Consider the following 288,358-nt stretch of genomic DNA (forward strand, 5'->3'; position numbering starts at 1 on the left):
ATTTTTATTTAGTAGCTTCCTTACAAGTACACTGTTGATTATTGTGAACCTAACAAAGCTTCAAGTAAAAGACACTTAGTGCATCTAAGTTAGTCATCTTTTGCTGGAATAGGTGTAGCCGAACTTTTTTCGCCCGAGCTATGAATGGAGAACAGAGGCTTACTCCTGGTTGGACATTACCGGGATATTAGAGAGTTAGTGAGCAAGTTGGCAAGTTAGCCATGGACTACCGTGGACAGCAGCCATAACATTACAGCTTGTAATTATATAATTATAAAGACTCATGAGATCGACCATTTTGTTACACAGTTTTAGGTAAAAGCCAGCCCATAGCTGAATAGTAAACCCTTACCAAAACAATAACATTACATAGCAAGTTAGCCGAGCACTACCGTGGATTGCAGATGTAAAACGACCGTTTGTAAAAAATAAATCCATCTCCACACTTGATCACTATTCATGACAGTAAGAACGACAAACAATCTGCATACAGTAATTCTACACAATTGTAGGTAAAAGTGAGCCCGCAGCTGATTAGCAAAACTATTTCAACACAGTAACATCATCTAGCAGGTTAGCAGAGGCCTACAGCAGTGCACTGGGTGTACACCGTAGCTACAACACAAAACTCCACATTTTAACTCTCGGTAGCAGATTAATCTACAAATAATCAAGCATACATTCAGGTTGTGATACTGAAGTGCCAGATTGTCCCAACAAAGTGGGAACTGCACCATCTCTCAGGAGTAACCGTCTTGAAAATCCGGCATTGGTTGTGGTTGTACTGCTAAATAATTAAAATACATTTTTACCACTGATCTTCAATTCGTCTGCCTTTGGAAGTCTAAACAAAGAGGTTTTGCTTTTGCAGTGAAGAAAACAGTGTCTTCTTGACATGGCAACAACACTAACCCAACTCATCCTGGCCTCGGCTATAACTACTTTGAGGGTGGGCCAAAGTAGCCCGTAGGCGGGCATTATGCAAATGTGTTACATAGTGATGTAGATATTTACGGAAGAAATGGCTGGACTACAACCCAACGTTTCTTGTAGTTCTTGAGCAGTGTTGTGTGTGGGAGAGTATAACTCCCTTTTGTGTGGACTTTGTGCTTTGTAACTTTGCAGAAATTTTACATGCACAAAGAGCTATATTACACACTAAAGAAAAGGTAAAATCACAAAAAGCATAATAGGGCCTCTTTAACTTTCAAAACAGTCTGAAATCACTCCCTATTCCTATTCTGTAGCATTCACTATAAAGAGAATGAATGTACAAGTGGGTGATTTTGTTCACAGCTGCACATCTGCCCACCAATCACATTTATTTAAGCAAAGTTCTATTCGTGGTTAAACTATTTAATGGAGAAATAACACATATTATGGAGATACAAAAGCAATATTAACCTATTTGTTTGTAATCGGTGTTGGTCAGATGGATGCAAACCATTTTAAATAATGACACAGAAAGCCGAACCCTGCAGCATCCATCCATTCATCCGGGGGATGAACTCAGCAGGATAAACTTTCTTTATTTCAAAATAATATAAAAAAAACTTTCTTTCCCTTCAATCTCTCATGCTCCACTCTGTGTCTGTTGTGAGAAGGTTTGTGTAATATGAGACGGTCACATTGGGTGTTAATATAGAAATGATAATCGATTCTTAAATTCTGTAATTGATGCATCGAAATTTCTTTGATAGATCGCAATGCATCGATGCATTTTTCACACCCCTAATACAAACAATAATGCCAAGAAGGCCATCACAATGGGGAACATATTTTGTTTTTCTATTACACTGGAAATACTGCTGACACTAAATGACACTGATAACAGCCGCAATAAACACATTCAAAACATTCAAATTATTACATTTCAGTGCCGGACCGCCAGTCAAAACACAAACAGATGAAATAGAAACTACTCAAGAACTGGAGATGTTTCATCTGGATTATACACATACCTGATGAAAGCTATTGTTGAGGACACATCTCGACCCATAACTGACGGCGACATATCGCATCGTAATCATTCAGTGAAAATTGTAAAACAATTGAGAAATTCATCTACACATACCTCTTTTTTCCATGTCCATGTTGTCATTGTTGTGATTATTGAGGAAATAAGCTAAAAAAATAACTCAACCCGCAAGAGCCCAAACACTGTACATGCGCTGCAGTAGCAAGTATGAGATTGGCTGCTGCTGTAATCAATCAACATGATCACATGGGAAGTCGGCATGCTGTTTTCGAAAATTCTGGTACCCTAGAATCGGCAACAATATGCCGAATCACTGACATGCCCTATCTCCCATCGGACATATTTGCAACGGCTCCACAACAGTTACTTTCCCTCATGGTGTGACTAGTAGCGCACTGCGTCAGTTGCATGGGAGACAAAAGTTCAATTCCTATTCAAATGAGGAGGTAATCACGCTTGTATAAACAATCACTAGCGTGATAAGGAGGTTGCATTTTTATCCCTAACATTGCATTGTGTTTCTACTAATGGTTAGGGATAGATTTGGGTTTTGGTTGGGGGGTAGATTAAATAAAAAAGCAGTTCTCTTCACTGTTTTACACCCTGTACAGCTGAAAACAATTCTCTTTACCACTGGCTTCTGGCGACCTCTCATGGATGTAAATGGACGGCACACTTGTTCATATGCTCTAAAACACTTACCGATTTAGCCTCTGGGGGCAGTGTTTTAAAATTTGGACAATGTATATATTTTAGCTAAAGAAAAATTGGCACACACCTGCCAAATTTTATGTGAGATCAGGCTGAATCAATCACACGATTGTCCGCTGCTGTAATTAATCGCGCGATCGGTGTGTGTTGTCATTTGTGCATTCAGTGAGAGTTGAGGCAGTTCGACATGAATAAACCCCTACACAGTGTGAACATAAACTATAATATACTTCCATTTATATTTTATACATTTGGATACTCGTGCTGGGTTGGCAGATGTGGTGGCAATGCTTTTTCTTAGGGTGGTATTTGCCACCCGATTCCACCCCGGTAGATCCGCCCGTGCCAACAAAGCAAAAATGAGTAAGTTGGACCAACAGAAATGTGACCTTCTCATTTGAATGAAGTGTTGCAATGCTTAGCTTAAGTGGGGAAAAAGAACATAACATTTAACGTAATCATAAGTGCGCAAATGGAAATACAACTGCACTGCAGGTAATGTTCCTTCCCACCTTCCAGTCTTAAGAATACACAATTTATTTTTCTTAGAAAGAGATCTCTCAGTGTGATAAATGGAGAACAGTTGTCATCATTTTCATAGAGTGAAAAAACTATTTGAAATACATAATCGCATTTTAATAGCACAGCTATTGTGTGAAAGGCGGCTGGGTTCAGTTTACTGGGCAATATCTGGCACATGCTATTTCTGAGTCTTGGCCAGATTGTATTTTGGAAGAGCTCTATTAATATCTATGCAAAGCACATTCTATTCAATTCCACAGCTGTGCATTTGTGGTCCTGGTCATTATTATGGGTTGACAATTTCCTCTGAGCACCATCGCACGTCCTACAATAATTCGCATTTTACATTTGGCTAGCTATGATTTGTCTTTTTCTTCCTCTCTGTCCTACTGTTCTCTATTTGCCTCAGAGTTTTCGTTGTTGATCATGTGCAAATTAAAAAGAATATGTTCTCTATGAATCTCAAGCAGTCCCATATCTACTTGCGGATAGTCTTTGGTGAAGAATAGCCCACTGAACCAAGGCAGTAATGCATGATATTGACTGTTAATACATTTGCAGCTTTCTGTGCACTGTTTTCCAGCAAAATCACTGGAGTGTACTAATTAAAAGATGTTCCACCCCAAACTCATTCCCTTCTAGCCTTTTGCCACTCAAATACTGGATAGGCGTCCCATACAGGATGTCTTCATTTTCGGTCAAAATACAGGACATCCTGACTATTACGGGACAAACGCTGTTAAAAACATTAATGAGACACCCTTATGATATTATTACTATTTAATAAAAGTTCTCACAATGTTTGGAGAAAACATTCTTAGAGCAACACTGTTCATACATCTTTTAAAATGAGATTTCTGTCTATTTTTTTCTGAGGATGCTAACCTCAATAATTTTCTACTCACATTAAGAAAACTGGACATTGTGAGGTTCCCACAAGCATAATGTATCGTTTGGATAATGTTTTAAGAGCATAGATTTTATAAGCAGTGTGAATTGCACTGCTCCCTCTCTCTCCTCATGTGAACTCATGTGATAAGAGTTGCTGTAGCTTAGTTGTGACAGGGCAAGCATACTGTGAAAAAGCTAATTTCATTGCATGTCATTTTCAGTCCTAAAGTATTTGCCTCCCAGAATCCTAACAAATGAACCTGAAGTCTCTTTTATTGAAACTTCTGAAGGGAAAAGTTACATGCTGCAGTATTTTTTCTCCCCCTCTTTAAGAGATGGTTGGTCATAACGAGCAAAAAGCTGATGAAAGGAGAAACAAGCTTGATCTTGATCTTTCTTTTGATGAGGCTGGATTTTAAATGATATAACAAGAAAGCATACAAATAATGAGCATCATAAGACAGCATCTTCTCTTTGCAGTGAACTTTGTTTTAATTTTCTACATATGCACACACAAACTCACATGCATTTTGCATCATGTATACTTATATAGTATACTGATATATTTTACGATTACATTAAACATCAATTATGATTACTTTAAATGCAGCAGCACTCGTGAAATTGCTTTAAGGGATAGTTCACCCAAAAATGAAAATTCTGGCATCACTTACTCATCCTTAGGTTGTTTCAAAGTCATTTGACTATCTTTCTTCTATGGAACACAAAAGGAGATGCTAGGCAGAATTTTAGCCTTTTCCATCTATAGTATGGGAAAAATATGCAATAAAACTGAATGGTGGCATCTGATTCATACAGCTGATTTGTGTTCCACAGAAGAAGGAAAGGCATATGTGTTTGAAACAACAAGAGGGTGAGTAAACGTGAGGGTGAGAAATGTTCACAAAATCTAATTTTTTGCATAAAGTATCACTTTTATCAAGCCTCTACTATGTCAAGTAATTAGATTACCATGTGCAATCACGTCCAGGTCTATGCAGTAGTCTTTTACAAGAAAAAAATAATAATTGGATGAGTCTAGAGCCATTGAATATTATTCCATCGGTTTGAGACTATAAATCAGTCATTGCACATATAAAAATGAACCAGAAAGCATATAACATCTTGTGTTAATCTTCATTTGGATGGTACTGTTGAACTGATAGCTCATCTCTCTTTTATAGGGTTGAGGCAGTAATGATTATTTTGTATGTATTCAACATGTTTCTCATCATAGGAGGTCTTTGTTATTTGTCTGCAATGAATTTTGATGAGCCCTCCTGAATGGGTATGGCCAGGTTTGGGAGGGTTACTTTTGAAATGTATTCCACTACAGATTACAGAATACATGCTGTAAAATGTAATTTGTAACGTATTCCATTAGATTACTCAAGGGCAGTAACGTATTCTAAATACTTTGGATTACTTCTTCAGCACTGGTAGATTTTTTCACTTGTTTCGACTATAAAAACTCTGCCAGTACAGTAAGACAAAATACACATGTTAAAAATATATTCTCTGAAAAACCTAAATATCTTATGCAGTGTTGTTTCTAAAACAAGATAAATCAAACTGATCTTGTTTTAAGGATTTTTAGATATTTTTACAGGAAAACAATACAAAAATTATTATCAAGAATAAGATTTTTGCCCAAATATCAAATGTCTTACTAGAAAAAAATAAATTGTGATCCAACATAAATTTTCTTGATAAAAAAATATGATCGAGCCTGGTAACATGTGCATGTAAAATGACTAGAAATAGCATTTTTGCTTAGCGTAAAGCTGACAATTTACACAAGGTTTATTTCTATTTCTTCTGCTCCAAACTTACTTCAGACTTACTTCTCTGTTTGCTCGTATGAATGTAACGCATCATAAGAAAGTGTTTCACCGCTGTTCAAATTCTCTTTGGATCGCATCATTTATATGTATAAATGTTTAAATCTGAAAGGACTAAATATTAAATGAAACAAATGACAATAAAGTGCAAAGTAATCTCTTCAGTAATCAAAATACTTTTTGAATGTAACTGTATTATAATTACCAATTATTTAAATTTTAACTGCAGTGGAATACAGTTACTAATATTTTGTATTTTAAATACATAATCCCAGTACATGTATTCCGTTACTCCCCAACCCTGGGTATGGTTGGTATGGCTTGAATGTATGGCTTGAAATTTGGTAACAATTTACAATAACTACACAGTATAAAGTAATTTTAAAGCCTTAGTTTACAGTTAATTGATCATTAATAAATTATTGTACCTACATTGTTAATACATCAATAAGCTACACATAAATAGTATGTTATTTGTTTATACTGACTTTATCGTATATAGTTATTATTGTTTAATAATTCATGTATAGGCAGTTTGATTATGTTTTTTTTTTATTTTATTTTATTTTTTTTATCCTAAGTGAACAATATTTTATTTATACGTACCTAACGGATGTATTTTAGTTGATGCAAACCAGTGGTAAAGAACTGTTGTGAGAAGTTTAAGAAGGCATAAATTGATATTTAATAAAGAAATTAAATATGTAATGAATTGGATATACATTTATGCTTAATAAATGTGTTCATTACTCTTTTAGCACTTACTATTAAAGCAATTAATTCTCAAAAACAAAAAAAAAACAAAAAAAAAATCATAAAAAGTAATAATTGCTTGAAAAGTAAGTGTTCCTAAAACATCAAGCTTAATATATATTCAGTTCATTCCATATATAATTTATTTATTAATGAATTTATGCTTTCTTCATATTCTAACTTTACCACTGGTTAGCATCAGCTAAAATACATCAGTTAGGTATATGATTAATAAGTTGTTTACCAAGGAAGAAAAAACATGATCAAACTGCTTATAAATGAACTTATTAACCAATCATTTACTACACTGAATATTAACAAATAACATATTATTTTTACATAGTTTATTTATGAATTAACAATGTAGGAACAACAATTCATAAATTATCAATTGACCATAAACTTATGCTTTACAAATACTTTATACTTTGTGTAGTTATTACGAAGTGTTACCTGAAATTTTAGATGCATGGACATGCTCGGAGATAGGAGATGCACATGTCACAATTCACTGTTAGTTCATGTTAGTTCATAATGCATTAACCAATGTTAATGTATATGATTTTTCATTAAAAGTGTATTAGTATATGTTGAAATTAACATGAACCAAAATTAATACATGCTTTAAAAGTATTGTTCATTGTTAGTTTATGTTATTTAGTTTATTTAACTAATGTTGACAAATACAACCTTATTGTAAAGTTTAACCATTTTTCTATAGTGCATGACTTGCATAAGGTGATACATTTGAACTTTTGCATTACATACTGTAACTAACTACATTTACAAGTTTATTTAAATGCAATCAAACTGCACCGTAGCTCAACTGATAGAGTGTTGCACTTGCAATGCAAAGGACCAGGGTATGAGTCCTAAAGGGCACGTGAGTCAATATGTGAGCTGAAAGTGCCATAAGCACAACAAATTGACTTTGTTGATTCAGAAATTGCATTTCTCATGTCACTCTTTGCTTTTTGTGACACTATCGGTTAGGTTATGGGTTGAAGGTTTAAGATAAGGAAGTAAGTTTTGTTGATTTAAAACTTGATAGAGCATTAATCTTTTAAACCTCATCTGCTTTTTATCTCACATTTGCTTTTAATAGCACTATCAGATAGGTTTAGGTTTATGGTAGGAAGGTATGTTTGGGAGAAAGTTTTACCCACTTGTAGCACCACACAGTGGACATTTCACCTTGCCGCTGCTGCAATACGTGTTAGTGTAACTAGTGTAGAGCTAGCTGGTACGTGATAGCTGTGCAGTATGTGTAAACCTCACTCCCCTAGCTTCAAGGAGCGCACTAGCGACTGACGCTGGGGGCTGTAGGCTTTAGCCTCCTCGTTAGCGCACCCGCCTCCCATGCTGGTTGATGCTGGTTCAAATCCCGCTTTGAGCGGGTTGAGCAGGACCAGTTACAGAAGGAACCATGTAATATCATTTTGCAGCAATTATATAAATAAAACACTCAATTTTATAACATTTTTAACAGAGGTCCCTGCTCAATCTATCTATCCACCAAAGGATCATTGACCTGAAAAAGTTTGAGGAACTCGGGTCTTGGCAAAATATTTGTTCTCCTATGGTTACTTCCATGACTGAATCTTGTAAGCTATTTTTTGGCCCAGGAAACATCTAAATCTAATCTCATCTTTAGTAAAGGTATTTATATAACATTCAGAAACCTTGACATGGTTTGCCATTGATAGGAGATCTACAGTATTTTGTTAATTTGAAATTCAGAAAAAGCAATGTGTTCTGTCATTTAACACTAGAGCAAAAGTGAAGCACTACCTGTTATTTTCCTTGACAATATCCTTTTATTACAAATAAACACTGAGGCAATATGCAATGTATTTCAGTGCAAAAAATAAAATAAAAATATGTCTTATGGTGCGTTTCCATTTACTTCAGAAGTCGATGTCGGAGATAGGAATGACATCACACCCGAGTTGACCGCGTTCCAGAACAAGTCGAAAAACCAAGATGGACGTGTCCAGGCAAACCTTTGTTGTGATTGCTCTTTCGGAATACAAACGGGGTGGGGGAAGTAGCCATGTTAGCAATACCAGTTGATAAAAACACATAAAAAAGTGGTATTTTGCACAGATAATGCCGAAGTATCATGTCCACAGATAGAGGTTGGATAGTACTATGTGCACCACTTTTTATTGAGACACAGACAAACAGAAGTGCTAATAAACAATATATTACTACTGTTTCACTTACCGTTGATGCGCTGAGCAGCCAATTTGGATTCTGAAGTTAAGCCTGTTGCAGTTCCTCCGAGTTTCTGAGTCAGAACTCCGACTTGAGGGGGTGTTCCAGTTAAAAGTTCCTACTAGGAACTCGGAATTTCGGACTTCCGAGAACAAATGCAACATTATTCACTAACCTCCTGCAATCCAGAGCTACACTGTATTAAATTAAGTCATTGTCAATCTTGAAAGGGCAAAATCGCCTCCTTTCTATGTTAATTAGGCTTATTATAGAAGTAGGCCTTCCTCATTCACAAAACTCAAAGCTACGTACCTGGTACAATTAATGTTTTTTGGAATGGAATTTTGTTTAAATGATTTGTAATGAGAAATAAATAATTCATCAAATGGTGATCATATGATTGAAAAGACCGTGCATTTATCCTGACATGCCATGTAGACATGCACATTAGTATTTTAAAGACCCTATTCAGGTGTCTGGATCAGAGATGTTAAAGGTAGTACAAGGCCATCACTGGGGTGGTACACATGTTTTGGGTTCCTTTTTTTCTGAAAGTATACAGTTCCAATACCTATCACTCAGACAGACTGGCAAGATTGGGAATTGTTCCTGTAAATTGCTTTCGGCAAAAAAATTGCCTGTGTTTGCGCCATTGTCTTATGTGCATAACTCTTTAGTGAATCTGCAAATATGAATGCCACTATAAGCGGGCAAAATTCATTTGAAGTGAATTCCCCCCTGAGACTACACTTTCAAACATCCTGGAGAATGTTAACAAATAGTCCAATATAGTGCATTGCAATACAACACACTAGCATTCTTGTTTCCCTGTAGCATTGGTTTACATCAGCAAAAAGTCAATATGCAATATGCTGCTGATGCATTACACAGGACAGCTCTGCACTGAGCCAAAACCATCCCCATGAACAATAATTTAATAGGCTTCTCAGTACACTTTACTATACATAGAGGTTCTGGGAAATCCATAGTGATTGTATTATATTCCAGGCTGCTCAGTGGAACCCACTAAAGAGCACTGACTACAGGGCTCATTGGAGCCATTCCACTGACTACTTTCCGGCACTGAATGACTGAAATAGAAATAGGCGCAACGGCAGGGCATTTTTTCCAGATCCTGCACTTGGAGATATTTTGGGACCATGATGAGATATTGATTGCTAGCAGGATGAAAGCTGATTGGTTGACGAGCTGGACACTCATCGATCTGTGGGTCTTGTTTGGGTGCTTGAGTTATGGGCTTTGGATGGTCCAGAGGCTCTGGGCTTTCTCTGTGTTTCGGTGGATGGGGCATCTTATCACATATCTGCTCCTGACAGCTGGAACTCATCACACAGATGGAGAACCAGATGTTGCTACTCCCCTCTAACTGAGTATATGGTCCAAAAAATTTAAATCATTCTCTTTTGTTGAAGAGCTGTGGAATAAAATAAATGAAACTGGTTTTCTATTTGGAGTGTGATGGAAAAAAGGGTGACTGAACAGAATCACATTTAAATTAAATATAGGGAAGAAACTAGAACAGTACCACATGAACTACCACACTGTCTGTCTTCTTTAAACAGTTTTAAAAGGGCAATCAGCAAAACAAATGGAACCTTTAAATAACAGAAGTCTACCTCTGATTTAGCACAGGATTGTCTGCTGTAGTAGCACTTTTGAAGTCAAAGATGAAAAACAATTAGGGGAAAACTTTTTAAACAGTTGTGCTATTTTTTTAATTTTATTATTTTATTTTAATTTTTGCGAAACATTAAATCTTATTCACTAACTACTGACAATCCAGTTAAACGAGACACAGTTTACACTGGTATAGTCATTAGCCCTGTTCACACATGCAACCAGGTAAATTACAGGAAAATCGTTGGGTTGTAAATGTACCACATGTGCTGTTCAATCATACCATTAATATGGAAATTTATAGGTAATGATACAACTTCTTATTAAGGGATGAGCAATCGGGGGGGGGGGGGCATTTTGACCTTTAGGGTGGGCAATCAGTTCTTTTGTTTCACTCCCGACCAGGGAATAAAAAAGTGATGATATGCAGTGCCAGCAAAGTATGCCAGATCGTAGTCTGCTGCATCCTCCACACCATAACACTCAGAACTGGCCTGCAAGAAGGGGAATTATGGCATGCAAATTGCATTTAGCAAAGATTTATTGAGCAGGTTTGAGTTACAGTACATGAAATGCAGTGCTATCAGCGGGAGCAATTCATTGTTAGCCAATTCTTCCCTTAGTTTGCAATGGCGGGCCAGATTCTCTTAAATTCTTTCCACCACTACAATGGAACTTACTTAACTTCAGGCAAGTTCAGTTCATCCTCTTGTATTCAACCCTCTGGTCTTACAGTCAGCATGAGTATTTCCCAAAGAGAAAGGAATTCTCTGTGAATATCTAGAGTAAGCATTACAGGCTCCCTTTAAACCATTACATAGACTGAATATTTAATAAAAAGCCCAGACAGTGAAGCCCTAGCCCTCATTCTGTGGAGGCCAGGGGCCAATCATCCAGCGTTTGTCAGGGTCAAAGAAACAGAATGTGCCCATGACAGCAGTCAGGGTCAGCGTCTCCCCCTCTTCCCATTTTGCTCTCTTTCATTCTCTGAATATTATAGGCAGAACACTGAGCTCATGGCAAAACAAGTTGTGGCCTTAGTCTGCACAGAAACAAACCCACCCCACAAACAATAATGTGACGGTCATCTCAGGATAGGTTACTATTTATTGAACTTGCTCACTTTCCCATAACATTTTTCCCATCCTCTTTTTATTCCTGTTTTCTATATATCTATTATGTTGATGTGATTCAAGCACCATGTTTAGGCCTCTCAACAAGATGTTGTTGACAGGAAATGAGTGAGTAAAGCAGGACCCAAATGCAGGAAGGCAATAATGAGGGCTTTATTTGACAAATAACAAAAATACAAACCAAAACAGAAAACAGAATGATAAACTTGAAAACTCAAACAAACAAGAAAACTGACCAATGATAAATGAACAGACAGGAATCAGCTGACAGGGGAAACACAACAAATGATTCCACAAAGGACTCAACACAAGGGGAGCTTAAGAAGGGACGGGTTAATAGGTTGCAGGTGCCACCGATGATGAGTACATTTGGAGAACGAGCTGTTGTCTGTCTTATGGAGCAGGCGTTCTCCATGTGGCACCTGCAAAACACAAGAGGGAGAGAGAGACAAAACCAACACAAGAAAACACTCAGACAAGACAAACTGACAGTCAGACGAGGCTTAGTCAGGCCAGACTGTGACAGTACCCCTCCCTTGATAAACACTGAGCCATGTGCTCAACACAAACACAGAACATGGGTGTCAGGATCCTGTCACTAATAAACCTGACTGACAAAGTGTCAGGGTACTGACACTGCTCCCCCTCAAATGGATGCCACCTGGCGTCCCAAAAGGGGAACATAAAACAGAAGACAAGCCCAAACAACACTGACAGACACAAATACTAAGGCAGGTAAGGAGGCACAGAGCCGGACGGGGCCGAAGGCACAGACGGGATAGGAGGCTCCAGAAGTACCAGCCAAGGGAGGGAGGGGGGGAACCGGGGGAAGGCATAAGAAAGGGGGCGGGGTCTGGCGGCCTGGGAGGAGGCTTGAGGAAGGGGGCGGGGTCTGGTGGCCAGGGTGGAGGCCTCAGAAGTGGGACAGGGTCTGGCAGCCAGGGAGGAGGCCCGAGGTCAGGCAGCCACAGGGCAGGGATGAGGTCAGCGGCTTCTGCAGGGGGCAGCGCAAGTTGGACTGGACAGACTTGTCAATGACCACAGGGCACTGAACAGGATCATTGATGGCCACAGGGGACTGGACAGGCTCGTTGATGGTCACAGTGGACTGGACAGGCTCGTCAACAGCCATGAGAAACTGGACGGGCTCGTCAACGGCCACAGGGAACAGGACAGGCTTGTCGACAGCCACGGGAAACTGGACATTAGTTGCCATTCAGGGAACAGCAACCAACTTGGACTACTCCAGGGGTGCTGCAGCGGACCCGGACCCCTCGTGGTGGTCAGCAAAGGACTCGGATCCCTCCTGGCGGTCAGCAACGAACCTCTCCACCTCCTGGCGGTCCACAGCGGGCTCCTCCACCTCTTGGCAGTCAGCAGCAGGCTCCTCTGCCTTCTGGCGGTCAATAGCAGGCCCCTGCGCCTCCTAGCGGTCAGCAGCAGGCTCCTCCGCCTCCTGGCAGTCAGCAGCAGGCTCCTCCGCCTACTGGCGGACACCAGCGGACCACTCCAACTCCTGGCAGTCACCAGTGGGCTCCTCCGCTTCTTGACAGTCACCAGCGGGCTCCTCCGCCTCCTGGCGGTCAGGACCGTTCTGGGAGCGGAGCTGGCAATCTCCACATGGTACCTGCAAAACACAAGAGGGAGAGAGAGAGACAAAACCAACACAGGAAAACACTCAGACAAGACAAACTGACAGCCAGAGGAGGCACAGTCAGGCCAGACTGTGACAGTTTTTTCTTCTTTTAAATGAATAGTTCAGTCATATCCAGAGAGTGAGAGCATATAACTGTACTTGCATCAATACACCAGGATTGATTTTTAAAATCCTTTTTATCATTTCTAGAGATATCAGTGGTTAAGTGACTAGGAACATGTCACTGTTTCACAGTAATTACCTTCCTAGATGCACCTTTAGATCTTAAAATTAAAGACTACAGAGTGTTCTGAAAGGAAAGCACAAATGAATGGCAAAGCAACTTTTATTTTTTTCTGAAATATTTCACTGTATTGATTTGAGTTTAAACTACTTTATTATGTGATAAGAAAGAGACTGCAGAGTGTTACAAGAAACATGGAACAGACACAGTATAAGAAATTGGTTATCGAAGAAAACGGTCAAATATGCAGTTTAGGGGTCATTGTATGAAAATATTTGACTGCATAATGCTGTAATTGAGCAATAAGAATTCAGTATTACAACTGATTTCTCCAATAGCCTGTGATTTTTTGACAATATACTGTAAATATAATATAATATAATGCACTGTGGGAACTAAATGTTAAATCTAAATTTTGTTATTGCTGTTGATAATCGCATTGGTACCTGCAGTATTTCATCATTTTAATTTGAATAGTGCACTCTGTATTGCACTTTTTGAATCAGATATATTGTAAATGATCACTACAGGTAGCAGACATGTCAAGACATCGTTTTCTCACAGGATTTTTATTTTTAACTTTGTGTATTTTTACTTTGCAAAGAAGATTAATTCTCTAATTGACTTTCTAATGGTGGGGGGAAACACATCTATAATGCAACAAAAGGCATTTTTGTGTGCTCAGGCTTTTTGTTTCTGATGTGTCCTCAAATGTCCTTTAGAATTACCCTTGTCTGTACATTCCACTGCACTATTATTTTCATTATATGTATAAGCTGTGTAAGTAAATGATGACAGGCAAAATTATTTTTGGGTGCACTATCCCTTGAATATCATTTTGCATTAATTAAAGCCTGACCTAATGGTTTTGTTCTCTGCGCATTCTTCTTTTTCTCCACCAAAACCTGAAAATAAATTATGACAAAGTAAAATGTATTATTTAAAGCACTAGATGACCATGACCTGATAAAATAAACTTCATCAGCCACATCTGTGTTCCGAGCAAAATCTGAACATCTCCACACAACTCCACATCTCTCAGAAAAGTCAAAGGTTACATAGCTTTTCAGTTTTCTCTCTCCTCTGTAGTGTGAGTGTAATGATGACCTCTGCCTACCAATACACCTTGCTAGAGAGCATGCACACTTTGGTTTTTTGATAGCTTAAGTGTTAGATTCCACACAGATGGGAAAAACTACAAAAGAAGAAAAACTACACGCCCGACCTTGTTCAATAATGCACGGAAACACAACATCAGTACAACAGTAATCCGTTCACAGGGACCTCAAGGTCTTGCTCTTGTCTGAGAGGATTTGAACATTGGAGCCTCCACTCTGCTCAGAAAGTTGCCTGGAGACGATTAGAATTCCTGCAGAGAAAAAGAGGCACAGAACAACTGCAGGGTGAGGATAATTAGAGCAAGAACATGCATGGTGCTTTATAAATATTGACCATGAAAATTTCCATCTGTCTGTCCTGCTTGGTAGGCTAATGGTTCATGAGCAGCTTATGTAACATGTTTAAGATATTAAAATATTTTATTATTTACATTATTATATTATTAAGATATTCTGGAACTTTATGATGAAAACTAATGTGTTTTTCTTAGTATCTTTCGCTACAATCTATGACACAATTTCATTGTGCAATTTTGAGCGGAATATGGAAATACATTCTTCCCTGTCCCCATTGTTGAATTGCAAATAAGAATCTTGTTAAATTAATAATTATTTAATTAAAAAAAATGAAAAAAAAAAAAAAAACATCTGGCATTTTATATCATGGGGATCTATTGTCTTAAAATTTGACACTTCTCTGTATACGAAGCAGTCTCAAAATGTTTCCTCAAGTAAAATGCCTACAAAGTCTGAAAAGAAAGATCTGTAATACAAATTACGCCAATGAACTTGAAGGTCAAATGCAAAACTGTTAACTTTAAAGCTATAAAATGGCAGCTCAGTTAAAACTTTCCTGTGGTGGGACACGCCAAGCTCCATCTAAAACGACTTTCTCACAGTGAAATCGGCAGGCTGACTTTTTTTTAAATCGGCCTGTGCTTACCGAAATTCGAAACATTGCCCCCAGTTGCCAGTCAACCTCTGAATCACACTTGTGACTGATTACGTGAACGCAATTTCTACCTGGTTCAACGCGGGATCTGAATCCGAACGTGCATGCTGGAACTCATGCAAAAATGTCTGATAGGAGATGACGCTTGCCAGTGAGTCGGCATAATGTGGCTGATCCTAGGTTTCTGGAACTCTTGGAAACAACATGGCGACTTCCCATGTGATCATGCTTTTTAAACAGAATTTTAAAATCCGAGTATAATTATTGTGCATGCAGTTTTCTTGACCTCATACTAATATTAATTAAGTGACTACTTGAAATAATTTTTATTTGTTAATTGGTCACCACAGGACCATTTAAATGAAAGTAAAATCAAAAAGTTGATTTTATACAAATATGTGCTATATTTTATCTCTTATATTTGTATCAATTCTTAAAAAGGTATGTAAACTTATGCACTAAACTGTACATTTGTCAACTACCCTCATGCAGAACTTATGCTGCCCATTTTTTAAATATATGCTTTTGAAATTCTTTTTGTGTTATAATTTGCTAATACAAGCTGCTTTGGGGGTATAATAAAGCCAAGTTCTTCACTGTTATCATTAAGGGCCAGCAACAGAATCCTTTACTAAAGCAGAATAATGATTCTATAGATCTTTGTTTACATTACTATCTGTGAGAACTTCCAACTCCAGCCCAATTTAAATGAAGAGTGACAGACAAAATATGACCAAGGACATCTTGAGGATGGAGCTGTGGAACTGATGCTTGTCCGTGACTACGATATATTAGCCAGAATTAAGCTCTTTCAAATACTCCATGGGCAAGCTCATCTGGGCCTGCTTCATGGTTGTCCATTAATGAGATGGCCTAATACTTCAGACAGAATTAATGCAGAATTTTGTGCCAAGGGAAACACATAGACAGCTCAGATGATATTTATGTGATGCTCTTTATGTGAGCGCTCTTTCAGACAAAACCAAAATGGGCAGCCAAGTTTCATGCAGTCAATCTTAGTGTGGGAATGCAATGGAATCTGCAATGAGGACCTCTGGATTGTTGTACTGGCCTGCTGCCAGCAGTACTAAATCAAATGGAGTAATAATTTCAGAGAAGCACACTGCCTCTTAAGATTAAGGATGGAATAGTTCTATTAAAAAGTACATTTGTTCTACCAGACCAAAACTGGACCACACATAAAGGGTAGGTTAGGGCAAGCTGTCACATGGGAAGTTGTCAAAAGGTTTTGAGTCAAATATCCATTTGCACAAATTCTTGTTTTCTCTAGAAGTGGTTTTTCATGATGGTTTCAAACACCTAGTTCAGTCTTAAATTAAAATAGAATTAGAATTTTGTGTGATTCTGTCATTCAAAAATACAATTTAAGGTCAAAAATATAATAAAGATAGATTTTAACCAAAAAGTTGTCGTGTTCTCAAGACTAGAGTATTTTAATTTCAGGTCAAGGCAAATTAACACATTTGTGTTAAATTTTATTTAAGTATTATATTTTTACAATGTATCAATTACAAAGTTGGCCGACATTATGCTACCTTTTGTATGAATTTTTGCTGTTTAATACATTTTGTATTTCATAGAGGAGGCTATGAGGAGGCTATATTCCATTGTGAACTTACCCCAAATAATGTAACAATCTGATCCGCTGCTGAGGCATATTATCACAAAAGGTCAACATGTGTTCAGTGAAACATATCTTTTTTTTTCCCTGGAAATGTTCAATAGCTTTTGTGTAGCCAAGACTTCAAGGCATGTGTCTATATATCGTATATATAGTAGACACATATATCTAGTGTCTGTATACAGATACTGATTTTCAAAAATAAATCCAACCTAAAAAAATATTCACTGCCATAAAAAGTGTGCCTCTAGGGGTTTATAGATATCCATTGACTTCAATATGGCAGACAGTGCTGTAAGGAATGTTCTATAAATAAAGTTGTTCAGTAATTATGTTTGCATTAGTAAAAATGGTAATTCTGTATCCTAAATGACATTACCCAAAATGACGTTCAAATTCCATTTTTTCCATGTGTATTTCCATGAGTAATTATGTTATGATATCAAGAATTAACATTTTTACTAGTGCAAACCTAATGACTGATATCAAAAATGTGCATTTTCACTAGTAGTAATTCCAGCGCTGACCTCAATAATTAGCATTTTAACTTGTAAAAATTTCATAATATATAAATAAATAAATTTCTATAATTCATATCTTGCATGTGATAATGTCAAAAGGGCTTGCGATGTTGGGTTGGTGATTGTATGAAATGCAGAACTGAATTGTTCATAATGATTTCACAGTACTAAAAGCTTTAATCCACTTGTATTATTTTACATTGTATTATTCCGAAAGGCAAGCCAGGTGAATTAACACTAGCACAACCAACAGAAGTATCCCAGCGTATACACAAACAATAGCCTATATAATTGATTGTTTGAGATATCGATGAGTGATGGCGTTTGATACATTAGCACCAAATTAATTAACATCAGCTTTGATTCAGTGGTATGATCGTCTTGCAATTCCATTGTAATATCAACATCTGATTAATTAATTGAGCTCAACGGTACTTTGCATAACCCTCTGCAAACGTTACATGGGTTTTTGGTGTCTGTTTACAAATTAAACATTAATATCAAACCTGTAGGCACGACACTGCAAGCAAGATGTTAAATGAATTGCGCAACAGTAGGAATTCAAGCTCCCATGAGCACTTGGCAATAAAAAGTAGAGTGCAGTGTCTAAAGTCTCTTTATATGGTTGATACTAACAAAATATATAGATAATAATGCAGGACTAGGCTCCACAGTGTTTACACAATGCACTCTATTATGAAATGAGAAACGCTGGTGCATGCTGTTTATATCTATAGGCAGTTTCTTTACATTAGTTTACAACATTTGAGAGACTATGAGGAAATCCTATCCTAAGCTTTTAAAGGTGAAGTTTGTCATTTCTGTGCCAAGCAAAAGTTTACCCCCCCCCCCCAACCCCTTTTTTTTCAAAGGGTAATATTTTAATACCATGGAACTGAATAAAAATTTTTCATAGCACATTTTGGTTCCCTTTTTCAGTGTTATGCATGTGTTTTTATTTGTGTTTCCTGATAGGAAAAAGGAACGTATTGTTGTATAACATGTCTCCAAGAAATCCAGCACCTCACTGCCACAACAGTCTATGCCTTACAGGTAATCAGTATCATGAATATGTATTTAAAGCTCTTGAGGAGTACAAATGCTATGTGTGATTTGGTGCTATAAATGCTAACAGATGGCATGGGCGTTGTCCTCGTACGGTCGTGTGTATGTGAGCAGACATCCGATTGTGTTGAATTTTGTTGATCTCAGCATGGCCCTGGCTTGGTTCAATGGTACCTGATGGGTGACTGGGAACTGCCAGATTTTCAGGGTTTTAAAGAACTGAGTAGCAGAACAGACATGGGTAAGCCCATCCTGAAGCATTTGTGCTGCTTTCTCAGCAACACTGATAATAGTTGCTCTTATGTGGATCATTTTGGATTGGTTAACCTAACAACAGAATACATTTTATTCCACTCCCTAAAAAAAGGGGGAATATCCGACTGGGCCGACCAGGTCTAGTCGGGGGGTGTCCCTCCCAAGGGGAGGACACCGCGGAGACCACACCTCGCCCTGAGAGAGGGGGGGATATTTAAGTGGAAAATAAGTCACATGGTCTTGCCGACCATGTGGAGAAGTCTCATGGTAGATCCTACCCAACGGGGGAGGAGTTACTACAAACATGGAGACTGTGACAGAGGGGGCTCTGCCAAAGGAAGATGCAGTTTGCTAACAGGGAAACGAATTAGAGGAAGATATACATCGCATGGGGTTACCTTACAGGGAACTGCCACATGCGGAACACCTACCCCAGAACAGGGCTCTTAGTTAGCACGTGTACTGGGCCGGCAGCGAGTCTCTCCAAAAACTCGACTGCCACAGGGCTCGGAGGAAGTCAACCAGGGAACATAGTTTGTGAACACTACTGGGAATTAATGGCGCACGTCTTCAGCTCAGAGGAGGTGAAAGGCGCTATGTGCAAGCGATACACCCGACCGGCTATCCCGGGCTTATCCGCTTGTATTGCGTGCCACTACCCAGTTCGAAACCGGTTCCACCCAGAGGTTGTAGAACCTCGCAAAGGTGTTGGGTGTTGCCCAGCCCGCTGCTCTGCAAATGTCTGTTTGAGAGGCACCACTGGCCAGGGCCCAGGAGGCCGTTACACACCTGGTAGAATGGGCTCGTAGCCCTACCGGGGGCGGCACGTCCTGGGTGTGATATGCCATAGCTACGGCATCAATGAGCCAGTGGGCGATCCTCTGCTTGGAGACAGCGCTTCCAAAGAGACAAAGAGCTGCTCAGAGATCCTAAAGCTCTGTGTGTGATCCAAATAGATGCGTAAAGCGTACACTGGACACAGCAACAACAGGGCTTGGTCTGCCTCCTCCTGGGGCAGCACTCACAGGTTCACCACCTGGTCCCTAAAAGGGGTCATGGGAACCTTGGGCACAACGGGGTCTCAAGATCACATAAGAGTAGCCCGGACCAAACTCCAGGCACTTTTCGCTGACAGAGAACACTTGCAGGTCTCCTACCCTCTTAATGGAAGTGAGCACAGTCAGGAGGGCAGTCTTCAAGGAGAGTGCCTTAAGTTCAGTTGACTGCAAATGCTCAAAGGGGGCTCTCTGTAGACCCTGAAGAACTACAGAGAGGTCCCATGTGGGAACGAGGTGTGGTCTGGAGGGGTTCAGCCTCCTGGCGCCTCTCAGAAACCTGATGATCAGGTCGTGCTTCACTAAGGACTTACCGTCCACTGTGTTGTGGTGTGCTGCTATAGCAGCAACATACACCTTCAAGGTGGAAGGGGACAGCCGCCCTTCCAACCTCTCCTGCAGGAAGGAAAGCATCGATCTGACTGCGCATCTCTGTGGGTCTTCCCGTCAGGTAGAAAACCACTTAGCGAACAGACGCGACTTAAAGGCATACAGGCGCCTCGTAGAGGGGGCCCTAGCCTGAGTGATCGTGTCTACCACACGAACGCTGCCTCCGTGTGGGTCGCGCCCAGACACAAAAGACAGCGTCCCGTCCAGGGGCCAGACATGGAGATTCCAGATGTCTGGTCGTGGGCGCCAGATGGTGCCCCGTCCCTGAGAAAGAAGGTCCTTCCTCAGGGGAATTTGCTGGGGGGGGGTCTGTCGCGAGGAGCGTGAGGTCTGAGAACCACATCTGGGTGGGCCAGTAGGGTCCTACCAGGATGACCTGCTCCTCGTCCTCCCTGACCTTGCACAGAGTCTGTGGAAGTAGGCTCACTGGGGGAAACGCATATTTGCGCAGGCCAGGGGGCCAGCTGTGTGCCAGCACGTCTATGCCGAGAGGTGCCTCGGTCAGGGCGTACCAGAGCAGGCAATGGGAGGATTCTTGGGAGGTTGAACAGGTCTACCTATGCCTGTCCGAATCGACTCCAGATCAGCTGGACCACCTGAGGGTGGAGTCTCCACTCTCCCCTGAGGGTAACCTGCCATGACAGCATGTCCACTGCAGTGTTGAGGTCGCCCGGGGTGTGAGTGGCTCACAGCGACTTGAGGTGCTGCTGACTCCAGAGGAGGAGATGGCGGGCGAGTTGTGACATACAACGAGAGCGCAGACCACCTTGGTGGTTGACATATGCTACCGTTGCCGTGTTGTCTGTCCGAACTAACATGTGCTTGCCCTGGATCAATGGCCGGAACCTCCGCAGGGTGAGCAGAATTGCCAGCAACTCGAGGCAGTTGATGTGCCAACACAGCCGCAGGCCTGTCCATAAGCCGGCAGCTGCGTGCCCGTTGCAAACAGTGCCCCAGCCCCTGCTCTAGGGGAACGCCTGCCCGTAGAAATTTGAGGTCGATCCAAGTGCTGAAGAGACGGTGACAGTCCAGCGTGATGACCACGCGATGTGTCCCGCGGCGCCATGCCCATCTCGGGACTTGAGTCTGAAGCAAGTGCTGAAGCGGTCTCATATGCATCAACCCGAGCGGGGTGGCCACCCCTGAGGATACCATATGCCCCAGGAGCCTCTGAAAGATTTTCTGTTTGAACGCCTTCAAACAGGTCAGCACTGACTGTACGTGCTCGTTCGTGAGGCACGCTGTCAATGAGACTAAATCCAACTCCAAACCGAGAAAAGAGATGCTCTGAACTGGGAGGAGCTTGCTCTTTTCCCAGCTGACCCAAAGCCCTAATCGGCTGAGGTGCAAGAGCACCAAGTCCCTGTGTGCACACAACATGTCCCGAGAGTGAGCTAGGATTAGGCAATCATCGAGATAGTTGAGAATGCGAATGCCCACCTCCATTAACTGGGCAAGAGCTGCCTCTGTGACCATCATGAAGACGCGAGGACAGGCCGAAAAGGGAGGACCTTGTACTGATATGCCTGACCCTCGAATGCAAACCGGAGGAAGGGTCTGTGTCAAGGTAGAATTGAGATGTGAAAGTACGCATCCTTCAGGTCTACCGCCACGAACCAATCTTGATGCCGGACACTCACCAGAATGCGTTTTTGCGTCAGCATCTTGAACGGGAGTCTATGTAAAGACCGGATCAGTACTCGCAGGTCCAAGATTGACCGCAACCCACCACCTTTTTTCGGTACGATGAAGTAGGGGCTGTAAAACCCCTTCTTCATCTCCGCCGGAGGGACAGGTTCTATCGCACCCTTCCGTAGGAGGATGGCAATCTCCGTGCGCAAGGTAGCAGCATTTTTGTCCTTCACCAAGATGAAGTGGATACCGCTGAACCTGGGCGGAGGCCTGGCGAATTGAATCGCGTAGCCGAGTCGGACGGTCCGGACCAGCCATCGCGACGGATTGGAAAGCGCAAGCCACGCATCCAAGTTCCACACGAGGGGGACCAAAGGGACAACCTCGTCGGACGTACCGGCAGGTGGGGTCTCGCGGCGGGGCAGAGCTCGAGTAGCCACACCATGTCGTGGCCATGCTGAATCTAGGGACATCGAAGCACTTACTTGGCTCCTTGTGACCACCCCCGGAACAGCCTGGGAAGGGGGAGGAAGAGGTCTGTCCTCGCAACCCGTGGAGACTGTCACATCGGGGGCGGATGTGTGCCACAGCTGGGCGCGCAGGGGCGGGGAGACCGCCGCTGGAGCGCCAATCCTGCAAGGGTAAGAAGGTGGACGGTGGTTGCGATGACGACCATGCACACTGGGTATGTGACCCAGGGAAGGAGGAAACTGGAGGCAACAAGATTCTCCACCCGGCCCTCCACCGGGGGATGAAGTGGTCTTACTACCAGCTCCAATGCAGTGGGTTTCGTTGACCCTGGGTCACCCGTCTCAGGGGCGCTTTGAAGACCTTCGTGGTGGCCGGCCGTGAGATGGGTGGCGTCTGCTTCCTGCAGTGGGCTACATACCGGGGCCAGGCCGAAGGGGTGGGCTGCGGCGGAGCCGGTGCAGTCACCGCAGGAGACGAGCAGACGGGGTGTGGGATCTTGAGCCGCGCCGTTGCACAATATGCTGGATAGCCTCCATCTGCTGCTTCACCGTCGAGAACTGCTGGGCAAAGTCCTCGATGGTGTCGCCGAATAGGCCAGCCTCAGAGATAGGGGCAGCAAGGAACCGTGTCTTGTCGGCCTCACCCATTTCGACCAGGTTGAGCCAAAGGTGGTGCTTTGTCCACCCGAGAGACCGCGCTGTGACCTTCGTCGCCCGGAGAGCGAGGTCGGTCGCCGAGCGCAGTTCCTGCATTAGATCTGGGGCGGAACTACCCTTGTGCAGTTCTTTTAGCGCCTTGGCTTGGTGGACCTGCAGGAGAGCCATGACATGCAGGGCAGATGCGGCTTGTCCAGCAGCACGGGAGGCTTTGGCCGTCAGGGACGACGTGAACCTACAGGGCTTGGACGGGAGCTTTGGGCGTCCGCGCCAAGTGCTGGTGCTCTCCGCGAGTGCCTTATCCACCGGGGGAATCGCCGTATAGCCCCTGGCTGCCCCGCAATCGAGGGTAGTGAGGGGACCTGAGAAATCGGGACCGGGCAGTAAAAGGTGCCTCCCATGATTTTGTCAGCTCCTCGTGCACTTCTGGGAAGAAAGGCACTGGAGCTGGGCATGGCTGCTTTGAGCGGCGCCGCGAGCCCAGGAACCAATCATCGAGCCATGAGGGTTCAGGGGAGAGTGTAGGGTTCCACTCTAGTCCGACACTCGCGGCCGCCCGGGAAAACATGTCCGTCATTTCCGCATCAGCCTGTGATTGGGCAATCATTCCCGAAGGGGGGAGCCCAGCTGAAGCTTCTGCATCTGACCGGACAAGCCCACTCTCCGATGCTGCGCTCGAGAGCTCATCAGTTTTGCGGGCTCCGAACAAGAGGTCGAACTCGACGTGAGACGAGCCGGCGGACTCATCTGGAAGCCCGATCAGGGAAGACTAGCATGCTGGGGAATGGGAGATCCACGGGGGGATACCCGGCGGAGGCGGTCCCATTGGGGTCCCCAAATTGCCCCCAGTGCTAGCCGCGCTGGCCTCAAACCCGTAGGTAGAAGGACCGAGGCGGGGAGCCGTGACCGCAACGTTGCCATGGTCATGTTCTCGCAGTGAGAACATGAACCATCCACGAACACTGCCTCCGTGTGGGTCGCGCCCAGACACAAAAGACAGCGATCGTGACCGTCTGAAGTTGAGAGGTAACGACCGCAACCAGGAATAACACACAAATGGAAAGGCATCTTTAAAAAGATGCGTCTTTAAAAAGATGTTCCATGTGTGCTGCTCTTTTAGAGAAATATACTCTTTCAGGAATATATACTCTCTTTTTCTGCCAAAGCACCCAGGGGCGTTCTCTGCAGTGCATCAATGCAGAGGAGGGAGAAGCCACTGAAATGCGCTGTCAGATCCAGCAGAGGTGAATGAACATTCAGCTCAGTAGACATCGACCGTTCGGCTCTGAAGAGAAAATCTGAATGAGTGGTTGCACGCCAGCTCCTTTTATACCCGTATGTCCGGGGGAGTGGCATGCAAATACCACTCGCCAATTTTTATTGGCCTTTTATCAAAGACCAGATGTATCTCGGGCTCCCAAGTGTGACCCCTAGTGTCACTACATCGACACAACGTCGAGTAAGTGACAGATAGGGAACTATAATTCTTGTGCACAAATGGAGATATTTACTGTATAACCTGGTATTAAGAATCATGTTACTATACATTTTTGCTAAATGATTTTAACATGGCTCTTTATGTGGTACCTATCGCAGCAGTTTCCTGGTGAAATTAATTCTAGAAGCGCTACAACAACAATGACATTTATTTACCTTCACACAAATCATGAGTAGAACAGATTATCAGTTCATTCACTACATTTACAAGCTTGTTCATGAACAATCAAATTGCGCAGTTGTTCACCTGATAGAGCATTGCACATGCAATGAAAAAAAAACAGAATACAAGACCTGAAGAGAATGCAAGTCGACGTGTGAGTCGAAAGTATCATAAAAGCACCAGAAAATTACATGGTTTTTAATGACTCTATTGGTTAAGTATAATAAAGCATTAACTTTGACCTCATCTGTTTGGGAGGAAATTGAACTAGCTCTTAGCACCACTCAGTAGACATTTCACCTTGGAACTGCTGCAAAACATGTAAGACATTGTCACAGTCATGTAATTTTCATGAAATCAGGCTGGATATTTAACTGATAAATTAATCCATTGCTGTTGGTTGAATTTAATGCAATGGCAGTAGACAATGTCTCACTTTTAATGCTTAATAAGGCATCCAAGTTTCATAAGTAGTTCATGCATCATATTCCAAGTCTTCTGAAGACATACGATCAGTTTGTATACTATGTAAACAGAGCTGAATCCAATATAGGGGATGTCGAACATCAAACCTCACTGGTTCTTGTACATCTCATGACCGTAAGATTCCTGTTTGTAAAGCCTGGTTTATAGCCTTCGCAAGGCTTTGTTTTGCAAGTTCGTGCACATGCCAATTTGTGTAACTTTAAACTTTAGGGGTGTAAAAAGAAATTATACTTAAGTGAAAGTTAGGATACTGAGTGAAAATATTCAAGTCATTACGGTCTCCTTATATTTCTCCCCCAGTGGCATTCGCAACCTGGACATAGAATCATGTTACAATAACTACATTTTATGTGGCCTATTGTACATAACATGGCAATTTCCTGGTGGAATGAACACTTCAAAACAACAATGACTTTTATCCCTTTTCACTCAAATCACGTGTAAAACAGCAGATTATCAGTTCATAAACACTTAATTTTCGCTCTGTTCCTCACACAATGCTATCTTATGACATATAAACACTTTTACTATAGCACATGACTCCTTTTAATGTTTGCAATACATAATAAACTACATTTACAAGCTTGTTTAAGTGTGATCAAATTGCGTGGTTGCTCAGCTGATAGATTGTTGCATATGCAGTACAAAGCATCAGGGTACGAGTCCTGAAGAGCACGCGAGAAGGCGGCTTCAGTCCAATAAGACGAAAGAAAACAGTCTGCAAAAATTTAATATGTACTTTTCAAGTTTAAATAAAATTGCAAGGAGTAAAAAGTAAAAAAAAATTATTTGGAAATGTAATTAAGTAAAAATACAAATATTCTGTTTAAATTGCACTCGAGTAAAGTACAAATCCCTAAAAATAATACTTAAGTATAATACTTAAGTATTTTTACTCAATTACAAAACACCCCTGGTAACTTTTCTCGTAATGGGTTTGCAGTGCTTCAGTTCCATTGGATGAATTCGAGGAAAGGGGCGGGACAGAGGTTCCTTTGCTTTTGAGACAGAGTAAAACTAATGCAATTAATGTTAAAAGGACAATATTTTCACAGTGAAATCACCTGTTGCAGCTCCTCAGTTCTTGTTTAGAAAGACAAGTAAGACTATATATCATTTACTTTTTGAAAACTGAATAAAAAGGTCTAAACAATACACTGAAGTTTGGTTTCATTAAAGGGACAGTTCACCCAAAAATGATTTTTTTTTTTAAAGGCACCACATGTGACTTTAAGATATAAAAGTGAAAGTGGAGATATTGTTATATTATAGAGATATATATTTTTCTGAAGATATGGATTTAACCACTGGAGTTTTATGGATTACTTCTATGTTTCCTTTATGTGATCTTTGGAGCTACAGAGGTCTGATCACCATTCACTTGCATTGTGTACGAGATAGCTGAGATATTCTTCAGAGCTGAGATATTCTTCTAAAAATCTTTGTGTTCTGCTGAGGAAAGAAAGTCATACACATCTGGGATGGCATGAGTAAATGATGAGAGAATTTTCATTTTTGGGTGAACTATCCCTTTAAAAATGAATAGCTCTTGTTTATTTTATACTGTGTAAAATGTAATTAGAGTGATACAATTACTTTAAATGTAAAAGTCATCATCTTGACTAGACTCTAAAATATAAACTATTAATTCAGAGTCTGAAATCGATCATGTTAACTCTTGGCTTTTTTTCTTTCAATTCACAATTAGCACTGCAGTGTCTCTGTTCAGATGAGCTTGTCTAAACACGCTATCAGAGTGATTTAGGATCACTCTTTTCTTTTCTTTCTCATTCCTTATAGCTGGAATGTGTGATTAGTGTTCCACTTGCAGCATCAAACAGTTTGCAATAATAATGACAGTTGTCAAACAGGTTTGTCCGAACTCTCCTCTGTCTTCTATTGATCAGAGAAACAGGCACTCCTGTCTCAAATTCATGCTTGTGGCTGAGCTACTGTTGGTTTATTGGGCTTCTCAAACCAAGGGGTTTGCATGGTCCAATTATCCCCTGGCAGTAGATATACTGTATCATAACACACAATTCTGCAGGCAAAAATCTTTCACCATTAACGACCATTCAAAAAATGCTGTGCATTATTTACATACATATTTGTGGCCTTTTGCCACTTTTTATTGATGAGATTAGAGAGTAGAAAGAGGACTGATTATGATGCAGAAAAGAGGGGAAATTTTATTATTTTGCCTACCTGAGCACCGAAATATAGCTTTTTTTTTAAAAGTTGCTCTAGATTCAAAGCTGTAAATAGGTGTGATTGAGTGGTTAAAGATAGCAAAGTAAACATGTTATAAAGTCATTCAGTAAACTACCCAGTCACAGAAATTTTGATGGGTTACCATAGCTACTATAAAGCAAAGGCTGATCCCTAACCATCATACCTTTTAAGGTTGATTATATTTTTCATTGTTTAAAGTTCCTTCTCATTATATCTGTAATGTTTTCCTGCAGTGTTCAAACATTAATGCCTTGTGCAATCTATGCCCAGGTTCACAGTAGTGCTATGTGTTTCAGCTGTAAACAATGTACCAGAATGTAATTACTTAGTCAGTTAGAAAGCAATGGAAAAATTATTGAACCTCCTAGAAGTTTGTTTTTACAGTAGCATATAGTATGTTGCTAGAGTTCTAAGCTTAACCAAAAGATCCAGCTCCAAGGTGAATCTAAACATTATAAACTTTGATTTAAAAGCAAAAGATTATCTGAAAATCTTAAAAAGACAAAGTACTAGACTGTACTAGACTTGATTTCTTTTATGTAGTAAAGAATTACTTATCCCATGATGTAACGAAATAAAAAATGACAAAACTGTTGACTGCATAACAATGATCACAAGTAGAAAAAGTTTTAAGTTTATTGAAAAATCTATAGATATATACAGGTAAATATTCAGTAGATTAGAGTGTTGGGAGACTGGGAGACTCGATTAATTCTGCTTTCATGTCGTGTTGGAATTGCTGTATTTACAAGATGACAACTCTGAGAATCTATTTGGAGCCGTTCATGTCCTCGGACTGAAGAATTATTAGTTGAAACAAATATTTATTCGTTTCTATGGCAACACTAATAAAGCCAAAACGAATCCATGTGTTGCTTTGCTGTTGATGACAGCAAAATATTTAATCACATCAGTTCACCTATATATGTTTTTGCACAATGTTTAAGAAAAATGTTTAAGAACAAAGAAAGTGCTCCAGGTAACAGTGGCTACAATAAAATCTATCAATATCAAACAGAAATGCATGTAAGCTGCCTTTAACTGTTGAGGCTGCTTCAATTTAGCTTATTTTTACATGACGACACAACTGACAAGTCAGAGCTTTCATAGAATTCCAAATTTACACATTGTAATCACGAGTTTTTACAAGTCAAGTTGGAATCTCGTGATTACTCTAATTTCGACATGATGTGAATGCACCAGAAGTCTTTTGCAATGCTTCAAACTGTAGGTGTGGGTGGTTGCTGCTCAGCTTTTTTGATGTGATTTTCATTTCCATGGTAACAGCGATTTCTCTGATTGGTGGATCTCTCTTAAGAATTATGAGTAGTGTAGTTCTTCACCAGGAACTGCTATTAAACACGTTTTAAAAAAAAAAAAAAAGTTTAAATCACACTGACTTATGGTGTCTATAGAAGCATTTACATCACTTAACCCCAGAGCTCACGGTATGTCTGTCTTTAAAGGTTAATGTTAAAAATCAATATTTCCCTGAAACAATTAAGAGATTTATACTTTCTGAACATGACTGCTGCTCTCTATACAGTCCAACCATGAACAGCATATTGCAGAGGGACGATAAGTGACTGATTTAACAAGATGGCCGTGGGGGCCTGGGTAGCTCAGTGAGTATTGATGCTGACTACCACCCCTGGAGTCACAAGTTCAAATCCAGTGTATGCTGAGTGAATCCAAATTGTCCCGGTTGCTAGGGAGGGTACAGTCACATGGGGTAACCTCCTCATGGTCATGATTAGTGGTTCACACTCTCAATGGGGCACATGGTAAGTTCTGAGTGGATTGTGGAGATAAGCATGAGCCTCCACATGCTATGAGTCTCCGCGGTGTCATGCATGGCAAGCCACGTGACAAGATGCGTGGGCTGACTATTTCAGAAGTGGAGGCAACTGAGACTTGTCCTCCGCCACCTGAATTGAGGTGAGTAACCGTGCCACCATGAGGAACTAGTAAGCAGAGGGAATTGGGCATGCCAAATTGGGGAGAAAAGTGGATTAAAAAAAAAAAAAAAAAAAAAAAAAACAAGATGGCTGTGCTGGACAAAGGGTGTCTGTGGGTTTACGGTTTGACCAAGGTTGACCTGGCTCAAGGATCAATCTTAATGCCCCTTGATGTTCCTGGATTCCCTAAGCCCACAGGTACAGGAGCTACACAGGCAAGTAAAATTAAATGAGACAGGATAGAGGAATGGGGAGAGGGAGAGAGCTACTGTCAGGAGAGTAAAAAAGGGGAGCTGCGAGGGAGAAGCTAAAGATAGTGAAAGGGGGATGGGAGGGAGCGCGACTGAAGAAAAGATAGCAGGATGCTGCAAGAGATGGGATGGGAAGCAATGAAAGGAGAAGAGGTAGCAGAAGTGAGTAAATGGAGTAGGGCATGGTAGAAAGACATTGAGAGGGAACAGAATGAACAACAGAATTAACAAACAACCAATAAAAGATATTGAGAGGGAACAGAATGAACAACAGAGTTAACAAACAACCAAAACAAAGAGCAGAGAGATGGGGAAGCCCTGCAGATCTGCTGGGGAAATTGCAGTGGTGAGGATTTATTGCCTCAAGATTAACTGGGTTCAACCCGCACTTGGAGAAAATCCATTCAAGTCAGCAGTGTGAGAGGCTATAGAGCCCCGACGCTCAGTCTACAACAGCCCCCATTCACTGTGCATCGTGCAGAGTGAGGTAGGGATTTTTCAGACAAATGCCTGTGCTCTGAAAACAATACCAAAGCTAATTCATACTAATTTGTAGAAAGGCTAAAACAATAGTGCCTTTGTAACACAGTGTGATAGCACAACTAGTTAAACCTTTTATATGATGGCTCATATATGGTGTTCCTGTAGATCAACTGGTAGAGCATGGTGCCAGCAACGCAAAGGTTGTGGGTTCAGACAGGGGGTCAGGAATTAGTTGGTTAGCAGGTTCCCATAAGCCCCAGCTGACAGATGCTGGATCTGTCCTCCCATGATGGCAAACTGCATGTTTCCCCATTGACAGCCATTCAAAAGTAGCTGTGTTTTCTGACTAAATACAATTTATTACAATAAAGATTTGAGTCGCAATTATTACATTATAGTACATCCTTTTCTAATGTCATTGTTTTTGAAGGGCTCTAAAAAGTGTGAAATGGACTTATGTTCCTAGAACTGCAGATTTAACATGTTAATTTAGTTAAATTAATTACATAAAAAACCTTACCTTACCTTAATGTTTTTATAAGTCTAAGTCAGCAGGGGGCAGTAAGCACAACTTCAAACAAACCAGGCTTGACACAAATCACAACATTTGCACTAATTGCTAAATGGATTGATGTGGACTGTTGGCCAATGATAGGCTTATGTTCAAAGATATTGAGAGAGAAAAAAAAAACAATATATTGACTTTAAAAGCCACTTTATGTATTGCCTAATCAATGCTTTAATTGGTTTTGACAATAATGCAATGAATTTTAATCATCTAAATAATTATATTTATTATGTTTTATATCTAATATTGTTTAAATAGAATTATTTAATCATTATTTATTTATTTATTTTATGTGGGGGAGGGCCTTCCTCTGCAAATATTGATATGCAATTAAGTAATTTACATTTCATGTAATTCGTTTCATATTTGTAATCGATTGACAACAGATTGAATGCACTGTAACTTGCTTTGATAAAAGCATGTGTCAAATGCATAAATATAAACAGTAAAAAAAATTATTATTTAGATCATGTTCTAACTCATTCATTCACATAATAGTCAGTAAAAAATATTAAAGGTGCACTCAGTAGTTTGTTCCCCATTAAAAAAGTTTTACTCCTAAAGAAATTAATTGTAATTTTGAAACATATGTATAAAATCATGACCACTCACATGAGATGAAAACTTTAGTCATATCACTAACCTTAGAAAAGCTGTTTAATTCTACATGGGGCAGGGGCGCCCTCATAGGGGCTGCCATTTTAGAATCACATGGCCAGCTGAATACTACTCGCTTAATCTCAGTAACCATCTTTTTATCGGACACTTTTTTTTTTTGGATTAAATTAATCATGGCTGATTGTGAATAGTGAATTTCTACAATAGTATCTGCAACTGAAAACTATTGATTTTAAATGATGCTGCATCCACAGCACTAGGTGTCCAAGTCCAAGATGACATGAGCAAAAGTGTACCTTTAAATAGCAGTTCACACAAAAATCTAAATTCTGAAGATTCTTCATTTACTCACCCTCATGCTGTTCCAAACACATATGGTTTTCTTTCTTCCGTGGAACACGAGACATTTTGAAGAATGTTGAAGCTCCTTTTTTCCATACAATGAAAGTGAATGATGACTGAGGCATTTAGATCCTAACATGCTGCCTACATCAGTCAAACTGGTTTGGAAAATATCCCTTTAAAATGTTTTTGACTGACTATTATGTTAAAAGTTAAGAATGCAATTGGAATCTTAATTTTTATGTGAAATAATCCTTTTATATCCAATCCTTTAAAAATATGATAACAAATCTGAATTTGTTTGTGTAATTGTAGTAATAATCATATCATTCTTAGCACATATTACAGAAGTCAACACAAACCAGCCCTTATCCAAATATGCATTGGGCTTTCAGTGCAACAAAATGATTTTCAAAGTGTGCTCAGTCTCACTGTGAGACAGACAGGTGACTTTGATCATTCCAGACAGGGATTCCTAGCACATAGCTGTGAGCTTCTTTCATGGTATTCCCCTCACCCTCTACACACATACAGTACACACACACACACACACACACACACGTGCGCGCACGCGCACGCCAAGTCTTCTTCCACCCTATTGCAGTTTGTCTCCCTGACACACACTAGCATTCAGAAACCCACACTGCAGTACAAGAACATCTGGTGCTGCATACCAATACCAGAGCTCTGGGATAGGGTTGTGAGGCCCGGCCCTTCCCACTGCAGTTACGGTGCAGGCCCTGACCAGAGCGGCGCAGATCACACTGCAGGGACTAACACACCCAGCAGAGACAGCAGTTAAAGATAAACCTATTTGGACTGATTGTGCCGCTCTGATGTGGTTCCCAAAAAATAATTTATCATGCTCTGTTATGCTATAATGGGCACAATACAGCTATTGTAATAAAAAAATGAATCAATTCAACATGACAAATTCCGCATGCGTTTGAAAAATGATGCGTCATTCCCCTCAGGAAGAAGACATGATAGGACCAGACCCGCTACAATAGAAAAAAGGAATCTGATTTGCGTCTGTGAGGTTATTAACAAATGCAGTTAGAAACTGACCTTGAATCAGATCGCTGGCTAGGTAGTGTTGTGAACTGGTTGTGATAAAATGCTCCCACGCATTTTTGCGTGGGCCTACAGTTATAATCTGTGCGTTTTGCACATTTTCCTGTCTTTAACTGACAGAAGTGAATTTAAATGTAAATGTCTCGATTACTCATTCTTGATTAATATGTAAATGGATAGTTGATGCAGAACATGTGCATGAGCTTTTTTTTCATAAAAATTAAGATTTCAGTACATGCATGTGTAAGGAAAAGTGTATATCTTAGTGTGGCACTGTGACTGGTTGGTATTTCTATTCTGTTTTTCACCATTTCAAATGGCCCTGCAGTAGGCTGACAATTTTTAGTTATTTTTTATTTTTTTATTAGCTCATTAAAACTCCATGTACAATAACTATAAAATAAGCTAAAATGCTGTTTAAGCCTTCAAATGCTGTTTAACCTTCATCCCACCCACTTTACCTCATCAATTTTTTAGTTACTCATAACTCATTTTTATAGTTAAGCACTCACCTCCTTAACATTTCTCGTATGATCAATACCAAAACTGCAAAAAATATATTTTTACTAATTATACTAATTGCTATTAAGTGTATAGGGCCTTGATTGACCCGAGATATTTAATAGAGTCGCTGTTTATTTGCATGTCCATAAATTATATTTTTATGAATATTTCATATCTTTACAAGTTTACTAAAAGAGGATATACAGTATATTTCAGTGTTTGTTACAAGACAAAAGACTACAATCAAAGGTAAGCCACATGCCATTTGGGTGTGCTACTGTGTCTATTTAGACTCAGACTCAACTGCAGATCGATTTTGGTTTCTGCTCGAGGTCTGAGGCTATTGGCCCTGGTTGACCAGTTGTCATTTTGGGGATCCATTTATAGTATATATATATACTGTATATACACTACCAGGCAAAAGTTTAGGGTCACTTACTTTGTCTTTATTTAAATTTTTTTTCTTTTTTTCTTTCACATTTTTGAATAATAGTAAAGTCATCTAAACTATGGAACTGGGAATTATGTTGTGATAATCCAAATAAATCAAAACTATGTTATATTTTAGCATCTTCAAAGTAGTCACCCTTTGCCTAAAATTTGCAGAAATTTACTCTTGGCATTTTCTCAACCAACTTCTTGAGGTATCACCCTGGGATGCTTTTTAAACAGTATTGAAGGTGTTCCCATCTATGCACTTATTGGCTGCTTTTCTTTATTATTCGGTAAAAGTCATCCATTTCAAAAAACTTTTTTTTTTTTTTTTTTTTTTAAATACAATTTTAGTTTTGTAATGAAATCAGTTAAAATGTTGGCACAATTATATTTTTGTCTACAAAACTCATTTGAAACATTTAAGAATACGCCTTCAGATCAAAATGTTTTTAAGATCATGAGAAATATTTCAGTCAAGTGACCCCCAACTTATGAACAGCAGTGTAAATATATATGTATGTATGTTTGTAAGAATGTTTAGCGAGACACCCATTCATATAAGGGTTAAAATAGTTTTAGATGGAGTTTAGCATGTCATACAGCAGGACATGTCAACTTTCCAGAAATATTTCATGTCAGCTACCCATATCTATTTGTCATGTGCTGGATGCATATGGAATAAGAGTGCTCTCTTGCAATGATTACCTACACACAGGGTTGGGGAGTAACGGAATAAATGTAACGGGATTATGTATATAAAATACAAAATATAAGTAACTATATTCCACTACAGATACAATTTAAATCATTGGTAATTAGAATACAGTTACATTCAAAAAAGTATTTTGATTACTGAAGAGATTACTTTGCATTTTATTGTCATTTGTTTCATTTAATATTTAGTCCTTTCAGATGGAAAACATTTATACATATAAATGATGCGATCCAAAGTGCATACGAACAGCAGTGAAACACTTTCTTATGAAGTGTTACATTCATACGAGCAAACAGAGAAGTCTGAAGTAAGTTTGGAACAGAAGAAATAGAAATAAACCTTGTGTAAATTGTCAGCTTTACGCTAAGCTAAAATGCTATTTCTAGCCATTTTACATGCACGTTACCAGGCACAATCATATTTTTTTTATCAAGAAAATTCATGTTAGATCATAATTTATTTTTTTCTAGTAAGACCTTTAATATTTGGGCAAAAATCTTATTCTTGATAATAATTTTTGTATTGTTTTCCTGTAAAAATATCAAAAAATCCTTAAAACAAGATCAGTTTGATTTATCTTGTTTAGAAATAACACTGCATAAGATATTTAGGTTTTTCAGAGAATGTATTTTTAACATGTGTATTTTGTCTTACTGTACTGACAGAGTTTTTATAGTCAAAACAAGTGAAAAAATCTACCAGCGCTGAAGAAGTAACCCAAAGTATTTAGAATACGTTACTGACCTTGAGTAATCTAATGGAATACGTTACAAATTACATTTTACAGCATGTATTCTGTAATCTGTAGTGGAATACATTTAAAAAGTAACCCTCCCAACCCTGACTAAACAGAAACTGATTAATTTCAAATGTCAAAAGTTTATGTGATTTATAAAATGTGCATCATCCTTAAAGCTTGATGCATTTGCCATACAGGTACTGTATTATTGGCTTTTCAGGCCAGTAAGTAGCATAGAAACACACAAAGCATGCGCACAACCTGTACAATAAGCATGTCTTCTTAATTTCTAGAACGCAAACATCATCTGGAGTGTATCAATAAATGAAACCTGATATTGTCATACAATTTCTACACACCTACAACTAAATGCCATTTACATGCAATTATAACAAGACATTGTGCTCTATGCAATTCAGACAGACGCACCGTTGTCCTTTCCCTTGAATCGTATTTTCACACAAACACAATCCACCATCTAATTGAGTGATTACATGGCTGTTACTTCTCTCGAAAACAAAGACAAATCAGCAAGGTCTTACTTTGCCAACCACGCAGGGAGCAAGAATAGCAATTATCAGGCATTATGTGACGGTTGGCAGCTGCGGTAAAAAAGGCACAGGAATGTGCGGCAACAGAAAAGAGACAAGCTGTTTGTTTTAATCAAAAGCAAAGGAGGCCCCAAGGTCTCCACATGCATCTTGCCAGTTATGCAACATAATTCAAGATGGAATTGGGTATGTATCATTCATCAAGCAACTGCTTACGTAATACGCCACACTTCACATAGGGTGCACAATGAATGTTTTCATGTATATTTAAAAAAAAGTAATTTATTATTCAGGAGGAGAGAGTTTGCGAGCGAGTTCTCCCAAGTTTGACTGAACCTGTGAACCGAACTGTGCCAAGGTCTTTGAGATGGTTCCAGGGTTTTCACAACACAAAGAGCTTTAACTTTTGCTTTGAGCATTTCTATAAATTCTTCAAAAGCAAACAAACCACTACTGGGGAAATAAAATAGAACGAGCCACTGAATTCAACCCTGACTAAGATTGATTTTGCTGTTGAAATACAGGATACTGCTTGCAGTTCTTAAATGAATGTTCTGGCTTCAATGCAAGTTAAGCTCAATTGACTGCATTTGTGGCTTAATGTGGATAACCACAAAAATGTATTTTGTCTTGCCCATCATTAATATATATATATATATATATATATATATATATATATATATATATATATATATATATATATATATATATAAAGCAAAAATCAGGGTTACAGTGAGGCATGTAGAATGGAAGTGGTGATTGTCACATTTGCTACAGTGCATATGATTTTAAAACTTTCCTAACATTTTAATGAGTGACTATTTTCTTGTTATAGTACACATGACAAATCTTGTCATATAGTTGAACTCATTTTAGCTGTAACTAATTACATAAATCTGAGGGGAGAGATTCAAATGAAAGAATGAAAAAAGTAGACAATAGAAGCTACAGTACTTTGCATGAACTGGATTATTGGAGTATATTTTGCTCTTGTGGGCATAAACTGTTAAGTGAGATTATGCTCAAAATCCAAAGCTCTCATCAATGTGCTCTCCCATCCATGGAGAAAACATTTGATCAGCTATTCAAGTTGTTCACATAATCCATATTCCCAGTTGTATAGTATGTGCTCTGAATTTTTAAACATTGTATTCAGAACTCTCAAATATCCTTTATTTTACAAATTCTGCACTGTCACGCCCAACTGCTTTCGCATCAGTTAACTCCCTACAGACAAAATACTGCATTTGATTTCCTCTGGAATACACACAGGGAGAAACACTGTGCCTTGTTCAAAGTGAATAGCGTTTACTGTGGATTTCAACTTTTTTATATACAGTAAGGCATTATGTGATAAATATAACACAGAAAAGGATCGTGAATCACTTGTGTGTTTGATAAGCCTGATCCAGTGTTTAAAATAAAAAAGCCAGATGAGAAATGTCCCTAAAATGAACTGACTGAATTACTAATGCAAGACAGACAGAAACACTTTGCAGATGTATGCATCAAATCTCTAATGAAAGGCATATAATATGACTTTGCAGTAATTATAGAGAATTCCTTTCAATGAAACCTGGAATAAATATTCATCTTATCACAGGCAAATCAGTCTATTTCTGAAAGAAATTCTGAAAGAGAATTTGACAGCATTCAAAAATAGCCAAAAAGGACTAAGAATATTTTAATATTGAATGTTTTAATGTCTTGACATTAACAATCTGACATTTAATGTTCTTTTAGTTCATAATAATTTGCTTCAAGTGCACTGAAAGCATGCTGGAACACTGAGGACACGTGCTTGTTAAAAGAGATTATGGAATTATAGAAGTACAAAATATCACAGACAATATGAATACAAAGCATATTAGATTGAACATGTAAAGATCAGTCAAAAATAGATCTTTTTTATAATAATTGCGGCTTTGATCTAAACCCAGCCTTCTTTAAAAATGTATCATTTGACAGATAAAAGCAGAACTTAAATGTCTTCGCTGGTGCAATGTTGCTTGCAAGCTGAGTCTCAAGGGTTTAGATCCTGTTCGTGACGCCAAGTTTCTGCTCAGAGGCAGCATGACTGTGCAGTGCCGACATCAGGTTCTGGCACCTGACAGGATTTTCTTCCTCCACACTTAGACACCTCTCCTGATTGCATAACAATATGGAGTCTGTGACCACTCCATCAAGAGTGCTGGGGCATAAACAATAACAGCATGGCGCATGAATGCCTCCCAATCTCAGCGAAAGCCACACAGTCAACTGCATGCCTGCATTTATAACACACTCTAATCCTTAGTTTGAAGAAATATTCATTGAAAAAAATTAGCTAAAAAAAATTGTCTGCACAAAAAAAAATAATAATAAATAATAATAATAATTACAGTGACAGACATATTTTTACATATCTGATGATACTGTTTTCCTTATTTAACTCTTCCAATGTGATTAGAATGTTTCAGGCTATCAGTCATGCTAATCATAATTCCAATATCCTAGTGAATTTCACACAGGGTTATGGAAATAAAGTATGCAAATAGGAGAAGCTATGTGCACATTTATCATGCCTTAATTTAAATGAGACAATGCTGTCTCAAGGCCTGCGCTATTCTCATCTCTAGAGCACAATGCCAATAATTACGTTCTGCCCTGCTGATTGATCAGGACACAAAAGGAGATTGTATTGCCATCAATTACCCTGAACTGATTTAAGCTTGCAGCTTGGGTCATATATTAGGTTGCTTGCTTTTTTTTTTTTTTGAGGATTATACGCCACTAAATACCACTGACATTTGCGGAGGCTCATTTCCCTATACTTTTATGCATATTTTAGGGATTATAATTAAGTAATTAAATAAACGCATGCCACTGAAAGCACACATTGCTCACATAAAACTGCCCTCATGAACATGAGACTGCCACAAAAAAAAAATTATTTCTAATGTCCCTAGAGTTCAAAGCAAGGTTTTCAGACCTGATCTAAAGACCTGAGTGGGCTGGCAGACCACAAGAATGATGGAGCTTCTAATCCCATTTACTCAAACGGGATGGCTTCTTTTCATGGCTCTTATCTCACCCTCTAATGGCTCAGGGCTGTTAGAAAAACATACAAACACTTTAACTGGCTGATCATCCAATACATGAAGTAGCATTCAGAGCATTGTATGTATTCATAACTGTCATAACAAGAAGATGAATCATATAGATACTGTATACCTTGTGTGTCACTATGACATATGATTTCATATATGAGTTTGAGCGGTGTCTAATTAAATACAGATATGCTAACTGATGGTCTCTGGGCTGATTAGACAGTCTTCCTTCGGTGGAATGATATTTCCAGCAAACTCTAGAACAAGAGCAAGAATAGAGCAACACTGCCATCAGGTGTTAAAGGATAAAAATAGTGTCAAGGAGAAATCGAGCAATAAACAGATATTTCAAACTGAACCTAAATGTAATAAGGTCTCAGGTAAATGAGTGTTGTATATGCTTAAACTCAGAGGTTTGTATTTTTGGAAAACCCACCCTTTGCTTAGCTTATCTGAAAGACTGCAGCACTATTTTGATATTTAGTACTGGGACAAATTAGCAACTTGCAACACAAAATCACAGATTTTTTTTTTCTTGTCTTTTAAGAGCCTTACTTTTAAAGCTAAAGTGAATAGTAGCATGTAGCTTCTTTTAAAGATTTCTTTATGTTACCATGAGTCAGAAAAAAAAAATAAATTGTAAGCTTGTATATAAACATGTAACACTTCAATATGAATGTAGATTATTCTGTCAAGATGTTTTTAACAATAAATCAGACTCAATCTAGGCATTGCAGAATCTGTCCTCATTCGGGATGTAATCTGGACAGATTTGGGCAGAGTCATGATTTATTTGTCCCTTGATTTGCATTACAGCATACATCAGCTACAGCTACAGGCAGGCAAGTGAGGCATTTTCTGCCAGTCAGTCACATGAAATATAATCAAAATGTCAATTTTATTTCAAAATTTAAAGCTGTATTGATGAGCAACAACTGTGTTAGAAACAAAAAGGCACACAGACATGAAGAGCACACATCACATATTAACAAAAATAAAAGCTGATATCTCCACCTTTAGCCAAAACAGATTTGAAAATACAGAACAAATTGGTTACATCACATTATGGTGTTTTACAGAACTGTCTTTTCTCATCATTACCGTATTATAAAATACAAAAGCACAATGATCCAAACACTTTCCTCATGCACTATTGACTACACTATAGCCAATAGCACTTCACTGTACAGTGTAACTCACAACCAATGCATCAGCCCCTTTGGTTAATATGATCACTGTTATTTATTTGAAAGCAACATTGCAAATATTGTTTGTTGAATGAATTTTCATAAGGCTGCTTGGTTTCTTTATTTGCGCTTTTGCACAATTTGTTAAGAATAAAGGTTTGCTTTCTTTACACTGAAGTAACTTGGAGGGAATGACTATGTAAATACACCAAAGTATTAACATCAAGTCCTTAAATAAATGTAAACATATACATCTTTTGAGGTCAGAATATTGACCCGCTTCACCTAAAAAAACATTACTGGAGCATTGTTCGGATATTTTTTGGAGTGGACTCATCGTTCAGGTGTTTTGTGGTGAACCTGGTGGTAAGAAAAAAAGACAAAAAATAATGTAATGATCATTGTGAAGCTTATAACAAAGAAAAGGGAGGGAAACTTACTTGAGGGCATTGAGGAGACCTTCAACATTATCTGCAGGCTGATCTTTCAAGACTTTAATGCACCCTTTCATCTAAAGAAAAATTGTAAACTGTCATTTTTAATCCGATAAAATAAGGAAAAAATATTTTGGTTGATTGAGGAAATATGTGGATGTAGTCTTACATCGATTTTTGAGGATTTGTTGAAAGCACCGTTTGGATGCACATGGTCGTAAAGGATAATAACCCCCACCATTACCCTCATACAAAAGAGGAGAGTCTCATCACTGTTGAAACGGCTTGTGTATTCTCTGTTAGCAGAGCAAAAAGACTGAGCTTACTGGCACAATGACATACTTCTTAACAGAATTCCTTCACCTTTTGAACAATTCATTTTCATCACTTTCGCAGTCATTTATGATTTCTTGACAATGATTATCATTATGATAATGATTAGAGTTCTAATGTCCCAAGATAAAAAAGTCCAGAGATTTGAAATCTCAGCTTTCTAAACCCCCATGTGCCACCTTGAGAAAGACTGTCTCATAAGAAATAGTTAATATCAAGCAACATTTGCTGGGCAATAAGCCACACAAGTAGTTTCCTTCAAATAGACAGACTGATGTTACACATTGGCTTGAGAGCAAGTTCTTATGGTACACAAGAGCAACATCTAGCTGCTGAAATTTTGAACTGAAATTGAGCATTTCAGAATCAAACTAGAAAAAGAAATTTCATCATAGAAACTTCATTGACTTAAAGATTTTAAGATTTTATCAATTTCCGTGACATTTCCAGTCTGGAAAAACTATTTAAAAATTCCCTGGTATTTCCAGGACCAGGACTGTAGAAACCCAAACAGTCTTACTGTAAGTTAACCCACCAATAATACAAAGACAGAGAACTAAACTGTCCACACTGAAGTTCTTCTCAATTTCCAATCCTTAATTACATGATTATGGCATGTTTATGTTTAAAAGAGCAGACATATTAAAAGGGAAATGAGGAGGGGATCGACTGGGTACTCACGGCGTCTCCAGCATGACCTTGCATACACTTGCCATGGTGCTCAGGCAGTCTGTGGTGTTCTCAAGAGGTAATGTCTTATTCTGCACAATGAGGGGGTATATTTATCAATATATGAAACAATTTTGTATTTTCTTTTCTGCAACTTAACATAACCGTTGATCCTTTCAAATCAATCAGCCTTGTATTCTACAGAATGTGATGAGAGCTAAACACCACCTACCTCTGTAACAAAGTTTGTTGTCGCTGTGCTCAGAGTCTTCAGCATGGGTGTGGCCTCCGCATAGAATAGAGACATTCTGTTTGCCATTTCATTATTGACCTCATTTTCAATATCCAACTTGAAAGAGAAGAAAAAAATCAAACAAGCAAAAAAAAAAAAAACATGAATGTGTGGACAATATCCTGTGTACTGTACCATGACATGTCAGGTCACTGCACTTACATTCATGTTGTTTAATCTATTTCGACTTATTGTTCTTCTGTAGTAGCTGAAGTCATTCTGGATTGCCGGAATTCTCATCTAAAAAAGATGACACAATATGGTGAGCTATGCTTTTCTTTCTTGGATTCCCCTAAAATGACTAGTGAACACAGCAAAGAACAAGAAACAGAATCAGCTGGCACCTTCAGCTCATCAAAGCGGAGGGTGAAATGCAGGATTTCTGCAAACTGTTTAGCGAGGGCCTGCTCCCTCTCCAGGTGCTGAGTGGGAGTGTACGGTGGACATGTCAGTGACTCCAAGAGGCTCTTCAGCGCTTCCTCTACATGGATGAGAGGAGAAATCAGATTAGATACAGTGCATCCGGAAAGTATTCACAGCGCTTCACTTTTTCCACATTTTGTTATGTTACAGCCTTATTCCAAAATGGATAAAATTCATTATTTTCCTCAGAATTCTACAAACAGTACCCATAATGACAACGTGAAAGAAGTTTGTTTGAAATCTTTGCAAATTTATTAAAAATAAATAAATAAATAAATAAATCACATGTACATAAGTATTCACAGCCTTTGCTCAATACTTTGTTGAAGCACCTTTGGCACCAATTACAGCCTCAAGTCTTTTTGAGTATGATGCTACAAGCTTGGCACACCTATTTTTGGGCAGTTTCTCCCATTCTTCTTTGCAGGACCTCTCAAGCTCCATCAGGTTGGATGGGGAGCGTCGGTGCACAGCCATTTTCAGATCTCTCCAGAGATGTTCAATCGGGTTCATGTCTCTGTACATTGCTGCATTCATCTTTCCCTCGATCCTGACTAGACTCCCAGTCCCTGCCACTGAAAAACATCCCCACAGCATGATGCTGCCACCACCATGCTTCACTGTAGGGATGGTATTGGCCAGGTGATGGGCGGTACCTGGTTTCCTCCAGGCATGACGCTTGCCATTCAGGCCAAAGAGTCCAATCTTTGTTTCTCATGGTCTGAGAGTCCTTCAGGTGCCTTTTGGCAAACTCCAGGTGGGCTGCCATGTGCCTTTTACTGAGGAGTGGCTTCCGTCTGGCCACTCTACCATACAGGCCTGATTGGTGGAGTGCTGCAGAGATGGTTGTTCTTCTGGAAGGTTCTCCTCTCTCCACAGAGAAACGCTGGAGCTCTGTCAGGGTGACCATCGGGTTCTTGGTCACCTCCCTGACTAAGGCCCTTCTCCCCCAATTGCTCAGTTTGGCCAGGCGGCCAGCTCTAGGAAGAGTCCTGGTGGTTCCAAACTTCTTCCATTTACGGATGATGGAGGCCACTGTGCTCATTGGGACCTTCAATGCTGCAGAAATGTTTCTGTACCCTTCCCCAGATCTGTGCCTCGATACAATCCTGTCTCGGAGGTCTACAGACAATTCCTTGGACTTCATGGCTTGGTTTGTGCTCTGACATGCACTGTTAACTGTGGGACCTTATATAGACAGGTGTGTGCCTTTCCAAATCATGTCCAATCAACTGAATTTACCACAGGTGGACTCCAATCAAGTTGTAGAAACATCTCAAGGATGATCAGTGGAAACAGGATGCACCTGAGCTCAATTTTGAGTGTCATGGCAAAGGCTGTGAATACTTATGAACATGTGATTTTTTTTCGTTTTTTATTTTTAATAAATTTGCAAAGATTTCAAACAAACTTCTTTCATGTTGTCATTACGGGGTATTGTTTGTAGAATTTTGAGGAAAATAATGAATTTAATCCATTTTGGAATAAGGCTGTAACATAACAAAATGTGGAAAAAGTGAAGCGCTGTGAATACTTTCCGGATGCACTGTATAGAGCTCGCATTACAATTTTACAGCCCAATGACAAAATACATGGGTGTTTCTTCAATTTCGGGCACTTTTATCCCTGAGAATTTCTAGGAAGTTAAATCCTGTTAAAACATAATTTAACACTCTCACTAGTTTATTTCATTTATATACAGTTTAAGTCACCTTAGCCAAAAACATTTAAACTTAGTTTTTTTACAATTCCTGACATTTAATCGTAGAAAACATTCCCTGTCTTAGGTCAGTTAGGATCACTACTTTTTTTAAGAATGTGAAATGTCAGAATAATAGTAGAGATAATGATTTATTTCAGCTTTTATTTCTTTCATCACATTCCCAGTGGGTCAGAAGTTTACATACACTGTTGTATTTGGTAGCATTGCCTTTAAATTGTTTAACTTGGTTCAGACCCAAGTTTTGGGTAGTCTTCCACAAGCTTCTCACAATAAGTTGCTGGAATTTTGGCCCATTCCTCCAGACAGAACTGGTGTAACTAAGTCAGGTTTGTAGGCCTCCTTGCTCACACAGGCTTTTTCAGTTCTGCCCACAAATTTTCTATCGGATTGAGGTCAGGGCTTTGTGATGGCCACTCCAATACCTTGACTTTGTTTTCCTTAAGCCATTTTGCCACAACTTTGTAGGTATGCTTGGGGTCATTGTCCATTTGATAGACCCATTTGCGACCGAGCTTTAACTTTCTGGCTGATGTCTTGAGATGTTGCTTTGATATATCCACATAATTTTCCTTCCTCATGATGCCATCTATTTTGTGAAGTGCACCAGTCCCTCCAGCAGCAAAGCACCCCCACAACATGATGCTGCCACCCCCATGCTTCACGGTTGGGATGGTGTTCTTCAGCTTGCAAGCCTCACCCTTTTTCCTCCAAACATAACGATGGTCATTAGACCAGAGGATATTTCTCCAAAAAGTAAGATCTTTGTCCCCATGTGCACTTGCAAACTGCAGTCTGGCTTTTTTATGGCAGTTTTGGAGCAGTGGCTTCTTCCTTGCTGAGCAGTATTTCAAGTTATGTCGATATAGGACTCGCTTTACTGTGGCTATAGATACTTGTTTACCTGTTTCCTCCAGCATCTTCACAAGGTCCTTTGCTGTTGTTCTGGGATTGATTTGCACTTTTCGCACCAAACTATGTTCATCTCTAGGAGACAGAATGTGTCTCCTTCCTAAGCAGTATGATGGCTGCGTGGTCCCATGGTGTTTATACTCGCATACTATTGTTTGTACAGATAGATATGGTAACTTCAGGCATTTGGAAATTGCTCGTAAAGATGAACCAGACGTGTGGAGGTCCACAACTGTTTGTTTTTTTGTTTTTGTTTTTTTGAGGTCTTGGCTGATTTCTTTTGATTTTCCCATGATGTCATCATGGCAAAGAGGCAGTGAGTTTGAAGGTAGGCCTTAAAATGCATCCACAGGTACACCTCCTATCAGATGCTAACTGGAATTTTCCAAGCTGCTTAAAGGCACAGTTAACTTGGTGTATGTAAACTTCTGACCCACTGGAATTGTGATATAGTCAATTAAATGTGAAACAATCTGTCTGTAAACAATTTTCTGAAAAATTACTCATGTCATGCACAAAGTAGATGTCCTAAACGACTTGCCAAAACTATAGTTTGCTAATATTAAATCTGTGGAGTGGTTAAAAAAATTAGTTTTAATGACTTCAACCTAAGTGTATGTAAACTTCTGACTTCAACTGTACTAACAATGTCCAACAGTGTATGTACATGAATTACAGGAAATCATCATTTTTGTCATTTTTTTCTTAAAGTCCTGGATATTTCCACATCTCAAATTCTGTATTGTGTCTAATAGAATTCTGTGGTGGAAATGACTGTGATAATTAATTTGTTTTATGTTTTTAAGATATAATGGAATCTGTCTGACTCTTTGTATTGCTAGGGCTAATTTCATAGATAAAATTGTATGTATCCAAAAGACACAATTATATAATATTTTCACACTTGGATTATTTGGCAAAATTACAGCTTGATCGGAAACAATGCAATAAAGAAAACAAAATTTGCACACAAATGGTATTTACCTTGATTTACCTTTGTTTTCTTCAAACATCACTTATCACATATTTCATCTCACGTATGCTCTTCACTGACACTTAAGTCAACTTGGTTAAATAAGTGCACTAACTTTTGAAATAAATTTATTAGGAGCTAAATTGTTTGGAGTCATATAAATGACTCATAATATTTGAAAAATTGATAGAAATAATTTTCACACATTAACATGTTGAAATGGTTTGTTTATTTTACTCTTTGTTTAAATTATCATAGTTTTAAACATGTAAAATAAATATATTTTTGTAATGGATTTTCATAGTTTAATATTGAAAGTCTAGGTCTGGGACAAGACCTAAAACAATAAAATCTATACATTAAAGGCATTTGAAAAGAACCAAAAAAAAAAACAAAAAAAAAAGATTTCATCCTAGTAAAAAGTTTACAATAAGTAAAATTATGAAATCTGATTTAATAAAAATCAACCCCTGGGACATTAAATTGCCCAAAGTTGAAACAACACCCCATTTGTATGGATGTAATTATGTCAGTTTACCTAGTTTCAATGAAAAGGCATAGAACTTCTTTAGGCGGATAACAAGGGGACACACGGAGTTCCATGCTCTCTCCTGAAGGAGCATGTCATTAGGATTCTGTATTGCCTAAAATGAAAAGCAAGTCATTCAATTTAATTTGCATTGAGAATGCTTTTAAAATGAGTTGACTGACCTACAAAGCAAAAACAATAATATTTTTCTTTTTTTTTTTCTATTTCTTGTAATATATTTGCAGGTGTCAGACATACATCTCGTATTTCCTGACCCGCCCCCTTGTAGGCCTGTAAGCCAGACAGGATGCTCTCCGACTCCTGGAGTACAGCGTTCACCTGGTTCCACACGTCTCTCTCACAGTCTGTTGGCTGCGCATCTAAAACAAATCAACTTCATTACACAATAACAAACACTAGTTATCTAATGCAATGAATTTCATTGCTTTACACCGTGTCCTAAACAAGCGCAACACAATTTCCAGCAACAAGATTTCAAGCCAATTACAACATAACTGATGTTAAGTATACAGTTATCTGGAGCGCGATTTTGAAAAAATTATATTTCACTGTAGGTTGGGCCACCAAGCACCTCACAGCACAAACAGAAACAGTGAAAAATTTCATTTGTCCTGTCATTTGTCACTTAGAATGGTCATGGCTAGTTAGGACAAAAACATAGATTTGCATAAAGAGATTTATCGCTTGTCACTTTGTCACGTCTGGTTAGGACAGGTGTTAGGTAATAAAATATCAAACAAAATGGCATCTGCAAACAAAGGATGCTAGACCTTTTCTCAGACCTAACTGTACTTTTCTTACGTTTCCATTTTAGCTTTTATTTATAATCAAATTGTTTCAAAATCATTTTATTTAAAGCATGAATTCAGTTCCCCACAGGGTGCCCTCGCTGAGTAACCACAGGTGTAGTTCATCACATTAATGGACATATTCTACTTGCAGCCGGTTTGGCAACCGGAACATGTCCCAATATTTTTGCATTTAATTTTAAACAGTGCATGTATTATTTTATAATTTAAAACCTCTTTTTGTGAAATCTTTTGCTTGAAAAGTGTGCTTATACGATATTTAAAATAAATGCCATTTGGTTTGATATAATGTTATCTATAGGCAATGACATTGATACAAGTGGCCAAATATTTTTGTGTGTACTTCATACAGCACACACATACATGCGAACACACGCACACGCACGCGCACACACACACACGTATATCATAAATGCATATACTGTAAATATGCATCCTGCAATAAAATCTAACTAATCATAATTTTTGTTTGGTTTAAAGCAGAGATTCCCCAATATTTCCAAATTTCATGGAGATGCTTATACCAAAAATTTATTTCTAGCTTATTTGTGGGTTATGGCTCCTGAAATTCATTAAAAAACACAACATTAAGGAAATGTTGAACATTTTGGGTGAAGCTCTCTTTAAAGTCTACGGATAGAAAAATAAATCATATTTACAGTGCAATGTAATATAATATAATTGGGTTTGAACAGGGTCACAGAGGGTTTAAAGCTGAAGTGTGTAATTTCTTTTCACCACAACCACCATCAAACGGAACTGCAAAATGAACATTGTTTTCAAACAGCTTTCCCGAATACTCCCACATCTGCCATTGATTGAGCAAACAGATAGTCCTGCTCCAAACTCACGCTATTGGTTGTGTCACTGTTTTTGTGTCTGGCTGGACGGGCCGCTAAAACAAACAGAGCCATTTTTAAAAAGTCACATAGACACAGTGCTTACAGTTATAGAGGAAATAACCACAATAAGTGGCTTACTTAAAGTTGTCACTGCACATTAAACTGGATGGGAGAAAGTATTTCAACATCACAAACTTCAGCTTTAAATTTTTACTGGGTAAGTATACAGAGGTATAAAGGTTTGACAGGTCTAAGATTTTAGAAAGAGACAAGTAAAGACCAGAGAAGACAGAATGTCATGCCAATTTCAGGAAAATGTCACAGAACAAGCAGGAGCACAGCTGAAAAGAGCAAGCAGATCATTTCTCAGAGAATGTAATACAGAGTGAGTGCTGCTACACAGACCAACACAGCTGCATTGAAGTTGTTGTTAGTTACAAATACTGATGATTGGTTTTCATGCACATAGGTTTGCCAGCAACAAATCAGAATTTCAAAGAACCATTTTTGCATATGCAATCTTAATGGAGTAACTAGACTGAGTGAAAGACTGGACGTTCAGAAAATGAGAGGATATGCAAACTACTTTCACTATCAACCTCATTTGCACAAAACATTTGCAATGCAAAAGGATTGTGAAGCTCTGTTTTGCTGTTTTCAAGGACGATTCAGACAATGCTACTTGCAAAATGTTAGCAGCTGGAAAAATTGACAGACACAAGGCCAGGCAAAAGCTCTGCTCACTTTCAAAGTCAAGGAAAAAGTTTGGCCCCTGATCAAACTCTGTGCAAGTGAGCACTTTTAACAGATTCCCCATTTGGTTTCTGAAAGAGAAAAGCCAGAAGAGAAAAAGAGAGAGAAAGAGATAGGTGTTGCATGTCAAGGACAGTAACATCACAGGACTTCATTGAGCGTAAAAGAGTCATTCTGCCTAGTTTCATGCTCCTAAATACAGCTTTCCCTCATCAGTTTCTCATGGTGAACATGAAACATTTCCTAAATCGAAACCATTTTCATTTAAAAACCTTTGAGAAATCATTAATGCAGCACATTTATTCTAGTTTACTCCCAGGACAAGCTTTAAGTGCAAGTGCTCTCTACAGCAGTAGAAATAGCATAAAACTTTCAAATGAAGAAAATGTGAGTTGCAGAGACTAAAATGGCTAAGAATGAACCAAATATGTGAATCAATCTTTACTGTCATTTCATACCATTTATTCACCAAGGGAAGCAAAGAGGGAAAACTGTTCTGTAAGAAAGCATTTCGATAGTCAGTCCAGCTCCTCCAGCCACCGCTATGGAGAAAAACGACTGGTTATAGTCTTGCCAACCCCAGACTCCACCTCTTCACAAAACTTACTTTCAAAGTCCAGGAAAAAATGTGGATAGTTCTCTATTTCCCTTGTAAGGACTTTTAGAAGATTACCCATTCCAGCGAAACCTAATCCAGATATAATGATAAAGAAATGAATGAAAAAAGGAGCAATGAGAACTCTTGCATTTTAAAAAATATCACCTGATTCATAGCAACTGATGGGAGTACTCTCAATAATACATGTTCTACAGAATCTCACCTATGTTTGCTAAATAAAAGAAAACAATACTACAACGCCTTTTATACAGAGTATATGACCTCATTTGAAACGACGGCATGCATTTCAAATAGTAGAAACTATTTTGTCTTCTGGCTGTGGGTGGTAACTAAGAATTTTCCTCTTAATTACATACGAGAAGTGGTAAGTAAAATTACTGGAGCAGCTTTAACTCTGTTTATTACAGAGAATGGCTGGAGAAATAGCTGAGTTGATACTTCATTCTGACAGTCTTTCTTTATATACCTTGCTAAGACACATCACTCGATTCATATAATAACTATGCCTAGTTATACTGGCAGACCTTTAATAATACAGCAACAACGAAAGCGAACTTAAAACAAATGCATCTGCCTATGTATGTCTATATGGTGCCTGACCACGTCAGCTCTCATTGCCTAATTAATTAAATAATAAATGAAAATGTATAACTTTTAAAACATAAATGGTAATAATAATAATAATAATAATAATAATAATAATGAAACATTTAAATGGAAAACTTGAATGATCTTATTAAAATAAAAATAAACAACAACAAAAATGTGGAGACCTTGTAAACTTTACATTTAATAATAGGTTAACATTACTTAATTAGTAAATAATTTAGGTTTTAGACAAGGGGTTCTGCTGACCAAAAAGGAACCCTTGCTGTAATGCATTTAAATACATGGCAATGGTTGCAACAACTTGATCCAGTAGAGGGAGCAAGTGCACATCATAACGCTATTGGGCCAGTTGCATAAACATAGCCATTAACTTGAGACTGCGTCTAACAATTAGTTTGACTTACTAAAGATGCCAGAGAAAGTCTGTTGCATAAAACAAGCTCACAGCTGTTTTTAGTAAGACAGTCTTATTCGCACTGCACTGTGGGAAAAGTAAGACACAGAATGACTTAGGGCGTTTTCCAAATGGCATTTATGTGCCCTTGAAGGGCACTTCGGGAAGGGGGTGCTACTCGAAAGGTTGTTCCAAACAAAAAATATTAATTATTTCACAAAGGGCCCTTTCACAAGACTTTAGTGAAGGCTACATTTAAACTGTGATGCCATGCTCCCATCAGAGTGCCCACATCAAGAGCTCCGTCTTTCGTAGTGAGTAGGGCATAGGGATGATCTCTTTCGATTGGATTTTCGCCCTTTAAAAAAAAAAAAAAAAAAAAAAGTAGTGGACGGTGGGCACTCAACACCTTCGCTTAAAAGATTTGTTGAGTTATTTTCCATGGCAACATAGAAATGTCAACGAAAGTTAGCCTAGGGCTATGTAGACTTACATTTTGGTCTTAAATTAGGCTGATTTAAGTTTTATGCTACTGACTAGTCCAACATTTTAGACAACTAACTTGTAAGACTAGTCTAAAACAGATTTATGCAACCGGCCCATTATCTGGTATTTCTGGTAGTAAATCTCAGCATCTAAAAAGGATGCACTGTAGTGGTGTGCAAAGTGACTATGTAACCTAAGCCAGAATATTTAATGAGTTTGCATTTTAATTTTTCATATTCATCTACAAGTCTAGAAATGATTAACAGCTGCCCCTTCAAACAAGGTTGAATCCACAAGTCACAGTTTGATTCTCCAGATAATCATCTATGCAAGAGGATGTGAAGACAATGCTGTTTCTGCTGTATGTGGTTAACCACCACACGAGTGCAGCCGATTCAAACAAGTTTCCTGTCAAATCTACAGTGCTCCAACCTTCGGAACAACTGCACTTGCAAAAGCATGAGAAACTGTTACTCGTGTGGCTGTGAAACAAAGCAGGCACAGAACGTTCTGCCCATTTCTAAGCCACTGTGCAAGAGTGTGTGTGTCCATCACTATGAACTCTATTCATCATACAACACAGAGAATCATCACAGTATGGCAAATTCAGCATGCCTGCATTCAGACCAGCTCTCTGCCCACATACTGCTATTACAAATGCATCAGAAAACACATGCACACGCACACAGGCCTTGTCCTGCATCGTTAAGGAGGTGACCTTATGGTGTAAAAATGTTGGAGGGACCTTGGCAGTGTGTTTGTGAAGTGTAATGAAAACCTTTAACATGTTCCTTGTGCTTGTCAGACTGACAGACCTTTCACAAGTGCTCTAGTGCCCTTCACATGCTTTTGGGAGCTATGGAAAAATTGTGAAGATAAGGGGCAAGAGAAAATATTTTAAACCGGAATAACCAGGAAAGTCGGTAAGGGAATGTTGTAGAAAACGTCCTGTTTATAAAAACGAGAGTTAAAATGAACAACAATCTTAATAAAGGGAAATTGATGTATGGTACAGTTTTTTGCATCTGGGTGATATTAATACTAGCTGTAGTAAAACGGACAGTTCTGAATCTAAATTCTGATTGGATGAGGCACGTATGAAGCTGTTATAAAATATAAACTATAACGCACTATAAACGCACACCTGTGACGGCACATTCTGTATTAAAAGGAAAGTTCCAGGTTCAATACAGAACAAACTTTAGCTCAACCGACAGCATCTGCAGCATAACGTTGATTAACAAAATATTGGACTTGTCACTCATTTATTTAAAAAAATAAAGATCAAGGCTACAATAAAGCACTTAAGCCCAAAGTATACTTAGATCACACGCAAACACGCGTATGCATACTCGACATGTTATGCAAATTTTGGCATCGGCAGAGTGATCTGAACACGCGCAGCCTGATTTTTCAAACCGTGCGTCTCTGAACGCGCAGAATGCACATGCATCTAGAATTATTTGCACTAATTAGTGGGTCCACAAGTTGGCAACACTCACCGTTGAGCCGTTGCTTTCACAAAGAAGTGCTAAAAGATGTAAATCGCCACTAATCATCAGGGGCCGGTCGCACCAACTATAGATAAGTTAGAACTTAGCCTAGTTGTGGCGTAAATGGGCACTAAGTCACAATTTACGCACTACTAAATATGTGAGCGTTGCACCATTAGACTTAGGTAGGACGTAACCCTACGTATAAACTAAATATTTATGGAAGCCTCCGACCAGGAGTAACGGATGGATTAAAAAAGTAGACTCATTTAATGACATCAATGAGCTCATGTTTTGGTTGACAGGCTTCAGTCCTTTCGACATATCCTATGATGATGTTAGCATTTACACTCGTTTACATTTACGGGAGAAAACATTATGTAAAAAACGTACTTTTTCAGCATGAAACTGATCTAATGGTGCACTTTCCTGTGTATGCTGCCCAGTGTCAAATTTCAACATATACAAAATATATAAGATATTACAATTAGTAAATGTCTATTTTTCCACCATGTTTTAGTATTTATTTATTGCCCATTATTCATCTGAGATACAGTTATTGAATACTGTTATTTACATAGGCTATTTTTACATAGGCTTTTATTACATATCGTATTTCAATGGGAATATCATTTATTACAGTTACGCGAGCAAACAAGGTTTGAACATCAACCGTAACAAGATCAAACTGAAATTCACGGCTGTTTAACACTTCTGTGTACAAATTTAAAGGCTGCTTATTGGATCAATACAAGTAAACGTCATATTATGCGACTACGCATTACTTTACGGAGAGCTTACGACCGACTAGCTAAGTCTTGCCTTAAGAACATGTGGTGCAACCAAATTAAGCACTGACTTAGTAGTAACAAGTAGTTACTAAGCCCTTAGTGTGAACTTTACGTCTCAACTTAAGTGAGACCTTACGCACAGCTGCTGCAACCCTACCCTGAAGACGAAGCTGGAAATAAGGACAATGGATGTGCACATCGATGGAGCATGTGTGCGGAGGTCAGGAGATACCTGCTTTTGTATAACACCAGTCTGTCTAAACTGGGTCTAAACTCCTTAACCCTGTAAAGCCTGACATATGAAAGAATTGTCAAAAAATTCAAATTATTTAGAATTAAACATTTTTAGTACCATATTATACCAAAATATAAAAATAAATTGTTAAAAAAAAAAAATTTAATATACCATATTTGATACATTAGGCTTTAAAGGTCATTATCCTCCTGAGGAATAAGTTTTTCTTAGCCCATACATGCTACAGTGGTAAATCTTAGGGTTTTATCAGAGGACTCCTTGGGCTTTTCAGAGATACCAAATGTTTGAGAGTTTGGCCATGACAACATCATCTCCTTGGTCTATAAATATGGATTGAAATGTACCACAGTTCAATTCAGCAAATCAAATACAATGCACATTTTATTTTTATTTTTTTTATTTTGCAATAAACAATTTTTATCATATGTATTTTATGCAACAAACACTATAATGACATTTAAAAAAAGGAAATTGTTCCTGGGTCTCAGGAACTTATGGTAAGATGACTTCATAATTTCTTCTAATGTAAAATAATGAGATCTTTATAATGGTAGAGCAGGCTGCATATATGAAAATACACAGAAATATTAGTTCACACTTTAAATATATCTTATAAAAAAGTATATGTCACAATTTTCAAAGCTCTTCTTCAAAGCTATCTTGAGAGATATACCTCAAAAGCCTATTGTATCATATTTGATACATGTAATTTCAACATGCTTTTCAATAAAATAATATACTTTTTTTTTTTTTTTTACCAAGCATAGGTTGCTTATATTCATCAAATACTCATTTTAAAATATCAGTAACCATATAATCATTACTGTCACTTTTACTTTATTAAAATAAGCTGTCATTTATCCCAAAAAAATTGTCATTTCTGCGGAAGTCCGCTGCCATTTTAAATAGATCGATATAAATATTGAAACCACTTTTTTCACAAATAACCACTAGATGGTACCATAAACATGTGAAACTTACATACAAGTTTTTTTTTTTTTGCTTTTCAGCTTGAACAGAGAGTTAGACAGGAGTGGTCAAACATTGTGTATCATATTTGATACATACAGTGTTATAGGGTTACATCCAGAATCTCATAGCACTCGTAGCGCGCACACGCCAACCACTTGTGTATGCGCACACAGTCAAATGAAGCATGATTTGACAGCTAGCATTCAACTGTACGCAGACTTATACATTTGGCTTTAATGGAAGTGAATGAGGCCAGTCCATAAACGTTTAAATACACATTACATATGTTAACATGATTTTAGTGTGATAAAATCTGTTTACCATGATTTCAGTGCGATAAAATTGCTCACAGGTTTACGGCATGACACTATAATATTGGATATAAGTTGTAATATTGGTTATAACATTACACTGATAAGGTTAGCAAGTGATTTTATCACATTTGTAACATGTATAATGTTTATATAGTGGCTTTTTTTAACTTTTGAAACAATGTGCATTTAAATGTTTACAGACTGGCCCAATTTACTTCCGTTGCAAGTCCCTTACTATAACCGTGATTTTTTTCATTACCGAGGGAGGAGTTGAAATTATTTTTTGTGTTTATTCTGACTATTATTAATAATACATTTGACTGTTTACTGAACATTGGGGTCTTATCATATTGCTGTTGCCACCGTTTTATTAAACCACTTTGTGTTTTGCATTTGTGACTGAAAATTACTGTGTATGACTGAAAATTATTTAGGCGTACCGGTGCCAGTGACCCGATTGAAGTAGGGGTGGGAGAACAAAATCTATTCTCAGGTTAATCGATTCTGAGAACACGGCAGTGCAGTGGCGCTTATGCACGGGCCAGATGTTAGAAACATGCGCATAACCTGGATGTATCAACCACACACCATTATTCTCTGTATATAACTACGATCCCGAAATTAATTCACAAACTCGCGCACATGGCAATGGTAGAGTTGATTTCGTGATTACATGTCAACAAAGAACATGAAATATGTGTTTGTGCCTGTTATTGCACTAATTTGTACAACAAGGGAAACAAAAAACACCTGAAAATAATGATGAGACAGCGGTTCTGGGGATGTGGGCGATGTTTTTATTTTCGAATTATTTTTAGTCTGCTGCTTCCCAATGTCTTTTACTCCTCTTGCGCTCTTTCAATTGCTGTTGCACATTGCCAGTCTCTCGCATCTGGAACAGTTCGCACACCTGATGGCTTGTTACATAAATGTTAAGCAGGTGAGACTTCTACTCGCAGAGCAAACAGATGGAACAGTGCCGCATACGAGATGCTTGATAGATTTTTTAAAATAATAATCCTGCTATTTGTGCCACTTAATCGCTTGTGGTGAGAAAAGGAGAAGATGACATCTGCATGCTCACAAAAGCAAATTTCTTATGTAATCAACCTGGAGCACCAACCTGTAGTTATAGTTAAAATAAATCAAAAGGCCTCGGACAGATTTATTCTAATTAAAAATGTAATACCATTAAATAAAAATGATTAACAATGCTTTAAACATATACGTTTATTTAACATTCAATTGAATTATTTAATAGTATTGTGTTTAATTTATTTTCTTGTGTAAAGAGGTCAGTGTTTATCACTTTTTATGATGACAATACTGCCATACAAAGGCTGCGCAGTACACCAACAAAGTAGTTACTTGATTTGAGTGTGGATTTTATAGTTACTGCAATTTTCTCAAAACCCGGTTATAGTTGAGCAAGACCTGTCTGCCACAGGGCAACTTGCAATCTGACACCTCGTCCTAACTAGACGCGACACGACACCGTGATATTCATACACTAAAATGAGAATTATTGGCAATAAAATGTCGAAATCAGAGCAATCACAGACGGAACAGTGTGTTTATGAAACGCAACTCATTTTCTCAATGAAGCTCCACAACGCTTTCTACGGCAAGCCCCGAGGGGATAAATAAGCAATCACACACATACACAGTGCAAAGTTACTTTATGAATTGCATCCTTCTTCAGTCTGTTACGATTGTTTATGTTCACACGGTACTCCTATTGTTATTTCACCGATCTCCACGTAACAGGGAAGCGGAGAGCAATTTGCTAGTCTCCCCACTACCATTCTGAACCAGTGTGTGTGTGTTTGTGTGTGTGTGTGACAGAGCTCCGGCTAAAGAGAACGAGACCTCAAGCACAACATTCGGTAGGTGTCTGACACCCTCGGCCAAAATTTAAGCTGTTCTAAACTTCTAATGAGATGCCGGCTTTAATATATGGCAATAAGAATAATTTTAGACCTACACTATATGGCCAAAAGTTTGTGGACACCATACGTGCTTGATGAAAATTTGATTTCAAAAACTTAGGCATCAATTTCCCCCTTTGCTGTAATAACAGCTTCCACTCTTTTGGGAAGGCTTTCCACTATACTGTATGTAGTAACATGGCTGCAGAGATTTGCTCTCATTCAGACACAAGGCTATCAGTGAGGTCAGGAACTGATGTTGGTTGTTGGGGCCTGACTTACAGTTGCTGTTCCAGTTCACCCCAAAAGTGATCAGTGGGGTTCAGGTCTGGGCTTTGTGAAGGCCAGTCAATTTCTTCCACGCCAGACACAGTAAACCATTTCTTTATTCACAGGGGCATTGTCATGCTGGAACAGAAAAGGGCTATCCCCAAACAGTTGCCACAAATTTGGAAGCACACAAAGCCCAAGCCATTACATAAAGAAACATTAAGATTATTCTTTACTGGATTTAATGGAGTAAACAAATTCATTTATTAGAAGGGGGTGTCCACAAACTTTTGGCCATATAGTGTATGTGTTGACTGCGCTGCCTGGCGCGACGTCGCAGAAATAGAAACCATTCCAAAACTAGAAAGCCCTGTCGCTGTCGCTCGTCATGTGTCGCATCTGGTTAGGACAAAAACTCTGATTAACATGGAAAAGATACCTTTTATCGCGTGTCGCGGCATCGCATCACATCTGGTTAGAACACAATGTAAGAACCCCAATTTTGGTCAAAATGTGAAGTTACTGAGTTTTGCCTTTGCACAGCAGAATAATCAATAAGAAAAAAATGAAGATATATCAGGAATCGTTTTGAAATCAGATCGTGACTCCCAGAGTTGGATCGAATCGTGAGGTGCCTAAAGATTCCCGACCCTGCTCATGAAGTGTTTTATATTACAATAGGAATAAAAATTGCAACTCCCAAATGCATCTACACTGTGCAATAGTTATGTTTTACACTGCGATTGGCTGCTTTTAATCACTTCAGTCAACCGAGCAAGCGCGAAAAAGTTGTGTGAGACGTTTTAGTCAGCTTGAATGAAATGAAAAGCATCAAATTTTACTTTAAAAATTAAAAGTCTACAAAGTCTGGCCAACCAAAATATACCACATTTGATTGTTGTAGATTGTGTGACAGGAACATTAATTGTGTTAAGCAGTGCAGATGTCAATTTAGAGCTCTTATATACATTTAAGACGACCACACTTCAAAGACTGAACATTGTGTTTTTGTATATTTATGTTCACGGCTTTGAAACCGGTTAACATGAGCTGCTGTTTTTTTTTTTTTTTTTTTTTGGCAGACAGCCTGTCAAATTAACTGAAAATATAAAATTTGGTTAATAAGAATTTAAACTCCTTTGTCATGACTCACACTATGTTCCTGAATTTTGTCATAATTGATGAGCTCAGTTTTCTCATGCCTTTTTGTGCATGTTATATTGTGGCACATTAATGTTACCATCTCTTAAAAAAAACTGGACTACAACTGTGCTCCTAAAAAAAGCACAGTCTTGCTATAGGCTGCAAGGTATCACAGATGTAAGACCATTCAAAAAAGCATTTAAAATATTTAAAGGAGCAGACTAATTTCATTGTCCAAGCTGCTTTGTCTTAAGTTCAGTCCAGCTGCAAGACAGAAGCACTGGACGTACAGTAACGTTGAGACCCCCATGGCTACAGGAATTGGAACGAATCAAAAGCTTCTGTGCTTTGCAATTAAACCATGTATGCAGCAATTAAAGGCCATGCGAGCAGAACAATAAGCCATTTTATCCATGTCTGAAAAGACCTCTGTTGGCCTCGGCATGCTGAGCAGCTCATAAACAGAGCAGTAAATTAACTTTTGCTTCTCGGTTGGCCTTAAACAGAGCCTGCTCTCGCTTAGGTCTTATATTAACAGCTTCACAAATTACTGGTTTATTCACTTCCTAATGAGGTTCCCCCAGTGACGGTTTGTGTTTATAAAATCTGCATGCGTTATGAGAGGCACCGGGCCTACACTACAACACATCCTGTTTTGTGGAGGCTAAACACCACAGCACTCATTCAGAGTCTACCGCAGTTGTGTTTATTGTAATGTCTGCCTGTATTCCTTAGTCCACTTGCCAACAGAGAAAGGGTAATGTTACAAACTACTGTGTCAAGAGAAGCACTGTTCATGAAGCTAATATTAACAACAAACACCTAATTAAACTTGTAAGAGTGATAAAGCTTTAAATCTGATCTAGCTGTTATCAACAAGATGCCATTATCAGTGCATGTTTGTCATTATTACCTTTTCTGGAGGAGAATGTATGTTTCGTTCTAGATCATCCACTTGTTCTTAATTCTGAAACAAAAGAAAGAGCAACAAATCAGTCCTGCATCTTGTGTTGAATGAAGAAAAAAGAACATCAATTTATTTTTGCTGGTTCTAAACTTGACTTTATTAAACACCAGGATGCCCTAATCCAAACTATATATGCAACTAATGATAATACACACAGTTGACTAGATACATATGATACAATATCAATAAATGTCAAACAAGAAGCTTCACCAGTTGAAAAAAAATAAATAAATAAAAAATAAAAAAACATTTGAAGATACAATTTAACTGGGGTTTAAATATCAAGTGAAATTCCTAGTCAGTGCAACTCATGGCAACCCAAAACACTCTGGAGGGCAGGTACCATTAGTTATGGTCATGGTTTCTCTAAAGAGTCTAATTTGACAATAATACATAGACTTTCTAAAGCAAAAAAAAAAAAAAACTTGCCACACAAGTTTTGAAACAATTTTAAGCTGCAAAATTAACCCATTTGTCAAGGAAAAAGGAAGCTACCTTAATGATGAAGTCATTTAATAAGCAGGTCTCTCTAGAGTTGCCCTGACAGAAGATGAGCCAAAACCAATGTGTTGACCTTTTTTCTTTTTCAGAGAGGCTTTATCAGCCCACAGTGGTACTCACGGTCGCCACCCACCATACAGCGTTCCAGTTCCCCTCTTTCTTGATCTTCTGAAGATAAAGATCACCGATCCAAATTAATATATCGTCCTCTTCTGCACTGACGCATCACTATGGACCAACAGTGCTAATAAACCCAGACTAATAGACAGAGAGAGACAGAGATAAAGAACTCCCTCCCTCTGGCTCGCCTTCCATCTGTCAGTGTGCATAGTGCTCACGCTCCCCTTCCCCCGCTCAAACCTGAGGACAGGGCATGAACAGACCCCACTGGGACTCTGCCATGGAGTCGCACTCCCTTATATGGGCATACGGCTGCTCGACGCATGAGCCGGATGAGTGGTCTTTCCTGCTCCTCCTCCATCTCTTCACCTTTCTCTCTCTTATGAAGCCATCACTCTATTTTACATGCTCTGAAAAACCAGAGGAATTTCAGAATGAGAAAACACCACGTTACACACTATAATAAACGCCATAGCATTTGGCATTAATGGCAGATGGGCACCTGCAGGAAAACCATAAGTGCAAGGCAACTTGGGAAGATCTTCCTTTAGCCAATGATGGCATTTAAAGCATTTAATGTGATATTTTATCTGTGGTATTTCCCTCTTACCAGGTCCAGTTATTGAAATCAGGAAAAGAGAATTCCCAGAGAATAAACATGTTTTTCAGAACTCGCAGTGGAATTTTCCAGTGACCCCAGTAACATAAGCTGCAGCATGCTGAATAGCAGTTATCATTTGAGATTAAACTGAAAGGATAAATGAGGGAGGGTCCTGGCTCACGAGTCTGAAGATTATCTGCGTTAAAATGAAATATTTCTGCTTACTGAAATATGAGAATCTTTGCAAAAACCATAAAAATAAAGGAGAAAGCACTTGTCACAAACAAATACACAACTATCATGTTCACATGGGTGTCAGTTATTAACTTTCTCACAATCTATTCACTCAGAAAAATCACGGCTGCTGCAGACATACTGTATATAAAGCATCACCACAATTTGCCCGCTGCTTTCTGCCAGGATGACAACAATCTCCAAAGCAACTAAAGGGCAATTGCATAGCAAAGCACATATGAGTAACAGCTTTCCGCTGAGGCAACAGAACCACAGCAGTACAGATGATGAGCACTAGATACTGACTGGGGTGTAATGGTTCAAATTTCTCAAGGTTCAGTTTGTATCACGGTTTTAGGGTCACGGTTTCGATACGGTTCGGTATTTGCAATGTACAGGGAAAAAAAATACTCTATTTGGTAACAAACACTTGAACAGGTTTGCCCTGAATAAAAATAATTGTTTTACAGTAACCATAGTTTAACCATGGTATTTGTAGTAAAAACATAGTAACCACAAAATCAACATGTTTACAATATATAGCATAATTATGGTTACTATATGTAAACAACAGCATTACTGTTGTAAAGCCATGGTTAATTGTATCAAAACCATGATTTCTGCAAAGAAGCAGTCATGGTTACTACAATATTACTATAGTAAAACCATGGTTCATTTTCGCTGGGTCTTTAACTAAAAAACCCTTTTCTCCAATTAATAAATCAACATTTTAACTCAATACCTGCACTATTACACTACATGCATCGACATAAAATGCATTTCAAACTCTACTGCACATATATTCAACATTCAGAGTTTGTGCATCCCTATAGAAGGAACTTTGCTATTAAAATGGATACGAGGGATGTTGTGATGTGGCTCGAGTGTTTTAATCATACGTGGAAATCACACATTTTTGTCAGCAGAGTAGGGAAACATATCAATGGCAATGAACACTCCAGTCACTTTAGTTATTGTTTTATGCCTGTCCGAATCAGCACTGAGTGCTCGCTTAAAAAACGAAAGGGAGTGTGTGCAGTTTCGGCTCATCTGCGGCTCTGTGCGTGCCACGCACTATCTTTCCCCGGTGATTTCGGCATAAATGATCATATGTTGATGTATTACCATTATACAGCACTTGTGTCGAGCGATGTCTGCAAACAGTGCCTGTTTTGTAAACGTTTTTTGACCATCGTTGTTGTAATTGACTGCAAAAAGAAAATGTTTCCAGACAGGAGACCTGAATAACACAGGGGACTTCTCTATCATTGGCTCGTTTTCTCCACTTGCCATTTTCAACTACACACAACCCTTGCAGAACTGTGATGAATCAAGTTGACCCACGTGAAACACAGGCGGAACGTATCCATCTACAGATCTATTCAGGTGCATTAGCGGAGGTTGTAACTGTGCATGTCTATTTGACTCTTTATTTTCTTCACAAAACTCTGTGGTCCAGATGCATCAATAAACTTGAGGTGAACCGCGATCCCAATGCTTCCAGAATCATGGGTGGCGAACTGTATGGTTCGTTTTTTTACCGAGAACTGTTACACCCTTAATCCTGACCTAGAATCAAAGTACAAGTTGTACTTGGCTTCACTTAACACGGAAGGCTTTTTAGATTAACAAAACTAATTACATATTGTAACAAGTATCATTAATTAGCCAACATCACATGCTTGGTATTTGTTTTTTCCAAGGATTTCTGTGTATACAGGAACAGGAGCTGAAAATGAGTTTCAAAGCAGAACAGTGACTAATAGAGATGTACGAGAAAAGCATAAATTCTTGATGGATTTTAAATTAGCCGATCATTGCAGATCACCTCTTTGCTTTAAATAAAAAACTCAGATATGCTCCATATTACTCAATATCAAGTAGTCTGAGGAGGAGTACTGCCCAATTTCAGAGCAGTAGACTTTGACCAGCTGTTAACCTCCAGGACAAAACTGTGTGACTGCGTGAGGCAGATGGGCTCTTCAAATGACCCAGGCCAAATGATCGACAGCATGACATTTTCAAGCAAACAACTCCCAGATTCCATTTTCACTTGGGGGATCACAGCAGAACTATCATCACACTTCTATACTTGTAGTTAGTGCCACAATAGCATGCCAGTGCAAAAACATGACAATCTGTGGCTGCTGACCAAACAATGGATAATTTGGAAGCATAGTCAGAGGCTGAGACAAAACTCATTGTCGTGAAATGGGTGGTGATCTGTCCCAAAAAAACTGACCGCATCATGAAATTGTAGCTCCTCTAGGCAATGGCTGGCCTTTTAAATGATGACATCATCATGGCTCTAAAAGATCTGGTTGTAATCATGAGGCAACATTAATTTCCATGCACACACTAACATTTTCATGTTTTAAAGTAGGAAAAGAAAAGGTGTTAATTAGGGCTGGGAAAAAAAAATCGATTCTGTTACAAATCGCGATTCTTGAGCAAAACGAATTTAAAACAGTCACCCTGATGAAAACTCGATTCTTTTATTTACTAAAAAAAAAATCCATGTTTATCTCAATGCTGCAATGATTAATAGATAAATATAGGAAGCTATATTTGTACAAATGTTCCACACTAACAGGTTTTCTCTTTGAGAAGTTTTGTCTCTTTAATTCTTTACGTTTAGTCCTTTAATACACTGCTGCTACAGCTATCAAAGTGCCGTTTGTTCACAGTAAGACGTCAAAATCCTCTGCTGAGATCAACGTTCCTGTTATGCATAATCCAAAAGTTTTTTGAGAGGTGTTGTGGAGAGTATTTGTCAGAAGTCACTCTGCAGATTCTGTCTGACACTTCTTTAATAAATAGTTTAGCTGTAAAAAGGCTCATCAAATTGTTGGGTGGCGTAAACTGAATGTTGCGTCCCCGCGATATTTCTAATCTAACAGCCAGGTTATTCCTGCGCAGTGGCAGGTAATTTTGCACATTTACAAGCCACCGTTGACAAGAAATGCCGCTATACACGAAGACGCGTGCTTGAGGAATCACACCTGATTATATTTTGAAGAACAGATGAAAGAATTGCCGGCGATGCACGTGTTTGGTTTGCTTTTTTGTTCATAAGTTTATTTGCGCTTTGGTGCCAATGCATGTTGCTCAATCATGTCGCGCAAATGGTGAGTTCTCACTTTTTTTCTCTGTCAGTCATCTGGGAGCAGCTCATAAGAATAGAGTGGTCTATGAGAACGCTGCATAAGATCTCAGACTTACTCAGGATGCATATGCAAAATGGTTCTTGAACAAGTTTTCTATTTAGCCTCCATTTGTATGTTACAAAATTACCATTATGATAATAGTAACAGCCTGTGGTAATATATATTTTAAAATAACAAAATTAGTTTGATAAGTTAAAAAGATATGTTGTATATATTTATTTGTTGAATACAAATGGACATAATGCAGCCTTATAAGTGGGTTCCTTTGCATTAACTAGTCCAGACAATGCACTGACTGCTCGATTGTAGTTTTAAATTGATAGTTTTGCACATCCCTACCTTTTATCTGCAAGCTATATTACAGATTGAAACAACTGTCATTTCAGACACAACTGTTTTTTTAATAGACATTTCTTTCTGAGGAAAAAAGAGAGTTAAAGTTTATTTTTATCTTTAAAAAAAAAAAATTATATCAAAACATCAAATCGCAACACTTACGGAATCACAATATCGCAATACATATCGAATCAGGTAGGAAATATCTTTGTAATTGGGGGGGGGGGGTCGGTGGCAATTCCTAGCCCTAGTGTTAATCCTATCTATTCAGTGCATTATTTTGCCAATGTTAAGTGTTTAACCCAGATATAATTCAACACATCAGCCATTCAAGAAGCTCCTAAGAGCCACTCCCCACAGTTCATCCGGTGGTTAAGCTACACAAAGGCCCCTCTTTCTGATTTCGAATTCTTAATTCAGCTTTTCAGCACCTACATATGTTGTGTTGTGATACAGTTAACGTAACATTTCCTTATTTTTTCTACTTTGCACAAGTGCTCCTAAACAAAATGGTTAACATAGAGCCCTGTACTGTAAACAATGTGCATCAGATCCACCTACACACATACCAGTGATTCTACAGAATAACAGGTGAGAAAGAACACTTCCTCTGTGATGACACCCATGGAGGAAAGTAGCAAAGTGACCTTACTTCTCAATGTATGGGAGTTCATGAATGCCTTTTCAAGCTCAGGTATGTACGGTCTTCCATTAGTTGCAGTCTCAGTGCTGAAAACATTGTAACAGGACACTACACAATAAGCACAAAAGTCTAGCCTAACAAATAATAGTGAAGTACAAACAGCTATTTCCTGTTTCTGTCTCCACAACAAGCCTGTGAGCAGTCATATCTCTAGTAGTTTCTCTATGATCTGTTGTTGCTGGGATGGCATGATTATCATTTACAAAAAATACATAATACTTGCGACTTATCGATCTCATAAGGGGGCATCTAAACACAGCCAATGAAAAATATCAGAAACTGTAACAGCTATTCTGTATGAAAACAGTCCCTTAAATCATTACTTAACCAGGTGGTGCAGGGCTTTTTTACCTAAATGGAAAAATACCTTTCAAAATTCAGTGAAAATGCACACCTTGGTGAGGTATTAATAAATAGTCATTGATATCTACAGTGAACAAACAGTGGGGAAAAGTAGATTTATATCAAAATATTGGACTTGAATTTTAAAATGCAGCCAAATAGACATTCCACTGTCTTGTATGATGTTAATCATAGTCAAACAACAATAACAAAAAACAAGAAAACTACTCACTGCTCTTGGCTGGATAACTTGATAAAGTGAAGACCAGTAATTTAAGTAGCAGCACATTACATATCATTACTTTCCATTTCTGAATGTTACCTGAATACCTGATACTGCTTTTAAAAACCTCAAGCATGGTTTTCTGAATTTGTATCTTTGTTACACTGTTTTTATTTATTATATTGCTTGTAATTGGTTTCATTTTTTCTTTATTACTGACCGCTCGTCTTGAATAATTACTTAAGAACTTTACTCAAATTAGTCAAATTTGTTGTGGCAACTATTCATAATTGGTATTTAGAAATGTCTAACTGTAGTAAACCCAAATTAATAAGAATCAAATCAAGCATGGGAATCAGAATCCAAATGGGAAATCTGTATACCCAGCCCTAAGCAGGGCTCCAAATTTCAACTAAAATTTTGGGACCATTTTGTATGACTAAATTTTAATAGAAATCTGAACTGGAGTGACCAAAATTGTCCAACTATTTTTGATTATGTGCTACCATTTTCTTTAGTATGGGAAACACAAAAGACAAACACTCTACAAGTGGGACAAATGTTGTGGGTGTTAATCTTGTTCAGGGATGCTGTCCCTTTAACTTTATTTTACACTTCTATTTTAGAAAATCACACTTACACCTACACACTACATATTGTTTGCAGTGGCACATACACTTCATACAGTAGCACTGACTTCGATGTACTAACAAAGCACACAACAAATCACTTCAAATATATAAATTTAATTGATATGATATTCTCAAATAATATAAGAGTTTAAAGCCTACATGGCTCCATAATTATAATATAACTCAATCCTACAGCATGCCAACCACACAGGGTGGTCCAAAGCAAGATAAAATATTTAGTACCACTCTAGTGAAAAAGGTCAGCGAGCAATGCACAAGTGCATATTGTTTGCTTTAAAGAAGCTTTCAGGGCAGAACACAGAGCTTAAATCTACTTCTTAAAATTTACAGCCAACAGACACCATACCTGATGTGATATTCTGCATCAATAGACTAAAAGGCCTGTCATAATAAAGGGCTTTTATTTTTTCAACCGAGACTTGTAAGGATCATAAAAGGCTTAAAAGGAACATGGGCTGCTCCACCCTTCAAAACATAACAGAGACACCACAGGGCGAGACCTCATGGTTTCATCCATTTTTAAAGACCTCTCTGTTTTGACTAAGGAGGAAAGCAAACCTAGAAATGGTCCACGGGGTGGAGCAACACTTCCAAAACAACGTACCCCATTCAAAGAGTACATATGAATCTCTGGTCTTAACAGTATTAATGTTTAACATAATATTTTTATTTCACAGTTTCTGAGGGGTATTCCAGAAAGCAAGGTTAACTTACCATGATATAAACCCTGAACTTTCGGTTAATTAACCCAAAACTTGCTTACTCCCGGTATGGGTTTTCCAGAACACCTGCACAGGTGTTGGTTCACTCAACCGTGAGTTTGAAACTCAGAGTTTATGCGCATTCATGGTGAACTCAGAAAGGCATTCTCAGAAAGGCAGATCGCCGAATTCTCGAGTCACCATGGAAACAGAAGCTAAGAAGAAAGGCGTGCCATATTTCAGTGATGCAGAACATGAAGTTTTAATGACTGCAAATGAGCATTACTTCATCTTAATTCGTAATAGCGATAGGAGCTGCATCAGTTTAGGACTGAGTGTTTGCTTGACAAAGTATACTGAATCATTGCATGAATTTTTAAATTAATAAAACTATAAAGTTTTACCGTTCATGTAAAAGCTTAATTCAACACTAATATTAGCCCTGCATTTATGTTTAATAGGTCGAATGTTATTTGTTTGCACTGAACATCATTATAAGTATTAATATTCATATTCTACTCATATTACAATAATAGGCTATAGGTTTACTATATATTTTATTTTAAGATTCATTTTACTGGTATTTACCATGTTCTGTGCATGCTAATTTTATTTTACTGTATGTCATTTGAACTGATGTTTTTTTCTTTCTTTTTAATACCATTTGATGTACCCAGTTTAACATTGGGGTTTCTAAAATCTTAGAATCATATCACATTTAATTTCCCACAGTTGCAGAGAGTCATTGTATTAATAGACCCTCTTTCAATTGTAGGATCTCCCACATTTGTCATCATTTTTCATAGATTGAATGTAATGTTTATCGGTAGGTTACACATGATTATTCTTAAGATGAAGATCTGCTGTAACAGAGGTGGAGAATGATGGGTGTCCCACAGTTATGTGACCATAATGTCCTTTTCTTATTTGATGTGGCAATAAAACTTGTTTGTTGTGTTGTCCCCTGAAAGGCAATGGCTGTACAGTCTCATGTAGAGGGTCCATCTACCTCCAACAACTTGGTACTGAATGATGTTGTTTTAACTGAAGATCATGTGCCTGATTATACATTATAGATGTTCATGATCTCAATATTAGAGAAAAGTAACTCATCTCTTCCTAGTGTAAAGGAAGCTGTAAAAGGTCCATACTGAAAGGCAGATTAAACATGTAATTTAAAGAAGGCCATGCAGCTTCTAATGGAGTAGAGGAGGCTGAGCATCAGAAAGACATCTTTTGATTGAATCACTTGACCACCAGCTTAAGGAGGGCACTGTAGGTTACTATATGACAGCATGTCTCATTTATATTTTAAGATAATAAAGAGAGTACAATGAACAAGTCTGGAAAGTGTGCATTTATATGTACAGTACATGAATTAAAGTGATGAGAAATCGAATCTCTAACCTATATGCTAGATCTGTGGTCTGTGAAATGATCACATATTATCTAGTTAGTGAAGAAGAAGAATGAGTGATTAATTGCTTAAGCTTTGAATTGGCAGACATTACCTGCATATTGATACGATGTAATGTAATGTTATAAATAACATGAATATTCATTGACTGAAGGAACTGTAAAAAGAATGTGGGTGCTTTAATAATTGTATTATTTGATATTTATAGATATGTTCATTAAATTAATATCATGAAATAAAATTATTTATTAGAAAGTCTAAATATAAATACATAAAGCCCTTTCTTTACAGTGAAGAGTGTGGAGGCCTGTCCAATGTGTTCTACGTTAAAAAAATATTACAATAGGGTTGGGCGATCTTCTCCATTGTCAGATCATCCTATCGTCAGCCTGTGAGATTGCCAACAGACGAACACCGGTACTACCGCTGGTTGGACGCTAGGTGGTACTATGGGGTAATTTACGTTAAGCAGGGTTTGGGTTAAACCTACACAATAAAGCAAGACACCTTGATTTCGAAATTTAATTTGCATTTATTTTACCTAAACTTAAAATGAAACTGGAAAAAATGTAAGTGCAATTAAAATGTGTGTTGCTCAACTTTTTGAAATATGGCTTTATAAGAGCTGTAAAGGGCAACATCTCTTTGGCAGAGAACCTACTTCATCTGTGCATTCTCCACTGGTCGGGCATTTCGTGTCTGGGAAGATCCATCATGTATGTGAATAAATTAGTTTTGTTCCCTCCTACACGATATATATATATATATATATATATATATACACACACACACACACACACACACACACACACACACACACACACACACACACGGTTGTGATCAAAAGTTTGCATACCCTTGGAGAATTGGTAATATATGTAAAATCTTTAAAGAAAACATGAGTGAGCAGGAAAAACACACTTCTTTTATTTCTTATGGGATTCATATTCAACTGTAGGTTATAACAGAATGGCACAATCATAAAACAAAACATGGCAACAATGAAAATGCAGAATCAAAAGTCTGCATACCCTTAGTTCTTAATACTGTGTATTCGAACTCGCGACTCCAGGGGTGGTAGTCAGCGTCAATACTCGCTGAGCTACCCAGGCCCCCAAAGAGAATGTATCTTAAATATAAAGTGTATTTTGTATACAAGTGTATTTTTCACTTTGTTATACTTCTGCAAGTGCAGTAAAGACAAAATATACTTATATTCAAGATCTATTCTCTAAAAGTCTAAATATCTTATATGCTGCTTCTCAGGTGAATGCATCTTTTTTTAAAGGATTTTTAGAAATTTTAAAATATTTGTATTTTTTATATTATATTCAACAATTTATTTGTGTAGCTGCTAAAGTAAATGTACGTTGTTTTAAATTAGTTTTAGATATTTATATTGGAAAACAAGCCAAAACAAAAACATATTTTGTTGCAGTGGGGCGCAGACTACCCTCTCTCATTTTTCTGTTCACTTCAATCCATCTTTAACTCACAAAAAAACTCTCTCTTATTAATAAAGCTGCGTATTGCCAATTTTCTTCATGATAAGAAATGCACAGTGACATATATTATGATTCAATAAGCTGTGAGCCATCACGTTATAATCTAGCTGCAGCAAGCGTGCGCGCTTTAGGGATGAGCATCCCCATGACAGAGTGTGCCTCAGCCGGGTGCAGTTTCAATCTCTCCCCCTTAGATCGGGACATTCGTGCAACTCATAGAAGAGCCACTGACCGCACAGAGAAATGCCCGTTTCTGAGTTTGTAGTAATTTACATGATCTGCTTCCTTATTATTTGAACTTTAATAAAGCTATAACGCATTAAAGATAACTGCATTTAAGATGTAATGCCGGGGTGTTTCCTTTAAAGACGCTCAACACGCAAGTTTTGCTCCAGCTCCGCTTATTCCACAACGAGAGTTCTTCTGTATTTATTTATTTTTATTATTCCCTCTTACTTTGTAATCTACATCACCTGAAGCTGTTTGAACTGTTTAGAGTGCATCTGGACTGTAAGCTGTGTAATTCTTCCTCTCCTCAGTCAAGCACAGTGCTGCTCTCACGCATCATCATTAGAATTGAATGTAATCTCATGTTACGTTAAATTAGATCAAACAACATTCGACAACAAAAAATTGTGACAATTATTTTATTGTTGATGTTGTCGATAACGTCGACTAATCGTTTCAGCCCTATATATATATATATATATATATATATATATGCCTAAGTCTTTCTTGACTGTTACCGGATGGCCCAGACACAGAGACCACAAGAGTACAAATTGAACGAAATCCCAGATGCAGTTTATTGTGCTACTCCAATCCTAATCAATAATTACCAGAAGAAATAAGTGGTACACAATATGGGACTTTTAATTATAAAGAAGCCCGAAATACACATGGGACTCTTATTTTGAAATGTCAGCAGTCCCAGTTGTGAGCTCACTGACGGCTGATTCACTGAGAAAGTGAGGTGAACTGCTAACCTGAGCTCCTGAGTTCAAACCCTGTTCTTTTTGGGTGATTCATGAAAAAGACCTTCTCTCGCACGCTGGGTTTGTTGTGGTGTGCAGTGCAGCGAGCTCATCAGCAACAGAATGGGTGAAAAGTGTCGCGAGACACACTAGTGCACGCTCAAAAGATGATATCTGACGAAACCACATATGAATGCACACAACCCGACTGTCATCAATGGCGACTAGATTTTAAATTATTGTCGCAATCAATTATTTTTGGTGGCATTTCAGACCATTTTAGTCGCAGTCTGGAGCCCTGCTTTATAATACGTTAAAAGTATAATCAGGTGCGTAATCTGAGTTTCCACGCCCACTGTGTCGCTATCAGAAGGGCACGCATGCGCTGACAACCTCTGAAACTTACTGACATCTACCTGAAATAAACTAACTCTGGAACATAACCTACTCCGGAGCAGGTTATATTCAGAGAGTAAGTTGCTATGACAACTAACATACCCTGAAAATTACCTCAGATTTTGGTTATCCACTTATTCAGAATAAACTTACCCGGGTAAATTGCTTAACCTGATCTCTGGAATACCCCCCTGCTCTCTTAAGGAGGCAACAGTTTATCTAGCTTATGTTCTTTAAATTTTGTATATCAGGCAAGGGAAGAGAAAAAAAAAAAAAAAAAAACAAAACAGCCTCAGTGCATAAATGGATGGGGGTTTGGTTGGTATTCAGAGATGGCCTCCACAGCCCGTCATAAAGTGTGTAGGACTTTGAAGCACACAATTCTTCTTACAGACAGCTTTTGGTCTGAATGGCAGTTCTGTTCTGTGATCTCTGAATTTCAAAAGCACTGAGATACAAAGAGAGCCATGTCTCAGAGTTTTGGAGAAGAGAGAGGATCTTCAATTATCATCCAGCCCAATCCAAGTCTGTAGTACTGCACACACACACAAAACCCTTGCATTTTGGGCTCATGTCTTATCCTGTAATTAGCATGACTCTATGGTATTTTAAAGACACAGCAGTGGACCTACTAGCTTAAAAAATTATTTACAAGTCCACCCAACATTATTATTCATCCTGGTCCACTTGTGTTTGTTGCAAAAAGGGGTTAAACCTGTTACTAACTATGCATCTATCTTTTGGATTCCTGACTGACTATATCAAAAGATATCTGGGTCACACAGTCTCCATAACCAGCTCACTGTTGCTTGATGTCATAAAAAAAAGAGCATATGGTATTTGGCTAACCCTGCATTCCAAATAAATACAAAGAAAGAAATAAACAGTAAAGCTAGGACCAGGTTACATAAATTTAAACAAAGGAGTTCAAATTAAGAGAGAAAGAGGGAGGGAGAAAAAGAATATCTGAGCAATGATGCATTTTGTTCATAGTGCTATAGAAACTGTTACCATGGACAATAACGTCATAAATCTTAAAATTCCAGCAGCTGCTAAAATCAATGAAAAAGCAGCTTAACTAACAACAGCCAGAGTTTACACAGTCAAGTTCATATGCCAGCTGGGGAGTCAGCTCTGGGAACACTCCACTTTACAGTATGCTGGTCAACATGGTTTGTCACCTACATAATCGCCTGCAGTAAGCAAAACTATGTTCTCAGGCACAACAGTCGAGCAACAAGATTTCACAAATATCCTACTTAAGATATTATGTAAAAAAATATCACCAGTGGTTTTTTCAATCATTGCACATCACATAAGCTACTTCCCCTCTGATTAACCTCAGCGTAGTGGCCCCTCTGACACAGGGAGGAAATAAGAAAGCGAAAAAGAAGCAGGAAGTTTGCTGATAGTGAACAACAGAAAACACCACACTGGTGTTGCCAAATATAGTGCAGTTTCGGCAATGCCAACAACCTGTCATGTGTTTGGTTGAGTTCAAGTTACCTGTGCTTGCAAAAAAAGATTAAATTTCTGTATATCCCAAAGCAGTGGGCTCTGAGGGATCTTCTACCAAAATATGAAAATATTTTACAGAGTTTATTAATCGAATGCAGTTGTATATAAATGTTAAAAGATCATCTGTTCGTTTAGAAGCATAATGACAGCAGTTCAGTATTTGTTTGAATATTTTTTCTTGTGACTGAGGAATGATACTGTATGGGAGAAAATTTAGAAAATGTAAAAGTCTGAATGGACCATTTTTATATTTTCAGTAAAGTGAGAAAGATTAGGCTACCAACTAGCGCTGTCAATTGAGCAGAGAATCTAAATTCAAATTTTTACCTTCAACACTTTCAAATAATATTCAAATTTTAAAGTCAGCTGATTTTTAAATTGACGTTGTTTCCTTAGTCCACAAGAGGGCGAATTAAATACATAAACCATACAGCACCATTAAATTATTGCAAAGAACATTCCTGGCTGTTAAAAAAAGAGCATTCCCCTTTCAACTAATAAATAAATAAATAGTTATAGTCAATCCATATTCTCAAATGTTAAGTCAAAAGTAAAATGGTGGGGGGGGGGGTGCATTAATAGGCAGTCCACATGGTGTTACACTTGTACTGATGCCACAGTGTACTACTCCAGACTCAAGCTATACTAACAGTGATATACCACATTGTTTTTTAATTAATTACAGTTGTATGTAGGGTAGCAATATTCCCAGATAGCAGTGGTATTCGGCTGAACTCAGGGGTGGAGCGGCTCAGACTATGAGCACAAGCCAGGGGCTGTTCAGTCAGACGGAACACAACAGAATGGAACGTGACGTTCTTGAGACACACATTTCCAAGTTGAACTCCTTTCCTGACAAAGCATTTAAAAAAATCATTGCTTAATCTGAGAAATGCTTATGAGAGAGCAAGACTTAACGTAAGGGGCTGTTCACACAGAACTCTTTTGCAACCATAAATTTGTTTTTCTTTGTAAACGCGTGCTAGACAAACGTCTTTGTTTCCCTTTGTTTTTGTTTATTCAGCGTCTCGTGCAGGGGCGCTGTTTTTTTAGATGCTGTATCTAATTAAAAAGAACTTTAAAAAGCATAGAGACAACTGCTTTCTGTTAAACCAAATTTTTTGCACTGTGTCTAGCCTTTTTTTTAGCGCAAGCATGTGATCGATCTGAAGTCATCATCAGTTCTTGGCACACATCCAAATTTCAAATGCACAGTTTAAACATTCGAATGTGCATATTTTTCTTACATTCGACAAATATTAGAATTTCTCATTTTAATTTGACAGCCCTAATACCAAATACTTATTTTATTGCATTTCCAAGTCATCCATGACAGATATGACTTCTAATTTCGTGAAAATTAATCTGAACAAAAATCTAGGCTATTTGTTTATTATTAAAGGCTCGTAACATGCTTATTAATAAAGATAAATGTAGAAATTTAATAGCCTAATCGTTAGCACGGCAGCTAACGTTAGCAACTTCATACAGTCTGAGAAAGCCGAACTGCTTGTGTTTTTAGCGGCCTGCAGCTGATCGTCAAGATGTAGAACACTGGCCAAATACAGAAAATTACTTATCAAAAAGCTTATCATTGATATCATGGATTTTATTTTTCGCATTAACTGTTGAGATCGTTTTTTTAATACCAATTTTGCATTTGGCGGTTTAGAAGTGCTAAATATGTGAAGTCTAGCGCACACTACATGACTCAAGCTCGTCTTCTTTAATGTTTTGAGTTGGCAACTGAGACCAACAGTCGTGTAGTGTACGTTACTCATGTGACTGGCCTCATGAAGTAACAGATGCTACAACGGATTTCCAACCTGCTTGAAATCTGGCCGATGAGATGTCATGTGTGCGCACCATTGTGATGAGCGAGAAACTGGCAATGAGCTACAGCCAATGAAATACACTGATCAGCCATAACATTAAAACCACTGACAGGTGAAATAAATAACATATATTATCTCGTTACAATGGCATCTGTCAAGGGGTGGGATATATTAGGTAGCAAGTGAACAGTCAGTTCTTGAATTTCATGTGTTGGAAGCAGGAAAAAAGGGCAAGTGTCACGAAATCCACTGCCGAAAGCGCCTACAATGGGCATGTGAGTGTCAGGACTGGACCATGGAGCAATGGAAGAAGGTGGCCTGGTCTGATGAATCACGTTTTCTATTAGATCATGTGGACGGCCAGGTGCGTGTGCGTCGTTTACCTGGGGAAGAGATGGCAGTAGGATGCACTATGGGAAGAAGGCAGGCCGGCGGAGGCAGTGTGATGCTCTGGGCAATGTTCTGCTGGGAAACCTTGGGTCCTGGCATTCATGTGGATGTTGCTTTGACACGTACCACCTAAAGAATCTAAAGATTGTTGCAGACCACGTACACCCCTTCATGGCAACGGTATTCCCTGATGGCAGTGGCCTCTTTCAGCAGGATAATGCGCCCTGCCACACTGCAAAAATTGTTCAGTAATAGTTTGAGAAACATGACAAAGCGTTCAAGATGTTGACTTGGCCCCCAAATTCCCCAGATCTCAATCCGATTGAACATCTATGGGATGTGCTGGACCAACAAGTCCGATCCATGGAGGCCCAACCTCGCAACCTACAGGACTTAAAGGACCTGCTGTTAACGTCTTGGTGTCAGATACCACAGGACACCTTCAGAGATCTTGTTATGTCTATGCCTAGACGGGTCAGAGCTGTTTTGGCAGCACGAGGGGGACCTACACGATATTAGGCAGGTGGTTTTAATGTTGTGGCTGATCAGTGTATAGAGGGCACAAAAGGAGAGAAAGCATTTGGAAGCTGGAGACAAATAATGTAATAAAACAACACATCACCTACGTCTTCAAAACCACTGTCTTATTATTAGTTTCGACCCCCTGTTAGCCAGCAACGAAGACCATTTCTGACCCAGGAAAAATCCTGATCCAGAACTTTTTCCATATGTATGAACAGTTCAACATGTATTTAACATGTAGACACACATACACACTAGGTTATATGGTTAGTCTGAATTAGGCCGGTCACGATTATTAAATAACCATGTGTTCGTGGTTATTTGATCTAATCGCGGTTATTTGAGACAGCTGCAATTATTAGGCATTCTAATTCCAGAATTTATTTCCCTTATTACTGTTCATGGTATTTATATTGTGTATAAATACCATGAACAACGTGTTTGTGTGTCATTCAGTTGAACTCAAGAGTCTGAGCGTCACTGAGCTGCACCACAGAAGTCAACCAGCTCCTGTCCAGAAGAGCGCGTGAAGTGCTCTGATGCACACGCTTTCAGCAGAGGCTTGCGCCAAACTACCGTGAAATATAAACGAACAAGTATAAACTGCGAAAATGAACACAAAGCACTCCGATTTCACTTTAAAGAGGCCCCATTATGCTTTTGGGATTTTACCTTTCCTTTAGTGTGTAATATAGCTGTTTGTGCACGTAAAAGGTCTGGAAAGTTACAAAGCACAAAGTCCACCCCAAAAGGAGTTACTCTCTCCCACAGAAAACACTGCTCCTGAACTGCCTGAAACACCTGGTTTGCAATCCAGCCATTACTTCCGTGACTTATCTATGTCACTATGTAAAACATTTGCATAATGCCCACCTAAGGGCTACTTCAGTTATGATAAGGGGCGTTACATTTCTGACACAAGCTCTAAGCGGTTGACCAATCATAACAGACTGGGCCAGCTGACCAATCAGAGCAGACTGGGCTTTTCGGAAAGGGGGGCTTTAAAAGGACAGGAGCTTAAACAGCGTTTCAGACAGAGGGTGAAAAGAGGTGCTTCAGCAATGTACAGTATGAGAAAAATAGTGTTTTTTGAACATTAAAGCATGTAAACCTCTTCTAGTAGACCCCCAAAATAAAATTATGAACCTGTAAATGAGCATAATATGGGCTCTTTAAACGACCGTGTAATGGCAAAAGTTTCTGGTTCATATACGCAGTCTTAATGACACGCAGTGACAGAGGAGACGACGCACGCTTACTCTATTTCTGTGGAGTGATAAAATGATGAAACGAAATCTCCAAGGTTTTGCTTCATGAGAAACAAGGGCTCGTGGGTTTTATCAAAGAGCATTAAAATAAGGTGTAAAAGTGAAGAAATTAGGACATAAATATTTTACTATTGTATAATATATAAAATATTATATAAATATAATAATATATATTTAAAAAAATATATGTTTTATAAAAATATATAAATGTAAAATATGAGTTCAAATATTAACAAAGTAAATGTAAAACTGACCAAAACTAGAGACTTTATATTTTAAGTATTTTGATATATTTTGACATTTAAAACATTGTTTTTCATGTCATTCATATGTTTTTAAAGCCTTAAAAGGAAATCACATTTTTTATGTTTCAAGTTAAATGTGTAAAAATTACTTAAGGTGTATGAAAAAACACACCTTAAGAAATATGACAATTACTATGACAAATAATCGTGAAAGCCCTAAAATAGACAATTAATTGTCATAGCCCCAAAACAGACAATGAATCGTCATAATTGCAATTATTTGTTTGACAATTAATCATCAGCTAAATTTCATAATCGTGACAGCCCTAGTCTGTATTATTTAAACCTCACTTGCAATTTGCTGACGAACACAAAACAACATTTGAGTCTTTATTAGAGCTCAAAGCTACTAAGCACATTAAGATGGTAAGTCCAAGGGCCCATCTGCTTCAAGCTAACTATAACAGTAAAGCTGTCAGCACACTAGAAGAACTCCAAACAACTCAATTTTGGCCGAGGGTGTCACACATGTGGTGTTTTCCTGAGATCTCGCTCTCTTCAGTTGGGACACATTTGCCAATTAAGAATAATGTAGGGGTGACAAACATACCAACTAGTCCCACTGCAATTATTAAATCTGATCCCAGTTATTTGATCTAACCACGGTTATCTCAAATATTTAAGAAAACTCAAAGATTATTGTGTACTTCAAATTCCAATCACATTTTAATGCCCAAATAAAGGAATTTTAAGTGACTATATAAATGCCATCAACAGTACATTTGTGTGTCATTCAATTAAACTTCAAGCGTCACTGAGCTGCACCCGACGTCAACCAGAGCAGCTCCTGTCCGGAAGAGCGTGAAGTGCTTCACAAGCACTCTGATGTGCACGCCATCAGCAGATGCTCGCGCCAAACTCCTGCGAAAATATTCACAAATAAATACAAACTTCTATAGTGAACGTAACGTGCTCACTCACGCACGTATACTAAAGACACATCACCACTTCTGTGTCCCACAATGTTCCATTGTCACTCATGGCACACGTTTTTTTTTTTTTTTTTTTGTGCAACTGATGTCATCATGCTTAAATTGGCAAAACCAAATGCACCAGTTATTTTACTTCCTAAACAAGTGTGGAACCGATTAAAGATTGCTTTCTTACTCATGTGAACCGTGCCACAGTTCCACTGCAACCGAGCTAAGACCATCTTCTGCAGGTAGTCTCGGATTATGTACCATGGTCAGCTCCCCGTTCTGCAAAACAGCTTTCACATTATCAATTTTACATGCGAACCGTGCTCCGTTTCAGACTAAACTGCCAATGTGAACGCCCCCTATGCCAGATGATACCAAACTGAGCCAGTTTGACTCATTTAATGTTTTTTCACGGATAAAAAAAAAAAAAGGGGGGGGTGAAAATTTTTCCTTTTTCATCTGGAACTTAATGTACATAAACAGACACTAATAAATCAGCACATCAGAATCAGTCTATAATGATCTGCATTGACCTTATGAATACATCTTTTGTAGTTACATACAAAATAAAGCAATGCAATACATCCCAAATTTGGGATTGCAGATAAATGGAGAAGTCGAAACGGCATCTAAATTGATCAACATACTGAAAATCTGAGTGATAGGCCTATATAATTAAGATGTTGTAATGAGCTCAATTTACTGCTGTAATCTAAAGCTTGACAAATGAGTGGACTAATCCAATCACACTTAGAAAACCATGGACAGCTAAAACAACATAGGGTGCATCCTGTTTTTCCTGCTACACTTGCACTGCATTAAACAGACAAACGGCCTCCGTGGATTAACAAGTGATTTTACACATGCCCCGTTGCCAGCTGGATGAGGCAGTGGAGGCCTTTTGGAAGACACACAGTGCATTTACACACTGCCAAAACGATGCTCTGGCACCACACTCAGCATGGCCTGAGATGCCTATGAAAGCCTGGAAAAAAAGGCTCAGACTAACCAATTTGTTAAAGCTAGCCAGCACTGAAGGCCTTGAAAATGCAGCACATGTGCCGTGCAATACAACCCAATTTATGCAGTTCTTGCTATATTACCACCGTTCAGGTGCATGTTAATCTAGCCAAAGGGCTTAAAATCAAGCAGCCTGAGCTATAATCAGAACAGTACAAAAAGGCAGTTAGGTAGCTTGTATTCAGATTTGTATGTCTAGAATTAAGAACATAGAGGAAGTACTTGCCCACAAAATTAGACTATTATCAATCACCAGGTGCTTCTATGCTTTTCTAACCACAATGAAAACTTAATCAGGATGGGAGCCTGGTCAACCCACCCTGAAATAAGACCCTCGTCATTTAAAAAGATATCATGCAAATGCATACCCAGAGGCTCAACCACCATGCAGAGGACTGCAGCTGTTGCCGTCTGTCTGGCAACAGGCAGCGTTTCACAACTGATCTGGGAAAACAATAATAAATCTAGAAACCCTCTGGCTGGCCAGAGAAGCACACTGAAAAATGGTACATTGAAGAAGCTAGAAGAGAAATATCCCAACAATTTGGCAACTTGTCAAATTCACTCCAAACTATGGGGAGGTCCGAGCTGGCACTCCATCATCTTCATCAGTCCCTGAATAGGATCCAGTGGGTGGGATTTTTGCTCTCCATTAGTAAGTGTCACAGAAGCAACAGCTGTTGTATCCTGGTGACAATAACAATCTGAAGCTTTCATTTGCCAATTTGACACTTTAAATGAAACTTCATCAACATAATTGTGTATGCCTGCATTTATACTTTATTGTGTCTTTCCATTCAATACCTTTCTTATTGCACTGTACAATCCCTTATCATTCCATCTCTCTCTCTCTCTCTTTTTTTTTTTTTTTTTTGCATTTAAGGCAAAATCACATTTAAAAAAAGACAGTGAAGCATGACATGAATGTCTGTGTTTTGGAAAACTATGCCAACAATGCTTCGAGGACATTTCAAGTAAAGCTACCTTCCATTTTAACAGATTTGTTTTAGTCCAAAGTAACCTGGCACTGACAAAGCAGAATCATGATTGTATCAGCCTCTGGGTCAACTCAACTAAGGTATAAACCTTTAAACTATAGCAGAAGTGAGCAAAAAAAAAAAAAAAAAAAACACCCAATGAAAATCCACCTGAATAAATTATACTGGTAATTAGTACACTTTCAACAATCAAACCCTTTCAAAATCTGATACAAACATGCTCGAAAAGCCGACAAGCAGATAAAAAAAAAAATAATTAAAAAAAACGCTAATAGTTTCGGGCATAGTTCACCCAGAAATTCACATTTCCTTATCATTTATTCACCTTCATGCAATCCCAGATGTGTATGACTAACTTCTGCTGAACACAAAGAAAGATTTTTAAAAGTATATATTTCTAAATATTTCTGCTCTTTAGGTCCTTACAATACAATTGAACATGTACCACAATTTTGAAGCTGCAAAATGCACATAAAGGCAGCATAAAACTTATCCATAAGACTCCATTGGTTAAATATATCTTTAGAAGCAAAATGACAAAGTGTGGGTGAGAAACAGATCAATATTTAAGTCCTTTATTCTAGCCCATCAATTGCCACTTTCACATTCTTCTTTTGTTTTTTGCCGATTCACATTCTTTGTGCATATCGCCACCTACTGGGCAGGGAGGAGAATGTATAGTTAAAAAAAGGACTTAAATATTGATCTCACCTAATATAGATTTAACCACTGGAGTCTTATGGATTACTTTATGCTGCCTTTATGTGCATTTTGGAGCATCAAAGTTTTGGTACTTGCATTGTAAGGACCTACAGAGTTGAGATATTCTTCTAAAAAATATTTGTTTGTGTTCAGCAGAAGAAAGAAAGTCATAAACATCTGGGATGGCATGAGGGTGAGTAAATGATTAGAATTTTAATTTTTGGGTGAACTATCCCTTTAAACAATGTTGCTCACACGAGACAACCAACTAACAACTCAATTTAACCGCACATGGGGGACTTCACTGTAAAATACAGTATTAGTACGTTCGTAAACCGTAACTGAATAAACTGAATAAAGTACACACATTTTACATAAATATATAACGAATCTGCAACGCTATTAACGTCAGTTACAACTTCTCAAATTCTCATCTTAAACCTTAATAACGGACACCAACTGAATCTTGAGTACTACTCACCAATTTCTTTTTAATAAACAAATACCCTCTGTTGGTCGGGCTTAAATTTACGGAAACAAGAACATGTATAAAAATGACATCTGCATGACAAAAAAGTACTGAAACTAGAGTGAAGGGGAGTCACACTTCCTGCGGCTGTGTGAAAATTGAGAATTTGACAGAGAACTAGAACGCGCGCTGACCATCACAAGAATCCGGGGAAATAAACTACGTTCCAGTTGTATGAAAAAGTCGGCAAACACAAACGAAGTCATATTACACTTACCAATAATCTCAGCAAATAGTTTTTCCAATGGATTTGCTTCTGTAAAAGTCTACCAACTCAGCCCTCAGACAGCGCCACCTTCTACTTCCCCACTACAGTTGCAGTCAAGTGAGTGACTGTACTAAATATTTCAGCAGTAAAAACAGCCGCGTGAACACAGCGACAGGAACTCCGATCCAAGAAGGCCGCACGAGAGAAACATTTCATAATAAAAGGCCTGTTCCAAAAACGACGTTGACGCATTGACATCCTTAAAAAAATAAAATAAAATAAAATAAAAAATAGACAGGCTTTTTTTTTTGGACAATTAAAAAAATACATATTAACACTTTACCTTGATCAACATAAAAATATGACAACTGTTCCGACAAATATTTTTCCATGTAAATAGAAAACATATTGTAATACTTTTCTATTTTTGTTTTGTTCCGTTTGGGAGTTTAACTGCTCCAATCGGTGTAAGCATTTATTCAAACACCTTATTCAAACTCATAACAATGATAAAGCAATGCTTATGCCTTCAAGTTAATAATGGTGCTAATGATTAAATTGAGTTCACAATAGTTAAATAATTTTCCATCCACCAAAATGCATGATAAATCAATTAAATTGACTATGGCAACCAAACTGTAAAGATTTGTCAAAGAAAATTGAGCAAATCCAGGTAAGGGTCATAAAGATAATTGAAAATTATGAGTAAATCAATAGATTTTTCTTTTTCATATTTATTTTAATTTGACATAAATGTATTTTTGTCATGCCATTTGCTGCACACATACACATAAGTTGTAGAACACATTTATTGTTTTGACTTTTTACAAGATCTAATTAACCATTTCCATGACAAAAACAAAGTTCTCAGTTTCTAAAATTATAAACAGCGTATATTTGAGAATAACAATAACAATATACAGAATAACAATGACATTTTAATAATTAATTCACTCAGTAAATAAAACAGAACAACTAATGTGCACTACTCAGTAGTGGGAGACCCTACTGACCAAACGGGGACATCTAGTGGCCTTTAAAGAATATAAGGGACACATGGGATGAAGGAAACACAATATCATCATGACCTAATTAATTAAATACATAAAAATTATTAGCATCAATCACTATTTTGACTCTTGTTAAAATAAATAAAACATGTTTTTTTTTCCCTTTCATTTTTTGCTGCAATCATTTAATCATTAATATTAATTTGATTGTGAAGCTGTGCATTTTGCTATTCCAACATCATCCAGAAGGGGGCCTTGTGTATCCAGATTAGACATGTTGGGATTCTTCATGGTTGTCCTTCAAAAAGAGACTTTTAATGTTTATTAGACCAGCTAATCTAACAAATTGTGTTACACTGTATAGTTTCATTAATTTAATGCAAATATTCCATTATTTCCCTAAAGGCCCAGAGACTATTTGACATCCTTGGTCAGGTTGACTTGGTTAACATAAAAGCGCAACATCTTATTTAAAGGGATAGTTCACACAAAAAGGAAAATTCTCTCATCATTCACTCACCCTCAAGCCACCCAGATGTGTATTACTTTCTTCTGCAGAACACAAAATCAAGATTTTTAGAAGAATATCTCAGCTCTGTAGGTCCATACAATGCAAGTGAATGGTGGACAGATCTTTGAAACTCCAAACATCAGGGCACCATGTGAGGTTCGGACGTGTGAACGACAAGCTCTGCGCACTTTGCTAGTTTTAATACTTTTTATGTCATAAACCGTTGAGATTCGATACTGTTCTAGGAAGACAATGGCTGTGTTTCGTTTGGAAGGATGCGTCCTCTGGAGGTCGCATTTGTTGGCCGCATACTTCATCGAGGCTGTCTCGTTTCATTTTTTTATTTATTTATTTATTTATTCTTTTTATTGGGAATGCAGAAAAGGTTAACCATTGTATAAATGTAAGTGCATATACATAAAAGGCATTGACAATAGCTAAAAAATTAAATGAGACAGCCTCGATGACGTATGCGGCTGACAAATGTGACCTCCAGAGGATGCAGACTTCCAAACAAGACTTCCAATATGTCAAAGAAAACGAGACATTAAAAGAAATTTACGTGCTCAAGCTGAAGCCCCCGAGCAGCAGGCCGCAAGACGGGAGTTGATTTGGCCGGTGAGGTGAAGGAAATTCAGCAACAATTGATGAACGTGTCGGCAATGCTGACGAAGGTCATTGCTGACTTGGAGGAGCTTGCTGTAATATGTCGATCGATCACTGCCATGGAGATTAAATTCACTGAGATGGTTACAAGAGTGGGGGATGTCGGATTGATTATCTGGAGTCATCAGAGAGGGAAGCTGGAAGATTTAGACAACCATAACCGGCGGTATAACATCCGAATTGTTGGAATTCCTGAGGGAGCAGAGGGTCAGAATATGGTGGAATTCCTGGATGGGCTCTTTCCCAGTCTGCTCGACATAACAGGCCATAAGCTGGAAATCGAGCGAGCTCACAGTGTTTCGGCTTAGCGATCCAATGAGGGAGACAGGCCCCGATCAATTCTGGCCAAATTTCTGAGATCATCTGATAAAGATCTTGTGTTACGCGAGGTGAGGAGTAAAGAAAGGCTTTCTTGGAAGACTTTGTGAATTCGACAAGAGAGAAATGTGATTGATTCAAGGAATGCAAGAAACTCTTACATCAACGGAAGGTCACTTTTGCACTGATGTTCCTGGCCAAATTGAGAATAGATGCTAAGGATGGCCGCAAAATATTTACATGTCCCCAGCAAGCCAAGTCCTTCATAAAGTCAATGGAGTAAGTTATTTTGTGGACTCACATTGCAGCTGAGTGGGCTTGACTCACTGAACATTCACTTGACCGTCCGAGGAAACTGAGCACCTTTTTTGTTTTTTTTTGTGCTGATTCCACCTAGCGGCTGGAGTTTGTTTTGTGGAATAGCACTTCTTCGGGACAGTGTTGTGGATGAATCTGCACATTCTTTGTGCTTATGCCTCCTATTGGTTGGAGTTTGTTTTGTGGAGTATTTCTTGCAGGACATTGGAGTGATTGGGTCATTTGTTGCACTCATGTAGCAGTCGAATGGGCTGGCTCACTGAACATTTGTTTGACTGCCCAAGGAAACTGAACGGCTTTTTTTTGTTTTTTTGTGCTGGTTCCGCTAGCGGCTGGAGCTTGTTTTGTGGAGGAACACACCTTCGGGATAGTTATGTGGATGAATCTACACGTTCTGTGTGTTTATTCCGCATATTGGCTGGAGTTTGTTTTATAGATTATCTTCTGTTGTGTAATTCTGTCTCACAAAATTTTTATAGAAACTTGAGCAATCTGATTGCAAAGTTGTCGCAGGGGCTCTCGTAGGCGTACATGGACTGTTTGAGTTTAGAGAGATGGACGTCGTTTGGCGCTGTCATGAGCGGGGTTAATGCGCATGTTTTTCTTTTTGTTCGTTTCAATTGGAAGTTTGGGGTTTGACTGTTGCACGAATGTGGTCTTTATAATTTTATTTTTGACACACAATCTATTTTTTCTAATATGTCAAAATGTAAAATGTTAATATGAGTGGATTGTCTCTTTCCACATGGAATGTGAATGGGTTGGGGCACCCCATAAAAAGAAGGAAGGTTATTTCTTTCCTTAAAATAAGAAATATGATATAGTGTTTCTTCAAGAAACATATCTTTCCCTGCAGGAAGCTGAAAAATTTGGGAAGAAATGGGGTGGACATGTTTTCTTCAGTGCTGGCTCAAGTAAGAGAAGGGGAGTCATTACACTGATAAGTAAGCATCTACAATTCAAATGTATCAAACAGATTAAAGATAAATTAAGAAGAGTCATTGTTTTAGCAGAAATTCAGGGGCAAAGGTTGATTTTGGCTAATATTTACGCAACTAACGCTGATAATCAGGGCTTTTTTATAGATCTTGAAGGGATGTTGCAAGCCACTGGCACCCCTCATGATATAATATTGGGAGGAGACTTTAATCTATTGATGGAATCAGTCCTTGATCATAGTGAAGCAAAAGTGTGTAAGCACCCTAGAGCAACATTGACGCTTCACAGGATGTGTAAAAAATCTTGATCTTACAGATATTTGGAGACTTCTGAACCCATCTGGTAGGGACTATACATTCTTTTCATCTGTCCAAAAGATGTATTCTAGAATAGATTTTTTTTAAATATATAAATCCCTCATTTCATCTGTTGTTGATTGCTCAAGTGGAAACATCTTATTCTCAGATCATGCCCTGGTGAGTTTAGAGATGTTGCCACATACGGAGAAAAAGAAATCATATAGTTGGCGCTTTAATGTATCCCTTTTGCAAAATCCTGAATTCCAACAAATGTTAAAGGCTGAAATCAATGTTTATATGGAGACCAACTGGTCCTCAGTATACTCTGTGGGGTTGGCTTGGGAGGCACTTCTTAGTTCTTAGGGGTCGGATCATACAGTATGCCTCATTCACCAAAAAATCCAAAGCACGAGAACTCATGGAGTTGGAAGGGAATATTAAAAGTGCCGAGGCAGAGCTGAAGCGCCGAATGTTGTCTGAATCTGACTGATGGCCTCAGAGAACTGACCTGATTGAAATACAGATATAATACTATTTTGTCACAGAAGGTGGAGTTTTGGCTATTCAGGGCAAGACAGTCATACTTTGAGTCGGTGGACAAAGCAGGGAAGCTTTTGGCTAGATATATAAAGCAGAGAGTCTTTTTCTACCATTCCCTCAGTGAAATCTGCTGGTTGTAAAATATTTACCTTGGCCATTAACATTAATAATGCTTTTAAAAAATTCTTGATCCCTATAGTTCCACGTCTTCGTCTACTGATGAAGATATTAGAAACTTTGTGGAACCATTAGAACTCCCTAAACTGACAACTGAGCAAAATAATTGCCTACAGGCAAGGCTCCAGGGCCAGATGGCTTTGCCACTGAATGTTTTTGATCTTTTGCTACAGAATTGGCTTCACTTTTGTTAGAAGTTTATACAGAATCATTAAAGAATGAAAAGCTTCCACCAACCATGACACAAACCCGGATCAGTCTGATTCTTATAAAGGACAAAGATCCAAGCGAGTGTAAGAGTTACTGTCCAATTTCCCTGATCCAGCTAGACGTAAAAATTTTGTTAAAAATTCTGGCTAACTGATTAAGTAAAGTTAAGACATCTCTTATACATATAGATCAGGTGGGGTTTATTCGGGGCCATAGCTCTTCTGATAACATTAGGCGTTTCATCAATATCATGTGGTCAGTGGCGAATGATCAGACACCGGTCGCTGCCATCTCACTTGATGCCGAAAAGGCTTTTGATATGGTAGAATGGGATTATCTTTTTAAGATTTTGGAAATATACAGGTTTGGGAATACATTTATTGGATGGATTAAGTTACTTTATAGACACCCGGTAGCAGCAGTACAAACAAATGGATTAATTTCAGATGATTTTACTCTGGATAGGGACACCCGGCAGGGTTGCCCTCTTTCCCCATTATTGTTCTGTTTTGCCCTGGATATATTAGCAGCCACGATAAGAAAGGAAGATGATTTTCCAGGGGAGGTGGCAAGAGGTATGGTGAATAAGCTTTTGCCCTACACAGATGATATTTTATTATTCGTCTCCGACCCCACTAGATCTATGCCTTGACTCCACAGAATTAGTGATTCCTTTTCTAAGTTCTCAGGATACAGAGTCAATTGTTCTAAATCCAAAGCTTTGTCTCAGACAGCGTACTGCCCAGCGACGGCTTTTCAGCCGGGCGTCTTCCAGTGGCCCAAACAGGGCATTAAGCATTTGGGCATTATATTCCCAGCAAATTTGTGTGATTTAGTTAGAGTTAATTTTGACCACTTAATAAAAAGTTTTTCGAGTGATGTGGGCAGGTGGGCTTCATTACATTTATCTATGATTGGGAAGGTTAATGTTATTAAAATGAATTGTATTCCAAAATTCAACTACCTGCTACAATCTCTCCTTGTAGATTATTTCAAGCAATTTGATAGCATAGCGAAGTCCATCATTTGGAATGGTAAGCGTCCCAGATTACATTTTAATAAGTTACATATGCCGATTGACAAAGAAGGGCTAGGCATACCCAAGATTTTGTTTTATTATTATGCATTTGGACACAGACATTTGGCTCATTGGTCGCTTCCACCTAAGAGAGCCCCTCCCTGATTTTGTATTGAACAGGAAGTTCTTGCCCCTATTTCGCCATTGCAAAGCCTTTCTATCAAACTAATCAGAGAAGTTAAGTTACACCCCGTTATCTCACATTTGCACTCGGTAAGGACAAAAGTGTCCAGAGTGTTTAATTCAGACATTTATTTAAATGTTGCCTCGAGCATATGGCTGAACCCAAAATTATGTATTAATAAGTCCCCTTTCTACTGGTCAAAGTGGATTGTGAGGGAGGTTAATATACTCTGTGACATATATGAGAGTGGAGTGTTGAGATCCTTTGAAAATTTGGTTCAACATTTTGGGATTCCCAGATCTCAGTTCTTTAGGTATTTACAGCTTCGCCATCTGCTCTATACTATTTTTGGGAGTAGCATACACCCCCCTAAAGCAGCAGACACTCTGGGAATGGTGATTACTGCTTTTGGAAAAGGTCTTGAGGCATCAGTGTATCACTCCCTGCTAATTCAGAGTCTGGGGGATGGATCTTTAACTTCTATCAAGAGATTATGGGAGAAAGATTTAAACTTGGTATTGGAGGAGGGAGTGTGAGCTAGGATTCTAAAAAACATCAAGTCTGTATCTAGAGATGCAAGGGTGCCCCTTATGCAATTCAAGATATTACATAGATTCTATTGGACCCCCTCTAGATTGTATAGGCTTGGTCTTAAAGACACACCCACATGCTGGCAATGCCAATCAGAAGATGGAGACACAACTCATGGGGGGGGGGGGGGTGTTAAGATCCAAGAATTTTGGTTGAAGGTTCAGAGTTTTGTGTGTCACGTGCTGGGCACTCAGGTTTTGTTTTGCCCCAGACTCTGTATTTTAGGCGATGGGGCGGTCATCAAAATAGGGGATAAACACATAAAAAACTGGGTTCTGACCAGTGTTATGACAGGCAGACAGATTGTTTTAAGGGGATGGAAGTCAGCTGGAGCGCCCTCATTTCGGGAGTGGTGTGTGGGGATGGGGCGGGTGGCTGCTTTCGAGGAGGTATCATGTAGAATGCTCGGGATCCGATATTCATTTGATGGGAAATTGAGCAGTTATTTGGCATTTTTGGGGGACTCTCTGGGAGGGGCTGTGGAGAGAGAGGCGTAGTTTTAGATGTGTATGATTATTATATTCTTTTGTGTGTGTGTGTGTGTGTGTGTGTGTGTGTGTATTTATGTGTGACCACGGGGATGTTCGTTGGGGGTCGGGGTGGGGTTGGTGATTGAGGAGGGGAAGGGGTAGTAGTTAAATGTTGATTCAATGTATATTTGTTTTGTTTTTCTCTGTCAACTATATGGATCAATTGAATATTTTTAACTGACAAAGTCAGCATAAAAATAATCCATAAAACTCCAGTGATTAAATCCATGTTTTCTGAAGTGATATTAAAGGTGAGGGTGAGAAACGGATCAATATTTAAGTCCTTTTTTACTATAAATCTCATATTTCACTTCCATTCTTCTTTTGTTTTTGGAGATTTGCATTCTTCATGCATATCGCCACCTACTGGTTGGGCTGGTCAAAAGTGGAGATTTAAAGTAAAAAAGAACTTAAATATTGATCGGTTTCTCACCCACACCTATCATATCTTTATAGAAGACATTGTTGTCTTTGTGTGATTTTTGAAGCTTCAAAGTTTTGGCCACCATTCACTCTTATTGTATGGACCTAAAGAGCTGAAATATTCTGCTAAAAATCTAAATTTGTGTTCTGCAGAAGAAAAAAAATCATGCACATCTGGGCATGAGAGTGAGTAAATGGTGAGAACATTTTTAATTCTGGGTGAACTATCCCTTTAAGACTAGACTTACAGAAGAAGAACATATAGCCTTACTTGGTGTGCTTCGATGGAATCTCTGTGATGCACAGAGCCCCTGCTTACTCAGTATGGGCACTGAAGGCCTTACTGGACATGAACGTATTCCTGCACTCTTTATGGAGTCCTTGTTTGCTGAAATCAAGTCTAAACTCTGTGTGGCCCATTATGGCCTGTTATGCATTTGCTTACCTGTTGCACTGATATCCAAGGACAAAAACATCTGGGAAAGTACACAGATTAAATACTTCGTTTTTAATGATAAACTTTTAAATCTGTTTTCTTCCCCTAGCAACACAGAGCCCTCCTTTCCCTCTGTGCAGCACATTGCCATGATATTCCATGTACTCTATAGTCTGTTCAGTATGCATGATACCTCTTGGTTATGTAATCTCTGGAGAATTCTTTGCATGCTGCTGTTGCTGCTGATTTGTATGAGAATCAACAGAGCAGTCACATGACAGTTATACTGGCTTACTAAAGATTTGGCCTTGCGCAGCTTGTATGTCGAGTGAGATGGTATTTTTTGGCATTTTCTTGTCTTGTTGTATTGGAATTAAATCTTCCCTTTATGAGTCTGCAAAGATAAAGATGGATTCGCATTTTGTGCTGTAGTTGAACTAAATATTTTCAAATGGTCACACAGACACACATGTTTACTTACAATATAAATATACATAGTTAGTAAGATTTGATTATATGTTTGACTATGTAATATAGTCAAATAATATATAGATATGTAATATATTGTGTGTGGAGGGGGGCATTTCTCATTTCTTAGCTTTTATTAGTGTTGCAGCATAACTGATAGTTATGATGTTTTTATTTTACCACATGAAATATATCCACTAATATTTACGTATACTGTATATATACTGTATATTTATGTGTGTATTAAAGACAAAATAGGTCCTAAAGATTAACTGAAGCTATTCACTCACGCTTTTCTTTCTTGTTTAACTGGGTCGACATTATTCAAGTAGTTAAAGCGTATCGTGTCGGTGGGGTGCCTGTCCGAATCTCTCCACGGTGGAAGTCCTTTGGCTGATTTCACTAAACCATTCCCATCTTTACTCTTCCCATGCTGACTTGAGGGGCCAAACTTCCCAGTCACAGGAAGTGACCCCTCAGTTCCACTGCCAATTACTTTCACCTCAGGGATAATGAACTCCTCCTTTGCAGGTATCTAGTCAAAAACATTGAATATGTGACATAGAACAAAACACCAAATACATTTTGTAATTTAGGGTAACCCTGACACCAAAACCATTTAGGGTTACCTTGACCCGACCATTTTAATATTACTGTCTTACCTTGGGCCTGCTAATATGAAGCGCCTGCACTGTATCTATATAATGCCTCTTCCATACACCTTGCTCGAATGGTGTGGGAGCAAAAGTGATGCACCATCCTAGTTTCAGACATTTAGGCATCCAGAGCTGGTCAAGCTCCACAAGGTTTTTCCAATGCCAACTCACCTGCGATTAAAAAAAAAACTAGTACTTTGACATACTTATACATGTTAGTGGCATATATTTGAGTGTGCATGTAGAAAAGCGCATTTTATGCATGCCATAGAAACTTGCAAGGATCCTGCAATGCTAATAATGTTTTCTCATTCATTAATGAATTTATACATTTTTATGTGTGGCACATACCTGTGCACACCTACATAGGCTTCGGGGGTCCAGGAAGGAAAATATATACAAGGATAAGACCCTGGGAAGGGTGTTAGTGAAGTCGAGGGCTTCTTCTGGTGCCAAATTGCTTAGAGTCTGTCTGAGATATTTCAGCTGGCTAACCGAACATCTGGAGAAAAAGCCTTGCAGCACCTGTTTACGCTGGCTATCTGTCCACTTGTCAAACTGGGGTAGAGAGGGAGAGGAATTGAGCTATCAATACATTTTGAATCAATACATAATAAGAGAGAAATGTGCAGTCATGATGTAACATGAGAATCTGCACGTTAGGAAAAGGATTTCGATCAGAGCTGGAAATGGGGGGGGGGGGGGGGGTCCGAGAAGTGAATTAAGAGGGGGATGCAGTTCAAACCAACATGATCACACAGGAAGTCGACATGTTGCCCCCGAATTTACCCCATTCAGCCAAATTACTGGCAAGTGCCATCTCCCATCAGACATTTTTGCATCAGTTCTCCTGTGGTGCAACTGAAAGTATGTTGAGTCAGTAGCATCACAGACCTGGGTGTACCATGTTGAAACCAGGAAATAATCACATTCACATAATCAATGATGTGTGCCATTTGAAGGTTCCATTTTTACTCTAAAATTAATGACATTTTTACTCCACATTTAGGGTTGGGATTTGGAGGTAAAGTTAATAAAATATGCATTCTTCTTCACTGTTATTACATAATTATTACATAATTGACAACTCGCTTTAAAACTTGCTTTTGTCACACCTTTAAAAACACTTTACGTTTAAAAACACTTCTGGCTTCACCACTGGAGGCAGTAGTTAGAACTTCAGTAAGCACAGACATATATTAGCTGAATAACTTTTGACCTATAGTCACCGAATTTACAGTGAGATTTGTCTGTTACAACTGGTTACATTTTTTTAAGGGAAAATCAGCTACAATAGGATTCACCTCAACATTTGTTTAACGATTCTAGATTTCCAGAGCACTAAACTGAGAGGTTTCCATCCAAAAAATCCAGCAGTTTTCTCTAACCTGGTCTTCAAAAGCCCCCTGACACCCCAGCTATGGTCCCCCAATGAACCATGGCCATTTCCAGCACTGAGGTCGATACAAATAACAAGAGAAGATTCTTTAAAAAATTGTCTGTCTTACCCACTTTCCAATCAGATTTCTTCTTTCTTCAAAAACCTGCATGAATGAACAAATATAATCCCATTGAAACTGCATAATGACAAACAAAGGAAAATACCAAATGCAATATTGTTTGCACAGTGACTGGTGCACATACATGAGCTTTGGAGAGATGATGATTTAGAGGTGTCCAGGTACTCATTGTGGTCTGCATTTTAGAGCTGGGGGCTTGGTGTATCTTTCAATGAAGTTCAGACATTTAAAACTCAGCTCTCTCAAATCACACCTGTGCAAAACTCACAGGTCTCAAACTCGCATTAGGTACTACAAAATCAAGGTCACCCACATTAAAGGTCTGACAAACAAATGTGCAGTGATTTCCACATTTGTAACAACAAAAGGATACAAGGAAAACATACATACAGTATACATACAAAACAGTAGATTGTTTAAACTAGGAAACACCAAACCTACCATCTGCAGCAAGGTCAAAATCGGAATAAACATAGTTCTCGTCACAAGACCATAATATGTTTCTTGCTCCTTTGGTTTATTGATGCGGTATTGATGGGGTTGGTGACTTCCTGCACAGCACAGTTTACCAGTCTCCATTACAATCACACTCCCTGCTCGCTCTGTCCCACCTCTTTCCAAACACACCGCCCCTCATTCCTGGCAACCACAAATCAACAGCTGCAACTTCATTTCATCATCTCTCCAAACGGCCATTGCAATGATGATAGACAGTAACAACACCAAGCCATTCTCGGCGCATGTATTGGATGTGTTCTTTCAATCTCAGTCCTGTGACGTAAGATGTTTTATGTGCTTTTATACTGAGTAACGCGAGAGCAATATTCGTCTGCGCGTCACCGCCGATTGCGCGCGCCAGGACAAATCCTCCGAACCTGCCCGAAAGACACATTGGGGTCTTATTGTTAGAGGAGCAGAGTGGGGTCCCGCACGTGAATGGTCTTACCCAGAGAGGTAAGAATGATGTCGTTTTTATTTTTTTCCCCTTTCATTATCAGAATTATTATTATTATTATTATTATTATTATGCATAGAAGCATGTTTTAGAATGATTAGAGTAAAATACGAGAAATAGCCTACACCTAAAATTAAATAAAATACCTATTTTGAAGGTAGTTTCATTACTTCATTATTCATTAGTCTATTTTATTATTTTTATTATTATTATTATTATTATTATTATTATTATTATTATTATTATCTCTGTCTTGTTGTATTGTTTGTGCACTGGAAGCTTCTGTCACCAAGACAAATTCCTTGTATGTGTAAGCATACTTGGCAATAAAGCTCATTCTGATTACGGCGCAGCGGCTACACGACTCCCAAGGGATATCCATCTGTTAATAAAGGAAAGCGTTATCTTTTGTTCGTCTTTATTTTGACGAACGTGCGCAATGTTTATCGACGGTTAAATAAAATTGAACGTAAAAAATAAAAGTAGTAAAATCCTTTTGGAGCATGTTAATTTCTCTAGTAAAATCCCCGTTCTGCATGATGCCGGTAAATGGAGCACCGTTATTTATTTATTGTGTGTGTGTGGACATTTTTACCGTTTTGCTGGCCATACACGAGTGATATTACTAATGAATTATACGTACTGTTTATTTGTTGTAAGTTAATAATATTTTATTAGCTATAATGGAAGCGTTTTTTTTTTTTTTTTTTTTTTTTACTGTATGTGCACGTTGCTTAACGTTTGCATGTTATTAAATCCATACAGAGATTTCATGCACAGATACTTTACTGTAACTGGACCATAATTTGAAAATTATACTCAAGTTAATTCTTCGTTCAATTCTCTGTTCTGTGTTCCATTCTATTCCTTCATATTGTGCTTAAATTCTTTCTTTTGTAGGCTACTGTGTGCATTGTAACATTGGAGTTTTTCTGGTCCCTTAGGTAAAACACTTATAAAGCATCTTTTATTTGCTGCCACTATACTGTGACAATGCTTTTGTTCATGCATTGTTCACTTTGAAAATATTTCCCCCACTTTGAGAAATCTCCTGAAGATTTTTCCATTCCACTCATGAATAATTCTAGTCTGCTCAGCTCACATCTGACCATTTATGTTCTGTCACCCACAGATGAAATGTGGATGCCACGTAACAAAATTTGAAACCCAGAAATGCATAACAACAAAAGACGGATGTGCAATGAAAAGACCTGGATCTAGTATGGCACTGCAAAACGGAGAAGCACGCCCTATATGGGCAGTTTCTGCATTTGTCAATCAACAGATAATTTATGAGGAAATGGAGGATCTCAGATTTTCCTGATACACACCTATCCTTTGCAAGACACAGCACATCCAAGCCTTGCTCTGGAGTGCACTTCCAACCATGGATCTCCTTTGGGTTCTACTGTCCATGCTGACTACATGTTTGGCAATAAATATGGAAGCTACCGGGAGCCATAGCATGTTTACCTGTGAACCTATCACATTAAGGATGTGCCAGGGCCTTTCCTACAATACCACCTTCATGCCCAACATTCTAAATCACTATGACCAGCAGACTGCTGCTCTTGCAATGGAGGTAAAGTGTCTGTCATAACCTTACACAAGCTGATCGTTTAATTGGCATGATCAGATTACTAGTTCTAATCTCTATGCTCATGTATGACCTCAGCACAATCATACAGCTGTATGTGGGTTGCACATATACTGTACAGTATAGGCTATACATTTATGCCTAATTCAGTATTCTTTCCTTAATAGCAAAACATGAATTTTCATGGCCACCTTCGAACCACTTTAATTTGCAATTAGTATTTTCCCTGCAAGAAAAAAAAAATGCACATTTTAAATATGTTGTTTCAAAACAGACACCATCGTATAGACCAAAAGCATCAATGATTTGTCGGTTTAGGTTTGACCCAGTTCTTTCTTGCTTTGCAGAACAGATCATTCAGATCACATTACAGAAACTTTTAAAGGGAAATTAATCTTTTATCTGTCCTATGGGACTATTTGCTAAGCTTTGTTTAGCATTTTGCTGTTTTATACAATTTTTGCTGTTCATTGGGATGTAGACTGAATAAGTATCTTATAACATATTTATGTGGCATGGTTGCATTACACCGACTTGCTAGAGTGTATTGATGTTATGAGCAGTTAATGGTGCCTGGTCACATTGTTTATTTTGATTGCTCTATAATCTTTGTATTTGCAGCCATAACCCCTGGATTGATTCTATCTGATGGTTAATCCTCTTTACTGGGACACAATATTTGGCTGAGCCCAATGGAGAGCAGCTGCATTAGCTTGTTACAGTGGATAGTGGATCTCTGTTGAACACACACAGCACTGTAAATTTTATCTAAAACCTCCTGTCCTCAGTCACAAGGTTTTAACTTACTCCCATCCTGCCTCAATATAATAGAGGAAGAAATGGGACAGAAAATTAAAGAGATCAGAAGAAAAAGAAAAAGAGAGAAAAAAATTAATGGATGGAGTTTAGCCAATGCAGGACACCATCTGCTCATCCTCTTGTATATTTGTGTGGTGAAATGTGGAGTTACATAACCTTTTGCACTGTAACAACCAGCACAAACACACAAAGTGATGATACTTTTTTTGCACAAAGCATTACAAGATCAGTCAAGAAATATATTCAAATGCACTTTGTTCTTGAATTTCATGAGGACTAAATCTATATCACTGACCGTCGGTCACATAACATCAGATATCAGAGTTTATACATCAGCTAGACACAGAATTACAAGAATATCATACAGAATAACGCGGACAGAGAATAGAATTGTCATGCGTTTGTGATGTCCAACGTATGCAGAAATGAAGAGTATGTTCTAAACCCTCGGTTTGTACTCGTGGAAATCACTGTTGTGGTCTGGATGAGACGTATTAGTGTGGATATGGCCTTAAAATGCACAAAATTACATATGCAGTTTAATATAGATTTTACATGGAATTATATGGAATTTAGAATTCTAGTTGTTGCTCCAGTGTTACATGTTGCTACTCTTCTTTCTTGGCATGATTCCAGTGTTGGAGGGTTCAAAACTAACAGAAAAAGAAAAGCCAAATGAAGATTGACATGTGATTTAAATGGGAATGTAGTCCGCTGAATAACCATAATTTGGGCAATGAATAGCCTTTACTGTTGCAGACAATTGCCATCAGTGACTTGAAGTGGGACCAAGGTGATCCAAGTTGAAAAGAAAGCCATACTAAATCCTTAATTTCATTAGTCGCAACTGCCAACAATCTATTTCTTTTGGGCTTTATAAGGGGTAGGTTAAATGTGCTTGCTTTCAGATTCAAAAACACTGTAGGACAGTTGTGCCATCTTACTCTAAACTCTGGATAACCTCATCAGTGAATTGGGACAGTTGCCTAAAGGGATGGGATTCTGGGATTGGTGTGGTTGTGTATAGTAATGGAAAGATTCAACAAGGATTTGAACTGTGCAAGCAAGGAGGATGCTTGGTTAACCTAACAATATTAATTAGCATTTCAGGTGCTCTGATTGATGTAGTTTGACATCTAGTTAATTTAAACTACCTCCCCCATTTATCAAACATGCAAAGATGCTTGACCTTGTCCTTGTGTTATTTTTTACCACAGCGTGATAGTTAAGGGCATTCAGCAGTGGTCATGCAATCTGGCAACTCAAATCAATTCAAATTTAGCATTTAAATCATACAGGGCTAGTTTTATCCAATTTTAATAACTTGATATTTGCATTACACTAAAATAATTATAACATCTGAGATTGACTGGGACAAAATTGTTGGGTTCTGAAGGATACCCTTTCAATATTTGTGATAGACTAATCGATATATGGACCAGGCCAATTAATTGGCCAATATTTGTCCATTAGAAGAAAGGATGATTAAAAGAAGTCGCCATTCCACCGTGTTAGTTCCAAAATACAGACAACCTTGTCAATGGATTATGCAAGTTTTCTTTTTTAAATGTCTTTTAACTCAATTATATATCGGCATTATAGTGTTAGTCAGCCACCATGCTCTCTACATTATTTTACATATACAAAAGTTTTACATGGGACTGTTTAAACTATAAATGAAGATAATTGATTTTAATATGTAGACATTAATGCACATTCGGTAATGCATTTGCACTATAGGGCAGTCTTTCTCTCTGTCTGTTTCTTTCCACTCTCTCCTCTCTTTTTCATCCCTCCCCCACGCAAGGTACTGTGGTTGCTGGAGAAAAGGGGCCCAATTGTATTGCAACAAAAGAACCGATTTTCTCTCTCAGGAGGTGGTCGTCACTCGCACTCTGACCTCTCTCCATTAGACCCCTCCCTCAAACTCCGGCCGTTTCTGCATCACTGGTTGCCATGGTAGTGAAGTTGAATGTTGTGAAGTGAACGTTGCCTTAAGAATTTAATAGTGACTGGAAGAAAAGGAGAAGAAATCTGAAAGAAAGATTATGTAAATAACAAATATTGTTATTGTGGTTCCCATAATATGTCTTACAGTCTTGACAGAGCACAGTACCTATCAAAGAGCAGTGGGGGTGCACAGAGAAAGGCATATGTACTCTGGATTTATGGGCAGAGGGAGGGAGAAAACGTATTTACTTGTGAATGAACACATTCAAACGGTCAGGTTAGGTGACTTAAACATTTTTTGTCTTTGCCTCCTTCTTTTACATTTTTATTTTTTCAGGCAAATAGATTCAGTATTAAATGCACCAGTATTAGCAGCATAAAAAAATAAAATAAAAAAACACTGGGAAAAACATACTAAAATACATTTCATCAAACATACTAAAATATCCAACAATACTTGAAAATGCACTACCAGTGTAATACACTACCAAAAGTTTGGATGCAGCTGACATTTTAATCTAAAGGCTTATGCTTAAATTCTTTAAATTAGTTTTATAGACAAATATAAATTGTGGAAATTTGTAGAAATTCTTTACAAAACTTATTATATTATTATTATATTTTTTCAATGAATAAGTTAGACTGAATAGTGAAGGAAAAGCAGTCGACAAGTGACCAGCATGGTAAGGACATGGTCCTTCAATACTGTTTAAAAAACATCCCAGGTGGATCCCTGGTTGGGAGTAGGGCTGGGTATCACCAGTCACATCACGATACGATATATCGTGATACATCACGATATCATGGTTCGATTTAGTTTTAATTTCAATTAATTTGAGTATAGTTCAGTTATAATGTCCGTTTTACTTGCATACAGTATGAAAGAAATTTTCTTTCAGCTATCGCTGTTATTCATTATACAGGGAACCTTCTAACTTGTTAAATTACGGACATATCAATTTTACAAATTTTATTTTACCCTTAGTTTTTCATCATTTTGGTGACATTTTAGCTTTTTTTAAAATGTAGTCCATGTATACATCAATAAATATGGTGTATTGACATTTTATATATTATATTGCATATATACAGTATATTGGTGCATGTTTGTTGTTTATATGTCTAATTTGTACTATTTAGAAGCATATACTTAGATATGTAGTATGGATGCTAAAATGGTACTGTCTCTTTAAGAGCTGTGGCAGGGACTTTGACAGTATTGTTTGTTTGGTCAAATGGCTTCTTTACAGCATTTATGCTATGTGTGATTATAATTAAATGTTTCTTTTGTTGTTTTTGATAAATAACTGACTGTAGAGAGCAGAAAGAACATTAAAAGAGACATTATTAAACAAAAAATGGTTTGCTTTGATCTAGTCTTTGGACTCACATTACACAGAAAGAGTCAAAACCTTTACTCTCAGCACGCAGTGAAAAGATCTCTGTGCTGAACTTTTATGCCACTACACCACTCAAACACTGGTGAGTTAAATCTAAAAAATTACCAGCCAGTGACTAATCACAGACATTTTTTGTAGCAAATGGGAAGTATTTACGCACATCTGAATGTTGAGGATTGCAGATAGAAAGAAAGAGCGATCTTGTCATTTTAAGAATCGACACTGGGATCATACAAATGAAGATTAAGTAAAAAAATCAATATTTTTGCCAAGCCCTAGATCCAAACATGTCCATGAGAGAATCTAAGTATCGATACAGTATCTTGAGCAAAAGTATTGCGATATATCGATATTTGGTTGTATCGACACAACCCTAGTTGAGAGTGAGCAGAACCATACTTTAGGGAAAGGGTGGGACTTATAACTTTTTAACTATATTATCATTTATAACTATTATTCTAAAATCTTGAAAATAGTAAAAATAATGAACTATTAGGTGTGTCCAAACTTTTGACCTGTAGTGTAAATTGAATCAGAAGGTCAGTATTAATGTTCTGGGTTCAACAGAAGTTAAGCTCAGCCGACATCATTTGAAGCATAATGTTGATTACAACAAAAAATTATTTCGACTCGTCCCTAGTTTATAAAAAAAAAAAAAAAAAGTCAATTTTTCCCTCTAAAATCATGGCAACATAATGTTTTCATCTTGTAGCTATATTTTGAAACAATGTGTATTTAATGTTTATGGATTGGCCCCATTCACTTCCAATGTAAGCAACTTAGCAACTGCAATTTTTGCTTTTTTGTAAATAATCAATGGGCGAGTTGAAATTATTTTTGTTGTAATCAACATTATGCCACAAATGCTGTCGAATGAGCTTAACTTCTTTGAATCTGGAACATTCCTTTAAATTCTCCAGCATTAATAGCAAAACAAAAAATATGAGAATCCCACATCAGTCATTAAACAAATTAAACATACTAAAAGGTCTGAATCTGTTCAGCTGAATAGAACGTATTACATTTATTAAAGAATAAATCAGTGAACAACAGCACACAGTTGTTGTTACACGTGTGTTTGCTTGGAACACTGAAAGAATTTAAGTCTTAAAAAGAAAGATATAGAGAAAGCTTAAATTGAATTGAGGGTATACACGAGTCCTTCATTAGTGGCAAGCCGTGAAGAGAGCAGCTCCAAACCTGTGGCAGCTGCTTCTAAAGTGAACTCAGTAATCTGTTTTTCCAAATATATTGAGGCCATATATAAGTGACAGACACAGATTCAAACAAAACATGAGCCATATCACGAAAGACCTGACCAGGGTAACTCTATAATTGCTTCTGGGGATTATGGTTTAAAATCGCCTGATGTATGAAGTGCCTCTGCATAAACCAGGGGTCGGGAACCTTTTTTCAGTAAGGAGCCAATTTTAAAATTTTTGGTTGATGCATTTTTTCAAAAGAGCCATAGCACAAACGAATAATTTACTATTTTCAAAAACAACGTTTTTCAATAAAATAAAAAGTTTATATTGCCCATAGACTACTCAAAAACAAACAAATATGCAAAAATGAATAGGTAACATGTTGCAATATGGAATTGAGTACAGGTGTTTGTGTGGGTCTCCGTAAAATTACTTCATTTTACAATAGTTCATGAAAAATGTAACTTCCCTTTTGGGCTGGGTGATATGTAAAAAATATTTTAACGATAATTGCCTTTAAAATATCGCGATATCCGATTACATCGTCAACCCCCCTGCCAAGGGTCAGCCAATCTTTTTGCTTTATTGATTTTGCTTTAAAAATTTATTTATTGAAACATGAAAAACTTTAACAAAAGACATTTCTTAATTCAAATTGCACTTTAAATGAAATGAAATAAGCTCTTAAAATAACGAATATATAATCGTATCTTATATAACCACCTCCCCGAATCCAAACATTTACCGTCTCCAAGGGTCCCATTTGCAAGCATCCATCAACAACACCAGGTGAAAAATTTCCCTTCACAAACAGGAAGAACTTCAAAGGTCTTTCAAAATAAAAGCCCTGCTGAAATAAAAGCTCTATTCAACCGGATGCGTGAAATTGAAGATATTACGACAGAAAAATATTACTACTGTATAAAAGTATAATATGCAAAGTAGTCGCAATAATACTCATAGTAACAATAATATAATATTAAATGGTTATATTTTCTGTAAGCAATATCACAAAAGCATGTGAACTGAATATCAGCATGTTGTGATTCAGCCATGGCAGCCTTTTGCCTCAGGTAATTAGATTGTTTTCATTTAATGTTGCAATTAATAGTGTTTTTACTATTAATTGTAAAAAAAAAAAAATTTTGTTAGCTCTGTTGTGTATCTTTTTAGTTTTTTACCAGAAATAATATATATATTATTATTGGCTCTATATTGTTGAAAATTATTATATTTTGATTTGATTAAAGCTGTACAGTATGTATTTGATTAAACACAATTTGATCATAACATTTAATTAAAACATTTAACATGGATGGCATAATTGGCATAATTTGTAGACATTATGCAGTTCTTTTAGTCAAGTAATTTTCTGTGCAATTTCATAAAAAATCTGAGTTTGTTGTTGTTGTTTTTTTATTTGTTGCCTAAGTATCGAGTTAGTATCAATACAGAGGTACCAGGGCTGGTATCGTATACCGAAGCCAAAATTTTGGTATCGGAGCAACCCTAAGCTGTACAGAGCATTTAAAAGTCCCCATATATTCATTCCCTCCTGTGGCACACAGATGCTTGGAATCATACCCTATGCCCTCTGCCCACTCAGAAAATAACAGTCATTGTGCCTCTTCTGTCGTCTGTGTTTTCCATTTCTACATGTTTTAGATATCCTAAATAACACTGATAGCCCTTGAGAAGCACAATGGAAATGGATGGACATTGCTGTGTAAAAAGTGTATGTTTGCCCTCAGGACTGCAGTGGGCCAGATGCACACATTTGAGTTCATCAGATCATTTCATTGCATGTAATGTGGCATGACAGCTGTGATGAGATAATGTTTTCACCAAATCACCAACTAAGGGCACTCGCTTTATTTTTATCTTGCCTAACAGCCAGTGTATGTCCACTCAATTGAGCTCAGAATGGGATAGGACATGCCATCAGACCTTTTGTATGGAGGATAGCTGAAGCTGCATGTAATGGCCATAGACAACAAGCATGAAGCTCTATTTTCTCAGTACATGTTTTGCTGCAATATAAATGCAATATAAATTATTCTCATTCAGCATTTTAAGATGTAGCCATACGCTGTAAAAATATTTTGTCAGGTAACCTAAAAATATGCTTTATGTGGTAATATCTAAATTAACTGGTTTTATTCAGGTCAAAACTGTTATTTAATCTAAATTAACCTGACAAATTAGGTTACACTAACAGAATTAATTGTTATGACTTAGATCAAGTAGAAATAGATCTTTGATTTAACAATTGCATTTTACCACTTTTTTCAGTGTAGAAATTATGCCCTTTTTTTGTACTTCAGTATTCCTATGGTCTTTGAAAACCTTAAAATAGAGGGAATTTTAAAATTGTGATTTCATGGAAATTAAAAAATACATCCTAAAAAAGTCACAGAATGTCTATAATATTTTGTTTTTGTAATTATACCATCTAATTATATGCATATTTTGTTAGCTAGAAATTCATTCTTGAAATGTAAAGGAAACACCATGGAAATGTATTATAAGAAAGGTGTGAGAACCCTGCTAGGCCTGTTTATTGTCCATTAAAAATATGAAACAATTTTTAAAATCAAAAGTTAATTTAACTGTAGCCTTTAATTATATTTATGGAATCTACATGATGAAAATTGCTTAGTTGTCCGATCCTTTAAGTTGGCGCTCTTTCGTGTGTTATGTTGGTTGCACATTTTGAGCTCAATGGTATATCCTGCGTTAAATATGGATTATGTGCATGGAAACGATTGCTGCTTTGTGTCAAAATGGGCAAGCATAATAGCCATCCTAATCCCTTTTTACACACATTTTGGGTGGTAGACTGCTGTGCTGGCACTGGCTGAATGATCTCATTATGAATATGTGTTGTACATCCAGTTTATCATATATGTGTTGTGACCTCTCTTATTTGCAATAATGAAAAACAGTAACAATAGCTGCTTTTCCACCACTGGACCGAATGGTTCTGAGTATGGTATAAACTGTCTTTGCTGTTTATTAGCAAAAGTAAAACCAGGGAAAAAACAGTCCTAAAAACTGGAATATGCGATCATGCTCCATAGCGTGCCCCACTCGCTCCAACATTTACCTCTCACCGTGTCGCCAAAATACGGATCTGTACATTCTCCTGAAAAAGAAACCTAACCTTGCCAGCTGACCCGGATCGGCACGAAGCGGTTCGGTTTTGCAATGAGAACTGTTCGGCCCGATGGTGGAAAAGCAGCTATTGTTAGTGCATTAAATCACATGATTTATCCATTGGATTAGGTAGTTTTCTCCATATTAGGTTTAGAACTGGTGTTTAGAAACATAATGAAAGACAACATTGCATGCAGTATGTAACCAATAACATTTTAATAGCCAAACACAAAGAGCAATATACTGTGTATGGGTGGTTGACATGAATTACATTTAGCCTAAGTTGACATTTTGCTTATTATTATTTATTATTTTTATTATTATTCACTGTTTTATTATCTCATATTTATTGAGAGACATTAAATATTTGTTCTTTTTCAAATTCATTTGTCACAACGCAGGACCGTTTAAAATAAACTAGTGAAGACAAAAAGATTTTAAAAATACTTAGTGAAAAACTTAAAAGAAAGTATGACCAGTTTGTCATAGCACCTAAAATGTAGACTTTCCCATATTAAGTCATATAACTAATAAAAAATAAAAATAAAATAAAAAACCTCATGGACATGCATCAACTACCCAATACATACTATAAAGCTTGTTCATGTGGGCTGTGACACAAGGGGTGTCTCAGAACCCCCACCCTACCATCACAAAGGCCTATACTCTGCAGGGATGGAGACATTATTGTCTATCTGTCTGGTCCTGGGTGGAGCCTTCCACCTTCTCCCCCCATGGGATTTGCATATTTATGTCCGACCCCAAAGCTGGCACTACTCCCAGAATGCCTCATGGTATAAGTGGGGCCCAGGAATAAACAGCATGTCTCCCTGCCCAAAACAAAGGCATCCTCAGAGAGAAGAGGGAGGTACATTACTATGCTTGTGCCACAGATCAAATTTCCATTCTCATTTACTGGAAATAGGGCAAGCACGATAGAAAACAGAAGTAGTTATGAAGAAACACAGACATGATGGCCACCATGTTGAAATCTCATGACCAGCTACATCTTGCAATTCGATCCTCAAACTCTAATATTTTCCCGAGAATCCTGAGAATCCAGATTCCTGTCATCCTGTCATGTTGTGCACCAGTTAACCTGCGGTAACTTCACAAGATCATCAAACCTCCAGAACCAGTGGGGGCAGCAGAGAGGCTAAGGTTCTATCAATTGCTTAAGAAGGTGAATTAGAGCCAGCAAAACAACATGAAATTAGTTAGTGCATATTTAAAGTATGTTAAAAAAAAAATAAATAAATAAATAAATTATTAAAACAGAATATGTGCATTATCCGTTGACAAGGCTGTCAGTAGATTTTGAAACTTGTGTATAATGACCACTTTAGTTAATCAGACATTCGGGCACAGTTATTTATATAGTCAATTAATCAGTCATGGACTGTGTTTCCTAAAAGCATAGGAAGATTAGAAGATCGTAGAAATCATTGCCGCCAATGGTCTCTATGATCAACTTAAGCTTGCGATGCTTTTGGGAAACGCAACCCTGGCCAATATACCGTATATGTCTATCACTGCCAAATAGTCACAATTATTAAATTTGGCTGACGAATAATTGTCAAACAAATAATTGTGATTATGATGATTAATTGTCTGTTTTCGGGCTATGATGATTAATAGTCTCTTTTAGGGCTTTCATGATTAATTGTCATATAAATTGTCATATTTCTTAAGGTGCATGTGTGCTTCATACATTTTTATATTTTATATATTATATTATATTATATTAGTACCAAATAATCCAAATGTATTTTGATAAAATCCATCTTCAGTTACAGTATGTTAATGTCTAAATCTCTCTGTATATTTTTCTGTGTTCCCATTCTCTGTCCAAGCAGCCCTTTCATCCTATGGTAAACCTGGAGTGCTCCACTGAAATACGCCCATTCTTGTGTTCCCTTTACGCACCCGTGTGCACTGAGTACGGCCGAGTGACCCTGCCATGTCGACGCCTGTGCCAGCGTGCCAAGAGTGATTGCTACAAACTCATGGACATGTTTGGGGTCAGCTGGCCAGAGGAGATGGAGTGTAGCAGGTACAGAATACGAGAGTTGTTATATTAGTATTATTGAACATTTCAATAGCATTTATTTTCACTAGAATTTTGTTTTGTATTTTTAAAATGACTGTTTTTATTTTATTTTCAGTATGGTATTGGTTTTTAGTTCTCAACACTTATAACATAGCTAAAACAAAAGTCAATTATTTGAAATTCTGTTTAGTTTTCTTTTGAATCATCGTGCAGTTTTTGTTGTTTTGCAGACTTTTGTTTTTATTTTTATATTAGTTAACAATTTTTGTTTTACGGCAAATTTTCCTCTTTTCATTAATAATAAACTTGATTGATACTCCATATTTTACTCCATATTTTAAATTTATGCAATCTGTCTCTTAGGTTTCCACAATGTGATGAGTCTTACCCACGAGCTATAGACTTACTCCCCAACACTGACAGCACAGAGGAATCGCCCTCATCTGTTCAACGGGACTATGGCTTCTGGTGTCCACGAGAGCTGAAGATCAACCCTGAGTTGGGCTACTCATTCATGGGTGTGCATGACTGCTCGCCTCCTTGCCCAAACATGTACTTCCGCAAAGATGAGCTCATCTTCGCCCGCTATTTCATTGGTGTTATCTCCATTGTCTGCCTGTCAGCCACACTCTTCACCTTCTTGACCTTCCTTATCGACGTTGGCCGTTTCCGTTACCCTGAGCGGCCCATCATCTTCTATGCCGTCTGCTACATGATGGTGTCCCTGGTTTTCTTCCTGGGCTTTCTACTGGAGGATCGTGTGTCGTGTAATTCTGCAAGCCCGGGTCGATTCCGTGCCTCCACCATCACCCAGGGTTCTCACAACAAAGCTTGCACGCTCCTCTTCATGACACTCTACTTCTTCACCATGGCGGGCAGCATTTGGTGGGTCATCCTTACCATCACCTGGTTCCTGGCTGCTGTTCCCAAATGGGGGAGTGAGGCTATTGAAAAGAAGGCTTTGCTCTTCCATGCAGTGGCTTGGGGAGTTCCAGGGGCCCTCACCATCACCCTCATGGCCATGAACAAAATCGAGGGCGACAGCGTGAGTGGTGTTTGCTTTGTGGGGCTCTACGACCTGATGGCTTTATGCTGGTTCCTCTTGGTGCCCCTTGCGCTTGATGTGGTCGTGGGTGTGGTGCTGTTATTAGCAGGCATCGCAGCACTGAATAGGGTCCGCATGGAGATTCCATTAGAGAAAGAGAACCAGGACAAATTGGTGAAGTTCATGATCCGGATTGGCGTGTTTTCCGTGCTGTATTTGGTGCCTCTGCTGACAGTAATTGGCTGTTATCTATATGAGCAGAGCTACAGATCAGTGTGGGAGACTACCTGGGTACAGGAGCACTGCAGAGAATACCACATCCCCTGCCCGCTTAAGGTAAACAAAATATTAATAAGTGCTTATACAGTATACTGTATGTTAACATACAATATGAACTTAAAAGTCTTAAATGGAAGGACATTCATAAATTTGCATCCCACCAATTACAAATAGTGTTGGGAATTTCACTTTTTTTTTTTTTTTTTTTTAACTAAAGGAGCCAAAAGATTTTCATGACTTTTGGTTTTGTTAACGGTTCTCGAACATGCATTCTTGCACCTATGCAGTTGGGACACTGTGCTAAGAACTCTTGACAGTGTTTTCTGTGCTACCATTCAGCAACACCACCCCCCCACCCCCCCTCAAGTGATGTATACCATGGTACTCAATGATTACCATATGCATATGCCATGGTATTTACATAGTTCTCCAAGGTACTTCAAAAAATGACATGGTATTTCTATAGTGTATGTCCAAAAACAATGGCATTACCATGATATCATGTTCCCAAAAAATAAATAAAAATAAAAAGGTAATACCATAATACTGTTTTTGTTATGCAAGTATGGGACAGCCACACCTAAAGAGTAGGTCTACAACACAATTAATGAAGATAAAAGTTTAAGTCTATCAATTTACTCCATTTCACTGAGTTTTACCAATGAAATGAGCTTCGTTGGACATTTAAAGCTGTGTATCTCAATAAACATACAGCAACAGCTGCACAGCACTGATAATATCTCATATTTACAATAATGCAGAGAAACTGAAGCATAAATGAAACAAAGAGACTGTCATGGAACGTGGAATTTTTTACTCAGCTTCACGTCAGTGAAACTCAGCAATCTCAGTAACGATGTTGATGCATATGTGTGTGTGTGAGATAGTGTGTGTGTGTGTGTGTGTGTGTGTGTACATGCCTGAGGCAGCATGGGATTAGTTTTAATGAGGTCGTATCCATCTACTGCTGCAACTTCTGTTGTGGATGGAAAAGACAGTGATGTGTCATGCTATCTCTGCAGTAGTACATTATGTTATAAAGTTTTTGTCTTCCATTATTAGTGTATTATTAAATGTATTGCTATAAATAGACCTTATTCCCACTAGCACCATATTAGATTTTTAATGGAAATGACAACAAGGCTGTGAGGGATAGACTCAGGGATGTCGCTAGGCCTATTTTAGGGGGGCTTTAACCCCAAATAAATAAAATAAAATAAAACTGCCCTTTTATATACCATTACATTGAGAGCAGATCTAAAGGGTTAACAGCAATACCCATATACAGCTGAGTGTTGCCAAATGTAAGCAAATGCAAGCGACAGCACATGTAGTCGGTAAATTCAGAACTTATCTCAGTCTTGTATTGAAAGACACTTGTATTAAAGTGCTCTATTGCCCTAAACTTGTTATAGGGATTAATTAACAAAGGAAAAAAACATGGGATGCTGTACCTGGCCTGTTGATGAAGATTGGTTAGTTAACATATTGGAAGTGCATCCTTTTTGTGAGGAAAATATTCAACACTTAAACGTTTTGGCTGGTGTTTGAACAAAGAGATATTGCTATAAAATGCTGTGCAAAATTATTTTTTTCTGACTATATTTTTAAGCTATATTATTAAGTGTGATCGAGCCAAACTGAGTGGTCAAACCGTCCTGTTGTGCAAAACAACATCTAGGCTCATCATCCTCCCTCTCCACCAAATAATGATGTTTAAAAATGAGCAGAGCTTATTGTGTTGGCTGTCACTACATTAAATAATTCTACAAGACTGCATTAGATTACACCAGCATCATGTAAATAAGATTTCAGTCTTGTAACACGTATCAATAGCTCACTCTTGATAACCATTTTATAACTTCATTTTCTGTATAGTATGAAGGTAAAATAGTGCCTAAATGATTTTCATGCGCAGAGTAAGATTTGTGAAAGCGTAAATCAAATTGCAAGTGTAAAAATAAATTGCATGCGCACAGAACGTTTTGTAAAGGTGTAAATCAAGTTGCAAGCATAAGAAACAAATATTAGCAATACTTTAATGCTTTGCATAAGTGTAATTCATGTGTTGTGAATCTGTAATTGCGTATTAACACAAAGTAAATTTGGTGTGTATTCTTCTGACTTCCTTTTAAGATTTTACACCCGATGTTACTCTAAAAATACATGATGAAAAGACATTTTGGGGGAGTATGTCCAGACCCCCGTAAAAGAGGCTTAGCCCAGCCCACTTATCCATGAATCTCTAGTGACGTCCCTGGATAGACTTACCATCTCTTCAATGGCACAAATGGTATAATTATAATTTTATTTATTTATCACACATTATACATTTGCACATATACAGTGAAATTCTTTTTTTTTCACATATCCCAGCTAAGCTGGGGTCAGAGTGCAGGGTCAGCCATGATATGGCACCCCTGGAGCAGACAGGGTCAAGGGCCTTGCTCAAGGGCCAGCAGTGGCATCTTGGCAGTGCTGCGGCTTGAACCCCCAACCTTCTAATCAGTAACCCAGAGCCTTAACCGCTGAGCCACCACTGCCCCCTGCTGAGCCACCACTGCCCCCTGCTGAGCCACCACTGAATATCATAAAAATATCATATAAAGCTGTATAAAGCTCTTGATCACATCTGATTTTCCACAACTCATGTTGTCTGGACTTCTTTGTATACTGAATGTTCTTAGACAGATATTTTATCGATGTTTTTTTTGCGGAACGATCCAAAAACACTTTAAACTGCAGTACAGCCCATTGAAGAGACTGTAAGTCTCCCTCACAGCCTCGTTGTCATTCCCATTAAAAATCAAAGATGCCGCTGCTGTGAATAAGGTCTTTTAGTTGTTGCACTTTTAAAAATGGTGATGCCACATGTTATTAGGTTGTTTCTATGACACTGAATGGAATATTAATTAAATATATGACATGAATGTACTGTATATGGATGTAAATGCAATCTGACAGCATTCAGAGCAGAAGAAATGCTCCATCTAAAGCACAAAGAGAGTGTGTGCGTATAAGAGAAAGAGAAAGGATAGACATTTGTGTTGGCTGCAGCTCTGTTTATGCCTTTGGCGATTGTGCAGTGAGCTGAGTTAAAGCACTTCCCATCCACACAATCACACATGCACAACCCACAGCTAAAGTGACACAGAAAGCTACTCACACACATGTACGAATGTGCACTCAGTATAAGGTTATGTGCAAGTACAGATATTTGCAAGGGAGAATAAGCCTTTGAGTTTTAATTTCATTAATTTACACTTTTTACATTCATTCATTCATGCATTTGGCAGACGCTTTTATTCAAAGCAACTCACAGTACACTTATTACAGGGACAATCCCCCGGAGTAACCTGGAGTTAAGTGCCTTGCTCAAGGATACAATGGTGGTGGCTGTGGGAATCAAACCAGCAACCTTCTGCTTCTGCTTTAGCCCACTATGCCACCACCACTCCACTTTTTAGCCCCAGTCATTAGGTTTTATACCAGACTAATCTTAATTGTGTTGGTACAAGTGCTTAATATGAATCCATTGCTTTTGTCTTCACAGGTGGAACAGACAAGCAGGCCTGATATCACCTTATTTCTCATCAAGTACCTGATGATGCTGGTGGTGGGCATCCCATCAGTGTTTTGGGTTGGCAGTAAAAAGACGTGCTTTGAATGGGCCAGTTTCTTCAGTGGGCATCGCAGAAAAGAGTGAGTTTAATGTCAATCTTGGCAAGCTTACTGGCCATAATCATAAAGCAGCGGTCACATTGCATGTTGTGCTCTTCATTTTTGTTGTTGTTGTTGTTGCAGGAAAGTAAGTGATGTAATATTATATGTTATTTGTGATTTAAAATTTATTAAAACTAGAAGCCCTTGAGTGTGACATCATGGGTGCTTCTCATGAAACCCGTCAAGAAAATGTTCTGGTCATATTTAACCCCACATCAATATGAAAAAAATAAAGCCTACATTTAAGACCATTATTTGTATTTATTTATTTATTTTCATTGTATTTTCAGTACCCCCAATTTTCAATACCGCTACACGTCCGGGCGTTTTATTTTTACCTTTCCTATTGTTTTCAATTATGATTCTTATTACAATCACACAGCCATGTTTTTACTGTATAACAATAAAAAGATGATGTTGTACAGTTATTTTCTTTAAAAAGACCAAGGGAGAATTGCTACACTGCAAAAAATATTTTCCTTCTGAGTGTTTTTGTCTTATTTTCTGGTAAAATATTAAAACATCCTTCATTTGGTGTGGTTTATCCTTGAAGCAAGAAAAAACTATTTGCCAGTAGGGTAAGAAAAATAAACTTTTTTTCCCTTAGAATCAAGTTGTTTTTTTTCCTTACCCCATTTGCAAATAGTCTTTTCTTGTTATAATCTTAAACGTTACTACATTTTTTTAGATGTCTCTGAAAACAAGACAAAATATCTTATGTCATTTCACTTCTCAAGTAAATTGATCTTATTTTAAGAATGAATAGATATTTTTATTGGAAAACAAGACAAAAATAAACAGTAATAAAATGATTGTTTGCAGTGTTTGATCTATAAATACTTAACAAATTAAATAAAAAAAAATGTCATGTTGCGTTAATAAAAATATTATAATAACCATCTTTTTTTGCATAGCGGTAATGAGAACCGGTGACTACAATGTGTATTTTCACTGTCATGAAAATAATGTCACAATATACAAAATCTTAATGGCCCTAATAATAGGCAATTATTGTAAGCAAAATGTAATTTCTTTCAGGAAACTAAGTACGATCAGGACATTTTCTTGACAGGTTTTGTGAAAATCACCCTCATATCCTGTTTGTTGTGGTGTCCACAGTAATTTTGCACTCTCAAAGCCTAGTGTGACGATGGCTTAAGTTGATGCACATTTTTATACATTTCTAAAACAAATTCTACAAAACACTGACTACACTATTTTTCGAAATTGAGTAATGATCGAAATTGGATCGACTCTGATCTGTTTAGTGACAGATGGGTTTGGCTCAGTTTTGCTCAGCTTTATGTACATATTTAATCAGTGCATTAACGTGTGTATGTACAACACATTTGACTGGACAATATTCTTAGTTACTGTGTTTTGCCTTTGTAAGGCAGAACTGTTCAATGTAGAAATTTTTTGTTCCTGTAGCTCAACTGCTAGAGCATAGCATGAGCAATGCCAAGGTTACGGGTTTGATTCTCAGGGAACTCACAAATAGATATAATGTGTACTTTGAATGCACTGTATGTTGAACTGTTGAAGGACAACAAATAGGAAAGTAATTTAGTTGATGTGGATTTTCACAAATTTCCACCATTTTTGTCTAGGCCTTAAAAAGTAGTTAAGTAGTAGTGTTCTACGCTAAATGTATCATAGTGGTTAGTGTAAAGGCCTTCTCTCTACATCACACCCCTGTCCCTTGTATCAGAGCATTAACCTCCTCTCCTTCCCCTTGTTCCACCCCCTCTTCCCTCGTTCACTTGCCCTCTGTCTTCCCACTCTCTCTTCCTTCAATCCTCCGCCGCTCCCTTCCCTATGTACCACCCTTTTCCCTGTCACTCTCCCTCTCTGTCACCCCCACTCCCCCTGTCTCTACCACCCTCAGCAGTACGGTGCATGAGAGCAGGCAGGTGCTGCAGGAGCCTGATTTCACCCAGCTGCTCCTCAGAGACCCCAACACACCAGTGGTGAGGAAGTCCAGAGGCACCTCGACACAGGGCACCTCCACCCACGCCTCCTCCACGCACCTCGCCATGCTGGACGAGCCCCCCAGTGCAAGCACCAGCCGTGCGGGCAGCATGCGCAGCAAGGCCAGCAGCTACCATAGCAGCCTGCATCGCTCACGAGATGGCAGGTGAGATGGACCGGGGTGGGCAAAATAACTCATACATAGCAAGAAATCTTTTTCATAATAGGATTTTTGTCTTGTTTTCAGGTACAAATATATACAAATCCTTAAAATAAGTTTCATTTACTTGAGAAGCAAAATGATACATTAAAGGCCCCGGCATATTTTATAAGAAATCAAAGAACGAATGGGTGTGACGTCAATTAGAACAAAATCTGGCCAAACGAATCTGTTTTTGAGTTCCTTTAAATGGTTCGTAACAGCTCGTCAGCGCGAACTTTCAGGAAAACTTTGTACTGATTGGTAAACACCTTCTTACTGCCATTGGTCCACGTCATCGGTATTTGTGACCTGGAGCTTCACCTACTTTGAGACTGACAGCTAATTATCCATTCAGTCAGTTAAAATAGGTCAACATGAACACACCGGCGTGCAGAGTTATTAGTGAGCTGGTGCAAACTTACCTACATCTGTATGATCGTTCCTGTAGAGACTTTTTCCAAGAATATGTCATGTGATTTTTTTTTTTTAATTGTCTACAAAAGGAATCAAATCTACTCGGTTACTTGTAAGAGCCCATTTACTCTGTTGTTTGATATTCTGCTTCACTCGTATGCCATCTGCAGCTAAAAGACATTCACACAGCTGCCCATAGAAAGATATGCCTCTCTTAGCATCATTCTTTTGTCTGTATTCCACCCATTAATGGGTTAGTTCACCCAAAAATGAAAATACTCTCATCAATTATTCACCCTTATGCCATCCCAGATGTGTATGACTTTCTTTTATCTGCTGAACACAAACAAAGATTTTTAGAAGAATATCTCAGCCCTGTAGGTCCATACCATGCAAGTGAATGGTGGCCGAAATTTTGAAGCTCCAAAATCCACATAAAAGTACTCCAGATGACTCTGGTGGTTAAATCCATATCTTCTGAAGCGATATAATAGTTGTTGGTGAGAAACAGATCAATATTTAAGTCCTTTTTCCTTTACTTTCACTTTCTCCTTCTTCTGTTTTTGCCGATTTGCATTCTTTGTGCATATCGCCCCCTACTGGGCAGGAAAGAACTTAAAAATGTAACTGTTTCTCACCCATACCTATAATATCATGTCTGAACACATGGATTTAACCACTGGAGTCATATGGATTACTTTTACGATGCCTAAATGTGGATTTTGGCACCTATTCACTTGCATTGTATGGACAGACAGAGCTGAAATATTCTTCTAAAAATCTTCATTTGGGTTCTGCAGAACAAAGAAAGTTGTACACGTCTGGGATGCCAAGAGGGTGAATAAATCATGAGAGAATTTTCTTTTTTGGGTGAACTATCACTTTAACAATATTTTATACACCCATCTTTGCAGTAGTGTTAATGTCATCATAAATTTCAATAACAGAGTGTAACCGGTGTATATTATGGCTGTGTATAGCCAGTTAGCACATTAGCCCCATGATTACACAATGCAAACAAGACAAATTACACATTATCTACTGCTTATACTGTACATTACTTTAAATCATCACTGAGTGGTTAAAACAGTTTATTGATCTCATGTGAAATCTACTCTGAGAATAACACATTTTAAATTCACATTAGTTAAGGTTTTACATGTAGTCTTGTGCGTCCTCATTTAAATGCTCCTCTAAACCCCTCCCATAGTGGTGTGGCAGGTGTCTAAATTTTCACAAACAGTATGTTGTTTTCAGCTATTTGAAACTTCTTTTTGGCTCTGAGCGAAGAAGAACTTCTCTGTGAGTATGCCGGGTCATAACAAGTCTTGTTTTCAGAGAAATCTAACAATATTTAGTGAGGTATATGTCTACAATAATCATAATAATATTATTATTAATAATAATAACAATCTATTTGCAAAAACAGTAAGAAAAAATATAATAATTTTTCTTGTAGGATTTTTTTAAGCATAACAGTGGTGATCATTCAGTTATTATCCCAGATATTTAACCACACCACCATGATTATTCAAACTTTGTTTCCATATAATGTTCCCATATTCATGGACTAAAATATAGCACAACAGTCTGGTTCCGGAAGTAAAAATCCCTTTTATTTTCTCTAAAGAAAATTTCTCTTTCTTACAGTTTTTCTCAATCGCTTTGGCTCAATTCTCGAATGAGAATAATTTTTTTCAAAACAATAAGTTCAAATCTCCGAACAGTTAGTTTCTTGTTCACACCAGATTTGAATTTCTTATTCATTTAAGCAGATTGCATGTGTTTTGGCACGTGTGCAAAAGAGTAAGTACAATTGTCTACAGTTTGCACAATAACTAAATGCACAAGGCTTGCTGATCAAAACTGATGAGTTGATTCTCAGTGAAATTGTCATAGTCTTCACAACCTCTAAACATTCTTTCATCGTGTGAGCCATCACATGCAAAATGACCCATTCAATTATCAAAATCTGTCAGACAAACATTTATATTCCATAAATATCTATGACATGGAATGTTTGTGATGTCTACTAAATCTCTGGCCAGACCAACAAGAGCGTCAGGATGTCCACCAAGAAGACAGAAACTTGTAGTGTTACGTACTGTGAGGAGGTACAATTTATTGTTTTTTACAGAACTACCGCAGGTTTTTTCAGTGTTGCGTTTTTTTTTTTTTTTTTTGGCATGGATGTCATTTTGTGGTAAATTTCTGTTCACTATATGTGACTTTACTTGCAAATGTGTATAAATGGACATGCAAATGTGAATTTTCTGTTTACATGTAACTCATTGCTACAAAAATAAATGTACTGTATACATACAAATGTGCATATCCTTTTTCTGTGTACTACAGTATTGTACAGTATTGACTTTTCCAAAAATCAGTATCTAAAAAGCTCAGTGTGATACACAATAGCATTCAGCTAGACAAAACTGACATTCTTGTATAGTAGAGTAAGCAGTCAGTGTCAACAAAAAAGTAAACAAAAATTAAATTTGTATTTAACAAACATATCCAGGGTTAACTGCCATTGTGGAAAAAAAACATCTAAACATTTTGACCAGTATGGCTCACACAATGACAAAAAACTTTTCATTTTGGTGGCATTGGCCAATTTACTGACACAATAACTAGGTTTTGAAGCATGAATTAAATGTTTTGGGTGTTACTACATTTTGCAGACATGAAATAGAGTTGTGATGTCCCATAAAACAGTTGTGGCAGTTGCACTTACAATTTAGAGAATGTTAAGACTGTTTCAAAAAAATTAGCCAAAGCGATTGAGAAAAACTGTAAGATAGACCTCAGACCTGGGCTCAGAGTTTGGTAATCAAGATATATGCTTTTGTTGAAGACATCACTCCATCTTATTTCAACGTAATAAAAAAATAAAAAAATCATGCTTAATGGCGGAATTCCTGGTGAAGTATTGCACTACCCATGTTACTGTAGAGAAAAGATCCACCAATCAGAGAATCGCAGAAAGTAAGCTGCTGCAAAATAGCCAAGTAGTGACCGCCTACTTCCATGACGCACTGTTAATGACACAATGGAGTCGTCTCCTTACACACTCAAACTACTTGTATATTTGCATATATATGAATATTTTTGCATTAAATGTCATATATTGTTACGACACCTATAATCAACAACTTTAACTAAAAAAGATTAAGGGAAAAATACTTCTGGAAAGAAGATGGCTGAAAAATTAACTTTCCATGGCTTCCATGATAAAAGCTCTAAACATCACTGAATCTCTCATTCTGTTTCCTGTCAGACACACAGCTTGCAGTTTCCATGGAGTTGAAGAGCGTCTCCCTCACGGGAGCACCCTACGCCTTAATGATCAGCTTCAGCACTGTGGCGTCGACCGCCTTGACAGCCATTCGCGGCATGGCAGCATGAAGCGCCTGGAGAGCCAATCACGGCACAGCAGCATGCGTGACCTCAGCATCACAGCACAAGCCATCCAAAGTGGCCCTGGCAATGGCATTCACCGTGTCATTGAGGAGGACGCAACCAAGGCGTAAACTTTAATGTACCATCAAACGGGGAGCTACCAAATGCGTGAGGACATGGAGATGGGGAATTCACTTGGACTTTTATGCCGCAAAGTTTGATTGATGCATTTGGCAGACTCTTTTATACAAATAGACTTATTGTGCATTCAATCTAAACATTTTAACAGTATGTGCATTCCCCTAGCAAACAAACCCATGACCTTGGCAGTTGTAGCGGGTGCTCTACCAGTTGAGCTACTGGAGCAGAAAATGTTAGATAATGAGAAAGGACTTCATTAATTCATTTATTCAAACAAGACTTTCAATCAAAGGTTGCCAAGTTAAATTATGGTGGATGCCAAACACTTGAAATACTTTCATGTACTGTGATTGATGGTAAGACATTCAAAGCTGTTTGGAGCCTCTCTCGTCAAAGTGTTCCTACATAAACAGGGTTAAACGTAAGGGCTTTTGATACATCATCATTCTGTGATGTTTGAAGCTCTTGCTGCTTTTTGCTCCCACGTTTTAACCCTTGTGCGTCAATTTAAAAAAGTTACTCAGAGGTCCTTAGAGGACAAAAATGTCAGTGTCAAACTACCAAATATGCATTCAAGGGGAAGAGATTATCACAGTCTGGGATATGTCAGTGATTAGCAACAACAATGATTGTGATGCATTATTATTTTTTGTGCAGTGTCAGATTAAAAAAAAAACAAAAAACAACACTCGTTACCTGAGAGGACAAAAATGTCAGTATCAAAAAACTACCATATAAATATTATATATTAATATTATTTTCCACTTTCACTTACTTTTTTTAGTCAGATTTTTTAACCAAGATCAATCCTGATCATAAATACCAAATATTCATTCATTTTCAGGATTGTAACCCTTTAAATGCCAGTTTGTTTACATAATGCCACTGTTGTTTTTTTACACACACACACACACACAAATTTCCCAATACACACGTACAAAATACACTCTGACATCCATACCAACACACCCACACATTTTTAGCTGCATCATTTATTCAATTGGCCTGCAGTGTTCTATAATGCAGCAAACAGAAAATAGGAAAAAAGCATGTATTTGCTCCATAGGCTAAACATGAGAAAAATGGCACCATCTGGTGGAAAATATTAAACATTTTAATTTTAAAGCCAGGGCTCCGGATTGAAAGCATAATATCATAGAATTCATGATTTTATACTTTAATGGCACTGGGATCAAATATTGCATTATTGTTTTAATGGGTTTCAATGGGGACATTTTTGTCCTTAAGATCCTGAGTGTAACTATTTTGTGTACACATTGTATAATAGATGTATTATCTAATATCAAAGATAATTTGAAAGTTGAAATATCAAAGTTCCCCAAAAAATACACTCCTTTGGCAAAATTTATGCCATTGTGCATTAACACAGCCAAAATGATTGAAAAAACAAAAATTAAAAAGACAAAAATGTCCTGAAGGTCGCACAAGGGTTAAGATTCTGGATTTTTACCACTACATTTGTGGTTCTGAAGTGAAGAATCTTCTTTTTCCAATGTTTGTTGCACTTGTTGACCATTTTGTAGAACAGAATTAGTGATGATAATGACAGCCCTGCACACATGGGTCGGACTGTTTTTAGCGTGAAGAGCTGGATTTAAAGGTGCACTCAGTAATTTTTTCCCCATTAAAAAAGATTTACTCCTAAAGAAATTAATTGTAATTTTAAAACGTATGTATAAAATCATGAGCACTCACATGAGATGAGGACTCTAGTCATATCAGTAACCTTATAAAAGCTGTTTATTCTACATGGGGTAGGGGCGCCCTCATGGGGGCTGCCATATAAGAATCACATGACCAGCTGAATACTACTCACTTAATCTCAGTCTTTTTATTGGACACTTTCACTCTTGGATTAAATTAATCATGTCTGATTGTGAATAGTGAATTTTTACAATGGCACCTGTAACTGAAAACTATTGATTTTGAATGATGCTGCATCCACACCACTAGGTGTCTCTGTAAGTCCAAGATGAGTTACTGAGTGCACCTTCAAAGGGGGCACCCTCTGGACACAGGTGGACTACATATAACATACTAAAATTTAATGTGTGTGCATCACTGCGGCCCTTTAGCATCCATCAACGGCGCCCAGCTATGACTTTGCTAAAAATTCTTTCATGCCATTAAGTGCAACTCACATTGTTTTCAGTTAAATTCAACCCAAAAATGTCTTTTCAATAGTCACACATATCGAATAGCATGTTTGGTTAACGTTTCTGGTCAGGCTAGCTAACTAAACTGAAAGTATCTATGTAACTTTAACTGCTACGTAGCTACCTAGAAAACAGAGCACTGTAAAATATTACCAGATTACCAACATATAAATTAATTGGTTAACATTCAATAAAGGTTTATCATTCCATCAAAATTAATTATCTTTATTCAAGAGAGTGTAAAGTTAAAACTAACCCATATTGAATCTCATAAGGAGTTGACTTTGAACTTGTGCTCTTGCAATTTGTATGATATCTGTGCTTTGTTGCTGCGCGACCCCCATTATACTGACACACAGAGGTGTGGATGCTGCACCACACAAAAGCAAAAGTTTTCAGTTACTGATGCCATTGTAGAAATGTGCTATTTGCAGTCAGCTATGATTAATTTATTCCACGAGTGAAAATTACCAATAGAAAGGGGGTTAGTAGTATTCGGCTGGTCACGTGATCACAAGATGGCAGCCCCATGAGGAAGCCCAGCTGCATGTTAAATAAAACCGCTTTAATTAGGCCACTGATAAGACTGGAGTCTTCATCTCATGTGAGTGTACATGATTTTAAACATTTTAAATATGTTTTCAAAAGTACAATTGACCTCTTTTAGGCTAAAACTTTTTTAAATGAGGGGAAAATCACTGAGTGCTCCTTTAAAAACGTAAAATAAAATTAATAAACCCTAGAATAAAAAGTGTTAAATGTGTTATTATAGAATATATATTTAGGCATATTTCTAATGGAAATCGGCATATACGTCACAACCGAGCCCTTCTCTGAGTTTTAGCACTAACGTTATTAGTCAAGTCATTTTCGTATGTAATTTACCGAAAACTGTGAAAATATTTTTATTTTTATTTTTTTTGTCCAGAAATAAACATTCTGAGTGCTTTATTTACTAAATAAAAATATCACCACTCTCAACACATTATTATCAATGTGTGTCATTTCCTTCTGTTTATTGAATTACATCAGCATCAGATTAATATAGTAAAGTCTCCATATATGCATAGTGGCCAGTTTATCCAGTCTTTGATTCACCTTCCACCATAAATACCTCTGTGCAAAAAAGATTCCTTGTTGCTTATAGTGATCAAAATCCACATTAAAACAGCTTTTCAAGTGCGTGAAAAACATAATACAACCATGAAACGTGGAATGACATGCAAAACTGTACAAATTATTACAAAGCATATCCTAAGAAAAAAAAATTAGATGAAAGTGAGCACAAATACATATGATGTGTAAGACATGTTGCTGAAATGCAAAGAGAATTCTTTTACATTGGGGGTATCTAATAGGTTTCTGTCCAAATGTCCACACTGAGAAAACATCATTTCAATGTGTGATACAGTAGTAGCTCCCTAAATGTTACAGCAATCATGCAAAAGCTGCTGCCATAGATGTTAATTCACATGCTGTGGCTAACTATAGATGGAATGATACTGCAAATCCTGAGTTAAAGGAATTTCTCATCCAAAAATATGTCTCATCATTCACAGTCATTGCATCTTATTTCCATTCAATGAAAGCGAATGGTGACTGAGGTTGTCATTCTGCCTAACAACTCCTCCTGTGTTCCATGGAAGAGAGGAAGACATACAGGTTTAGGAAGAGTGAGTAAATAATGACATAATTTCCATTTTTGGGTAACTACTCCTTTAAGATCCCAATGAATAATAAACCTTTAAAAATTATCAATACAAAAAACAAAAACAAGGCTACAGACTCATTTTCTTGTGCAATTCAAAATTCAATCACCTCCAAACAGAATAAGGAACAAAGTGAAGCCTGTGCTGGTTAGTAAACTCCTGTGATTTCTCAGAACGTCTCTTTTTCATTAGATGGCCAATTGCAACCACCTCCAAAACAATTTGACAACAAAATAATGCAACATCATAAATATGTAATGGCATTATACGATCAAATGGAGTGGTTGTTAGAGGGCTGTCAATCAAATGTATTTGAAGGCAAAAGCTTTTGATTTAACAAGTTATTTTTATACAGTATACCCCAGCAATGAAAAGAAAATATTTTTTCAATGAGCACTGCTTTTATAACCTTCTGTAAATCATTCCATTAAGTCAGTTTTTAAAGGGTTTAAAGGGTTAGTTCACCCAAAAATGAAAATGTTCTCATCATACACTCACCCTCATGCAATCCCAGATGTGTATGACTTTCTTCTGCTGAACACAAATTAATAATACTGTATATCTCAGCTCTGTATTTGCAAGTGAATGGTGGACAAAAATTTGAAGCTCAAAAAGGCACATGAAGGCAGCATAAAATTAATCCATATGACAGGTGGTTAAATCCATATCTTCAGAAGCTAAATAACAGATGTGGGTGAGAAACAGATCAATATTTGAGTCCTTTTCCCTATAAATGTCCACCTTCAGTTCCAGAATCTTCTTCTTTTGTTGTTGGGAAGGGAGGATAATTTAAAGTAAAAAAGGACTTGAATATTAATCTGAAATCTCTGTTTCTAAAATGGCCTCTGAAGACATGGTTTTAATCACTGGAGTTGTATGGATTACTTTTATGCTGCCTTCATGAGCCTTTTGGAGCTTCAAAGTTTTGGCCACCAATCACTTGCATTGAATGGACCTACAGAGCTGAGATATTCTTCTAAAAATCTTTGTGTTCTGCAGAAGAAAGAAAGTCATACACAACTCACATGAGAGTGAGTAAATTATGAGATAATTTTCATTTTTGGTTGAACTATTACTTTAACCATACATTTAATAACAGTATGCTTTAACACTTAACAGGGAAAATTGCTGTTATGCATGAAAACATTTTATGAGAATAAGTTAGAAAACATTTTCTGTGGTAAAAAGAGACAAACTATGTGGGTGAAGCAAAATGCGTTGACTATTTCACAAACTGTAACATTAGATTAAACCATGCATCCAGGGATAAAATGAAATGTCTTTTTTGTGTCTGCAAATTACATGTTGAAACAAGTTCCACAACTTGGACTTAATAGTTCCAGATTGTAGAAATATGATACCTTGTATCCTCATTCGACCTCACTGATAATTGGACAGTTTCGGTCAATGCATGTATTGCTATCTTATAAAGCAGGAATGGAGCAAAGCTGAGGCCAGTTGTTATAGTTAAAGCACACTTGCAGCAAAACATATTGGCTTGTGTCTCTCAAAATCATCTAAAAGAATCATAAAAAAAATAAATAAATAAAAATAAAAATCATCAGATGCAACTTGAAGCTTTTCAAATGGTCTTGGCTAGAGTATATTAAAATATTTTTTGAAAAATAAAAGCAATTTGATTTTTTCCCCCACATAGTTTATCTCTACAATATTTGCTTATTATATATTATGCTATATTTTTAACCTATGTACATTACTGTGATATGTTTTCACAGGTCATGTTGGCTTATGGAAGGTTTAGAATGGAGACGGCAAAAATGACTGTAACAGATTCCAAGATGTCCTCAAAATATGACAGAAAAGCCTCTATAAATCCCTACAAATCTAGAACAGGAAGCAATAGATGAGACTGCCTAAAAGCATCCCACACAGAAATCTGCTGCCTCTCATCTATTTTGCAGATGTAACAAATAAATCACTGCACACATCACTTTTAAGAGCAAATAAAAAATATACATCATTGCATTTTTTCCCCCAGGTACAATAGTGGGACTCTATAATGGAGTCATTATTTCCGTATGGTCCACAGCTGAACAACAGAGTGAGGGACAATATAGTATTTTCCATCTTGAAATGGCTTAATGATAGATAAATAAATAAATACACCCCTATCCAAGTCTATGTACAAACGTCAGTCACAATAATATTCATGTCTCCGGTTTGCAGTAGTGAGCATTTTGTCTCATTGGCTGCCAGTTAGATGCCTGCAGCTGATTGGCTAGGGGTGTTTACTGGTTTCAAGTTTTTGTCCAATCAGCTTTGGGGGCTCATAACTATTGCAATGCATAACGCGAGCATACACACATTCTTGCACACGCATACAAACACTCTCACAGTCATGTTTCCACTGCTTAAGGTGGTGTGGTTTCTCCTTTGTATATTCCTCAGTGGTGATCCTTTTTGCAAATTAAGTGGGTGGGGCCTGTAGTGCCTGAGTAAAATTGTATGGGAGGGGGAGGGGCACTGTGACAGGCAGACCCAGAGTATGTTATGACTGGTTCAAAGGTGAGTCCATCATGTGTCCCACCCTGTTCGGTCTGTGCTCTCCAATGAGAGGGACTTAGTCTTGTGCGGGGAGGCGGGACTTGGCGGGCTGCTGAAGGTGGAGCTGTTGGAGGCAGTGGAATGCCGTGGCGAATCCGAGTCCTAAAAAGCAAAAAGTAAAAAAGAATTATTCTTAGAACAGAGAATACTTACAGAAAGACTGCAATGGTACTCGGCCAACATGAAACCAATATGAACATTAAAGCGCACTATTGAAATCTAGCCCTATAGGTTTTCTTCAAAAGCATTCATTGGCACACGTTACTTTAATGGTAAATGGTCTGCACTTATACAGCGCCTTTTTTAACCTTAACGGTTCCAAAGCGCTTTACACTGTGACTCATTCACCCATTCACACACACACTCACACACCAATGATGGCAGAGCTGCCATGCAAGGTGCTAGCCTGCCATTGGGAGCAACCTGGGGTTCAGTGTCTTGCCCAAGGACACTTCAGCATGTGGAGTCATGTGGGCCAGGAATTGAACCACTAACCCTGTGATTAGTGGCCAACCCGCTCTACCACCTGAGCCACAGCCACCCTCTTTAAAGAAAAAATGTTTGTCGTCATAATCTTGTATCAAAATGTGATAACTTGCTTCACCTCTGAAAGGACTTTCCTTTTTAGCTGATGTCACCAACTCAACAATTTTTCAACCTCTCCCTTCCAACCATACAGAGCCCACTCTTCACCATCCAATCAATCAAGTCTAACCCCACCCCACTTTTTTATTATTATTTGAATTTGAATTTTTTGTGAATCCTGATTCACACAAATATGTCCCGTTATGGAAGCAAAATTGGTTGCAAACAGCTTTTCATGTTGACTTAAACTATACTAGCAAAGGTCTTACAGAGGCCAAATATTGCAACAGCTTAAATAAAAGCCAATTAAGTGGGTTTTGTAATAGAAATCACTTTGTAAACATGGCATACTCTTTTTGCAAAGCATAAAAGTCGATTGAGGTGGTTCCTTACTCCAGCAAAGTTTTTGAGGACAAGGTAGCTAACAAAAAAACGTTCATCCGCAAAAACATATTCAGCGGAGTTGCTTTGCAGCAAAGCTTTGGAGACATTACAACATTAAATTTATACTCTAAGGACGGAGACATACTCTACACAAGTATGTGAATGCAAACGCTTCTACTGTAGATATACAAGCTTGTGCTTTTGCATTGTGAAATTATCAGAATGGGATTCATACCGCATTGCATTCTTAGCATTGCCACAAGAGGGCACTTTGGCAGCCATTCGAATAAACTACAGGGTTCCCACACCTTTTGACCAATAATTTTCCATGACTTTTAGAGTTGTTATAAGAGATTTTTAAAAATACATTTATAGAGATTGCACTCGGCTAGAAAAGAGTAACTTCAAGCTAATTAACGGCATTTTATTCGAAGGATCGTTCCAAGCGAAAGAAAAATTAAAAAAAGAATTCACGTAGGGCCCTTCCGCAAAGTTGTTAGTGAAGGGTACATTCATACAATAATGCCATGCTCCCTTCAGAGTGCCCACATCAATAATTCTGTCCTTCAGAGTGAGTAGGGCATAGGGATGATCACTTTCAATTGGAATTTGCCCTACATTTTTTACAGCTAGACATAACTAGAAACCATTTTATTCACTATAGAAATGTCCATGCCTTTTCCATGCCTGGGAATGGAGCTGTTCAGCCGTGACGTAAATTTCTAGGCAAACATGGAAGGCTAATTCGCCATGGGTTCCCTCTGGATTTTCCTATGGGGTCTTGCAATGCTCTACTTGCAATGCTGTGGCCAAACATTCACATTGTGTAAAGCATGTGTCCTGCCCAATCCTCTCTGCATACTTTAATGACTCTGATTTTCTCTAGTGGACACAGGGGTGGGGGGGTGGTCAGCAGTAGCAGTATGACGGCAAAACATGCGGATGGAAGCTTGCCATTCCGAATCAAAGCTCTCTGCTTCACCAGAATTATATTCAGGCAGCGGAGGATAAGGCTGAGGGCTTCAAAATGAGCATAAAATGGCAGTGGGTATTTTAGAAGAACTCTGCAGGGGTGCCTGAGTGTGCGGATGACAGCAGGTGTGTATGTGTGCGTTTCACTGCAAACGTGAAGTTACCTTCATCTTACTAAGTAGGGTCCTTAAAGCCCTTTTCAGATCAGGGGTCTTCTCCGAGGGTGATACGGCCTGCCACTGAGAAGGAAAGGGCAGACTGAGTGCCAGAATGGCTTCCACAATTGCTGAAGGAGAATGGGAAGGCCAAGGGCACGAAGCACAGCAGTACAGGGAGATGATAAGTGTGAAAAGGGTGCGGGTGGGTAGTTTGCAATGGGGCCCGGCTGAGGATCTTAATCATTTAACCAGGATGTTGTGGAATGGGGCAGCAGGCATAGACTGGCATAAGCATTTATAAAAGCAAGGTGTGTCGAACAGCACTCAGCTCACTTGCATTCGATTGCATGGGGGCTAATGGCATTATGAGTGGTCCACCTACAAGCCCCCTACAGGCCCGATGGGAAGGCGAGGGATGGGATGTGCCATTTCTTTATAAGTCCAGAGATATCAGGAAGTTTGCAGGGTGAAATGGGAGCAGTTAATTTATATCTTTAAAGGAATAGTTTACCTAAAAATGTCAACGTATCATTTCCTCACCCTCAAGTTGTTTGAAACCTGTATGAGGTTTTTTTCTTCTTCCATGGAACACAAATGTTCAACAAAATGTTTAAGCTGCTCTTTTTCATACAATGAAAGTAAGAGGGTACAGCTGTAAAACTGAAAATATTCTCCTTCCCCTTGTATAGCAAGCATATATCATTTGCACTTACTGTATAATATATTCAAGCTTGCCGTGTGGCGAGTGGTTACGTGACACGTGTAAACCAATAGCGTTTGACATTGATTGAACACCATTACTGTACATGACATGCTGTTCGTATTTATAAATTATATTTCAGAGCTATGTCGGAGGAAAAGGATCTACAGTGAATAACAAATTTTGACTTTTCTCACGCAAAACTATCACATGGCTTCAGAAGACTTGGAACAAAGTGCACAAAATATCATATGGGCCACTTTTATGAAAATGTTATGGTGCTTTTCTTGTCATTTTTGAAGTTCTACAGCATTCATTCCCATTAACTTTCATTGTATGGAAAAAAGTGGCACCAATGTTCTTTTACATTTCTTTTGTGTTCCATTGAAGAAATACAATTAAATGGGATTTAGAACAACATAAGGATTACTAAATAAATAACATATTTTTTAGTAACCTTGTTAATAAAAAGAGAGGTCACTGACAATAGATCTTTCTAGATATGCAGCAGTGTATAGGAGAAAAGAGATCATTCGTACAATAAAAACTACTTTTTGTAGTCACTTTTTCCAAGTGCTTCTGGAAATAAAAACGTTTTGAGTATAAGATATTTGAGTAAGGTGAGCAGTGAGCTGTGACTTCCCTGCATAGTGCTAACCCGGCATTGATGAATGGATGAGGTAATGAATATGCCACTGTTCTGATTCCTCCTATATCATTACTTACCTCTCGATCAAACTGAGAGAGCGGAGCTTCGCCCACATCCATGCCTCCACCTGACGACAGCGAGCTCTCTGAGGGTGACGTCATGGTCTGCCGCTTAGAGCTATAGCTACCACCTGACAGCTCTCTCCTTAGAGCGCTGCCATTCTGAGAAGAAGGCCCTGAGACAGACAGAAAGAAACAAAGAAAGAGGGTTGAGGACAGAACACAAGGAATACAACAAATACGAGTCACATGTGGTGTTCTTACAGAATAATGACACCAGCTAGATTATACATAATGCAGTACTTACGCATTCCCAGCCCACTGCTTGCGCTCATGGATCTTCCAGGTTCAGCTCGGTTCTTGGTAATGGACGGGATGCTGACAGAGCCACTGAACCCGGCCCGGTTGTCCTGAGCACGCACATTCTACAGAGACACAGAGAAACACACAGATCACCACAATGTGAAATGATGAAAAAAAAAAAATTGCTACGAAGTAGGGATCCAATAGTATAATGATAAAATACTTATAGGATTAGTTCACCCAAAAATGAAAATTCTCTTATCATTTACTCACCCTCATGCCATCCAAGACGTGTATGACTTACTTTCTTCTGTTGAACACAAAGATTTTTAGAAAAATATCTCAGCTCTGTAGGTCCATGTAATGCAAGTGAATGGGTACCAACATTCTGAAGCTCATTAATGCAGCATAAAAGTAATTAATATGACTCCAGTTGTTAAATCCATGTCTTCAGAAGCTATATGATAGGTGTGAGTAACAGATCAATATTTAAGTCTCCACTTTTTCTTTCATTTTTGGCTATTTGCACTCTTCATACATATCGCCACCTACAGGGCAGGGAGGAGAATTTATGATTAAATAAATTAAATAATGATGTTTCTCAACCACACCTCTCATATCGCTTCTAAAGATATAACCACTGGAGTCTTATGGATTACTTTTATGCTGCCATTATGTACTTTTTGGAGCTTCAAAATTCTGGTACCAATTCACATGCATTGAGAGGACATACAGAGCTTAAATATTCTTCTATAAATCTTCGTTTGCGTTCTGCAGAAGAAGGAAAGTCATACACATGGCATGAGGGAGAGTAAATGATGATAGAATTTTCATTTTTGGGTTAACTATGCCTTTGAGCCAAACTTAAAACTGAATGAATCTCATTGCATTAGACAGCAAAATATCAAAACAAGTGGCATCTGCAAAGAAATTCTGTTGAACATAAGGTGATTTTACAACAAGTTCAGATCATCACATGACCTATGGAAATTCCACTAGTGTATGACAACCAGAAAGTTGTACAAATACTTTTTTGTCAAGCAGTATATACATTGTATAAAACCTAACAACAATGTGAATTGTTTTGCTTGTGCTATCATTCTTTCAAATAAATGCCAATTGGTTTGATATTGTATGTATTGCAATTACATTTTTAAGTGTGACTTAGGTGTCCAAATAATTTTTGGGACCACTACATATTTTAATATGGGTTGGATTAATGACATTTGACACATAATAAGAGCAATGAATAGAGAACAATAAACAATTTATAGAAAATATAATCAAGTGAGCTAGAAACTGTGCCGATTAATAAACAGAAATGCACAATGAGTTTGTAAAAGCATGATTTACAGATGGACATGAACAGTTAATTTTGGCATTCATCAGGATGTAATGCCACTGTCAGTGCAATGATGAGTCTCTCACCATGGGCAGATCTCTGAGGATCTGCATTCCATCTCCAGGCCCCATATGTGCCACATGGTTAAAATTTGTAGGATTTGAGATCAGCTTGTTCCTCTTCTCTGGATCTCTCAACATCTCTCTGCAAATAAGCACACACACATTCATAGTTAAAGACTATATTTATCATATACTGTACCGTATGCAATACTATACCATTTACCCTTATAGGACACATTAATCACAGATACGTCTATGTTGCCCAACTGTTTCATCTTGGATGTTAAAATGACTAGATGTTTTTGTGACTTTTATGATTTAGAATGTATGTAAATCTGTTTATCAGATGTTTGTCTACATATATAATGATTCTGAATGTCTTCAAGTAACAAAAAACAACTTTTTTCAAATCACTTACACCAAAAAACAAAACTGAAAAAAAACTTAATAATAAAGAAAAATTAGGATGATATGAAGAGTGGAACTGAGAAACACGAATCAGATACAAGAAGATGGTCAACAGAAAACCCAGTTGACAAGCTTGTTACGACACAAGTGTGTGTGTGTGCATGTGTGTGTGAGTCACCTTCTCTGCTGCAGTCGCTCCTCCTCAGGAATGCGAAATGAGAATCTTCTCTTGTTGCTCATGCTGCGTACCATCTGCTTCTTGCTGTTATCGCACACCTCCGGCACCACCAGTTCATCCCCCTCTAGAGACACACACACAAACACACCTCAGAATTACTCAATTATTTCAAACAGTACTACTAACACAAAGGCTTAAACATCAGTAACCAACTCATGCCATTATGAATTCTGTGAGAGTCTGCTCGTACCTGCAGTCTTGTTCCTGAAGTAGATGAGCCTGACTGTCTCTAAGCCCAGCAGATTCAAAGAGCCATCCGTGTTCAACGGCCGGACCTGTGAAGAGCCAAAGAGATTCTGAGTTTGTTCATGCATTCATAACAGAACTCATTAATGGCTTCAGGTTCATAATTTATAATTGTGATGATTTTAATACGACTACATTTCAAACTCAGAACAAGCTAATGTAATTGTGCAAAGCATCAAAGTTCAATGCAGATGAAATAGAAATAACTGAGTAAAAGATTGCAATACATCACGGTTTTGAATAAATATATACTAAACATAAAGAATTGCAATAGTATCGTATCATGGCCCAGATATTGACAGAATATTGCATCACCAATGTCCCTGTTGATTCCCAACCCTAACGAAGAAAAAAAGTTCATACACTTCAATGCCTAATGTGGGCTGCAAGACCAAAATGTTGCTATCTCAATAAATATTAAATCTCTTGCAAGTTACAGCACTGTGCAAGGTTTTCTCTTCTTTCTTCATATTGTTTCCTGTGCCCAACGCACCTGCTACCATTCAGGTGTGCAAGAGGTGTTAATTTATAATAATTTAATTTTGAAATTTAAAAAAGCGAACCTTTTTGAGAGGAATGGTCTGAATCCATTCCATAGTGTTCACATCAAACACATCCACTGCATTTTCACTGTAAACTGACAGGTAGGGGGCGTTGTAGCCTGTGAGATATAAAGCAGCCACAAGGTCAATCAAACCAAACCTTTTCACAGCTACAGTACATATTGAGTTTGTCTATTCCTGTATAGTATTAGTATGGAATAACTAGAGCTTTGTTGGTTCCTCTTTACTCACAGCAGGCGGTGGGCGTTGCGGGCCACATGAGCTCCTGTTGCCGTGAGCGTCTGCCATGTGTGTCCACATACACTCCGATTTTGCTGAAGCAGAGAAGCAGTTCTTTACTGGAGATCTCCACGGCACAAAGTGCATCCAGGTTTTCCACTCTGATGAAGGCCAGTGTGGGGTCATCTGGATGGAGTAAGCTGACCGGAGGAGATTCTCCATATATACTGTAGCGCATGAAGCCTGATTGATAACCTACACATAACTGCTGGCTAAACAGCGCCATCCACTGGACAGTTCCAGGAGCCTGCAATACAAAAAGGGCAGTTGATGGTGCTGTCTGCACTGACAAACACAATCATTGGAGATCTATTAAACATATAATCAGTATAGGTCTGTTCCAAAATTAGTTCTATCATTATAGGCTGCCTTCTAAGATTTTGGACAAATTCTAAGGCAGCATCGCATGTATTCTTTAGGCAATTCAGGAACACACTGCAACAGACTCAGCAACAAAAAATTCACCCAAGAAGGCGGATGGATTTTTGAGAAAAATGCTAATTAGAAATACATTTAATTCAATACCAAAAAGTATAGCTCAAACAAATTTAAAATGCACTATTTTGTTCAATATAGTGTGTGCTATGTATTTTATTTTATTTTTTGGTTAATGAGATTATTGTGTTATTAGCTTACCAACATGCCAATGCCAAACTCTACTGGAATAAGTTGAGTAAATAGAGTCTCCAATAAAACTTATAACACAAGGAACGCTATTCATGTTGCACAAAGATGCTGTCTATGAAGAAAGTTCTAATTAAGTAATACGATAGGGCAGAGTTTTTCAAACTGGGGTATGGGGACCCCCAGAAGGGGCACAAGGGGGTTCTAGGGTGTCCGCAGAAACAAAATAAAAAAGTGTAAATTATTGCTTAATATTGTGTAGGTCCCCCTCGTGCCGCCAAAACAGTGCCAACCCGCATCTCAGAATAGCATTCTGATATGATATTCTTCTCACCACAGTTGTTCAGAGCAGTTATCTGAGTTACCGTAGACTTTGTCAGTTCGAACCAGTCTGGCCATTCTCTGTTGACCTCTCTCATCAACAAGGCATTTCCATTTGCAGAACTGCCCCTCACTGGATGTTTTTTGTTTTTGGCACCATTCTGAGTAAATTCTAGAGAGATCCCAGGAGATCAGCAATTACAGAAATACTCAAACCAGCCCATCTGGCACCAACAATAATCCATGTGATTATCTAATCAACCAATCGTGTGGCAGCAGTGCAGTGCATAAAATCATGCAGATACGGGTTAGGAGCTTCAGTTAATGTTCAAATCAACCATCAGAATGGGGAAAAATGGGATCTCAGTGATTTGGAGCGTCGCATGATTGTTGGTGCCAGATGGGCTGGTTTGAGCTCTGTACAATTGTGGTGAGAAGAATAGCATCTCAGAATACTATTCTGAGATGCGGGTTGGCGCTGATTTGGCGACACAATATTAGGCAGGTGGTTTTAATTTTGTGGCTGATCAGTGTATATATATATATATATATATATATATATATATATATATATATATATACACAGTTGTGCTCAAAAGTTTGCATACCCAGGCAGAAATTGTGAAATTTTGGCATTGATTTTGAAAATATGACTGATCATGCAAAAAGTCACTTTTTTATTTAAGAATAGTGATCATATGAAGCCATTTATTATCACATAGTTGTTTGGCTCCTTTTTAAATCATAATGGTAACAGAAATCACCCAAATGGCCCTGATCAAAAGTTTCATACCCTTGAATGTTTGGCCTTGTTACAGACACACAAGGTGACACAAACAGGTTTAAATGGCAATTAAAGGTTAATTTCCCACGCCTGAGGCTTTTTAAATTGCAATTAGTGTCTGTGTATAAATAGTCAATGAGTTTGTTAGCTCTCACGTGGATGCACTGAGCAGGCTAGATACTGAGCAATGGGGAGCAGAAAAGAACTGTCAAAAGACCTGCGTAACAAGGTAATGGAACTTTATCAAGATGGAAAAGGATATAAAAAGATATCTAAAGCCTTGAAAAGGCCAGTCAGTACTGTTCAATCACTTATTAAGAAGTGGAAAATTCGGGGTTCTCTTGATACCAAGCCAAGGTCAGCCAAGGAAAAAGACGGTGTGGTTGTTTCAAGGAGCACAATACGATGATACTTGAACAAAAATGAGCTGCATGGTCGAGTTGCCAGAAAGAAGCCAATGCCATAAAAGAGCCCAGTTACAATATGCCCGACAACACCTTTACAAGCCTTACAGCTTCTGGCACACTGTAATTTGGAGTGATGAGACCAAAATAGAGCTTTATGGTCACAACCATAAGCGCTAAGTATGGAGAGGGGTCAACAAGTATTGTGCTCCTTGAAACAACCACACCGTCTTTTTCCAGAGCAGCCTGTATTTCTCCTGAGGTTACCTGTGGGTTTTTCTTTGTATCCCGAATTCTTCTGGCAGTTGTAGCTGAAATCTTTCTTGGTCTACCTGACCTTGGCTTGGTATCAAGAGATTCCCGAATTTTCTGCTTCGGAGTCATGCTTCCTTTCTGGGAGGTTATGTCGTTTAGTGCGGCATAATGGGATTCTGTTCCCCATATGCATTAATAAACGCAATGTCAAGTGTACTGAGTCATAAGGGAACGCCTCTGTTACATACGTTACCTCGGTTCCCTGAGACGAAGGGAACGAGACATTGTGAACGCTAGCCGCACTACAAGACTCAGAGTTCTTGAGGCACGAGCGATGCGCTCCTTGTTCTCAGTCAGAAATTCTGAGGAAATGGTGTTTGTGCACCTGCTTTTATAGCGGACATCTTCGTGCCAAAACAGGCGGGGCTCAAACACCATAGCCAATATTAGAATATTGGCATTATTGTAGAGAGGTTTCAACTAGGTCGTGTAAGAAGGCACTCCCCCTATGTGTTAATAAATGCAAATGTCTTCGTCTCAGGGAACCGAGGTAATGTATGTAACTGAGACAATTTGCACGGTGATGTTGGCGTAAATAAAATGACGTTTGATGTACAGCAGCACCAGGACATTACACCGTTGTCTGGCAAATTCGACAAGCTGTACTGCTACAGTACAATCTACTTGGCATTTACCATTGATCTTCTCACCTATGTACTGTAGTGTGTTGCTCTGTTTTCCAGCGCCGCCTCTCACGGGAGGAGACTGTTCCGCAGCTCTCAATATTGCGCTGACTGGTTTTAATTACACTATAATGTATTTGTTTATGTATTGTACGATACAAATGGTACTGTATAGTGAGCGTCATATCATACAATACAAATATATATATATATATATATATATATATATATATATATATATATATATATATATATATATATATATATATATCATGAAACTTTTGCTTGCTCACTGGGGTTGTAAGGCTATATTCTCACTGAAGCTGCTTTGGAACAATATGTACTGTGAAAGTGCTATACTAATACATTTGGATTTAAGTGAAGAATTTTCTCTTTAGGTTTTTATACAAACATTATAAGTGATAATAAGATAAGAAAAAAGATACTGTAAATACAAAAGAAATATTTTTGGAGATAATATTTTACAGTTATTTAAATCATCTTTTGGCTTTAGTATAATGACAATATTAAAGCCCAACATTTAATTTTGATAAAAGTTATCTTGATTATATCACACTATTTTTCTCACACAATAAAATTGCATCTTTATACATGAAAATAAAAAGCTGCTTTTATTTTTATTTCAGATTTATATTCATATTCGGGGTCCTTGGCATGGAAAAGTTTGAAAACCCTTGCGATAGGGCATACGTTTTGGTGAGAAATATTTGCATGTTTTTTTTTTTTTGTTTTTTTTTTCAGTTAAAATTTTTACTTCCATTGCATGTTCATGAGCACTATGAGAGAAGCACATTTACAGTGGCTCACGTGTTCATGTGAGAACTTGTGTTGTTTAAAACAACACTAAAAACAACACAGTTCTTGTGTGACCAAGCTTTAGTTCCACTGTGAATAAGATTTTCATTGTGAATAAGATATTCATTATAATAACCGCAAAAGAAAGAAAGTCATATGGGTAGAACAACATGAGGGTCAGTAAATTATGACAGAATGTTCATTTTTGAGTGAACTGTTCCTTTAAGAGGTCCATTTTGGTTAGGATGCTACCTATATAGGTATCAGACAGCAAGGCACCTCACTAGGTTTTGGAACAGAGCTGATAACTGCAGTATGAAACTATTTAAATGCTGATGCAACAAACGACAATCATATATATGTACAATTGAAAAACATATTCATTATTAATGGTTTATTCAAAATAAAAGGCACTGTCATGACTAAACAAACAATTTTGCTTATTCATTTTAGCATTAGTTACTGCAAAGAAATTATAATAGGTTTTGAATGCTGTACTTGTATGTCCACCAGATGGCAGTGGCGAGACTTGCTCTTGTTTATTTCATAGCAGGAGATCTGTCGTTTAATGGCGAGGCAGAAGCAGGTGCCATTGCGCACTACACTGGACACCAGCGCTTGGCAGTTTTTAATGTCCGCCACTTTATTCTTGTCCATGTCCCGCCCGTCGAACCCTGCCATAGGAACCAGATACACTTGCCGGTTCCTGCCGGAGATGACGGCCAGAAGCTGCTCTGAGGGAATCAGCTCTATGTGCTGCACTTTCTTAATGTCACCTACACGGACGATTTCTGTAAGAAAGAGAGATGTTAAGTGGATGACGGTCTCACAGCAGTTATTTAGTTCAGTTTATAACTTTTGTGTGGCTCAGTGAGTGCACTTTTTAAAACACCAGTAGCTCATAGCGCTAGCAATTTCAAGGTCATGGGTTCAATTCCCAGGGAACACACATACTGATAAATTGTATACATTCAATGCACTGTAAGTGGCATTGGATAAAAGGGTCTACAATATGCATACATGTACAAAGTGCAAAAAGTTGAAATATGTCTGTCTGCTCCAACAAATGATTTATCTGATGTTTCTAAAGCAACCTATTAATAATACACTTTACAGGAAAAGTCACCCTGGAGCAACCTGAGGTTCAGTGCCATAATCAAGCAAGCGCATGTTGGTGGAAATTCATAAATCAGTCCCTCTGGGGTTTGAACCTACAACCTTTTCTGCTACCACTCTAGATCTTTTACCACAAAAACCCACCACCAAATATGATGGGCACTGCTGAAGAATTGATAAAGTGTTACCATCTTTGGTGACGTGGATGACAAACAGGCCTTCCTCATTCCCCAAAGCAACCCGCTCATGATCTATAGACAAAAATCCTTGGTTATTCATTCAGCAAAGGCATTAGTGTTTGCGTTTTCATCCAGTGCTGATCTGGCATAAGATTTGGTTGTCTCTGTACCAAAGTAGTTGATGAATAACATGTCAACATGATCATACAGGAAGTTGGCATGTTGTTTCTGAGAGTTCCAGTACCCTAGGATCAGCCACATTATGTTGACTCACTGAGAAGCGGCATCTCCCATCAGACATTTTTACATCAGCTCAAAACTGTTTACCTTCCTTAGTGGCACGACCAGGAGTGCATTGCGTCAGCCACGTAGGAGACCCAGGTTCAGATCCCGCATTAAAACCAGAAAGTAATCGAATTCGCATAATAAGTGACAAGCACGTTTTGGAGGCTGCACCCTTCCCTCTAACATTTTTACTCTACTTATGGTTAGGTTTACGTTGAAGTTTGGGTTGGGGGGGGGGGGGGGTACAATTTATAAAATATGCATTCCTCTTCAGTGTATTACAGTCTGTACAGCTGAAAACAACTCGCTTCAGAAGTCGCTTTTGGCGTCCCTCCATGGACATTACCGGAAAATGGAGCTCACACATGTCCATACGCCCAACAACAGTTTCCGCTTCGGCCACTGGGGGCAGTGTTTCGAATCTCAGTAAGCATAGACCGAATTTAGCTCAAGATACAAACTACTGTTTCCAATTTCATTGTGACATCAGTCTGAACATGTCCAATTTTTTTTTAATCACCATTAAGGTTTTAGATTAAAATGTATATGAATGTATAAGAGAAAGTGTCAAATTTAGGTGCTGGAACGGGTCATTTGTTTTTGTTGAATCAGATTTTTATGATATTTGTTTGATCAAATTATTTTTAAATGTACAAAATATTAATGTAGTACCTCAATTACTATGAGGTCACAAAAATGTATGCTAAAAGAAATTCAAGAATTGCTAAATGTTGTTTAAAATAGTGAGTACAGCATGTCAGCTTTCCAAGAGTATTTCATGTCATCTACACACCTATAATAGCAGCAGCTTGGGTGGTTTTGATGAGAGGCAGCGTGCTGTCGTAGGCTTCTTTGGGCACATAGATGAAGCGCTCCTTCAGCTTGTTTTTCTTCAGGATGCGGTGCAGTTCGTTCAGAGCGCTCACCCACTTCGTTCTATCTTGCTCGTTGTCGGCCAGTATCAGGATGCATGTCTTCTGACGGGAGCATGCGGACAGCTGAGATGCCGTTACCTGTTGAATGAAATGGAAAAAAGACAGTAGAGACAACAACAAAAAATGTAGTCTTTAAATGAAATGATTATCCTTACTCAACCAGTTTTGCTTCAGGACGCTGATTTTTTGTAGGGCATCAAATGGCGACCCAAAACAGTATCAAAATTGTTAGCAAAAATGTCCTTAAAATCCACAATGAAGTTTAATAATACCACGAACTGCATAGGTCCAACATTGTGCAAAATTATTATCGCGACATTGACAATTTTGGTTTCTAAATATCTTGACTTCATGCTCTCACCATCTAATAATTCACTGCAAAAACACATCGTGGTCAGCACAATCCATGTTTAACATCATTGTGAAGCTGTATTTAATTTAATTTTGGGTGTATTTTCCTTTACCTGGTGTGGTTTTGTTCATTTATTTTGCTATAACTTATTTAAGCACAATTAAGTAGTCAGTTGCATTTTATTATGTGCATTTAGCATTATTTTTTCCCTGCTGTCCACAACCGTATCAGAATAAACCTGTGACCCATTTTTTCGGCACTGTCATTCAGGGTATAGTCAAAGGAAATAGAGGGAACCTCCGTAGAGAGAAAAAACAACATGCATGCATACCCTAAAAATGCATGGGATGTCCTTCTTTGTAGCATGAATGACATCAGACTCCAGAACAGAGCTTGCAGAAAACTCCTCATCCCTGAGACAAGATAGTAAAAGATAGTCAAGCTTGACACACAGACATTTAACACTACATATCAAGATTCAATATAGATGACTTCCTTTACCTCATGTCAATGACCTGGTTAACTATGACACCAGGCTGGGCACCCTTTCCTTCTCCAAGCTCATACAAGAAAAGTTTAAAGTCACACACCACTGCCCAGACCCTCTGCCAACCCTTTTTCACCCCTGTGGGCTTTGGCACCTGGGAAAGATAGTCACATATTCACTGTACAATGCCATATTTCAAGTAGCACATTCGCAGGTAAACCCCAAGAGCTCCTTCTTTGCAAACACTAAAACGACACAAAGGAAACCATTTGCAGTTCGATACTAGCCAATAATGTATGTCCAAACAAACCTGCTTTATTGCGTTTAGTATGTCCACAGTGTCTGACCTTTGATTATAGAGGTATAATTTCTATAATCACTATGTGGCTGTTTTAGAAGACCCAAAGTAATAACATTACCCCACTGTCTGCAACATACAGTATGAAGAGCAAATCTTACCCTAAGATGCCCCTCATATGCAGTGCCAATGCCCTTCTTTGTGTCGATACCTAATTTCCCCTTGGTTTGGTCTGGTGGGACAGGGCATACGGAGGGGGCTTTGTCAGCACACGTGACGTGGCAGGAGAAGTTGCAGACTGTAAGGAAAGATGCAGAACATTGGCAGTGAGCATTACTGAGTACTTCACCAATAAGAAATTCTGGGCATATTCAATCAATGATAACATTAAATGAAACTTTTAGAGTTAGTAAATTATTCCTCAATTTGTTAATTTTGAGACTGATACAGACACATTCCACTATTGACCAGGTAAATAAATGTATATGGCCACTGTCCAAAATTATCTTTTTCATAAGTGACCTAAAAATAGTGCAGAATATTATAGATTTTTTTATTTGCTATACATAATAATAATAATTAAAAAAAATAATTAAAAAATAAATCCCAGACTTCCCTACCACTTTTAACACCCAGTTTTCCTATAACTTCTGTTAATCTCACCTTCACAGGTGCAGCCCTGACGGATCAGTCCCACCATCAGAGAGCAGCAGTGGTTGCATTTGGTGGGAATGGTGAAGGACTTCACACTAAACTGATGTGCCTTTGGCTGTGGAGCACAGCAGATCAGCCATGTTACGGAAAAAACTAAATCTTCTATATATTTCCCAGTGGAAACAATACAGAGTAAAGACAATAAGGACAATAGGGGTGGGCAGTAGCACCAAAATCTCACTGTACGAGTAATTTATTATTATGGTGATGGAATACCTCACATTCACAATATAGTTATTTTTGCTGGAAATTCAAGGAAAAATGCTTAATATATTAAATAATCATGACATAATATCTATTATTGGATAATCCAGTAAATTAAATACATAACAAATAGAAATGTACTTCTCATTCTCATTTGATTTTCTCTTTATTTGGAATTTATGATTCCAAATCCATAAGATTATGGATGAATTCAAAATTACAAGTCTGGCATGAGTGCAAAAAAAAACATCCTATTGACACTTTAGTTAAAAACAAGAGAATCAAAACTAGCACTATTAAAACTGATAGTAACAACTCCCACTGCGTTCCATGTGCCAGTTGGTGGACATTGTGAAAAGCAAAGCAAATGTATTTAATTTCTAACAAGACCGCCTGACCGCTGCTGCGCGATGGGTTGCGTGAATGTGCATGTAAAAACGTGCGTTTTCAAAGGCTGTTTCTTTAAATACTGATTGTATTAGCTGTGTTTGAAGCCATTGTAAAATATTCAATATACAAAAAACTGTTTTTTTACAGTCAATTTACAGTTTTCGTGACTAACCACTGGGTGCCACCATAATGCTGCTGGATTGTTTTCTGGTTCCTGTGTCCATAAGAAGCAATGTAGAAACTACCAAAATGAGCTATCCAGAATGAGAACAAGTGTACGTTGGAGAAAACATAGTTCAAGCTCAACTTGTACAGTTGTTGGCTGTCCTAACAGCTCATAGTTATTCATATAAGTGAGGGAAAACACTGGAGAATGGGGAAAGAAAACAGGCCTCTGGTATGAATCGGGGGACATTTCCGCATTCGAGAAAAAGGTCGAATTTAATGTGGCAAGTTGCGACAATGCTTGGCACCATAAATAACTAAACATCTTCATTTAATTGTGCCTGACTTTATGTTGTGCCTAACAAGGCCTCTTAACAACAAGTTCTTCCTCGACTTGTTTGGGACACGTCCCGCTCTGTTTGGATTTTTTTTTGCATAACTCCATGTTTTTCATAGCTCTCGCATATAAATAAAGTAAAGCAGTCCTGCCCACTGATAGCTGCACAAAAGAGTCTACCGCAGTATAAATCTCACATTTCTGCCGTTGCAGTGTATACTGTATATCAGAATATAGCATCCAGTCCTGTTGGACAAGAACTGTGAGATATTCAAATGGCCGAAATTCCTCATGTTATCTACCTTCGAAGATGAGTGTCCCAGACTTCCATAGCCTGATCTGACTGGAGTCTGAAGACTACGTGATGAGTGGTCAATCAACTAGAAAGAGAACATACAAACATTTTCAGTGCTGTTCTTATACATCACAAACACATTTTACAATGTAAACTAAGGTTATGGCAAGAGTTAAAGACCCCATGAAATCAAAATTGGAGTTTTGTGTCTTTTAGTCTAAATTAATTAGCTTTAAAGCCATCTATATGCTAGTGTACTTTAAAAAAGTTATCAAAATTAGCAGAAATACACAATTAAAAATGTACAGTCTTCATCTTCTTCAGGAAAATGGACCAGAAATATTGATGATTCATCTTGCACTGCACATATTATTGTCCAATCAAATGCCCTCAAGAATGAGAATGTAGTTGAAAGTAGCAAATCATGGTTCATGACTGTGATGAAACTTAATCCTATTGGCTATTTAATATAAAAGGAACAGGCCACTCAATATGTCACACCCCAACTTCTTGTTTCAGTAGGATATATGTCAAATATGCTCTTGTCAAGTTATTACATGGGCTCTTTAATTAGTTAAAGGGTACCTCAATAGGCTCCATGTCACTGGCGGTGGAAGGGGAGCGTGAGCGTGATATACGGCGAGATCTCGAATCGTCATCTCGTGAAGGTGTGTTGGAGGGTGTAAAATCTGCAGAGTCAAGCTGAGAAGGAACAAGAGAGTAATTCTCTTTGCCAATAGTGTTATACGGCATGCATAATGACACCAGAACAACATGCCACCATGCAGAATGGAACGAACACACTTGAAAGTCTTCATAGCGGTACGTCAAGACCATAAAGCTTATCAGCACAATCATGCTTTTACTGGAATCACACCCACTATGCAGAACAAAGCAGATGGTAAAGCATCCAGGCTCCCAGCCAAGACATCATTAAAGGCACGACACACCCACTACACACAGACCACACACTCACTACACATGCAAGATGAAATAAAGGACAGAAACAGCATGGAAAAACCACAAACACATTGAACTACATGGAAAACAATAAGAGGAACCAGATCCACAGTTTATGAGGGTTTTACATTAAATAAATGTTTTGGGTTCAATACAAGTTAGGCCTAATTGACAGCATTTGAGGCATAATGTTGATTACTACAAAGAATTATACAAAAAAAAAAAAAAAAGAAAAATGCGGTTAAAATAAGGTGCTTACAATGGAAGTGAATGGGACCAGACCCTAAACATTAAAATACACACAGTTTCAAAAGTATAGCCACAAGATGTAAACATTAGAGGTGTTAACATGATTTTGATGTGATAAAATCACTTACTAACCATATCTGTGTAAAGTTATACCCAATTTTACAACTTCGTTGCAGTGATGTAACACCGTAAATCGTAAAGTGATTTTATTAAAGTCATGTAGTACAGAGATTTTATTGGACTAAAATCATGTTGACAAGTATTACGTTTTATATATAGTGACTATTCTTTTGAAACACTGTGTATTTTAATGCTTGCGGACTGGCCCTATTCACGTGCCTTTCTGTAACCGCGATTTTTGTGTTATTCAACATTATATTATTGATTGAGCTTAATGCGTACTAAACCAGGAACATTCTTTAAAGTGAGCTGTAATATAAAGGGTTAGTTCACTCAATTATTTACTCGCCCTCATGTTGTTTCAATCCAGTATAAATTTCTTTTTTCTGCCCTCATATCTCTTTCACACAGTATATTCAAACTTGGTGCAAAGTGACCGGTTGTGACACGCAACAACTAACGGCGTTCAGCATTAATTACTGTACGTAATACCTGGCACAGTGTGTCTTCAAGTGTAATATCTCAATATATGCAAATGAGATTTGAGAGCAACTGTGGAAGGGAAGCTACTATCTTTCGGTTTGTTCCTTGCACAAAGCGATAGTACGACTTCAGAAGATGTGAGATATAGCATATATAATGTGAAAGTACTTTCATTTTTGTGTGAACTATCCCTTTAAAGGGGTAGTTCACCCAAAAATGAAAATTATCTCATCATTTACTCATCATGCCATCTCAGATGTGCAGGACTTTCTTCAGCAGAACACAAATAAAGATTTTTAGAAGATTATCTCAGCTCTGCAGGTCCATACAACGTAAGTAAATGGTGACCAGAACTCAGAAGGTCCAAAAAGAACATATAGGTGGCAAAAAGTAATCCATAAGACTCTAGTGTTTAAATTAAAATATTCTGAAGCGATATGATAGGTGTGGGTGAGAAACAGATTAATATTTAATTCCTTTTTTACTATAAATCTCCACCACTGAGCAGCCCCAACCAGTGGTTGGCTGAATGTGAAAGTTACTTCCACACCAGAATGTTGAAGTGAAAGTGAACGCGTAGATTTAAAGTGAAACAAGGACTTAAATGTTGAACTGTGTTTCACCCACACCTATCATATCAGAATATTTGGATTTAATCACTGGAGTCTTATGGATTACTTTTATGCTGCCTTTATATCCTTTTTTGGACCTTCTGAGTTCTGGTCACAATTCACTTGCACTGTGAGGACCAACAGAGCTGAGATATTCTTCAACAAATCTTTGTGTTCTTCAGAAGAAAAAAGTCTGGGATGGCATGAGGGTGAGTAAATGATGAGAGAAATTTCATTTTTGGGTGAACTATCCCTTTAAGCTTACAAAGTAGTTTTTGTCTTTATAATCTTCATACAGTTAAAATTAGATCCAAATACTGAACCAATTAAATTAATTCTATGCCCTCCCATTTAACTAGGCTCTTTAAAAGTGTACCATTAAAGCTCATAGTATGGAAAATAAACCACTAAGTTTAATTAACCAACCCAGTTGCTCTGAAGTTTATCAGTGAGCAATACTTCAAAAGTGTCCACAGTGACAAATATATGCACATGACATAAAGGGTCACCAACACAGTTCAGATGCAAGATTTAAAGGACTCATGCAATACAGATATCACCACAAACACAACTGCCACCCATGCAGTGTATCAAACGGGCTGTCACAACCACAGGACACAATATGACAGGGGGATTTTACTGTAACGTAGGACAAAAAGCAGGTCTTACACGTCTGGTTTTGCTTCCCGGACCAAAAGAAGGTGACCGCTTCAGATGGAGAGAGAGAAGATGAGAGAGTCAAACTTCATGTACAGTACATATCTGATAAATAGGATAAAGGCAGGTAGGAGAAAGGAGGCTAGAGGATGAGGGCGTGTAGTAGCATGTCTAATCTGTAGTTGGATCACTGGGCATACCTCAAGTCTACATACACAAAGGAATCATTTCACACCAAAAAACTCACAGCAGGAGATTGGGGTGGATCATTATCAGAGGCATCAGAGGCCCTAAAAAGTCGTTGGGCACTTAAGCCACACTTAATGTACATGTATACATTTAATTGCATTAGAAGCTTAATATCAAACCAACTGGCATCTGAAAACAAATTATGTTAGACCTTTTCTCAGAACTAACTTGACTTTTGTGAGCCATTTTTGCAATGGCTTAAAACAACTGGTAAATTTTAGTGGACGTATACAATCAGTTTTGCAAAGTATGCTTCTGCTATCTTTTTTAAAAACAAATGGCACTTGAATTGATATCTGGTTATACAATTCAATGTCATTATATTTTTAAGTGTGACTTAATTGTTTAAATAGCTTCCGGGGCCAATGTAAGACATTTCCTTGAATTTTATTGATGTTAGAATACAAAATCTGATCATCAGCATGGTTTCAAGGACGTACATCAAGTGTAAATATACACAGACACAAACTCATTTGGCTGTCTCACTCACATACACACAAAATGTCCACAAATTCCCTCTAACTAAACACTTTTATCTGAGGTGTGAACCCACACACACACACGCACACACACGCACACACACGCACACACACCCTTTTCCACCTGTTTTGCTGTGTGGCTGAGAATAAACAGTTCAATCTGACTTCAGCACAGTGAATTTACTCTCTGTTCCCAAACCTAACAAATGAATGGGCCAAATCAGGCATGATTAAGAGGCTCACACTTGCTGTTTGTGTTTGGCAAAGGTGGATGTTAGGACTATCGCGCAGATGTCATGTATCCCGACTTTCTTTACTGCATCTGCGTGTGACAGTGTGTATGTGTAGTTAAACACAGGGAGTTTCATAACTGGAAAAGTGAAGTGTCTTTGCATGTCTGCTTTTACAAGTGTAAAATGTAATGTTGGGATGATGCAATAAGTCATCCCGCTAATCCGAACTGAAGGAGAACTTACATCTTCCCAAAATTCAACTAAAGAAGATGAAGAGGAGGAAAATGAGTCCTGGTGGACAACAGAATGAGAAAAAGAAATATAGAAAAATCAAAACAATAACCACACATATTATGTTAAGAGAAAGGCAGAAAAGAATAATAATAATAAGATGAGAATGTATTAAAACTGAAGAAAATGGAGAAAGTTAAAGTAGAAGAATGATGTTGATCTTTCGTGTAGATGTTCTCAAGCTTACATCAAACTGATCCAGAACAGAAGTGGGTGCATTGAGGAATGCCAAAAAGGAATTCTGGGAATCCTGATGCTTCACACCTACAAAACAAATGACAGAATCTTATTGCTATGAATAATTATTGAAATCTTAATTTAAAAAGTTAAATAAAAGTAATGGTAACACTTTACAATAAGGTTCCATTTGTTAACATTAACAACATTATTTAAAATGAACTAACAATGAAAAATACCTTTACAGCATTCATTATTCTTTGTTAATGTTAATTTCAACATATACTAATACATTTTTAAAATCATAAGTTGTATTTGTTAACACACTATGAGCTAACATGAACTAACAATTAACTATTGGTTTTTTTTATCAACTAACATAAACTAAGATTTATAAATGCTGTAAAAAATATAGGTATATTGTTAATTGGTTGTTCATGATACTTAATGCAATAAATATTGTTAATAAATGGAAACTTTTTGTAATGTGGTACCAAAGTAAATAATTAAACAAAATATTGTAATTATTTAAATCTTGTCAATTGGACTGCTAAAAAATGTTTTGGTCTTATTACATGATACTGTGGGTAGTTGGCACGTAACATGTCCATGCACATTTTTAAATCAATATTAAGCTTTTAGGTTCAAATTTACATAAATGTTTACCGGAATATAACTGTATATGTATATCATGTAATATAACTGGACACCAATGCTTTAAAGTTTTGACCATTTTTAAACACCTTTTGCCTTCACTAGTTCATTTTAATGGTGCAGCTTTATGACAAATATACACACTGGCGGCCAAAAGTTTGGACTAATGTACAGATTTTGCTGTACTTTAATTGGTATTTTAATTCACCAAAGTGGCAGTCAACTGATCACAAAGTATAGTCAGGACATTACTGATGTAAAAAACAGCACCATCACTATTTGAAAAAAGTCATTTTTCATCAAATCTAGACAGGCCCCATTTCCAGCAGCCATCACTCCAACATTTTATTCTTGAGTAATCCTGCTATATTGCTAATTTGGTACTAGCAAATCACTTGCCATTATATCAAACACAGTTGAAAGCTATTTGGATCGTTAAAAGAAGCTTAATATTGTCTTGGTGTTTATTTTTGAGTTGCCACAGTATGCAATAGACTGGCAAGTCTTAAGGTCAATATTAGGTCAAAAATGGCAAAAAAGAAACAGCTTTCTCTAGAAACTCATCAGTCAATCAATCATTGTTTTGAGGAATGAAGGCTATACAATGCTTGAAATTGCCAAAAAACTTTTCATACAAAGGTGTACACTACAGTCTTCAAAGACAAAGGACAACTGGCTCTAACATGGACAGAAAGAGATGTGGAAGGCCAGATGTACAACTAAACAAGAGGATAAGTACATCAGAGTCTCTAGTTTGAGAAATAGACGCCTCACATGTCCTCAGCTGACAGCTTCATTGAATTCTACCCGCTCAACACCAGTTTCATGTACAACAGTAAAGAGAAGACTCAGGGGTGCAGGCCTTATGGGAAGAATTGCAAAGAAAAAGCCAATTTTGAAACAGAAAAACAAAAAGAAAAGGTTAGAGTGGGCAAAGAAACACAAACATTTGACAACAGATAATTGGAAAAGAGTGTTATGGATCTTAACCCCATTGAGCTTTTGTGGGATCAGCTAGACTGTAAGGTGCGTGAGAAGTGTCCGACAAGACAGTCAAATTTATGGCAAGTGCTACAGGAAGCGTGGGGTGAAATGTCACCTGAGTATCTGGACAAACTGACAGCTAGAATGCCAAGAATTTGCAACGCTGTCATTGCTGCATGTGGAGGATTTTTTGATGAGAACTCTTTGAAGTAGTTTAAGTTGAATTTTTTTTTTCAAATTGTAAAAGTAATTTTTCACATTATTTATGTCCTGACTATACATTGTGATCAGTTGAATGCCACTTTGGTAAGTACAAATATCCTGTGTAGTCTCTCAATTAATATGAGGTCATACAAGCTGCATAATAATTACAAAATAACATTACTAACTGGTAAATTCTATTAAAAATGATTCATATGTAGTAAAGCATGTCACATTGCAGAACTTATCAACTTTCTCTATGCACTGTCAAATAAAATGCATGCTGAGCAGTTTTACGTGGATATTTAATCATGTCACCTCTCCTCATCTTCAGTTCCTCCGTCTCCTTCCTCAGTCTCTCAATTTCTGTCAGCAGTTCCTGGTTCTTACTTTCAGATTCTTGCAATTTGCTGTAAGACAGAAATAACAGATAGGGAAACTGTGTCATTCTATTTCAACTTGATAAAAAGAGAGCATGAACAAAAATAAAATATATTCATCTTAGAGACATTTTAAGCAGCATGTTAGCCTCAGTCATCATTCACTTTTATTGAATACTTTTTCCATACAATGACAGCGAATGGTCATTAAGGCTTTATTTGTCTTCCAGTGAGGAAATTCATATGGGTTTGGAACAACATGAGAATGGGTAAATGAGAACAGAATTTTAAGAGAAAAAAATTCACCAAAAAGTTTCTCTTATTGGTCATGAGATTTGTCGCTGGAGGAAAAAAAAAACGTTCTGTCATCAGAAAAAGTTTCACCCAGGTTGTTTATACTAATTTTCTAGTTTCAGTATACTTGGGTAGAAGTATGTGCATATTTATGCACAAGTGTGGTCTCACCATTCAGTAGCAATGTTGGATGCTTTGACTTTGTTTAGCTCGTCCTGGATGACCTGTTTGGCTCTGATCTCAGCATCCAGCGCAGACTGCAGCTCCAGACGGGCAGACATGTCTAGCTTAGCTAAGCGCCTCATCTTCCACGGCATGTCCTGACAAATCGAGAGAGACCACACCACATCAGAAGAGCAGATAGAGGAGAATATGTGTTTCATCTTTATCTGTTTTTTTATGCTGCCATTTAAATGTGTGAGTGTGTCTCACCGTTCCTCTGGCCCCCAAGCTGGTGTTCCTGAGCCCTTCAAGCTCCTCTGTCATTTTTGTGGCCAGAGCTTGAAGGTAACCACGAGCATCTTTCTCATCGCTCACCCTGCACACATAGTTTAACTCAATTTAGACTTTTATTGGCATAGTAAGCCTGCATTTGCAATATTTTATTAATTAAGATCTGATTTATAGGGCAAGTGTGTCATTTTTGGATGTTTTCCAGCTTAATATGCCTGTCAACTATTAGTGAGATTGTCAGTGTGCTTTAATTAACTAACTTGTCATTTTTAACTGTAACTTTTTTTTTCTACTGCTGTGAAGCCCCAATTTCCCAAGGAGGTAAATAAAGAAATATCCAATCCTATCATATCCTATCCTACACTATCCTACCAGTGTAAACTAAATCCGTAAAGAAAACTCTACCATTTGACATCAAACAAGCAATATCTTTGCTTCTGTAGATAAAGATGTTTATTTTGATTCGAAATACAAAATTGCAATTGCACTGAAGTGAAGAATGGCCACAAGAGGGCCCATCTTTCTAAAGCCACTGAATCTTCATAATCACATGCATTTGTATCCACACAGTCATGCCAACACAAGTCAAGTTTCTCAAGTGTATGTCTCAACACGTGTAATATCAGGTGGCTGCAGGTAGGGGGCTCCACTCACCACTGGATGATCTCTGTGATCTGCGCCTCCCAGTGAGCCACACTCTCCTTCTTATCAGCCTGCTCTCTCATCTCCTCCTCCAGCTGCCGTTGGCTGCTGCTCAGCATCTCACACTGAGAGCTTAGCTGAAGAGAGATATAGACATGCTTATTTTTTGCAGTCTTAATAACATCATATTAATTGAGAGACTACATGGCATAGTTGTACTTTTAAAAAAGCATTCTTTCACATCATGTGCCCATTTCTAATTAAATAGATGGGTGGAAGCAGACAGACGTAGTTTGGGCAGGAATAACAATATAATGTAAGGGGGGTAAAGTAGGACAAGTAAAAAAGAAGTGATGGCAGGGTGAAGGCAGGACAGGTAGAGCAGTGTTTCTTAAACTGGGGTCCGCGGACACCCAGGGGTCCTTAGCCAGGGTGTCGGTGGAAAATTCTTGAATTGTGAACATTGTGTTGCAATGTTGTAATAAAATAAGCAATAAAAAAATTAATCAATCAATCTAAAGCTATTGACTAGTATAAAAATATGACAATATGACAGTGGACAATATTCATCATACATCGAGACACAAAGCTATTACTTCATCCAGTAAAAAAGAGAAGGGGTTTAATGTTGTGTATTTCAAGTTATATCGACCACAATGAGCGCGAATATTCACAAGCCACAGCTGACCAGCACTGGATTAGCAAGGTCCCCGTTTCTGACAGTATATTCTAATAATAATTTTGTTTAATCTTGCTAGATAAAGTATGCTACTGTCATATTAAAAGTTAGTATAGTATGACAATTGACGATCCAGCTTTAGGTCAAATGTGATATTTCCTAACACAGTTACCCTTTAACCATAAGATCTAATAGTGGCCAATATTAGTTCATTTCATTATTTTTGCAGTAGCCTATGTATAATTTTCCACTTCAGTATAACTGTCATTTACATGAATGTAAATTGTGTGACACTTGCTGTCGAACGAAAGAGAGCCTTTATGATGTAGGAATACTTATAAGAACTTTTTTCCCCTTTTATTTACAGAAAAGCAAAAAGTGACAGTTAAAAATGTCATGATAATTTGACACAATGAATAATAAATAATGTAATTGTATCATTACAGTTAAGAACAATAATATGATATTACAGTGGGCTAACAAATAAAATCTAATGAATCAATACTCAACTGTTTATTTTTCTTCAGAAGAATATGGTACTTTTCTAATGCTTTGGCTAGTGGGAAATTACAATAATTTACAGGGGGAAAAAATCAGCACTGTTTGAGCTTTCTAATGTTTCTTGCCTTACGGATGGTGCTAAAACCAGAAATAAGCAACAGAAACTAAACTCTACCTAACTTCATTTTATGGTGTTTGTTCTTGCTCTCTTTGATATGAATTGCTTGTGCTGTATTCCTCACTTGTAAACTGCTTTACAATGGCTGTAGGTAAGTCAAAGTCAAGTTCATTTACAGTATAAAGCACTTTAAAAACTTCAGTGTAGACCAAAGTGCTGTACATTAAGTGTACATCAAACACAATAACACAATCTTACATTATTAAAACACAATGGAATAAAACATTTCCAAACATAAAACAAAATGTAATATATTTGAAACATCTTGCACACAGAAGCCTTTGCACACAGCAGTGCTTGGCCGTTCTGCGAGCTTCATATGTATTAAAACTTTTTGGAACTCATTACGAAGATAATTTATCCTTTTAGTAAATAATATCATATTTGTTGTTATGGTACGTGGGATCGGGGGTCTGTGAAGAATTTGAGTTTGTGAAAGGATATCCATGGTCATTGAAAAATCCATATTGATTGACGACTAAATTGCTTGTGAGTCGCTTTGGATGAGAGTGTCTGCTAAATGATTAAATATAAAATGTAATGAATTGCTATTCAATTGGTGAGGTCTTCTGAGTGGTTGTTAGCATGTTGCAATGCGATTGCTAGTGTGTTTTGGTTGTTTGCTAGGTTTCAAAAGAGCCCACCCCCAAGTTTCTATCATATTCTGGTCCCCAGATATAGGGCATGAGTCCAAACTTCAAAGTGCGCTGGGATTTCTTCATCCGTTTTATTGTTGTCCAGTCTGATATCTAAAAAATGTATAACTAGGGCCGACAAACAATAAAAAAAAAAAATGCATAAAATTAATTACATTACATGCCGATAAATAAATCAAATGAATTGCAATTAATCACATACAGCTCTGGATAAAATTAAGAGATCACTGCAAAATTATCAGTTTCTCTGGACTTTCTATTTATAGGTATGTGTTTGAGTAAAATTAACATTTTTGTTTTATTCTATAAAGTACTCACAACATTTCTCCCAAATTCCAAATAAAATATTGCCATTTAGAGCATTTATTTGCAGAAAATGACAACTGGTCAAAATAACAAAAAAGATGCCGTGTTTTCAGACCTTGAATAATGCAAAGAAAACAATTAGTACTCTGTTGTTTAAAAATGAATATGAACTTGTTTTCTTTGGAATATTTATTTGGAATTTGGGAGAAATGCTGTCAGTACTTTATAGAATAAAACAAAAATGTTAATTTTACTCAAATACATACTTATAAATAGTAAATCCAGATAAACTGAATTTTGCAGTGGTCTCTTAATTTTTTCCAAAGCTGTATAATCACTATTTGCTGAGATAGGGCCCCCAAATAAACAATATAATACAAATAACACATAATAATTCAAATAATTATAAATGCAATCTATTTAATGTAATAATTTAAATATATTGCATTATTGTGGCAGATGAATAAAGCATTGATTGTACAATACAAAAAAGAGGCATTAGAAGCCAGTATATTGTTTGTTCAATTTCCATAGCATTGAACATACACTGACCTCCACACAATTCATTTTCAAATTAGTTCATTAATCTGTCCATTTCTCACAGGATGTGTTCTTATGCTCCGTCTGCGCTATTTTAAATTGTCGTTTTATGTATATACAGTATGTGTCAGTCAGACGGACGCTTTAGAGAATCTCAACGGTTTTCAGCCTCATAAACGCCTGTGTTTTTAGGATGCTGTCAAGTTAAAAGTAGTTGAAACTTTGAAAATCGCGTCTCAATACTCCTGCATTCTTTTATGTTTCTTCCAGCTGACATCCTGTGCAAATTGCTCAAAAATGGGTTTGACTGGCTCTCATTCATGCACTGCCGGTGAGGATTGTTGAGAAGCGCTGACTGCCCCCTGCTGACGAGGCTCATAAAAACTCTAAGTTACATGTCCTTAAAGCTTGAATTGCTTCGATGGTAGGAAAATATGTACTTTTATTTTGAAATTTACATACAGGTCAGGGCGTCAGGGGTAATGATTAATAATTAAATAAGTACATTTTTAAAGCAATTTTTTAATTAATTAATCGAAGTAAATTAACATGTTAAATTGACAGCCCTAGTAATAACACATTTTCTCTTCACAGGCCACATGATTTAAGGCATCATTCATGAAGGAACAACAAACATTCAGGATGCGTTACATTCAGAAATGTAATACTTAGGGATAGGGGTTATGAAAAATCCCTAACTCCAAGTATGACCAATAGTAATAGTGGTGCTTGCTAACAATGCAAGACAACTTCATAATTCATCTCTCAACATCAAGAGGTTTAGCAGAGGTGAGCTTTCAGCACATTTTCTTTTTTACCCCAGAGCAACTCCAGCATTTATCAGCTCTTTGTTCTGTGTGAACATCCTGCGAAAGACAGGAAGCAAACAATATGCTACGGCGTGTCTATACAAACGTCTCTGGTCCCTCTTTTAAAGGAATGTGAATTTATTCAGGCTTTTCACATCCTGGTTCAATTCTTTCCAAATGCCATCATTCTTGCTAATGTTTCTAAACTCCATCCAATCTGGCATTTGACATGACAGCTCTGGCCGGCTGCACTATTGTTTTAAACGGTCTTTGTGTTTGGGGTTTCCAAGTATTTTAAGGAAATGAATAATGTTTAATATCCATGCCACAAAAAATAAGGAGCCCTCTACTATCTGATATGTCCAAAGCACAGTCCAAAGTAAATAGTGGGTGAGCCAAGAAGCAATTTGGTATGTGTGTGTGTGGTTATGATTCCTCTCTAGGAATGTTAGCAGAATTGGGGAGAGAGTGCCAAGAGAGAAGGGAGAATTTCAGACTGGGTTTTGATGTATACTTTGCGATGAAAGATGTGTTGGTTAATGAATATCATGAGCATTGGAACATGTGTGTTTGAGAGCAATTAACATCTCACCTTCTCCACTTCGCCGGTGAGTTTCTTGTTCTCGTCTGTCAGATGGACTCTCTCCCTCTCATACTTCTGCTTGTACTCAGTCTCAAACTCCTCTCGCTCCATTTGGCTGTTGCAAACATACCAGAAGTGGTCAATATCAGAAGAAGTAAAGTTTACAGTACAGCTATATTCTGATACCATGTTACCATGGAGATATTTAATGTAAAGAATTAAAGAATGCAATCATAACTGGAGTTTTGAGGCTTGCAGTCTTTAAACTCATCTACTGAATATGCTATAAGCTATAAACACATTTAAAATTAAAGTATTTTACTTAAAGGGATAGTTCACCCAAAAATTAAATTCTCTCATCATTTACTCACCCTCATGCCATCCCAGATGTGTATGATTTTCCTTCTGCAGAACAAAAATGATGATATTTAGAAGAACATTTCAGCTTTGTAGGCCCAAACAATGCAAGTGAATGGGTGCCAAAATGTTGATGCACCAAAAAGCACATAAAGGCATCATAAAAGTAACCCATATGACTCCAGTGTTTTAATCCATGTGTTCAGGGGTAATATGATAGGTGTGGGTGAGAAACAGATCAATATTTAAGTAATTTTCTGCTAGAAATTCTTCTCCCTGCCCAGTAGGGTGCGATATGCATGAAGAATGTGAATTACCGAAAACACAAGAAGAATGTGAATGTGATCTGTTCCTCACCCACACCTAACATATCGCTTCTGAAGACATTTATTTAACCACTGAAGTCGTATGGATTACTTTAATGTTGATTTATGTGATTTTTTTAGCTTTAAAATTTTGGCACCCATTCACTTGCATGGACCAAAAGAGCTGAGATATTCTTCTAAAAATCTTAATTTGTGTTCCGCAGAAGAAAGTCATACACATCTGGGATGGCATAAGGGTGAGTAAACGATAAGAGAATTTTCATTTTTGGGTGAACTATTCCTTTTAAGGAAGACCTCTTAAAGGAATTACCTGTTGCAATCACTGAGTTCTGAAATGTAAAGATATGCTACTCTATATTGACACACATGTACCTTTTAGAGGTCGACCGATAGTGGATTTTGCTGGTTTCTCTGAGGAACACGGAGGAATACAAAAATAAAAAAATAAAAATAAAAATAAATAAAATCGCAACTATTGGCATAGACTTTTGCCAATAACCGATAGTTCCACAAACCAACTATCAGCACAGATTAATCGGTAAAACTGATATATCGGTCTATCTCTAATACCTTTCTCTGCGTGTTTTCTCCAGTTTGTCTTTGAGCATGAGAATTTCTTTTTGCAGTGTGAGGTGTTGACCCTCGGCGTCACGCAGCTCCTTTTTGAGGCCCTTCAGCTCGTTGCTGTGAAGCGTCTCGCGGCGACCCAACTCTTCCTCGTACTGCACATTCTTCTTCTCCAGCTCGGCTCGCACGCGCATCAGCTCCTGCTGTTGGTCTGAGCTCGAAGCTGCGTGGGGGGGCCCAGCCTGTTTCAATTGCTGCAAGAAGACCAGAACACAAGATGTGAGTGTAAGTGAGTGAAAGAGGGAGTGCTGAGAAATGGAGCAAGTGCTATGAGTGAAACTTAATCAACAACATGTGTGAATTGTGGTTAACCAATATGAGTTTTAAATGGTCAATGGCTGAAATAATACTAATATAAAAATACAATAAAATTTATTTGACAAAATATAAACTCAAAATGTCTGCTCTAAAATGGGCAGTTATTGGCCATTGCATTTAATCTCAAAATGGGCCTATCCATAATATATCAGTACATGGATCTAAATACACCAATATATAGAAATATGACTCCGCCCATCACTAATGTGTATGCTCTGTACATCACCTTCATCCCCTCCAGCTCTTCCTCTAGTTGCCTGCTGTACTGTTCAGTTCTCTCTCTAAGCTTCCTCTCTTTTTGAGTTTCTGCCACATGTTCCTCAACCTGGGCCTCCAACTGCAAGCAAAACAACACAAACATCATACACACAGCCAACAAATTGACAAATATGATACTACTTTACAAGTTGAGCCCTTTCTGTCTTCACACCTTCCTTGATGTTTAACCACTAGGCTACTCCATAAGGTCGAATTCTGGTACACTTTCAGTCCAAGATACTGATGCAATGCAATTGACTACATGTATGTTTCTCATGATCTAAACAACCTTTATATCTAAAGGCATACTTCCATTTGTAATTCCCATTTATTTAATAGTTTGATGACTTTACTCTTGTTCTAAAAGAGGAAACCCATAATAATAAAGATAGAGTAGGAGTGTCCACACTTTTGGCATTGCATACGCATACCTCTTTGCGTACTCTCTCAGCCTTGCGGATGTCTAGCCGTAGAGCCTCCAGTTTCTGCGACACTCCCTCCAGCTCTTCCTCCTTGTCTCGGAGCTGTCGGCTCAGCCGTTGCTTGTGCGAGCGCAGATCGCTCAGCTGCCCATTCAGCTCTGAGAATTCCTCCATTGCCATCTTCTTCTGAGTGTGAGCCTCCTTCAGCTCTTTCCCTTGAGCCTTCAGCTTCTCCCTCAAATCTAGCAGCTCCTTAACACAAGTAATCACATAGAATCAAAGGAAATTGAACTTACCGAATAGTATCAGGTATTTAGTGGCAAATGAGGTAGAGTGATTAGTTTAATTTCATGGTTCATCTTAGGTCGAAGTCACTGACTCTGCTAGTAAATCCAGCTTAAACCAGCTTCTGATGGTAACTGGTTTTACATGGTTCCTTGATGAATCTTGTTTTTTTTCTCCATCAGGGTTATGGTGATTAGGGTTAGGTTAGGGTTAACTTAACCCTAACCTAACACTAATGGTCATTACCCTAATGAAAAAAAAAAAAAGCTTAATCCAGCCTTGGGTGGATAGCTGGCCTTCCAACAAGAGCTTTTAAGCATTTTTCAAGTGGTCTAGCAAAGGATCAGCTAGTCGACCATCTTGACCAGCTTAACATGGAGCTGTTAGACCACCTTGGCTTAGGTAGTGGAGACCTGGTTGAGCTGCGAACCATGTACCAAAAAATAGCTTCAACTGCCCAGTTTGACCATCATAGGCTGTTAATACTTTCCGGCAGGGGAGTGAACTAGCAGCAAAATTTTCTGCCTCTTTCATGAAATACAAAGAACACATACCTTGTGCAGGTCATCTTTCTCTTGTGTGACACTCTTGAGCTGTTTCTCCAAGTTCTTGACGACCTTAGATGAGTCGTCCAGATCTCTATGGGCTGTGGTGGCCTCCTCCAATTGCTGTTCCTTTTGTCCAGAGTCTGTCATCACAAAACATCATCACAGGCACAGGGATCCCATTTATTAGAAGCCCTCAATGGGTAATCAATACAGCACATTAAGGATTAAAGACCAGGAGTCTGACTTTACAGAGTGTTACAACCCAATATTAAGTTCTTACCAGCTATCTTTTTTTTCAGGATGTCGATCTCACCCTTTAAACTCCGGATCTCTACCTCTTTATTAGCATTTACTGGAGAGTCTGAATCAGGGTACTGCAGTGCCTGCACTGTTTGAGTAGACTCTAAGGGACAAAAGGTAAGTGAGAAAGAAAGGTAGAAAATGATTACTTAGAAAATTGGTGCCCATTGTACAAAAGGGCCTCAGTTTTTTCCTAGCAGGCAGCAGATGCCCTAACCCCGCGCACCCCACCGTAATTCTAACAATATGGAGCCTGTAAGGCTAAGGAGACTGCCAGGAACAATGTATGGCACCTTTCTCCCACTGCAAAAATTGGTTCTCAACATGCAAAAAATAACTGCAAAAACAATGATATATATATATATATATATCAAATATATATATATCATTGGGGGGGGGGGGTCAAAATCAAAAGTAACGGTCAGGATCTGGTGTGGCCACCAGCTGCATTAAGTACTGAAGTGCATCTCCTCCTCATGGACTGCACCAGATTTGCCAGTTCTTGCTGTGAGATGTAACCCAACTCTTCCACCAAGGCACTTGCAAGTTCCCGGACATTTCTAGGGGGAATGACCCTAGCCCTCACCCTCCAATCCAACAGGTCCCAGACGTGCTCAATGGGATTGAGATCCGGGCTCTTCGCTGGCCATGGCAGAACACTGACATTCCTGTCTTGCAGGAAATCACGCACAGAACAAGCAGTATGGCTGGTGGCATTGTCATGCTGGAGGGTCATGTCAGGATGAGCCTGTTGGAAGGGTACCACATGAGGGAGGAGGAAGTCTTCCCTGTAACGCACAGTGTTGAGATTACCTGCAATGACAACAAGCTCAGTCCGATGATGCTGTGACACACTGCCTCAGACTATGACGGACTCTCCACCTCCAAATCGATCCCGCTCAAGAGTACAGGCCTCGGTGTAACGCTCATTCCTTTGATAAACGCGAGTCCGACCATCACCCCTGGAGAGACAAAACCGCAACTCGTCAGTGAAGAGCACTTTTTGCCAGTCCTGTCTGCTCCAGCGAAGATGGGTTTGTGCCCATAGGTGACATTGTTGCCGGTGATGTCTGGTAAGGACCTGCCTTACAACAGGCCAACAAGGCCTCAGTCCAGCCTCTCTCAGCATATTGCGGACAGTATGAGCACTGATGGAGGGATTGTGCGTTCCTGGTGTAACTCGGGCAGTTGTTGTTGCATCCTGTACCTGTCCCGCAGGTGTGATATTCGGATGTACCGATCCTGTGCAGGTGTTGTTACACGTGGTCTGCCACTGCAAGGACGATCAGCTGTCCTTCCTGTCTCCCTGTAGTGCTGTCTTAGGCGTCTCACAGTACGGACATTGCAATTTATTGCCCTGGCCACATCTGCAATCCAAATGCCTCAATGCAGCATGCATAAGGCACGTTCACGCAGATAAGCAGGGACCCTGGGCATCTTTCAGAGTCAGTAGAAAGGTCTCTTTAGTGTCCTAAGTTTTTATAACTATGACCTTAATTGCCTACCGTCTGTAAGCTGTTAGTGCCTTAACTACCGTTCCACAGGTGCATGTTCATTAACTGCATGGAAAACATTGTTTAAACCCTTTACAATAAAGATCTGTAAAGTTATTTGGATTTTTACAAAATTATCTTTAAAATACAGTGTCCTGAAAAAGGGACGTTTCTTTTTTTGCTGATTTTACATATATATTTATATAGCCATTTTTAACCTTTATGCAGTCATTAAGGGCAGGTTGTGTAACACCCTCATCCTCGAAAACCATGAGCAAAACCAAATTACATTAAATTCCATTTGGCCTATGCAGTTTATGGTAATGTGATAATTTTTATGTTTGATTTTAAAGACATCTGTTTACTTTTGTACAACAAACAATTTTGGTACTGTGTTGGGTCAACTTTCGTGATCTGTTGCCTATTGATGTGTGCCTGACGAAGATCAGCTAGACTGAAAAGTTGCTGTTGTTTTCAAAACGGAATAGTACAACAGTGTGCGGATCTACGTCTTCAGTTAAATTTTAATGCTTGTTGTCTTGATCCGGCACAAGTTGAAAAAGTTTTTAGATATCCATTCTTCCCTCTTTCAACACTCAATGTCTGATGTAATATCTGGTGCCTGACACAGAACCAGTTGAGAACCGCTGATTTAGTGTGTTGTGCAAGCATTTTTAGTCCTCACCTTGTAGTTTGCGTGAAAGTTCAGTCTTCTCCTGCTCTAGGCGTCGGATCCTTCTCTCGTAGGCCTCGGATGCCAGGCTCTCCTCCAGACTGCGTTGAAGATCAGCATCAACCTGTGCAGGTCCCATAGACTCCCGTAGACAACCTCGGTCCGACAGTGTGCTACACATCCATAAACACCACACAGAAGATTGAAGAGATTTTTTGATGCATAATACCAAGGCTGAGACATGTAATATTCCATATATTCCAAGATTGAGATGTATGGACTAGATCATTTATTTAACCCTAAAACAGCAAGAGTTTTGGGCATGTTCACCAAAACTATTAAGAAATTTCATCTTTGTGACATACATAGGCTGTTAATTTAATAAGGGACTTCAATTCCTCATGGGGTCATCACAAACACTTGATGATAAAGATTAAATCAAATGGGCAAAGTACTTTGCAACCTACATATCTTACTTAGGAAGGCATGATGAATACATCAATACATAATGTTCTGACTCACCATTTGCTTGTGTAGGTGAAGCCGACAAATGGGAGGTGGTGTCCAGAAAACGCTGTGTGGGAAGGTGGGGGCAACGTCTCCTAAAGTATTTCAGAAAAACAATCCAAGACTCAAAGGGAGGAAATGTGTGCATCATCTGTCAACTTTAAAGCTGACTAAAGCATTTGTGTGGAAAAATTATCACTCATATAAATGATTATTCTTTCATTTAACATTTACATACAGTTAAAAACAATATTACATTATATGCTTAATTTTGTCTGTTGATATGCCATAATAGAACTGGAAATGTCATGAAACTTTGATTCATATATTTTGATATATACCTGTATTTATATTTGAATTGAACTAATGATATGTTAGGGTTAATAAAATTAACCACATTAAAATATATATTTTGAAAGCATATTTAATATTGATATAACATGAAATGTTTTTATATATTTTTTTATTTTTAGTAGTTATATTTTATTTTCATACAAAAATCAATGTGCTTTTTAAATCTATTCATCAACCCCTTGCAGTGACACGGGTTCAGTGGGCCCCGATCTCTGATTGGCCACAAGAGAATAAAATTAGACACATACACAGTTTTTAAGGCAGTCGTCATCCACATCAAAATTGGAGGTGTCGGTGGGGCTGCTGACTTCAGGGATGTAAGGGGCCTCGCAGTTGCGGATGTTGTCCCAGTCAATGCCAGTGAAAAACGGGTGCTGTTTAAAGTCATCAATGCCATTCTGGCCCAGCCTGTGTTCTCTGCTACAGATGAGCCGTCGAATCAGATCTTTAGCATCATCAGACACATCTGTCATCTGAAGGGGGAACTGAAATCGCTCCTGGCAATTAGAGAGTTGGAACATCTGTGAGAATTGAGGAGTAAGACTCTCTCATTTATGAAGACCTCTGCCTAACTACACTAGTTTACAGGGGGTTTAAGACTTGCTCTACTAGATAGGTCCTGTCAAAGTCCTAGATAGTATATGTTATGAGTATAGTATAAGTTAAGCACAAAATAGGGTTCCCACACTTTCTGACCAAAGAATTTATATGACTTTTCCAGTCATTTGCTATTACTGTATATGGAATTTTTAAATTTATTTCATAGAGATTTTATTCACAAATAGCCATTTCTACCTGATTTTTTAACTAAGCATAACTAAAAAAATTTTTTTATTCGCTTTAGAAATTTCCATGACTTTTTAGGATTTTATTAATTTCCAATACTTTTCCAAGCTTGGAAATCACAATCTTCAATTTCTCTGACAATTCCAGGTTTTTAGTGACAGTGGAAACCCTGACAGTCCTCAATAAACCTTGATAAAAAGGTGAATTTTTACCTCATTGTTAGGTTCAGATGACTAATCCAGAATAAAATAGTGAAGGAAAGACAAAAATAATTTTAAATTCAAAACTTCTAAAATTCACTCATAATGACTTTGTTGTTTTTTTACCAGGCAAGAGACACAACTATTTTCTTGCTAAACTACAAGAAGAAACAGGTAACCTAGAAATTAAGCTACTGTACCAGAAACTGTTTTCAGATGGGAACATCCACATTTAAATAGGGCTGAGTTTTGACACAGATTTCCAAATTTGATTCCGATTCACAAGCTCTCAATTAGACTCGATTCTGATTCGATTCAATAATGATTCATATGGGTATACTGTTTTTCAGTTATAATGTCCATTTTGCTTACATATGACAGAAATTCTCTCACAGCTAATGTTGTTAATTATACAGGGGACTTTCTAACTAGGTACATTACAAATATTAATTTGACTAATATATTTATTTTATAATTTTGGTCACATTTCATCGATGGTCACATGTATTCAATCGATAAATATGATATTATATTGCATATGTTATATTTTGTAATAATTTTATTGTTTGATGCATAATTTATATTATTTACAATTATTTACACTGATTTGTAGAACATGTGCTTAAAATCGGTACTGTCTTTTTAAGAAAACTGGCATTTCTGTAAAGAGCATCTGTAATGGCACTTTTCCACTGCACGTTACGGTTCGACTCGACTCGACTCTGCTCGCTTTACTTTTCTGAGCTTGCTTTTCCACTGCAGTTTAGTGCCGCCTCAACGTGGGTGGGATAATAGGCTGATCGTCATAGTGACATCATACCGCGACACAAACATTACTGACCATAAACAACAGCACAACCGCTAGCTGTTAGCAACTAGCTCATTGTGCTGCATAAAGCAGTTGTTGCATGGTGATTTTACACAAGTGTAAAAACAGTTAAATTGGCCTGGTTGTTTTAGAAACAAGCTTTCCAGTAGCTGGTCAGCTAAGTTTTATAGAGTTATAGAATATAGAGTTAACGTAACAAAACGTACAATCCTCCATCGTGGACTCCAATAATGCCGTGGCCGAGTCCAGGGCACTCTCCCTACCATTGCTCACCGGTCTATTGCCATTGATAGCATCCATTTGGTCGAACCACTTCCACTTTCTTCTGTTTGAACCACTCCGGCTGTTGTTGTCCTTGATTGTTCTGTAGTCACTTTTAAGTTTTTTTTAATTTACCCTACATTGTTGGTAAGTCCGGTGGTAGCCGTGTGCGGCCAACAGCTGAGACACTTCCTGAAAGACTTTTTCGTTTTGCATCGTTTGGTTCGTCGCTAACGAGAGGAACATCTGCACCTCGTTTATTGGCCACGGCGTGGTTTTGCGCACAGCCATTTCTTTTTATAATTCGAAAGTCGCGTGAACAAATGATATTGCTATCGCTGTTGCTAACTAGTGGGTTGATGCCCTGGGTTGCAAATCCAGTGACGCTGGTAGTGACGATTCTCTTTTACCAATCAGTGATCTGCAGGGTTTTGACGTCACATTTAGTATCGGCTCGGCTCGCTTGGAACCTCGACCGAGGTGGTACTAAAAAAAGTACCAGGTACTATCCACAGTGGAAAACCCCCAAAAAGTGAGCCGAGTCGAGTCAAGCTGTACCGTGCAGTGGAAAAGCCCCATAAATGAGAGTATATTAATGAGAGAGGACTCAAATGGCTTCTTTACCTCAACTGTGCAGTTTGTGATTAGAATTCAATATTGTGTGGATCTCGTCTTTGGACACACATTACACGGAACAAATCAAACTTTAACTGTCAACATGCAGTGAATGGATGTTGAAATTCTTCGCCACTATACTACTCAATCACTGGTGAAATCTGAACATTTACTAGCCAGTGGCTATAATCACAGACATTGTTTGTCACATAGTGCAAAATTTGGTCTCATTTGCGAGCGCATTGTAGAGAGTTGTGCGTGTAGTAAAAGATCGAGCTTGGGATTAAAGAATTTATATCGATATTATTCAGATGAAGATCGCATGCTTTGGAAAATTTATATTTTTACCCAGTCCTACAATTAAAGCAGAATTGTGTCATTTCAATGTCACAAGAGTCAACAAATGGAATTATTTAATCAATAATGCTTTTTTTTTTTTTTTTTTTAAATCGATTTCCTTTTAAACACTGTCAACAACTGTCAAATTATTTTTGGCACAAAATCTATCACATGGCATACGATGCAAACTCACCTTATGGTTCATGATCTTGCCATATGTCTCCACTAGAGACTCAGCGTAAAAGGGTGTCTCTCCATACAGCATTTCATACATGCACACACCTAGAGACCACCAGTCACACTCCGGCCCGTACTTGCCCTTCCCGTCCTCCATAGCCTGCAGGATCTCAGGAGAGATGTAGTCTGGAGTCCCAACTGCCACAGAGGACTGGACCTGAGAGAAACAGGCACAAGGCACAAGAAGGCAGGAAGTTATAACATGGCACTTACTGAGAAAGTGAGTTTGACAACTAGAGGACTGACAATGAACTCACTGTTCCATCTTCCTTGAGTTTAAGGCAGGAGCCAAAGTCAGCCAATCGGATGTGACCATTCATGTCCATCAGGATATTGTCAGGCTTAATATCCCTAATACACAAACAAGCGCAAAAATGTAAGTTCTTAAATACCAGCAAAACAGCATCCACAAAAAAGTGACAGTATTACCATGGTGTATGGATATGAAACCATGGTAATGCCATGTTTTTTGATTTTGTGTATTATTTTTGACAGGGGGACATGTACCGTAGTAATACCAATTTCCAAACACTATTTAAGATGTTTTACACCACTTCCTGTTCATCTATATCAATAAATATTGCAACCGTCCTGCAACTGGCAGAAGTACAATAATGCTTTCAAGGACACACACAGATGATCCCACTCACATAGCTGGGGAATTTACCAACATCAGCATGTCATTAATCATAATAGCTCATAAACCCTAAAACTCGACACTACTGATGTGATCTTTGTTGCATTTTACAGCCAACGTCTCGAATAAGACATTACAAGCTCACACACTGTGTATGTGTGTGTGTGTAAGCTGAACTAGCTTTAGCAGAGTGCTCATATTCTGAGTGAAGACAGCAGTGGAAAGTAGAGAGATTATTATTATTATTATTATTATTATTATTAATTTTCAGCAATGTGCAAGATATAAAGATGTATGCTACTATGCGTGTGTGAAAGGTGAGAGGCAGGCAGTTGTAAAGTGCTAAGGCAGATTGCTAAACTGAAGCCTGTATCAAGACTTTAACACAGAGAAGTCTATCTGTGAGCATGCGAGGAACTCAGTGGGTGGTGGAACTCTTTCTATAATGGCTTGACCTCCATCCACACCAAATATTGGAACAAAAATATGTTTATCATATACAGCACTCCTGTTTTGGGTGTCACATTTCATAAGTAATCTGACCATTAATACATCAACTAGACTTTTCCATCTTAACTGAAAACAAAAACAAAAAAAATTGGTAACAAATAAGGTTGCTTAAGTAAACATTTGATACACAGTTGTTAACAGTAACAATACTTTTACAGCATTTATTAATCATGGTTAATGTTCACTTCTACATATACTAATATTTGTTAAGATTTAAATTGATTAACAATTAACCATAGTACATTTATAAATGAATGCATTACAATTATAGTAATAAAATAAATTAATCGTGATTAATAAATATTGTAAAAAAATATTGTCGTTGATAGTAGTTGTCACTTATAGGTAATTCTAATGCATTAGAATTCCCCAATTTGTTCAGTGTTTGCTCAGCGCAACAACTAAAAGCACAATGCAAACACCACCTGTAGAGTTCTGCTTGGGAACCCAACCCTTAACGAGACCCTGTAACCCTTTTTATACTACTGGTATTGTCAAAATTTCAGAACACAAAATTGCTCACCAATATGAAGACTTTAGGTTAAAATTTATATGAATGCAAAAGGTAAATGGCATTAGGTCCTGCAATTGACCACCATTTCTTTTAAGTGTTTCACCATTTTTAATCCCTTTTTTGCCTTCACTAGTTCATTTTAAATGGTCCTGTTGTGTGACATATCAATGACAAACATTACATGTAGTCTCTAAACAGAATTAGTAAACTACTGTTTCAAATAATTTTAGATAGAGTATATCATGTTACATGTCAACTTCACAAAAGTATGTATAGTGTCAACTACCCGTGAATACATCTGACTGCAGAACTAACCAATCCATATAATTCACAATGGACTTTTATTTTTGCAATTTGCAAACCCCAAATTCAATGCAAATTCAAAGAATTCCATCAAAATCTGACCCAAGCCCAGTTTGTCGGTTCCCATCAGGTCCTTTAGAGGACCTTTAAACATCCATAATCCAAAAGACTATACTGCACACTGCCCAGACCTCTCCTTTTATTGAATCTGTCACGGTGGCATTTAACAGTTTCCCCTTGGCTTGATTGGGCCATTTTCAACGCCACGGTCCGGTGCCACAGAGCAAACAGAATAAAGCAGAGCAGCACCTGCAAACCCAATTAAGAGGGTAGCAAAACACTGAGCCGCTAACAAATACTGAACAAAAAACATGCTCTATGGAGCCCGTAGATTTAGACTTGGGCTAACAAGGGTTTATGCCAACTCATTTTACAGCAGATAATGTGGAAATATTCAGGGTATAGCAGTTGATAACGATAGCTACTCAGGTTTGAATCTTCTCAATATTACTCCAGTTGTGTGTGTGTTTTTTTTTTGTTTTTTGTTTTTTTTCTCCCAATTTGGAATGCCCAATTCCCAATGTGCTCCAAGTCCTCGTGGTGGCATAGTGACTCGCCTCAATCCGGATGGCGGTGGACGAATCTCAGCTGCCTCCGCGTCTGAGACAGTCAACCTGTGCATCTTATCCCGTGGCTTGTTGAGCGTGTTACCGCGGAGATACAGCGCGTGTGGAGGCTTCACGCCATCCACTGCAGCATCCACGAACAACTCACCACACGCCCCACCGAGAGCGAACCACATTATAGCGATCACGAGGTGGTTACCCCGTGTGACTCTACCCTCCCTAGCAGCCGGGCCAATTTGGTTGCTTAGGAGACCCGGCTGGAGTCACTCGGCACACCCTGGGATTCAAACTAGTGAACTCCAGGGGTCAGTTGAGTGTTTTTCTATATTGTTTTAAAAATCCAATGTAACCAAGCTTGATTTTAAACTACACTACCAGTCAAATGTTTGGACACATCTAGTTTAGACACCCTTATTCTTTTTTTTATCACTGTTTTCCACATTTCAGAATAATAGTCCAGTCATCAAAACTCTGAAGCAGTACAAATGGCAAAATGGGAATTATGTGGTGAACAAAAATGACCAAACTAGCCTATATCTCAGTTTTTCAAAGTCAAGCAACCCTTTGCCTAGATTACAGCTCTGTGCATTCTCTCGACTTCATAAGGTATCCTCCACCTGAAATACTTTTTTAACAGTATTGAAGGAAATCCCTGGCATGCTCTGCACTTGTTAGCTGCTTTTTCTTCACTATCCGGTCCATCTCATTAATTAAACAAAACAAAAGCTGCCATAGAAGACAGCTTCCTATGTAGGCAGGAGACAGTGAGGCAGCTCACTAAGTTTTGGAACAGACCCATAGAGTGCATACCTTCACTATCCAGTCAAACTCATCAATTAAACAAAACAAACAAAAAAAATTTTTTTTTAAAGGAATTCAGTAGGCATAAATTATACTTCTTCAAATACTTGAGATTAGATCAAAATAGATCAAAAGTTTTTAACATTATGAGAAACATATTGTTAATTCAGTCAAGTGTGTCCAAACTTATGATTGGTAGTAAGTTAAACTTGGCTTGCCTTAAATCCATGTTAAACTTGGTTAACCAGGCTGCATGCCTCCTGCTAGGCTAAAAGCCATTCACTTTGTAATGCTCCATTATGGGGCTTGGTCTGGTCAGCAGGGGTTGTAGTGTAGGTGATAATTGGGTGACTCTGTTCCCGGCTACTGTCTTAAGGAGCAGTGGACTGCGAGCAGAGGGAGGTAATCCCACTTTAAGACCAAAATAACCATCTGTGAGCACCATCTGGCCCTGCTTCAAGCCTAGCACAGGGAGATCTGGTCAACTAAACACAGGAAGAACGAGAGAGGGGTGGGACTTGTTGAATGGGGACACTGGATACATTTCAACAATCCTTTAGCGTATTGAGCTCAATCCATTACATGATCTTGATCCAAAGACCTCTAAAAAGTATATGGAAACTTCAACTTGTAGGTCAGTACCCTCTGGTTGAATAAAAAGCTTTTTTTATGAGCACTAAGACCGCCGCTGGTGTTGCCAAACAAAGGTCTTTGTGAGGTCATCCAATCACCTGTGCAGTTTCAAATGAATGTGGCTTTATCCTCAGGCAACGACTGTGCATCTCTCTCTCTCTTTGATAGGGGATCTTTACAGGTAACTAGAGATTCCCTCTCGACTTTTGAGGTGCGATGAGCCATGTCTCGGTGGCAAATGAAATTCTAGCTTCTCTTTCGGAATCAGCTGAAACAAGGAACCTCACATCGCACACATGGCATTAATCAATAGCATATGGCCCCTGATCAATAACCCAGTAAAGACACACACATAATGCAGTGGTCACACACAACAAAAACACACACAAAGACAGATGCTAGTGTGTCTGGCTGGCTCTTCAACTGTGACATGGGCCGGTCCTCTTCACAGAGGGCTCGATAAGCAGAGAGGGCACCCTATGCAAATATCTAGCTGAGAGAAACCAGGCACTTAACACCACTTACAAGCACAATCTCTAAATATCCTCCACTTTAACACAGCAGCTTGCCCACTTAGTCTAATGAGAGCTGGGTGAAAGCAAGCGCTCCAAGCTGTTCCTGGAAGAAGCTTTCAGGGGAGCAGCCGACTAATGTGATCTGCATGGCGAAGGGAAACAATGTTTGAAGGATGTATTTAAATTGTAAATATGAATTAATATTGAGACAAAATTCATTTTAAATGGTTTAAATCCACTTTAGGAAGAAAAGCTAGGGTCTTTTCCTAAACCTAGTTGGCTTCCTCCAGAGGCAGCATTTTAAGATATCATAGGTGCACTCCCATTGCAAAGGCTGTTCCAAAAGGTAGATATCTAATTATGCTGCCTCTTAAGATATCTAATTTTGGCCAGATTCTAAGGTATCATCGTATGTTCAGTATCCTTCCCTGTATAGCAGGGAAGCCAGAAAGCACCGTGATGAGCTTGGTGGAAAAATAAATTCAAGATGGCGGACAAAGCGAGATAAATTTTTATTATAAATACACTCATAATCCATTCAGTACTAAAAAGTATCAATAAATAACAATTTAATTTGATACAAATGATGTGTGTATGCTGTGTATTTTTATGCTCATTATAGGATCGCTTTGTTTCTCTCACGTCACCTGTATTGAAATCGGTGTGTGAGGAGTGCTATTTGAATGATGCATGAAGCTGCCGCTTCATGCTATGCAGAGCATTTCAAATCGCTCTCCTATGAGGCTCCATAGGCAGAAGACAGCGAGGCAGCTCACTAAGTTTTGGAACAGACCAACAGAGTGCCTACCTTCACTATCCATCACAAAACAAAACTACCACAACACAAAAAAAAAAAACTAAACAAAAAGTGCATAAATACAGTTTAATCCATTTAAAGGATTAGTACACCCGAATTTGAAAATTCGATCATCGTTTACCCACCTTCATATAGTTACAAAACCGTATTACTTTCTTTCCATGGAAGATGCGTCATGCCAGGTTTGATGTCAATGACGATGCATGCAAGTACAAACTGAATTTGATTTAAATGACGTCAAACCTGTCCGAAACGTTGTATTATGTGAACGTGAATGTAAATGAGAACTACGGTGGATGGGATGATTTTCAGTGAATAATGAGTGAAATTTCAATCTGTTCCTCACACAAAACTATTATATGGCTTCAAAGGACGTCTGGAGTCTAATGGACTATTTTCATGTTTGTTTGTTTTTTGTCATTTTTTTGAGATTGACAACAATGGTCCCCATTCATTGTTACTGTATGAAAAAGAGCAGCATGAACATTTAGCTTAACTTAAACTCCGAAGTAAAAAAAGGGCTTGGAACAACATGACAGTGAGTAAATGATCACAAAAATGTTGGGTGAACTATTCCTTTAAGCCAGTTGTATACTTTTAGAAGACTTGGAATATGATGCATGGCGTCACATGATCTAATTTTATGACACCTTTGGGTCCCTTTTTAAGGAGGTATTCTTTTTAAAGAGGTATTCTTCAATATTCCCCTTTTGTGTTCTGCAGACAATAGAAAGCCATACAGATTTGGAATGACATAAGGGTGAGTAATTGATGACACAATTTTCATTATGGGGTGAACTATTCTTTTAGTCAGTTTTCTGAGATGGTGCGCTATTAAATGTCAACCCATGACTTTGCATTCTTGCACACTGTGGTGTCTATTAACTATTTTCACACAGTAAACCCACCCTCAAGCATAAACAGATACACTTATTCCCATATGCACACCCTGCAATATGGCTTGCTCGTACAAAAACACACCCACAACAACCCCATCCCTAGAGACCAATCCATGCTGTCCCCACCCTCCACAAACCAGGCGTGCCAAAGTCTCACGAGAGGAGAGTTGACCACACCTCTAACCCCATGATTACTGCCTTGAACTTCCCTCTGCCTGTCCCTCTGGCTGCCCCAAATGCAGTCTACAATTGGCAGACCAAGAATAAAACAGCTGCATGCAAGTTAGTGAGGAGAATGTGAGTACATTAGAGAAAGTGTCTTTATAGTATATGTACCCAAATGTGCTTGGTCTGTTGAAGCACACCCAAAGTCCCAGTACAAAGACATTCATCACAGCTTGGGCTCTATGCAACTGCTGTCTATCATTATGCAAATGTGGAGAGGCCACTTCTTGTGTGATAACTGAAGATGGGTTTCAATTCAACAATGGGTCTTTTCTGCTCTCTGACTTCAGTGCATGCTTTGTTGATTGATTTATGCTTAATAATAAGCAGTGAAACTGTCCTAAAGAATCTCTTTTATGTAACTACAAATTTGACATTCAATGTAATAAAATGGCATTTACTCATGTAATGTTCTTGGTTAAATACATGCTAATATATACTGTCAATTACCACAGGCACTAATTTTGAATCAACCCTCAGTTTGTAAAAATAAACAAAAAGTTGTTTTTACAGTAACGCACTTACAATGGAAGTCTATGGGGCAAGGTATTCTGTAGGGCGCAAAAACAGAATGCGTTTTGTATTTTTGTTAAAGCACTCGTATTAATTCTTCCAGAAAAAGTGTGTGTTTTTTGAGCTGTAGAGTTTTACAATTTTCTTTTTAAGTTTCTTTTTAGTGGCTAAACCTTCAAAACAGTGCAATGCCTTGCCCCATAGACTTCCATTGTTATGCATTACTCAGTATGTTTACATGAAGTTTTATACTTTTAAAGTTTGATTTTAGTCTGACTTAAACAACTGTTCCACTTTTTAGTCCAACAGATATCTTACTAGTTTTTGTGGGTGTGGCAGCTTCCCCCCTACACTGGGGGGTACATTGCTGGTGGTGGTGCCCTAGGCGACCTTGATTATAACTGCACATGTAAACATTCTGACTGTACAAACATTTTTTGGTTGATTTTGATAATTGAAAACAATTTCCTTTGGTAATCCATAACATCCGATAAGAGTTTCAAATTGGGTGTCACATAGTTGCAATTAATGTGCAGAGAGAGACAAGAGCTCACCTGTGAACATAATGTAGCTGATGCACAGAGTCAACAGCCAACACCATCTCTGCCAGATAGAACTTGGCCATGTCCTCAGGCAAACGATCTTCAAACTTACTGAGCAACGTCAACAGATCTCCCCCTACATAGTAGTCCATCACCAGGTACTGCTCGGAGAGAGAAACAGGAAGGGATTTAAACAGAAATAGTATAGGAATAGGAGAAAAAACAAGGTACATTCTGGAGGGGATGGAAAACAAAGACATCAATCTCTGGGTAATCACAGGCAGTCTACATCTTTAAAATTCTTTTGTCACTCTTTTTTCCCTTGCATTAACTCATGCTATATCAATTACCCTTGACATTCTTTCATCTCTAAACCTCTTTATCACTCCAGTTTTATTCTCTCACTCTACCACTCATGAGCTCACAGTGATAGTTTATAATAGAGTCCCTCTTCTCTCATCACCTTACATACAAAACAGCACAGTTAAATATATACTCTGCTGTCCCTCGAAACTCTCCATAACCAGTGACTTATGATCATCCCATTATCTCCCCCTCTACATCTCATCACTGACAAATGATAACAAAACTGGAGGCTTCAGATTCTTTATTACTCATTGTGCCTTTAGAACATCTGTCACATGAAGTCATGAGCCAATCCAGCTCTATACCTGTAACCAAAAAAGATCCCTTAATTTAACGGCATTAAAGTCCTACAGAATTCCATATGACATTGTTCTGCAAATTAAAATAGTTCCAAACAAATGCAAAGCAGGACCAAAAGTTGCAAGTTGCCAAGCAACGCACAGACTGACAGCCTTTTTAATGCTGCAAATAAATGAACGTTACTTGTCCAATCAGATTAGTGGACCAGAAATAACTTCTGTACAATTAAAACATAATAAAAATCATTAAAAAAGAAATAAAAAAAAGAACTCTTATTACCTTTAACTCCACACTATCATATGAACAAAAATTCAGTAATGATACTGAATTATCATTTAAGCTAAAAAAAATAGCTTCATTTCGAGTTGGACATGACTGAAAGTAATGACTTGCTTGATAATTCATGTTAGTTCAATAACTGCTTTGACAGATTCTGTGAAAGATTCATTGGACCAATTCCAATCTTAAGTTTAAGAAAGTTTCCAGATCGTACTTACACTAGTTGCACTGTGAACAGTGTATCGGAAAGTATTCACAGCGCTTCTTTTTTGCCACATTTTGTTATGTTACAGCCTTATTCCAAAATGGATTAAATTCATTATTTTCCTCAAAATTCTACAAACAATACCCCATAATGACAACGTGAAAGAAGTTTGTTTGAAATCTTTGCAAATTTATTACAAATAAAAAACGAAAAGAAAAAAAAAAAACACATGTACATAAATATTCACAGCCTTTGCTCAATACTTTGTTGAAGCACCTTTGGCACCAATTACAGCCTCAAGTCTTTTTGAGTATGATGCTACAAGCTTGGCACACCTATTTTTGGGCAGTTTCTCCCATTCTTCTTTGCAGGACCTCTCAAGCTCCATCAGGTTGGATGGGGAGCGTCGGTGCACAGCCATTTTCAGATCTCTCCAGAGATGTTCAATCGGGTTCAAGTCTGGGCTCTGGCTGGGCCACTCAAGGACATTCACAGAGTTGTCCCTGAGCCACTCCTTTGTTATCTTGGCTGTGTGCTTAGGGTCGTTGTCCTGTTGGAAGATGAACCTGAGGTCCAGAGCGTTCTGGAGCAGGTTTTCATCAAGGATGTCTCTGTACATTGCTGCATTCATCTTTCCCTTGATCCTGACTAGTCTCCCAGTTCCTGCCGCTGAAAAACATCCCCACAGCATGATGCTGCCACCAACATGCTTCACTGTAGGGATGGTATTGGCCAGGTGATGAGCGGTGCCTGGTTTCCTCCAGGCATGACGCTTGCCATTCAGGCCAAAGAGTACAATCTTTGTTTCTCATGGTCTGAGAGTCCTTCAGGTGCCTTTTGGCAAACTCCAGGTGGGCAGTCATGTGCCTTTTACTGAGGAGTGGCTTCCGTCTGGCCACTCTACCATACAGGCCTGATTGGTGGTGTGCTGCAGAGATGGTTGTTCTTCTGGAAGGTTCTCCTCTCTCCACAGAGAAACGCTGGAGCTCTGTCAGAGTGACCATCGGGTTCTTGGTCACCTCCCTGACTAAGGCCCTTCTCCCCCGATCGCTCAATTTGGCCGGGCAGCCAGCTCTAGGAAGAGTCCTGGTGGTTCCAAACTTCTTCCATTTACAGATGATGGAGGCCACTGTGCTCATTGGGACCTTCAATGCTGCAGAAATTTTTCTGTACCCTTCCCCAGATCTATGCCTCGATAAAATCCTGTCTCAGAGGTCTACAGACAATTCCTTGAACTTCATGGCTTGATTTGTGCTCTGACATGCACTGTTACCTTATATAAACAGGTGTGTGCCTTTCCAAAATCATGTCCAATCAAACTGAATTTACCACAGGTGGACTCCAATCAAATTGTAGAAACATCTCAAGGATGATCAGTGGAAACAGGATGCATCTGAGCCCAATTTTGAGTATCATGGCAAAGGCTGTGAATACTTATACCTAAGAAATACATAATATCTTTCACTTTGAAACTATGGTTTGTGTTGCAGTGATGAATTGAGATGCAGGAAACACTGTCTCACACACCAAGTTGTTCTCGTCCTGGAAAGCATAATGTAACGTAGTGATCCACTGGCTGTCCCCGTTCACCAGCACGTCCCGTTCCTCCCGAAAACATGCCGTCTGAGGAAACAGGACAAAATGTCAAAGAAAACCACATTTCACTGTAAGCAATCAAAAATGAGCCCCACATACATAGACTGACCCCCAACCAAAGGGTCTACTGAGAGGAATGGTTTCTGAATCATATAGAGGAAGGAGTTTGTTTTAACTGGTGTCTCATGTCATGGGTAAAGATCAACACTCTACAGGGAAGCTAAGGAATGACACATCAGGAGAATAGTAGAAACGCCTGCATCAGCTAATCCATTGCTCTTATTCACAGCTGAAACCCACCTCAGCCCTTTTGAGCATTTCCCATTTGTTGAGGATCTTCATGGCAAATACTTTGTCTGTATTTTTCACCTTTACTACCGCAACCTGTGAGGAAGACAAGGACATCAGTTCTGATAATGTCATTTTACCTGGAGACACTGGTCTTATTGGCATTTACGAGTGTATCTAACTTCAGGCACTTTTATGTCCAAGGGGTGATTTTTTATTTTTTTTCAAATGATTTTCAAATGTTTCTTTTTGTCAAATTAAGGCCACATCAACTCTAATCTGTTTAAGTTTGAAACCTCCTTTTCATTTTCCTAACGTCATCGTTTTCCAAAGCATGCGGTTATGGAAAATGTTTTCGAAAGTCTCCGTTTTCGGAGGAGGACAATGTTGTTCTAGTATGAATGAGAATAGACGTACCAAAATCAGTGCTTTCAAGCTAAATGGATTAGTGTGGACATGTCATCATTTATTTTTGCTACTTTTCAAATGCCTTTCATGTAGAGATTTTATTGTTTTACCCTTGTACCAGACCCAGATTTCCAAATAAAAAAATATGAAAATTCTTCATAAAAATATGAACTCCAAAATTGTTTAAACCTATTATCATCTAAACAAAGAGTGAAGTAAACATACTTATTGTGTGAAAACAAATTTTTACACAAATTATGACTGCCCCACAATTGTGGCATAATTTCAGTCACAACCAACTGTTTTGCCCTAATATTTTATCTATAAAAGCTGTTGTGTATAGGCCTATTATTCATATCAAGATGGTATATTTGGCATATCATTCCAAAACTGTCAATATTTTATTTAATGAGGCCAAGTTTTATTTAGCTTTCATTCTAAACTTGCTGAAATTAGCATTCATAGAAGAAAAGCACAGCATATTAATGCCAGAACAACTAATCTCCTAATCTCTAACCTGCAGAAACCTTGTTGAACACCAGAACATATTGAGCTAAAAAGCATAATAAATCCTATTTCGAAGAAATGAATGTTTCGACTTTGAAGAAATGCACTTATGCAGTACCATTCTCTATTTGGTACACTAAAAAAATGTGTGGTGAAGTAAATATAGTAGAAAATATTAAGTACTTTCTACATTTAATTAAGCATGAACTTGAAAATATTAAGTAAATTCTAAATTTGTTTTTAATTCACATATGTAAAAATTAATGCTTTAGCTTATAAGTTAATATTATTGATGAGTATTTGTTATTTTTACAATGTGTCATTGTGTATCAATCCTAAAATAATATATTTAAATATTAAAAATATTTATTCACTCATTTAAGTAAAATGTATTGGTAAATAAAATGTTACTTAAAGCTGAAATATGTAACTTTATCAGTGTTAAAATCTTTTCTTCTATCCCAGCTTAATATGCAGAGACAACTATAAGCAAGCAAACAATGTGTCCCTGTGGTGCTATAAAAATTCCTGTGTTTGCTTTGAGGGACCCTTTTAGACCAAACCCACCAATATTACTCAACTAATGGTGTTGGGGGCGGAACTTTCTCTTTGTCTGAACAATGGCAGCTGAGGGAAGTATTCAGAAAGCTGTTTTGAAAACATCGTTTATTTTTTGCAATTCCCTTTGGTGATGCTAATGTCGCAGAAATTACATACTTCAGCTTTAACTTTTCAAAGCTGTTGTTTCCAGCATGCACCGGATTGAATAACTGATGAGCTTGCATGGTTTCACTGTTTGCAAGTTTATTTACACCATTTTTATTTTTTATTTTGCTGTAAAGTTTGGTACTTCTTGTCTTGTGAAATCTTAAGTTCATTTTCTACTCAAAATGACTCGTTTATGATTACAAAATGTTTTAACATACATTGAAACAAATTTTTTTTTATTGTACCATGTGTTTTGTGCACTAAGTGCTGAGGAAAGCTTCCATATGTCATGTGGTACATTATTTAACGTGTTAGTAATGAAATGTGGAATGTTTTAGTAAAATTTTACTGAGCTCATTTTACTATTATGTGCATCAGATTTCTAAGTAAAAGTTGGTGAAATGTTTAAGTTAAATTTACTCTCTCACTTAATTTAAAATGATGTCATGAAGTTAAGAAGATTTTACTTAATAATATACCATTAAAATTAACTTAAAAAATTGTGTGCAAAAACGTGCAAAATAAAAAATTAAGTCTGTGGTTGCTTGCTTTAAATGTTAGTCAAATGGTATCTTCCTGTCTAAGTGGGTGGTACTTGGCCAAAATAACTTGCACAATACACTAAAATTTGCGCTGTTAGTCAAAAGTCTGGCTGTGCGAGACTACATGCAATATAATTCAAATGGAAAGCCTGTGAATGCCAAGAGATCAGTAGTAAGAACCTAATGATTATATCTAGAATCTGCCTTAAAGAGAAAGTTTATAGCATTAGGTTTTGTTAGGTGTGTGATATTTTTTACTCTATTAAATGATGACCAGACAACACAACAATGTTCTGGCAATGTCCCCTTAAGTGATTTGATCAGGAAGAAGCACAGTGTTCTTGGCTCAGACTTGCCTTAAGGGAGACATCTTTAGAGTTTTTTGGTCTTTGCTGTCAGTCAAGTATGTGGTGACATCTTCAGAAATCCCATTTCCCACACCCTACACATCAACTCACAAATAAAGGCCATTTCAACAAACTACAGAGACATGCAGTGCTCTAAGCCCCAAAATGAGTCTCACGAGTCACGATTAGCAATTTACAGTGTTTTGCCATTGCTGAGATGGAAACATTTTTTAGACCATTCGTTGACTGTTCATTGGTGACGTCACTGTTCCGTGAACATTTCCTACTTGTCAAAACAGAGACTATTTAGCAGAGACGGTCCACTTCTATTAAATGAATGGAAGAAATTGGAATGCCCCACGGCAGCCAATGGTCAACGGAAAAAATACAGCTTCATCACCGCTGCCTTTAAACACCGAGCGTGCCTCTCCTTGGGAGACCTGTCTTTATTTGCTGCCATCTTCGCGGGTCCAGGAACGGAGTGGTGAGGGTTGCGAGTTAGATGCATCACCGGACCCGCACCCCCGGCGCAAGTTAGATGCGATGTCGGGGATTGGAGCACGCGTCGCGGACGGGATGCTTGAGTGAAGCCGGCACCACAAGCGCCTTGGACCAATAAAATTTTACTGCTTATTTGAAATGTTCTTTTATCATAATCTTGACCAACCGTTTTGGAGATTTGGGTCTTTCTCCATTCAAGTAGATAGGAGCTGCACTGTTATAACGCTTGTTTACATAGAAAAATAACTGCCCAAACTGCCCAAGAGCATTCCAAAAACTGCCGCTTAGTGGACCAACTTACCTTGAAAAAGAGACTTTGTTGAAAGGATCCGGAAATTCGTTCATTTGTTTTTTTTACATTCTTGAAATGGTCTATAGAAACCTTTTATCTTCCAACTGACTCTGTGCTTCATCTTCAGATTAGAAATTCAGTAGCAGTTACTGACTCAGAAGGCTGCATAGGAAATGATGTCATGGGCCCTTCTTTTGCTTGCTCAAGTCTATCGTAATCCATCAGGAGATGAAAGTGTGTCACTGATCCTCAATCTGCCTGAAGTGTTTCTTTGCACAGTTTCTCACAGCTGCATTGCTTCCTTTCTCGTGTTATTTTGGAAATGGCACCACATCAGACAGAACAGCCTTTCTGCAAAGGTTCTATGAGCTGTTGATTCCAGATGGACTGAAGTGAGCAGAACCTAGGCCGGAAACCCTGTCCAGGGGTGTGTCAGAACATTCCCTTTGAGGGGGGTGATGATGAATCGTAGCTTACCAGAAATTGACAAGTAGACAAAACACATTTGGCCCAGTTAAATCTACTGAAAGAAATAGTTCACTCAAAAATGTTAATTCTGCCATCATTTATTCACTGTCATTTTGCTCCTGTATGACTTCCTTGCTTCCATGGAACACAAAATGAGATGTTATGGAGAATGACAGCCTCAGTCAATATTCATTTTCTTTGCATGGAAAAAAAGAAAAAGATGTGATGAAAGTGAATGGTGACTGAGACAAACATCTTTGTGTTCCACAGAAGAAAAGGGGTTTCATATGGGATTGAAGTAAATTATGACAGAAATTTCTTTTTTGGGTGAACTATGGAAGACAGGTGGATTGTTTGGTAAACTATTTGAAAACAGTCATAACGTTTGCTATACCATTGGTGCCACTAGTGGCGCAGAAATGGACTTCATCTTTAAGGTATTTGATCTCTGAGGAATATAATAGATCTGCATGTTAACACAGCATGGGCAAACTTGAGACCATCCAAGTGCCACAGAGCTGTTTTCTCAATCACTATGAAATAAAACCTCAATAAAAATTCCACAAAACTGTTTGCTGGGGTTTTAGAATGTGGCTCCTGTCCAACGTTCGAGCTTCATGGACCATACTGAGCAGCCAGGCCTCACTAAAGTAACCTAATAGTGCTGGTTTCCAGGCCTACCTGTCCACCACACATTCTCCAGTGACTACATCACACTACAGTCATTACAAAAGAACATCAGCTGCCTAAGGCTGTTAAAAATACTGAATGAAGAACTTCCTTACACTAAAACATGCCTGTGCTTATGGAAAATCAGAATAATGTTACTCATTCAACAATGCTGACTTGATAACATGCAAAGGCACTGTTATGGGATCTAATAATCTAGAATGTTCCACAGAGCACAGGCACAATACATACCTCTCCAAAAGCTCCCCGTCCAATCACCTTCAGGATCTCGAAATCTTCCTTGCGTAAGCGCATCTGTTTGATATTGGACGTGAAAGGTTTGGCTGTAAAAATGAAAAGAAAAAAGACAAAATCAGTCAAAAAAATAAATGGCAAGAAAAAAATGGAAATCAACTAGGCTTAAAAGGAATTCTGATGTAGTTGAGTGCGTTTACATGAACATCTGCTTATTTAAAAAGAACGACAACGCAAGATGTATTTTGGCGTAAAATATAAACAGACATGTGCATAACACTTGCGCAAATTGCATAAGTTAGTAAGAATGCCGGTAAAAGTGTTTAAATGCAATGCATAATCAGGGAAATGGGCAAAAATCTACGTGTGCAGGTCGCTTTATGCTAAAACCGTTAATGACCTTGCCAAACATTGTCAGCTTATTAAGCATAATAACAAGACCGTTTACATGCATACCAATACAGTGATTACTCCCAAAAATCTGTTTATTTAAAAAATGCAACAAAGCAAGAATTCCGCAATTACATGACATTTGAAATAATCGTGTTATTTATTCTTTTGATGTCAAAACGTGAGGAAGAATGCGCACAACACGTGCGTACACTGGATAAGCCAGTAAGGACGCTGGTTAAGGTGTTTACATGCAATGCAAAATTGACATAATGGGCAAAAAACTAACCTTGTTGATTGGCTTATTCTTATGCCATTTATGACCTTACACCGATAAAGGAATGCCGTTTCATGCCTTTACATGTACACATGCGTTGTCTGCTTTTTAAGCTATAAGAACGTTTATGTAAACACGCTCACTGATAAGGGGTGAAAGGGGTTATAAAGTGGGAAATGCGCTATTTTTGATAAAACCACTTTTGGTCAACACTTGAGTGAGTACTTGCCCAAATGGCTGTCAAGACATAAATAATTTGCAAAAGACATTTGGATTATTCTCTGTTTGTTGCTATGATGACATATGTTCCAAATCCATGTCATTTCCAAGTTTGGGCACAGGGTGTAGCCATCCTAGATGGAGGCCTGCAATCCCTGCTCAGATATCTAACAAGTGGGGAAAAACGTGGTGGGGAAAGACGTGGGAACAGAGGAGGGCATGGAATGATCTCAACCGCAGTGCGATATGGATAAAAGTCTGCCACGTTTATCCTCAGCAAGAGCACAAACAAGTCTCCCACACCTGCCGTCACTGAGTCCATGCAGATTTAAACTTAGCATCTCAGAATGAGGTAACAGTGACCTTCCTTTGTAAGTACATCCTGTGATAAATCCTTACCTCATCTAATAGCTCTTATACACATTACTGAACTGTGATGTCACTAAATCTTTCCTCGAGAGCACACATGGTGTAAACTGTCACTGCTGCACACTCCTGCAGCACAATTTGGACTCAAAACTCTCGTCCAATCAGCATTGTGCACATAGGGTGGGGCAGCTCTGTTGCCATAGCAATGCTGGGTTGTGCAGAGGAGAGAAATTCAAACAAGTCTGGTCTGCTGAGAAAAAAGGAAATGCCTGTCAGACTTAAACAAACAGGTCAAAGTGAACTCTTTTTAGAGTCTCGGCTTATTTGGCACATTCAGATTGAGAGAACTCTGACGAAAGTCTCCCAGAATATCCAGTGACCCCAAAAAGTATTTAGACCGTTAAGTAATTCATATTTTCATTTTATTAGATACCAAAATATCAAAGCATGTGGCAAACAAATGATGCTGATCTTTTCTGAGCCGTTATTTAGCCGTTTATGCAATTACTTATACTACTTAATAATTACAATAATTAGTGTCAAAGACATTTTAATGAATGTATGAAATCAGGTCCCCTTACATTTACACGTGTCCTATAGAAGAGTAACCAAATGTGTAGTTTATCAAATTAAAGCTGAAGTGTGTAACTTTTTCAGTGTTAAAATACTTTCTCATTTCGAAGCTTGATATGCAGAGACAACTACAAGTAAGCCATTTCTAAGTTACTTTTCTCGAAAATTGTAAACACTGTGTCTCTGTGGGGCTGTACATTTTTTTTTTTTTTGAGCTACCCGTCCATCCCAACTCAACAACATTGAGTCAACCAGTGATGCGAGTTTGGGGTGGGACTATCAGTTCGTTCAGTCAACAGCAGAAGGGGGGTGTATCCGGAAGGCTGATTGAAAACAATGTTAATTTCTGCAATTCCGATCGGTGGTGATAGTGCCGCAGACATTACACACCTCCACTTTCATTATGGACAGGTTCCATTGATGTTTGACAACCAGGAAGTGTCCAAATACTTAATTCTGAACAGTATATCTATTGTTTTGCATCATGCAAGTTAAAACCTAACATATTCTTTTTGTGAATATAAAATATTTGTTATCTAATGCAATGGCATGCCTACATTTTCATGTATTTTTAAAACTCATCATATAGACATTCATGTCTATATGAAATGGAAAACTATTTTTAACAATGTATTTTTGTATGTACTGTATATGTACCCAGAATAGTATGTATATTTTCCATTAAATGTTACGTTTTCCTTTACTAAAACTAGCTTTGCTGGAAAAATATGGCATACAATGCAAAACATACTGATTTATTTGTAATTTTCAACACATTTACTGATGCCATTTGATTAAACCTCATAAATGTTAGCCAGCTAGATAATGTTACCTTAATGAAAAGTTTAAATAAGCAGAATGCACAAGAACTATGTTTAGTACATTATAGAAATTCAGATGTTTAGTCACTTACTAGCCCTAAGATTAAAAGAATGTGAGACTAAGGCACATATCTACGTAATTAAGGCATCTAACAATCAGGTAAATACGGTCCCTAAATCCATCAACGACACATTTAAGACATTCTACTCTAATTTATATACAGCAGCAGCCTATCCAGATGAATCCCTGTGTAAGGAGTATTTAGACAAGCTGAATCTACCCTGTATCTCACAGATGGACAAGGATTCTTTAGATTCTCCTCTGGGGTTAGATGAGTTGCATAATGCTTTAAAAAGTCTCCAGAAGGGTAAATTGTCTGGTTTAGATGGTATCCTTCTGATCTTTATCTAGAAATTTGGGGCCTTGTGGGCCCAATTATGTTAGATTCATTTAATTTTGCAATTAACTCTGGAACATTCCATAGAGACCAGAAAACAGCATTGATTTCTTTACTATTGAAAAAAGGAAAGGATCCATTCGAATGTTCTAGTTATAGGCCGATTTCCCTAATCTCATGTGATTTAAAGATATATGCCAAAGTGCTTGCCATCCGTCTTGAAGACGTCATTCATTGTTTAATCAACGAGGATCAGACTGGCTTTATTAGGGGCCGTCTTGCATCTGATAATGTACGGCAGCTTCTTCACATAATCGACGTCGTAGAATCTTACCCAAGCCCATGTGCTGTTTTTTTACTTGACGCTGAGAAAGCCTTTGATAGGCTGGGGTGGACTTATCTGTGGGCGGTATCAAGATGTTTTGGCTTTGATATTAACTTTATTTCAATGGTCAAGATGCTTTATCATTCTCCTTTGGCATCCGTGCTGACAGGCAATGTGATTTCCTCCCCATTTCTTCTACAGCGCGGAACACGGCAAGGCTGCCCACTCTCCCCATTGTTGTTCTGTTTATCCATTGAACCCTTAGCACAAGCGATTAGGCAGTCTAATATCCCCTCTATCAAGATTCACGGTCATAGCCATTTCATATCGCTATATGCGGACAATATCATTTCATACCTAAATCATTTTGATACTGCAATCCCTCTAATTATCAATCACTATTTTCATGGCTTAGCAGGCTTTAAGATAAATTGGAACAAGTCAGCTTTAATGCCGATCAACAATATTGATGTAAAATCCCCTATACCTTCATTCATCCCACTGAAAAATTCAGTGTTTTATCTGGGTATTAACATTAAAAAAGAAATTAGCAAGATTGCCAGTGATAACTTTAATACTATTCTAATTAGGATTAAGAATGGTCTTCAAAGATGGAACAATCTCAAGGCATCTCTAAAAGGAAGAATTTCCACCATCAAAATGAATGTGCTACCTCATCTTAATTTTCTGTTTTTTTATGTTGCCGCTTTCTCCTCCCCTAAATTACTTCAAGGATCTTAAGTCTATGATCTCCAGATTTATCTGGAACGGTCGACGCCCTAGAATTAAATTATCCACACTTCAGCAATCCAAACTCACAGGGGGGAAAGCAGTACCAAATTTTGAGCTATACTATCGGTCATTCCAAATTAGAGCCCTTCATACATGGCTCGACAATCAATCTACGATATTATGGAGAACAATTTAATCTGCCAAGGTAAAGCCACATAGGCAGCAAGATATTTTATTTTGTGGCATAAAGAACAAAACAGCTCATTCTAAATTTGGCCCCATCGTTGCAAATTCTCTCAGGGTTTGGAAAAGTCTAGAGCAGCATGTTGGGGGCTTTTCTAATTTCTGCCGTACCACACCCCTATGGCATAACCCCAACTTTTTAAGTGGAAATTGCCCATTCGTCCAACCCTCTTGGGCTGCCCTGGGTATACACACGTGATGATCTCTATGATAACTCAGGCCTTTGCTCGCATCAGACTTTAAGAACTAGATTTTCTCTGCCTGCTTCTTCATATTTTGTTTATTTTCAGCTTAGATCAGCCTTAAAGGCATATGGAGTACCTTGGGCATCCCTTCGCATCCCTTGTTGGATTGTCTCCTCAATCTATAGTAAACTAATTGAAAATACCTCAAAGCCTCTTCCCATCTTATCCACATGGAACCGCGAATTGGACTCGTTTAATATAAAAGTGGATTGGGACACGGTGTGGTTTAATCTCAATTTCACTTCCAAGAATTAAGCTCATTAACTTACCCATTACAAAACTATTCTCAGAGCATATGTAACTCCCTATAAAAGATTCAAAATGAAACTACAACATACATATGACTGTCACATTTGTAACACTGCATCTCTGGGTACCTTTCTTCATATGTTTTGGGAATGTCCAGTTGTCTCACATTTTGGGTTCATGTAAATTCTGTTCTGCCATTCTTGCTTGATATTTTTTACATCCCTAATCCAAGTCTATGTCTTCTAAATGATGACTCTGATTTGTATTTAAGTTTAATCTAGAAGAAAATGTTATTTGCTGGGTTTACATCCGTGAAAAAGTCAATTACACAAAATTGGTTCACACCCGGTATTTGTACAAGACTGTATTGGACTCACAGTTTTCTGAGAATCGTAAATCTGGAATGCTCTACAGCACGACTCGATAAGGCTATTCCTGCACCTGGAATTCCCTTTCTTTTAAGATCCTGGACATTTTAAAGGATCTGCAATTGAAATGTTTTTCCTCTGATGTTGTTTTGTATGTGCCTGCCACGGACTCTAGCACGGTTATTTTATTCATTTATATATTTATTTTCTTTCCTCCCCCATGTCTTTGGATCTAGCTCTGGATCTTCATGCGTGTTTGTTTTGTTATGTTTTGCTTGTTCCAAAATAATAATAAAAATTTGATCACAAAAAAGAAACTGAAAGATGTTTAAGTTTTCGAGGCATAAAAAACATTTACAAGATCAACAAATGTAACAATTCAAGACAACGCTGCATTGGCCTGATAGTGCAAGTGACAATTCCATCAACTGGACTGAAACTATCTCAAACTGACCCTGGACCAGCAGTCCATCCTTATTGATGAGCCCTAATAACAACCAGCCATTACAAAGTAACTTCTGAGACCTGCAAATCCAAAAAAAAAATAAAAGTGATGTTAAGCTTTTTAACAATCTCAACCATAACAAACACCTGACCTTTGCAGGTAATTTACCTGGGCTCTTTTGATTTGGGTCAGTAACTAACTAACCACCAAGACACCACCAAATACACCCCAGCAACCACCTACTATGTAACTATGTCCTAGCTACTGCAAAGCAATGCCCTGGCAACCAACAAAAAGTTTTTAGACGCTAGCAGCAAGTTTTACACATAATTTTCTTAAGAGAAAATATTCCAAGTTATTCATTTCTAATAATACATACAAGCATTAAAGAAAATGTTTCACACACAATATATTTTTTAAGTAATGGTTCACGCAAAAATGATCATTCTCTCATCATTTCAGAACACATATGAAGATATTTCGATGCAGTGTTTGTGTACAGCATGTATATGTGCGAGGACGTGTAATCGAGCTTCAAATTATAATCACGCCTAGGATAATGCATGATTTAAAGTAAAAATGGACTTACATTTTAGCCTGTTCTGACTCAAAACCAATTGTATCGCTTCAGAAGACATGGATTAATTTATTTCTTTACGTACTTTTTGGAGCTTGGAAGTGTTTCACACCATATCTCCTTCAAAATATCTTTGTTTGTGTTCTGCAGATGAAAGAAAGTCATATGAGTTTGAGATGGCATAAGGGTGAGTAAATGATGAGAGAATGATCCTTTTTGAGTGAACTTTTCCTGTAAGGGGTGCAGTACTAGCATCTGTCTTTCATAGCAAATAAGTGGGTAAATCACCAAGGTACAATTGGTGCCTTCCAGGCATTTTGGTCCCAGCAGGCCATTCATTACTCAGCCAGGTCATTACATCTCATCACAACTGCTCCACATTTCTACTGTAATTACAATCATGCACTGAACCACAGCTAATCTAAGAGTCAAAACAGTCACATATCACAGGTCAGGTACTCCATCACACACCCTGTAACAACACCAATACAACTGAGAAAGAGTAAAAATAATACCCGACATCCCTAGAAAGAATCAGCCATACTTGGCCTCAACAGTTTTGACACGGGTTAGTGGCAGCCATATGTTAATATACTTGTACCACTGCAGTGGAGGTCTTCTGCTACATCCGACAGACTCTTGACTCAATAATGTACAATATACAATAATGCATAATGCTCACAACCAGTAACCACTGAAGTGCTCAAATGCTCCTCTGTTCCACAGGCAGCCATTCACCACAGAAGTGTGCAGAAAATACTCCACATGCACTCATAAATCAATCACTGTGTAACCACACTAAAATTAAGTCTTAACATGGGATCAGCAAGGAAGGTTGAGCAAAACTACCTATGTTTAAAATTGACTAGATGGTGGATTGTCTGAACAAGTGAAAGACTGATATATAGGTCAGGCTGATTTATCAACCAATATCTGTCTATAGTTTATCGGCATCGGCTGATAACTGTGTCAGCTTGGCCGATCAACAACAGGCATTCGGTTTAGTGTCAGTTCCAAAATCTACCAACAGTCTTTTCAATGAATGATGCACATTTTCTGTTTCAAATATTCTTTGATAATTTAGTCAATTTATTTTTTGTATCTTTTGTGTATTGTGTGCATCTTTTCTGAAATCATTAACTTGTATTTTTTATTTTATAAAAAACTTTATTGGTCGATCAATCAGTCTTAAGGAAACCATGCATAATTAGACTGGTTTCGATACACTTGACCCCAATTAGACACGTTTTTAGAAGCATTAACATAAGCTGCACTCCTGTGTTCAAAAACAGCTAGATGAACACGATGGAATGGAAGAGAACGCAGGAGCCACAAAATGTATTTTAAATTTTTTAAACTTTACATGGCGTCTTAAAAAATGCAACATTATTAACGGGACACTGAAAAACAAAACAGCATACAATTCAACACAGTGGCCAAAGGTGTAAGCCTGCATGTCTATGGTTGTAGCGGCAGTGCTTTAAAGCAGTAAAAAGATGCAACTTTTCCAATGTTTTACCATGCAAACTGTATAACATCTAAAGCACAGCATGTTTTCAGCATGTTAATTTAACCACCGCTACTTAAGACATCATTATTAACAAAAGAATCTCAAGAAAAAAAGATTAAGATAAAAAAAATCACCCTCATTAATCGACTTGTTAGTGGTTGACCCCATCTCAACCAGCAAGGCAAACTAAATCAATGTAGGCCAAGTGAGGGGGCCATCAATGGAGAAATACACGCAATACCGGAGTGCATTTTCATGAGGTGTGTTCTGCTGTATGTATCTAAGGATCAGTGGATTAACAATATTAGCTTTAGTGATGCTTCGCTTGTTGAATTTTGGCAGCTGAACAATAGCCATACAGCATCATTCACCTGAAAACCCAATAAAAAAACAAGGCCGTGCCAAACATAGCAACGGTTGTCATGACTAATGAGAGAGTGAAGTAATTTGCCATGTTGTAAATATAAACGTCTTCACCGCATTATTGACTACTTAGCTATTTATGATCCCTTCAAAGAATGGCTGACATGGTATTAGTGAGGTTGCACCAAAAAAAAAAAAAAAAAAAAAAAAAGCATTTATGCAAAATAAGCACGCTGAGGTTTGAAAGAAAGTGTCAAACTACACTCAGTGGCATTGAGGGACTGGAAAAACATGTCCCGACTTTGTGCCTCCTACCAGACTGGTTAAGGGTGTGCGTGACACTGCACTCGGGAGAATCTGCGTGTCCTTGTGTAAATTTGCCCTCCCCTGTATTTGGGGACTGGGGTGTGTAAAGTGGGATGCAAAAAGGAAGTGAAAAAGTGTGCGTGTTCCACACATCTACTCCTCTGGCAAGGGGACATCTGGAAGCCATAACAGGGATTATTTTAGGCCACTGTGAGGTAACAACGCAAAAATGCCTGAGGATGGCCTTACTCTGGTGTAACCAAGCAAAGTATTAACACTGTAGTCACGACAATCAGAAATGTGCATGGGTTATGGGGGGGCTAGTTTGAAGTAATTATTCCCCCCTTTAACTCTTGGACTGAATTTATCATGGCTGTGAATTTCTACAATGGCACTGGTAACTGAAACCCATTGTGTATGAATGATGCTGGATCAAATTTCAAGTTCAAGATGGCACACATAAAAATTAGGCAGATTCTGTTTGCTCCCTGGTGTAAATAATGTTATATGCCTACAGCCCAGTGCAAATAGTGGCAGATATTATTTGCACCCCAACCCTGGTGCAAATAATGGTAGATACTAATTGAACCCTGGTGCATATTTAAATACTAACATACAGTATATGGGCTTCACTGCAGTGTGTTTATTGTGTTTATTTAAGAGTCCTACAGACACACTACATTAACCCCTAAACCTAACCCTAACCTTACCTTACAGGGCTCGACAATAAGGACTGCCCGATGGCCCAGGGCTAGTGAGAGAGAGATTCGGGCCAGTTGCTAGAATTGTCACTTGCCCAATCGGGCCAGTGCTGCATTTATAACATTAGTGCAAGAAAACAACAAGTGAGAGAGCACAAAAATTACACTGAGCGAACAAAGTATTCTAACCGACGAGCAAGCGCAATTCTATTTAGCTCACAAAGATGAGCAAGCGCATAATATACTGGATGCGCCAAGGCACTCTCCTAGTACTGTCCTCGCTCTTTTCCAAGTGTCTTAGCAGCAGCTATTACCAATGTGTTGAAAATAGAAGGGAAAAAACCCCACTTAATGAATTGCGCAACATGTTAAGTATCCCCGCACATTCCGTGTTCACAGTGCGTGAAATCCCCACATTTTTCATTTTTACATGTTGGTGAAAAGCAGTAATCCACACATTGCAACACAAGAAATTAACAGTTTCTTTCTATAGGACTGAAAATCCATGTCTCTCCGTGCATATGTCTCATCATCATCATCTCTCTCCGTGCAGCGTAGACTGTTTAACATGCATGCGCTCTCGTAAAGGGACAGAGAGCAAATTTTAATCCCACTGCAAAAAAAACAAATTCTCATTCATTCGTCTTTAGAGATGAAGCGCCGAATGAGACGTAATAAACTTTGTTAAACCCCAGTTATACACGTGTCTGGAAATCACAAGATGCTCAATATCCAAAATGTAAGTATAGATTTAATTAGGTTTGTTTCAAAACGTAAACATTAATTCGACATGATAATGGCGTTTGATATGAAAAGAAGCAAAATCACTATGGCTATTAGGCTATTATTATCAGAGCTGTTCAGCTGCAGGGTGAAGATGAATATTTAAAACAGTCTACTTCATATCATCCTCATGAAACACCAGTTACATTTCTCATTTCTGGACTGTACAGGTATTTTTGTTTTTGTGCTTTGTGCATCAGTCTGTGTTGGTCTTAGAGTACACATTGTTAATTCACAGATTAGGCCTAATATCTCCCTAATGTATATTACACGTCACAACCGATTTGGTAGCAAGTCTCTTCTCAGGGATTCATATGTTTATTACATTCAGACAATAATCACATCTTTAACTCAGTGATTAAATCTGTGATCCTGTGTGTGAATACACTACACATGGCCAAAAGTTGCATGACAGCATGACTAAATGGGTGTCCGAAAACACAACATCTCCTCCACAGAACTCTTCACTTAAAAACTCATGTGTAAATGGCAGTATGGCTGAGGTTAATATGATGTATTTATGAATTTATATCCATAAAGTGCTTATATGGGATTACATAAGGTATAAATCATATCTTGCAAATTATAAATGCGATTCAATTTTGTGGGACATTGCCTTAAAAACACAATACATGTAAAAAATATTTATCTGACACATTTTTAAAGCTATGATGGTAAAAACAGCTATTTATTATTTTTGTGTTGAGGCCAGTGAAAATTTTGGCAGGGCCAGTAAAAATCTGAAGCCCAGGTCAGTAGAAAAAATCCTTAGTGTTGAGCCCTGCCTTAGAAATAATAACCTTGGTTTAACTACAGTAACCATTGTTTCATCATGGTATTTTGTAGTAAATTTACAGTAACCACAAAATTAACCATCATCACTATATTACCACCATATTACTGTAGTAACACCATGGTTTATTGCATTAAAACTATGGTTTCTACCAAAAAAACATGGTTTATACAATATCACTACAGTAATACAGTGATGCAGTCTACATACAAGCGACGCCGAGCCACGGGAGTAAGAGAAAGGGAATGAGTGCGATCGACAGACCCCGCCTCCAGATCAAACCCTTCACTGCACTCATTCACCGTGATCAAATCACTACAATGAAAGCAACATTTATATTCATTTTTATCTATTGTTTTAAGTAGTATTAAAGGAAATATTAAGAGTGGAAACAGAAAATAGGATGGTAAAAAGAGTGGGACAAAAGGCAGAACTGAGCCGGGGTCGCTAGGAGAATGCTACACATTCACACCGTCTTTACACCCCACGCCACTGTAGTGACACCTATTGTCTAGTTTGTCGTATGTTCCTGTGGTTTCACCAGACTATTAGGGTGAAAATAGCTGCACTGTGTGGCAGATGCTATTTACACAGGGGACCAAATAGTCACTCCGTAAACATTACTCAGTCAAGATGAAAAATGTGCATAATTTTACTTAACAACTCTACTTAAAACATACAGTTGATAAAAGTTTGATGAGAAATAAATAACACTGCGAGATATTACCAATGTACTAACAATGTTTTAGGAGAAGATCATCCTTGCAGTTTAATACTAGTAATTTAATCACCTTACTCAAATGCATCATATACTGTATATAACGTTAATCAGCTATAATAACGACATAAATATAAGATTACAAGTTAGTATACAGTACACCTGCACAGACAATGAAACGAATGCACAGCTGAAGTTGAACTAAATTGAGTGCAAAATGTGTAACTTGCCTTGTGAATAGGCCCTTGCCATAATAAAGTGCAGTAGTCTCTAAAGTCTCGAAAAATAAATAAAAGTATTTTTAGCTTGAAGAATATACAGTAACTAACAATCAAATGCTTCACAAAAATTTTTTAATACTCTTATTTCAGGACTTTATTTCAGTTTTTTTACGGTCACCAGTGGCACTCCAGTGGTGGGGTGGTTGTCACGGTGATCCTCACTGACCTAGTTGACAAAGATATAGCCTGGTTAGTGCACAACTGCACATACTTCACCATGTTTTGAGTTTGGTTCATATCATTTCCCGTTCCCCGTATTCTCTCATATTGTCTCTATCAATAAAAAATAAATATATATTTTTAACAATAGTAATGGTGACAAAATGTATGTCCTTTTCTTTAAATTACTATACACCCTTCAGTTCCTACAATGCCCTTCTTAAACTGGAATAAAAGTGCCAATGCCTCACAACAAACAGCAAACTTAGGTAACCAGGACATTGCAACAGCTATTAAAAGCCATCAATTAGCTTAAGGGGTCCAAAAAGACTGAATAAATTACATTTATGAAATAAAAGGGTGCCGGGCAGATGTTTCCTTGACTGATATGATGGCATTCCCTGTTATTAAAAAAGCTGGCAGGATATCAAGTGAATAAAAAAGCCATAGCATTTCCAATCCCTAAGGCAAAACCATGGCTCACAGTACCATGTAGTTACTGGGGAGTGATATATGAAATCTTTTGTGAGGAGAGGGGAGAACGTTAAAACATTAATAAGTACCAAACGTACATAAACACGCCTGAGAATCACTTTCATACTGCATAAACATGCAATGGGGCGATAAATTGTGTTTAATGCTACAGTGAGCACCCATGACACCTAAATTCCCAAAGCAATATACACCCCCGTAAAGCATCCCCCCTACTATAGAAACAGGATGGCATGGCTTGTGTCAGTCCAGACAAGAATTACATTTGTCTAAACCACTGAATTGCCCAAACAGGATATTCCCAAAATACAAAGAGGCCAGAGGAAGACATGTCAGCACAAACAAAGCAATATGATCTTGGATGTTTCGGGACCCCTGTGCTAATGTTCATCAGGGAAAAATACAAACAGATGGGGTGTGCGAAGAATCCACAAAACCTCCATTAGACATGCCTGAAACTGATGGTCCCTACTGTAAGTGCATTAATGCTGGCAAAAGAGCAAAACACACAGACCTTTTAACACAGGCAGCTATGATAAAAATTCATTGAATGCAGGAATGTTATGTGACAAATTACATAAACAGAAACTCTACACACAAAAGACTGAGACTGAAAGCAATGGTAAACAAGTCAAAAACATGATCAACATGTAAAAGAAATATCGACACACATTTTAGAAAGAAGGTGAGGATTCCACTAGAGCTGAAGCAAAATCAATATTTCAAAGTATTACAATATTACAATATTTCTTCACTGTACTGTATAGACAATCATTATTTATTTTACAACAATATTGGGGGAAAAAAAGAGCAAACTACTCAAAGCAAGTATATGAGAAGAGGAAAAGTACTGCAGCATTAGGTCAACAAACACTCAACTGCAGAATGAGTTACGAATATATGTGGTTTCACTGAATGTCCGTACAATCCTCAATAAGGCAAGAGTAGACTGCAAGAGTTTGCCATGCAATGATAAAAAAGCTGTAATCAAGATATGTTAAGGCTAGAGTATACTTCACTTTTATGCATGCCATTACATCTTGTGAACGGCCGAGTGCTCTAGCCTTTGAAAGTATACTCTTTTTGACCTCGAGCCCAAATGGATGTGTTCAACGCATGCGCAATATGACTGCTTTGTGATAGTCTTTAGTACTGTCAGCTCAAGGTGCATGCACAGATGGTGTACAGATGCGTACATGGACAGTAGTGCAGACTGTGCTGTTAACGAAATTCCACGCATGTAGAAAACCAACGTATACTTAAGTCTGTATTCCTTCACATTGGTTTTTCGTTTAGTTTTTTTACGTTAAAGTAATGCAGGAAGGTCTGCACTCATTGCCCAAAGAACCAAAATCCATTGGAGGTAAATAAGAAACTAGTGAGTAAAAGATTGCTATATATCACAGATTGGAATCGCACTAAACAAAGAATCGCAATACTGTGATTTGTGACATAGATATCGATATACTATTGTATCGCCAGGCCACTGCTGATTCCCACCCCCAGATGGCGCAGCCTAATTTACTGTTACCACTTACAGCAACCTCTGTGTACCTGCAGTCTCATCAACTACTATGCAACATGATCCACCAAAGCAAAACAGTCTTCTTTCATTTTCTCTATCACTACATTAAAGGTACACAGAGTGAGTCATGCTATTGCACCAAGGTTGAATATGTAGATGGCACCAAAATAGGAAGTCACCACTCACCTTTAAAAGACTTAATCAGCTCCAGTGTGGAGCGAGACAGCAGACAGACACAGTAGAGAGTGTGTCCAGCATGCAAAGAATCCAAACTGCAAAAAGAAACAGCTGTGCTAACCTGCTGGTTTCATCATTAACACCAGTGCCATTCCATTTAACCCAGGGGTCTCAAATACAAATTACCTGGAGGCCACTAACCAGGTGGTGTTGTCAATTGGGGGCCAGTTGCAGAGCTAGAACAAATACAAACTATTTGCAGTTATTTGTGCAGTTATACTGTTATTAATGCATGGACTTTTCGGAAAATAAGCAACTGTTCCTGATAATTGGCATACTGGTCTGCAGGTTTAGTGAAGTAATGACACCTGAGTTTGAAGTTTGAACTGCAATTTTGATTGTATCTTTGAGAACTGCAACTTTCTTCTTACTAATCAGACATTAACATACCAGAAACATCACAAGCTTGCAGTTATTTCAATGTATAAGGACTAAAAATACATACCAATCAAGTCTTCATAATTCCCAATTCCCATTTTCAGTCAGACAGGCCAGTTTTTTGATGGATACGACCATGCAGGCTTGTAACATTCATGTTTTAGGCCTGTAATAAGCCATGTGGAAAAATATAGCCTATATATTACTACGTAGGGATGCACAATACAAAATGTGTGCCAATATTGATGTCTGATTATTTATAAAAACATCTGCCGATACTGATAGTTTAGTGGTTCTGCTTTTTTATGCTTCCTTGTTTCAAATCACTGTTGATTAATTACACAACTTTTAAAGAAAAATAAACAATTTATTTTTAATGACTCTATATGTCTTCCACGTTTCAGAGTAACTGGTCTCAGTTATCAAATGGTGCGACCCCGCAACCTTCTGCGTGGACATTGTTTTGTCTTCGCTATATGTTATAAATACTTTTATTTCATTTAAAGCGACTGATCTCACTTCAGAACACTCTGGGCTGTCAGTTAAGGGTTCAACTTTTGACACACCAAGTCATGTGACAAAACAATATGGTGCCGATCACAGCCGAGTTTGTCTTTGGGAAAAACGCCAACAAATCTACATCTGGTAAGTGTAAAAATGCCATTTTTACAATTTGAGCAATTTATTGTGAAACGTCACGTTGTTAACCACAAGGATGACTACAGTGGACAATAGAGCTAGTTTTTCATTAGAAATCCTATATTTAGGCTACTGAGCATTTTCACATTGAGAAAAAAAAAAAAGTGCTTTCAGAGATTTATATGGAGTTAGGATGAAACTAAAGTTCATTTCGAACTGTTCTGAGACCAGTGCAGACAGACAGCACACTGGAGGTTAAGTCATTCACTAAATAGGGAGCAAGGAAGCATCCTATAGCTTTCCTATGCAGCCAAGTTCATTCACTACTAACATCCGACCAAAAGTTCAGTTTCAGGCTACAGATGATGTTTGGACCACTCAACATGTTTGGCAGACATGGAACAATGGTAATCAGTACATAGATTCAGAATTTATAATGTATAATTTTATTTTAACATGGTTGGCTGTGATTAGACAATGCTGGCTATTACTTATCAGACATATCAGAATTAATTATGCTAATTTCTGATTCTCTCATTTACTCACCCTCATGCCATTCCAGATGTGTATAACTTTCTTTCTTTAGCAGAACACAAATATTTTTAGAAGAATATCTCAGCTCTGTAGGTCTATACAATGCAAGTGGATGGTGATCAACACTTTAATGCTCAAAAAGCACAGACAGTCATAGTAAAAGTAATCCAAATGACTCCAGTGGTTAAATTAATGTCTTCTAAAGGTGATAAACAGATCAATATTTAAGTCCTTTTCTCTATAAAGCCCCGTACACACATGCAGCGACTTCCAGCGACAAAGTGACACGATCCCATTCATTTTCAATGAGAGCTGGTGATTTCAGGCGCCACAAGCGGCAGCAGCCTCTGGGGACTAGATGTGGGTGTGGCGAGTGACACGACAAAGTTGAGAAAAGTTTAACTTAATGCAAATGAGGAGCGACTTTTGAGAGTGACAACCAATAGTAGTGAAGACGGTGTTCACTGGAGCTCACGTCACCCATCTCCTTTGTGGTAATGAAGTAGAGTGCAGGCAAGACAGAGGAGAAATAGAAGTTTCAGGGAGCAATTTCACTGTTCTATATGATTTGTCTGTAACCACATACATGGATATAATAATTTATGCTTGGGAAGGAAAATGTCGACAGTCTGAGTGAGTTTGATTCGTACATTGAAAGTTTGTTCATCTTGTTAATGAGCTGATGCAATGAGCACCGCTGTAGTTCATATTAACCCTTTCATACGTACCATCACATATATGTGACGGTTCATAACTGGGCCCCGCAGAGTAGCGTCATACATATGTGTTTCTGCAACAGCCAGTTATGTTACAAGCTGCCAGATTCAAATAGGCTTTCACGTCAACACAGGCTGCACTAGTCAAGCGTCTGCAATTTATATTCCCTCAAACAGTTACTCATACAGTCTTTTAAACCACAGAATAAGTATATTTTATATACATACATCCAACTCGTCACCAAAGTACCACAATAAAAAGTTTACACATCTTATCCGCACAGTCAATGCATCAAACATGATCTTCCTCCAATCCGCTAATGTTTGTTCACATTTCACAGCTTGTATATACACAGCCATCATATCTCAATGCGATCTCCCCATGCACACAGCCACATCTGCTGATTAGGTGCAGATGCAGTTTCCATTCACACAAACAGCAACTGAAACAGTCTTTTCAGGCATATAATATGTTTGTTTTCTGAAAAAGACAGCCAAACTATCACAAAAGCATCACAATAACAGTTTAAAACTCATATACTCACAGTGAAAACATGCTGATCGAGCATGATGCACGCAGCCAAGTCTGTTTACATTAGCACTTGTCACACTCTCACACAATGTCTGAGAAATCAAACAGTGCATAGGCAAACCGGACTGCTGATATTATTTGTTCATTTGTTTTTTACAGCTATAAAAATGTAATAAATAAAACTAAAACATTACAGCAGACATAACCCATTTGTTTACATGAAAAGAAATAAAAAATTAAAATAAAATAAAATAAAATAAATAAGTAAATAAATATTCTACACTCTGCCCACCTCTACTGGCTGTGCAGGGTCACGTGCAAAAATAACTCACTCCAGGGTGCACTGCAGACAAATTTAGACCCTACTCATGAAAAGGTTAAAACACACTCCCCTGCAGAATGTTCAATTTTTGGGACAAGATTAACTGAATATTTGTCAAATTAGAATGACGTTTTAGAAATTATTGCCAGTCTGAGTGGGTTTGAGTCCTAGATTTTGTACATTGATAGATCGCTAATCTGGTTGATGATTAAATGCATTGCTGTAGTTTACGTAACAACATTCTCCACAGCAGAATGTATTTTTTAGTGACAAGAAAACTAATTCCTTGTCAAATTAGGATTATATCTTGGTTTTACCAGCAATATATCTTATCTGTGATTACAATTTTTAAAGACATGGCCGGACGTGCAATCCACCAATGACGTTAGAGCGACAGCAGTAGCAATGCCCATAAGTGACTTCATCACTGCACTGCAGTCACTGCATGTGTGTACGGGCTTAATTGTTTCCTTCCGGCCACTCTCCAATGCGCATTCATGAGAGGACCGAGTAATGGCAGCCTCTTGGCATGTTCAAATTAAAGCAAAACCAATGAAGCTTGTGAACAGCATTCTGTTGTAAAGAAACCGAGCTGCTCTTCCATTTTATTTGGTGTCAGTTCTTGCGTGAACATTCTCGCTGATCACCATCCACTTGCAACTATTCCTTATGAACATTCTTAACTCACATTAACTGAATTCTAAATATTCTTGTAAGGCTCAGATTTAACTGGTAAGATCTCTTTTTTATTATTATTTTTTTTTATATGTTCTTAAATCATATAAACTAAATATGCTGAATAATGCAGGTATTTGCTTTTGTTGGCCGATACCGATGTTTGTCAGATACATGGTTACATCTCATATTTTAGGTTACTGTTTAATAATCCAGCAAGAGAACTACAGAGTAACTTTAAAGGTCAAACCTGATATGCAGGGTAGATTTAAGGATACACTATGAAAACTTGAGGGGTCTTACAACCTTGCAGGCCGAATGTGGCCTGAAGGCCATTAGTTTGAGACCCCTGATTCAACACAAGATTCTTACGTCAATGGAGCCTGCACATCTATGCTGGATGCGTCAAGGAAATAAGGGTAGTGTATGATATTACTCCATGTAAGACTCAAGGTATAATTATAAGGAGCATTACTGTTTCTCAGAACCTAATACACAGACAGCTTTGAGGAAAAGTAGAACGGTCATATTCCCCGGAGAAGATTACACAGTCACCCAGCATGATGACATTGACACAAGAGCTGTGAAAGCCTTGTATAGACTGCCGTTCTCTTATGCTCAATTGGCAGAGACATAAAATACCGGCATTAGCTTTGCAGGAGTTTTCAGCCAACACGATACCATCAAGTCACCTCCCTGTGGCCAAATATGTCATGGTAGATGTAACTTTACCCTACTGCATGCTCTGAGAAAATACGATTGAATGAACTAGTGCTAGACGTTTCCTACCACGACTGACTGAAAGACCCAGAGGCAGACAAAACGCTGGAAACTTCACCTTCCATTTAATATATTCAATTGTCATCACTTTCATTGTAAATATAATTATCGTAATCACTAATCAACTGTGCTGGACCATGCCACACTGTCAAATGTACAGTACTTGCCCATTAAAGCAAACATCAAACCTTATTAGTAACCAGTAATGTGTAATGTTTGTAATGTGATCCACACTAACACTCCCCAAGTTGTTCACATTAGGTACAAAACAAATTTGGAACTGGTGAGTAATGTGTAATCTCAGCAGTTTATAACACAGATTTGTATGGCAACAGTGAGAGAAAATAAGAGTTTTAATAGTAAAGAGTGGATTGATATGTGTGCAGCAGACATGATGATACTAAGTTATAGTTTTCTCCCAGAATTAAAATATCAAGTCCTAAACTCAAGTCAAGACTGGATGAGAATGGAAAAGACTTAAGTCAATCAACTCTGGAATGTACAATTTGATTGTAGTGAGATCTTTTGTTAAAGCCATGGCACATTGTGCAAAATGATGTCAGACTGTACGATACACACTGTTGCCACAACTTTGGTCCCAACCGTCCTGATTGACAACACTGACTGTTTTATCTCATCTGGCCATCATAGGAGCAGTGACATGGCATGACTGCAACAGAAAGTTTCTGATACTGACAGAACTTCCTCGGACGCTAAAGGCGTGGTCATATTTACCTTCGCACAGAGAAATTCGGCAGGCGAAATGCAGTACTGTGCAAAAGTTTTAGGCACTTTGGGAAAAATGTTGCATAGTGAGGATGTCTTCAAAAATAATGCCATAAATAGTTTTCATTTATCAATTAACGTCATACAAAGTCCAGTAAACGTAAAAAAGTTAAATCAAGGTGTGACAACCTTTGCCTTCAAAACAGCACCAATTCTCCTAGGTACACCTGGATACAGTTTTTCTAGGTTGTTGGCAGATAGGATGTTCCAAGCTTTTTGGAGAATTCACCACAGTTCTTCTATCTATTTCAGCTGTCTCAACTGCTTCTGTCTCTTCTTGTAATCCCAGACTGACTCAATATTCAGTGGGGGCTCTGTGGGGACCATGCCATCTGTTGCAGGGCTCCCTGTTCTTCTATTCTATTCTATTTGCAAAAGAAATGTTTGGGAGTCTAAAATGTATATTTCCTATTGTCACACTAAAGCTGAAAATATAAATAACCATCTTAAGACAAATGTTTTTGTGAAGCATCTTATGTGCCTAAGACTTTTGCACAGTACTGTATAGTCATTTCAATGGGAACCTGCGCGATCATGAATTTTGCACGACTGACTTCCATTGACTACCAGTGTGCTCAAGGTATCCAAGTCTCAAAAATAAAGTATATTACAAATAAACAAATGTCTATATGTAAAAATACAGTCAACACTTAAAAGTCAGGTCGTATTTTACAAGTTCACTTGTAAAATAATGAAATACTGAGGACAGCTTTCTAGATGGGTCACAAACTACTGCACAGAGAAAAAGTGTTGTTGTTTTTTCTGTGGAATCAGTTTGCAAGTTGATTGCACATTGTTGCGCGATCTTTTTTTGCATTATATAGCTGATTCTGAAGAAACTAACAAACTCTAACTGCTTACCTGTACATTCTTGAAAAATTTAGATGTCATGGGATTTGAAGTCATCTACATATTTGTTTTCACCTGACATCTCTTATTCAACTAGTTTTGTAGCATTTACATGCGCAGATATAATCAAGCTACAGTGGGTTTTTAGGTTGTTGAGCTACAGTCTTCATCTGTCTGTCCAGGTTTACATGACACAATGTGCATTAAAGGAATAGTTCAACGAAAATTCTCTCAAGAATTACTCACCCTCGTGCCATCCCAGATGTGCATGACTTTCTTTTTTTCTACAGAACACAAATTATGATTTTTAGAAGAATATTTCAGCTCTTTAGGTCCATACAATGCAAGTGAATGGGTGCCAAAATTGACACTCCAAAAATCACATAAGTCAGCATAAAAGTAATCCATATGACTCCAGTGGTTTAATCCATATCTTCTGAAGTGATATTATAGGTGTGGGTGAGAAACAGATCAATATTTATGTCCATTTTTGTTTGAAATTCTTCTTCCTGCCCCTATGCATGAAAAATGTGAATCACCAAAAAACACAAGAAGAAGAGAGTGAATGTGAAAGTGCAGCCTGTATGGACCAAAAGAGCTAAGAAATTCTTCTAAAAATCTTCATTTGTGTTCTGCAGAAGAAAGAAAGTCACACACATCTGGGATGGCATAAGGGTGAGTAAATGATGAGAGAATTGAATTTTTGGGTGAACAACCCCTTTAAAGTGCATGTAAATATACTGAGTTTTAAGTCAAACTAAAAGTCAAGACAAAGTGCAAGTTAAGTCAAACATTTTGACAAGACCAATAAAGACCAAATCACAAGATTGATGTGAACAATTTATACTGATAACAGAATCCAGTCACAGTCTAAAGCCGTCACAAAACCCCATTTTCAGCAGCAAGAATAAATGAAAAGGACAAAAAGTCTATATATATATATATACACACACACACACATCTCTGCATTCCTCCAATGCAGACACTTTCTGGGCCACTGCCAATCCCTTAGGCTGGAAACAACTACTAATTATAACCTTCAGAGGAAAGGTGTCAGTACTAGGCCTTGAAACCATAAGTATCCCAAAAATATGCATTATGTCGAAAACGTGTTCCGACAAGTGCTAGAACAAAATGCACACAAGAGTTCAAAAAGTGGATTGGCACTCAAAGAAAGATGTTGCAAAACACATCGATTGATGATAGACAGGTGCGGGGAGGCAAACCAGGTTCTTTCAGCTCTTCTGAACAGCAGACACACAAATACCATATCAACCACAAAGCCCTTTGAGATCGTGCTTTGTTTGGATTCTTGATGCATTACAGAACAGAATTATTTAACAACTAAACCCAAAGCATTACAGAAATTAAATTCAAATGTGCCTGCTTCTTGAAACACCATGCAATATACAGTGCTGTTCCAAAAGTCCACTTGTTAAATTGCTTCTTTTTGCATTTTAAAGTTACAGTATCATTTTTTTCCCCCACTACAAATTATATTATCAGCATAACAGTTTAAGTGGAAGTTTTTGAACTGGCATGGACTCCACAACTTTCTGCAAAACCTGACGATCCATGTTATCCCAGCATGATTTAAGAATGTTCCAAAGAGCATCTTGCATGCTTCAATGGAAACAAAAATATCTGACCTTTACAAAGTAGTTAGCATGGTCAATTTCATAAATTTGCTTAATTCATTAGTGACCTATAAATAGTGCAGAATCTTAAATATAACATATTTAGCATCATAACACTTCTTGGTCTTAACATTTTAAAAATCTTAAAACGTTTTATTTCTAGGTTTCAGTTGGATTTAGAATACCAGATTTTCAATATGGACTTTTGAACCTCACTGTATAAAGACAAATGTATGCAAAAACAACTCTGTCATAAAAAAAATCCCCCATCCACTGTATGGAGGACCGAATGTTGCAATTCAAAAATAAATAAATATATATATTTGCAAATAAATGTAAAAAATAATTTTTATTTGAGAAATAAATAAATTTCAAAATCTGAAAAAATTGTATTTATACATTTATTTCCATATTGATGCATTATCGTATTTATTTATTTACACATTTATTTATATGTTTGTTTTTTTCTACATTTATTTATTTCCACATATATTTATTTCTACATTTCTTTGTCCATATGGTTATAAGGCGGCGTGTTTTTTTAATATGGTCACAATCGGTGTGCTGAGTGACTCCAGCCAAGTCTCCTAAGCAACCAAATTGGCCCTGTTGCTAGGGAGGGTAGAGTCACATGGGGTAACCTCCTCGTGGTCGCTATAATGTAGTTCGTTCTTGGTGGGGCGTGTGGCGAGTTGAGCGTGGATGCCGCGGTGGATGGCATGAAGCCTATGTCTCCGTGACGATGCGCTCAACAAGCCATGTGATAAGATGCATGGGTTGACAGTCTCAGACGCAGAGGCAGCTGGAATTCGTCCTCCGCCACCCGGATTGAGGCAAATCACTATACGACCATGAGGACTTAAAAGCACATTGGGAATTGAGCATTCCAAATTGGGAGAAAAAAAATAAATAAAAAAAAATATGGTCACATTCGGTCCTCCATACCACTAAGCATCTCACACTCATGACCTTCCTCCTCACCCCTGCAGCAGGCCAGATACATGCTGACAGCACTCATAATGAGAGGATTCATCACTGACCTTGATATATTAGACATGTGACAGCCATCAACAGTGCATTTAATCTAGTCAACAGCCAGAGTGCCAAACACTCCCACAAAAGCCCCTTTGGTTCAGGCCTGGAATGTAGTATGGCATTTGGTGAGAGGAAAAGCATAGCAGAAACTGGGTTTATCTCTTTGCCATTTGCCACATCTATATACCTTGTGATGAATGCTGAATAACAGAATCACAAACTCTGTTCCAAAACCTAGTGAGTTATCTTGCTACAGTCTACATAGGAAGCTGCCTTCAAGGGGGCCGTTCAAACCAAAACACAAAGCATGTTTGGTGTGAACGGCCCCTAAGCCAGCATCCTGAATGAAATGAAGCCTCATTAATGACTGATTTGGAACAAACACTGCACGTAACTAAAATAGCACAACTTACAGGAAGCTCTCAGGAAATGATTTGCAATTGACTTCAGCATGTAGCTATGCTAACAACGCAACACTTTGATTTAAAAAAAAAAAAAATACATAGCACATACATATATTGTATAAAATTGAACTAACTGAACTAAAAGATGATATATTTATAATCGACATTTATCTCGCCTAGTCTGCCAAGATGGATTTTTTTTCCCATAAGCCCCTTACAATTCTTTTTTCTCCTTTGAAGGATACATGTGATGCTTCCTTAGGGAAAAAAAAGTATCTTGGAAAGCAGCATAAATTTCTGGCTAACATTAGGAACAGCCAGGGTTGTCACGATTATGAAATTTTGCTGACGATTAATTGTCAAACAAATAATTGCGATGATGATTAATTGTCTGTTTAAGGCTATGACAATTAATTGTCTCATTCAGGGCTTTCATGATTAATTGTCATATTTCTTAAGGTGCATGTGTGCTTCATACACCTTAAGAGGTCTTTTTTACATATTTTACTTCAAATAAATGAATCAGATAATAAAATAGGGATATATGATTTCCTTTTAAGGCTTTAAAAACTTTTGAATGACATGAAAAATATTTTCAATATCAAAATATTTCTAAATACTAAAAATATGTCTCTCTTGTTGGTCAACTTTAGTTTTGGTCAATTTCACATTTACATTGTTGTTTTTGGAACACATAATTATTTTTATTTTTTTTATAAAAAATATGATATAAAATATTTATATTATATTATTTTATATTATATTATGCAATAGTATGATATTTCTGTCCTAATGTCTTCATAAACAAATTCTCTCATAAAAAATGTTTTTATTTTTTTTACTAAAAATATTCTATAAATTATATTAAATGTTATGTTATGTGGTTGACCACTATATCGGCAATGCCCATAAATCGGCCGATATTTTGACTTTCTTCATTATCGACATCGCCCGATAAAATTTCCCATTTGGCCGATTTTTTTCTTGAGGGCACCAAAGATCGCCTGCTTGCATGTGAAGCGAATGAGACTTGTAAATGACCAGTCACGGTTCATTTTGTTGTTACATGCCATCGTGTTACTACAATAATAGACCTGTGTGTAACACAGTGTCATTTAAACGGTCCGCATATCAGAGCCGCGGCAGACACGTTTGAGCTCATAATGTTAAAGTGCTCGCTTGTTTCATTCTCCCTCTCTCTCCTCAACAGTTCCCTGTAACTTTTAACTGTCTTGTCTAATGATAAAAAGGCAAATATCAATAAAACTAATATCATATACCGTCTAGAAATATGCGCATATAATACACAAACCTCACAAAACTTCAGCAGATCCAGCATCCTGTGGAGCGCTCATTTATTTACCTCTAAAACAGGTATTCTAACAGTCTTTCCTCAACAGTTCCCTGTAACTTTCTGATGATAAAAGGCAAATATCAATAAAACTTTTATTATATACCTTTTGCAAATATGCAGATATCTCGTTTAAACATATGTAATTCACAAACCTCACGAAAATCCAACGTTTTCTTCCCGTCGAGCGCTCATCTAATATCTTCCTCTAAAGCGCGTATTCTATCAGCCAGAATCAAAAACCTCAGGATCAAAAGTTCCTCTCATTCACAAATCATGATGGTCACTCCGTAACAATCCAAGCAGGCGATCCAGGCCATTTAAACTGTCAGAAGATTGAGGCTCGTGCTGGATCCGCATGAGGCTGTATACGAAGGTACGATGAAAGAAAAGGTGATTTTCAAACTGTTTGGAGACCAGTTTCTTTAAGAGTTTAATTTATTCAAAACAGCTGTCAGTTAAGCCATTAACTGATCAGGCAGCATGGTAGCAAGTCAGCTGCCTACATTTTCGGATGCAGCCCAAGTTAAAAGTGCTTCACGTGTGCAATAAGTAAATGTCTTATTCGCTATGCACTGTATGTACAATTGGTTTGATTCTGTATATTTTGAGAAAATGCAATTGCTAATGTGCACATGCCATCCATGGTTACTGGACTACTGTGGGTACTGTTATTTCCTTCTTCCTAATATATTAACAATGTGCAAATAAATTACTCAAATTTGATGCCTAACAGAAATCTGAAGAAACTGCTATCTACCATTTAAAATAAAATATTATTTTATAGTTTTGTGTGAAATTTAGTAAATATAGTGCAAAATAAGTTTATTATTATTATTTTTTAGCAATTTTATGTTTGTTATTTACTATATTAAGTTGTGTGATAGATCGGCATTGAATCGGCCACCCTGTTCTCTGGATATTGCCATCGGCCATTAAAAACCCCATATCGGTTGACCACTAGTTATGTTATGCTATGTTATGTTGTTATGTTATGCAATAGTAAGATATTTCTGTCCTAATTTCTTCACTTTCACATGCTCTTTGATTAAACCCACAAGCCCTTATTTCTCATAAAGCAAAACCTTTGAGATTACATTTAATTCTTTCATCACTCCACAGAAATAGAGTAAACATGCGTCTCCTCCTCTGTCACTGCGTGTCATTAACACTGCGTGACCAAGTTTTATTTGCCATTACACGAAAGTGTAAAGTGAAGTCGGAGCACTTTGCATTCACTCTCAAAGTTTATATTCGTTCGTTTATATTTTCGCGGGAGTTTGGCGCGAGTCTCTGCTGAAGGCGCTCACATCAGAGCGCTTGATGCTTCACGAGCTCTTCCGGACAGGAGCTGATCTGGTTAATGTCCACAGTGCTGCTCAATGATGCTCGGAGTTCAAATAAATGTCACAAACATGGCATGGTGTTCACAGCATTTATATATTCCTTTAAAATTCCCTTATCTGGGCATTAAAAATTTGAATTTTTAAGCTTGCAGATATGATGTTTTACAATGCAGTTAAGGTAGGCAACTTTTGAGCAGAGCTATCATCTGAGAGGTCTACTTGCTGCTAAAGCTATTTCATTTTGAAGACAGAGATGCAAAATCTTGAAAGGTCAGTTTGGTAAAAGGACTAATGAAAGTGGTTTTATCAAGGACTCAAGAGAGGGAAAAATCACTCCGTGATGCTTTTTAACTGTCTAACACCAATTTCAATCTGTTTAAATGTCCTTATTTTGCACATTACAAACCAAACTAAATTGAGAAGCATACTCTTTTACAGCTGAGCAGCTATTATAGCAATTCATCGTAACTATTCATCTCAGGGGTACAGAATTTTAGCATGCAGGCATAATTATTCTACAAATAATTAGTTACAATTCGGAGCTCATAAAATATCTTCATCTAGTGTAGGTCATGCATGTTAGTTACTGAAGTGTGAGGGTATTTTTGTAATATGCAAATCTCAAGAGGGTGATTTGACTGTTGGCAGAAGCGTGGCCTAAAATGTGGATGTGATGTGTGAGGCTAACACAAGTACAACAGCAAGCAAAAATGGCTAAGGATGGCTAGCACTGGGCTGTTTACTGGGTCAGCCAAGATAACCACCAGACAAAAATCAGTCCAACCAAAGGATTTCCTCATTTTGTGTCATTTGAGGCAGCTTCATCATTCTGCATGGCCAGCGAGAGCTTTCCCTGACCCTCGAGGACCGGAAACTTTTATACAAAACACACACACATACATGCCTACTGAAAGAGAAATCAAACCAAAACCATTGAACCCTCAAATTATTTTCTCTGTCTACAGCAACAATGTAAACATTTCAGGAGGGAAAAGGACTATGGATGGTCGGGCCTTTGTTTGAGGGCAAGTGATACCACACAGTGCTTTAGCTCTGATGCTACTAGCTAACAATCTAACCCTGAAATATCAAAACCTGAAAATATAAAAAACAAAACAAAAGGAATGTTAAGCTCAATCTACAGCATTTGTGGCATAATGTTTATTACCAACATATCTTTTCGATTCATCCCTCGTTTATTTTAAATAAGGAAACGATTACAGTAAGGCACTTATAATGGAAGTTAATGGAGCCAGTCCATAAACAAACAGTATTAAAACTATAGCCATAAGACGCAAACATTATAGGCATTATCATGATTTTAGTGTGATAAAATAGCTTACTAACCTTATCTGTGTAAAGTTATCAAATATTACTGCATTGTCATGACAATGAAACCCAGGCAAACCCTGTAATGAAGTAAACGCTGTAACGCCAGTAAATCCCTGATTTTATCACACTAAAAAAAAAAGACACAATTAACACGTATGATGTTTATGTCTTGTTGCTATACTTTTGAAACAGTGTATATTTAAATGCTTATTGGCTGGCCCCATTTACTTCCATTGTAAATGCGTTACTGTATGCCAAGGGTCGGAAACCTAAGGAGGGGTAATCAGTGCATGCCAGCAAGGGCGAGAGAGGAGTAGACTATTTTATTTATATAAATTCCACACCTGTATTCCAATCTACATCTTGATGTAATCCTTCCTCATGATCACACAGCGTGTTTTCATGAGCTGAATGGGAGGCTAAAAAAAAGTTAAAATGTGATGAGACTGCAGTATACCCAACAGTTTTTTCTTAACAAGGGATGAGTGTACCCCAGGTGTAACTTTTACCCAGGACATTACTTTAAACCAGCCTAAGCTGGTTTGCTGGTCTCAGCCTGGTCAGATGGTTGGTTTTAGCAGGGGTTTTGGGCACTTTTCGGCTGGTTAAGGCTATCATAGCTGAGCACCATCTTAGCCAGACTTGGAGACCATCTCAAACCAGCTGAGCAGCTAGGCCAGGCTGGAAGATGAGCTAGAACAGCCTTCAAGCTGTTTGTTTGTTTTACACAGGGACATAAATATATGTATTTTGTTTTTTTTCAAAGAAAAGTGACGTGCGATTATTTTAGCAAAACACTACATATACTGTATGTTGTCAGTTATTCACATGTTTTACATCACATTTTTTGTCTTTATTGAGTGTTGGGCTCAAAAGTCCAGGTCACGTATCACAGCTTAGCTCTGCATGCAGTAGCATTCTGACAGGATGGTCGTCTGTGGTTTCAGTGCATCAAACCTCAAGGGCATACAACCACTGCATACACTGAAAACACACACACACACACACACACACACACACACACACACACACACAAAGTATTCAAGCACATAAATCAGGAAGCAGCACAGTGTAAGGCCAAGTGGCCACTGTGTGCATGCAGCATTACAGCCAGTCAGCAGTGTCAGAGGACACAGAACACCACTGGCTGATCTGCACTGTCAGACTGATTCAGATGCACAATAATCAAGACCTAGGATGCACTGAGAGGGAGATAGAAGCTGTGTCTGAAACCTTAGGTCAGTCAGTCAGTCAATGACAACACAGGCAATGTTTTTGTATGAATGGTTTCAGACAGGATTTCAAGGCACCAGTTACATGTAAGCATTTGGCAGATGCTTTTCCAAAGTGACTTACACTGCATTTGGTATACATTTTATCAATCTATGCATTCCCTGATCACTGAACCCATGACCTTGGCGTTGCTATCACCAGTTGAGCTACAGTAGCACCATAAAAATGTAAAAGTTTTTTTACGGAAAGACTACAGTGTTTTGTCATTAGAAATGGAGTCATAAGTTGGATAAAAATTAAGGATGCACGGGTACAAAATTTGTGTGCCGACACCAATATCTGATTGTGTAGAACAACATCTGCCAATACTGATACCGATAGTGGTTCTTCTTTTTGTGCTACTCAATTCGCTAGAAAATAATTACAAAACTTAACAATTTATTTTGATAACTTTACTGTCAGTCTCCACATGTTTTGCAAATTAACTGGTCTCAGTTATAAAGAGAGCACTGAAACACCCTTTTTCTCCCCAATTTGGAATGCCCAATTCCCAATGCACTCTAAGTCCTCGTGGTGGAGTAGTGACTCGCCTCAATCTGGGTGGCGGAGGACGAATCTCAGTTGCCTCCGCATCTGAGACCGTTAACCCTTACATCTTATCACGTGGCATGTTGAGCGCATTACCGCAGAGACATAGTGCGTGTGGAGGCTTCATGCCATCCACCACGGCATCCACGCACAACTCACCACGCACCCCACCGAGAGCGAACCACATTATAGCGACCATGAGGAGGTTACCCCATGTGACTTTACCTTCCTTAGCAACCGGGCCAATTTGGTTTGTTAGGAGACCTGGCTGGATTCACTCAGCATGCCCTGGGATTCGAACTCGCGAACTCCATGTGTGGTAGTCAGTGTCTTTACTTGCTGAGCTACCCAGGCCCCCCCACTGAAACACATTATTAACTCAGATTAACATTCTTATCTCACATAGGGCAACATAAAAGTACTCCAGATGACTCTGGTGGTTAAATCCATATCTTCTGAAGCAATATGATAGGTGTTGGTGAGAAACAAATCAATATTTAAGTCCTTTTTTCCTTCACTTTCACCTTCTGTTTTTGAAGATTCACATTCTTTGTGCATATGGCTCCCAACTGGGCAGGGAGGAGAATTTATGATAAAAAAAAATAATTCTACACAACTGTAGGTAAAATTGGGCCCGCAGCTGATTAGCAAAATTATTTCAACACAATAACATTAGCTAGCAGGTTAGCAGAGGCCTACAGCTGTGCACTGGGTGTACACCGTAGCTACAACACAAAACTCCGCTTTTGAACTCTTGGTAGCAGATAAATCCACAAAGAATCAAGCAAACTTACAGGTTGTAATTCTGAAGCAATTACAGGTTGTAATTGTCCCAACAAAGTGGGAACTGCACCATATTTCAGGAGTAACCGTCTTGAAAATCCGGCATTGGTTGGGGTTGTACTGCTGAGGAATATAAATTTTAACCCCTGATTGTTCAATTCGTCTGCCTTTGGAAGTCCAAACAAAGAGGTTTTGCTTTCGCAGTGAAGAAAACAGCATCTTTTCGACATGGCGACAACACTAACCCAACTCATCCTGGTCTCTGCTATAACTACGTTTGTTTGAGGGTGGGCTAAAGTAGCCCTTAGGTGGGCATTATGCAAATGTGTTACATAGTGATGTAGATACTTTACGGAAGAAATGGCTGGACTACAATCCAGCTGTTTCTTGTAGTTCTTGAGCAGTGTTGTCTGTGGGAGAGAAGAACTCTTTTGTAACTTTGCAGACCTTTTACATGCAAAACAGCTATATTATACACTAAAGGAAAGGTAAAATCCCAAAAAGCATAATAGGGCCTCTTTAAATACTGATATGTTACTTACACCTACACCTATCATATCGTGTCTGAACACATGGATTTAACCACTGGAGTCATTTGGATTACTTTTATGCTCCCTTTATGTATATTTTAGAGCTTCAGAATTTTGGCACCCATTCACTTGCATTGTATGGACCTACAGAGCTGAAATATTCTTCTAAAAATCTTAATTTTCTACAGAAGAAAGTCATACACATCTGGGATGCCAGGAGGGTGAGTAAATCATAAGAGGATTTTCATTTTTGGGTGAACTATCCCTTTAACTGAATTCTGAATAGCCTCACAGGCTCACATTAAATTGGCAAAATATTTTATTTTTGTAATGTTGTCACTTTTTAGTTCAAGCAGCCTCTACTTTAGCTTTCACAAACTCATATTTCTTACTATGTTGAGCTTTAAGGTGAGTAATCAAATTAGTTTAACCTTGTGAAATTATAGCATTCTACCAATTCCTAGCAACCGAATTCAAAGTAATTCCACCCAAGAGACATATTCTTTCACACACAGAACTGTAGGCAAACCCTGTGTTCCACACCACCTAAATGATGCCTTCGGAGGGCACTTCTAAGGGATAACAATCATTATCGCCATTCTTTAAGGTCATTCCAATCAGAATTTCTAACAAAATTTCTCTAGCGAGTTACCAAATTACCATTATTTTTAAGCCCCACTCTTTTCAGCATTTCAAAGCTCTCACAGCTGATAGTAAAGTCTTCGAAGGGAATATAAACTTAAAAAAAAATGTTTTTGGTAATTTGATTTTTCAGCTTTCAGACACAACCAGAGAGAGACAAAGAGTACAGAAGGTGGGCATCAAACAGCTGCCATGCAAACCTTTTCACACTGCACATCAGAGCGGCACAGAGCTACAGCTCTGAGTCAGCACTTCAATACAGATCGGTCTTCCTTAACCTGAGCAGAGCACAGCAATTCTTTATCTACAACATTTAACCATCTGGATACTGATGCATTTTATCTTGAATAACATATCTGTTACCGAAACACACCCTAAAATATGTCTATAAACCATTACAGTAAATATACAACTACAGTAACATTCGCTCTTCCAGATCTGTGTGGATACTACAGCTCCAGGCATGGGCGGGTGTCTACGGGTATAATGTTAGTACTAAATAAGATGTTCCTATATGAGAGTGAGTGTGACTGTGCTGGAGGGTGTGGTGGAGGGAGCAGAGGAATGGGACAGGGTTGGAAAAAAAACAGATGAGGGAGAAGAGGTGAATTCTTTGGCTTTAAACCATACTATTATAGCCGAGCGATCTGAGCCAAGCCCTCCGCAGGAGAAACATCACGTGACACAGAGGAACAATGCATCTAGATCTCTGCATTGCTGAGGTGATATTTTTGGAGTTTGTCCTTGCTCTTGCACCTCAGTGTGGTGCAGCCAAATGGTTGTAATGCCTTGCAGGTTAACACGACATCTAGGTATATAACAGAGTGTGAAATATTGTCACATTTATGCATTATAACCTTGTTTTTTATTTAAAGGTGGTGTGTAATTTTTGTTCGATGTCAAAATAATTTCTCCTATCCCAGCCTTATATGCAAAGACAACTCTAAGGAAGCCATTGGTAGGTTGATTCCCCAAAAAGTGCAAACACTGTGGTTCTGTGGCCCCATTTACACATGGTATTAAGATGCGTTTTGAGCAATCTGTATGAAACTGGACAACGTTAAAGACAGGTGTAAACGGGGTCCAAAACATTTTGAAATTTGTCCACTTGAACCACATTCAGAAGTGGTCGAAAGTGATTGAAATCGCATTGAGCTTGTAGTAGATACGCTCATCCGTTCTAATGCATTCGAACAAAAAAAGACAGTTTGCATACCCTGGCAAAATTTGTGAAATTTTGGCATTGATTTTGAAAATATGACTGATCATGCAAAAAAAAAAACGGTCTTTTATTTAAGGATAGTGATCATATGATGCCATTTATTATCACATAGTTGTTTGGCTCCTGTTTAAATCATAATGATAACAGAAATCACCCAAATGGCCCTGATCAAAAGTTTACATACCCTTGAATGTTTGGCCTTGTTACAGACACACAAGGTGACACACACAGGTTTAAATGGCAATTAAAGGTTCATTTCCCACACCTGTGGCTTATTAAATTGCAATTTGTGTCTGTGTATAAATAGTCATTGAGTTTGTTAGCGCTCACATGGATGCACTGAGCAGGCTAGATACTGAGCCATGGGGAGCAGAAAAGAACTGTCAAAAGACCTGCGTAACAAGGTAATGGAACTTTATAAAGATGGAAAAGGATATAAAAAGATATCCAAAGCCTTGAAAATGCCAGTCAGTACTGTTCAATCACTTATTAAGGATGTGGAAAATTCGGGGATCTCTTGATTCCAAGCCAAAGTCAGGTAGACCAAGAAAGTTTTCAGCCACAACTGCCAAAAGAATTGTTCGGTATACATAGAAAAACCCACAGGTAACCTCAGGAGAAATACAGGCTGATCTGGAAAAAGACTGTGTGGTTGTTTCAAGGACCTCAATACGATGATACTTGAACAAAAAATTTGCCAGAAAGAAGCCTTTACTGCACCAATGTCACAAAAAAGCCAGGTTACAATATGCCCGACAACACCTTGACACGCCTCACAGCTTCTGGCACACTGTAATTTGGAGTGACGAGACCAAAATAGAGCTTTATGGCCACAACCATAAGCGCTATGTTTGGAGAGGGGTCAACAAGGCCTATAGTGAAAAGAATACCATCCCTACTGTGAAGCATGGTGGTGGCTCACTGAATTTTTGGGGGTGTGTGAGCTCTAAAGGCACGGGGAATCTTGTGAAAATTGATGGCAAGATGAATGTTGCATGTTATCAGAAAATACCAGAGTATGAGACGCTCTGGACTTTCCAGCACGACAATGACCCTAAGCACAAGGTCAAGTTGACCCTCCAGTGGTTACAGCAGAAAAAGGTGAAGGTTCTGGAGTGGCCATCACAGTCTCTTGACCTTAATATCATCAAGATACTCTGGGAAGATCTCAAACGTGTGGTTCATGCAAGACGACCAAAGACTTTGCATGACCTGCAGGCATTTCGCCAAGACAAATGGGCAGCTATACCACCTGCAAGAATTTGGGGCCTCATAGACAACTATTACAAAAGACTGCACGCCGTCATTGATGCTAAAGGGGGCAATACACCGTATTAAGAACTAAGGGTATGCAGACTTTTGAACAGGGGTCATTTCATTTTTTTCTTTGTTGCCATGTTTTGATTGTGCCATTCTGTTATAACCTACAGTTGAATATGAATCCCATAAGAAATTTAAAAAAATGTGTTTTGCCTGCTCACTCATGTTTTCTTTAAAAATGGTACATATATTACCAATTCTCCAAGGGTATGCAAACATTTGAGCACGACTGTAACTGTTTCCCTAAGTTATGATATAGAAATTCAAAGCATCAAATTCACACATATAATGAATATAATGAAAATAACATCATTTAATTTTAGTCGTACAGGAAAAAAAATAGGCTGGAGTTTACAAGTCTTAGGAATTCTAAGAGCATATTTTATCATCCAAAATAACTTATTTCCGAGTAGCTTGTTTACACCGTCATGAGCAGTTTTTGATGAAACGATTATAATTATGTATATTAAATAAAATGCATAATCAATTCATACATATGATTTTTGTAATTAACATTATTTTATCTTAATAAATAAAGTGGATGGAGTTTAGAGTTTAAGGAATTTTGAGAGAATTTTAACATCCAAAGTTTTTTATTTCAGGATCTTATGTCAACTTGATTTGGGTTTGAAGAACAGGTAAGAAGTTATTTAAATATATAGCCTAATTAATACAATTCATAGCAATCAATTCACATATATGACATTTGTTACAAATATTTTATTAGACGGGGAAAATAAAGTGGTTGGAGCAGCTGCAAAATACGGGACGCCCGTCATCTGAACGCACATCTCATCTCCGCATCTGTTGTTTACAGTGTAAATAGCTTCATTGTTATGAGAGCAATCTAGTTTTGTTTTTTGAGCTGCTGTTCTTTTAAAAACTTTGATGCTGACATTATCCAACCCAACAGCCTCTGATGCTAGTAGTTCGTGGTTCGGTGCCAGCAAACCTTTGGCTGTTGGTGGAATAGGAGTATAAGACAATGATTGGGTGAATGCCAATGGTTGGCACCGGCCTACCCGGGCCGACCCGTGGCTACGCTAGTGCACTGCGCAAAACCAAGAGTTAAGGAAACTTTTCGTTTATGTGTTTTGAAAAGAAATAAACGTCTGATCTAAAAATATTATAAAATGGATACATACTATATACTGTGCATGCACAAGACTTGGCAGAATACACACTTTTGCCTCAACCAATGGCGTGAGTTTGAGGCAGGACTATCTGATTCACCGACCAATGGAAGGTGGATTAAAAATGGTTGTTATTTTTGCAATTTTATTTAGTGCCGCAGAAATTGCACACTTCATTTTTAAGTACCAATCCCCCAAAATAAAAAAATAATTAGCATTTCATGACTTCTGAAGTAATAACTTTTACAAAAATATATTGTGGTTGTACTATGGTACAGTAATGGCATCAGATGCTAATACCATGGTACCTTGATGATATACTGTGGTAATGATCACCATATTCATATACTATGGTATTTATATGGTACTCTAAAGCACTTCAAAGAATACCATCGTTTTACCATGGAACATGTCCAAGAACATGGTAATACCATAGTGCATTTTTTGTAAACAAAAAGGCATGCAAATCACTTGCAGTGGTCAAAAGATTCCACTTTAACAGTTTTTGGGCCTATGTGTTAGCACAAAACACAAAACAGTCCAAATTCTTGTAGGCTTTGGAACATGGTGAGGGAAAACCTGTTAAACATACTGCACGGCTTAATGAATGTATCATGTGGGAAACCCTGTCAAATCATTCCCCAACCTTCTATGGACTCAGTCAAGGGAAAAATAATAAAACGGTAGTATATGTATACGCATCTTTGCCAACTGGCCATAGATCTATTTCAATGAAAAGCCCCAGGAGCCTGCATGAATTCACTTTCACAATGGAAAAAAATAATCAGAACAATACAACATTGCTCTGGGTCACTGGTCTAGACTTGGTTGGCAAAGGAAACGTGAATGAATCATTCATGTGTCACTCAAGTTTGTGCATACATTTCACTGGAGGACGGTCACATTCCAGGGGTTTTCGCATATAATTGCAGCTTCACGTTCATGTTCCAACATACATGTGATTCTCATTATGTTATAGTACACTGTGATGGCCTCAAGGCTCCAATTACAATTCGTCAACACTAAATGTGGAATCCACATCACTGTCCTTATCAAACCATCAGTGACCGATGCGTCCAAAACAACTGTGTTTATGAACTGAACTTGGATTGTGCAAACAGCCAAATTTACCCCTCCCTCTCTTTTTACAAAGTTAGGCCGGGTTTTGAGCCTATACGGGCACCTTTTGAAATATGAATGCCGTAAAAATGTGTTAGTGTGTTATAAAGAAGCAAGCCATGCAGTCCCTTGTGAAGCAAAATTTGACCTTGGTGACAATAAACTTCTCCATGACTTAGGTCTTCGTGCCTATGATTGTCACAGCGGTGTTGAAATGTGAATGAATAAGTGTGTGTTAATGAGCTCATGAGTGAATGACCTATACAGTCGGCCTTTAAATAGTAAAGTCCCCACATATGAACACAATGCACAGCCATTTCCCTGTATGACATCATGTCCAGCAGCTCAACAGAGTTTCCTGACACTGCCCTCCTGAGACTTTCCACAGGAAAAGGGCACTCACACACTCTTTTGCATAAAACACATGCACATTGACGCACAATAGCTCTATCTCAGAAACATCCTGATCTGTGTGTGACAACAGAGCCTTAAACTGCTCTAATATCAGCATGCTTGCATCACAGTGAATTGCACCTGCCTGTAACTAGGCCCATTGCTATATATGGCTCTTACTGGCATTGCTACCTGCACACAGGCCTAAGAAAATTTGCTTGAAGGCATATTGGATTTGCATTTCTCTTGAAATCAGAGGACTAGAATAAGACAAGAAAATTGTAAAAGAGACAGCAAAGTCTAAATTAGTATCTTTGCACATTCATTAGATGTTCACCGAATCTAGTTAGCAAAATAAACCCATGTTGTTTTTTGCATTGTGTTCATTGGTCAGAAAGTTACACAATATGACAACAGGTTAAGCCAAACATTTTTCAGAGAAGAAAAGCTAGAGATTGTTCATTGTACTCACTTTCAATCTAGCATAAATAAGATAATTTACAGATATAAGTTGAACTCTGCAACTAAAATGTTTGCCTATTTGCCTCAACTCTGGCCTGAAAATTAATGTACTTCAAGTAAACATGAATAAGGCAATAATTCAGAAGGAAGTATCTATTAACAGTGTTAAATCATCAAGTAAGTGCAACATTTAAATAAGAAATATACAAATAAACATTTATATATTTCTAGATATTTTTTTAGCATTTGGGTCAATGACGTGATGCCCATTTTTTTTGTCCGAATCGATTAAGTCATTCAGAAATACATTAAAATGCAATTCACACAAAATCATTACTTGAATACACCTCTTCTATGCTGCCATATGCTGTTTTTTTTCTGGGGCTGAAAGCAAGGGCGTAGATTCCAGGGGGGATGGGGGGGTATATATTTATATTTATACCATGATCAATGGAAACATCTAAATGCTTCACGCTGCAACCCCTCAATGTTCAAGCCAAATCTACGCCATTGGCTGAAAGCAAAATGTATAATGTGGTATGTGGTGTATGTACGGAAACAGTAAAAAAAAAATCTAATTAAAAAAAAACTCTCATTAAAAGCTTTTCGAAAAAATAAATGTTGGCATGAGTAGTGCAGAATAAGCGTTTTATTACTATTTCTTAAAAAAAAATAAACAAATAAATAAATAAATAAAACAGTGAAAGAGTTTAAAGTATTACTAATATCTGATAAACTTTTGTCCACCAAATCAAGTCAGGTAGTGTAACCAACATATAGGTTGCCATTTTGTTGTCATGTGACCAAAAAACAAACAAACAATAAAAAAACTAAAAAACAGAGAGGACCCTTTTAGACACTCAAGGCTCTGTGTGAAACAAAAAATCTCTGATATTTTGACATTTTTATGAAAAGGCACATTTTGTTGAGGTCACGTGGCATAGCCCTTAGAAAATGTATTGATATTCTTGACTCAAAAATTCATGATATTTAAAAAATAAATAAATAAAATAAATATCCTTGAAAAATATGCCTTATATATATATATATATATATATAAAAAATGAATACATAAGTTGTGTACACTCATGTATTCAAGGTGCAAGGAAAGTATTTTAATACCTTTCACTTCATGGTTAAACCATTAAACCATTAAAGGTTTATTTATAGAAAAAGCATTACTGTAGCACGTTAATGCATCTTTTGATGTAAAATTGTATTATTAATATTTGTTGCAATTAACATTAACCAAGAATAACAAATGCTGTGCTGTTCATTGTTAGTTCATGTTTACTATTAACAAATAAAACCTTATTTTTAAGTGTTGCCAATCAAGCTGTGATGGGGGATCTATATAGTTTTGCAAAGATGTGTATTTAGAGATGCATGTTCATGCAAAAAACCAACAGAGGCCTAAGATTCCACCAGGTGCAACATCCAAATGCCCATGATTAGTTTGTTTACCTGTGGCCGTTGTCAAAATGAAAGCACACTGAGCAGGCCACATTTGACTGTATCCACCTTGTTTCAGCAGTAAGACTCATTAAGGTGAGCCTCACATTCCACATTCATGCACAAACCAGTCCTGCGATGATGTCATCTTCACTTCTGTTCTGTCCCCCAACCCCCTCGAAAATAACTGAACGTGTTTACAGTCCAGGAACTTTGTCTTTTTAAGCAACTGGCCAATGTGAGGTCATGAAACAATAGTTTTTCTTGCCTCTCACATGCTAATTGTTTAAAGGTTCACTGTGACAACCGGGCGTCAATATACAGGTGTAGTTTACAAACAACGTGTGGCGTGCAAAGCATGAAATAACTCTTACCCCAGTCGAGGAACTCCAAAATATTCTTCTCTCTTCTAAGAGGGGAATTATTGCACTCATCATAAAGGCAGACAAGAATATCCAACAGGGTCTCCACACTGAAGCACTGGCCGCTGGACTGAGACGGGCCATCTAAAATCAGTTTCTCCAGTTTCTTCAAACGCACCTCTCCAGACATGGTTTCAAATGGTGTTGATGTCTCACAGTATGGTGAATATTTGCTTACACGGTAGCCAATGTGAAACTGGGACCGGCTTCAGTGGTCTCTCCTATAAGAAAAGGACAAACTTTAAGGCTCAAGGCAAGCTAAAATGATTGTCAAGCTTCAGCAGATCAATCATGGTCCTCCTCGCGCCAGTGCGTCCATCATATCACTCCACAACATCACGAATTTGCAGTCCTTATGTGCATTAAAGAGAAGTTCCAGCCATAAACCCTGCCCTAGTCGGTGGATTTGACGTACTATATAACCTTGTGTATTCCTTTGTCTTCTCCAGATTTCAGCCTCTCCTTTAAGGGACACTTTTCCACATAATAAGTCACCAAAGAAGTTTAAAGCAATCCTCTGAAATATAGTGATATCTGTGGTTATCCATTATGCAGTAACAAAAGCGCATCAGCATTACGGGATCTGCATTGCTACAAAGCTCCATATGCCCCTCCTCTGGCAGGACTGCGAAAGCCTTAGCAAGCTGTTTTTTTACCTTTACATTTTTCCTCTTATATGGACCGCGCTGTCCTCAAAACGGTGACTGAGGGCGCACACGCTGGTTTCGAAAATAAAGTGATATGCACTTGTCGAGAGAAGGTTTGTGGCGGAGAGGAGAAAATGTGCGTCCTCAGTCATGTCGGTGGAGGACTCTGCCTTTCCCTGCTGCTGCTGCTCCCAGTCGCCGTGTGTCTGTCTCACAGCTCGCTGCTGCTGCTGCAGGCAAAACCCGACATCATCATGGCGACCGTCACTGCATCTACTGCGGGGAATGGAGGAATCCACTGGACCAGAGGCATATGGAATAGAGTAGACTAGAGTACTTAATTGCCATAGGCTATACAAGTACAGTTACATTTTTGTATGTACGTTTAACTCCCAAGGCATTGACAAAATAGAAATAAATATAGTAGGCTAATGTAAAAGCCCCACAGTACAATGTGTGCAATATTGTGAATGGGAACTGCCAATGGTTATTATGGTTAGCTCATTCATTCACTGGGGAACATGTTCTCTTAAGTATTGATGAGGAGGGTAGGCTAAGAAGAGATTGTTACAGAAAACTTTGAAATAATAATAATTTTGTCTGTTTAACCTAAAGAAACTTGTTTGTTTTACACATTTCTCTTATAATTCTGCATAGATATTAAAGGAATATTCCAGGTCCAATACAGGTTAAGCTCCATCGACAGCATGTGTGGCATAATGTTGATTACCACAAAAATTTGACTTGTCTCTCTTTTCCTTTAAAAAAAAAAAAAAAAAGCACAAATCTGAGTTACAGTGAGGTTCTTACGATGGAAGTGAATGGGGGCCAATCTGTAAACGTTAAAATACTAACTGTTCCACAAGACGTAAACAAAATGCATGTTAAAATGATTTTAGTGTGATAAAAATGCTTACCAACCTTTTCAGTGTAAAGTTATATCCAACTTCGTTGCCATGAGGACATAACGCCATAAACCAAAAAACAACATAAAAACTATGATTTAAACAACTTTAAAGCTCAAATAATACATGAGGTTTACAGGGGAATTAATGGAAGTGCTTTTATAAAATTATAAGCTTCTGCCTTTACAGGAAAAGGGCACTCACACACTCTTTTGCATAAAACACATGCACATTGACGCACAATAGCTCTATCTCAGAAACATCCTGATCTGTGTGTGACAACAGAGCCTTAAACTGCTCTAATATCAGCATGCTTGCATCACAGTGAATTGCACCTGCCTGTAACTAGGCCCATTTACACCCTCCAAAATGTGGCCCCATTCACTTCTATTGTAAGTGCCTCACTGTTACCTCATCTTTTGCATCTTCTTTTTTTGGATTTTCTCCCCTTTTCTCCCCAATTTGGCATGCCCAATTCCCAATGCGCTCTAGGTCCTCGTGGTGGCGTAGTGACTTGCCTCAATCCGTGTGGTGGAGGATGAATATCAGTTGCCGATGCATCTGAGACCGTCAGTCCGCTCATTTTATCACGTGGCTTGTTGAGTACGTTACCGTGGAGACCTAGCGCGTGTGGAGACTCACACTATTCTCCGGCATGCCCAATTCCCAATGCGCTCTAGGTCCTCGTGGTGGTGTAGTGACTTGCCTCAATCCGTGCGGCGGAGGATGAATATCAGTTGCCGATGCGTCTGAGACCGTCAGTCCACTCATTTTATCACGTGGCTTGTTGAGTACGTTACCGTGGAGACCTAGCACGTGTGGAGGCTCACAATATTCTCCGCAGCATCTATGCACAACTCACCATGCGCCCCATCGAGAGCAAGAACCACATTATGCAACCACGAGGATGTTAACCCACCCTAGCAACCGGGCCAATTGGTTGCTTAGGAAGCCTGACTGGAGTCACTCAGCACACCCTGGATTTGAACTTGCGACTCCAGGTGTGGTAGTCATTGTCTTTACTTGCTGAGCTACCCAGGCCCCCTTTCTTTCTTTTCTTTTTTTTTTTTTTTTTTTTTAAAGAAAAGGAGGGATGTGTCGAAATAATTTTTTGGTGGTAATCAAATATACCACAAATGCTGTGGATTGAATTTAACATAATATTATACAGAGTATTAATCCTTTAATAAATCTGACATCTGTGTCCAACTTCATAGAAAAACTAAGAACAGTAGCCTATATGAAACTGGACAAAGTAGGCTTGACACGTCTTTCTTTACACTTTACACCATGAAAACAGCAACAATAAAATATAATCTTGATGCTTTCCCTCATTCCTCAATAGGTCTGTTCAATATAATTGAAAATTATATTTATCGTTTTGTCATTTTATGTTTGGATAAGATTCCTTATACATGTTATTGTCCATTCATTAGGATAGGTTTAGTAGGCTATACAGCCTGCCTTATTCCTCAGTTATGGACACAATCATGATGTTATGCTTTAAAAACATGAGCATTCTCGCCCTCTTGTGTATAATAGTCTTCATTGCAATTGCAGGGCTTCTATTTCACAAATATAAAGCTTCTCATATTTTAGTCTATGAATTCATTCCAGATATGCGATTGTAAAATATTCGATTATATGTATATTTTAAAATATTTCAATGGCAACTTATCCATCTTTTAAACACCTTATAAATTAGCTGTGTTGTGGGAATAAGCCCATGCAAAAATATAGGCTAGCTATTATACTTGCCAGCCTGCCAGGAAATGTAGCCTATTCATTTGCAAGGTGTTTAAGTACACGTCAGTTGTCTCTGTCATAGCACAGCTGTTCACGTGTTAGCGTTTGCCATTTGAGAACACGACCTCTTCTTGAGGTTTATTTCATAAACATTCTCATATGAATCTGAATCTGACAACTGCCACACCAGGCCTAATAAGGTGCTAATCATGTCTTTCATGTCTAAACATTTGATGTAGGACCAAACTCCGACAGGATGTAAAGAATGTTGAGCAGGAAGTTAACGTTCAATTATTAATTTTGTAGCATACTGACCGTGAGAATTCGCCCATACAATAAACATCCCGAAATACGTTTAATTTTAAGTTTTAAATTTTTAAAAAATAATTTGCATATGCATTTTCACGATCATGACCCTGATCACTGACAGAAAGAATTATCATCGCAGCGATGTTTACAGTCATTACCTTGATGACGTAGATAGAATTGTTTGTTGTTTTATCAAACTGAGGCGGGATCCGTTTGAATTGGACTGTCTTTCGTATATAGTAGAGAGGTGTTAATTAGCGTATGTTTTGTTGATTGGCGTGTAGCTCCAACCTTTGATTAAGGAATATACTACCCGTGAGAATTAGAAGGTACTTATTTTGACCAAAGGGCCTCAAAATAATCGACAAGGGAAGGAGAGAAGACTGACACAAGTCACCCAAAGATTCAGCACTTCAAATTACTGATGCACGGATCATGTGTATTGTACAAAACAGCAGCTGGGAAGTCAGATAGACCCCTAGACTGTTGACAATAAAGTAACTAACATGACAATTAAGTAAAAAAGTTGAAAATATATATACCCTACACTCAGAAAAAATAATAATAATAATAATAATTATATATATATATATATATATATATATATATATATATATATATATATATATATATATATATATATATTAGCCTATTTTTAATACTGAAGCATTTCAATTAAAGAACAAAATTCCATAAAATTGAACTGTGTAATTTTGAAACAAAATACAATTAATACAACTTTTTTCTTTTTTTTCTTTTTTATTACTCATTTTCATTTGATGGAATTTTGTTATGCAGTTGAAATGTGTAAATCTTGAAATTATTATTATTATTATTATTATTATTATTATTATTATTTTGAGTGCATATGTAAAGCTACCTCTGCAAAGATGTTTAAACAACAAATAAACCTGAAACTTAATTCATGCCAATTTGTCATTACAGCAGCAGGTATTTAGACTATTTAAATTTTGTTTAGTGGTCCACGTGGATTTTATTTATTTATTGCACTTTTTGTAGTTCAGAAATATTACAAGATGGTCAAATATTTAAAACCACTTTCTAAAAGGAACATTCTTGCCTTGTGTTTCACCACACAGTCTGTATTCAGTTATCATTTTTGTGATTTTTTGTGAATGGGCCAAGCATAAACAGATGACTAATTAATCATCTCTTGCAGCAAGTATGTTAATACTCCTCTGGGCTCAAACAGTGAGCTCTTTTGTCTGGTTCTGCATTTGTATTGCATTAATTTGCCTCCATCTCCAGCCAGTCATTTGTCATCTGTTCTTCCTGTGAGCTTCTTTAGTCTGTCTGACATCTTAGAGCAAATAGAGGGGCCAATACACATACTCAGACACTGGGCCCTCAGTGCCACTAGCCCCTCTTCTAATGTTAGTGTGACCAAACAAGGCATGGCAAATCTGGCAATGGAATCAGATAATCACCAACCTGTGAAGAGCCTCCCAATCCACATCCATACCGCAACCCTGGATTAAACAAGTCTGTTTGCCTAATAATTTTAATCTGTGCATAAAGCAGAAGGATGGTGGTCTTCGAATAAGCATCTAATCCCTCAGCCCACCCAAATGATGATAGGCTCACAGTGAGGTTGATCAACAGAATAGCTTTTAGATGGAGAGACTGAAAAGTCCAGACTCTTGCCAGACTAGGAATGTTTTACAATGTCCAGGGGAATGTACACATGAGGAACAAGGGTGCTACATCAACATGCACATGCAAAGAAGGGTGAGTTCTGGGTTCACTATGTCTAGAAAGTCATCGGTAAATCCAGACAAGAACACCATGTGATAATGATAAAGATGACATTAAATGCAAGTAGAGCAGGTAGTTTCTCCATACATTATATTAAATATTGCTCATTTAATAGAGAATAGATCTTGTGATTTCACAGTTTTATCATATTATTTAAAATAAAAACTTTATTTTATTTAAAAAAAGGTTAAATGTTATTTATGATCACCCTTTTGAAATAAAGTAAATCAGTTGCATCAAACTATATTGAGTTTAACTGCTTGATATATAATTGATACTTTTGTACTTAATGATATTTGTACTCATATCTAATTTATTTATTAATCAATATGTGTAATAAAGATTGACACTATCTATCTGTCTATCTATCTATCTATCTATCTATCTGTCTGTCTATCTATCTATCTGTCTATCTATCTATCTATCTATCTATCTATCTATCTATCTGTCTGTCTATCTATCTATCTATCTAACTATCTGTCTGTCTATCTATCTATCTGTAAATAAAAATCTATTTTGAACATGAACAATTGTCTTGATATCTATTAGGCCTTTATATTATAATATACACACAGTATACACGTAATAGGCCTATATATACATGTTTTGTAGAAATAGCAAATTCTTGATTTTTATGAATGAATGATTTTATATGAATTAGAAGTCTAGTTTGAAGTTAATATTTTCGATGAAACGTTACTTTCATGCATCACCTTCCCTCTGATGTCAGTCGCCACCCCTTTGTCAAAGTGAGAGCAACTGGGGGTCTGATGGGTGCATATAAGGACGGGCCGCTGTCAAAGCAGGGCCATTTCATCCCGAGAACAGGACCGCTTCAGAGTCTCTGCACCTAGAAGAATAACGCAATGATGTTTTCTATCCGTGCCGCTTGTCTTCTTTGCGCAGCGCTTTTCGCTATGGTGAAGGGTTTTACCCATGAAGATATGAAGGATGCCATGCTGAAGAAACTGGGACTTAGCGAGGTTCCGAAAATTCACAAGAGGGACCTGGAGAACCTTTTAATTCCAGCGCACATTAAGAACAAATATACATCCATGCTGAAACTGCACCACGCAAGGAAGCGCCGCTCCCTTCCCAGTTTAGCTGGCATCCTGAGAGGAATCCCTGGTAATGCAGGTAAGATTACATTGCAAAATGAAAATGCAAAAAAAAAAAAATGCAAAAAAAAAAAAAAAACAAAAACAAAAAAAAGTGTATATGTGTGTATACATTTTTTTCATATATATATATATATATATATATATATATATATATATATATATATATACATATACACACACACACACACACACACACTATAAAAAGCCACTTGCCAAGTAAATTCTAAAATAAGTCGTTAAATGAATAGCTTTTGTATTTGCCAGACATCTCTGGAGAGTTTGTATACTCTGACAGGACACGTCAACGTGTCGTCTTTGAAATGAAATCAAGGATCCCGGAGAACAGCGAAGTGACCATGGCAGAGCTGAAATTATACAAGAAAGCTCCACACAAACGCTCCATGCCGGAAAGAAAGGGCCACCGACCCGTCAACAACGCCCGAGTGAGCATCTACTGGGTGGAAACCCTGGAAGACGGGTCAAACCGAACTTCACTCGTGGACTCAAGGTAAACACAGAGAGACAGCCACAGACAGTCATTATTCTTCCATCAGTATGGTAATTGCTGATTGGCGTGCTAATTGCCCAACCATTACCTCCTCAGGTTGATTCCCATTCGCGAGACCGGCTGGAAGAGCTTTGATGTCACCCAGGCGGTGCAGTATTGGTCGAAGAGTCGCATGGAGATGCCAATGCACCTTGAGGTGTGGATCGAGGGCGAGAGACCCGGCAGTTACGCGGCAGAGATGGCCAAGTGTGTCCACTTCACAACTCAGGATCCAAATGACAACACTCTGGGAAAACCAGAGCTGGTTCTTTACACGCTCAACCTCGAAGAGTTTGGGTAAGCGTGGCGTCGTTTTCTAAAGTATATATATATATGTACAGTCTATTTCACACTTTTCACCACAATGTACATACAGTATAATTGCAAAAAAAGTTTAGAATGCTTAACATATCAATATAGACCTACTTGAAAAAGTGAATCAAAATTTCATGACATCAGTTTTGGAATGAACAAATAAAAAATAAATAAAAAAAGTGTTATGCATTATAATACAATATGCTACTGTTTGTTAAAGGAATATTCTGGGTTTCATAAAAGTTAAGTGTAATTGACAGCATTTGTAGAGTAATGTTTACTACAAAAACTGATTTCGTGTTCCAGTGAGGCACTTACAATGGAAGTGAATGGGGCCAATTTTTGAATGTTAAAATACAGTTTCCAAAGTATAGCCACAAGACGTAAACAGTATGCTATTTCTGTATAAAGTTATATCCAATATTTCAACTTTGTTACCATTATGACAGCGTGGAACAGTAGCCTATAGTCTGCAGGAAAAACGAAGATCTAAACAACTTAAAGGAATATTCCGGGTTCAATACAAGTTAAGCTCAATGGTCAGCATTTGTGGCATAATGCTGATTTCCACAAAAAAAAAAAAAAAAAAAAAAAAAAAAAAAAATATATATATATATATATATATATATATATATATATATATATATATATATATATATATATATTTGCAAATCATCCCCCTTTTCATAAAAAAAAAAAAGGTACAAATCTAGTTACAGTGAGGCAATGGAAGTGAATGGGGTCAATCTGTAAACATTAAAATACTTACGGTTTCAAAAGTATAGCTACAAGACTTAAACAATAAACGTGTTAATGTGATTTTAGTGTGGTTAAATCGCACACTAATCTTTTCTGTGTGAAGTTATAGACAATATTTCAACTTCGTTGCCATGACGACGTAACGCGGTTAACACTAAAACCCTAAAACAACCGTAAAATTAAATGTTATACAGCTTTACAGCTTAAATAACATACAAGTTTTAACAGAAGAATTAATGTAAGTGCTTTTATAAAATTATATGCTTCACATTTAAAAATCACTGTAATGATTTTTGCTTCATTTTTTAAGAAAAGGAGGGACCAGTCGAACTAATTTTTGCCACAAATGCTGTCGATTGAGCCTAACTTGTATTAAACTCGGGAATATTCCTTTAACGTTATTGACAGGAAAAGTTCCTACTTATGAATAAAAATGGATGTATTTAATTTAAGAATGACAATGTGTTAATGTTTTTCCATTCTTCACCTTACAGGTCTAGTGGAGACTGTGAAACCAACAAAGACAATGAAATGTGCTGCAGGGAGAAATACTTCATTAATTTCCGAGCCCTTACTTGGACCCAGTACTGGATCATCGAACCATCCGGTTATCAGGCATTCAGGTGCACTGGCGGCTGCCGGCAACCCAAGCGTAACTATGGTTACGGAGAGAGAAAATGCGCCGTTGTGGAGAGCGCGCCACTACCCATGATGTATTTGGTGAAAAGGGGAGACTATACAGAGATTGAGGTAGCTGAGTTTCCCAATATGATTGTTGAAAAGTGTGGATGCACAATGGATAATATTTCAGTTGTATGAATATGCCATTTTGCCATCAGCCGGTCTTCATGACGCACAGTACTTCAAATCTTATTAGTGGCCGTTTACGGCAAAAAGCTTTCGGTATGAACTGACCCTTAGAGCAAGGGTGTTGGCAACTTAACCCTTATAAGATACCTCAAGCACTTTGTATAAAATTGTAAATATTATGTTGATATGCATTTATTTTTTGCATTTGTATATGACGCCACATACAGTGATCAGATTGAGATGTTATATTTTGAGCAGTAAATAGAACGTTGAAGAATGTTGTATATTTCACTATGACTGAATATAAATTAAACTATTTTTCATTGAGACTTCTCTCTTCTAGTTTTGTGATTTCTCTCTTAGACGTTTAGAATAGACGTTTGCATATTCCAGTATTTGCAGCCGGTCACACGGAGAGCAGACGTAAACATACAAGCCAGCTATGTTTTGTTTACTCTGCACCAGGGGTGTAGCAGTCATTTTAACAGTGTGTAAAATTAGCTGCAAAAATAAAGGGCATCTTGAGGAGCACTTGCTTCTGTGTCACACATGACAATAAAAGACTGAGCGCAAGCTGGTCCTGAATAAATTATTTAATCAATTACAATAATGACAATTGTGCATGTGCACAATTTTTTATTTTTTACTATGTGCTTGTGCATTGTGGGATTTAAATGTATCCAAGTGGCTCCAGTGTTTTGACTATGTTCACCAAAATTCGTTCAGATCCATTTAATGATTCAGTGACCATTTCTGGTGATGCCAGGTGGTGACAAATGAGTGTCTTGTGTGAAATTAGTTAGTCACTGAATCAATGATCAAAAGGAAATTTTAATCCTTTAAAATGTGTATGTCTACAGACCTAAAAAGAGATTTCAGTAGAGGTTTTAAGCATCATAATAACAAAGCAAATCTATAATTTCCCTTCAGTTTGTGAGCTGCGACTTTTTATCAAAAGACAACAATAATAGTCTTATAATAAGTGTGAGTTTCCATAACATCCATACATTTTCATGTATAAAAAAGTGTATCTACAAATATATTCACTTCAGTAAAATGCCTAAGTGTTCTAAGAACACAGCAGATCTATCTTTTTTCCTACAGTTTGTCGACTGCACACCAACATAGAGGTAAAAAACAGGAGCTGATATTTAAAAATAGCTTTACATATTTAACACAGATGTAGTAATCTGCTTTAATTGGCTAAAACAACCGATCAAAATATTACCTCACAAACATACTGTAAAAAGCATAACTTAATGAAGACTCATGAACTGATATAAACTCCACTTACAATGTGTGCTTAATAGAAGGATTGTCCTTTGTACGTTTTTGTCTGCAGTGCATTTCACGTAATGCTGCCAGTCAAGAATGATATGCCGTAAAATAACTCTCATTTGTGTGTTCCTCATCTCTAATTTAGATCAACATCAATGCCAATAAAAAACATGGATAAATGGGCATTGTTGAAAGCAGCTTTGTAGAAATGAATGGAGCTGCATTGATTAGACTCTCTGACTGATGGCCTGTTACTTAATGGTTGTTTCGGCTCATGAAACTCACCTGTGATTGGTGGATGGTTGCTCAATCAGCCCAAAGTAAGAAAAACGCAAAGAATACTGTATACAAATCCACTATTTGGACTCTGAATGGGTTTATCTTGGAAAAGTGCAGGGGACAAAAATCAACTTTTTAAAGAGAGCAGGGGACGTGTCCCCCACGGCTGCTACGCACCTGCTCTGCACACACAAGTTCATTTAATGGGGTTAAGTGCAAAGTTCTTTATTTTAAATTACTTACATAAATAGCATTATAATTGAGAAATTGGTTCTGATTTATACAATGAGTTAACCCTCATACAATTTACCTTGGTATTCGTATTGTAGCCTACTTTATGTCAAAAGACATTAGGCTACCAAAAATTTTTGTCACCACTGTATAAATTATTGTGGGAAATTAATGTGGGATCACTTTAAAGCAGTGTGGGGAGCTTCTCTTTGTCATATTAATTTCTATTAAAGACATTAAAGGGATAGTTCACCCAAAAATGAAAACTCTCTCATCATTTACTCAACCTCATGCCATCCCAGAGATGTATGACTTTCTTTCTTTGGCAGAACACAAATGAAGATTTTTAAAAGTATATTTCAGCTCTGTAGGTCCATACAATGCAAGTGAATTGGTGCCAAAATTTTTATGCTCCAAAAAGCACATAAAGGCATCATAAAAGTAATCCATACAACTCCAGTGTTTTAGTCCATATTTCTAGAAGTGATATGATAGGTGTGGGTAAGAAACAGATCAATATTGAAGTCCATTTTTGCTTGAAATTCTTCTCACTGCCCAGTATGGGGCAGTATGTATGAAGAACGTGAATCACCAAAAACACAAGAAGAATGTGAAAGCGATCTGCTTCTCACCCACACCTATCATATCGCTTCTGAAGATATTGATTTAACCACTGGAGTCTCATAGATTACTTTTATGCTGACTTGTGTGATTATTTTGAACTTCAGAATTTTGGCAACCATTCACTTGCATTGTATGGACCAAAAGAGCTGAGAAATTATTCTAAATATCTTTGAGTTCAGTACATGAAAGAAAGTCATATACATCCGTAATGGCATATGGGTGAGTAAATGAGAGAATTTAAATTTTTGGGTGAACTATCACTTTTAAGATAAAAATACCTGTAAGATGCACTGTAGTAGCCCAACCTTTTGATATTTTGGTGAGAATGGTTACCATTTACACATTTTTGTAAGGGAAATGGTGCATGATAATAAAGTTGTCATGTAATAATCAGTTATCATATCGTCTGATTAGAAAGTAGTTCAGAGAACATTTCAATGAGTAAGAACATTCAGTGGTTTATCTCAGATGTTTATTCCATTATTTAATTACACATTTCCTTACATTACGAAATACTCGAACATTCATCGTTTTGGAAAAATCAATATCAAAATACAAATATTGTTAACTGGACAACCGGCCATCTCTCCACAACACAGAGCCACAATATTTTTAAGGATTACTTAGTAAAGGAACCTTTCATCTTCAAAATAGTGTCTTTTGCACAAGCGTATCTGCTTACAGTACAACAGTATCATCAAAGTTTACATGCCATGTTTAAAAATCACTCCTTTCTTTTGAGGGAATGGGTCATCATCTAATCCCACAGGAAATCACTCAGAGAACAAAAAACAAAACAAAAACATCCCTAAATAAGTTAACCTTATGTCAACATACAGTATAGAATCATTATATAGTTCATCAAAACAACTGAAATGATCAAATACACAAATTGTTGTTAAAAATAGCTGCTCAATTCATTTGGCCATTTTATAAGAAATATCTTCATTCAGAAATCAAGGGCCTGTCTTTATGTAAACATACAGTATTATCCCTTTATTTAATGTATCTGTGTATATGTACGGGATGAATTTGAGTATTTAAAAAAATGCAGATATGTAGGTGAATTAAGACCACTACAAATGTCATAGCAGTTAAATTCAGAACAAAATTCTAATGACCTTGAAATCTGCAAAGCTCCTCCCAGCATAACATTGATAATCCTTTGAGACATTTATTGCATATATATATATATATATATATATATATACACATATATATATATATATATATATATACATATACATACACACATAAAATAACTTGCTTATGTGCTGTCTGTTAGATCTAAAATGGCAGGTTTCTAATAAAGTTTGACAAATGAATCTCATGAGCAAAGGTTACAAATAGTCTAAAGATTGCTCTATTATACTGATGTGCTGCAGGAATGGGTTAACTGCATTGTTAAATAGAGAATAAATTGAACCCTCACTCTCATCAATACATATCAATATTTTAAGTAATTTCAAGATTTGTTGCCTCTAGATGTTACGAAATGTTAACCGTACTGGTCAGCTTAGTGGAGCTATCCTGAATAAGTTGATAATTACCAAAAGTAATGCCCAGAGATTCCTTCCATTTTGTGATAGTAATAAGTTTGTTAGGCAATAACAAAATAGTTGACTGTCAATTAGGAGTCAAAGCCATAAGGTAATTGTTTTATGTTAAGGACGGCACACAAGTTCAATCAATATCCAAGTCTCACTGTGACATCTCTAGGTTTAACAGATAATACAAAAGAGCAGAAATTTACTTTAAAACAGGGGTTCTCAATGGGGGCGGTACTGTATCCCAGAAGGCGTTCAAACGATGCAAGGAGGGGCTGAGAGCAAATTAGTAGAGAGAGGGGCGTTAGGTTACAAATGGGGGGCGGTTATCAGTCATATTAATCAAATCAATGCTCAAGTTCCTCTTTGCATAAAAACTTTTATCTAGACTTGGAGTAAATCAGTTCTCCATTATGTGGGTTTGTGCGCATTTGTACCACAGTTCATCTGATTCTGAACTGTCTGGTTTAGCAGTGTCAAATAGACAGGCAGAGTCACAACCTCGGCTAATGGACCTATATGGCTCTGTAGATAGATATGGCTCAATGTACAGAGCAGAGCAGGGGCATTTTTACTCGCAGACCAGTCTCAAACTCTTAAACGCGCACCGTTTATCATTATAGCACTGCGAGAATCAGTGAAGCAAGGTGCGAGATTCGGAAACCATTTGAATTCTGCACAGAATTCTACATCACCACTCTTGAATTTACTATAGTATCACTAACTGTAATTTAGGCAGAAATATATTCATTACAAATATTATTATATCACTACTTCAGCTCTATTAAATTGGTCATAGTCTACATTAGGGGAGTGAGAATATAACTCATTTTTGATACAACTTAATGTTTATATTTTTCATTTATTGTTTTTACATGTGTTTAGGGTAGGCCTACTGTTGCAAAACTGCCATAGTTTGTTTGATAGATGTTACATCTAACCATGGTAGTGAAGATCCATGCTTCCATGTGCTTACCATGGTCTACAAACACCACTGTTAAAACTATGACTATGAATAAAAAAATAAAATAAAGAAAAAAGGCTAAAATATATTTTTTTTGTAACTGGTTTTGTTTGCCTTCAGAAATTCCAAGAGATGACTGAATTTAAATCAATAAGAACCTGATGAAAAAGTTCCAACTCAGTCATGTCAGAATAATTTAGCCAAATAAATTAGGTGTTAACTTTTTGCAGATGTTATAGATACCTTACTGTTGTGAATACCAGAAAATGTACATCCGTATCCAAATCAAAATCAATGCTGTACTGTAGAATGAGCATTTCAGTGGGACAAAATATGCAATATTATTGGTCTTTTCACTTATTGTTTAATTATAATAAAAATATCACTTATTATTAGTTTCGGTCTTAGAATTTTCATTTTATAGGGCCCAGATATAGCCCTCCATCTGCTTAAATTTGAGAAACGCAAGGTTTGGTGTCGCATTCATGACGCGGAATCCCGCTGAATTTATTAACAAAACTGTAAAATTAGACAAATAATTTTATTTATTATTTTATTTGGATAACACACAGTCTCCGCTTTAAAATTATGTCACATAATTTTGGGGGTGGGGGGCGGCTTGGGTAAGGGAATGAAGTAGAGGGGCGTTCATCCAAAAAAGGTTGAGAAGCACTGCTTTAAAACTATGCAATGCATTTTCTGTTAATTTTTGCACTTTAATGGAATATGTTTTTGAGAACCATTATAAAGTTTTACAAAATACTTTACCAAAAAAAAGCCATTTAAAAAGTTTCCTCTGTATGCCCTACAAGACTGGAAGACAATTAAAAGAGCAGTCTGGCAGGGCTGAATCAAGAGACAAATCTGACTGACATTCAAAGGCTCTTTAATGCCTTGGATACAGATCATTAAGGATAAAAATATGTCAAGAGCCATAAAAGTCATAGAAAAGCAAATCATTCATTTATTGTAAGCCTATGAAATGTAACGATTACATGCTGGAATAACAAAAGAAAATGAATTTGATCTGTAAAAAGTAAATAGAGCGCAATAATATCACACCTTTAGCGAAAATGAAAGGGCTGAGGTGCTGCATTATATGGATATGATTATTGACAAAAGCTTCTAAAAGCATTAAGGTTCTGTGGGATTCTTAAACAATTCTTACACAAAAACCTTGCAAAATAATAATAATTTACACTGAGTAAAAATGACATTTTACAGAATAAAAACGCACAACCCTGAAATTCAAAGCATCCCAGGAATGCTACGATTCCTGATATAACAATATATCAAAGCTGTGATCAAATAAAAGGGGGGAGGAAATACATTTAAAAAAAAAGATGGAGTGAAGCCATCAAACATCTATGGAAAACGTGGACTTCAGAGAAGGAATGTTTGTCAAATGCTTCTATTATTTAAAAGTGGAGTTCCTTTAAAAAAAACAAAAAAAAACAAAAAAAAATGAAAAGTGGGTTGTTATTCTGTGGCTGTGTATCTCAGCATGCCACAGGCCAACAGTCTTTAATACAAATGATCACTCAGTAATATCCTGGGTGGTACTGTTGATTCCATGGCTTCTGGTTCCAGAACTAAAGGGTCAAAGAGAGTTTTATCAGGCAAAATAGACAACTTTGATAATGTTTTAGAACACTTCCAAAATTACATCCAATCTTGTGCTTTTAAAAGTTGCATTTTATGTTGGAACCCTGTTTGCAATCAAACCAAATTTAAGCGTTCCTCATGATATTTAAATATAACAGCATAATCTGCTTACCCCTTGCTGCCAACTCTGGTTAAAGGCTTGGGTGTAACTTCCATTTTTGTTGCCAAAACCACCACGGTTCTGCTGGTGGCCTCCTCTGCCATGGAATTTCTAAAAAAAGTGACAATTCCAAAAAGGTCACTCCACATGTTCAAGTCAAAACAAACTCAAATTGTGCTTGGTGGCAAGAGAGCATTCAAAACAACCAACCTGCTGGAAGTTTCCTCTGTGGTTAGGTCCACCACCGCGGCTCATATTACCTCTGTTCCCTGGCCCTCCGCGGCTTATCGCACCACCTCTGTTGCCCATGTTGCCCCTCATGTGCCCACGCCTGGGAGCCATTCCTCGGTTGGGCATCCCACCACCTCTGTTGAAGTTGCCTTGGCTACGAAACCCACCTCGGAAGACAGGTGGTGGTGGCGGCGGTGGTGGCAAGAAGCCACGTGGGGGTCGGTTAAAACCACCACGAACACGTGGTGCTGGCACTGAAGGAAGAGAATAAGCAGGTTTAATATTTTTTTCGACTTAAGGTCTAATAGATAATTAATGTTCAGTGCACCAACAGACAGGTCACCAAGAGCAAAAATGAAACAGCTTTTGTTTAAGAACGTCTCTTACTTCCTCTGAAGTTTCCACGACTCTGGAATCCACCCCTGCCTCCACGAGGGCCTGAGCCACCACCCCGATTGAACTGGATCTTGGGCCCTTTGCCTCGTACAGCACCCTTTTTGGGGGACATCAAGCCCTGGTTGGCTTTCTTCTCTGGCGGTAAAGCATTCTTACTCTCTTCCTTGTACTGCTCCAAGAGCTTGGTGGCCTCTTCCTTTTGAAGCTCCACATAGGTGACCTCTGAGAAGCAGTCCCCTACTTCTGGTAATGTGTAGATACCTGTAGAAAGGTTTAAAAAAAAAAAAAAAAAAAAAAATCTCTGTCAGTCTGTCTACTGATCCTGCTTTTTACAGTTTGGCTTTGAATTCATTTCAAATATGAACTTCTAGAGGTTCCATGGTGAAAAGTGAACTCATGCCTTACCTTTCATTTTTAGAACAGCGTGTTCAGGGATGTCTTTGCCATCTGTTTCCACTTTCTTCTGTGTCCTCTCCTTGTAGGCCTCGTCTTTGGGGAAGACCACCACAGCTTTGCGCTGAAATCCAGCAAAAAGACACATCTTTCTTCTCTGAGCCGGCGCAGAGATATTTGTCTGATCCAAGATGTAGTTTCTCTTTTTGCGGGCAGCAATTTCAATGAACTTGCCCAGGAACAGAGGAGCACGCTGAGAGATGGCAGAGAGCTTTGCTGTGTCTTTGTTTTGCCTCTTCATGCTGTCAATCTGAAAGACCAAAAAAGGTGATTAGACAATGGAAGTCCACAGAATTTAGGAATGACGACTAAAGACACGATTCTCACCATCATCTTCTCCACGATGATGTTGGTGCCAAGGATGCTGTACTTCCCAGGGTTCTCTTCAATATGTTTCTTCACCCATTCAGTCTTTCCAGATCCAGGGAGACCGACCATGACAATAACCTATAAACAATCATAGGCAACATTTACTGATGTTATGAAATGGAACAACAATTTCATGTCATATACGTTATATGTTTAAAAGCATACCTCACAATCTTTCTTGGTCTCAGGTCCCTTAGGTCCTCTGATGCGCACATCCACAGGGATCTGCTGCAAGAAAGTGAAGCCCTCTGGTTGGGGGAAGAATGGTGTCTCCCTCTGACCAAAATTGAACTCAACGGCACAGTTGTGGCAAAGCACATGGGGGAAAAGAGTTTGCCCAGCCAAAGACTCCTTACTGACCTTGAAAGCCACACCAAGGTCCTTGCCATTTTTGGAAAACGAAATCTCCACTTCGGCCCCTTCAAAATTCTAGGCAAGAAAAGAAAAATTGTCAGAAAGAATGTATTAAAAACATATACAGGAAATCTCCACTTCGGCCCCTTCAAAATTCTAGGCAAGAAAAGAAAAATTGTCAGAAAGAATATATTAAAAACAAACAGTATGCTAAACTTCTTACAATAAAGCAGCCTATGACATCATTTTCATCACAATTTTCCCCGTAGTCTTCAGTCACACAGTTTGTAGTCTTCTTCCCTTTGCTTGAATAGGAGTAGGAATGCTCCTCCTCACCTAGAACAATTATCAACAGTCATTAACATTTTCTGTAGAGGACGTTTAAATAGGGCTGTAAAACCATATATTTTGGAAAAATTTACAAACATGCCTTATTAATTGAACTTTTCAAGTAAACAGTAATTAGGGATGCACCGATACCCTTTTTCTCTCCAAATCTGATTCAATACCAGTGTTGTTGTTTTAGAGTATCTATTCCTCACAGTGGAATTAATTTGGGGTACTCTTTTATAAAGTAGGGGTGGGTAAAAATACTGATTTTCCGATGCATCTCGATCTTCATTTTAATGATCTCGATATGATTCTTAAATCCAAAGATCGATCTTTTACTCTTCGCACAACCTTTTTCTACAATGCGAGGAAATCACTCACATTTGCAATCAAATTTTGTGCTATGCTAGTACAAATTATGCAATTAAACAAACATGTAACAAAACACATATGCACACATATGCAATATTTCTTATTTATTGATTGAATACATAGATTTGTTAATTTTTAAAGACAAAAATGTGACAAATGATGAAAAACTAATAAAATTAGTAAAATTAATATTTTCGTAATGTACTTAGTTAGAATGTCCCCTGTATAATTAACAGCATTAGCTGGGAGATAATTATGTATACAAGCAAAAGGGACATTATAACTGAAATATACCCATTTGAATCAATTATATCAATACCCAGCATTAACAATAATGAATAATAAATTATTAACACATTACTTAATAAGAAACCAGAGAAAACAAAAAACAATTACATAAGAAAAAAAAAACTTTATTTTAAAATAGTCTACTGGATAATGCAGCAGCAAAATTAACAGTAATTCGTGTTAAAGTCTTCAGATAATAAAAAATAAAAATAAAATTAGAACTTTATTACACAACATTGGAAATTCCGGCACCGCAGCGAGTGGCAGCATGACACAACAGCTCTCTTTTGAATTCTTTCGACTTCTTTTCTTATTTTTTACTTTTGTTTGTGTATCGGTATTAGTTTTTAGTGTCATGATAATGTATAGATTGCTTGTTGGATTAAAATGTGCAAGACAAAGAAGAACATTGCAACTAAGACAAAGAATGCTGTGACCACTGAACAACAATGTAGAATGGTCTACTCACGTGAGGAGCTCCTTCAGTATAAGATTCGAGCAGTTGCATGTCCAAGGGAGATTCCGGTGGAGTTAAGATTACGGAGAAGAGGAACTCGTGCCGGTGTGTTGGTGAGGAAAAGATGGATAGGAGGTGGAGATACAAGCCCTGTCTTCCCGATGTTGTTATGGGGAATATGCGTTCGCTGACTAATAAAATGAATGAACTTTTGGCCTCGGTGAGCGGACAATGCGAGTATCGGAAGTGCAGCGTGTTATGTTTGACGGAGACATGACTGAATGGGACTGTTCAGTGAAACAGTCAGGTATTTTTTCTGGTTCGGGCAGACAGGGAAACAGAGTGGTAAGAAATTGGGTGGTGGACTTGCTGTCTATGTTAACTCCAAATGGTGCAACCCAGGCCATGTTACTATGAAAAGTAATGTATGTACGCCTGATGTTGAGCTGTTGGCCTTCAGGTTGAGGCCATACTATCTGCCCTGGGAGTTTTCGGCTGCCATTGTTGTAATTGTTAACATTCCACCTTCGGCAGTGGTGTCGCGTGCCTGTGACGTCACCTGCAGACACTGCATCCCAGTGCGCTTCTTATAATACATGGAGATTTTAATCATGTCAAAATCTCAAAGAACCTGACCAATTTTACCCAGTATGTTACCTGCAGCACTAGAGGTGATAAGACCTTGGATTTGCTGTATGCTAATGTTAAGGAAGCATATAGCGTAAACGCCCTTCCACCTCTTGGTAAATCAGACCACTGTCTGACACAGCTTACTCCTACATATAAGCCTGTTGTTAGGAGACAGCTTATCATCTCCAAGGCTATGCAGCTGTGGTCTGTGGAGGCACAGGATGCTCTGAATTAGTGCTACAGGATAACTGATTGGGAGTTGTTTCAGGAAGATCACGGGATGACATTGAGGGTCTCACTAAGTGCGTAACAGATTATATCAGTTTCTGTGAAGAGTGTGTTGTCCCCACCAACAAGATTTGCTGTTTTCCCAATAACAACAAGCCTTGGATTAATAGGGACATTAAAGCCCTGCTGAATAGGAAGAAGAGAGCATTTATGGCTGGTGACAGCGAGGAAGTTAAGGGAATACAGAAGGAGTTGAGGAGGGAGCTGAGGAGAGCTATAAAAATAGAATTGGGAGGAAGCTGCAACATAATCCGAGAGAGGTGTGGAGGGGAACGAAGAATATTACTGATATGGAAAGGATCAGAAGGAATAGTAGAGGGGACAAAGGGACATGCTAATGAGTTAAACCAGTTTTTCAACAGGTCTGAATCAGCAACACAGGCTGATGTTTCCTCCACCTCCGTAAATGTCTCTTTTAATGTCCCCACTCACACCACTATGATGGCTGTCCCCTCACATACCTCAGCTATCCCCTCCTCTACAGGTCTCCCTGTGGCACCACATGATGGGGATAGGACAACTTCAGCTCATCTCTATCAATCAGTAGATAATACTGCCCATACTTAGAGAACGATATTACAACACCTCCCACATCTAGGAAGATAGCATTACAAACACTATCAACCTCCCCCCATATGTTCACATCCACCATACCCTTAACTACTCCAGACATAATGATCAGGTAAGACGGCAGCTCACTAAGATTAGAACTAAGGCCAGAGGACCTGATATCAACCAGCGGGTGCTTAAAGTCTGTGCGGAGCAGCTGACAGGAGTGTATCAACATCTTTTTGTCCTCTCCCTGAGACTAAAAAGGGTGCCTAAAATTTGGAAGACATCATGTATTGTCCCCATGCCCAAGAAAAGACACACTGGTGTACTCAACGACTTCAGACCTGTGGCCTTTATGTCACATGTAATGAAGATCTTTGAGAGGCTGGTTCTGCAAAATCTTAGGCCCCTGGTACACAACTATTAAGATCTGTTGCAGTTTGCATATCAGGCTGATATTGGTGTGGAGGATGCTATTATTTACATGCTTCACTTCTCTTTTTGACTTCTCAAGTGCTTTTAACACAGTCCAGCCACTCAGACTGGCTGAGAAGCTCTCTGCAATGCAGGTGGATCAGGACCTTGTGGCATAGATAACAGACTACCTTACCAACAGGCTGGCAGTATTTCACGCTCCTTGTCAGATGTGGTGACATGCAATACTGGTGTACCACAGGGAACTGTATTGTCACCATTCTTATTTGCTCTCTACACTTCTGATTTCAGCTTTGATTGATTGGGACTTGTGGTGCCAATAAATTGGGGTAGCTGGTGAGGAAAGCAAGCACTGTGGTGGGGATAGAACTGGTCAGTGTAGAGGAGGTAATTGAAAAGAGAATGAGAAGAAAGCTAGAAGCCATTGTGGCCAATCCATCACATCCTCTTTATGCGGAGCTTAGCCAGCTCAAGAGGAAGTTTAGCCACATATATCCAGCCACGTGCCTCAAAATGCTTGGGGAATACTTTTGTGCCATCAGCTATTAGACTCTATAATGCCACAGTACCCAGTATCTCCTCTCAATCCACTGACTTGAGCTGCAGTACCACACATACCACTAATCATAGAAATTGTTATTTTAAGGGATATGTATGAAATATAGTGATTTGAAGTAGGAGAGTATATAAAATATTGAGTACTTGCACATGTACATACTCTTTTTATTGACCTTGTAATGTTATAGTTTATTTCATATTTATGGCAATCTTTTGATCTATTCTGTTATCTGATCATACTTATGCTGCGGTGTCAAACAAAATTTATCCTATGGGGATCAATAAAGATACTACTACTAGTAATGTATTGCAGTCATAATTTCTTAACTTCAAAAGGCTGAGGCTTTTATTTTGATGAAACACAATAGGAAGTTCACAGTAGTTTAATATGCTTCTCAATTGGTGAAATGCTCCTCCGGTGCCATGTTTTAAGCAAATCGAACACTCAAGCATCTATATCTGAGATGGAGTATGTTTAGTGTGCTCACATATTACGAGCCACAGCGTTGAAAACAGCAGTGCATCACGCATGCTGTCTGTGTGTGTGTGTGTTGACTGAGCAGCAGTCATTCACTGAAGCGTGCTGTGCATGCATGCTATTTACTTATCAAACGCATCCTTTGCGATTTACAAAACTATGATGACTTCAAGAATCTTTGAATATAATGCAAGTCATATGGACTACTTCAATGGTGCTTTTATACCATTTGTGGAGCTTGACTGTAACGACCATGATTAACAGTCAGACAGTGTCAGATTTGGATCAGGCTCGTCAAAGCAATACCAGATCTGGTTAAAAACGTCAGTATCAGAGCCAATACCGATCCAGGCATCGCTTCGGGGCATTTCTAACAGTAATCAGAATCAAGATTTTTCTCAGTGGGTAAATCTCACTTCTGTAGCAAATTAAACTGCAACAAAGCCAGGTCGAGAATAAGATATATTCTTGTTCATTGTGCTTACCTAATAAATTATTTCCATTAGCCAGGGACCAGCCTATATGGACATCATGGACAACCATGCTTTTGCTGTTTACATGCTTGACTGGAATTTTCTCAGTGATCTAAAAGTGCAGGAGACATTTGGATTAGTTATATTAAAATCATGCTCATACCAATTTCACCACTTCCTCATTGACTGTATTATGTAAAATACTACAGTAAATCACCTTCATTTCAAAGCAGGCTTTGCCCTTGTTTACACCATATGAGGCACGGCCACCTGCCCAAAGGTAAGCAAAACTTTCCATGGTAAGAGAGGAGGCACTGTAACGGTCCCTGGACACTTTGAAATGCAGGTCACAATTGTCTAAAGAAACAACCAACAAAAGCATTAGTCCAAGAACAAGAACTTTACACTAAAATAATTTGTTTAACAAACCAGTTTCTAACATTTGCACTCCTTGGGCCTCATTCATGAAACTCTGTATAGAATTATTTTAAAAGCCATTCTTATGTAAATTGTTGCATTTAGTTCAATGCAACACATTACAAAAGAATAGTTTTATGAACGATTTACACAGAAATGTGTTCTGCTTGTTTCATGAATGAGGCCCTTTGTCTGTGAGCACATCAACTTGAGATAGTATTCCATAAGGCATCATTCTCAAAATAATTCAGACTCTAAACAAAGCACTCACAGGGATCCAGGCAGGCCAGGGTGTCATCAAACTCTTCGTCCTCTTCCTCCAGTGGCGGCTGGGGAGACTTGGCCCTGAAATAGAGGCAATCAGCCATTAATGCCTGGGGACAGGCAGAAAATTTGGACTGTGATGGACTGGCATGCATCCCATGTCCAGGTGAAGTCCTTCCACAAAATCATAGCAGCAGCATCAACTGTTGACTTACCTTACATTGGCTGTTCATAAAAACCCAAACTGCTTTGTGAATGTACATTTAGGAATGCAAAAATTACCAACATTGCATTGCTTACCAGTTCACCTCACGACGTGAAGCCTGAAAGAAAACAATTTCAAAAAGCAACATAAAAGGCTGCTATGTTTTACTCAGTAGAGAGAGTGTTGCCTTTTCCGTTTTGAGTCATGATCTGAAAAGGTCTGAGGGTATTTATATCTACATGCAGATCATCCTGGGAAGGTCATTCAAAGCTAAAGAGCACACAGCTGTTTTGCCTGCTCTTTGCCTAGAGCAAAACCTATACAGTCTATGCAATTGGTAATATTCAATTTAAAGGATAGTTCACTCAGCAGTATCTTTTTTCTTCTTCATATAGTGAATGTGACTGAAGCTGATCATCTAACCAACATCTCTTTGGAATCTTTGTCACAAAAAACAAAAACAACTATTCTCTGGGCTCATAAAGTATTTTAGGGTGCTGTCAATCATTGTGAAAATTTACAATGCAGCCCATATATGCTTTTATACGTGCCAGTATGGTGTCCTTCTCCCACGAAATGCTCATGGTCGGATGGCAAATTGCTTAGAGGGACCCATCACCCTCCATCTGCTTGAATACAACGGTCTCAATGCGTGTTTGTGTGCATGTCTTTGGAATGAGGGGGCATAGCTAATCAATGATTAAGTCTGGTGGAAGTTCCAGAACGGCTAAAATCACATAAAGCACCTTTAACACCTTTGAGGTTGTTCATGTTTAGTGCCCCCATCAGCCAGAATTTAATTCATTCAAATACTTGAATTTTCAAATTTTAGTTCCATATCTCCAAAGTGGCGGACTTGTCATATTGTACATAAGATAACAATGAACATTTTGCAATCAATGAATCCATTCTCTTTAGTAGAGCCGCACAGAAGCTAGAAAACTGAACCACAAAAGATACTTAAATGAATAGGTCACCAAAAAATTAAATTCTCCATCATTTACTCATCCTCATGCCATACCAGATGTGTATGACTTACTTTATTCTACAGAACAAAAACAAAGATTTTTTTTGAAGAATTTCTTAGCTCTGTAGGACTATACAATGCAACGGAATGGTGGCCTGAACTTTGAAGCTCCAAAAAGCACCTAAAGGCAACATAAAAGTATTTCATATGACGCCAGTGGTTAAATCCATATCTTCAGAAGCAATATAATAGGTGTGGGTGAAAAACAATCAACACAAGTCATTTATTAGCATAAATCTCCACTTTCACATTCGTATTCTTTTTTTTTTTTGTTGTTTACTGCGATTCACATTTGTTATGCATATTGCCCCCCTACAGGTCAGGGCTGGCCAAAGAGAGATTTATAGTAAAAAAAGGACTTAAATATTGATCTGTTTCTCACCCACACCTATCATATCACTTCTGAAGACATGGATTAAACCAAGGGAGTCTTAAGAATTACACTTATGCTGCATTTATATGCTTCTTGGAGTTTTAAAGTTCTGCCCACCATTCTATTGCATTGTATGGACCCACAGACCGGAGATATTCTCCTCAATTTTAATTTTGTGTTCTACAGAAGAAAGTCATACACATCTGGGATGGTATGAGGGTGAGTAAATGAAAGAATTTTCATTTTTGGGTGTACTATCCCTTTAATGTATTGAGTCTGTAATAGATTTTTATACCACAAACTTAAGAGAAAGTACATGCAAAGGTAAATCCAGCTCCTTTTTGGTAAAAACAAAAAATAAAAAAATAAAAAATAATGGACAATGTCAGAATATACGATACACTGCAAATGTTTGGTCGTACTTACCTGCTGACCAGGAATGGAAAACTTTTAAAAGGAAAAGTTACACATATCCATATACACCAAAACGCTAAACTATATTATAGAAAAAAAATATATATATATAACAAAATACTCAACTTCTTTTAGAATTACAGACAGTATATGTAAACACGATGAGAAAAAAAAAATTATAGAGATGACACTTTAAGTATAGCCAAGCATGCAAACGACAAAGGCACGTCTAAAGAATGACCCCCCCCCCCCCAAAAAAAACTTCACAACCATTTACTTCATTAGCACAGGCCCCAATTCATTACGTCATAACACATTGAGCGATATAGCCTAGACTCTACGTCACTGCCCCTCCCCCTTTATGATGGAAGCCGCATCTGGCGCTATCGTAATTCCTTTGTTCGCTGCCTGATTCGCCACACGCGCATACAGTCAGCCTGACAACATTGTGTGCATGACAATAACATATATTGTTTCCAGCTGAGGACTCTTTTAAATGTTGCAGTTTTTCATTCTTATTTTTAATCTTTTGTGTAGAAGGGAAGGTGTTTTGTATTAGCCAGGAATTACCCTCAACAAATATTCACTTTATTTAAGAGGTAGATGAGGGTTGTATTTTTGTAGGTAAGGTATTGGCGTTTAAAGCCAATATGTAGACTTCGGGGATAATGAAGGCCATTACTCCCATCCTTACCGGCTGTATTTGCTTTCTTCAATAAATTCAAAGTAGCCCCTTCCATGTTCCTCCCGGCGTCTCTTAACACCCTTCTTATTCTTCTGATCAGCACTGATGTCTTTGTCCGCATCCCCTTGAAAATAAAACAAACAGTAATGAAATGCCCGGACGTGCTGGACCCGGAGTTTAAGGGTGGCCCACACGATTAGGAGTGCTTGGACTCCCCCAGAGTTGCAAAATTAACCGACCACCTCTGATCAGACAGAATAGTTTGCTTGGTTATATCATTATGACATTCAGAATACCTACAGGCTCTGGTCTGGTAGCATAAACCAGATCAAACAGAAACGTGAAATGTTGTGGGTGGTGCAATTACTCAGAATTGTGTTTTTAGTTAGCTGTTTTTCCACAAATACGTAATGCATTCACAACCAAATACACTACTTTTATAAGAAGGGTTTGTATATTTAGCCTAATGCAGCTGGTTAACCAGCTATTATTCACATCGTTTAGAATTACAGCAACAAAAACTGCTACAGATAAAGTCGTTACCTGAACTGACCTTGCACGGAAGAAGATGGCGACAAAACCTTTAGCAACCTGAACCGAAACTAAATAATGTCCCTTTCTTTAATGCCCTATGCATTTTCAAATATACGCACTTAATTTCCGACCAATACAGACTACTCGTAACTGCATCACCCGCCGAGAGTGCATTACTTCCACTGTAATCCCAGCGCGTTTACATTGGCTTTCTATCCTAATAATTTCTGCAGCAGAACTGAGTCAGCGCAAGCGCGGCCCGCATCGAGGAGATTCTGTCGCGAGACAATGCAAATCCTACCAAAACCAAACATTAACCTAACCAAAGCGCTAAAATAAACTAATAACAGTAATTTAGTTGTCGAATTAAGTGTATCGCACTGAAAATATACCCTTTAAAAGCACAAAGCGAAATATCAAGGCTGCTGCACGAGCCAACAAACCCCCTAATGACAGAAAGCTCGCGCGGGTGATTTTGAGATTTTGATTTTCACAGACTGAAACAAAAGTACGAAACATATTAAACTTGTCTGACTAATAAAGTCATGAGAACAGCAAACTAGCGCCGAAACAGGTCAGATTTAGCTCGCCCTTTCAAACAACACAACAATAGCCACCGGCTAGTCGTTAGCCGCTATGCTAAGAGATGATCTCACCGGTACACGTGAACATACGATGCTCCCAGCATTCAGAAAGCAATTTCCCAATTCAAAACTCACCATCTGCTGCATGGGATTCTGGCTCACCATCTTCGTCGTCGATTTTGTCTATGATGTCGTCGTCCTCCTCTTCGTCATCAACTGCTTTGTCCATTTCCACCCCGGCGTCGTCCTCCTCTTCGCCCATTTCGTCGTCTTGAACAAGCTCCTCACCATCACCCACTGCAGCGGCGTCACCACTACCGTCTCCATTCTGCTCCTCGGCCTCCATGCTCTCTCCCTCCGGCTCTTCTTCTCCTATCTGTTCTTGTTCGCTGGCAACATCTTTGACTTCAGCTACGTTTTCTTCTGTTTCTGCTGCTTCTTCAGCCTGGGCCTCTGCATCGAGCGCGGCCTGTAGCCGCTCCATGAGCTCGGCCTTCAATCCTTTGTCGGAGAGCTGGCGCTTCTTCAGCTCGTCCTTCAGCTCGTTTACCTTGAGCTTTTTCACGTTGATTGCACTCATGTTGTCGTTTTAGTGTAGATGGTCTTGTTCTATGAAAATAAAATGTTCAATCGAATAAGTAATGCGCTCTAAACCGCACGACGCAATCCAGGGAGAGCAGACGGCCGCCCTTGCTTCTCTGAACTGCGAAAAGCCGCGGTGATTCTGCGACTATCTACTGGCAATTCAATAGTGCCTTCGGTGCTCGACCCCTCCCGACTAGAGTGCAACTGCGTCGAGGCAACATGGGCGTGGTCTACAGTAATGATCTTTGTAGCTGGGCTTTCAACAATGTTCATGTTAGCTCCCGAGAGTCTATATACGTGACTCTAAAAGCGGAATCGAAAAAAAAAATTAAGAAGATAAAAGACTCGAGAAAACACGAGTGGTTAAAATAACATGTGATCAATTACCTTTATACAAGCACCTTTAAACAGTGCTTTGAACAGAAGGAATAGTTCACCCAAAAATGAACATTTTCTCATTTACTCACTCATGCCATCCTCATGCCATGTTCTGCTGAACACAAACGAAGATTTTTAGAAGAATATTTCAGCTCTAGGTCCATACAATGTAAGTGAATGGTGTCTAGAACTTTGAAGCTCCAAAAAGGACATAAAGACAGCATAAAAGTAATTCATACTACTCCAGTGGTTAAATCCATGTCTTCAGAAGCTAAATGATAGGTGTGGGTGAGAAACCGATCAATATTTAAAGAATTTTAGTTTTCACACAAAAACTAAAATTCTCTCATCATTTACTCATCCAAACGCCATTCTAGATGTGTATCACTTTCTCCTGCTGAACACAAACAACGATTTTTAGAAGAATATCTCCGCTCTGTTGGTCCTCACAATGTAAGTGAATGGGTACCAAAACTTTGAAGCTCCAAAAGCACATAAAGTCAGCATAAAAGTAATCCATAAGACTCCAGTGGTTAAATCTATATTTTCAGATGCGATATGATCACTGTGGATGAGAAACAGATCAATATGTTAGTCCTTTTTACTCTAAATCTCCACTTTCACATTCTTTTGTTTTTGGTGATTCACATTCATCATGCATATGATACTGGGCAGGGAGGAGAATTAATAGTAAAAAAGAAAGACTCTTAGGAGGGAAGAGTGCTTTGGACGGCTGCTTGAAAGTGGAGATTTATGGGGGGGCTGGGTAGCTCAGTAAGTAAAGTCGCAAGTTCAAATCAAGGGCATGCTGAGTGACTCCAGCCAGGTCTCCTAAGCAACAAAATTGGCCTGGTTGCTAGGGAGGGTAGAGTCACATGGGGTAACCTCCTTGTGGTCGCTATAATGTGGTTCGCTCTCGGTGGGGTGTGTGGTGAGTTGTGCGTGGATGCCGCGGAGAATAGAGTGAAGCCTCCACACACGCTATGTCTCCGCGGTAACGCACTCAACAAGCTATGCGATAAGATGCGCAGATTGATATTCTCAGAAGCTGAGGCTCTGCCACCCGGATTGAGGCGAGTCACTACGCCATTCCAAATTGGGGAGAATTTTTATGGACTTAAATATTGATCTGTTTCTCACCCACACCTATCATATCACTTCTGGAGACATGGGTTTAACCACTGGAGTGGTATGCATTACTTTTATGTGGCCTTGGTGTGCTTTTTGGGCTTTCAAAGTTATGTCCATCATTCACTTGTATGGACCTACAGAGCAAAGATGTTCTTCTAAAAATCTTAATTGTGTTCTGCAGAAGAAAGAAAGTCTTACACATCTTGGATGGCATGAGGGTGAGTTTTATTTTCATTTTTGGGTGCACTATCCCTTTAAGTCTATTGCTCTCAAACTCGTTTTCATTTGTCCAAAATTAAATATGGTGCTCAAAAAGGTCACATCAAAAAGGTATACTGGTCTTCTTCAATAAATATCATCATTCCCTTTTGTGGATTGCATTATTATTTGTTTTATTGTCAATAACATTAAAGGAATATTCCGGGCTCAATACAAGTTAAGCTCAATCAACAGCATTTGTGGCATAATGTTAATTACCACAATAATAATAATAATAATAATAATAATAATAATAATAATAATTTCGACTCATCCCTCCTTTTCTTTAATAAAAGAAAAGCTAAAATCAAGGTTACGGTGAGACACTTACAATGGAAGAAAATGGGGCCAAAAATTATTTAGATTATTAATTACATTTTTGTTTTGCTTTTTTGCATAATTATTAGACCTTGCACTAATGCTTGACCTAAAAAAAATAAAATAAAAAAAATGAGTAAAAAATAAAAATAAACATAAATAACTATAAATGTTATAGAAGTGGTGTACCAGATGAAGAGTACAATGTTTTTTTCTTCAGGCAATTTACTAATTAAAATATATTTTCTAAAATATTGTGTAAACCAACAGTCAAACCATTACATTTTATTTAATAAAAGGTTAGGTTATAGAATGACGCCTTTTAAGAGGGGTTTCTTAGATATTTGAAATCTTTTTTCATGACTGAAAAAGCAAGGGACATGTTTGTCATCATCATATTTTGATAACAAATCATTTCCAATCTCTTGTCTTTTGTACCAAACCGCATTTGGGAAGCACACTGACATTTGAAGGTCTGAATGTCAGACGATGGGTGGCGCTACCTCATGATTAATCTGACTACAGTAACCACAACAGTGTTTGTGTTCTTTATTCGTTAGAGCAAAGTCAAGTGGGTGGTACTGTAACGGAGAACAAAAAAGATGAAGACATACTGCAACAACATCCCAAGGATAAATATCCATTAACTGGGATATAGGGAATAAAGTTAACAATGGGTATTTTAAACACAGATAACCTGAAGATAAGATCGCATGGGATGATTTAATTTTAAGACTTGTTGTATTTGGTTAAACAGAAGTCAAAGATTCACTACTTATCACCGGACCACCAAGTTCTCCGAGATTACCAAGAACATAAAGGCGCGGTGCGTAAAATCACTGCGCGTTTGAAGAGGACACTGCCTTTTATTTTTTTATTGTTTTTTTATTTTTTATTTTTTTATTTTTTTTTTTTTTTTTTAGGGTGAAACATAAAAAATAAAAATAAAAATTGTGGATGGGTTGGATGGAAACTTGTCGTGGAACATGTGTTGAGATAATAATAATTTTATTTACCGAATATTCTCTCAAATTTCATTCTGCTACTGGATGATGAATAAAACGGGGTGATCTGAAACAACAGGCAGTCACTGATTCACGGTAAGTAGGCTAGGTAATTAAGTAGTTCTGTGGCTCGTGATTTGTAATAGGCTAAATTGCATAATTTGTATACATTATAATGTCAGTTTTATTCTATCATGACTAAATGCATCGTTTGAATAGCCTATACATATCCCTATATATTGAGCCTATATATAAAGCCACAATGATTAATAGGCTATTGCACTGAATTTGACAATATATCATAATTGTGAGGTTCTAAGGAAGGTCGAATCGCTTTGATTTCTCACAGATGACCAACGTTAAAATGAGTCCCATCTTTGGCGGGACGAAGGGTCATGCAAAGCAAAAGGAGTTCTTGTGCGTGGAGCGTCCCTCCCCCGAAGGCGCTGGCTCTTCAGCAAATGATTCCCATGCAGCACCTTGGACAGGGCTCGCTCCTTCCAGCGCGGGCTCACTCTCTGCATCCCTCACTAACTCTCTCCTACGGTCAAAATGGTCCAAGGAATCGTTAAATGGTTACCCTGAATACAGCTCCATTAAGTCTAGGACGAAAAGGGATATGTTATTCGACACGGGACATTTATGTAAAAAGTGCATCTCTCATTTCAATGTCTTCAAAAGAGAAGCGTTGAAACACGTAATTGACGGAGAGGCTTCTACCAAAGTAAGCAAATTAGCCTTCTCTTAATTGTTTTCAAAACGTGAAAGGATCGTGCATTTCCTTGCATTTAGAGCTGCAGGACAAATTCGAGAGTCTTGGGTATTGTTTTCAGACTATTGCATGCGCATTCACCCCATCAGCCACAGTCTGTCTCGTATTTCAATTACATATGGGGTGCGTGCTTTTTTTCTTCCCTTGAAACGAGTTTAAATCGATTAGCTTTTGCAGTTGGTCTCTGATTCATGTGTCACTCGTCTAGCCCTTATTACACTGGGATCTGGGACATAATGGGTGGAATATGAAAACGCAGCTCCTACTGAGAAGGAGAGCATTAGAGTAAATGAAACTATAATGTAATAATTTGTGACAGCACATGCATTTGCGGGTGGCGTGTGTCTAAGTATTTGGTGGTGGAGAGAAATGTTAGTGGACCACTTGTTTTTTCTCCAGTGTAAAGATAGGATGGGATTTTATAGCAGATAACCAACAGGCAATGTTGGATGTAATCTGTTAGAAAGTAATTAGTTTCTGTAATATAATTACTTTTAAGTCAAAAGTAGTGCAAATGTTTTACATTTTAAATTCTTGTACTCAGATAACAGTAACTGACTTTCAATTAAGGTAATAACTTAAAAGTGGGTTGCACATATTTCTAAAATGATATTTTTTTGTTTTTGTTTAATACATTTAAAACATGAATTAATTTTTTCTAATATTCATCTGTTTGCATGTCTGTGACAGATGAAGGGAATGGTGTGCGACAATGAACATCATGGAAATATAGCCTAGACATTATTTTGAATTTGTTGAGTGTTAAATCAAAAACGTTTCTGTGAAAAGTGTTTAAGAAAGTGTCTTAATAATAAAGTAATTAGTAATACGATCACTTTTTTGATGGAGTAATCTGTAAGTAATTAGTCATTTGTAGTGGATTAGATTTTTTTTTAGCAATTTACCCAGCACTGCCAACAGCGGCCTGAGCTTTCAAAGCACATTCATTTTGATACATCTTAAAAAAGCTGAAAGTATGTATATTGAAAAGGGTCATGACATGCCATGACATATTTCAATATATTCAATGAGATTCACTTATAATATTAGTAAAGTTTTTGTACAAAAAAACAGACATATATTTGTAAAACATGATCATTTCCCACACTCATTATGACCCTCTGTCAGAAACGCTCAGTTTTGGTGCTGCTTCTCCTTTAAGACTTGAAAGTAAACGCCCACTGTTATGACTGGCTCTCTGCTCTTGACTGACCTGCTCTCTCCTTGCCATCTCACTGCTCACTGCTACTGGTTGGGCTACGGAAGTGAAAAGGTAAAGTAGTCATTGATGTGTTACTATGGAGGCGGTCAGATGCAAATGTCTACAACAGTGTGACATCACAATGTGAAGGAAGTAGAGAACGAGTTGTTTTGGCAGCTTGGTTTCAACAAATTCTCTTTTTGCAGTGAGGAGAAAGATTTGAGTTCTGAAACTGACAGTATGTTTTTATAATACAATGACATCTTCTATGTTAAAAGATCAAGGAAAATTTGATTCCTCATGTCATGACCCCTTTAAAGAAATAGTTCACCCAAAAATGAAAATTAATTCATTATTTACTCACCCTCATGCCATCCCAGATGTGTATGAATTCTTTCTTTAGCAGAACACAAACAAAGATTTTTAGAAGAATGTCTCAGCTCTGTAGGTCCATACAATGCTATTGGATGGTGATCAGCACTTTAAAGTTCCAAAAAGCACAGCTAATCGTAGTTAAAGTAATCCATACAACTCCAGTTGTTCAATGAATGTCTTCTAAAGTGACACAATCACTTTGGGTGATAAACAGATGAATATTTAATTCCTTTTCACTATAATTGTTTTCTTCCAGTCGCTCTCCAATGCACGTTTATGAGAGGACTGAGTACACGCAGGCTCTCACGTGATGAAGGCATGTTGGCATGTTCATGCGAGAACTGACACGATACAACCGGAAATGCAGCTCGGTTTATTTACAACAGAATGCTGTTCACAAGCTTCATTAGTTTTGCTGTCATTTGATCATGTCAATGTGCTTACGTCATGCAAGAGGCTGCGTGTACTCGGTCCTCTCATGAACGTGCATTGGAGAGAGACTAGAAGTAAACAATTATACTGAAAAGGACTTAAATATTGATCTATTTCTTGCCTTTAGAAGACATTCATTTAACCACTGGAGTCATATAGATTACTTGTCCTACGATTGTCTGTGCTTTTTGGAGCTTCAAAGGTCTGATCACCATTCACTTGCATTGTATGGACCAGAGCTGAGACATTCTTCTAAAAATCTTTGTTTGTGTTCTTAAGAAGTTAAGAAGTTCTTAGACATGCTTTTTTAGCCACTCTGCACAATTTTACTGGCACCACACTGCACTAATGAATTAACAAAAATAATTTTCATTCTAAGGTCTTTTTCTTTCAGTATCCATGTTTCTGGATATGTTACAAAAGACCAAACAACCAGCAACACCATTCTTCTTTCTGTGCCTCAGGATCCCAACTTCTCCATTCATCTCTATGAGAGCATGAAAGCACCTGCTAGTGCTGTAGAAGCCTGGGGCAACGTGGAGGGACGATGTAACGTCTGCTCCACTGACTTCAGCCAGCTAAAGCAGGAGGCCATCCGCACGATACTCACCCAGGACCGGGCCATATGGGCCACTCCTACCACTGCCAATATCTCATCCACAAGCCTGGACACAGGCTCACAAACGCTCCCCAGAACCTCAAGCCATCATTCTACTGTCCCAAAGTCCCATCAGAGGCCCGGCAATGTGGCACCAGATTGCTGGGTTAAAGAACGTCAAAAGCTGGAGGCCCTGTGGCCCCTGTCCTCAAGCAATGGAGTCAGTACAGTCTCTCATAAGGTAAGAAACTTCAAAAACATTTTTTTTAAAGTAAAACAAAAAATGTTGACACTTCACTCTTAGTCCAAACAAGGTCCATCCTCGTATAATAAACATATTCCATGTTTATATACATATAAACATATATAGTGGCCCCTGTAAAAGTATTTAGACATTTTTGGACCATTAAGTCTTAACACTTAAAAATGTAGAAATTTCATTGCATAGGTCACTAAATATATAAAAAGAGTGGCATTTACAACTTATGTTGTTTAATATTTGCATGCATTTATTTTCTTGTAAAGTGTGTTTGCAATATATTTAATAAAAAATGCCACTTGATATTTTGTAACATATTGCAAGGATATTTGTGTATTTTAAAGCTTAAGTGTCCAAATACTTTTCAGAGATACTATATTTCTTTTCCAAATAATTATTTCTAAAAATAAGCCATTTCTTTGGTGTTCACATTTTCTGTCCAAGACATCATCCAAATGCAAAATATAAAAACATATAATCTTACTATCAATAACTTTGAGTGCTCTAGAAAAAATACCAAGGCACAAGTCATGATTCACAGCCCTTGAATCACCCTCAAGTATATTCAGGCAGTGAATACAGCAGAACTTTTCTGTTAAATGGTTAAGCCCACAATTTATACATGCCATAAACCAGCCTGTCAAAAAAAGAAGCATGATCAATATCACTGTAATATTTAATGACCATTGAAATATTCATACTCAGAGCTTGATCATAAATACAGATGCAGTGAGAATGCATTATGAGAGTGGGACAGAGAATGAAGTTTTACACAGCTCCATCAGCACTCACAGTAAGATCTTTATGCAATGCTGACCAAGTGCATGATGGCATACCAAGTCCATTAGTCCAGCTCCATTTCATTACACAAACATTCAAGGTGGATTCACTCAAGCAATGCACTTGAAGTGGAATTTAAAAAACTGTTTTAATATACGGAGTAAAAGCAGAACAGATGCATTCTGTAGTGTTTTATTTGAAATGGTAATCACACAACACTGATGGCCAGCGGACGGTTGCATGCTTTTATAGAATGCGTTACTGCGGAAATAAGACATGCATATAATTAAATCTTAGATTGTCTCTGGAGGACAGTTAAGTGAGAGAAAGAAAGAAGAGACAGAGAGGAGAGTAACAGTAGAGCCAATATTTTTCAGCCTCAGGGTTGCTCCCAGCACTAATTGGCACTGCATTCTGGCAAGATGTACTCAATGGAAAGGAGAAAGGAGGGAGGGGGCACCTATTTCGCATGGCTGGATTAAAACATTGATGAGACATAAAGGCAGGGAGTGCTCGACGATCATGACTCTATATAATGTGGATAACTGCAGGCAACTGATGGCTTCAGTCAAACAGAGCAAAGGAATACAGCATGCATAATGTTTTGGGCTGCCGGGAAGAGGTTAGATGTTGGACTGAAGCATGACTCATCCAGTCAATGCCTGTAGCCTTAGGCAGGCGTTTTGTGTATGCTGAGACACATTGTAAGAATGTTCATGACTTCATCTGCACATCTGAGTCAACTTGCGCTCAAATAGTGAACTTCACTCATAGTGCCTGACTGACACAGCCATTGTTTCACAGTGTTTTTGTATATGCTACAAATGTTCTATGGTGTTATATAGATGTGCAAATGCAATACTGTAAATAAATGTAAGAAGAAATCTTGTTTGAATTAAGTATTTTTGTATAGTTCTTGTATTTTTGTGTGTATGTCTAGTAAAATGATTTAAATATCCTTTAACAAAAGCTTTAACAGAATTAAATCAATACAATTTGAATATACATGTATTTCTTTAATTAATTGTATTTTGTAAAAGATTACTCAATTCAATTTTATGGATTTTTTTTATGAAATTGAAATGTGTAAATAATTTTTATTTTATTTTTTGTTTAGCATAAATCTTTAGATTGTTGTTATAGGAGGAGAGGTTTATCCTTAAAACAAGAAAATATAATTTGCCATTGGTGTCTTTTTTAAACAGTTTGTACACTGATTTAGCCTATATTTTTGCTGTGTATTGTGTATTTATTACTGAGCTTAACAGTGAACCATAATACTATTAAGATTAATCTTTCTTAGACCTCACAGTGTTCTTTTCTTTTGGAAAAGGAGGGTGAGAAGGACAGCATGTCCTCTAAAGAAGTATGCAGCTACAGCACCTCACAGCCATCCAGAGCATCAAGTATGTCCTCCCTAATCCCTGCAGGGACCTCTGCTGCCTTGTCTTTTGTTACCAGGTAATAGCTGAAGTCAGTAACCATTTCTAGAAATTCATCAGCAAAGAAACATGCAACTCCAAAAACACTGATGATGATGCTTAACCATTAATTAACTAAATGAAAAGTTCACCTGAATTGACAATTCTGTCATCATTTACTCACTCTCATCATGTTTGTTCCAAACTCGTATGACTTTCTTTCCTCTGTCGAACACAAAAGGAGATTTTAGGCAGAATGTTATCCTCAATGACCATTTACTTTCATAGTATGGATAAAAGATGCAATGAAAGTGAACGGTGACTGAGGCTTACATTCTGCTTAAAATGGGGGGTGGGAGTGGGGGCCTTATACCAGCAAAGTAATATTGGTATTGTGCATTCATCTACATCTTGATTAATGATTAAAAAGTCATTAAATCCACTGTCTTGATACTGTAGATGGAGAGGTTGATGACTTTGATATTAACTTATTTTTGTCAGGAAGGATGAGACAAAAGATCCAAGTGCGGAGACAATGATCTGATATTTATTTAACAAACACAGCAATGCTGGTAAGGCTTCAATGGGGAAGCATGGAACCGACTGCAGCATGGAGAAGGATGGTGTGTTCGTAGGCTTGTGTGTGTAGTGGTCGTGTAGTGTAGATCCTCGAGGAATCCAGAGAGAGTAGTATGTTCGTAGGCTTGTGTGTGTAGTGGTCGTGTGCTGAGTAGTTCCGGTGCAGTGAGGTATCGCTGAGGAGAAGCGTAAAAGGAGACGAGGCAACAGGCAGGATGGTAACCACAATCCACACACACAGTGCATACTGGTAAGCAATAAACACAACACGATACTAGGGTAGAGGGAGAAAGTGGTAAACAACAGGACTCAAACAAACAATCGAGCGACGAACACAAAACACAAAACAGAGTGAGGTAGATATAGCCAAGGAACTAATGGCGATCAGGTGCCGCTTGCCCACAGTAAGCTGGAATGATCAGCGCTACCATGGAAACAAACAAGGCTTCCACTGAAACGCTGATTGCGCGAGCCAGCGATACCTGAACCAGGGCCGGTCAACCCATTAGGTGACATAGGCGAGCACCAAGGGCAGCATCACTTAAGGGGCACCAATCTACAAAGCCCTTTTTAGCATGTGTCCAATCTGTGTCGAACAAAATGCGCCCTGTGCGTTCCGATAATGCCTTGCCTAGGGTGCCAAATGGGGTAGGACCGGCACTAACCTGAACCAAACAGAGAGAACATGAAATGACAAACTGGAACAAACCAGCGGACTCACTGAGACGTGACAGTACAACCCCCCCCCCCCCCCAGGGATGCCTCTTGGCGTACCCAGAAGAGTTCCCATGATGGAGATGGAATCTATCGATGAGGGCGCGGTCCAGAATGTCCCAAGCCGGGACCCAGCATCTCTCCTCAGGACCATAATCCTCCCAGTCTACCAGGTACTGAACCCCTCTGCCCCTGCGTCTGACGTCGAGTAACCGTTTGATGGAATAAGCCGTGGCGCCCTCCACCAGATGAGGCGGGGCAGGACGGGCGTGGAAGGGTGAAGACTAGACCGTACGATGGGTTTAACACAAGAAACATGGAACACAGGGTGGACACGACTAAGGAAAGGGGGCAATTTGAGACAGAACACCACTGGGCTAATGGCCTTAGTAATGGGAAAAGGCCTGATGAATCTGGGCCCCAGCTTATGAGTGGGGAGTCGGAGAGTAATGTCTTTAGTAGATAACAAGACCTTCTGCCTGCAGACGTAAGCTGGAGGTTTAGACCGGTGGCGATCTGCCGACATCTTAATACGGGTGCCAGTCTGGAGGAGGGCTTCTCTGGCTATTCGCCAGGTGCAACAGCATCGTTGGATAAAGGCCTGTGCAGACGGGACCTGAGCGTCGGGTTCTTGGGAAAGGAACAGAGGGGGCTGGTAATCTAGGCAACACTGGAAAGGCGATAGCCCCGTAGATGACGGAGAGGAATTGTGGGCATACTCGACCCAGGCCAAATGAGAGCTCCAAGAAGATGGATTATGGGAAGCAAGGCAATGCAGGGTCTTTTAAAGCTCTTGATTTGCCCACTCCACCTGCCCATTATTCTAGGGATGGAACCCAGAGGACAGACTTACAGTAGCCTACAGCTTGTCAGCAGAATTCTGCTCAAAACATGACACAAACTGGGGTCCCCTGTCAGAAACCACATCAACTGGGAGGCCATGAATGTGGAAGACGTGATTAATGACTTCAACTGCTGTCTCCCTCACTGAAGGTAATTTGGAGTGGGGAATAAAATGAGCCGCCTTCGAAAAATGGTTCACTAAGGTCATGACGTGTTGCCATGGGAAGGGGGGAGACTGGTAACAAAGTCCATGGCAATGTGAGACAAGGGTCTCGAAAGGACTGACAGTGGTTGGAGGGGCCCGGCTGGAGGCTGACAGGAAGTCTTGTTAGCGGCACAGACAGGGCAAGCGGACACGTAACGGTGAATGTCCTGCGCTAGTGATGGCCAACAGAGTTGCTGTCTAATGAGCGCCTGAGTACGAGCAGCCCCTGGATGACAGGCGACGTTGGACGAGTGGCCCCACCGGAGAACGTGCATCCGGACTAATCGTGGAACGAATAAGAGACCCGTTGGGCATCCAGCAGGCGAGGTGGTGTTACGCAGTGCTGAACAGACTTAAGACTCCATGTCCCAGGACACCATGCCCACCACCCGGGAGGTGGGGAGGTTGGTATCCGGAGGGGTGGTGGAGGTCCTGACTTCAAAACATTGGGGTAGAGCATCGGGCTTGGTGCTTTTGAAGCCCGAATGGTAGGATAAAATAAAATCAAAACGGGTAAAGAAAAGCGCCCAAAGAGCCTGTCTTGAGTCAGGGATGAGCTGCTAAGGGAATATGCTGTAATGGGTTCGGCCAACTTTACCACCGGAATCTGCCATCTGGAAGCTGTGGCAGCATCAATGAAGTTTCACTCCGCTCTGGAGTCCACCAGGGCGGAAACAGAGTGAATGGTCGATTCGTGCTGCAGCTGGGCCGGGAGAACAGGTCGTTGTGCGGAATTTTTGCTTAGAGTAGTTGCGCTCGCTAGTAACCCCTTGTCTACCGACGAGCGGGGCTTTTACTGGACAGTTGCCGACGACATGACCAGGACCAGCAGAGTAGAGGCAAAGTCCCTTGGACATACGGCGCTGCCTCTCTCTCCATGATAAGCGTGTCCTCCCGATCTGCATGGTTTCCATTTCGGGTAGTTGCTCTGAGACCCCGGCCGCAGGAGTGGGAGGATGGTAATGGTCAGCTGACCTAGGAGGTGAGGAGCGACATCGGCTGCATCGGAGTGCAAGGCGTTGGTCAACCCTTATGGCCAGAGCGACCAGATCGTCAAAACGGGAAGGCAAATCCTGAGTGTAAATCTCATCATGGATCATATCAGATATGCCCTCCAGTAACCGACTCCAATGGGCTTCCTCATTCCATTCGCAGGACATGGCGAGAGTGCGGAACGTGATAGTATAGTCCGCAACAAAATGGTTACCCTGAGGCAAACCGAACAAAATCCTAGAAGCTTCTTGTTCGTGTACAGATCTGTCAAATCTCGAAGAAGGGGGCCTGGGTACCTCAGTGAGTAAAGACGCTAACTACCACCCCTGGAGTCATGAGTTCGAATCCAGGGCGTGCTGAGTGACTCCAGCCAGGTCTTCTAAGCAACCAAGTAGGCCCGGTTACTAGGGAGGGTAGAGTCACATGGGGTAACCTCCTCGTGGTCGCTATAAAGTGGTTCTCGCTCTCAGTGGGGCAAGTGGTGAGTTATGCGTTGATGCAGCGGAGAATAGCGTGAAGCCTCCACACGTGCAATGTCTCCGCGGTAATGTGCTCAACAAGCCACGTGATAAGATGCACGGATTGACGGTCTCAGACACGGAGGCAACTGAGATCCGTCCTCCACTACCCGGATTGAGGCGAGTCACTACGCCACCACGAGGACTTAGAGCGCATTGGGAACTGTGCATTCCAAATTGGGGAGAAAAGGGGAGAAAAAAACAAACAAACTCGAAGAAGCTCAGCCGAAAACTCCTGGAATGACGAGCAACAATAGACTGGCATGTCTTAAGGTCAATATTAGGTCAAAAATGGCAAAAAAAGAAACAGCTTTCTCTAGAAACTCATCAGTCAATCATTGTTTTGAGGAATGAAGGCTATACAATGCTTTAAATTACCAAGAAACTGAAGATTTCATACAAAGGTGTACACTACGGCAGTGTGTCCCAACCAAAAGATTGTCAGGTGTGCCGTGGAAAATGATCAAATTCCACAAAATAAATAAATGCATGAAAAAAAATTTTCAGGGATCCAAATTCCTCACCTTTCTGAGAAATTTGCCGTTTTAAAACGATAATCGGTCACTTTTGTGATTGTGAAGAGCAATGATTCATGTGCAAAAGTGACTGATATTTATACGCGTTAAGGGTCTTTCACATGACTCGCGTCAGCGCTGCAGAATACATTGAAGTCTATGAAGTGACGCCACTTTACACCAAATTGTTATTCATACGTTTTTGCTTCACCAATAATGTCTTTGCGAGTACTAAGCAACAAGAAATATTAAAAAACTGTCCAAATTTGTGAAGAGACATTGAATGTCTCATAATTTCTTTTAATTAAATATTACCTTATCGTTTATGAATATCAGAGACCCCAGTTATTGAACTAATTTAAATTTACCAAGAAAATGCTTAGATCTAAACATAAACGAGTCCTTTTATTACTTTCTGCTATCAAAGCAACTGCAAGCTTTTTATCTCTCTTCCAAATACATTTTCAATGTTTATTGTGCACATCTCCCACTTTTTTACGTGGCAAACTCATAAAATCGCCCCTCTATGACTTTCTGCAACTCTTGTCATGTGGAGGGCAATGCGCACTTGACCTTGGCGTTGAACGGAGCGTTGGCGCCTCGACTCAACTCATGTGAAATGCGTTTTACAATGACAAAAGAACATTACTGAAACTCAAAATTATTATTATTTGTCTATTATTGTGGTCTTTTCTGATAAAAGCCATGCTCAGCAGTTTAAATAGGCTACTGTAGAAAAATGATACCGTAGATCTGCTTTGTGTTTGTAATTCTTATACTGAAGTCAGTAGATTTGTAGCTATGCAAGTTTTAATAAAGGAGAAGGTAAGGACATTATTGAAACTCACTATTATTGTTGTTTTTTTGGATGAAAAATAATGCTTAGACTGAAGGAAGACTATAGATCTGCTTTGTTTTTTTAATGCTTAAATAAAAAGTCTCTTGGTAGATTTCGATCATGAATGACTCAAAATGATTCACTGACTCACTCAGAGCACATAAGACGCTCATTTGTCACCACCTAGTGACATTTCCAGAAGGGGTTCACAGAACTAATCAGTTAATCAAATTGAACAAATTTGTGTAACAGAAGCAAGCCTCACCAAAATACTCTTTATTTTGCAGCTAATTCTGCACAATTATAAACTTGAAAAACTTGAATCACTAAAATAGCTGGAATTGGTGCTTTTAGCTTATTCTTTAAAAGAAATTTCCCCAGAAATATTTTTCGTGGACCAGTCTTACCTTTTTCGCCCCTCATGAGTTTGCATCTCTGTAAATTATTGTGGAATTGCAAGAACAAATCTGCAAATTAGAAAAGAAGCAAATTTGTTGTTTTTCATTACCCATTTAGCGCTCTTGCCACCTGTGACCTCACACAGCGTAGCCTACCTATGTGACTTTTTGTGTTGTTGTTTTTTTTTGCATAGCCGAATTTCAAACATTACAAGTAAATATGCTACTAAGATGGACAGAAAATATGGATAAGTTCTTGAAAAGGAAAAATAATACCGATGGTTAGCCTATGTGGGAATGTTTTAGTCGTAAAAAGTGTGCCGTGGCAGAAAAAAGACCGTATTGCACTACGGTCTTCAAAGACAAAGGGCAACTGGCTCTAACAAGGACAGAAAGAGATGTGGAAGGCCAGATGTACAACTAACAAGAGGATAAATACATCAGAGTCACTAGTTTGAGAAATAGACACCTCACATGTCCTCAGCTGACAGCTTCATTGAATTCTACCCACTCAACACCAGTTTCATGTACAACGGTAAATAGAAGACTCAGGCCTTATGGGAAGAATTGCAAAGAAAAAGCCAATTTTGAAACAGAAAAACAAAAAGAAAATGTTAGATTGGGCAAAGAAACACAGACATTGGACAACAGATAATTGGAAAAGAGTGTTATGGATCTTAACCCCATTGAGCTTTTGTGGGATCAGCTAGACTGTAAGGTGCATGAGAAGTGCCTGACAAGACAGTCACATCTATGGCAAGTGCTACAGGAAGCATGGGGTGAAATGTCACCTGAGTATAGGGACAAATTGACAGCTAGAATTCCAAGGATCTGTAAAGCTGTCACTGCTGCACATGGAGTATTTTTTGATGAGAACACTTTGAAGTAGTTTAAGAAGTTCTGATTTTTTTTTTCAAATTGTAATAGTAAATTTTCACATTATTAATGTCCTGACTATACATTGTGATCAGCTGAATGCCACTTTGGTGAATAAAAGTACCAATTTCTTTCCATAAGAGCAAAATCTCTACATTATTCCAAACCTTTGGCCGCCATTGTGTGTGTGTGTGTGTGTGTGTGTTATATATATATATATATATATATATATATATATATATATATATATATATATATATGTATGTATGTATACACACTACCGGTCAAAAGTTTTGAAACACTTACACTTTTATAACTTAATTGTTATTTCACATTTTAGAATAATAGTAAATTCATCAAAACTATGGAATAATATAAATGGAACTATGGGAATTATGTTGTGACTAAACAAAATCCAAAATAAATCAAAACTGTGATCTAGATTAGCATCTTCAAAGTAGTCACCCTTTGCCTAGAATTTGCAGACATGTACTCTTGACATTTTCTCAATTTAAACAGTATTGAAGGAGTTCCCACCTAAGCTGGGCACTTATTGGCTGCTTTTCTTTATTATTTGGTCCAAGTCATCAATTTCAAAAACTTTTTTTTATTTTTTTATTACATTTTAGTTTTATAATGAAATAAATTAATATGGTGGCACAATTATATTTTTGTCTACAAAACTAATTTCAAACATTTAAGCATACGCCTTCAGATCAAAAGATTTTTAAGATCATGAGAAACATTTCAGTCAAGTGTTTCAAAACTTTTGACCGGTAGTGTATATATATATATATATTTCTTATTTATAATTATTTTGATTATTATACATTTCATTTTCTCTTTATTTGGTGTTATATCTTGAATTATCTTTATTTGGGGGCCTATTTTGGCAAATATTGATATATGTGATTAATTGCAATCAATTAATCAGCATATCATGTAATTAATTTGATTACAAATTTTAATCGATTGACAGCCCTATTGAATATGTAATTTACTTTGATATTCTGTGAATTTCAAGGTATACATACAGTATGTCTGTTTTTTCTACCATATCAAATGACTGAACATCTACAGGGCAGTACAAAAGCTAAACGGAATGGTTAGGAGAGGGAGGCATTGCTCAGAGAGTGGTGCTTCCCAACACCCAACAAACTTCAGTAGTTTTCTGCAGAAGTCTCCCCCTTTGGTTCCAGCTAATCTTTTGCAGTCAGCTATTAAAAGCAAGGAATCACCTGGGATGGGGAAGGTAAGAATTAAATGATTTTTTTAAACTACACAAGATATCAAACTACTTAACTAAATAAAAATGTATGGAAAATGACTTTTCAAAATTCACAAGTGCTTATATTTCAATCAAACATAGTAATGTTTAGTTAGATTTTATAATATGTAGTTAAGATTATCTAATACTTATCTAATACTTGTAATACTAATATAATTTTACAATGAATAAATGCATATGCATATTGTGGTTTAAATATTGTTGTATTGAAAACAATCATATTCTACATGTATAGCCTAAACCTAATCTTACTTGTATGACAGCCTGTCCTTGAAATATGGCCAATCTCTACCTGCCTCACATTGTCGCAAAGCCTGAAGTGTGGTTACATGTATAAACTCTAAATGCAAAGCAAATGGCCTACCCATTCCATTGCATCTCCTCCTCGAGGAGGGAAATCAATTTAGCTTAATTGTAGCTTGCCCTGACTTCACTCTCTATAGTTCACGCTAATGGGACTCGTCTTCAGTTTCAGATTATATCACTCTCAGGGTAGCACCTGCAGTGGGATTGCACTTAGCCTTGCACATCCAGCAACTGTAGCAGACATAATATATTCTTAAATAATTTATTTCTCATAAATATGATTTGACAGACTCAGTACAGTGGATAATATCACTAGAAAAATGCATTAGATATCAGACAAAGAATTAACCTAAACCAGGTTTAGATTTGTATTCAATGACATCATGAAAGATTGGGATATTTCAAGTCTTGTGTCTGGAGTAATCTATATTAGCATTACATACAGGGGCGGACTGGCCATCGGGAGAACCGGGACCTTTCCCGGTTGGCCAGCCACGAAACGGGCTGCCATGTTATGCCGAATGGGCCACGACATGCTGCAGAGGGCCGCAAAACAGCGCCGCAATATGCAGAAAAGGACTGATTTCTATTCCCAGAACGCCCCTGATTACATATATGATTATAGTTACTGGGACAGACATTTTCTCCTCTGTAAAAGTCAAACTGACCTTTAATAATTAGTCAAGCACTCTGCATTCTAGATAGCATTAAGTCGTAACACATATGTCTGTCTGTTTTACCCCTTTTATCCTCTGGGTTAGATAGCACTTGACTATAACATTTGAAATTATTGTAATAAAATAAAGTTTATAAAGAAATTAAACCACTTGTAAGCCATTCCATGATTATGAATTTTTTCTTCATTATATTTTATACTACTGTTAAATTTTCAAAATGTTGCTTTGTTGAGCTGTTTTATTGTAGATTTAAGATATTGTATGTGTACATGTAATATATACTTAGTATAATGTTGATCAACCATATTCATCATCAATTTACTGTACTGTATTTGTCTCTATCCTTCAAAAAATTATTGATTTTGTTATAATTTCCCCAATTCTAGGTCAAAGTGATGCTGCGAGTCTGTTCGGTTCCTGTGTCAAACCCCTCCCGGTCCCACACTTTTAAACTGGACTTGCACAAGAATCAGATCACAGTGCTGGATCCAGCCTCCCACATCCCTCAGAGACAGGCAGCTGGCACTGCAGTCCCCCCAAAGACCTTCACATTTGATGCTGCCTTTGGCCCTGATGCAACCCAGGTCAGGATCGCTGGTTTGTTATTTCTGTTAAATGACCTGAAAACTGATCTGTCTACTGTCCCGAGCCCATCTGAGCCATAATATCCAAACAATTGCGACACTTTCAGATTTGGTTACTTGAGAGCTGATATTGAATATCAGGACATACTCAGTACAATCAACTGAGCTGAGTTCACTCTTTAGATGATTATGTTTACTCACTTTATGCCAAACCAATTCAAGGTCATCTCCACAAAATACACTGTATAAAGTGGAAACCTGCAATTGTTACCTTAAAGGAATGTTCAGGGTTCAATACAAGTTAAAGGTGCTTTAAGCGATTTTGGGATGCCTTTTAGCGGTTCTGGAACTCCCAAAAGACTTAGCTGTTGAATTAGCCACTCCCCTTCTTTCCAAAACCCCACACTCCAAAGACACACACACAAAGGGACACACTTGGAGACCGTTGTATTAGAGCAGCTGGAGGGGGAGGGTACCCCTGAGCTTTTCACAGGAGCAGGACACTGTACCAGCACTTACATTAAATTATTTTGACAGTAAGGCATTCATAATTGAAGTGAATGTGGCTAGTGCATATATACACTCAAAAAAATCATTATTAGATTTTCGCATTCAATTTCAAAACACATTTCCATCAAATTGAATTGAGTTTAACAAAAAACAAAAAAATAAAATGGATATATAACTTTTTATTAATTTAATTTTAAAGATTGCACAATTAAATTTAATTGGAAATGTATGACATTGCAGAATATGTAAATGTTAAAAATAGGCTAAAATATTTTTTGAGAATACGCAGATAAGGTTAGTAAGCAGTTTGTATAATGTTTACGTCTTGTGGCTGTACTTTTGAAATGATGTGTATTTTAGCATTTATGGACTGGCCCCAGTCACTTTCTTTGTAAGTGTCTTACTGTAACCACTTTTTAAATAAAAGTGGTGAATCAAAATGAATTTTTGTGATAATCAATATTATGCCATAAATGCTGTCGATTGACCTCAACTTGTATTGAACCCAGAACATTCCTTTAGAAGGAGCTATTTCTCCTTGATCATCTAACTCTTAGACATTACTTATTGGTGTAAACTAATGTAGACTGGTTGATTCTGTCATGTGAAATAATGTTTGACTTTTATTTAATTTAATTTAATTTAAATTTTAAATGATATAATATTAAGTTTCAATGATATTTCTATGGAATCTGTCTCCAGAAAATATCCTTGAAACCTACATGAAATTATACAAATTCATGTGCTTCTCAACAGCGTTGTCTTAGAAAAAATACGTTAAAATTTTATTTTTCAGGCTGAAGTTTGTGAGAGCAGCTTGTGTGAGTTGCTTCAGTGTGTGGTCGCCGGGGTCGATGGTTGCATCCTAAGCTTTGGACAAACCAAAGTGGGTGAGTTAGTGGCTGTATACTATGTTAAACCAGCATTTTCCTTTAATAAAAATAGAAACAGCCAGTCTTTCTATGGTCACCATTTTACCCACAAGTGTTTAAGCGCTCTGCTCTCAACCCATGCTCTGCTCATTGCTAACATTGTAAATAAATAAAAAGTAAATCAATCAATTATACATTGCCAAGATTTCTTAAGGCACTGCGCCCAACTAAGAGGTTCAGGTTCAGATATGTTTACTTGCCACTGCATGTGACTTGTGGAGTCTCTTAATGCATGTGCATTAAATGTCAAGGGGAGTGGCTACATAGTGGGTCATCATGGTTCATTCACTTTTAAGGTTATTAATAGTTATCCACCCAAAATCATGACAACAATCTCTAACATGTAACTTGGAGTATGACATCATTGGCTTTTAGCTAGATTGAATTACTAGGCCTCCATGTTGGCCCTTGGCTTGCAGCCAAAAGTCATAAATCTTTTAAACGGGTCCATGCTTGACTGGAAGTAAAGTGGCTTGCATTTAATTGGTGATGACATTGCCATAACGTATTTTACACCCCAGTTTCTCTAGTCTTTGGCTATAGTCACTGATGCATATTTCTGAATAACAAAAAAACAACAACTGTGAATTGTTATTATGCAAAAGCCTAAGAGGAGCTTTTCTGTTTATAATCTGCAATGAAAAATGGCATTCTCACTTTATTTGTTTTGGTTTGCAGGAATGTCATACACAATGATCGGCCAAGATGGGTGTGCCCAAAGCCTTGGAGTCATCCCTTGTGCTATCTCTTGGCTTTTCAAGCTCATTAACAGGAAGAAAGACAAGACCTGGGCAAACATCTCAGTTTCGGTGTCAGCTGTAGAGGTCTGTGGGGAAAACAATGCCATCAGGGATTTACTCTCTGGTGTTGACACAGGCAACTGCAAGGATACCAATAAGGCAGATGCTTACATTAAAGAGGACCCCATCTATGGAATAAAGGCAAGTGATAAATGCACTCCATTTCTTCTAATAGCAACTCTGAAATACTCAATTAATTTAAACTGTACATATTGCTCCAAAAAAGCATATATAAAAACAAATGCCTTAAAACCACCCCAGTAAGCAAACCAAGGTTACAAAAATTCCAGGTTGGGTAGATGACCATGGACTAGATGCTTACGGGAGGCAGAAGTCTTTCCTTTAAGAAAGAACTGTAATTTTGCAGGGCATTTATAACCCCTTGCATGATATACTATTAATATTCATGAGGATTGAAAATCAATCAAAATTTTATAGATCCTCATTGATATGTTCATTGAAACGTTCCATTTACTTCGGAGTCTCATTATTAGATTGTGTTGTCAAACCAGTGTTGTTGTCTTCCAGCTTTGCAACCACAGTGTGCTAAATGCTCCAACTCCAGAAAGAGCAGCGTTCCTACTTGATGCAGCTCTTGCATCTCGCAGCAGTGAGATGGTGGACAGTGGAGGGACACCACTGCACAGTTGTCACATGTTCTTCACCCTGCATGTCCGCCAACAGCACATAGGGAGTAGCACCAAATCCGGGAGTGAGTTCCATAGCTTTTTCATGGCTTTAGTATAGAGAGGTAACTGCAGATAAACTAGACTTGGATGTATAATCATGCAAAGGCCTATTGAATGATATTTCTATTATACACTAAGAATAAATTATGCCCAGTTAAAGCGCTATTTATTTGCAAGCGCTGTCTGTGCTGGTTTAGCGCCCCAATCACTAAAGGAATTATGCAGATCAGGCAATGGCGCCCACAAAATTTTTTCTGAATGCAGTTTGCATGGTGCAGTTCCTATCATCTGGGCCAGTTCTGAACGTGCTATATAGCAGAGGATGCTGTAGACCACCACCTGGTATCACTCCACTACGCTATTCTCTATCATTTCATCATTATTTGGTGAAACACTGATGCCATTTTTGCAAATGGATTTTTGCATGGCTTGATGTACCTATTGCATTCAAACAACAACGATGTCTTTTATTCACTTTAACTCAAATTACAAGTAAAACAGCAGATTATCAGTTCATGAACACTTACTTTTTGCTTGGTTCCTAACACAATGCTATCGTATGACATCAAAGTTCTTTCACTATAGTGCATAACTTGTAAGGCGATACATGTTAATGTTTGCATTACATAACCAACTACATTTACAGGCTTATTCGAGCATGATCAAGTTGCATGGTAGCACAAGTGATAGAGCAATGCACTTGCAATGCAAAGGACCAGGATACGAGTCCAGATGATCATGCAAGTCGACATGCGAGCCGGAAATAGCATAGAAACATCACAAAATGTTTTTCATCTTACAGTTGCTTTTATTACACTATCTGTTAGGTTTAGGGTAGAGAGGTACATTTTGTTGATTCAAAACTTGATAAACCATTAACCTTAAGAACCTCATCTGTTTGGGAGAAAATTGAACTCGCTTTTAGCGCCACACAGTGGACATTTCACCTCGAAACTGCCGTGATATATGTACTGAACACTGTATTGTAATTTTTAAAAAATTTCACCACAGTCATGTAATTTTAATGAGATCAGGCTGTAAAATTCAGCTTACTGCCTGCTGTCCTCGAGCGGTAATAGCACAATGTTAATTGCACCGAGATAATAATACAGAGTTTTGTGAATAAAGCGTCATTTATAATGAGACTAGTTTACATAGAAAGAAGGTGTGTTTATGTGAAAAGGAATGACAATCACATAATTTAAATACTCAAGACGGAGTGCTATTTTAGCACTGATTGTGCCTGCTTAAACTACATTGTGGGTGGTTAGTAAATAAGACATACGTTTTTGTGCTGAATTACTTAGCACAAAAGTGGCACAACTATTTAGTGAATTTACCCCCGAACATTTAAATGACAGACCTTTGCCATTTTAAGCCAATTTTTTATTTATTTATTTATTTATTTATTTATCTTTTTACAATTTTACTTCTGTTGCTCAAATTTTGTAATGGATATTTTCTTTAGTGAAAGTGGACCAAAGCAAGCTGAGCCTGATCGATTTAGGGAGCTGTGTTGGGGAGAGGGACGTAAGCAATTGTGGAATCTGCCTCGCTGACCTTGGAAACATAATCATAGCTAAGCTAAACAGACATAACCATATCCCTAATAGGTATGTCTAGGTATATCTCTTTTATAAAATTAAGGATTTTCAAATAGTATAGGAACATAAAGCATGTTATCAATGACTGTTTGTTCACTACAGGGGAAGTTACTTAGCCATGCTCCTGCAAGACTCTCTGAACAATATCAACTGCTCCACCACAATTATTGCCCATATATCGACCTCATACCAAGACCTCACAGAAAGCCTCTGTACAATGCAGACTGTGTATCGAATCCGAAGGCTGCAAAAAAAGACCAAGGCATGTTTTAAACTAAGAAAGTGTTTTAGTTGATTAATAATAATGGACATGTGCAGAGGTTTCTTTTAAAATGCTATGAATTTAGGCTGTGCTTTACTTCTTGACATTTTTTGGTCATTTTTAGAATTCTTCCTCAAGCTCACCCGGAGGAAGAAGCTCAGGCAATGAGAGGAAAATTAATAAATCCACCAGGCTGAAAACATTCCAATCCACAGGAACACTGGATCAAGATCTCTCCTCTTCTGGTTTCTTTGATCATTCAGAATTTCACCCTGTCAGTGCCAAGTCTTGTGATTCTGTCATCTCTATGAATTCCTCTGGCCTACTAAATAAAGAGGTTATAATTAGAAGCCAAGAGGTTTTGCCTATTATTCCATCCTTAATCAAGAGCAAGTTAGAGTCAAAGAAGCTTTCTCTAATGAAGTTTTGTGAAATTTCTCCACCACTTGCTTGTCGCATGAAACAAACACCAAAAGAAAAGACTAAGGAAGAGTCAAAGCCAACGATATTGCAGGATAAATTGGAGTCAGATTTTGAGTGTTTGAAGTGCAACACATTTGCAGAACTCCAGAATAGATTAGGAAACATAGATGAAACAGAGTTATTTAGCATGGACACAGTGATAAAAGCACCTCAATCAACTCAAACTGAGAAGAAATCAATTTCATCAGAAGATCAAGGATCAAGTAAATGGGCATCTAACAGTATTAGACTGGGAAATTCTCCCAAAAGAGATGCTATCATTCACAACATCAATGAACTGCCAAATGCTGTTGCTAAATGCAATTCAAAGATTGTTCAGACATGTCTGCCACAGTTAGATGTTGTCAGGCAAAGTGACCAGACACTATCTGGCCAGTTGCCCAGTAGATCTAAGCATCATGCTGAAAAACTTGACATGCCATCGAAAGACCAAAGTAGGTCATTGGATGATTCCACAATGAAACCTGAGACACGAATTTCTCCCATTGGCAAGAGTTCACCAAGATCTACATCCTCCTCTTCTTTTTCTACATCCTTGTCTGCCAGTTCAGGCACCCCACTTGCTGTTTCTGCAACTTTGAATGAAGACAATACACATTGTACAGAACAAAATCAACGAGAGATGAAGGCCACCATCACTGTGACAGTTCAGCAACCGCTAGATCTGAATGGATATGATGAACTTGTGTACACTGTGGTTGAGGAGGTAACGATAAATGGGGCCTCTGAGAATGGAAAGGCAAAAATATTAAGTGTTTATGATTCACACTCTCTCCAGGCTTTAACACCTGGAAGTCAGCCTGTCAGGATTATCGGCAGTGTAGGTGAAGAACAAACAGAGAGTTTTCCTAGTTCCACCTCTAATGCACCAACTTCAGAGATGGAAATCTCCATGGCTTTATCTGATGCAACTGTCAATGAAAATGCACCTGTCCAACAAACAACAATCAATACATATTATGACAAGGTCAGCAGCATCACTTATTCAAAAGACCGACCACAGCCTGATACTTGTTCAGAAGGGCCCCTAACTGAAGATGTAAAGGATATCACTAATGAAGCCAAAGTAACACTTGACCCTAGTTGTAACAATTCAGTGCACCATGAGGTCTCAAAGTCCAGACAGTATGCTTGTGAAATTCCAACCAAGCAGAACTCTTTGTGCTCAAGCAAAAAGAAAGACTTCAAGGATGCCCCATGTCCGCACATGAACACAGAACACAAGAATTCACAAAGTCCAAGAGAAACCCTTGAGTGGAAGAAATATATCTCAAAACACGGACTTGTGGAAGGCACCAATGATAATGCTTCAGTCCCGTCAATCCATACAAATTGCCCTAATCCAAAAAAGAAGAATGTAGAAAAAAAAGAATGGCCTGGAACAGCCAGAAGTGCAGTGCTAAACCAGAGGCAGCTTCTGATTAATGAGAATAAGACCAACACAAAATCTCCTCTTGAGGACAGCAGCATGCTATTTAATGCAAAATTGAAAGCATTATCCAGCAGAAGCCAAACTTTGGATCTAAGCAATAGTGTGACCTTTTTAAGCTCAACAGGAAGCTTGGAAGGTATTTGTACCTCGCCAAGACTTAAGAGCAAATTCCTTGAAGACAGTGGTGGCATTGATGTGGACTCTAAAGGCCTTTTAGAACGAGATTATATGCCAGTTCAGTCAAAGAGTATGAACTCACCTGGTTTTAAAGGAGACTTTGAGGAGGACTTTGTAAAGTGTCGAGCCAGTGGAAGTCTTGGGAGAGTTCCAAGGTTCTTCCCCATGCATGATATTGATGCAGATAACACAACTCGGTTATCCAAAATCAGTAAGTCTAAGACAACACCTGATCATAGGTTAATGCCGAATTCAAAGACCCACAAATTTTCAGGTGCTAGTCCCAAGAATGCAAGTTTATCCCCCAAATCTTCAAGACACTCGATCAACAGGAGCTCAAGCCTTTCTTCTAATGGATTCTCGAACAACCAAAGTTCCTGGTCAACGCAATCCTTATCCCGAAGTCAGGTGATAGGTGATCTTTGTCCCAAGTCTTCTGGTTTATTCCTGAAAGGAAGAGTCGAACATTTAAGAAGTAGTAGAGACTCTCTTTCTAGTTTTAGCCAATGTGGGTCTGATTTAGATGAAAGTGAGGAACTGACGAAGACGAAATCTTTTATTCACAGACTGCCATCCCCATACAGTCAGATCACAGCTCCAAGGGAACCATACCACTGTAGTGGCCATGCCAGCGATACCACCAGTGTTCTTAGTGGAGAGCTGCCTCCTGCCATGTGTAAAACATCTTTACTCTATAACAGGGGCAGTATGGTCAGTAGTGGTTATGAAAGCATGCTTAGAGACAGCGAAGCTACAATCAGCAGCAGTTCAACACACAACTCCATCAGTGATCATAGCTGTTCCCTTAATGCTGCCAAAGGTGCAAGAAGTTCCAAGAAAAGAACCAACGTAGGTGAGGATGAAAGTCTTCATGCATACGAATGATGATAATGCAAAACATTTGAATAATCTGGATGAGCTGAAAACAATATGATCTTCATATTTACTGTAGTTCCTTTGTCCACAGGATCTAATTTAAGATGCCCATCTAAAGACAACCTCCAGTCACTGAAGAGGTCCTTCAGTGGGCCCAAAATGCACTGGGTGGATCAGAGTGTTTCTGACTCTTACGAAATTAAAGTCTATGAGATTGATAATGTAGATGCTTTACAGAAAAGAGGTGGGACAGGTAACAAGGTGAGGTTCAAAATACATCACTAGCAAAAATAATAGTTTATTGTTCATTCACAACCTACAATCTTTCTGCATCCAATAAATTGGTAGTGTTGGTCAGTATTAAGATCTGGCTCAACTCTTAAGATTAACTTGATATAAAACTTGGAGGTGTGATAGTAGGCCAAAAAGCTAATCTCAGATAAATCACTTTTATAGTATCTTATGTGATTAAGGGAAGCTCGAAATCTACATTTTCAGGGCATAGTCCGCTTTAGTGCAAAGTTGAAATTCCTTGAGCATCGACAGCAGAGAATTGCAGAGGTGAGGGTCAAGTATAATGCTCTTAAGCGGGAGTTGGAACATGCCAAGCAACATCTGATGGTGGATCCTGAAAAATGAACCCTTGAATGTAATGGCTAAAAAGCCATTTTATATAGATGGATATGTATATGTCCTGCTTATGTATACTAACTAATATTAGGCACTGCAATAGGACAGAAAACTGTATGATTGTCTATGGTTCTGCCTAAACTCCAGACTGTATCTTAATTATTATGTTATTTCTGTGATATATTTTGCAGTTGACTTATGGCAAACATTTGAGGTAGACTCCCTGGAGCACTTAGAGGCTTTGGAGCTGGTCACTGAACGGCTAGAGCATCATGTTAACCTCTGTAAAGCACATGTATTGATGGTTACCTGCTTTGATGTTACAACCAAGCGCAGACAAACATTACAAAATTGGCCCTCTGTAGATCATAAAGCGTTCATAGGAGTATAGCATGCAAAAATGGTAGATGATCACTTTTTACGTGTTATGCAATATGTGTACAAAAGAATGCCTATGATCCACCACAGAAATCTTTACATTATATGGAAGCTTCCATTGAGGCTGATAAAGCTATAGGCCTACATGAAATCCAATTTTCTGTAAATCACTCTGTCGGAGACAGCTTTAATATTGAGAGAGGTCAAAAGAACATATCGGACTGCAGACTTAGGGTGCCTACACACTAGAGTTACCGCTGCATCAAAGAACACTGCGAATGCATTGATTTCAAAGGGCATGGTGCGTTGGAAGGACGGAGAGGGAAAACGCAAAGGTTTCCGATAGTGAAGCTCCGTCATGTGAACAAAAGTTGAAAACATTTCAACTTTTGTTGCTACACACTCTAGTGCAGGCATCTGTTGACCAATGGGAATCTCGGAGAGGCGGGACTAGTTGCGCTGTAAAATCGAGAAGAAGAAAAAAACGGTGGACAAACACAAACATGCGGTGTATTCCATCCCTGTCCTCTATTATCTTTCTCTGTCAGGCTAAAATGATAGTAATTGTGGAGAGAGAGCCTGGGGAAGAGTTTCAATGTTTACTGGTACATTGTATTTTAAATAGCCATCTATATCCGTGACCGCCTCTTCCCTGTGTGGTACACGCCTTCCAAACGAACCTTTCTCACTCCCATGCACCAAACGCTCTGTCTGAACATTTTTAACCCTGGGTTAAAATAATCCTAGGATAATGTAGTCTTTGTTTCACACTGTTCATACTCTAACCTGGGTTTGTAATTAATACATGATTTCTCACTGCACATTATGATTATGACTGATTGTAAACCATTTCTGCTAACAACAAATGGAAATGAAAAACATTTTGTTTTGAGTCACTGTTCGAAAAGCTTAACCTTGGCTTGACACAAGGGGAAAAAATTACAGTAATTTAGGGTTTAGCTTACTGTGAAAAGCTCACAGAGTCAAGTTGATCGACAATTTTGAAGGCCTCAGTTACTAAGGTTTCATACCCTGGCTAACCTCCACACAAACAACTTTCAGTGAGTGTTACTATAGCCGCTTTGCCACCACCAGGCTGAACAGTTCTAATCCGTGCCAAACTGGGTCAGTTGGTGTGGTTACAGTTTCTTTTTCCACTGTGGTGTGGTTAAATCAGGAGAATGTCTGTACTATCTGTGGCCATGTAGGCTACAATACTAGTTAAACCATCATCATAAAATCATGAAGATACACTAAACATACACTATTGTTTATGAACTTTTATTAACTTCACCCAAATATTAGCAAACTTGGCAAACTAGAAACAACTAAAATGGCTATAAGTTACCTTGGCGTTGGCAAATTGACAATCAAGAGTCACCACATACTAGAGCCATTCCACCAACACAGTTGAGCACGGATAGTTATGGTTAGTTAACCGTGCAGAGAATTTTGGGCCGAGAATGGTTTATAATCGTGCCATGCCGAACCGTGCTCAAGTGGAAATGCTACTGTAACTGTTTCAAACCGTGCTCAGAACCAATCGGCCAGATGGTGGAAAAGTGGTTTAAAATAGCCACATCACCTACAAGGTGGTAAAAACACTGTATATAAGTAATTTTTAACACCATGCGTGCATTGTGTCACCATTGCTGTTGCTTAAAGAGAGAACCATTTGGAAGTCGCTTAGGCTTAGCCTACACTGTTAAGGTCCTCGGCCCTTATATGTATGCACTAATAAATACGCTGTAATGCATTGGACTGTTTTTATTTAAATTAGGTTCTAAATGTTTTTCCTGAAATGTTATCATTCACATGTTCAATGTCCCACTGTAATAATTACTTGAGAAACATGTTTTGTTTTTTTTGTTTTTTAAAAAACAATATAAAACGTTAGGCCTAATAGATGAGGAAAAAAATGTGTCTGTCTGTTTTTCACAGCGACTTACTAACACAGTGCTTGGTAGATTACTTTGGAATTGTAATCAAGTACTGATTACAAATTACATGACTAAAATTGCAATTAGTAACATAAATCTCTTGGATTACTGTTTTTTGGTAATCTAATCTGATTCTTTTTCGATTACTTTTGGATTACGTCTGACCTAAATTTTTTACATTTGAGTAGGATAACCTTGTACCATTTTCACAAAATGTTGCTTAAATGCATTTAAGAAAACGTAATCAAAATATGAGAATTGATATATATTTTTTTGTGTTTCACTCACTATTTGTCTGTTAATGAGTGAAATAAAAAGGTACTTAATGGGTCATGAAATACAAAAACACATTTTAACTGATAAGAATAATTCATCAACATACATATTTAGTAGAAGAAGAAAAAAAGCATTTGTTATGGGAGACTTTGTAGAATGGTGGACAGGTTTTCCAGGCTTGTTTAGCAATTGTGGTCTTACTGGGTATAACAAATGCCATTAATGTGAGGAAACAGGTCAGACCAGTTATAGTTATGAATCAGTATCACAAAAAACAGCCTCAAAAGTTATCGCAAAAGCACATTCATGAACATTTTTGAAGCTGAGTACAAAAGCATTTTGTGACACTAAAACTAACTTTACCACACTAATGCAATCGGTTTGGCATTTACTGTATGTGTGGATTAGATTAGATATGAAATGACATGTATTTGGGCATTTTGATAAGTTTGATGGACAAATACTTTCCAAATACTAACATACATAGTGACACATGGTTCTATGACAGGATAATTCAACATAACAATTAAAATGTGTTCGTCAGGCATTGGTTAGATATGCAATGTAAAGTTAAGAAAACATGCAAGCACACATTCAAATGCTTCAGTGGATCTGACACAGAAGTGGACAGGATAGTAACTTTTGGAAGGCAGAGTTTACATAGCACAGTCATGTTTTTACCCTGTTTGATTTTTGTAAATCCAGTGGTCAAACACTAACTGCAGAAAGTCACCACAGTGACTCTTGTTGCAGTGGCAGTATTTACTTCTTTTTGCTCCAGTTCCTAAATATTCATGTCTATTCCATGTTTCCCCTTAAAGATGTTAGCAAACTGTTTTTTTATATTTTGAGGGAAGAATTCTGACAATATGTCAATTAGCTTTGGAAATGAGGTTACAGAATTGTAAAAATTGAATACAGACTTTTTTTTTTAGTTTATAATAATCCCTGAACAGCTAGCTTTTTCATGTTAATAATAACTGTGTGATCTATTTCAAAACAAAAAGATATTATGAGGGGACCATTCTGCTTGCATTTTGTTTGGTTCTGTGGGGCTTAGTTAAGATTACTCAATCCTCAGATGAGTTTTCATGAATAATTCATTACACAACTAGCATTAGCACAAAAATAAATCACAAAATGCATAGAAAAAACCCCAACACTTTTAAATTCTGTCCAAATGGAAGCTTGTTCATGCACTCAAAACTACTCCTAAGGCAAATGTGATGCAGTTTTCAGGAATAGAAAATAGTTAAAATACAATTTCACAGGCAACATGCTAAATACAACCTACCTTCATGTGACCGGACAGTCATGACTCCACACATTTTCTGATGTAAGGACTATTATATACTGTAATATATCAGACGCTAGATTTCTCTCAGATTCTATGGGTACTAGCACTCAGACATACACAAATGGACAGTTTTCTTTTTTTCTTTTTTTTTTTTTTTACTAAATGAAGTGAAATTGACAAATTTCTATCTGATTGATTAAAGCACATTTCCAGTATCAGTGCTCCATATGAGCCGATAGGTGGCGCTAAACACACACAGAGAACGTAGACCGAAACATTCCCATCGAAACGCCCCGGTTTGAATCGTAAACAACTGCTCAGATGCAAAGACGAGCTATCGAAACTGACTTCAGACCGGTGTCTATTTCACACACGAGGGTCAGGGGTGCAGCAGCCTTGGGAACAGATATGGAAACTGTCCGTGGTGAAGGGATTTACAGATGCGGACTGCTGTAACATCATTGTAGAAAGCAAACGTAAGTATGAAAGGGCTATTTCGATGGGTCGCGTGGAAATGTATTGTTTTTAAATTGTGTTGATTAGAAATAAATAGTAATAAAGGGTGTAATACGCTGTAGAACATTTAGTAAACTACAGCGTTTGGGACAAATTAAAGCATGCGCCTTTACGTGCTCTTTTATTTATGTAAGTTATTTGTGTGCAAGGTATGAATGCAAAATGCATTTATTTGTATGTAAATATAAATGTAATTTACTAATTCACGTTAAGTTGGGACTCTTACTGTTTGCGTTTACATTTATTCAGTTAGATAGTTTACAGGGTGTACAGTAAATGAGAAGTTAAATTTTCTTGCTTTCTTTGTCTTTCAGAATTTAGAGGAGTAAGAGTATATCACATGTCTTAAATTGTTACTATATTGCCTACTATATTATATATTATCAATTTGTTCAGTATTATATATATATATATATATATATATATATATATATTAGCACAAGGATTTGTTCATAAAAACTCAGTATGGCTTCAGCAAGAAGAATGCAAATGATCCTGTTTTTGATCTTATTTTCTTGTCATCTTGAATTTCTCCAGTGTGTAAAACAATTGTGTGTAATGTTAAAACTCTTAAAGGAATAGTTCTCAAAAATGCAAATTCTCTTATCAGTTACTCACCATCATGCTATCTGCAGAACACAAACAAAGATTTTTAGAAGAGTATCTCAGCTCTGTAATCCACATAAAGCAAGTGAATGGTGACCAAAACTTTGAAGCTTCAAAAGCACATAAAGGCAGCATTAAAGTAATCCATATGACTCCAGTGGTTTAATCCATGTCTTCTGAAGCGATCCAATTGATTTTTGGGTGAGAACAATTGATTTTTGACATCAGCAGTCTCCTTGGCAATCATGATTTCATGCTCGATTATGCTTCCTAGTACCATGCGCTCTGCGCATGCTTCAAGCACTTGGAAGTGTAATCAAGCTTGAAATCATGATTGTGCTTAAAGACAGCAATGGCAAGATGTATATGGAAAAATAAGTTACATTTTGGTCTGTTCTCACCCAAAATCGATTAGATAACTTAAAAAGACATGGATTAAACCACTGGAGTCATATGGATTACTTTTATGTTGCTTTTATGTGCTTTTTGGAGCGTAATTGTTTTTTGTTATCATCCACTTACCTTGTATGGTATCATCCACTTACCTAAATATTCCTTGGCCGACTGTGGTAGCGGAGGCTGCAAGGTCTCACTATGAGGGAAAAAGGCTGCTGAGAGCAAAACGGGTGGCGAGACAGCTTCTTCCTATATTCCCAGAGCTGCTGGAGGAGGTTGCGGTCACCTGGAAGGATAAACCCTTTACTAGTACAGTGCCTATTCAGGTGGGATCCATGCTCGACGTGGAAGGGATGGAGAAGGAGGGTCTTCTCCGCATGCCTTCCATAGAGCCTTTAGTAGCAGCGCATCTGCACCCCAGGCTCACGGCGGCTGTGAATCCGACATTGCCATCCAAAGCTGACCGTTTCCAGTCAAACATGACGGAACGCACTTACAAAGCGATCTCTATGATAACTGCATACCAAGCTGAGCTGCAGAATGAGGTGTCTGCCATGCCAGGCCAGGCACAATGGGATAAGATTTGTGTGGTCACTGATCTCTCTCTCCATCTGCAGAGATGTGCTATTCAAGCTGCTGATAATCCATGGCCACAGTGGTGATACAGGAGAGAGAGCACAATGGTTGAATTTGGCTAATCATTCTGACAGGGAGAAAGAGGCTATTTTGCACCGGTAGTTTCATAGTGGATATTTGGTTCAGCCCTGACACGGATGCAGAAGAGGTGCGAGGAAAAGAAGAGGGATCTTTGCAGCTCTTTCTACCCAGAAAGACACAGATTGCGCCCCCTCCACCACCTCTGCAAACTTTCGCTCAAGTCACGGCTCGTCCACCTCCTAGCTATTGCATTCCTAGATGGCAGAGGCAACATGTGAGTGCAGCGGGTCAGAGTGGAGTTCCAGAGCAAAAATGTGTTTGGCCCAGGAAGAACTATCCACCTGCTCCAGCTCAGACCGGCTCATCCCAATAAGGGAGCGAAGAGGAAGAAGAAGGCACCCTGATGGTTCTTTCCAGTGGGGGTTCTTTCCCGTATGCTGGCTACCACCCTTCAGTTCTTCAGCGTTCAAGAGGGAATGAGTTCCGGAGTTCCCAATTGTTCTGTATGGCAAACAGAGGCCTGGTCAAGGGGATGCAGAGCAGTGAAGAGGACAAGAGATGGTGCAGTGGTGCACATCCACCTACTTGTCAAAAGCACTTTACACTCTCAAAATTCAATAAATGTTTCAAAAATGTTGAATGTTATAAGAACAGCCGTGGCCTCTTCCGCTGTGGAGAGACCTGTTGTCGCAGGCACAGGGTGAGAGGCACAGGCACATCCTCATCCAGAGCACCTGGCACTGTGAGCCTGGCCTGTGAGTGGTTCAATTTGAATGCAACTGGGTAGTCTTATTAGGACTATACAGAATGATAGAGCATCGTCTACTATGGGGGTGTCAAACTCTGTTCCTGGAGGGCCACAGTCCAGCAGAGTTTAGCACCAACCTTAATTAAGCACCTTAAGCAGCTAATCAAGATCTTCAGGAGTGCTTGAAGATTACAAGGAGGCATTTTGGAGCAGGGCTGAAACCAAACTCTGCAGGGCTGTGGCCCTCCAGGAACTGAGTTTGACACCCCTGGTCAACTAGATCTTTGTCTGGGTGTAAATGGGGCGTGTTTGAGAGTTGGTGTGCTGACAAACACGAGATTCCCTATCAGTGCTCAGTGGTGGTTATACTATAATTTCTACAAGAATTGATAGATAAGGGGAAAGCGTTCTCAACCATAAAAGTGTTTCTGGCTGCTATATCATCATGTCATATAGGCTTTGATGCTAATATATTAGGGCAGCATCCTTTAGTGTGCCGCTTTATGAAGGGAGTGCGTCGCGCTCTCCCAGTTTCTAAACCGCTTTCTCCCTCATGGGATTTAGTGATGGTGCTTGATGCTATTTCAGGGCCTCCATTTGAGCCATTTGGCAGAGTTGATTTCAAGATATTGTCGTTCAAGATGGCACTATTGTTAGCATCGGCTTCAGCGAAACGAGTCAGTGAGATACATGCACTTTCTGTACATTCTGCGTGTATGCAATTTATGCAAGAGGATGCAGGGGTTTTATTATGACCAATTTTTTATTATGAAGTTATTCAATCTATTGTTCGTCTTGAACTTTTTGTCCACCACCCTTTGCTTCGTTAGAGCAGCAGAGGTTGAATGCATTATGCCCAGTGCGTGGTCTGCGCATTTATACAGAGAGGACTGAAAAATTCAGGGAGAATTATCAGCTATTTGTTTCCTGGGCGAAATCGAGCACAGGAAAGCCAATCACCAAACAGCGCTTATCGCACTGAATAGTGGAAGCTATTTCTTTGGCATATTCCAGTAAGGGTCAAAATACCCCAACTGGGTTGCGTGCGCATTCTATGAGGGGAATGTCTACATCGTGGACTCTCTTTAAAGGGGTTTTGATTCAAGATATTTGTGAAGCGGCGAGCTGGTCTTTACACATTACACATTTGCAAGGTTTTATAAATTGGATGTTACAGCACAGACTTTAGCGCATGCTGTAATGAGCGTTGGCTCTTGAGCCCGCCAGGACGCTCCCAGCCCTGGATAGTTATGATGGTTGGCAGAGGGATTCGAAACAAGCTGTCTGGCAATACAGGAGATAGGATATCCTATAGTGAGACACTGAAATGTATAATTGAAAGAGAACTATAGGTTACTTGTGTAACCCCGGTTCTCTGATAGCATTAAGTGAGGTGTCTCACCAGGTCACCCTCCTTGCTGTGTGTGCGAGGAAGAGGTGTGTTGTTTTGAAAAATTTAATGACGCTGTGTCACCCCATTTATACTGGGAAGTGGAGCCACCTCCAGACACAAGTGTCACTTCTGCCAGCCAATAAGGGCTCGCATAATGTAATAGGGCTTCTAGGAATACGCAGAAGGGGTGTATCCCATAGTGAAACACCTCACTTATAATTATAATTATAATTGTAATTATAATTGTATTTTTACATTATAATGCTGTCAGAGAACCGGGGTTACACAAGTGACCTATAGATTTCTCTGCTTTATTCAAATGAGGAACGAAAAACGCCAATCACTGTGAGCTGAAAGCAGTGACGTCTGTCAGAAGCGCTTAAAACATGCCTTTAATGCTGGAGTTTCTGCTGGATGCTGTGCTTTAATCACATCATCATGTATATTTCTGACTTCAAACAGACTTCAAATGATGGTTGCATGCATGTGGCAATACTTTGGCTGGGTAAGCAAAAGTGTAATAAATCAACAGTGTTTGTGCATTGTGGGCATTCAAAATTTAAGCTGGCATCTTTCCAACTGTAATCGCGCATATATAAGATGATATTATTGATCATATTCTGAAAACAATGATAGACAAAACACAATGGCTTTGTCTGGCAAACATGTCTAGCATGTTGAGCTTGGGTGAGCGGAGTTTTTCCGCGCCAGTGGAAACGTAAACGCCTCTGATTGGCCATTGCTTTCATGCGCTCAACAGATATGTCTGTGATTTTGAATAATATATATTTTTTATTTTGTTATATTAATATAATAATGCATATGAAACACGGTTGTTTAATAAATTTATTTACTTTACTTTTTTGGTTTACATTTTTCTTTTATTAATTTTCTTGGGGAAAACGTGAAACGAAAAGGTGGTAAAGTTTAATTGTTGACTTGTTCCTTGTTAAATTAAGTAAAATAAATGAAAAGGTGTTAAAACATAACTGTTGAATATTATAAATGGTTGCTGCAATATATTCAGCATCTTGGTTTATTTAAAATTTACTGCCTGGTTCTTGGATCGACAGGTCTTGGTCTGGGTCTTGGGGATAGGTTTAGGTCTGGATCTGGGTTTTGAAGGGTCTAGTCTTGGTCTGGATCTGGGTCTCAAGGGGTCTAGTCTTGGTCTGGGTCTGAGTCTTAGGTTGTCTGATATTGGTCTTGGTCTTGACTACACATCTGGTTTCCACACAGAATTCTTTTGGAGAAAGATTTGAACTTGTGAACATTGTGTTGGATTCTCACTAGCATCGACATAAACATTGGGGACAGCAGGGTACTGTGGTGTTGTGAAATCTGTTGGAAAACAGAGATCAGGTGGTAAATGTTGGCTTGTAAGTGTCATAAAATATATTTGCTGTGATACTAAAGGAAAAGTTTACCTAAAAATGAGAACTCTGCCATAATTTACTCACCTTCATGTTGTTCCAAACCTGTATGACTTTCTTTCATGGAAAGTTAGAAACTGACAGCCTCAGTCACCATTCACTTTTTATGTAAAAAAAGATGCAATGAAAGTGAATGTGATTAAGGCTTTCAGTCCCTAACATTTTGCTTTTTGTGTTCTATGGAAAAAGGAGTCATACGGGTTTATAGTCAAAGTCATATTACTTATTTTTATTATTATTATTATTATTATTTTTTTATCTTCTTTGTGATCACAGTTATGGAGGATCCTGAGACAAAGGAGTCTGTAAGATGGACAGAGATGAGCAGGAGAACCCAGACTACAGAAGATATCATCAACCCTTGCCTAACAGTCTCTGATGTGACTCAGAACAAGCTGAAAGAGACAGATGAGATGGACTTGGACACTGTTAAGCACATTTCAGAGAGCAGGAGCTCACAAGATAGGTCTCAAAACAACATCATTAGCCATAGTCACCCTTTAGATCAAGGTATTCCATATCGCAGTAACTGTTTTTCTATTTAAACATGCACTAGATGGACGTCTTTGACTGTTGAGCTGCGTCTTGCCATGTTAAGTAAAAAAAACGTTCTGTTTTATTCGTTGAGCTTCATGTAGCTTTTTTTTAGCGCAAGAATGCGTTCGGTCTGAACGGCCCCTAATAGTTTTTGGTGTTAGCACACTCTAACATTCAACAATAATCGAAATAATACTTAAAGGGTTATTTTGTCACCTACTGGCTAGTCACATACCATACATCAACATGAAAACATTCAAAACACGTCTTTCACTGTTAGCACGGCATGTAGTTCATTGAACATTAACATGGATAGTTCACCCAAATATGAAAAATCTCTCATCGTTTACTCACCCTTATGTCGTCCCAAATGTGTATGACTTTCTTTCTTCAGCAGAATGCAAACAAAGATTTTTAGAAGAATATCTGAGCTCTGTTGGTCATTACAATGCAAGTGAATGGTGATCAGACCTTTGTAGCTCCAGAAATCACAAAAAGAAAACATAGAAGTAATCTATAAGACTCCAGTGGTTAAATCCATATCTTCAGAAGGAATATAATAGGTGTGGGTGACAAACAGATCACAATTGAAGTCCTTTTTTTACTCTAAATCTCCACTTTCACTTTTTTAGTTAAAAAAGCACTTATTATAGCTAATTGTTATGTTCACCCACACCTATTATATAGCTTCTGAAGATATGGATTTAAACACTGGAGTTATATGGATTACTTTTATCTTTCCTTAAGTGATTTTTGGTGCTACAAAGGTCTGATCACCATTCAGTTGCATTGCATGGACCTACTGAGCTGAGATATTTTTCTAAAAATCTTTGTTTTTGTTCTGCTGAAGTAAAAAAGCAATGCACATCTGAGATGCCATGAGGGTGAGTAAATGATGAGAGAATTTTCATTTTTTGTTGAACTATCCCTTTAATATTAAAATGACTGAATGTACTCAAAACACACTGAGTTTAGTATGTATAAAACACTCAAGTAATTAATATGCTACATAAATAAGATGATTATTTAACAGTCAAAGTACCATTCAAAAAATAACATTCCATAATGACCACATAATTTAGGTGTGTTTAGTCAAATAAACTCTTGAAAAGCTTTCTCTTAAAGGCATAGTTTACCCAAAAAATGTATATTCTGTCATCATTTAATCACCCACTTGTTGTTCCGAACCCGTAGTACTTTCTTCTGTGGAACACAAAAGGAGATGTTGCCCTTACTCACCATTCACTTTCATTGTATAGAAAAATGCAATGAAAGTGAATGATGACTGAAACTAACATTCTGCCTAACAGATCTTTTTGTGTCCTTTCATGGAAGAAAGAAGGTCATGTAGGTTTCGAACAACATGAAGATGAGTAAATGACAGAATTTTTATTTTGGGTGAAATTTCCCTTAAAAATAGATAAATCAGTATAGGTTTGGATTTTTCTTATTGTTTCTCCATTTCTTTGCAGGCACTTTTTCTGGCCTTGTGCCATCTGGGCCCAGTCCTTTCCTTCTGGCTTCACTGCAGTCCCTTATTGAAGACGATGATCACATGCTCCTCCCTCATTCCTTACACCAGGTGTGTACTCTATAGGTTTGAAAAGGTTACTCGCATATAAAGGCCATAGCCAAAAAAAAAAAAAAAAAAACCCAAACAAAGGCTTCAAGTGCATGTAGTCCTTTTTGAATCCTTTTGAATAAAAGTTTGCATGTGCATTTTTTGTTAACCTCATCATCCATCACAAAATATACTTGGAACATTAATAAAACTGAAGGATGGCTTATCCAGTCCATACTGTTAACCTGACAAATGCTCATGTGTATTCAGTAGATTGTGATAGATTGCTAAAATTTTCGCAAGGGTAGCTAGAGGGCTCATGCTGTTCAGTTCAGGCCTCTTGACTGTCATGAAGTAGTTATTTGTAATATAACCTTGATGGAATAATCATATTCTTTTAAAGGCTTTCTGTTCCGTATAATTGAAGCAGAACAAACTGTTATGGCTTTGTGATCTAAATAGGGTGTTGTCTTGTTTTTGTCCATTTTATAGGCTTTTCACTTCACTCTGCCTTAAAAGTTCTTCAAAAACTCTAAACTCCATGCTGATTTAAAATCAGATCATTTAGCAAGACAAACAACCAAAATTGCTGTTGCTCACAGGAATAGTTTATCTCTCTCTCCCCCTAGGGTTATGTAGAGCCAGAAAGTGGTCAAAAGTATTTTAGTTTATTTTTGCAAGAGGTCAAATTGCTTCTCATTGGCCCCATTTACACCTCATTTAAACATGCATTTTTGGTGATCGTATCACAATCATCTAGCACTTGACCACATTAAAAGCCAGGCTTAATGCACCCAAGACACATTGTGAACGGATTGTGATTGGATCACTGAAACCACATTCAAAGGTGGTCAGGGATGTATTCTGAAATGCATGTTAATGCCATGTGTAAAAGCGGCCATTGATATTTTAATTAGATAAAATCGACAGCACAGGGAAAATTTGAATACTTTTCCTTAGCTCTGTCTAATGTCTTAAGCACTGCTCTAAAAACAGGTGATCCATGTAAGAGAATGCATCAGAGGGGTAAAAAGTAGGCTAATTATTTCATGCGTGTGACTTCTCCAGCCCAGGCTTAATGTCAGACCCGTTTGGCTGTCATGTTCACATGTGTTCCTTTAGCATTGTTATTTAAGTGTTATATTAAAGTAGTAGTTTAAACCCAAAAAATAAATTTACAGTGCCATCCCAGATGTGCATGACTTTCTTTCTTCTGCAGAACACAAACATATCTCAGCTCTGTTGGTCTATTCAGTGCAAGTGAAAGGTGGCCTGAACTTTGAAGCTCCACATAAAGGCAGCATAAATGTAATCCATATGACTCCAGTGGTTAAATCCATGTCTTCAGAAGTGATATGATAGGTGTGGGTGAGAAACAGATCAATAGTTAAGTCCTTTTTTACTATACATTTTCCTCCCTGCCTAGTAGGTGGCGATATGCACGAAGAATGCGAATCGGCAAAAACAAAAGAAGAAGAACTCTTAGGAAATAAGTGCACTTAGGAGAGCTGGTGAAAGTGATTTGTATTGATCTGTTTCTCACCCACACCTTTCATATTGCTTCTGAAGACATGGATTTAACCACTGGAGTTGTATGGATTAATGTTATGCTGCCTTTATGTGTTTGTGGAGCTTCAAAATTCTGATAACCATTCACTAACATTGAAAGGACCAACAGAACTGAGATATTTTTCTAAAAATCTTTGTGTTCAGCAGAAGAAAGAAAATCATACATATCTGGGATGGCATGAGGGTGAGTAAATGATGAGAGAATTTTCATTTTTGGGTGAACTATCCCTTTAAAAGATGGTCTTCACCATAGCAGCGTTTCGTGATCAGTGAAGTAAAATGAAATCAAGACTCTAGATTCAGGTCTAACAGGAAATGCAGTCTTGATTGACGACCAACTGGGAGTCTTTAAGCAGGATGTTTGATAAAACCTGTCTTTGGAAGAGAAATGGCTTGGAGCAGACGTAATATTTTACTTGCTAATATTTTCCTTCCATTACAGATAGCAGAGGCCTACTTCCTTGAAAAGGATTGTATCCTTTTGCATTTTAAATCCACTACAGTCATTTGCAGATGGATCTGTGTCGGTTTCCTCTTTGTCTTTCTTTTACGATCGCTAAGCGGTCCATATTGATGCTGTTGTCATAGTGACCAGGGCAAGTTTAACCATCAGAGGGCTCATTAGGGTGTGTCCCTCTTGTAGATGTTTAGGGTGTTGCAGAAAAGGAAGAGCTTTGATGAATTTTTAAGTAATTTGAAACAATGACAGAGATTTATTTAGTGAATGTAATGATTGTTAATAAATATGTTATTGTAGTTGTAGTTATATGTAGTTGTACAGAGCGGTTATCTGAGTTACAGTAGACTTTGTCAGTTTGAACCAATCTGGCCATTCTCTGTTGACCTCTCTCAGCAACAAGGCATTTCCATCCACAGAACTGCCGCTCACTGGATGTTTTTTGTTTTTGGCACCATTCTGAGTAAATTCTAAAGACTGTTGTGTGTGAAAATCCCAGGAGATCAGCAGTTACAGAAATACTCAAACCAGCCCTTCTGGCACCAAAAATCATGCCACAGTCCAAATCACTGAGATCACATTTTTTGATGGTCGACGTAAACATTAACTGAAGCTCCTGACCCATATCTGCATGATTTTATGCACTGCACTGCTGCCACACGATTAGCTGATTAGATAATCGCATGGATGATTGTTGGTGCCAGACGGGCTGGTTTGAGTATTTCTGTAACTGCTGATCTTTAGAATTTATTCAGAATGGTGTCAAAAACAAAAAACATCCAGTGAGCGGCAGTTCTGTGGACAGAAATGCCTTGTTGATGAGAGAGTTCAACAGAGAATGGCCAGACTGGTTCAAACTGACATAGTCTACGGTAACTCAGATAACCGCTCTGTACAACTGTGGTAAGAAGAATAGCATCTCAGAATGCTATTCTGAGATGCTAGTTGGTGCAGTTTTGGCTGCACGAGGTGGACCTACACAATATTAGGCAGGAGGTTTTAATGTTGTGACTGATCGGTGAATACCCTGCCTTTATAAAGTAACATGATGATCATATTGATATACAGTATAGTGATATACTGATCCAGTCGGTATTATTGTCATATTATAGTTTTACATTCTAACATATTTTAATATATTAGTCTCTTTCTAAGTGTTGGTTTCTTTAAGCCATGGACTGTGTCAGATCAGTGGGCAGTGGAGTTTCTCCAACTAGAGAAGCTGTACCATGAAAGACTACTGTCCAATCTGGCCTCTATACAGGAGCAATGGGGTAAGAGCCTTGCTTAAAACATCTTAAACCAGCCTAAGCTTGTTTGCTGGTGTCCTATGTCACAGTCTAGCCTGATTGTGACTCCCCTGACTGTCTGTGTGTCATGTCTTTATGTGTCATGTCTTTGTGTGCCATGTCTGTGTGTGTCAGTGTTTTCCCTATCGTTTCTCATAGGTGCTGCCCAGCAGCAATCAGCTTTTCTAAAGCAATGCTGGTTGCATAGCCCGTTTAACAGATCTGCAGCACTTGTGTCCCTTTATTTTCTCCTTTATATAAATCCTCCTCTGCCTCGTGTTCCCTGCTCGTTTGTTTTGTGAGTTTGTGTTTGTTGTTCCCTGTCATGTCGGTTTCCTGTGCCTGAAGATTATCCAGTTGGTTAGATTCTTGTCCATTTTCTGTTTCTGTTGCTTTAGTGTCTTGTGGCCAAGTTTATGTTGATAATTTTTCTCCATCGTGAGAGTTTTTGTTTGTATTTCGTCTTTCTGTTAATAAAATTTATTTTGCCTCCATCTCTGCATTTGGGTCCTTCATCTCTGTAACACTACTGTGACATCCTAGTTTAGGCTGATTTAACGCTGTTTTCAGTAGAGAGTTATGATCATTTGACAAGCTATTGCTAAAATAACTTTAACCAAGGGAGGTCACATTGTTTGCATGTAATAGGATTTCCTTAATTATTGTTTTATCTTATAAAGATGAGACACCTTTTATAAATAGGACAATTTTGTTGTAATTTTAATGACTAGTTTCATCCTTTAAAAGTAAACAGCTGTGTTATGGTTTGATCTCAGGAAACTGCTCATTTCCCAACTGTGCTCCATTGCCCAGACCACATGTGACTCTCTGTTACTCCACTGATATCACTGAAGCACAGAGGTCAAACTTTCCCTCCCACCCTCCACCTTATCTGATTAACTGTCAACAAGACCTAACTGTGTAAAGTGAAACTTGAAGAATGTCACATAGCTGTTGTAAATAATGGTTGTTTTGGTATGATTTTTGTTCTAGTGGAAAATCAGGGACTGAGTAAAGAATTCATGTATTTCAACCACTGCCATGTATTTTATGTGTATATTCAAGTGTGTATTTTTGTGGTTTTGGGTGTATTTGTGAGCAAGAAAGAAAAAGAGACTAAGTCCAAACATTAACAAGCCTCAAATCCATATGTTTGCTTTCAGAGTCCCAAACCAAAAGTAACTCCGCTTTAAACACTAATGGAATGGACAGAGAGAGAGAGCATATGGAATCGTTGAGTCATATCTGCAGAACACATCAGAGGTAAGACTGTGTGTTAACTTGTAAGTCATAGACAAAGGTTGTCCATACCAAAGATTTAGTGCTTTATAAAATTAATATAACAATTATTTTGTATAACTTTATAGAGGTGTATCTTTCTTATGAATATTTAAATATTTTACTATACTCTATAAAGCACCTTGAGAAGCTATTCAGTTCATTTTGTTTGAATAGCAATCGTAATCATTCCAAATAAACTTTACAGAAAAAAAATAAAAATAATAATATTTAGAGAAATAAAGAAAGCTACATTAAGAAAATTGGTAACATGCAATTGTTACCTCAAGGATCTATTTCTATTATTTCAACCCCCTAAAAAATACTTTGTTGGTGTAACCTAATTTTCAGGTTGATTTAGGCAGATGAAACAACATTTTTGGCTTGAATAAAACCATTTAATTAAGATGTTACCACGTAAAACTTTTTTTTAAGTGAACTGACAACATTAGAGTGTACCTTTTAAAGATGCTATATAAAAATACACTTTATTATAATTTACACAATTTGCCTCAGTCAAATCTTTAAAAAAATGATTTGTTGTTTTAAGTTGTTTTATTAAAGGAAAAAACACTGTTGTAAAAACAGAGTACATTATTAACAATGTATGTAGGTAAACAGAATTATAATATAGCCTATTGCAGAGCTAATCAACTTCAGAAAGGTCAGGGGCCCTATATATATATATATATATATATATATATATATATATATATATATATATATATATATATATATATATATATATTCTGAGTAAACTCTAGAGACTGTTGTGCGTGAAAATCCCAGGAGATCAGCAGTTACAGAAATACTCAAACTAGCCCATCTGGCACCAACAATCATGCCATGGCCCAAATCACTGAGATCACACTTTTTCCCCATTCTGATGGTTGATGTGAACATTAACTGAATTTCCTGCTCATATCTGCATGATTTTATGCACTGCACTGCTGTCACACGATTGGCTGATTAGATAATCGCTTGGAGGATTGTTGGTGCCAGATGGGCTGATTTGAGTATTTCGGTAACTGCTGATCTCCTGGGATTTTCACACACAACAGTCTCTAGAATTTACTCAAAATGGTGCCAAAAACAAAAAACATCCAGTGGGGGGCAGTCCTGTGGATGGAAATGCCTTGTTCATGAGAGAGGTCAACAGAGAATAGCCAGACCGGTTTGAACTGACAAAGTCTACATTATATATTATATATACAGTTGAAGTCATAAGTTTACATACTCCTTTGCCAAATACATTTAAACTCAAACTTCACATTTAAACTTCACAATTCCTGACATTTAATCGTAGAAAACATTCCCTGTCTTAGGTCAGTTAGCATCACTACTTTATTTTAAGAAATTGAAATGTCAGAATAATAGTAGAGAGAATGATTTATTTCAGCTTTTATTTCTTTTATCACATTCCCAGTGGGTCAGAAGTTTACATACACATTGTTAGTATTTGGTTGCATTGTCTTTAAATTGTTTAACTTGGGTTTTTTCAGTTCTGCCCACAAATTCAGACTGAGGTCAAGGCTTTGTGATGGCCACTCCAATACTTTGACTTTGTTGTCCTTAAGCCATTTTGCCACAACTTTGAAGGTATGCTTGGGGTCATTGTCCATTTGGAAGACACATTTGCGACCGAGCTTTAACTTCCTGACTGATGTCTTGAAATGTTGCTTCAATATATCCACATCATTTTCCTTCCTCATGATGCCATCTATTTTGTGAAGTGCATGAGTCCCTCCTGCAGCAAAGCACCCTCACAACATGATGCTGCCACCACCATGCTTCATGGTTGGGATGGTGTTCTTCGGCTTGCAAGCCTCACCCTTTTTCCTCCAAACATAACAATGGTCATTATGGCCAAACAGTTCGATTTTTGTTTCATCAGACCAGAGGACATTTCTCCAAAAGATCTTTGTCCCCATTTGCACTTTCAAACTGTAGTCTGGCTTTTATATGGCGGTTTTGGAGCAGTGGCTTCTTCCTTGCTGAGCAGCCTTTTAGGTTATGTCGATATAGGACTCATTTTACTATGGATATAGATACTTGTCTATCTGTTTCCTCAAGCATCTTCACAAGGTCCTTTGCTGTTATTCTGGGATTGATTTGCACTTTTCGCACCAAACTATGTTCATCTCTAGGAGACAGAATGCATCACCTTCCTGATCGGTATGATGGCTGCGTGATCCCATGGTGTTTATACTTGCATACTATTGTTTGTACAGATGAACGTGGTACCTTCAGGTGTTTGGAAATTGCTCCCAAGGATGAACCAGACTTGTGGAGGTCTACAAAAAAAATGTCTGAGGTCTTGGCTCATTTCTTTAGATTTCCCCATGATTTCAAAAAAAGAGGCACTGAGTTTGAAGGTAGGCCTTAAAATACATCCACAGGTACACCTCCAATTGACTCCAATTAGCGGCTAGCCTATCAGAAGCTAAATTAGGCTTGACATCATTTTCTGGAATTTTCCAAGCTGCTTAAAGG

At 38.1% G+C, this 288,358-nt stretch overlaps 8 protein-coding genes across 24 annotated transcripts in view; 4 read left to right on the plus strand and 4 right to left on the minus strand.

The window, feature by feature from the left end:
- Positions 1-39,905: 39,905 nt before the first annotated feature.
- LOC127416172 (CYFIP-related Rac1 interactor A) lies at positions 39,906-81,417 on the minus strand. 6 transcript variants are annotated; one of them, XM_051655364.1, is made up of 13 exons: positions 81,263-81,417; positions 59,112-59,165; positions 49,531-49,611; positions 48,915-48,994; positions 46,757-46,878; positions 46,508-46,613; positions 42,286-42,422; positions 42,104-42,181; positions 41,882-41,998; positions 41,662-41,741; positions 40,817-40,943; positions 40,654-40,724; positions 39,906-40,573 (listed from the first exon to the last, which is right to left on the minus strand). In XM_051655364.1, exons 4-13 carry the CDS (start codon positions 48,985-48,987, stop codon positions 40,510-40,512), a joined length of 975 nt encoding a protein of 324 aa, XP_051511324.1. In that variant the 5' UTR covers positions 48,988-48,994; positions 49,531-49,611; positions 59,112-59,165; positions 81,263-81,417; the 3' UTR covers positions 39,906-40,509. The 6 variants fall into 6 exon arrangements, with proteins under 6 accessions (XP_051511324.1, XP_051511323.1, XP_051511326.1 ...); XM_051655363.1 differs by lacking the exon at positions 49,531-49,611; XM_051655366.1 differs by lacking the exon at positions 48,915-48,994.
- A 7,803-nt stretch (positions 81,418-89,220) lies between these two features.
- Positions 89,221-92,663, minus strand: LOC127415979 (F-box only protein 16-like). 2 transcript variants are annotated; one of them, XM_051655066.1, is made up of 7 exons: positions 92,509-92,663; positions 92,192-92,272; positions 92,056-92,091; positions 90,899-91,105; positions 90,554-90,718; positions 90,182-90,426; positions 89,221-89,817 (listed from the first exon to the last, which is right to left on the minus strand). In XM_051655066.1, the coding sequence occupies exons 1-7, from the start codon at positions 92,644-92,646 to the stop codon at positions 89,718-89,720; spliced, it is 972 nt and encodes a 323-aa protein (XP_051511026.1). In that variant the 5' UTR covers positions 92,647-92,663; the 3' UTR covers positions 89,221-89,717. The 2 variants fall into 2 exon arrangements, with proteins under 2 accessions (XP_051511026.1, XP_051511027.1); XM_051655067.1 differs by having other exon boundaries at positions 92,192-92,534.
- A 92-nt stretch (positions 92,664-92,755) lies between these two features.
- On the plus strand, positions 92,756-116,366 carry fzd3a (frizzled class receptor 3a). 5 transcript variants are annotated; one of them, XM_051655062.1, is made up of 8 exons: positions 92,756-93,021; positions 93,923-93,966; positions 94,155-94,604; positions 105,006-105,202; positions 105,563-106,580; positions 110,077-110,225; positions 111,958-112,383; positions 116,114-116,366. In XM_051655062.1, exons 3-8 carry the CDS (start codon positions 94,410-94,412, stop codon positions 116,364-116,366), a joined length of 2,238 nt encoding a protein of 745 aa, XP_051511022.1. In that variant the 5' UTR covers positions 92,756-93,021; positions 93,923-93,966; positions 94,155-94,409. The 5 variants fall into 5 exon arrangements, with proteins under 5 accessions (XP_051511022.1, XP_051511021.1, XP_051511024.1 ...); XM_051655061.1 differs by lacking the exon at positions 93,923-93,966; XM_051655064.1 differs by lacking the exon at positions 93,923-93,966 and having other exon boundaries at positions 92,758-93,021; positions 112,138-112,383.
- A 6,424-nt stretch (positions 116,367-122,790) lies between these two features.
- cdc42bpab (CDC42 binding protein kinase alpha (DMPK-like) b) lies at positions 122,791-216,330 on the minus strand. 5 transcript variants are annotated; one of them, XM_051655056.1, is made up of 41 exons: positions 216,160-216,330; positions 215,456-215,724; positions 176,787-176,878; positions 172,105-172,188; positions 171,736-171,831; positions 169,071-169,219; positions 161,781-161,874; positions 161,480-161,680; positions 158,505-158,753; positions 157,918-157,997; positions 157,408-157,568; positions 155,210-155,332; positions 154,936-155,069; positions 154,106-154,348; positions 153,643-153,753; positions 153,042-153,292; positions 151,798-151,903; positions 147,549-147,673; positions 146,874-146,979; positions 146,613-146,761; positions 146,086-146,177; positions 143,939-144,015; positions 142,512-142,550; positions 140,005-140,121; positions 139,427-139,504; positions 137,978-138,083; positions 137,476-137,612; positions 137,031-137,170; positions 136,861-136,942; positions 136,036-136,255; positions 134,967-135,029; positions 134,161-134,453; positions 129,728-130,022; positions 129,497-129,594; positions 128,878-128,962; positions 128,628-128,751; positions 128,066-128,183; positions 126,642-126,759; positions 126,353-126,510; positions 124,933-125,007; positions 122,791-122,929 (listed from the first exon to the last, which is right to left on the minus strand). In XM_051655056.1, the coding sequence occupies exons 2-41, from the start codon at positions 215,631-215,633 to the stop codon at positions 122,798-122,800; spliced, it is 5,379 nt and encodes a 1,792-aa protein (XP_051511016.1). In that variant the 5' UTR covers positions 215,634-215,724; positions 216,160-216,330; the 3' UTR covers positions 122,791-122,797. The 5 variants fall into 5 exon arrangements, with proteins under 5 accessions (XP_051511016.1, XP_051511015.1, XP_051511020.1 ...); XM_051655055.1 differs by having other exon boundaries at positions 215,456-216,330; XM_051655060.1 differs by lacking the exon at positions 172,105-172,188 and having other exon boundaries at positions 215,456-216,330.
- A 5,425-nt stretch (positions 216,331-221,755) lies between these two features.
- On the plus strand, positions 221,756-224,690 carry lft1 (lefty1). Its single transcript, XM_051655545.1, has 4 exons — positions 221,756-222,023; positions 222,272-222,515; positions 222,612-222,851; positions 224,123-224,690. Exons 1-4 carry the CDS (start codon positions 221,756-221,758, stop codon positions 224,445-224,447), a joined length of 1,077 nt encoding a protein of 358 aa, XP_051511505.1. The 3' UTR covers positions 224,448-224,690.
- Positions 224,691-230,302: 5,612 nt separating this feature from the next.
- Positions 230,303-243,060, minus strand: hnrnpub (heterogeneous nuclear ribonucleoprotein Ub). The gene is made up of 13 exons (XM_051654992.1): positions 242,429-243,060; positions 241,185-241,299; positions 238,479-238,552; positions 238,008-238,147; positions 237,803-237,902; positions 233,153-233,265; positions 232,741-233,004; positions 232,534-232,653; positions 232,159-232,456; positions 231,745-232,014; positions 231,337-231,611; positions 231,139-231,237; positions 230,303-230,953 (listed from the first exon to the last, which is right to left on the minus strand). Exons 1-13 carry the CDS (start codon positions 242,871-242,873, stop codon positions 230,903-230,905), a joined length of 2,364 nt encoding a protein of 787 aa, XP_051510952.1. The 5' UTR covers positions 242,874-243,060; the 3' UTR covers positions 230,303-230,902.
- Positions 243,061-245,447: 2,387 nt separating this feature from the next.
- On the plus strand, positions 245,448-271,822 carry LOC127416453 (kinesin-like protein KIF26B). Of its 3 annotated transcripts, XM_051655826.1 has the most exons (15): positions 245,448-245,789; positions 246,047-246,063; positions 246,317-246,691; positions 249,212-249,586; positions 251,718-251,845; positions 259,365-259,536; positions 260,942-261,139; positions 262,446-262,539; positions 263,260-263,522; positions 263,910-264,093; positions 265,539-265,683; positions 265,777-265,936; positions 266,061-268,881; positions 268,996-269,165; positions 269,726-271,822. In XM_051655826.1, the coding sequence occupies exons 3-15, from the start codon at positions 246,317-246,319 to the stop codon at positions 269,750-269,752; spliced, it is 5,112 nt and encodes a 1,703-aa protein (XP_051511786.1). In that variant the 5' UTR covers positions 245,448-245,789; positions 246,047-246,063; the 3' UTR covers positions 269,753-271,822. The 3 variants fall into 3 exon arrangements, with proteins under 3 accessions (XP_051511786.1, XP_051511785.1, XP_051511787.1); XM_051655825.1 differs by having other exon boundaries at positions 245,448-246,063; XM_051655827.1 differs by lacking the exons at positions 245,448-245,789; positions 246,047-246,063 and having other exon boundaries at positions 246,563-246,691; positions 249,142-249,586.
- A 1,932-nt stretch (positions 271,823-273,754) lies between these two features.
- The window catches only part of LOC127415960 (consortin-like), a 33,175-nt gene continuing 18,571 nt past the window's right edge, over positions 273,755-288,358 (plus strand). The window contains exons 1-6 of the mRNA XM_051655018.1: positions 273,755-273,901; positions 279,451-279,684; positions 281,184-281,293; positions 283,284-283,314; positions 284,486-284,572; positions 285,751-285,850. Coding sequence (XP_051510978.1) covers positions 279,453-279,684; positions 281,184-281,293; positions 283,284-283,314; positions 284,486-284,572; positions 285,751-285,850 — 560 coding nt within the window. The 5' untranslated portion in view covers positions 273,755-273,901; positions 279,451-279,452. The remainder of the gene's footprint in view (positions 273,902-279,450; positions 279,685-281,183; positions 281,294-283,283; positions 283,315-284,485; positions 284,573-285,750; positions 285,851-288,358) is intronic.

Source organism: Myxocyprinus asiaticus, chromosome 25 (genome assembly GCF_019703515.2).
Source record: "Myxocyprinus asiaticus isolate MX2 ecotype Aquarium Trade chromosome 25, UBuf_Myxa_2, whole genome shotgun sequence".
NCBI lineage: Eukaryota > Metazoa > Chordata > Actinopteri > Cypriniformes > Catostomidae > Myxocyprinus > Myxocyprinus asiaticus.

What these genes read in the sequence shown, in the direction of transcription:
- LOC127415979 (XM_051655066.1), bottom strand. Translation starts at nt 92,646, where the DNA reads ATGGAGACTGGTAAACTGTGCTGTGCAGGAAGTCACCAACCCCATCAA. An exon ending in TTCATATTAGCAGGCCCAAG is followed by an intron (nt 90,427 to 90,553) that starts GTAAGACAGTAA and finishes GTTTTTGACTAG; the next exon opens with ATACCTGCAAAGGAGGAGTT. An exon ending in GTTAAACAAGAAAGAAAAGC is followed by an intron (nt 89,818 to 90,181) that starts GTGAGTGAATAG and finishes TTATCTTTGCAG; the next exon opens with ACTCATAAAGGGAAGATTTA.
- LOC127416172 (XM_051655363.1), bottom strand. Translation starts at nt 48,987, where the DNA reads ATGGGGAATCTGTTAAAAGTGCTCACTTGCACAGAGTTTGATCAGGGG. An exon ending in TCCGCTTTGATGAGCTGAAG is followed by an intron (nt 42,182 to 42,285) that starts GTGCCAGCTGAT and finishes CATCTTTTTTAG; the next exon opens with ATGAGAATTCCGGCAATCCA. An exon ending in ATAGATTAAACAACATGAAT is followed by an intron (nt 41,999 to 42,103) that starts GTAAGTGCAGTG and finishes TTCTCTTTCAAG; the next exon opens with TTGGATATTGAAAATGAGGT.
- LOC127416453 (XM_051655825.1), top strand. Translation starts at nt 246,317, where the DNA reads ATGACCAACGTTAAAATGAGTCCCATCTTTGGCGGGACGAAGGGTCAT. An exon ending in GCCTTGTCTTTTGTTACCAG is followed by an intron (nt 251,846 to 259,364) that starts GTAATAGCTGAA and finishes GAACATCTACAG; the next exon opens with GGCAGTACAAAAGCTAAACG. An exon ending in AATCACCTGGGATGGGGAAG is followed by an intron (nt 259,537 to 260,941) that starts GTAAGAATTAAA and finishes CCCCAATTCTAG; the next exon opens with GTCAAAGTGATGCTGCGAGT.
- hnrnpub (XM_051654992.1), bottom strand. Translation starts at nt 242,873, where the DNA reads ATGAGTGCAATCAACGTGAAAAAGCTCAAGGTAAACGAGCTGAAGGAC. An exon ending in AGACCAAGAAAGATTGTGAG is followed by an intron (nt 232,654 to 232,740) that starts GTATGCTTTTAA and finishes GATTGTTTATAG; the next exon opens with GTTATTGTCATGGTCGGTCT. An exon ending in CGCTGTTCTAAAAATGAAAG is followed by an intron (nt 232,015 to 232,158) that starts GTAAGGCATGAG and finishes ACCTTTCTACAG; the next exon opens with GTATCTACACATTACCAGAA.
- cdc42bpab (XM_051655056.1), bottom strand. Translation starts at nt 215,633, where the DNA reads ATGTCTGGAGAGGTGCGTTTGAAGAAACTGGAGAAACTGATTTTAGAT. An exon ending in AAGAGCTGGAGGGGATGAAG is followed by an intron (nt 153,293 to 153,642) that starts GTGATGTACAGA and finishes GTCTTCTTGCAG; the next exon opens with CAATTGAAACAGGCTGGGCC. An exon ending in GTGACATGGAGCCTATTGAG is followed by an intron (nt 139,505 to 140,004) that starts GTACCCTTTAAC and finishes TTCTCTTTCTAG; the next exon opens with TTGATTGACCACTCATCACG.
- fzd3a (XM_051655062.1), top strand. Translation starts at nt 94,410, where the DNA reads ATGGATCTCCTTTGGGTTCTACTGTCCATGCTGACTACATGTTTGGCA. An exon ending in CTGCTGCTCTTGCAATGGAG is followed by an intron (nt 94,605 to 105,005) that starts GTAAAGTGTCTG and finishes CTGTCCAAGCAG; the next exon opens with CCCTTTCATCCTATGGTAAA. An exon ending in CATCGCTCACGAGATGGCAG is followed by an intron (nt 112,384 to 116,113) that starts GTGAGATGGACC and finishes GTTTCCTGTCAG; the next exon opens with ACACACAGCTTGCAGTTTCC.
- lft1 (XM_051655545.1), top strand. Translation starts at nt 221,756, where the DNA reads ATGTTTTCTATCCGTGCCGCTTGTCTTCTTTGCGCAGCGCTTTTCGCT. An exon ending in AGGAATCCCTGGTAATGCAG is followed by an intron (nt 222,024 to 222,271) that starts GTAAGATTACAT and finishes TGTATTTGCCAG; the next exon opens with ACATCTCTGGAGAGTTTGTA. An exon ending in ACTTCACTCGTGGACTCAAG is followed by an intron (nt 222,516 to 222,611) that starts GTAAACACAGAG and finishes TTACCTCCTCAG; the next exon opens with GTTGATTCCCATTCGCGAGA.